The sequence below is a fragment of the Mchenga conophoros genome, linkage group LG16 (assembly GCF_057382185.1).
Source record: "Mchenga conophoros isolate Kocher_MC1m ecotype Shallow Benthic linkage group LG16, M_conophoros_male_GT1.1, whole genome shotgun sequence".
Lineage (NCBI taxonomy): Eukaryota > Metazoa > Chordata > Actinopteri > Cichliformes > Cichlidae > Mchenga > Mchenga conophoros.
In genome coordinates, this window is record NC_140541.1 from 36,852,867 (window position 1) to 37,134,949 (window position 282,083).

Sequence of the window (282,083 nt, forward strand, 5' to 3'; positions counted from 1 at the left end):
GCCCTGCCAGTGTAGCAGAAATGATGAGGATGATGATGCAGCAGCAGCCGTTCTTCTCTGCGTGAGTAGCTTAATGTTGTTCGTGTGTAATTTACGCTGAGTAGGCTAACCACGTTATTACATTAATGCATGTAAGGTGAACTAGCAAACATCATCATAGCTACATGCGGCTGTCTTCTTGTTTGATGGCAGATACTCCCTTCACCCTGGCCAAAAAGGCTAAAATGACCAAAGAAAAAGTGGAAAACAGTTAAACATGAGAGGTTTTTGGACAAAATTGGTGTTTTTTCCATTGATTAAGCACTGCTTCCAGCCAAGAGTGATGCCATATATGCCCCATAGCTGCAGAAAAGGCTAACATTGTTATATTTTTACAAAAAAACAGCTAAACATGAGAGGTTTTTGGACAAAGTGTGTGTTCTCCATTCTTTAAGCACCAGTTCGAGCTCCGCTTAAGCACCGGCACCGTTTCAAAAGTACCAGTTTGGTACTGGTATTGGATAAAACCTAAACGATACCCATCCCTAGTCAGGGCTGAGATCAGGTTCAAAGAGTAAGTAAATATTATATTTAACTGGCAGCAACACTTCTTTTAAAGAAACTTATTTGGATTTGAAAGGGGGAAAGAAATGCCTTTAGAGTGTGTGTGTGTGTGTGTGTGTGTGTGCGTGCGTGCGTGCGTGCGTGCGTGTGTGTGTGTGCGCATAATTTCCTTTGTGAGTCACGTTAGAGATGTTTCATCATCAAACAAACAAAAAAAACCAAACATCTAAACAAAAGTCGTCTGTCTGAATTTGAAATGTCTGAAAATCTGGCACATCTCAGTTTTAGTTTCATCACAAACTAAAGTAGCTTTTGTGTTTTACAGTGTGAGGAAAAGTAACACATCACACCCATCCGTCTTTGTCCTGTCTCCCTCCCCTCACCCAGCCGGTCGTAGCAGATGGCCCCGCCCCTCGCTGAGCCTCGTTCTGCTGAAGGGTTCTTCCTGTAAAAAGGGAGTTTTTCCTTCCCACTGTCACCAAAGCATTTGCTCAAACAGGGTCATCTGATTGTTGGGTTTTATCTGTTTTCTCTGTATTACTCCGGGTCTTTACCTTAGATTCTAAGGCTTAGAATATAAAGCACCCAAGGTGACTGGGATTTGGCACTATATAAATAAAATTAAATGCAATTTACAGACCTCCCTCTCCACAGACACCTCCTCACTCCAGGGAGTCTGGGACGGATGGTTCGGATGCCCAGACCGCCTCAGCTGGCTACTTTTGATGTTGAGGAGTAGCAGCTGTTGAGCCTTCTCACAAAAGATGGAGCTACTCATTCTGTTAGTCACCACCCACAGTTGATGGTCATAAGGTGAAGGTGGGAATCTAGATGGGCCAGTAAATGAAAAGCTTTGCTTTCATGCTCAGCTCTCTCTCAAAGCATAACAGACCCGTATAGTATGTGAATCACTCCACTCCTCTCACTCAGACTACACCCCGAGATACTTACACCCCTCCACATGTGGCAGCTCCTCCTCAGCCTTTTACATCTGAGAGCCTTAGCATCAGATTTAGAGGTGTTAGCTCCCATTTGTGTTCTGGCTACAACAGTACAGGGACTGATACTCAATACTCACAAAGCACCAGAAACTACCAAAGAAACTGCATTGATTTAAAACAATTGTATCTATAAACTCAACAAGGAAAATATTCAAGGCAGTCGCCCCATTTTCCCATAGACGTCTGAGGAGTATTACCATTTTTGGCAAGTAGAGGCGTCGGCTCCTACTGACCATAAATGCTGATTTAACTCTTACTCCTATAAAGACAGCTATAATTTGACAACTTCCACAGTAGCCTTATTGAAACCTCAGAATATATCAGTAAAGACGTGGTTTAATGACTATTGGAATAGTTTCTGGGGGTTTTAAGGGCAATTACCTTGTTAAAGACCTTCCTCACTAACTGCTGATGAACTATGACAATATGCACTCAGTTCTGAAATGAGCTTCCACGGTTGCTTCTTCTGAGAGGTAAAAAGTGGTAATGTTTGCCTTTGTACAGGGAGGGGAGGCTGTCACAGAGGTCACCGGGCTGGCCTCAGCGGAGCAGGTATGAAAAGTGAGGCACGTCAGTTTTGCTTGAAATAACAAAATGATAATATATTTGAATATGAAGGCTCCTTACAGAACACATTTGTCCTTGAACAGTATTTGGATGGACAACAGAATTTTAGAGCTGTAAGAGATTTTTCTGCTCAGAGCCGGCTCTCAAGGTCTCTGTCAGGAGTCTGTCTACTTTTAGGAAGACAGACACTGGCCTTGCTTACACAACATTCCTACTCTTTCTAATAGATTAAAGGTGAAGGAGCTGTGTTAGCCCTCTGTGAAATGATGAGAAGACGAGAATAAAATGTAGACGCGCACTCCAGTACACGACCTTCACAGCTAGTAGCCGCACATAATACGAACACATGGGGTCATCTCTGTTCTCCTCGATGATGAGCTTTCTGCAGACCTGAATCTGCCGGGTGCCGTCAGACTTCAGGAGTGAATCCAGGCTGTGCAGGATGTCTTTCTGTTATCTGGATTCACTTAGTAGCAGAGCGTTAAAGAGCTGTATGGATGTTGTTCAGCAAGACTGGAAACAACACTCTGCATTGTTAACATTTAGCTGATTTGCAGCCAGGAAAGAAAGCTGGAAGAAATGCTGACTCTAGAAGTTAGAAGTTACCAGTGAGACACAGGAGAACCTGATGGATTGTAACTGTGACTCCATTACAATGATTTTAACATAGTTAAAGGATACGGTCTCTGTAGTTTGGATAAGTTCAAGCCCTGCTCCCGTCTCCAGCCTCTGATCTGACAACATTTCTGCAACACTGAGTGTTGCACAACCAAGTGTCTGGAGATTTTTTTAAGAAGTCTGTGCAACAATTTCTGTTTCATCACTTTCTAGCTCACGTTGAGCCGTGTCTGTCTTTCTGTCATAAGTTGGCTGTGTGAGCTGCTTATTATGGACCCAAATGCAAAGCACAGGAGGCAGGAGTCACATTCAATATGAGCGTTTAATGCTGATTAGTCCAAAAACACAGGAACAAACAGGAAATAGAGCAAAGAAATACTAAACACTGGAAATCCCCAGGGAATACAGATTCACCGGAAAACTTAGAGCAAGGAAACACAGAGCTTTATGAGGGACGATGTAACAATGAGCACAGGGAGACAGAGACAGCATATACCGGGGGTGTCGAACCTCAGTCCTTGAGTGCCCTGAAACTTTTCCATGTGTCCCTGCTGCAAGGCACTTGAATAAAATTTGTAAGTCATTAGCAAGACTTGACTGCATGCCGAGGTGGCAACCCCTAACCCCTAACAACCCCTAACCCTACTCACATAAATGCAAATAAAAGCGTACGTTTAAAAACAAAAAAGTACTTCTAAAACTACTTTTTTTGTGCCACGCTCATTCACTCTTGAGCTGCTGTAACATGAATCAAATAGCTGAATTGCCACCTCAGCATGTCTTGCTAATGACCTACTGAACTTTATTCAGGTGTGTTGCAGCAGGCACACATGGAAAAGTTTCAGGACACCGGCCCTCGAGGACTGGAGTTTGACACCCGTGGCATATACACTCACAGCAGAACAAGGGGTGAGATACCAGGCGGTTGCACAAGTGGAGACAACAGACATAATGGCAGGGAGAAATAAACTCAAAACAGGAAGACACAACCGAACAGGAAACTAAGAATCAACTCGACACAGAGGAGGACAAAGGACGAGCAGAGATGGGACAGAAGAGAAGGAAATGCAAAAGAGTATCAGGGGCTGAGTCTGTGACCCAGCATTTTCAGTTTGTTTTGATCTATTTGTGATATTTTGAAGATGACGTCAAGTTTTAGGATTATTATTAGTTTGCCTCAAGTTTTAGTCTCGGTTATGTTTCGCCCAGGCCTTCTGTGTTGTCATTTCTACGTCTCTCCATGTTTCCTGTTTTATTTATTTTGAAAGTCTTGTGTTTCTTTGTTCAGTGTGTTTAGTTTTACTCTTCCCCGTTATGTCCATTTGTGTCAGCTGTGTCCCCTGATCACCTGCTGTGTGTATGTAGTCTCTGTGTTTTCAGTCTTAGTCAGGTCGTCTGTTTTCCTCCCTTCATGTCACGTCTAACGTTCAGGTACTTCATGTTCTTGTTCATGTGTTTTCCCATAGTTTCCCGCATGCTCCTGCTCTGAATAATGTTCATGTCTTTTACATAGTCATCAGTCTAGTTTTTCCCAGTTTAGGTTTTAGTTTTAGTCGTTGCCATTGTTCAATGTTGCCTTATTTTGTATTCATGTTTTCCGGCCCAAATAAACAGCTCGCTTTTTGTTATACTCTGTTTTTCTCCCGTGTCCGACTTCAAACACACCTGCCCGTCCAAACCAAGACAAAAAGATCTAAACGTGAACTGAAACTAACAGTAACTGAGGACTCGAAGTACGGTGGAATATCCAATTGAAGACTTACTGGATATTTATCCTCCGCCGGGAAATTTACACCGTAGTTAAGTCATGACCATAAACCTCTCTGAAACCATACGGCGGGACCTGGCGTGCACCTCTCTGGAAATGTAACTACACTTTAACTCAACGCAGCCCAAAACTATTGTGGTTAGCCCACCAACTTTTTTTTGCCACAGTTTTTGACTGAACATATCAGATAAAAGGAAACTAAACACTGGGTATCTATGAAATACAGAAACCCAACCCAAGAACAAGCTAAAATAATGAAACATGAACATAAATCACTTCTCCAAACCCAAAAGGAATAATCCACCAACAGAAACTCGCCACACTCTCATATTTTAGCGTTGTGCTGACAGCGCAGGAAGGCGGCGTCCCCATTCACACCGTGGAACATGAATTTGAGAGACAGCTTGACAGCTTTTTCTCTTTCTGTGCCATTACGTCTGCACTCTAATCAGATTGTGAATTAAGAGGGGATGAGAGTGGATGGCACCTGTTTTATTTGCACAAATTGTCTTGCTCTGCCAGAAGCAATTTTGTGTGAAAACCCAAGCCTGTTCACCTGCTCTTTAAAAGGTCTACGACTGTTAATAAAGCACTTCGTTCTCAAATCAAAAGTGAGAGAACAATGCACACGTGGGCAGAGCCTGCCTGGTGACTCATTAATGAGCTGATGCATTTAGCGCATACTCCAGGACATCACACTGTGAACGGCATCCTGTTCAGATGGTAACTGCTGATGGCGTGCAGCTGTCAAATTGACATTTGTTGGCCAGCATTAACCTAAACTGAAATGTCTGTAAAATAAACCACTTTACAACCTTGTGCTAGCAGTGTAACCACAGAGAGGAGGGACGGGGAGAGGCAGAGAGGGAATTAGTGTGTCATTCAAACATTTTCTGAATGTATTTTCACAGAAATAGAAATATCCTGTGTGCACTCAGTGTGTCCTCTCTGATAAACTGTTATAATAGGCTGTGATTACAGGGTGATTTTACATTGAAGCACTGATTGTTTGGGGATTTTTTTTGTTTTCTCTGCTCAATAAGTGGAAAAGGTCGTCTTTAGCCATCCTTGAAGGGGTGCTTTGACGGTGCTGGTGTCATATCCTTGTCACGACCCTTGCTGACACCTAAAGTGTCAAAATAACTCCTAGAAAACCTAAGATCTAAAGTTACTCTATGCTTTTTTTCATTTTTAAAACACAGCGAGCTGTAAAAACTTATATTTGGACATTTCAGGCAAAGCTCAGTGAAGTGCTGCAACTTTTAAAAAATATTTGGAATTGATTTTTGTGCCTTAAAATGACTTTAAATTTACAGTCGAAGCCAGTCGCTGTGTCTGAGATCACTCACTATGTATTCAAAGGTACAGCAACACTTCTGTTTCTGTTTGGTGGAGACATTTCATCCGAGAGGCTCCAAGCTGTGCAGAGTCCCAGGTATTAAACCACTCAGACCTACTGTGAAGGGAACCGTAGGTGGCAGATCTGTTAAGTAGGTCGTTCACAGGAGAGACTGATGACCTCCTTTACTCTTTCAACATCCTTGACAGAGTGATCTGTGTCATATGCTGTGGGAGTGTCTGGTTGGGCGTGGTCCAGGTTCCTGTCATTTGTCCCTGGGAGTGGAGTTGGCCAGCTCATCACCTGTTGTCAATCTCCGGGGCTCCACCTAGAGGGTTTTTAAGCCAGCACGGCCTGCCACTCCTCGCCAGTTCGTCCTGCTACCATCTGTGATTCTCCACCCATCGCACTCACCAGTAGTGCCGTTTTTGGTCTCCATCCTGTCCTCCCATCTGCTCGGAACCCGAGGATTATATACTCCACTTCTCCTCAGCCTGCCCTTCAGTCTGTATTCTCCATCTCTTCGAAATCTGGACCGGACTCTCCACTCTTGACCCTCTTTGGAATACACCCCTGGCAGCCTTTTCCCCATTAAATGACTAGGGTCGCCAAGTAAGCCCAAGACTATTCACTGGCACTCCGTACCTTTGTCCCTTACTCGTTTGTTTCCCATTCAGTAACATTTCTCCCCTGTGTTTACAGAAGTTCCCGTTAGAAGTCTCCCCGTGCTCTACGCCGGTTTCTCCGCCCACGGATTTCCTTTAGTTTTCTGCGTATGGTTTTTGTTAAACCCAGTTCCGTTCACGTTTTGTTCTTTTCAATAAATTATACACAGTTCTAAGCAAATTGAGTCTGCTCTTGAGTCCACCGCATTCTCGTCCGTGACAGATCTGTAAACCAAACGATACTTTACACGGGAGGATAAATAAAAGTACTTGAAGGCTGTGAGGAAAATTATGTTTTCAGTATCTTTGTTTTCCTGTTTCTGTTGCAGACGACATATTAAGCTGGTTAAATAAGCATTGAACTTTTTTCCAGTAGCTGTTCACGGCGTTCTCAGTTTTCCTAACAAGTGAAGAATCTCTGATTTGATCCTGGGATAGATTCAAATTCTTTTGTGGGGTGTTGGTGGTGTCAAGAAGAGCATGTGGTGTAAAAATCTGCCAAATCAACCATGTGGAGCTCCCTGCTGTGCTGACCTTTTATGAATAATCAAACTTAACTTGTACCAGGATGGTGGGAAGAAAAAGAAAATTGAGAAGCAAAGGAACAGCTCAGCATACGACATTATGTGCAACATTATGTAGTGGAGGGAGTGCTGTGGCATACACGTATGACTGCCAGTGGAACAGCTTCACTGTTGTTTATTGATGATGTGACTGATGGAAGCAGCAGGATGTACTCTGAGGTGCACATGGCTGTACTCTGCTCAGATTTCAGACAAATGCTGAGAAGATGCTGCTTCACAGTGCAAGATGTCAAGGACCCAAAGCAAACTGCAAACACTGCCTGGCAGAGCATCTTAAGGGAGGAAATGGTGCACTTCAAGTGTTAAAAACAGGGTTTCCACCTTAAACGATGCTAGTTTGTTTAGCTAATAATATAGCTATATGATAGATCCAAGAATTGATTCATGAATCTGGTGAGCAGGGTCAACTATCCCAGCTGTCATGGGGCGAGAGGCGGGGTACACCCTGACAGGTCGGCAGTCTGTTGCAGGTCTAACGCAGAGACAGACAACCATTCACACTCACATTCACACCTATGGGCAATTCAGACTCACCAGTCACCCTAACCCCACTAACTGCACGTCTTTGGACTCTGGGAGGAAGCCAAAGAAGCTGGAGAGAACTCACACAGAGGGGAGAACACGTAACGCTAAAGTCTTGAAGCTCTGCACTTCTCGTCTTTGTTCAGAAACCGATGGACCCAACCATGGATCAGCACTTTGCTCTACATGGGATGAAACATCCGTGACTACCAGCAGCTCTTGACAGCTCTGATGCTTTGATGTCAAGGGGTCAGGGTTCAGGAGACAACTTGACTTCCTTTAATGATGACTTCCCCTCCTCCCCTAAGAGGATCGCAGCCTTCATCCATACTCGTGCATTGTTTTTTCTAATGGTGACTTGTGCAGTGATCCTTTGTGTTGCTGGAGCTTTAATAAATTAATATATAACCTTTGCGCAGACTGTTTTTCACTTGCTGGTTTAGTCGTGTCACCTCCCACTCCAGCTTCAATCAAATGCATTTACGTTATTGTTCGTTTCAAAGGCCTGTCTGGCTCAAAGGATGCTGCTTCTCTAATGCTAATTTTGGACTTTGCTTTCATATTGGAGAGCACAGCGCTGATTGATTGACTCTCCAAAAAAGGACACACATGACTCAGGATGTGAGTCATTTTGAAATGTGGGGAAGTGTAAGGTGCCTTTTAATGTGAGTATTTTGTTTCTAAAATAATAACATAAAGTTCTCCTGGTATTTGGTTCAACACAGGAACACATTCTTGACTTGTGTGGTTTGTTTTGCACTCTCACTGATATGTATTTTTTCTTTCTGTCTTTTTCCATTTCCAGCTCTAACTGCTGTTGAGGACATTGTAATTTTACAGTGACTCGCTGAGCTGCTCTGAAAGGGAGAAATACATTTGAGGCTCTTAGCTCACCTTCAATTTAAGGCTGCTGCTTCTGATCTGAGGAACGATGGAACATTTGAGACCAACAGAAGCATTTTAAAACATACACTCACATGAATTATATTTTTAAAGTAAAAGCTTGCTCACAGTGAAGATTTTTTCCTCTTTGTTTGTTTGCAGAGATCATTTTATTCTGAGGAAACTAAGTTTAAGATGCTCTCTCTTTGGGCCTTAGTTTATTATTAACCTTGATTTTTCTATATTGTTAGTCGTTACTTCAAAGTTCCAGTTTTTCTTTTGACTCTGTGTTTCCTGTCTCATTTTCTTGCGTCAGCTCCTGTATGTTAAATTCATTCATGCGTTTTAGTTACAGTTCTCACTTCCTGTTTAATTTTAGCAGCATTCAGTTTTGCATCCCTCTCCTGCCTCATTGTCTTTGATTATTTTCAGCTGCATCTTGTTGCCCTGCTGTGTCCAATTTCATGATTACCCTTTTAAATACTGAGGCTTCAAAGACACACGACCGCTGACTGTGCTATAACTCGTGTGCCATTTTGGAAGTGTGAGGATTTGGTGGCAGCGAAGGATCAGCTAAATCAATCAATCAATCAATATTTATAAAGCACTTTTCATACAAAAAATGTAGCACAAAGTGCTTTACATAGTTAAAAGCAGCCCACCCCACCCTCCAACTCACTCCCCACACTCTCATTAACATAAATGATGTGAATACACACATATCCCCCCCCCCCCCCCACACACACACACACACACACACTTAAAGAGTAAAAATTGGGCTGGGTTCGCATGAGCCAAGTGAGGAAACACTATAACAGGGAGCCGTCTGCACCGGGAGCCGGTCACAGACCGCAGCCTCCAGGCTGGGCACACAGCAGGAGGGAGGCAAAGGAGCCCCCCAGCCAGGCTGAGAGGACCCCCAGAGACCCAGCAGCCACGGTCGATCACAACCCCGGTGCAGAGAGCCCCCTCCGAGGAAACACTGGAGATATAAGTATAAATATAAATATAAATAGAGTAAGAAGATTAAAAAATGAATAAGAATAAAATCAAAAAATATTAGGTAAAACCTAAATTAATAATAGAATAACAGGATAGAATAAATAAGCATAAAATAAATAAACGCTAAGTAAAAGCTAAATTAAAAAGGTGGGTCTTGAGCCTGTTCTTAAAAACATGTACGTTCTCTGCGGCCCTGAGCTCCTCCGGCAGGCTGTTCCACAGACGAGGACCATACCACTGAAAAGCTGCCTCTCCGTGAGTATGTGTCCTGACTTTAGGGACAATCAAAAGGCCAGTACCAGAGGACCTCAGGGTCCGCGAGGGTTCGTATGGTAAAAGCAGATCTGAGAGATAAGAAGGCCCAAGACCATTAAGACATTTAAAAACCAATAAAAGAACTTTAAAATCGATCCTGAAACACACGGGGAGCCAGTGCAGCGATTCTAAAACCGGTGTAATGTGGGCCCGCCCTCTGGTCTTCGTCAGCACACGAGCTGCCGAGTTTTGCAAGAGTTGTAAAGGTGAAATATTCTTCTTAGGAAGACCAGAGAGCAGGGCATTACAGTAATCAATGCGACTGGTAATAAAAGCATGCATCAGCATCTCCGTGTTGGCCCGAGAGAGAATAGGGCGGACTCTGGCTATATTTTTTAGATGATAAAATCCAATTTTGGTTACATGTTTAACATGTGGGATAAAACCAAGCTCAGAGTCAAAAATAACACCCAGGTTTTCCACTTGTAGCGAAGGACATAGTGAAAATGCCTCTAATTTAGACAAGAGTTTCTCTCTCTGAGCCTTGGGACCGACGATTAAAACATCAGTTTTGTCCTGGTTAAGCTGTAAAAAGTTTTCTGCCATCCAAGATTTTATATCTAGAATACAGTTAAAAAGGGCATCCATTGGTCTGGTGTCATCAGGAGACACAGAGATGTACAGCTGAGTGTCATCCGCGTTAACTGTGAAAGTTCACTCCATGCCTCCTGATGACACCGCCGAGAGGCAACATATACAAATTAAAAAGTACAGGGCCTAGAACCGACCCTTGAGGCACACCACATGTCATTCTATGGATCTTAGAGGAGCATGTATCCATACTCACCATAAAAGATCTGTCAGAGAGACAGGAAGTGAACCAGTTGTGTACAGCACCAGAGAGGCCCACCATGTATTTCAGTCTGTTTAAAAGAATAGCGTGGTCTACTGTATCAAAGGCTGCGCTTAGATCCAGTAGCACCAGGACTGAGAGCTTTTGGGAGTCCCAGTTATATCTAAGATCATTTAGAACCTTTAGGAGAGCCGTCTCTGTGCTGTGGTTCACCCTAAATCCAGACTGGAATATCTCCAGGATCTGTCTATCATTCAGAAAATCAGTAATCTGAGTAAAAACAAGTTTTTCTAAGATTTTACTTAAAAATGGTAAGTTGGATAGAGGTCTGTGGTTATTAAAATCATTACAATCCAAACTGCTCTTCTTCAGAAGGGGCCTCACCACCGCCGCAGGCAGCAGGGAAGACACCCAACTGAAGAGAGCAATTCATCATATATAAAAGCTCAGCTTCAAAGAATCCATAAAGTGTTTTAAAGAGTAAAGAAGGGATTGGATCTAAAAGACATGTGGTGGGTCTCACTGTGGAGAAAACTTTCTGAAGGTTCTCAGCATTAACCAGGACAAAGCTGTCCAGTGTCTCCTCAGGTACAATCGAGCCCTCAGATGTGTTTACAAACATATCGCGATTAGATAAAACATCAGATCTGATGGCGCTGATCTTTCCCCTGAAGTGGTCTGCAAACTGCTCACAGAGCGAGTCTGTGGGGCTTCTTTGGGAGCTGTTAAAATCAGGGTTAAATAAATGATCTATGGTGGAAAAGAGGACCTTGGGATTATTTTTGTTATTACTGATTATTTTGGCGAAGTATGAATTTCTTGAGTTCCTTAGTGTATTATTGTACATTTTAAGTTGCTCGCAAAATATTTGATGGTTGATAGTATTTTTATTTTTCCTCCATCTCCTTTCTGCTGCCCTGCAATTTCTTTTGAGTGTTTTGACTTCTTCGTTTCTCCAGGGTGATGCATGTTTTACATTAATCTTTTTGGTGGTGAGTGGAGCAACGGAGTCAAGGCTTTTCTTCAGTTTGCTGTTGAAATGATTAAAAATCAGATCGCAGGGTGCAGGTAAAATCACAGGGGGGCATTCGTCTAAAACCCTGGTAAAATTTGCAGCCACTTCAGAGGTTAGATAGCGCCTCCTCACAGTTCGCACCGAGGTCTCTGAATAAAAATATCAGTGTGTCCCATTCGAGGTTGGAATTTTAAACTGGAACTCTCATTCAAGTTAGACTTCCAACTTGTCAAGTCAGAGCAGCCTGGACCAACCCCAGCAGAACAATCCAATGGCAGCTATACACATAAACAGCCACTGTTGAGTATTTGTTACTCACTGAATAAGCAATATAGATTTACAGTATAGAGAAACATTGTATTTGTGTTACTGTTTTAGCCTAGCTTACCACTTCCATTTGTGGATGCTTGCGTTTGGTAAGACATGTTAAAAACTAAAGCTGTGAACTATCTTCCCAGTACAGTCCAGTACATTAAGTACAGGTCCTGCTTAATATAAACTGGCTAATGTCACACTAGTACAAACCACTACAGATGAAAATCTTACTGCCGTGTTTGTTGTACAGAAAACTGTCAAACAGCAAAGCCGAACAAAGTATGCAGATGAAAAGAGGTGTATCGTTAAAAAGTTCTCCAGCAAACACGTTTTCCATCTCATGAATAAGCCCTCAAACCTGACAGGCACCAGGAGAGCAAGGCTGGTCGGCTTTTCTTTACACTGCTGAGTGCCTGAGAGGAGCGAAGAGCTGATTGAGGAAAAGTGCAACAGGTCCTAGAAGCACCGAATTTAGGTTATGATGGCATAAATTAGCCACTTGTCAGCCTGCCTGGTTCTTGAACAGTGTCTGCCTCATTCTGACACGTGTGAATTGTCCATTGAATGAACCACTTTGAACCAAAAAATAATGTAAAACACTTGGCGAAACAGGAGGACAAAGGAGGGGGGAACAACTAAGCTGTAGTGCCTCTTCACCTCACTGTGCAATACCTTTTGTGCAATACTTTTGTAAATAGTCAACAGTGCAATAGACTCAATACTTGAAATGTGCAATTCACTTGTATTTTTATTTTTTATTCCTATTTATTCTATTTATCCCCTTCGTATATTTTATTTATATTGTCTCTGTATTTATATATATGTGTGTGTGTGTGTGTGTGTGTGTGTGTGTGTGTGTGTGTGTATATATATATATATATATATATATATATATATATATATATACCCTGAGGCTGTACGCTAAGCGGAAGGAAGGGGGCCGGGGACTGGTGAGTGTCAGCACCACAGTCCAGGATGAGACAAGGAACATCCAAGAATACATTGGGAAGATGGCCCCAACTGACCGAGTGCTCAGTGAATACCTCAGGCAGCAGAAACCCAAGAAAGAGGAGGGAGACGAGGAACCATCATGGAAGGACAGGCCCCTGCACGGTATGTACCACCGGCAGATAGAGGAGGTGGCTGATATCCAGAAATCCTACCAGTGGCTGGACAAAGCTGGACTGAAAGACAGCACAGAGGCACTAATCATGGCAGCACAAGAACAAGCTCTGAGTACAAGATCCATAGAGGCTGGGGTCTATCACACCAGGCAAGACCCCAGGTGCAGGCTGTGTAAAGATGCCCCAGAGACTATCCAGCACATAACAGCAGGGTGCAAGATGCTAGCAGGCAAGGCATACATGGAACGCCATAACCAAGTGGCCGGCATAGTGTACAGGAACATCTGTGCCGAGTATAACCTAGAAGTCCCGAGGTCAAAATGGGAGATGCCCCCAAGGGTGGTGGAGAATGACCGAGCTAAGATCCTGTGGGACTTCCAGATACAGACGGACAAAATGGTGGTGGCTAACCAACCGGACATAGTGGTGGTAGACAAACAGAAGAAGACGGCCGTAGTGATCGATGTAGCGGTTCCCAATGACAGCAATATCAGGAAGAAGGAACACGAGAAGCTGGAGAAATACCAAGGGCTCAGAGAAGAGCTCGCGAGGATGTGGAGGGTGAAGGTAACGGTGGTCCCCGTGGTAATCGGAGCACTAGGTGCGGTGACTCCCAAGCTAGGCGAGTGGCTCCAGCAGATCCCGGGAAAAACATCGGAGATCTCTGTCCAGAAGAGCGCAGTCCTGGGAACAGCTAAGATACTGCGCAGGACCCTCAAGCTCCCAGGCCTCTGGTAGAGGACCCGAGCTTGAAGGATAAACCGCCCGCAGGGGCGTGCTGGGTGTTTTTTTTTTTTTTTTATATATATAATATTCTGTAACTCTGTAACTTCTGTCGGTGCTGTGCTTTTTTGGAAATCGAATTTCCCAGAGGAACCCACCCGAGGGATTAATAAAGTTCTATCTTATCTTATCTTATCTTATCTTAATTGTATTCATTTTACATCAAATTAAAACTTTGGGTGTCAGATAATTATTTATTAAAAGCTAGACATTTTAAATGAGAATAAGAAAGAAAAGTATGTCTTTGTGCCCCCTTTTCCCTGTTAATGCCCTATCGGCCCCCCTGGCTAAACTTTGCTAGATCCGCCCCTGCACAGTTACCAGCGTCAGCTACGTAGAAAAAGATCCTCGAGTAGAAAGTAATAATAAATAAATTCTAACAACAGCTGATCAAGCTTAAACGTGCTGCTGTTGTTCAGCCGCTGGTTTCCTCTTTCTGGTGCAAAGTGGGCCAAAAACAAACAACAGAGAGGGACTCCCAACAGAAAAGCCGATCAGCTGATCATTAAGCAGTTTCATGATTGAAGTAGCAGCAAGAAGAGGCAGTCGCTCCATATATCGCTTGTTAAGCTTAACGCAGGAATGCTTTACAAACATTCAGAGATGGACTTACACACTTGCTTTACTTCTCTCGGGGATAACTTTGTCGGAGATGAAATGCCGGGTTGCTAGCGAAGCTCCAAAGCATGCCACAGCCGCTCTATCACGTGATGCATACTGCTCCGTGCTAACATTCTGAGGTGAGTTACGGCGTGTGGCAAGTTTTGTGAGGTGCTTTCGTGATATTTAATGGATCGGATTAAATTTTTTATTTTTCTCCGATATCCGATCCAGTAATTTAGGTCAGTATCGGACCGATACCGATACGTAATATCGGATCGGTCCATCTCTAGTGTAAACAATGACAGGTGATGAACTAGAGCCAACATAGACTTCAAAATGCTGTAGAGCAAGCAACAGAGAAAGAGCTTCTTTTTCAAAAAAAAAGCATGACTTGACAGCAAGTAAACAAGTAGGTTTTGAGTTGTGATTTAAATAAGGGAATCTATATTTCTTAAGATGAAGGAAGTGAGTTCCAGAGCCGAGGAGCAGAGCGACTGAGAGCTCTGTGCCCCATAGTGGTAAGACGAGCAGAAGGAACAACAAGATGAAGATCTGAGAGAGCGGGAAACTGTGGTGATATGAGGCAGATCACAGAGATAAGAAGGGGCAAGGTTATGAATACACTTAAACGTGAGAACTGATTTTAAAGTTTATCCTGGCTTCTAGGGGCAACCAGTGAAGCTGTTGAAGAATTGGGGTGACATGGTCTCTAATGGGAGTACGAGTTATGACCCGAGCTCCAGAATTCTGAAGAAGTTGAAGTTTATGGAAGGACTTACTGGGGAGACCAAATAGGAGGGAGTTGCACTATGGACAAGGATGTCAGCAGCATGGAGAGGGACGAAGTCGGTTAATGTTACACAAGTGAAGGTATGCAGACCGGGCTTTGTAAAAAATGTGTGACATTGAAATGAGAGAGTAGTGTTGAGTATGACACCCAAACTCTTTACCTGCAGGAAAGGAAGGATCAGGGAATTTTCAATATTAATGGAGAAACTGTGAGATTTGGTTAAGGTAGAGGCCGTGCCAATGAGTAAAATTTCTGTTTTATTACTGTTTAGTTTGACAAAATTGGAGGAGAACCAAGATCTGATCTCCATAAGACAGTTCGAGAGGGAGGGAGGTGGAAGGGATGAATTAGGTTTGGTCAATGGTAATTTTATTGTCGCTAACGGGAAATTGATTTGCAGTATGTCTGTACAAACAAACAGACAACCAACACATCACATACACTCACCAAAATAATATAATATAAGCCTGATAAAACAACCTAGATTTTTCATCAAAAAAGTGCAGTGTGCAATGGCCACAACACTCATGGTTTAGTGTTATTAACTATGATAATAGCACTAGGTACAAAAGACAATCTATGTCTCTTTGTCTTCACTGCAGGCACTTTATAACGACAACCTGATGGAAGCAGTTGAAAATCATTAAAGAGAGGATGATCTGAACACAACAGGACAGAGGTTGCCTTCCTCAGCACCTGCCTGTTATAAAAGTCCACAAGCTGGACCTGAGACCTCCCTGAAATCTTGCCAGCCACTTTAACCAGGTTGTTAAGTCTGGTCCTATTATTCAGGGACATATTACCGTACCAAGCAATGATACAGAAAGTTAAAACAGATTCAGCTGTTTGGAAAAACAACCGTTTACTCTCACACACTGAGATCTGTCAGTTAAAAAGTCTAAATTCCAACCAACACGATTAAAATCAAGTTTAAACTGGTTAAGAAGCTTATCAACTAAAAGATGTGGCTGGATAGAATTAAAAGCTGAAGAAAAATCAATAAATAAGACCCGAGCATGAGCTTTGGCGCCATCAAGATGGCGATAAAGGAAGTTCAACAGAGTGACCACTGCATCATCCACACCTCTGCGAGGCCTGTATGCAAATTGTAGTGGATCTATCAGCTTCTCTACTTGCTGCAGGATCTCCTTCCTGACAAGTTTTTCAAAGGACTTCATCACTAAAGATGTAAGAGCAACAGGCCTAAAATCATTTAATGATGTAGGTTTTGTGGTCTTAGCAACCGGAGAAATAATTGATTTTTTCCATACCTCTGGAACCTTCTGTTGCTGAAGAGATAAAAGAAAGATGTAATAAAAATACTGCATAATTGCTCTGCGCATGTTCTAAGCACCTGGCCACATATATTATCAGGACCTGGACTTTTATTAGTCTTACTCATTTTAAAAAGATTTCCCACCCTTCTTTCATCAAAGAACAAAGCTGGGGGGCCTCTTTTGCTCTCTATTAAGAAATCAAACGTATTCCTTGGATTATAATTATCATTAAATCTCAAATAAAATCTATTCAGCTCACTGGCTGAGAGTCTGAACTAAAACCAGGGAGACTTATCTTATTACAGTCACTGTAACAGTGACCAGTCATGTGTTTCATGCCTGCCCAGGCCACCCTTAAGTTATTGCTACCCATCTCCGCCTCTACCTTATCCTTGTATTTTATTTAGGCTTTTTTAATTTCTGATCTAATCTCCTTCCTAATTTCTCTAACTTTCAAGATATTCCCTTCAATAAAAGCTTTTTTCCTTTCATGAATCAGCCTCATAAGAGCTATTGAAGACCATGGTTTGTAATTAGGGAAAAAATGCACAACCTTTGAGGGGATAATCATGTCTCTGCAAAAGGATATATAGCTGCAGACAACGTCAGTGAGTTCATTAATGTCTCTACATGATTCTATAAACACCGACCAGTCTGTACAGTCAAAGCAGCCCTGCAGGGCTAAAGAGGCGTCGTCACTCCAAACCTTTATGCGGTGTTTCCTCACTTTCTCTCTTCTCAGTACAGTCTTGTAAACTGGCAGAAGATGCACCGTGTTGTGATCCGAGGATCCGAGGGCGGGGCCAGCCACAGATGTATACGCGCCTTTTATGGAACCGTAACATAGATCCAGAGTCTTATTGAAGCGTGTGGGACAGTTCACATACTGATAAAAACTGCTCAGTGTTTTCTTCAAGTCGCAGCGATTAAAGTCCCCAAGAACAATATTAGGGGCTTCAGGAGAGAGAGATTGTAGTGAGTGGATGACGTTGGAGATGGTGACAGTCGCATTCTTAGGATTCGCTTTAGGGTGGATGTAAACGACGGTGACGTTGATCTGTGGGCATTCCCTCGGCAGATAAAACGGCCTCAAAGACACAGAGAGGAGCTCAATGTCAGGCAGACACACTTGTCTACGAATGGTCACGTTTTTACACCATTTCTGATTTATATACAAACACACCCCTCCTCCTTGAGATTTCTGGGTAGCTCCGGGGTCTCGATCCAAACGTATGGGAAACCCGAAGCCATTTAGTTCCAGAGAACAATCAGGGTCAGAATCCTTGAGCCAAGTCTCTGTGAATGCCATAAGACATGTATCCCTGTAGTCACGTAAATGTGCGACATTCAAATGCAGTTCATCCAATTTACTCCTCAGAGACTGCACATTAGCCAGGATTATTGATGGTAAAGGAATACGATTGTATCGTATTTGCTTCCGCAATCGCTGACGTAGGCCTCCCTTCTTACCCCGCTTCCTTGCTTTGACTCTGTTAAAAACAAAAGTGCCCCTGTGGTTACTGGATAACCCAGAGCTGGAAAACACTGGAGGGTGAAAAGAGTCCAGAGACGGGCCTTTCCACCGAAGATCCAGAAGAAACTCCCGTGAGTATGTAATTGTTTGAGAGTAGCACTGACTCCAAACAACCGTCAGGATTGCTAATAAAATAAAAAACCCATCTTCATTAAAAGAAGTTCCACAAAGCACAAGCCGATGCTATAGGATTTCCTATGAATTAGGTTTGGAGGAGATGTAGAGCTGGGTGTCATCAGCATAACAATGAAAATTGTATTATATTTTCAGAATATTTGGCCGAGAGGGAGCATGTCGATAATGAATAACAGAGGGCCTAAGACTGAACCCTGGGGCACACCAGCAGGAAACACAATAGAGACTTGAAGAGTGTGATTTAAGTTGGATAAACTGAGTGCGGTCTGAGAGATATGAGGTGAACCAGGCAAGGGGGGTGTGACTAATGCCAGTGGATGCTAATCTGCTCAGGAGGATATTATGAGAAATTGTATCAAATGCGCCCTAAGATCGAGAAGGATGAGAATGGTTAAAAGACCAGAATCAGCTGCCATCAGAAGCTCATTAGTGATCCTTAACAAAGCAGTTTTTGTACTATGATTGGTGCGGAAACCAGACTGAAATTGTTCGTAGAGATTATGGTCACTGAGGTATGAGTGAAGCTGGGAGGCAACAACTTTAATACAGTGGGAAGAGGGTCAAGATGACAAGTGGATGATTTTGATTTTTGAATAAGATTTGATATATCAGCTATGGAGGGAAGAGTAAAACATGAAAATGACTGGGAGGAAGACGGTGAGGAAAACAGAAAGTATACTTCACAGATTTTATGAGCGAGAAAAGATATAAGAGAGTTGCAAAAGTCAGCAGAGTCCATATGAGAGGGGAATGAGTCGGGAGGTTTTGTAATTTTACTAAACAATGAAAAGAGAGACCTGGAGTTACCTTCACTAGAACTGATTAAACCTGAATAGTATGCAGATTTGGCTGAGGCAATGCAGTCCTTATACAACAAGAGATGATCGTTATACATTTCTTTGTGTATAGTAAGTCCGGTTTTCTTGAACAGACATTCGAGTTCATATGACTTAAGAGAAAAGGAGCGTTTGACTCACACTGGACTCCTCCAGCATGGTAACACTCATCCAGTTCAGGGTGTCTTAATAATAATAATAATAATAAACTTTATTTATAAAGCACACTTAAAAACCAAGGGTATGCCAAGGTGCTTAACAAGTAAAATAGAGTATAGGAGGAGGATAATAGAAATAGGACCAAAGCAAGTACTAAATATGCAAGCAGATAACTGTCACTAATACATAGGAAAGCAACAGGTACAGAGCAAACAAGAATTTAAATGAGCATAAAAGTGCATGATATAAAATCATAAAAGAAATATTAACTAGAGGGAAAGGCAAGATTGAATAAGTGGGTTTTTAATCGTGATTTGAACAGTGCAATGGAATCAGATGCGCGGAGGTCGAGAGGAAGGTTATTCCACAGTACCGGGGCAGCCAGAGCAAACGCACGGTCACCCCGGGACTTCAGCCGAGATCTGGGTCGGGTCAGAAGTAGTTGAGTGGCAGATCTGAGTGTTCTAGCAGGAGTATGTGGTTTGAGAAGTTCACTAAGATAACTTGGCGCTAATTTATTAATAGTTTTGAAAGTAAGGAGTAATATTTTAAATTGAATACGGTACTTTATGGGCAGCCAATGCAGGCTAGCTAGGACAGGGGTAATATGGCAAAATTTCCTGGTACCAGTCAAAAGGCGGGCTGCTGCATTTTGGACTGTTTGCAGTTTAAGAAGAAGAGAAGAGGGAAGACCATAGTACAAGGAGTTACAATAATCCAACCTGGAGGTCACAAAAGCGCGAATAAGCTTCTCCAGGTTCTCATGCAGAACATAATGACTAGCCTTAGAGATAAGGCGCAGTTGGTGGAAGCTAGATCTCACTACAGCAGACACTTGCTTATCGAGTTTGAGCGAGCTATCCAGCAGTACACCCAAGTTACTGACATAGTCACAAGAAAAACTAGCAAAGGAACCCAGGGCAGCACAGAGTTGGGCACGAGGGATTTTACTGTTGAACACCACAATCTCAGTCTTCTTATCATTTAAAACGAGGGAATTACTCAGGAACCAGTCTTGACATAAACTGCAAAGCAACACCTCTCTAAGAAGATTTTATTAGAGCAGCCTGGTCTTCACATTTCACATCAAATTAAAATCACTTAGCAAGTTACTGCATGAAGTGGAAAACACACTATTAATTAACATTTACTTTGTCAGTTTTAATGATGGCGTGCCGCCGTGAATCATGGGATGGCACTGCCTCCTTTCCTTTCATAAAGGGTGACTCAGTGTATCCTCTGCTAATAAAGGAAGCCCTCAAAGCCTTTCCTTAGTTTTCAGATCATTTGACAGGCTCTGAATGTGGCCGAAGATACTTCCAGGTTACATCACACGCACACATGGGTATTTTTCTGTCCACATGGAAACATCAAATAAATAATATCCATCACTATAAAATGCCATGTTAAAGCAGTCAGGGGAGATAAAACCCTAACCTCAAATATCTCTAAATGTTGGCCAATCGGAAGCATAGCCTGAAGATACGATGATGCGCACTCTGATATCATGAAAGGAGTTTTTAAAAAGTTTATTTTTCAGTAGCCTAAAGGTGTGAACAAGAGGACAAAATGCACAGGAAAAGCCATGTTTACCAAAATAAAATGTACAGGTGGACAGGGCCTCGGTTAGGAAGCTTGACTGCACTTACCTGCGTCTTGTTCCCGCCTGTGTCCAACTATCAGTGACCCCTGTGTGTATCCACAGTCCCGTCTCTTTGCCTTTGACAGTTTCATGCTCTTCACGCCAGTTTTTTCTGCTCTTGTGCTTTGTGCTCACTTTCACACTTTGTATCAGCCAAAATAAAAGCCCAGTTTTTGTTTTACTGTCTGCCTCTTTGTCCAGTATTTGGATCCTCTCCTCCTTCCTGACGATGCATACTGAGATGCTGATTTGCCTCCAGCCATGCGGCCTGTCTGGCTCGACTAGTTTATCCTCCTACAAATGATATAAGTGTAACGCACAAGCACGCATAAGAAATTCACATTCAGTGCCAACTATTTAATGCCAATGTAGGAAAAAGTCCAAGAAGCCAACTTCAGCCTGCAGCCACGTTTTTAACCAAGATTATTGTAAACTAATGCCTTGGTTTCTGAAAAATTAAAATCAATTTGTCATTTTTAAGACTGCTAGGGTGAGCAATTGTCCTAAACTCAAAGTAAATAAACTTACCATAAACTCAAAGGAAAGTAAACACTGAAGCCCGCTGTATAAATAGTTATTAGAAAAAGTAATCTCATGTGTTTACTTTAATGAAAAATGAACGAAACCCTGCTGCGATTCTTTCTGGCTTTCCACTTACCAAACTCCTCAACACTCAGTGTGAGTGCAGAAGTGAAAGCGCAGTATTATCAGGTCAGACTGAAAGATACCGTATAATCACTCAAGTGGTAATTACAAAAATGTGTGGAATATTTGAGGCATGATTTCCCGATGCCGACGCGTCTGTGAGAGTCGCACCTGTGCGGAAACCAGCTGCGGCTGAAAACACTGTGAACAAACATTTTATCTGCCACTCACCCCACCGTATATAATCAAATCATTCAAATCAAGTGAAGGTGGAGAGAAGGGAGGCAATCATTTACTAATCGTTAGAAAGGAGGAATGTTTGTACGAGAGAGCGAAGTAATGAAATGTTGTTTTGCAGGTACTGAGAATTAAAAGGTTCAATTGGCTGTGATTTCCAAGCTTTGCTGGATATTTCATACGTGTGATAAAATGCAAACTGCAGGGAAGTGAACGTATTTTTATTTATTCTTCTCTGGCATTCTCAATTGAACCGAAACATTTTTATTCCAATGGTGGCGGTATTTTTTATTCAGTTCATTTCAAAATAAATTATAGTTGTTGTTGTTTTTTTGTTGTTCAGTTCATTTTTATTTCAAACATATACATTCACCAACATTTCATAAAATCTTTCCATGCAGTTGTTTGAAAAGGAGTAGGCAGAAGTCTATACTTATTTAGCCCTACCCCCTCAGGTTTACATCCTCATCATCTAAATTTGAACAACAAAAACGTATACAATGCCTTCAACTTAGAACATAACATCACAAAAAATATTTTCTCATGTTCAACTAAAACTATATTTAGATTTGCTAATTTACAGAAGAAAATTAACATCGCTTTGATTGCTTTCTTGGGTTAATTGCATTTTCTTCTCTCATTCTTATACTTAAACTGGTTAATATCACTACTGACCTTTATTTCTTCTTTTAACTCATTCCAGAATTTAACTCCCGCCATTGAAATAGACATCCTTTTCAATGTTGTTCTTACTCTTTGTAATTTTAAATTCCACTTCCCTCTAAAATTGTACTTCCCTTCTCTTTCTAAGATTTCGATTGGGAGCATCCCTTTCCTTGCCTTATATACAGTATTATTTGCACTGTTTTAAACTTCACCAGATCCTGGAATTTTATAGCTTGCGTCTTAATACTGTTTGTGTGAGCCCTATACCCCTCCTGATTTATTAGTCTAATAGCCCATTTCTGCATTATGATTATAGTCTGAATATTACTTATATATGTATTTCCTATTATGTATGGTAATAGTAAAGCACAATATAACATGTACAGTGTTTTCCTATCCAGAAATTGTTTTACTTTCCCCAAGACAGCAATGCCCTGAGCTAACTTTCCCCTCACATAACATATTTATTTATTTATTTATTTATTTATTTATTTATTTATTTATTTATTTATTTGTTGTTGGTATTGTATTTTTAAACTGTGACATCTGATTTTACATGCAAAACATAACAGTTATAAAGCGACGTGTGAAATGGAAACGAAGCCTGAATGTAATGATGTGTAGTTCTTTTCTAACCCACATTTAACTGAAAATAGAACAAAGATATGAAAAAAAAAATACATTTTCTGTTTGCCTTCGATGTCTTTAGCATGTTGTGAAATTTTCCACACAGTATTAGTATTTCTTTTATCAGCTCTCTGTAAGGGTTTGAGGGACTCAAAATGATTTTCACGTCTTGCTTGTAAATATCAGCGTCTGAGCAGTTTGAGGCCTCCTTTGTGGTATTTTTCACTTCCATGACTTCCTAAAGGTTTCAGTAGGGGGCAGGTCTGGATTCCACCCAGGCAAGTTTTGGGTCAGTACAGAGTGTGCTGTTGTAATCAGAAGCAACAGTGGGGCAAACCCTGAGAGTCAGTGAAGCTGTGCTGTGAGGACAAATGACTCACCTTTCAAAAACCAAAATGATTTCTCTTTAGAGCTCCACTAAATTTGTTTTCTTCCTGGGCCATTTTCTCTGTTGGTCCACAAAGAGGTCTGCAGTTTACTGCTCTGTGTATCTGCAGATGTTTCACGACTGTCACGCTTTCCGCTCCTTGCCTTAGTATAAAAACACGCATAGACAACCTACAATAGCTCGTATTTATTTGTCGTCAAAGTCAAGTCATAACCAGAAAACCTGAAAATACATCACAGAGCTTCCATAACTAAAGGGAATGACATAATGTGACCAAGTTTGGATCCATGAATGAATGAAACTTCTTATTGTAGCTCAAAGAATCATAACCATTCTTACCATAATCTCTGAATCTACCCCTCCTTCATCTGTCATACATGGAACATTTCACATTAGCATTAATAATGCATCCATGTAGTTTCTTCCTCTTGTCCAGCTTAGGGTCACATGGTGGTCTGGAGCCTATCCTGGCTGCCATAGGCTGAGAGGCAGGACCTTGGCGACCTATGACAGGGCTTGGCGTTAATAATGTTAACTGGGAAATGCAGCCAGGTAACCTCACTACACCTAGTTGGAAAATGGTGATAAAATGATATCACTTTACTTCAGAAAATTATGCCAAGGGTGTCATGATTGATCAGGTGATCCTGATCAATCACTAATATGAATCAATTAGGTAATATTTCATTAACCATTGGTTGTATTATATGCAGAATTTGTTCTTGGTGAAATAGGACTTTATTATAAAGGTTGTTAAGATCAGTGTTGGGAAGGTTACTTTTATAATGTATTCCACTACAGATTACAGATTACATGCCCCAAAATGTATTTTGTAACGTATTCCGTTACGTTACTCAATGAGAGTAACGTACTAATACTTTGGATTACTTAATATATTATCATGCTTTTTGCAACTACATGAACTGAAGGCTACTCTCCATACCAACACCAACTAGATGTTTAGATCTTAATATGAATGAGTAACAGTAGGTGGACATTAGGTAGGGCTGCACTTTTTGCAGCGATCTCGTACAGAAAACTATTCCGAATGAGGCTACATTCTTTAGGGCGACGCCTGTAACACTCTGCCTGTTGCCTTCATATTAAATCATTTTTGTGAATCTTTTTTTTTTTTAATTTCTTCACGTCATTATGCGGGCTGCAAGTAGAGGTGACATGGGCCGCGAGATTGACACACAGACATGAGAGCCTCTTAATGCGTGTTTTGTTTGGGTTTCCACCGGCGTGGAAACCAAAAATATAGAGTTCATAGCCTTATGAAACAGGAAATACCGCATGTAATCCATTCATTTCAACAAAGTAACTGTATTCTGAATACCACCTTTTAAAATGGAATGTAACGGAATACAGTTACTCATATTTTGTATTTTAAATACGTAACGCCGGTACATGTATTCCGTTACTCCCGAACACTGGTTAAGTTCCAGAATCACGTCTGCTGTTTCTTGATTGGTTCCTCCCAGCACAGTGAATGTGGACGTGTGCTTTTCTCTCTGCTCTGTCCAAGGTGTGTATTGGCTGAAACAGGTGACTGCTGAGTGGCTGCTGTCAGTGGGCTTCCTGCATCTCGATTGTTGCCCTGTATCCTCCCAACTAACGGCCAGATCTTTAATAATTCTGTGTATTTGTGTAAGAACTGATCTAAGAGTCTGTCTGTGAAAAGTGTGGTTCACTAGTGTGCTTTTTATTACTGCACCTGTTTTCTAGTTTATTTTTGGTTGTTTTGGGGGTTTTGTAAATCTACTGTGTATATTAAGATATAGGAGTGAGAAGTCGTTTCTGTTGAATCCTCTTTCCTTTGGTTATGATTTCAGGCTAGAGATTTGTGTTTTGCTTGCTTTTATTTTCAGTTTGAGAACACTGGGGAACATTAAAGGCTTTGGTTATTGATTGGGCATCGCGATGAAGCAAATAAACTGCCACGTAACATTTTCAGTTGTTGTTGGCCTTTTCCTGGGTGTGGTTGGAGTTGTGGCTCATGTTACATACAGGTTTTTGTGTCGTTTTTGTGCTGATGTTGATGTAAGAGGAGGTTTAGAAGTCTCCAGTTACTGAGTCAGCAGAGTCAGGTGCACTATACCTTGAACTAGAAAGACTTTGATAAGACCACAGAACAGCTTTTCCACCGCGGCCCATCTTAAGCGATCGCTGGGCCACAGAGCACGGTCGCTGTGTGGAATCCTGTTTAATCTTTGCACTGCAGAGTTTAATTTGATTTTTGGAAGAATTCTGCATCCCAATCAGTGATTTCCTACAACATAGTCGCGCTCTCTGTGGGTGACTCTTTGACGTACCGAGTCTTAAATTAAATTAAAAGTCTGTGGGATGTTCCACTGGGTGTTTCTTTATGTAAATCAATGCATTCTATACAGTTCTCAAACTGTTTCAGTGGGTTTGTATGAAATGTCCACTGTCATTGAATAAACCACTCAACAGTGGCTAAAATTAGCTCCCCTCACCGCCATGTGACTGATCTCTAGCCGAGCATGTCATCATGAAGAAAATGTGATGTCGAGTCTCTTTGTGGGATTTAATAACAGGTTTTAACAGAGTCATGTTCAAATGAATGTATGGCTCGCTGAACATTTCATACAACTAAATGCAATGACGCTGCTAAAATAATGGAATCAATGCAGGCCTGTGTGCCAAAGTGTTTCCATGACTACAGAAAGTGTGCAGTCCCATATATGCCACAAACTCTTCACCACTTCATCACTGAGGTTCCCCAGTCTTAATGCACTGATGGCACACATTAGAGCAGGACTACGTGAATGTATGAATATGGTGTCTGGGGCAACTTTCCAATGAGGAGATAAAAAGTGGCACAACTAGGAAGTTATGGCTTCCAAATCTGGAAAGTGTTAATTGCAAGTTTCTAATGCTTTTAATCAAAAATAAAGTGAATAAAAAGAGGAGGCGAGGGTGAAGACGTCAGTCAACAACATCTGTGTAGTTTGCATTTATAAGAATAGCTAATACAGTCCCGATCAAAAGTTTAAGACCAGCTGAAAATGGCCAAAAATCATATTTTGCATGGTTGGATCTTAACAAGGTTCCAAGCTTCAACATGCAACAAGAAGAAATGTTAGTGAGACAAAACATTTTTTAACATGGAATTTATTAAAAACAACACTTAAATTGAAACAGGCTGTTTTACAGCTGATCAAAAGTTTAGATCAGGTAGTCACACTGTCAGGATGGCAAAAAACGTTACCTTTTTGAACGTGGTCAGGTTGTTGAACTGTGTGAGCAGGGTCTCTCGCAGAACGCCATCGCTGCTGAGGTGGGACGCAGTCAGAAAACTTTTGTAAATGATCCTGAAGGTTATGGAACAGAAAAGTAAAGTGGAAGACCCCAAAAAATGTCACCAGCACTAGGGATGGGTATCGTTTAGGTTTTGTCCGATACCGGTGCCAAACTGGTACTTTTGAAACGGTGCCGGTGCTTAAACGGTGCTCGAACCGGTGCTTAAAGAATGGAGAACACAAAATTGGTCCAAAACTGTTTTCCACTTTTTCTTTGGTCATTTTAGCCTTTTTGGCCAGGGTGAAGGGAGTATCTGCCATCAAACAAGAGGACAGCCGCATGTAGCTATGATGATGTTTGCTAGTTCACCTTACATGCATTAATGTAATAACGTGGTTAGCCTACTCAACGTAAATTACACACGAACAACATTAAGCTACTCACGCAGAGAAGAACGGCTGCTGCTGCATCATCATCATCATCATTTCTGCTACACTGACAGGGCTAGGGGCCAGGACTCTCCTCTTCGGGTTTTTGGGGGATGTTGCTAACTCCGCGTCCGATAACAGGCACCACACCCGCAGTAGATGTGCTCGGTGTGAGGTCTCGCAGCAAGCTATCAAATACGGCGCATTTCTCGGCTTTAAAAAAAACGCTATGCCTCGCCAGGTGTTTCATCAGATTTGAGGTGTTACCTCCTTTGACAGTATCACAGTATCAGCTTAAAGCACTTGTTGCTGCTGAGTTTGCATCTTTTGCTGTGAAGTACAGCCAGACTTATGACCACTTCGCCTTGGGCGTTTTTAATCTGTAGCTCTGCTCTAACAGAACGTACCTACCTGGCCCCGCCCACTGTCCTCGGAAACGTAAAATGATTGGCTAGAATCGAAAGCGTATCACAGCTCAGGAAAAAAAAGCACCGAAATAAAGCACCGAAATGTGCGCTGCTTTTCGGTCTGGTTACTACCGTTTATGTCAGAACCGGTGCCATGATACCGGTACCCATCCCTAACCAGCACTGAGCCAGTTGGCTGTCCGTCACCTTGTTAAGATCCAACCATGCAAATAAGATTTTTGGCCATTTTCAACTGCTCTTAAACTTTTGATCAGGACTGTAGTATCTACCAAATCTGACAGAGTGCTGTTCATGGATTAGTGCAAGTCTCCACCACTGCACTGATTAAGCGTCTTCACAAGAACACTTAGTTGTGATTAGAGATATACAGAGATATATGTCCTTTACTGTCTTCTGGGGGGGGGGAATCAATATTTAATCAGTGCTGTACAAAAGCAAGACAAGGATATTCACTTTTCTTTGAGCACTATAGAGGATCTTCCCATAGAGGTGAGTGCAGATCGATCTTTATGCACCCTGCAACTATAGCAAACAAGCCATATTTATGGCGAGACACTGAAAGCGCGGCGATAAGCCAACAGCGTGTAGCTCTAAAATATTTACAATGCATTTGAAGCAGAAAAAAAAAGCTCTGCTTAAAATGTTGACAAGCACAGTAACATTTCCAGGGTGCTGTGGAAGAACGATGGGGCACAAAGAAAAGACAAAATAAAATCTCTGACTTGTAACTGTCAGTGAAAAAAAGTCATGGTTGTAACTTGCACACAATGAAATATAAAAATCTGCAGTCGGTACAACAAACCACCTGGAGATTAGCTGAACATTTTGTCATCATTGTGCCACACTATGCAACACCTGGGACAATCATAACAACTCTTTAAATCATTATTTTAAGGTTAATATTCAGGTGGCAGCATGCCAATCTCAACACTGCTGCAATTATAGGGCTGCTGCATTATTAGCTGATACTTTTGCATCTTCCAAAGACAGTTGTGCTTTATCCAGTTACCACGAGCCAACTAGTCTCGGGAGCTTTGGGAATATATAATTTAGCTACATTACCTCAGGTGTCACCTGTGCTTATTATACCTGACAGGTGTCTGGAGGCAAGAAGGTGGAAGCACAAAGACCTGCAGAGGGAGCAGCAGGAGGTCAGCGTGCTTCTGACATCTCATTAAAGTTCGCCGAGATTTGAGAAAACATTTAAAAGATCCAAACTTGTCTGTCACGGTAGGAATCCCCAGACATTAGCAAAAAGGAAGAGCAGATGCTACAGTGGGGCAAAAAAGTATTTAGTCAGCCACCGATTGTGCAAGTTCCCCCACTTAAAATGATGACAGAGGTCAGTAATTTGCACCAGAGGTACACTTCAACTGTGAGAGACAGAATGTGAAAAAAAAAATCCATGAATTCACATGGTAGGATTTGTAAAGAATTTATTTGTAAATCAGGGTGGAAAATAAGTATTTGGTCACCTCAAACAAGGAAAATCTCTGGCTCTCACAGACCTGTAACGTCTTCTGTAAGAAGCTTTTCTGTCCCCCACTCGTTACCTGTATGAATGGCACCTGTTTGAACTCATCATCTGTATAAAAGACACCTGTCCACAGCCTCAAACAGTCAGACTCCAAACTCCGCCTTGGCCAAGACCAAAGAGCTTTCGAAGGACACCAGGAAAAGTATTGTAGACCTGCACCAGACTGGGAAGAGTGAATCTACAATAGGCAAGCAGCTTGGTGTGAAAAAATCAACTGTGGGAGCAATCATCAGAAAATGGAAGACATACAAGACCACTGATAATCTCCCTCCATCTGGGGCTCCACGCAAGATCTCATCCCGTGGGGTCAAAATGATCATGAGAACGGTGAGCAAAGATCCCAGAACCACACGGGGGGACCTGGTGAATGACCTGCAGAGAGCTGGGACCAAAGTAACAAAGGTCACCATCAGTAACACACTACAACGGCAGGGAATCAAATCCCGCAGTGCCAGACGTGTTCCGCTGCTGAAGCCAGTGCATGTCCAGGCCCGTCTGAAGTTTGCCAGAGAGCACATGGATGATACAGCAGAGGATTGGGAGAATGTCATGTGGTCAGATGAAACCAAAGTAGAACTTTTTGGTGTAAACTCAATTCGTCGTGTTTGGAGGAAGAAGAATACTGAGTTGCATCCCAAGAACACCATACCTACTGTGAAGCATGGGGGTGGAAACATCATGCTATGGGGCTGTTTTTCTGCCAAGGGGACAGGACGACTGATCCGTGTTAAGGACAGAATGAATGGGGCCATGTATCGTTAGATTTTGAGCCAAAACCTCCTTCCATCAGTGAGATCTTTGAAGATGAAACGAGGCTGGGTCTTCCAACATGACAATGATCCAAAACACACCGCCCGGGCAACAAAGGAGTGGCTCCGTAAGAAGCATTTGAAAGTCCTGGAGTGGCCTAGCCAGTCTCCAGACCTCAACCCCATAGAAAATCTGTGGCGGGAGTTGAAAGTCCGTGTTGCTCGGCGACAGCCCCAAAACATCACTGCTCTCGAGAAGATCTGCATGGAGGAATGGGCCAAAATACCAGCTGAACCTGCTCTCGTCTGTGAAGAGCACAGGGTGCCATCGGTGGACCTGCCAGTTCTGGTATTCTATAACCAGTCGGGCTCCACGGGGCAGTGAGCACAGAGCCCGCTAGAGGGCGTCGGGCCCTCAGGTCACCCCCCTGAAGTTCTGACTGACGGTCAGGAGTATTCAGACCAGTGGTTGATGGTCATTTTGTAGTTCGTGCACATCCTGCTCCTCCTTCCACACATACTGGTCCTGCAGACAGTTTACGGCCCTGTCCAGCTTCCTGTTCCTGGAGTCTCTGTCATGCTCCTGAGATCATGCTGGGAGACTCACTGATAAGCTGTCCTAGAAGAGTTCAACTCCCTGGAGCGTCTGCAGATTGTCCAAAATGCTGCAGCGAGGCTTCTGACAAAAACATACTCTCATGTAACACCGTTGCTTATACAGCTGCACTGGCTCCCTGTTGAATTCAGAGTCCACTTTAAGATTCTGGTTCTGACATTTAAAGCTCTTCAAGAACAAGCACCAGCGTACACCATTGAACTTTTACAGCCCTACGTCTCTAGCAGGTCCCTGAGGTCTTGTGATCAGGGCCTACTTGTTATTCAGTATACAAGACTGAAAACCAAGGGTGACAGAGCTTTTGCTACTGTGGCCGCCAGACTGTGGACTCTCTTCCTCAGAACTTAAGATCTGCAGACTCAGTGATTACTTTTAAAAAACAGCTAAAAACATCTTTTTAAAATTGCATTTTGTTAACTTTTGACTGTTTTAGTTTCATACCTCGTGAAGCACTTTGTGATCTTTTATCTAGAAATGTGCTATATAAATAAAATTTTACTTTTTACTTATCTTTTTTTTGCCTGTTTGGTGAGTTTTCCTGACGTGCACCACAGACCGGCTCTGCTGCACCATCATTCTGTCTTCTGTGCTACACTTAAGTAATCATCATATTTCTAGTTAACTGGAGATGAACAATGTGTTAGGTGATGTGCTTCTGCTATGAGTGAATCAGATACACCTGAGTTATTTGAATGCAGTTTTATTGACAGATAGAAGAAACTGCAGTGGCGGAGGCAGGGTCTTTTAAGTGGGGGGGCTTAAATGTCTCACAAAGATACAGGACCTGAACCTTTAAGGACTTTTTATGTGTCACTGCTGTGCTGAGAGGAGATGCTCAGCTTATCACCATCAGCATCAGCCAAGTATTGATAAAGTATCTCTCATCCTAAACTCTGGCATGTTTGAACTGATGCTCTGCTGTTACACATTACATGCCTGCTATCAGTTGAACATGAAAGATCGTGCTCGTCCACTAACACCAAACCGAACAGTGTTTTTGTAGCACCAACGAGCTGTTTAAGAAACGCTCTATAACAAGTGGCACCATGTTGCTGAAAGTCCAAAACATTTCCTGTCTGCACTTCACAATAAACGTGTGGTTGGTGGGAGGTTTGTATCAACAGTACTTTCAGCAGCTCTGGATCAACTGCTGCCGAAGCCATCGTGTCTGACCCGCAGCCACTCTGTGGTGAATCTCTGACCACGCACAGACGTGCACAGAGTCCCGAGGAGCTGCTGCAGGGACGGCTCAGGTTCAGGAAACGAAAATAGCACCGGTGATGCTTGGAGGGGGCGATATGGTGGCCACTCCCCCTCCACCTGTACAGATGAGTTAAAACAGGCTAATTTGCTTCAGTTTGATGGCTGACCTTTAAATGTAACAGCTTCATCTCTTTAAAGTGTTCTTAAATCCTCGAGTCTTTGACGTTAAGTCGATCGAAGAGACAGCACTTAACATTACTCACACAATAAATGGATCAAGGTATGTTGGAATAAAATAAAAATATCTGGATTGCATTCAAATCACACAAAAATTCTGAATATTTACCTGTTTAAAAACAGTTGAAAAGAGACTTCTTCTTCCAGCATTTCTATTTAAATGTAAAAATTCTGAAAAGCCTACACTTGAAAGTTTCCCAAAGTGAAAATTGGTTTTCTAATGACATGTTGTCAGCAGAGATGGGCAGTAACGCGTTACTTGTAACGCGTTACTGTAATCTGATTACTTTTTTCAAGTAACGAGTAAAGTAAGGGATTACTATTGCAAAATCGGTAATTAGATTACTGTTACTTTCCCGTAGGAACGCTGCGTTACTGCGTTACTAAAACCGTGATTTTTTTTGCGAGAATGTCTCATGACAGTGACGTAAGCAAGTGCGACGTTGGTGACAGCAGCTGTGTGCAGATCAACAATGGATAATATATCGAGTGCGGGAGAGAGTATGAGCGTGCAGCGTTTAAAGTGTGGAAGCACTGACCTTACTTTGATTCCATAAAAAGTGACAAAAACATTAGCGTCCGCTGTGCGTGGGAAGAAAACTTCTTTTTACAGCGAAAAAAACCCCTAAACTTCCGAGCAAGCACCGAGTAGCTACGACGTGATGGGAAACTCACAGAGACACTCGCGCGGATTCTTCAACTGACCGCAGCACACCTGCACCAGGGTAACCCTCCGCCTACCCTGCTCCTGCTTTACAGGTGAAAATAGAGCAAAAGGACCGCTGAGTCTTTGACTTTATTTATTTTCTGCTGTGTTTTACTTGCATCTGTTTGAAAGAGTGAGTGTAAACACAAAAAATATTTTATTTTATGTGCTGGAATGTGTAGAAAATAGGTTTAAATGTTAAACTAATTTATTCAAGTCAGAGAATGTTGCATATAATTAAATGTTTTGCTTGATGCATAAAGTTAAAAGATTAAAACTAATAAAACAAGTTTTAAAAAGAGACTTTTCCATTTGATTACATTTTGTATGATGGATTATGTAGAAAAAGTAGAATTGGGCTGAAAGATCTATCACTTTATCACCTCTTCAGGTTGTAAATCGTGTTTTTAAAAAGTAACTAAGTAACTAAGTAACTAAGTAATTAATTACTTTTGAAAATAAGTAATCAGTAAAGTAACGGGATTACTTTTTGGGGGGAGTAATCAGTAATTAATTACTGATTACTTTTTTCAAGTAACTTGACCAACACTGGTTGTCAGTAATGAATGTCAGCAGCCCAGTTCTTCCTCACAGCCTGCAAATGAAATTGGCAGTTTTCAAGCAGCATTCGTGCCGGGCCCAAGGACTTGCTAGCTTCCATTTAATCTGTCACACACCGCCATTAAATGCAACAGTGACAAAAAAGCGTAAAAAAGCATCTGCATTTTTCCAGGAGACTCGGTGTACCTTGTTCTTGATTAAAAACAAATGCTCCAACAAAATCATTACATCTGTTAGAGTCATTTTTGGAGCCGAGCCCTCAGTAACAACAGCTGGATCTGTGGCATTTCAGCCCAAGTGAAGAGTTTTCATTGTGAGGCTGCTGTGGCTTCAACAGGAGATGCTGTCTGGCCCCCTGGTTCAGGGTTGGTCAGGATGAAAAGACTGAATTTAATGTTGCTATTATAGCATCTGACAGTCCTGCTGACGATGTACCATCAAATATACAAACTTTGTTGTCCTGATGTTTGCCCAACACGAGCAGATGTAGTGTTGCTTTCACTGGTTTGGACCAGGCTCCATGTTTCTCATCTGAAATTTAGAATAAGGCCACAGCCACCGAGGGGTCCTCAATGATTAATGCTGCTTAGCTGTGTGTGCCACCTGTGTCTCAATCCCAGTGAAGCCAGCTTTAAGCTCTAATACAGTTCCGTACAGGCGAGTTTAATAAATGGATGAATGTTTATTTCCTCTGTATTTGAACGTGGGCCTGACTCACTGGTGACCATCTGAGGAAGTCAAGGATTTGGCTTCATTGAGCCACTGTGGCACTGGGTGACTGGGCTGTCCACTGGGAGGCTCTGTGGCTCAGCCCCCATCATCAAGTCTGCAGGTGTCCTTGGTCAGGATACTGAACCCCAAACCTGAAGCATCCACCACTGTTTGAGTGGTTAGAAGCTCTTCGTTTTAGTCCTGGAGCTGCATTCATATCTATGTAGCATCATGCATGTTGTATAAACACGAGTAATATCACTGCAAAAGCTTCTTATGAAGTGGTCACCTGTGACTGCAGTCACCGTGCATCAGCAGCTGCAGTGCCAAGCAGCACACGGACCCCAAATCTGTGTCAGCAAGAGCAAAAACCCTTTGCCCACTCCTCAAAAATCAGACCCGCCCACTCTGCGGGGTGACAACCATCCCACAGGACAGAGGGGTAAAAAGGTTCCAGCGCCAACAGCTTTTCAGATCACTTTCTGAAACGAGTGGATAATTAAAGGCGTCTGTTTGTGTAATCGGTACATTCTGATAACCCAGAAAATGAGTTCCTCTCAGGAATGATTATTCTTCAGTAGCCCCAATGGTTCCTCTTTAAAATTCATCTTAGACGGATCCTCTGGAAACAGGAGACCTGCTATAACCAAGGAGGCAGCGGGGATTTGTTAAGCTTGATCTCAGTAATTGTTCTGTGGGTCTGTAAGCCCTTTATGAAACATTTCTCCTTTTCCCGCTCTAGTCTTAATAAAACTATGTATAACTTATTATTTGCCCCCTGGGATCAGCTGTCTTATAGATGAATTCTTTTTTTAAAGTGAAAATGAAACTGCACATCTTGATTATCCACGGCTTGATCTTATTGCTTTAGTTACTTAGTATCCTCGAGGTCTGAGCTTGTCATTGTTGCACCTTTGAACAGGATTATGTTTATGTGTATAAATACAGTGGGGCAAAAAAGTATTTAGTCAGCCACCGATTGTGCAAGTTCCCCCACTTAAAATGATGACAGAGGTCAGTAATTTGCACCAGAGGTACACTTCAACTGTGAGAGACAGAATGTGAAAAAAAAATCCATGAATTCACATGGTAGGATTTGTAAAGAATTTATTCGTAAATTAGGGTGGAAAATAAGTATTTGGTCACCTCAAACAAGGAAAATCTCTGGCTCTCACAGACCTGTAACGTCTTCTGTAAGAAGCTTTTCTGTCCCCCACTCGTTACCTGTATGAATGGCACCTGTTTGAACTCATCATCTGTATAAAAGACACCTGTCCACAGCCTCAAACAGTCAGACTCCAAACTCCGCCATGGCCAAGACCAAAGAGCTTTCGAAGGACACCAGGAAAAGTATTGTAGACCTGCACCAGACTGGGAAGAGTGAATCTACAATAGGCAAGCAGCTTGGTGTGAAAAAATCAACTGTGGGAGCAATCATCAGAAAATGGAAGACATATAAGACCACTGATAATCTCCCTCGATCTGGGGCTCCACGCAAGATCTCATCCCGTGGGGTCAAAATGATCATGAGAACGGTGAGCAAAGATCCCAGAACCACACGGGGGGACCTGGTGAATGACCTGCAGAGAGCTGGGACCAAAGTAACAAAGGTCACCATCAGTAACACACTACAACGGCAGGGAATCAAATCCCGCAGTGCCAGACGTGTTCCGCTGCTGAAGCCAGTGCATGTCCAGGCCCGTCTGAAGTTTGCCAGAGAGCACATGGATGATACAGCAGAGGATTGGGAGAATGTCATGTGGTCAGATGAAACCAAAGTAGAACTTTTTGGTATAAACTCAACTCGTCGTGTTTGGAGGAAGAAGAATGCTGAGTTGCATCCCAAGAACACCATACCTACTGTGAAGCATGGGGGTGGAAACATCATGCTATGGGGCTGTTTTTCTGCCAAGGGGACAGGACGACTGATCCGTGTTAAGGACAGAATGAATGGGGCCATGTATCGTGAGATTTTGAGCCAAAACCTCCTTCCATCAGTGAGAACTTTGAAGATGAAACGAGGCTGGGTCTTCCAACATGACAATGATCCAAAACACACCGCCCGGGCAACAAAGGAGTGGCTCCGTAAGAAGCATTTGAAAGTCCTGGAGTGGCCTAGCCAGTCTCCAGACCTCAACCCCATAGAAAATCTGTGGCGGGAGTTGAAAGTCCGTGTTGCTCGGCGACAGCCCCAAAACATCACTGCTCTCGAGAAGATCTGCATGGAGGAATGGGCCAAAATACCAGCTACTGTGTGTGCAAACCTGGTAAAGACCTATAGTAAACGTTTGACCTCTGTTATTGCCAACAAAGGTTATGTTACAAAGTATTGAGTTGTATTTTTGTTATTGACCAAATACTTATTTTCCACCCTGATTTACCAATAAATTCTTTACAAATCCTACCATGTGGATTCATGGATTTTTTTTTCACATTCTGTCTCTCACAGTTGAAGTGTACCTCTGGTGCAAATTACTGACCTCTGTCATCATTTTAGGTGGGGGAACTTGCACAATCGGTGGCTGACTAAATACTTTTTTGCCCCACTGTACATAATACTACAGCCTGCAAAGGCTTTGAAAGATTTACATGGTGTATCCTCCAAACGCTGATGATGAAAGGAAAACATTTCTTTAAATATCGACAGCTGAGAGATTCTTGAAAGATTATCAGTGTCTCTCACTTTAAAGGCCCCAAACAAGCAGCTTGATTAAATATTAGCAACAAAAGAGTGTTTATAACATTCTTGGATGATGGCCTTTCTCAATCTGTTTTCTCACTGCATAGAATAACATTAGAAAACTGAAATGTCAGCAGAAGATACGCTTGTGTTATAAGTCAGTGAATACAAACCTCAGTCTAAGTTTGCATCCACTCATCCACCCAAACCGTCACCCTCGGATGAGATGAAACCACTTAGGATGTTTAGGAGGAACACAGGAACCATCGAGGCTCAAGTCAGCCATGAACTGGAAACCACTGGAACACCAGCATCACCGTCCACAGTGAAGCCAGCTTTACATCACCATGAACTGAGAGGGTGTTAAAGAAAAAACAAAGCAGAGAGGTCAGATATTTAGCAGTAAGATGGTGATGGCTGCCAAAAGCATCCGGTCGAGTTGCAACTTGCTAATGGACATTTAATCAGATATTAGTGGGGGTGTATGTGTTTGTGCACCCAGCTCTTACCTTTTAGGTCAGAGGTCTCAAACCTAAATGAGCTGTGGGCCACTGCTGGCACTGTCATCTCACTGGAGGGGCACTTTAGTGTTCAAGTAGTACAAAAACAACAAGAAAACACCCACAAATAGAGTTTTGTTTGTTTGTTTTTTAATTTCAAATATTGTTTAACAACACAGAACTGCAAACGTGAGCGTAAACTTTTTTTCTCACTCTTAACTAACTGAAGCCTTTCACTGAACCACCAAATAAACAAGCTGGTCCTCTCTTTCTGGACAGACGTGGCAGCACTTCTGCTATCATTTTGTTCATATTTAACAAAATAAAAGCGCAGACATAAGTACACATTAGTTTGTGACTCTCTCACTGAGCTAACAGCTTATTCCTCAGCATGTTTGTGCTCTCTGCTCATGTTGTCTTCATATTAAATCATTTTGGGCTTTTTAAAGAACTTATATTAATATTACACTCAACAACAAACAAGTGACAAAAAAGTCACTTCAAAAGACAAATTTCTTCATGTCAATATATGAGCCGCAAGTGGCCCCTGGGCTGCGAGTTTGAGACCGTGAGCACAGTCTCCGTATAAAACAACTTGATGTCACCCACTGGTTTATGGACTACAACTCTGCACCCTTGATTTTTTTTTTCCGTGACCATCTTGTTTTTGAAACAAGCACAGATCTTGTTTTATTGCCTCTTTTACATTTAAACGCCACTATAATTTACAAATTAACATCAGGCAGTATTTAAAAAGAGTTAGAATACCTCGGACGTGTCTTTTACTGAGGTCATGAATCTAGTGAGGAGTGCTGTTGTTTACCCATAGGCTTTTATATAATTAACCACCAACACCGTGCTGAGGGGGATCATACAGCATTTACATTTACATTCAGAATGGGACGCCACGTCTCTCTTTCATAGATCACTGGACTGAAGATTGATCCAACATTGCATCAGTGATTTGATGTGAGCTCTGGGTAGCATGATACCGTGTTGAGTCTATTTAACAAAGACAATAAAACACAGTTTTATCATAAAAATGACTTTAACAAAAAAATAAAATAAAACTATTTCTTGCTTGTGTTGTGACAAATGATAAAGAGGACAAGAAACAGCAGAATCTTAGGTTGCTCATTAGAACAGTGTAGTCTGTCAGTGACACTTAAGGTGAGCTTCTTTCAGTGTCAGGAGTGAAAGTTGCATCAGTGCACTATTATGTGGGAGTAAAAGTGAGTATGTGCATCTCAGAGTTGTTTCATTGTGGGCAGAAGTGACAAGTTGTTCCAAAAAAGCTTTGATTATTGCAAGAGCAATTAGCTTTTGAGCCCAAATACTGTCAAATACTGAATATTACTACACTGCACTACAGAGGAGCCATGGTTAATATTAGAATACATGAGTGCAAAAATAGTGGCTTTGCAGATTTACATGACAGATATCCTCGACGAGGGAGTGGTCACGGCTCACTGGCTGTGCTCCCAGGGCTGCTCATCGAGAGACTGGTGAGTGACAGGCAGGAGATTTTCTTTGCATTTCATTTCATCAAACTGTGGCATCCTTCAGCGCCACGTTGACATGAAATTTACTGGAGACTGAAGGCTCAGGCTGGTCACCAAAATTAGCACAGTGTAATTTCTCCATAATTGCAATAATTTGGATGGGATGATGATAACATTCCCACTGCGTGTCACAAGAAATCAAAGAAACTGTCCTCCTAGTGCTGTATTATATGTTATATATATGGCTTAAATTTCCGTTGATGGAGCTGAGGGAAAAAACAGTTTAATTCAGCTGTTTTTAACTATAACTGAAAATGCTGTGTTAAATACTTTATATTAAAATATATAGACTATATATTTTGTTGATTGCATTTCCTCTGTAAATGATTCTTTAATTATATTGTGTAGTATACTCTGTTCAATACTGGGACAAATCTGAAAACACAGATATATGAGGTAACCTTTGATGTTTTTGCATTACTATCTGCTGTTTACCATATATCAATTCAACTGAGTTTCATTTATATGGCACCAAATCACCAACAACAGTTGCCTTGAGATCCTTTATATTGTAAGGTAAAGTCCCTACGACGAGGAAACAGAGAAAACCCCAAAATTCATATCAGATACTTGAGACCCTATAAGGTAGGGGTAGGGAACGTTAGTCCTCGAGAGCCGGTGTCCTGCAGGTTTTAGAGCTCACCCTGGGTCACCACACCTGAATCAAATGATTAGTTCAAGACATATTGAGGAGCTAATTTAGCCATTTAAATCAGCTGTGTCAGATCAAAGACACATCTAAAACCTGCAGGACGCTGGCTCTCGAGGCCTGGAGTTCCCTGCCCCTGCAGGGCTCAAAAGTCCTGGAAAAATACAGTGAATGAAAAACACCAGCTTCTCACCCATGCTTATGTACCTAATGAGCCTGAATTGAATCCAGTACAAAAGTAAAATGTAACCCAGGTCCTAAAATCATCTCAAACAAAAAAGGGACACAGATTTATATATTTGTTTTGGTTGAACAAGGGTTAGGTTTCTCCAGGGTTGATGAGCTCTGATGAGAGCCTATTGTTTAATTCCACTCCTCGCATGTCAGCCAATCGGTGAGGCTCTAGGCAGCTCTTGTCCCTCCTCAGTACCAGCTCCCAAGTTTTCAGTCTCTTGCTTCCACAGCCAAACAGAGCAGGCGGGCTAAAACTTTGTTATTTGTAAGCTGGAGAAATTAATCTCTTAACAAGTTTAAAAAACCCTTAAAATGATATTGTTCACAAAGTATGGTTTTGCACTTGTTGTCATAGAGGTCAGAGCAAGACGGAGGGTTTACTGAGCTGTGGCGTCACGTAAACGCTGAGCATCCACTCGACGGCGGTAAGCTAAATGTGGCCAATTAGACACGTGATGTACCGAGTGCGGTTACAGTTGTTGGGTGTGTTGTTATGGTAGTCATATCATTAACCAAGTCATTAACATGTGAAAAGCTGTAAATGGTTAAAGCAGCTGAAAATAAGTTTATGAGAGATAATTGTAAGCAGACTTTATGCTGATACTGTTCTAATGTCAATCGGTTATTTTACTATACTCGGTGTTGAACACTTGGAGGTAACTTTTAGTGTATTTCCACTTGTACTAGTAGGCCTTTGGTACAAGCGGGATTAAGCACATCTATTTTCAATACTCCTATTCGTGGACTGAGTCCTTGTGTTTACGTGTTATTGAAATTGGAAAGGGAATAATTCACTTATTTATTTGTGATTTTATAGATATATATATATGTAGTGAGTTATTTCTGCTGGATGTAATTAATTTTTACCATGAAAGTGAGTTATATGGTGACTATAATTCCTGAATGTTTGAAGCCTTGTAGATAATCTTTACTGCAGATTACAACTGAATTTTGAATATTGATACTGTGAACTTTGAACCTTGATATTTTAATGTTGTACAACATGACCGAACTGATGATGACTGAGTTGATAGCTGATCTGAATAGTAGTTACTGCAGTGTGACACTAGTTTAGTTTGTGAGAGTTCTTCTTAAACTGTTCGTGACATATATTTGACCATTGTTTATAGGTCAGGTTTTTATATGGGACGAATCCAAAGACCAGGTCAGCGATTCCAGATCCCCGAGTGTTCCAGTGTTCGCTGGATGGCGAGCCAACCCAAGATCCTAGGAGACGATATACATATACACGCACACTCATTTGCACGTTGATGGACTACAATCCTCTAATGCTAAAGTAGTTGGGCGATCGTGGCTCAAGAGTTGGCAGTTTGTCTTGTGATCGGAAGGTTGCCGGTTCGAGCAATATTTTTTTTGCTACTTTGGGGGAAAACTTTATACTTGAAGTTCTGTTAAACATGTTGTAACTCTGTTGTTTACAAAATTATTTTAAAGGCTTAACATCACTAAAGTACTTTTAAGCCACACAACTGTGGTTGTCTGGTTCCTCTGCCGTTAATGTACCAGAGCTTCTGATACTAGCCCAAATTACTCATTACCTTGGTTATTATCCATCGGTACTGTATATAACTCCACGTAAGTGCTACAAAAATATTGCCTGATTTCATCACATATACTTTAGCTATCTTACACAAACACACACAGACACACAAACTCTGAAAGTGAAATCAGAATGTCTCTGATGTAGCTGCTCATCCAGCCACAATCCATCACAATTTACAGTTTATTGCCCGTAAAATGACAAATGCGACTACGACCTTGAGCTCAACCCATTAACTGATCACTGTGTGTGAGTTTAATTAAATCCTGACCAATGTTGTAGCAGCAGGTAATCCAACTCTTAAACATTCAAATCTGGCGTGATATGAGAAAAACATTTAGAAAAAAAAGGTTTTAAATGTTAAAGAAAACAGAGTCTTTGACACAGTCCAATCCACTACGGAGTAAAACGGTTAAAGATTAAATTGATCCAAACTCTTGTTATCATATATTTTAAATAACTGAGACTGGAAAGTGTACTCAGAGTAAACTCTCAGTAAACACTCACAGATGTCACATGACGATGTGCTGTTCTCTCAGGACATTGCATGGTTAAGGATACATGTGGACAGAGCAATTAGACGCATCAAGGACAATAAAATATTTACACCATCCCTCCTCTGACCTTTGCTGTCAGTGTCGACCAGCTTTTTGCAGTAGCCTGCCTCCCAAGTATTATCAAAACAAACCCCTGAGCTAAGAATCTCGCTGTAAGTTAAGCTGCTCAGTTCACAGGGGAATCGGATAGCTCATCTGGTAGAGGGGGCACCACTGAGGCTACCAGCCCTCTGCAGCAGCTGTGGGCTTGAATTTAATCGACAGAATAAAGACACCAAATACTTTAAAAAGTTGCACAGTTCATACTGTGACATAGTTCATAGAGTTCATAGCTCTTGAGGTGCTTGCAAATAGATTTAGTAGGAGTGACTTTCACGGAGAGGCAGAGTGCCATGCTGTATTTGAAGATTGTTGCAGTGAACACAGTTCTTCACATTAAGGCACTTTATGTCAACCAGTCGAAATGTTGGCTGTGCAGATGGATCACAGATCAGCCAATCTGGTGCTGCACTGAGCCAGGGGCCGTTAGGGTGGACGACGAACCCACGGGGCCTGTAGTTGATATTTTTCATTTTGCAGTATTCTCTAGCTGCCTCAAAGTCCATGTCTGCAGTCTGTCTGATTCCTTTGAGGATTTTTTTCTGAGAGACACTAGAGAGTTTCTTCCCTCACAAAACTTACCTCTCTAAAACATGAAGATGTGATCCTTGGCCTGCAGAGCTGATGCCACTCCCGGTCAGGTGTCTGTTCTCTTCTTGCTGACTCAATCTTATGTGCCATGTCCACTGTGACAATTAAGCTTTTGAGGTGGACATGTTCCTCCTCAGTGCACACGTGCACACACTCTGTGGGGTCGAAGCTGTACTCACTTAGTGGCCATGAAGGGTAAGAAGGAGGATCTTTGTGAATCCTCACAGACTTTATGGGTAGTAAGGACTGCTGGTAAGAGAGCACACTGACCTTTTGTGCTAAGCCTAAAGCTGTCTCAACAAGAGTGTGCTCGTCACTGATGGACATAGTTGCTGCTAGAGGTCAATCTGTCACATCAGAGTCTTTGTATGATTCTCCAATCTTTAGCAAGGAGATGTCAAGTGGGTCACCAACCAAGCCCTTGTACAGTGTTCTTCTGGGAAAGACAATAATAATGTGAGAGGGTAAAAGTAGCCAGCGAGAAAGTCATCTGTGAAACACTCGTCTGTGGGAAAATCCAGAGGCGATTAACTCACTCTGGTGCGAGTGGGTATATCGTTTGGTAAGAGGCTTTTGCCATTTTGTTTGGATCATTTATTATTGTAGGTGCCCATTTTTAATGCGTGTTGCTGGACTTTTTTTAGTGTGACCACGAGTTTTAATGGAGGAATTGATCAAGTTCTAGATCGACTGCATGCAGGGAAACTGATCAATATTGTAGGTATATTGAGTGTTTGTTTCAGTTTTGTGATTTTTGAATGGTTTAAGAAAACCATGTATTCGGTCATCTGTAGTGGAAAACATTTTAAAAGTAACCTTCCCAACACTGAATATATATACTTAAAAACCACTGCACCCAAAACTTTCGCACTTGAGCACAGAGTACCCAAAAGGCATACTCAGGTGAGAATAAAGATTTTACTTTAGTAAAAGTCGAACTAATTTAAATAAATATTACTTAAATACAAGTATCAAAAGGTACATTTACTTAGACTGTCAAAACTACAAGAAAATATTTTTCTAACGTCCCATTTTTTGTGTATGATTCCTATGAAAGCACATTTTTGCCAGGTTAATAAAACAGTATTTTTATCTTCTTTTTCTCAAACTTAAAGCTTGAGAAACAAAAGTCGACACTATACTAATGAAGAGTTTAAGATAATCAAGGGGATTGGTCATGATCACTTACCCTGTGAGGCTTGATAAATACTGTCCCTGAGCTGGAACAGGTGAAAAATTGAACTGGACAGAACCCTCAACCCATCCTTCACACTTCTCTCAGCCTGTGTGGCATTTGACCTTTACACAGGGACAGCACTCGTCACCATGTCTTTGCTTATCACTTTTTTTTAACCAGTATCAAACAATCATGTATATGTGATTGTAAGAAAGCAATCGATCCAGAATGACAACATTTTCAGTCAGCTATGATAGATGTAATTGAATACTGATTTGGAGAACAAAATTACAAAGCTAATACTAAAATGTACTAAGCTAAGCTAAAGTACATATACATACACATTACTTTGTAGTCACATATAGTTTAAACCCTTTATCCATTTTGGTTGCAGGAGTTTTAGATGTCTCGGTGCATATGAGATGGACATCAGAGATGCTCATCTTCAGCCGCTCCGCGAGGCATTTTGTATAAAACAAGGCTATATTAATCAAATGCTATTGCATTGCTTTCTCCTGCTGTCAGGTCACAGGGCTTGCACAGGACCTGGACCAAAAGGAAGTAGTTTGTCCCGTTTGGCCTAATACCTAATAAACCTGTATGGAGGCTTATCACTGCCTTCTGTGTCTGTTAAGGTTCAGGCTCTGGATGCTGGACTGGGGTCTGCATGCACTCAGCTTTGACATCGATTCTGGGGGTTTTTTGTTAGCTTTGCGTTAGCATGCTGTCTGCACAGATGGTTGCAGAAAGCAAAACTTTTGCATTTTGCATTTCTTTCTGTCCTGGATGCCGTTTGCATTTTATGGCATATCCATCCCACACTTGTGCTTTTGTGCAATAAAACATCTGCAGTCAAAATTTGTAGACTTGTTGACCACTTCACCCTTTTGGAAACAAACTGAAATCAGCACAACAACCTTTGTAACACGAGTAACAGCATAATTATAACTGTAATGTGATAACTGAATTCAACATTCAATTAGTTACTTAGTTACTTTTTAAAACACGATTTACAACCTGAATAGGTGATAAAGTGATAGATCTTTCAGCCCAATTCTACTTTTTCTGCATAATCATCATACAAAATGTAATCAAATGGAAAAGTCTCTTTTTAAAACTTGTTTTATTAGTTTTAATCTTTTAACTTTACACATGAAGCAAACATTAAATTATCTGCAACATTCTCTGACTGGAAGAAATTAGTTTAACATTTAAACCTATTTTCTGCACATTCCAGGACATAAAATAAAATATTTTGTGTGTTTACACTCACTCTTTCAAATAGATGCAAGTAAAACACAGCAGAACATAAATAAAATCAAAGACTCAGCGGTCCTGTTGCTCTATTTTCACCTTTATAGCAGGAGTGGGGCAGCCGGAGGTTTACCCTGGTGCAGGTGTGCCGCAGCGGTCAGTTGAAGAATCCGCGAGTTTCTCTGTGAATTTCACATTCCAGCGGCAGCGTATTTGTTGCTTGCTCGGAAGTTTAGGGGTTTTTTTCGCTGTAAAAAGAAGTTTTCTTCCCACGCACAGCGGACACTAATGTTTTTGTCACTTTTTAATGAATTCAAACTCAAAGTAAGGTCAGTACTTCCACGCTTTAAACGCTGCACGCTCATACTCTCTCTGCACTCCATATATGATCCATTGTTGATCTGCACACAGCTGTTGTCACGAACGTCGCACTCGCTTACGTCACTGTCATGAGACACTCTCGCAAAAAAAAACACGGTTTTAATAGCACAGTAACGCAGCATGCTTACGGGAAAGTAACTGTAATCTAATTACCTTTTTTTGAATAGTAATCCCTTACTTTACGCGTTACTTGAAAAAAGTAATTGGATTACAGTAACGCGTTACTGCCCATCTCTGATCGCCGCACCTGTGAGTGAGCTGGATAGATTTGGGATCAACTTAACATTTTGTTCTCAAAGTTGTTAGAAGAAGAAAAATGGGCAAGGATTTGTTGAGCCTCAGATCTTTTTCCTTTTTTTGATTTACATACACTGAATTTTACCAGATGTTAATTTGGTGTTTTTTTTAGAAACCTTTCAGTTACCTCAGCTGGCATTTGCATGTGTGACATTTCACTCCATCCGGTCTCATTCATCCACAGACCTCAGTGTCATTTCAAAGATATCAAACAAAAGGTGTGTTTCCATCAAAAGACCTGCGGCTTCAGACTCGAGGTTTCAGAAACAGCTCCCAGACTTCTTAAAACCCTGTTAAAAAGACAGCGTGTCATGGCCTTTTGGAGTCTCTGAATTCTTGGTGATCTATTTAAGTTTGGGTCCTAACTTTTCTGTTATTATGTCACTGAAAGTTTTGACAATACCGACTTCTTCATCGTTTTATACTGAGAGCGATTCTTGGACTCTGTGTTCTAGCAAAGAGCTTTGGCTTTGTGTTCATCACTCAGGCCTCGCGGTGTTCCTCGCATGTTACGTGTGAGATGAGTGCTTTTCATTTTTGGGATGTCTTCCTCCTCCTTTTATGTGTACACTTGAGTGCCTCAGTGTTTCCTTGTCATGTTCATCATGTATTCAGTTAGTATTTCCTGTTTTACTTTTCTTGATTGTCTGCACCTCTGTCTCCTTCCTTCCAGCTCTTTCCACTCCCTGAATCTCTCTGCTGGTATAAATAATCCTCTCTTCCTTGTAGCCTTTGTTTGATTGTCTGTTTTACTAGTATTTTCCTCTTTCTTTAGTCTCCCAGGTTTCTTAATCTCCGTGCTTCCCTGTGTTTGCACCTTTTGTCTTTTGTATTTGTTTACAGTTTGTTTGCTTTTATTATCACATTATAAGCAGAAAAGGTTTCAATCTTATCCAGGTAACTTCAAGATTAACCCTGGATTTTCTGTACTATGAGGATGGTTCACTTCTTACCTCGGTATATCACCATGGTAATATACCATGATGATATAACATAGCCTGATATGGAGCAGGTTAATATTTGATCCCAGAGCAGAGTACCTATTTCCTGTTTTGATATTTATTCTTTACTTTCACATCCTTAAATACCACCAAGTCTGCAGCCGAAAGAGCTAAATTATAATCCTTCGGATTCTAAGTGTCTTAATAATAGAGCTGTGACATTAATAAATCTGCTAAATTACACCATCTGCTCGCTTCCTGCTTTCAAATATGTTCAACTTTATTAAGATAGAAGCTCCTCTCCAGTGTTATTGACTTTAAAGCCCTCATACATTCATACAATGTATTTAATATAAATTTACTGTACAGTGCTTTTCCTCCCACACATTCATTCACTCAGCTGGCTTTTCTGTAGTGGCTGTGTTACGTTGAGTCCTCACCGAATCTATTTAACACATTCATATTTTTCTAATATTAGAGTTTTCAAAGTCATTTTTCTGAATCTCCCTCTTATGAAAAAATGAAGGTTTTGCTGAGAGAGAGAAACATGTCAATCATGTAAACCCTTTATTTCTTGAAGCTCCACAGTATTACCAACAACAGGCTCAGTAATCGGGAACTAAAGTATGAAACATATGAAGTAATCCCACTGGCTGAGGAAAAAACATTTTCCAAACTCCTTTTTTCTTCCTTGATTTGTCAACTTTTCACACCAGTGCAAATCATGATGTAACAGCTGCAATAAAAAAGCAGCAGGAATACTTTTCTACATGACTCTGTGTCTCAGCTGCCTGTCGGGATTATCTGTCAAACGCTTATTGATGCATTTATTTATTAATTCATTAATGCATAACAATAAGATGAAATGGAATTGGATCTGGTGACAGTTTGAGGTCTCTCATTTCCACGGCGACAGAAAGTTATTCCTTTTTTTCCAGTATTAGCTAGTCACAAACTGTAAACTGAATTTTTAAAGCAAAAGAAAAAAGTGATATTCCCACTTATTTTAAATTTTAAAAAAATCTAATTAATTGATGCAGAAAATATCAAGAAAGAGTTACATAGCTAGACAGACAGAGAGCCAGGAGGATTTTGGCTGATCATATTAACAGATGAGTTTCCCAGAAAACATGACTTGCAAGTAGAACACTAGTGTATAACTACGAGCCTCTCTCTCTCCTCCGACCTGCTAAAAAAACAATATTTTGTTATTTTGATTACTAATATTCTTATTAATATTCTTACTGCCTTCGATGCTTGTTGCCTCCTGGGAACACGAGGCGGGTCTGGGCCCGCGCTGGAGTCTCGACGCAGTGGCAGGATGGCTGCTGTGTTGCCTGGGATTACTCCTCATCCCCTACCCAACCCTCTTGCTGGTCACATGCTCTATAATGTTGTACTGTGGACATTTATGTGCTTTCTGTGCAGAGGAGTTTTTTTGTTTCCTGTTCTCATGCTATCCTCCTGTAGCCCAGCATGAGCAGAGGTCTCTTTTTTTCCTCTTGTACTTTCCCATTGTAGTGTACATTTCAGTGTTTTTTTCTATAATGCAACGTTCTCTGACTTGTATCCCCATGTGATGTCTGTGTTGTGTGTGTATGGTCTGCATGTGGCGAATAAAATTTGAACTTGAACTTGAACTCTCATTCTTATTCACAATAAGTTCATAATCTGATTTTGTGGAGAAGGCGGCGGGACAAAGATCACAGGCCTTGACAGATTCAGGTGAATTTGTGGTTTGACTTTAGGTACAGAATGAGATCAGCTGAGGCAGAGCAGTGAACCCCGGGCTGGCTGTGGGGGTAAAAATGGGAATCTGTCACTGACAAACTGAACACTGAAGTCATTGAATTATGGCTTTGAAAGTCACATCCTTATATAACCTACTGGCGCACGGGATGGCTTTGGAAAATATCGAGGGGGGCAAAAATTTTGGACTTTTACTTTTATTTATTTTCTTACGTTTCTCAGGTTGTGCTTCTTTCAAACTAAAAGATAGAAAAACTGAAGTTACCATTTTTCGCTCTCAGTTAGAACCCTTTCTGCAATTTTATGCATTTATTTCTTACAATTTAGCTCAACAGATGTCTGTCATTCACTGCAGCACAGTTTCTTTATCGTGTGGAAGAACCGAGACTATGGTTGTGTGACAAAGTGGATGAGCAGTTGCAATGCTCTCCATTTGTCCCATATGTGTTTACCTTTTTTTTTTTTTTGCACATTATACACATTATTCTGTTTCTATTTCTTTGCTATGATTTGCCATTTGTCAAGTAACATTGCTGCACTCACTATCCCAGGTTTGTTTGCGGAAGCGTTCTGTTGCCAGCAAATCAAACATTCTGCAAATTAAGGCAAATACTCAGTCACATGTTTCTTTATATTTTATTACGTTACAGATTAAGTCACTTGTTCATACTTACTTTGTTCTGTCTTTTCAGTCTTCACGAAGATCAGGTGTGGGGAAATGCCTGCCTAGCATTTCCTCATTTTAAAGTCCTGCTGATGTCACACATGACATCAGCAGGTCAAACCAAGTGGAGGGGTTTCTTTGTCAATAGAAATGCTTCCTTTTTTTGTGTTAAGGTTTAAAGGGATTTGTTGAATGTTTTTCTTTTCATTAATACCACCATTTAGCTGTGTAAATGTGCATATTAGAAGTGTGAAGAGGTTTTGTGTCTTTTTAATCATCTGTGTAGAGTTTTAGATCCCTCAGTTCGAGTGAGTGGTACTGGCTGGGCTAATTGGAGGGAAATTGTTAGCCCTATTTAAAGCCAGTCTCTACTAGATTCAAGAGAGAGACGCTCCATACCAGTTAGTGGCGGTGAGGTGCCATTTTGCTGTTTGCCAACCGCTAGTGATGTGCATACCACTGATTTCCTTTCCGATCCCAAGTAATATTCAGGGTGGTATCGACGATACTTTGTGCAAAACCTTATTTTATTTATTGTATCTTAAATTATAGCGTCATAATGATTACAGGACATCAGATCACTTGTTCTTATCACTTAATAATGCAGAGTTCATCATATAAAACTGAAGTTGTGTGCTATTTGAACACCTTGCCTGCCTGCAGCACTAAAGGACCCCGTGAGAGACATCTGTCTCGCCCTAGCAGCACCTGTCCCTGTCCTCCTCTTCAGTTCGTCTCAACATACGCTCGTCATATCCTGTGATATGATTTACTCTGAGGCGTTTGACAAGGTTAGTGATGTTGCCACAACCATACATGCCAACCCTCCCGATTTTTCCAGGAGAATACCGAATTTCAGCGCCCCTCCAGAAAATCTCCCGGAGCCAAAATTCTCCCGATTTTCCACCCGGACAACAACATTGAAAAACCATATCGCAGAATTCATAGCGCGGCCCAGCCAATTCCAGTTTCCAACAATGGCGGCAGCGACTTAGTTTTAATATTACTCTTATTTCTCTTTCTGGGTCGCAAAAAGACTTTTAACATATTTTCAGGTGAGACTATAGCTGTGTGAACTTCAAATATCTGAGCCGACCGACACATCGTCTTCAAACCCCTGCGGGCTTTCACTACTCGGGTTAAACATATATAAGTCACTTTGATAACTTAAAAACGTTATTGTTTGGCTTTTCCAGTGTTTTATTTGTTCGTGAGATTAAAGTTATTAGATTAAATTAAATTTAACTTTATTAATCCCTCGGAAGGGTTCCTCCGGGGTTTTCACACAGTGAACATGTGGGAAAACTTGCTCCTGTGTTAATGTTCCGCCAATAAACCCTATACTGTAGAAGAAGAAGAAAGAGAGAGGAGAGGTGAGCTGTGTTACCTGATCCATGTTCTGTTGAGTTTTGTTAATTGAGTTGATTTGGGGGAAGTTTTGTTAATTTATACATTAAATTAAGTTCACTGTAAATAAATTGCTCACCTCTGGGAACCTGAAATGTCTGCGTAGTCTGCTTTCCTACCACCTTCCTGGACGTTGGAGTCTGACTATTCACAGGTTGAAACTGAACTTCTTTTTCTTAAACGTATGAATGGCTGTCTGTCTCTCTATATTAGCCCTATATGCTAACATACACTACAGCTCCCTTGTTACCTTGAATTGGAGTAATAGAAGAAAATGGATGTATATATTTTGACGTATGCAATAACAACATTTTATTGAATAATAATCTTGAAATTCTAGATATTAAAATCCTTCAATCAAAAATGAGCCCAATAGTTAGTTTAGAGCTTTAGTGATCGAGCCTTACATAATAACTTGGTGGGAGAACTTAGTGCTGCTGGAGCAAATATGCTCCTCACAGAAGTTGCTGGGGTTGAAATCTCCGAGTCGCCATGCTGCCGCTTACAGTCTGTAATTGCTATGCTTCAGGCTTTACTGGAGTGATTTTTCCAGTCATTTATACTTCACCCAAGTGCTGAATATCACCCTCCATACAGCTGCACCACAGCGGGGCGTCTGGGTGCACCTTCGACAAGGCCACCCTCTGAGACTTCCTCACCTCTCTGCCTCTGTAACTCCACCTCAACCGAAAATGACTGCAATCAGTCGCTTAGTTTCCCGTTACATCTGCCATTTGAAATTGTGAGGCACCGTGCAATCATTCTAATCAAGCTGTTATTGGATGCCACACGGTGAGTTAAACATAAAGGAGCAAAGTGAAAAGTCCCAGTTTTCTTGATGTCAAAGCTGCTGTGTTAATCTTTTCTGCACCTTTGACACGGAGCAGAGCTTTAGCACACAAACCTTTGAGTGCATAGCTGCTGAATCTGGCTTTCACTTCAGTCGTGCTGCATATGCTTACTCACAGACCGCTCTTTACAGCACATCTTCCTCTTTTTTACATTTCAAATGCACGGTTTTCACTTGGAGCTTCTCTCTTACCCTCAATCCATTTAATAATGCGCGCACTTTAGCACAGCCTACTTCCATGTCCTTAAAATTGTACAAAACCAAGAAGGAGATCCTTTGAAATGCTACTGAAAGGAAGGCCCGCTTCATTGTAACAATCAGTGAGCGTACCATTGCACTTAGTGATGAGGTTCTGCTCTTGAAAATGCAGCTCAAGTAAATCTAGCTGAAAAAAGCTTGCAGAGGATGATGGGAGAGTGCAATTAAGCCAGCCAGCTGAGCAGGTGTCAGTGGGTTGTTTGTTACCAAACAAGCTGCTGTTGCTGACCATGTCCATCCCTTTATGGCCACAGTGCACCAATCATCTGATGGCTCATTCAGGATAACATGGCACCAAGCTCAAATCATCTTAGACTGGTTTCTTGAACAAGACAGCTGACTTGACTCAAACGGCCTTCAGTCAGCAGATCCCTGCAGAGGACCTTTGGGACGTGGTGGAACGGGAGATTCTCATCAGCTGGCAAATCTGCAGCAGCCGTGTGACGCAGTCACGTCAACGTGGAGCGAATATCTGAGGAATGTTTCCAGCAGCTTTTTGATTCTGAAGGCAAAACCCAGCATTCACAGGTTGTACCTAATAAAGTGTCTGGTGTGCATCTGAATGCACAGATTGCTCTAATGAAAAGTAGGACATGCTGTAAAGACCCCAGAGTCCCTGAACAGTGCTACGGCAACATGAGGCTCTGTTTGCTCCTGCCTCAAAAAAAACATCACTCCTGGTTAATGTATTCAGGCTGCTGTGCCTCAATTTGGTATTTTTCTATTTCCATATAAATGACTTATTTGTGAGTTTTCAAACTACTCGGAGAACTTGAGATTTTTGCCATTTTAATTCTGAATTTGTCCATTTTGGGGGGGTGGGTCCTTGAAGCAGTCTGTGGGTTTGCTCACAATGCAAAGGTGTGCTTGGCAAAGCTTTTGGTACCACTGTAGCGACAGTGAAGTACTGACCCCCAGTGGTGAGCAGTGGTGATGCATTTTAAATCAAAGCAGAATGTGGTTCATTTTTCTCTCATTTATTCATGTAAGTGTGCAAAAACACTGAGTTTAGAGCGTCATTAAAGCAGAAACAATCTTCTAGTTACGGCAAAGATGACCTTTTCTGCTTCATGTCCTGATCATTTAATGTTGGGGGCATGACTCACTGCTCGTCCACCTGGACTCACACTGAGCAGCCTCTTCCCAGTTCACCTGTGCAGGAACAGGACTATGAATGATTTACATGCAGGACTTGTTCTGTGTGCCAACCTGGCCAAATCCCCTCCGAGGAATTTGGACAGGCTTTTTTTGCCAACGAGGCAAAAGTGAAGCTTTCAGCATTCTCACAGTTGAAGTCGATGGAGTGTGACGTCTCGGAAGATTAACGAGGGGAGCTTCTGCTGAGCGAGCAAGGCGACAGGAAACACGAGCAGCCGCTGAACGCCACTCTGATCACATGATCAGGAGAGTACTGCATATTCTACGGATCCACCCCACCCACCCAAAAAGTGTCTAAAAAGATAAATCACAGTCCTGTTATTTATTTTATTGAAATATAATCGACCCCTGAGGCTAGAGAAGAAGGCCACAGATTGTGCCTCGTCTAGCGCCTCAGTCTGACACAGCCAGTTAGAACACAACAGACCTGCCAAAAAACACGTTACACAACTTGTGAAAACTCCTTTTTTGCAAACCAAATGTAAAAGTTTCCACCTTCATTCACTTACAAAGTTTCGGGATGTATAAAACTGAAATCTGTTACATAATTTAAACAGAAGCTCTTCATTTACTCACAATCGCCCTTTCAGGATTCCTCAGGGATTTTGATCAACCCGAGAAAGGCAGCAATCAAATGTTTCTGGACAAAAAACAGATACCAGCAGGTAGTTTGCTTAGTTTAGCACGAGCCTCACCAGGAAATTTGAAAAACACACACAGTGGGGAGCTTTTTTTCTTTGTCCAGGTCTGGGACACACTGAGGTAACAGACAGTAATAAATTATTTAATTCCTTATAAAACACACAAGATTCATATCAATAATACAAAATGGTATCAAACACACATGATGCAACATTTTCAACACATTCGGTTTTTCTTCTTTTTTCCTGGAGTCTGTTGCTTCTGTAATAGCTGGAGTCCTTTTCTGGAAACTCCTGATCAGTAAATGTCGATCAGTACTGTCAATGTTGTATTCCTCCTTTAGCAGAGGGCGATTCCCACTTCCACGCTCAGGTGAATTTGTCATTTAATAAATGATTTTTCACGGGCAGCCTTCTTAAATTCAAAACTGAATACCGAACAACGTTTTTTTAAATACCTTTTGAATATTTTTAGTCCCATCCTAGTTTTACTCTGTTACAATCACCACAGAGGCAACAGGCACACAGCGTTACGACACCTATCAGCTCGCTTCGTTTTCCCTATTTTTACATTCAGACGTTGTTACCGTGCTCCTCGCTTCTATTACTGATTCAGAAAGAAAACGTTGGGTTACTTAACGTAATCCCTGGTTCTTTGATAACAGAGTGAGGTGTTTCACTATGGGAATCGCCTCGGCGTGACCAACTACGGAAGCTCCAATGACACCACGTCTGTCTATGACAGACCTGTCGAGCCGTGCTCAGGGCTCCGCCCCCTCGTACTAACACGGCCGACCAGCTCCTCCTAACTCATTCCAAGCAGATTTCTTTCCGTGCCTAAGCAAGGAGGGAAGTGTTGGTGAAACACCTCACTCTGTTATCAAAGAACCAGGGATTACGTTAAGTAACCCAACGTTCTTTTTCTAACTTCGCTCGGTGTTTCACTATGGGAGATATGGCCCACTCCCGGAATCAGCCAGCTCCCGAAGCTACTCTCCAGTGCTACTCCAGGATCTCAGGTCGAACCTGAGGCACCAGAATCCAGCACCGTCTGAGCCAGGGATGACTGTGCAACATCCAGCCGATAAAACCGGACAAACGTGTGCGGCGTAGCCCAGCTTGCTGCCGCACAAATATCCTGGACTGATACACCTCTGAACAACGCCCAGGATGTGGCCACACCCCTAGTGGAGTGTGCTCGGAGTCCCGGGGGAGCCTGCAAGCCCTTACAGCTATAAGCCAGAGCTAAGGCCTCTACAATCCAATGAGCTAGTCTCTGGCATGATACGGGCCTGCCCTTGTGAGGGGAGGCCCAGGAAACAAACAGCTGATCCGACTTCCTGAATCCAGCTGTTCTGTCAACATAAGTCCCCAAGGCCCGGACAGGGCACAAAGTGTTCAGCCTCTGCTCCCTCTCGGAAGAGAATGGAGGGGGGTGAAAAGCTAGGAGCTCTACTGTAGGGCACCTGTATGATGTTTCCAACACTTTAGGGACAAAGGCTGGGTTAGGCCTCAGGAGTGCTTTAGTGAGTCCCGGGGCCAACTGTAGACAAGAGGGGTGAATAGACAGAGCCTGTAATTCACTAACTCGCTTGGCTGTGGTTAGAGCCAACAGCAGAGTGGTTTTAAGAGAGAGAAACTTCAACCCCACTGCCCCAATAGGCTCAAAGGGGTGGTGGGAGAGGGCGTCTAAAACGACTGACAGATCCCATAAAGGGACCAGTGGTCTAGAAACTGGGAGCGTTCGACGCGCTCCTCTCATGAAGCGACCTACAAGGGGGTGCTGCCCAGCAGGTTTATCACCAAACCCCACGTGGCAGGCTGAAATAGCTGCTAAATAGACCTTTATAGTGGAAAAAGCTTTCCTTTTGTCCAGCAAGTCTTGAAGAAAATACAACAGCTCCACCACTGAACACTGAAAAGGGATAATCTGCTTTTCATGGCACCACTCTTCAAAAACACGCCATTTACTGCTGTAAATGGAACGGGTGGAGGAGGCTCTGGCATTCTGAATGGTTTCAATAACCTTCGGAGGCATGCCTGCTGCCTTCAAATTCCACCTTTCACGGGCCAGGCCCAGAGAGCAACCTGGTCTGGATGGGGATGGTATATCTCCCCCCGCGCCTGAGACAGAAGGTCCCTGCGGATGGGGAGTGGCCATGGCTCGTCCACCAGAAGCTGGATGATTTCTGCTATCCAGTGTTTGGATGGCCACCGTGGAGCTATTAAAATCAGAGACAGCCCCTGATCCCTCACTCTGATCAGTGTTGGGGAGATCAGGCTGAGGGGAGGGAAAGCATACAGCAGAGTTTTTGGCCAAGGATGGGCCAGCGCATCCACGCCCAGTGGCGCGTGTGCGTCTGACAGGGAGAAAAACAGGGGGCACTGTGTGTTTTCTCGCGAGGCGAAGAGATCTACGGCAGCCCGGCCGTATCTCTGCCAAATCTGCTCCACCACCCGTGGGTGAAGCCTCCATTCTCCGAACAGTGGATTTCCTCTGGACAGGAGGTCCGCCCCCCTGTTCAGAATTCCTGGCACGTGAGTTGCCCGAAGGGAGAGGAGCCGAGTGCTGCTCCACATAATTATTTCCCTGGCTAACCTGTGTAGCTGCCGGGAACGGGTGCCGCCCTGGCGGTTGATATAAGCAACTACAGTGGAGTTGTCTGTTTTCACTAAAACATGTTGACCCCGGAGATACGGCAGAAAATGCCGTAAGGCTAGGAGCACCGCGCGGAGCTCCAGCACATTTATGTGATTCAGAGTGAGTCTCTGTGACCAAACGCCATTCACTGCTCTGCCCATCATAGTTGCACCCCAACCTGACAGGGATGCATCTGTCGTCAGCGTCACCCTGGATGATACTGCCCCGAGCGGTACCCCCGCCGCGAGAGCTGTCGGGCTCCTCCAGGGCCGGAGAGCCACAATACACGGCTGCGTTATTTTTACACCACGACTGAGATGTCGGCGAGGGCACAGCTGCAGAGAAGCGACCCACCGCTGAAAATCTCTCATCATAAGCAGCCCCAAGTGTACCACCGATATCACCGAGGCCATGAGGCCGAGGAGGCGGAGACAGAGTCGGAACCGCACGACTTTCCCCAGCTGAAAACGGGAAAGACAGTGAGTGAAGGATGCGATCCTCCGCTCTGAAAGTGCGATACGATAAGAGATGGAGTCTATTCTGAGCCCCAGATACTCTGTAAACTGTGCGGGTTCCAAGTGGCTCTTTTCCAGGTTGATAGTGAACCCAAGCTCCGTGAGGTGATTCACCACCACCTCGGAGTCTTTGATCGCCTGCTCGCGCGATCTTGAGCATATTAGATAATCGTCTATGTAAGAAAATATTCTGATGCCGCTGTTCCTTAACGGAGACAGCGCTGCCTCCACACATTTGCTGAACACCCTCGGAGCTAAGGATAGCCCGAATGGGATAGTTTGAAACTCGTACGCTACGCTCTGATAAGCGAACCTGAGATATTTCCTGTGTGGAGGATAAATGGCGATGTGAAAATATGCGTCTGATAGGTCGATTGTAACAAACCAATCGCCTGTGTGAATTGAGCGACAAAGCGTCTTGTGTGTGAGCATTCTGAACGTGTACTTTCTCAAATGCTTGTTTAACACACGCAGATCCAGAATAGGACGGAGCGACGTTCCGTCCTTTTTCGGGATGAGGAAATAGCGGGAGTAAAAGCCCTGCTGAGCTTCTTTGCTCGGAACCGCTCCGATCGCCTGTTTGTGTAACAGGGAGGATATTTCCTCCTCCAGCACATTCGCTGAATCGCGACTGGCCACAGAAGCTAACACTCCGCCGAATCTCGGTGGTTTTGCCGCAAACTGTAGTCTGTAACCATGGGAAATGGTTGACAAGACCCAGGGATGAACTGCGCATGCGCGCCACTGCTCCAGCCGCTCTGCGAGCGGGCCTCTGAAGAAGCGGTAGCGTGACGTCACCCCTGTCTCCCGGAAGGAGTTGGGGCTCTCCCCCTCGGGAAGAGCGTGAGCTCCCCCCGCTGGGAACAAAGACAAATTGCAGTGATTTTCTTTTGTTTTTATTTTGAAACTGGGGGGACATTCTGCCCTTGGCAAACTGCCTGGCTGCAGAAATGCACGTTTTATTTCTTTTGTTACCCCCAAACCACAGTGAAGTGTCTGGTGACTCTGGGCAGTGCTTGGTGACACAGACAGAGTGTTTAGAAGTGTTTGGTGACACTGCGCCATTTGTCCACAAGTCTGTCCTCCCTGAACTGGAGGAGGAGACTGAGAGGGTGCTCCTGGTGAACTGGAAACTTCCGGAGACCCTGAACTTTGGAGTGATTTGGTTACCCCTTCTAACACCTTCCTTCTCTTTGGGGAAGAAAAGAGGGGTGACACAGAATGCTGCAGGTGTGCTAGGCTGACCGCTTCTTTTTTCCCTCTCCGGGGTGTGACGGCTTGTTCTTTGCAGCAACTGCTGCAAAGGAATGCTTGCCCCAAGGTCTTCGGTTCTCTACCTTGGCCTGGTGGGCACCCTGCTGGCCTCCTGCTCCTCTCTGCATTCTGACCCCACTCTGTCTCCCTCTCGCAGCTGCTGCTGTTGCTGCAAAGCCAGCTCTTGGCACCTGCTGGGGCTGAGAGTTAGGTTTTCTGGGTAAGCAGAGATTGAATGCTTCACCCTCCTGCTTTCTGCGGGTGCTTGTTTCTCTCATTCTCTCCAGGGCTGGGCCAAAGAGACCCTTGGTTGGGTCATAGGCTGCATCCATGACCTCAGCCTTCTGAGCATCACCCAGGCCTGACAGGTTTAGCCACAAGGCTCTCTCACCCGAGACTGCAAGGCCCATAACGCGACCACACCCTTGGACTGCTCCCCTGGAGGAGCGAAGAATGAGATCATTAACCACGCAGATTTCATCCCAGAGGGCTGGGTTCGGGGAACCCAAGTCAAGCTGACGGCCCATGTCTTCCAGAATTTCTGCCTGATATGCTGATAGCAGTGTGACTGCATTAAGCGAGCACACTGACTGTGCAGCATATTTGTATGTCCTTTGATAAATAGATGCCGTGAGGCGATCTATCTTGTTGGGCAAAGAAATGCTAGAAGAAGCTGAGATTGCCCTGCGGTTAGGGTGAAGGTGATACGCCACTGAAGGCTCCACTGCTGGGGGTTCAGTCAGCCCCAGTTCACCCATCCCCTGGATCTCAAGCTTAGAGCAGCCCTTGGTCGGAAGCTTGCTTTTAAAAGGGCTTGACCAATAGCGACTCATTTCTTTCATGCAGGCTGGGACTGCTGGCAGAAGCTGCTTTGATGGCGGCAAGGCTGGTGGGAGCCTCTTGCCGTCATACAAGTCACGTTCTGCCCCTTCGGCATCCTGGGCGGCTGGCCATGGGATGCCTAGCTTGGCAGCAGCCCGTTTACAGACCTCGTACAAATTGCTGTCCACCAGGGGTGCAACTTCAGCCCCACTCGGTGGCCTGGACTGCTGGGGAGGAAAGGTAGAGTCATCCTCCTGTTCCTCATCCATGTCCTCCAGGTCGAGGAGGTCGGAGTCGGCATCGCCCTCCGCGTCCTCGCCACCCGGCTCGCCCACGTTTTGATCGAGGAGGTCCTCGAACGATGGGGGCATGAGCGGGGACTCTTCTTCCATCATGTCCGCCCAGCTTGTGGAGGCTCGCGGATGACGGATATCGCTCGTAGCAGTAGCAGCCGACAGGCAGGGGTCCTGACTGTTCGTTACTGCTACTCTCAGCCTCCTTTCCAGGACTTTCTCTGGCATCAAAGCACAGTGTGGGCATCCCTGAGGGTCCGCCAGTGAAGCCTGAGCATGCTTGGCACCCATACAGACGATGCACATTGGATGAGGGTCCCTGCCCGAGATGGTGGCACCGCATGATGCGGGGCATGGGCGGGATGCAGCCTCTTTAGCCTTCGGCTCCGACCTTTTGGCGGGAGTAGGAGCCGTAGACATGGTTAGCGGAAAGGGGTGAGACTAGGCTACACCAGGCTCGTCTCGACACGTTAGCCCGTAAGTAGCTAGGACTAGCAGCGGGTGTTAAATCCGATCTAGTCGCGGCGGGAGTCAGCTCGTCGTGACACGTTGGCTGCACTCCGCTAGCCAATATCGTTAGCAACTTAATGCTAACCGAACCCTACGTCGACCAACAAGCTAATGCTAGTGAGACGCTAATGTGGTTCGTGGCCTGCTAACAAGTTAATGCTAGCCGGACACTGAACGAACAGCTCGCCGTAACGCGTTAGCCCGAGTCACACAACGTCGGCTACCTCGCTAACTAAAACCAGGAACCGCTGGGACAGCTCGCCTGACGCGGTTGCTGTTCCACAGTGCAACTCTAAGTACACTTCTTTCGAAGGACTTACTCAGCACGATCCAAACTGGAACCGGAAAAACTGCGTTCGGCGACGTACTCCTACACGGGACGCCTGAGAACTGTTAAGCAGCTAATCAAGTTAGCCTGGATGCGCTGAGGGAGCTCAAAGTAGTTTCTCACGGGAAGAAAGCAAGAATGAGTTAGGAGGAGCTGGTCGGCCGTGTTAGTACGAGGGGGCGGAGCCCTGAGCACGGCTCGACAGGTCTGTCATATGTCGTGTCCAAATTCATGGGCTGCATTCTCCTGAGGCCGCATTTGTAGACCGATTACGTCACAGCGACGCGCCGAAGGCTGTCCAAATTCGTAGACCCCTCCGAATGCAGCCGACAAATGCGTGCTCCTTTTTCCGAATTTGAAGGATGGGTCGGGTGTGTCCTTCGTGGCCCACCATATCCCAGAATTCATAGCGCGGCCCAGCCAAGCTCCAGTTTCCGGCTAATGGCGGCCGCTACTAAGTTTTAAAATTACTCTTATTAATCTTTCTGGGTCACAAAATAAACTTTTAACATATTTTCAGGCGAGAAAGTAGCTGTGTAAACATCAAATATCTGCTCGGTTTATCAAGATATCGCATCTTTGCTAAAGTGCTTCGACGTTTTCGGAGACGTCTGCTACCCACCAGCTCGATAGCTAGCCGGGAGCTCGAGGGTTACTGATGCGGCCGAGAATGGCACAACTCCCGGCACATCATTTTCAGATCACCGCGGACTTTCGCTGCTCGGGTTAAACGTTGTCAGCCGGTGAACGGGGCCGGGGTTAAAAGAGAGACGCCAGACGTCATTCTCTTCGTGTCAGGAGCTCCGAAACTCTGCCGACGTCAGTCTCCGCCTGATTCAGCAACCGTGAGTGATTATCCCTTCAATCCTTTTTCTCTTCCCGGCTCCGCTCGCTCTCTGTCGGTAACGACCGTTCCGAAGCCACGCTTCGTGCACTGATCGTTACTAGAATAACTGCGTGCCTGCTCCAAACCCACCGCTAGCCTTCGCCGCGCTTGGGTCTAGCCAACACGCCACACGGGCACGCCGAATTACTGTGTGTAACCCGCCCGGCCGTGACAAACGTAATATATAAGTCACTTAGACAACCTAAAAATGTTATTGTTGGGCTTTTTTTCAGTGTTTTGTTTGTTCGTGAGTAAATCGGTTTGGCTGAGATTAAAGTTATTAGATTAGATAAAATAAAACTTTATTAATCCCCCGGGTGGGTTCCTCCTTGGTTTTTACACAGCTGACTAAACGTCAAACAGAAAACAAACAGAAGTGTGAGATGGCCGAGAGTTTACTCCAGTGTCCTGTTATATTTTAGACAGCAAGGAGCAGACGGCTGAGTTTATTAAACTCCACCGAGACAGCGGTGACGCTAATCAGAAGGCTAGACCGTCCAATTTCACGGCCGTTTACTTCCGGCCTACCCGATCTTCTGAGGACCCGGCCCACGTAGACCGCGAAGGCCGGGTCCTCGGGAGAATGTAGCCCATGAATTTGGACACGACCATAGACAGACGTGGTGTCATTGGAGCTTCCGTAGTTGGTCACGCCGAGGCGATTCCCATAGTGAAACACCGAGCGAAGTTAGAAAAAAGAACAACATGCCGATAGGAAAGTGAGAAATCGTATTAGAAGTGCAAAAAGAAAAAAGAAAAAAAAAGATGCACTCCTTCCTTCAAGAGTCCGTATTCATCCAGAGAGCAAAGTGTCAGCTGAAACTTTAGTGCGTTAACAGTACGAGCCATTTCGTATATTATTAAACTGTACATTCCTATCCACCGCACGACCACGAGCACCGAGTCACTGAGCGTGTTGTGTAAAGTTCAAATACCTGAGCCGACCGACACATCGTCTTCAAACCCCTGCGGTCTTTCACTACTCGGGTTAAACATATATAAGTCACTTTGATAACTTAAAAATGTTATTGTTTGGCTTTTTCAGTGTTTTATTTGTTCGTGAGATTAAAGTTATTAGATTAGATTAAATTAAATTTAACTTTATTAATCCCTCGGGAGGGTTCCTCCGGGGTTTTTACACAGCTGAATAAACATCAAACAGAAAACTAATTAAACAAAGTGTGAGACGGTCGGAGGAATCGATATTTCAGGATCGATCCGCACATCACTACCACCCGCCAATAAACCCTATACCGTAAATTAAGTTCACTGTAAATAAATTGCTCACCTCTGGGAACCTGAAATGTCTGCGTAGTCTGCTTTCCTACCACCTTCCTGGACGTTGGAGTCTGACTATTCACAGGTTGAAACTGAACTTCTTTTTCTTAAACGTATGAATGGCTGTCTGTCTCTCTATATTAGCCCTATATGCTAACATACACTACAGCTCCCTTGTTACCTTGAATTGGAGTAATAGAAGAAAATGGATGTATATATTTTGACGTATGCAATAACAACATTTTATTGAATAATAATCTTGAAATTCTAGATATTAAAATCCTTCAATCAAAAATGAGCCCAATAGTTAGTTTAGAGCTTTAGTGATCGAGCCTTACATAATAACTTGGTGGGAGAACTTAGTGCTGCTGGAGCAAATATGCTCCTCACAGAAGTTGCTGGGGTTGAAATCTCCGAGTCGCCATGCTGCCGCTTACAGTCTGTAATTACTATGCTTCAGGCTTTACTGGAGTGATTTTTCCAGTCATTTATACTTCACCCAAGTGCTGAATATCACCCTCCATACAGCTGCACCACAGCGGGGCGTCTGGGTGCACCTTCGACAAGGCCACCCTCTGAGACTTCCTCACCTCTCTGCCTCTGTAACTCCACCTCAACCGAAAACGACTGCAATCAGTCGCTTAGTTTCCCGTTACATCTGCCATTTGAAATTGTGAGGCACCGTGCAATCATTCTAATCAAGCTGTTATTGGATGCCACACGGTGAGTTAAACATAAAGGAGCAAAGTGAAAAGTCCCAGTTTTCTTGATGTCAAAGCTGCTGTGTTAATCTTTTCTGCACCTTTGACACGGAGCAGAGCTTTAGCACACAAACCTTTGAGTGCATAGCTGCTGAATCTGGCTTTCACTTCAGTCGTGCTGCATATGCTTACTCACAGACCGCTCTTTACAGCACATCTTCCTCTTTTTTACATTTCAAATGCACGGTTTTCACTTGGAGCTTCTCTCTTACCCTCAATCCATTTAATAATGCGCGCACTTTAGCACAGCCTACTTCCATGTCCTTAAAATTGTACAAAACCAAGAAGGAGATCCTTTGAAATGCTACTGAAAGGAAGGCCCGCTTCATTGTAACAATCAGTGAGCGTACCATTGCACTTAGTGATGAGGTTCTGCTCTTGAAAATGCAGCTCAAGTAAATCTAGCTGAAAAAAGCTTGCAGAGGATGATGGGAGAGTGCAATTAAGCCAGCCAGCTGAGCAGGTGTCAGTGGGTTGTTTGTTACCAAACAAGCTGCTGTTGCTGACCATGTCCATCCCTTTATGGCCACAGTGCACCAATCATCTGATGGCTCATTCAGGATAACATGGCACCAAGCTCAAATCATCTTAGACTGGTTTCTTGAACAAGACAGCTGACTTGACTCAAACGGCCTTCAGTCAGCAGATCCCTGCAGAGGACCTTTGGGATGTGGTGGAACGGGAGATTCTCATCAGCTGGCAAATCTGCAGCAGCCGTGTGACGCAGTCACGTCAACGTGGAGCGAATATCTGAGGAATGTTTCCAGCAGCTTTTTGATTCTGAAGGCAAAACCCAGCATTCACAGGTTGTACCTAATAAAGTGTCTGGTGTGCATCTGAATGCACAGATTGCTCTAATGAAAAGTAGGACATGCTGTAAAGACCCCAGAGTCCCTGAACAGTGCTACGGCAACATGAGGCTCTGTTTGCTCCTGCCTCAAAAAAAACATCACTCCTGGTTAATGTATTCAGGCTGCTGTGCCTCAATTTGGTATTTTTCTATTTCCATATAAATGACTTATTTGTGAGTTTTCAAACTACTCGGAGAACTTGAGATTTTTGCCATTTTAATTCTGAATTTGTCCATTTTGGGGGGGTGGGTCCTTGAAGCAGTCTGTGGGTTTGCTCACAATGCAAAGGTGTGCTTGGCAAAGCTTTTGGTACCACTGTAGCGACAGTGAAGTACTGACCCCCAGTGGTGAGCAGTGGTGATGCATTTTAAATCAAAGCAGAATGTGGTTCATTTTTCTCTCATTTATTCATGTAAGTGTGCAAAAACACTGAGTTTAGAGCGTCATTAAAGCAGAAACAATCTTCTAGTTACGGCAAAGATGACCTTTTCTGCTTCATGTCCTGATCATTTAATGTTGGGGGCATGACTCACTGCTCGTCCACCTGGACTCACACTGAGCAGCCTCTTCCCAGTTCACCTGTGCAGGAACAGGACTATGAATGATTTACATGCAGGACTTGTTCTGTGTGCCAACCTGGCCAAATCCCCTCCGAGGAATTTGGACAGGCTTTTTTTGCCAACGAGGCAAAAGTGAAGCTTTCAGCATTCTCACAGTTGAAGTCGATGGAGTGTGACGTCTCGGAAGATTAACGAGGGGAGCTTCTGCTGAGCGAGCAAGGCGACAGGAAACACGAGCAGCCGCTGAACGCCACTCTGATCACATGATCAGGAGAGTACTGCATATTCTACGGATCCACCCCACCCACCCAAAAAGTGTCTAAAAAGATAAATCACAGTCCTGTTATTTATTTTATTGAAATATAATCGACCCCTGAGGCTAGAGAAGAAGGCCACAGATTGTGCCTCGTCTAGCGCCTCAGTCTGACACAGCCAGTTAGAACACAACAGACCTGCCAAAAAACACGTTACACAACTTGTGAAAACTCCTTTTTTGCAAACCAAATGTAAAAGTTTCCACCTTCATTCACTTACAAAGTTTCGGGATGTATAAAACTGAAATCTGTTACATAATTTAAACAGAAGCTCTTCATTTACTCACAATCGCCCTTTCAGGATTCCTCAGGGATTTTGATCAACCCGAGAAAGGCAGCAATCAAATGTTTCTGGACAAAAAACAGATACCAGCAGGTAGTTTGCTTAGTTTAGCACGAGCCTCACCAGGAAATTTGAAAAACACACACAGTGGGGAGCTTTTTTTCTTTGTCCAGGTCTGGGACACACTGAGGTAACAGACAGTAATAAATTATTTAATTCCTTATAAAACACACAAGATTCATATCAATAATACAAAATGGTATCAAACACACATGATGCAACATTTTCAACACATTCGGTTTTTCTTCTTTTTTCCTGGAGTCTGTTGCTTCTGTAATAGCTGGAGTCCTTTTCTGGAAACTCCTGATCAGTAAATGTCGATCAGTACTGTCAATGTTGTATTCCTCCTTTAGCAGAGGGCGATTCCCACTTCCACGCTCAGGTGAATTTGTCATTTAATAAATGATTTTTCACGGGCAGCCTTCTTAAATTCAAAACTGAATACCGAACAACGTTTTTTTAAATACCTTTTGAATATTTTTAGTCCCATCCTAGTTTTACTCTGTTACAATCACCACAGAGGCAACAGGCACACAGCGTTACGACACCTATCAGCTCGCTTCGTTTTCCCTATTTTTACATTCAGACGTTGTTACCGTGCTCCTCGCTTCTATTACTGATTCAGAAAGAAAACAACATGCCGATAGGAAAGTGAGAAATCGTATTAAAAGTGCAAAAAGAAAAAAAAAAAAAAAAAAAAAAAAAAAGATGCACTCCTTCCTTCAAGAGTCCGTATTCATCCAGAGAGCAAAGTGTCAGCTGAAACTTTAGTGCGTTAACAGTACGAGCCATTTCGTATATTATTAAACTGTACATTCCTATCCACCGCACGACCACGAGCACCGAGTCACTGAGCGTGTTGTTGCTTCTAGTGTGCAGTTTCCCTACACCTAACCGTGGTCTGTGGCTAAGCTAACATGGCTTTCAGCCCTGGGAGCGCCGCGCCGCCGACACATTCCCAGGTTACCGTTTTTACCCCCCACACAGATTTATCTTATGACGTAGTCCTGAATTCAGTGGTGCAGTCTGAACAGCCTGTAGACTGAAATAAAGTGACATCACATGGTTTTGGTTAGTGGCCAGCGCAAATCACGAAGCTCTCGTTATCCCTTATTCTATTTCATTAAGACTTTCCTGGAGAGCTTCTGTAAAACAGCACTGAATCTCTTTACATTGCCACAGTTTGTTTTTTTAATATCAAATATAATCATATTTTTCTGTAATATTTCAGCTATAAAAACATGGGAGGAAAAGAAAAGTATCAGGACAGCTGATCGTACAGTACTTAACAGATTGCACTCGTTACCGACGACGACTGAAGAGGCAACCGAACCAACCGTCAAACACTTCGAGACAAAGTGGCTCCTGGTGCCGTCTGTTTGCACGTGAGAAACTAGTCCCGCGTAAGAGTGTAAACAAGGCCTTTAACAGATCGCCACGCCAACCGGTCTCAGTATTCTCTTTAACAATAATCAAACACTTGCTGATCTGCTCGTAGCATTCACTGACACATGTGACACGTTTCTTTCACTTGCCCTCTCGCCGCCCTCCAAACTGACATTTCCAAACCACATCACCACAATGTTCACGCTCACTATACTCACTGGGCTCACCGTCCACGTATCGACGACACTGCACAACATCTATTGTCACCACTCTCGGCTTCGTCCGCTCTGCAGAAAGAGAACAGGGATCCAAAGCCGGCCTCGTCGGGCATCACGTCGGAGCTTTTCCCACCGGAATTGAAGGTGCGTGGGGACAGACTGCTGGGAGTCAAAACCACAAACACCGCTGCTTTTCCTTCCCTTGCTCAAGAGGACAAAAGGTTCCAAGTCCAAGGTGATTCTGACCCCTGTCTTTCCCGGACAGTTTGTTGTCTTGTGCCACGTTTCATAGTAAGTTCATAAATTAGATAACTATGCATTTCAGGGACGAGTACAGATGGGGAGAGGTTCTCAAAGAAAGAAGAAAAACCTTTGAAAAGGACCATATAGTGAGGGGGGCAGGCGTAGCGCTCAGTCCGAGGCATCGTGAGGGGCCGAGTCCAACATTTCAGATCAATTTCATCCTTCCTGGATCCATCGAGTCATTCCTCAACCAACCCCCAGTCCCTTTTGTGCTCCCGTAGTTTGACCACTGCTGGGGAGTTCCCTGACATCCAAAGGTTTGTTGGTGTGTGTGCGTGTGTGTGTGCGCGCGTGTGATAGATGATGGAGATGATGAGCTTGGTCACAATATGGCGCAGTGGAACCTGTGGGAGGCCGTGGAACGCTCCGCCCTCCACTTCATCTTCTTTTTCTTCTTCTGGTTTCTCTCTGGGACCTGTTGTCTGCAGGCAGCAAAAAAGAAGAAGAAAAGGCATAAACCTCTTTTTTAATCATTTGAAAGCAAAACTTTAACTTTGTACTTTAGAATTATCTCATATAAATGATCATTTTTCTCCAGCTCAGGAAATTGTCATTTTAATCTCCAAATTTTACCCACAAGGTCAATTTCCCAAGTTTTACTTTTGATTTCCATTTCTGACGCCGAGTAGTGGGAATCAAATTTAAAAACAGCAGATAATTGCAATGATCCCCCTGAACTAGTACATTACGCCCCTTTAATAAAACTCTTTTTATAACCTTTGCACTGTTTTTACTGAGCTCCAGGCTTGTGTGTCTAATGTTTTCCTGTGCTCATGTCTCCAGAATCGAGACAGAGCCGAGTCCACTGCTATAAAAGAACCCATAAATCCATAAATCAATGCACTGGCTGTTGCTGATTAAGTATAGCATTTCATGAGTGCTCAGGGCAGATCATTCAATATTCTGTGAACCTCCCTGGTGACTGGATGTCTAAAGTATGACCACAGGACGGCAGTGTTGATTCATCGAGCTCCAAATGTGTTGCAAAGGAAGAGTTTTCTCATGAGTCAGCTACAAGCTGGCAAACGCACAATAAGAGCTTTCCACAAGTCTAGTAATCGTCTTTTTTTAAATAACGTGTGAGAGAACGCACTGATCTGCTGCTGTGTAACGAGCACGAAGCCCCGACACCACGAGAGGGATTACTTGTCGCCCTTCGGAGTGTTCGGCCAGACTTATAAACAGGATGTGACCACATACAAAAACCAAATTCTTCTGAAATTACACGGGTCAAGACAGGAAGTGGCTTTGGTCTTGTTTCCCCCCCCCCCCTTTTTTTTCCCCCCATCCTTCCTAAAAACACTTTCACAGTCCAGCGTTGCGCTGCGTTGCATCACTTTAGCTTTATGGCCAGCTGATGCATTTTTACTGTTGCTTGATATGAGATTTCAGCTGCTCCAGAGTTTTGAAGTTTTCTTTGCCATGCTGTTTGTTATAGGTGACTGCAGATCAGACTCCTTTAATTAGAGCTGCATAGTCATGTTTTGTGTTTTGGTATCATCTATGCCTCTTTGATCCAAAAACCTTTTACCAAGTTTATAATTAACAGCACCGTCACAGATGTGCATATTAGCCATGGCATTTTTTTTTTAATCCTTTATTTATCCAGGTAAAAAAATCTCATTGAGATTAAAAATCTCATTTCCAAGAGAGACCTGGCATCATGGCAACAAAAGTCACATACCACATAGGTATATAGCATTCAAACTAATACCCCCTCCACACCATCTCACACGCCTTTAGGACAGAGCGCTGTTGTCGGTACGATTTTGTAAAAGAATCCGAAATTCGTGTCTTGTAAAACAAACCTCACTTCATCTTTAATGAGACGGGAACACGTCGGCGTTCCTTTGCAGTTTTAACCTGCACTCACAGGCGGTACCACGATTTTTGTTCCATCTGTTTTAATGAAGTGCTGCCTTTCACGCAGTGGTGACCCATCTTTACATAAAGTGCATCCCTATCCCAGCGTATTTATTTCAAAGATCTGAAGGTCCTCAGGTTACCTTATAACACGAACCAGTTCATGAAAGGCTTTGTCCACGTTCATTGGGGGGTCCTTGGCACTGGTTTCAATATAAGTTATCTGAGGAAACAAATATGAAACATGAGCAGCTCAGTCAGGTGTTTAAGTTTACAGTAATGTGCAGTTCAAGTCTGTGATGGTTCTGAAAGACCAATAATGATTAAGCATTAATCGCATTCAGAACTGTTGCCTGTCTAAACAAGCTGAGAAGTAGCAGCTTGCAGGCCTATAAATGCCATTTGCTCATTTCCTTGAACGCTGGTCTTTTCTGCCCCCGTACACAGCCTGTGTTTATTACAGACTAACATGAAAACACTGAAACTTAAAGCTTTGCATAATTCAAAAACCCTGATGCTGTTTGTAGGCGGTAATAAGTCATCAGGGACACGTGCTTAAGGAAAGACTACTTACATTATGCTTTGCAGCCATCTCCTGCCCCTGGTCAGTTGTGACTTTTCTTAGGTGGACCAAGTCCACTTTGTTTGCGACCAGCACCATGGGGAAGGCCTCCCTGAGACGATAAGGACACAGAGTCGAGATGCAATGCATCGCTGTATTACTGAATATTTTATCGATGCGTACAGATGTTTCAAACAGCCTTGAATGCTTAGTCATAGGAGGATATGACTAATTCTCGCTTGCATTTGAAACGCTAACACACTAAAAAACAGGCCATGTTTAATTTGGGATAGATCAGCTGCTGATGAGCGCAAATTTTGACAGACTCCAACTCGTTCAGTTCCGTTTTTTTTGTTTTTCCATTTCCTGCGTGTGACTCAGTTTTATTTGTCAGTCACGGTCGAGAACTGACGACGACAGATTTCAGCTTTGGAAATAACTGATGTTCCGTCGGTGTGAGCAAGAGCGAGGAAAGGAGGAGACCTTCATCTTCAACCGCCCTTAAATCACATGATAACCATACCCCTCAGCGCGGCCCGAGTCAGCGAGGGCAAAGTTTGGTCTTTAATGAATATGATGAACTACTTCCTCTTTTGCTATATTTAACAGAGTGGTTCACACAGACTTTCAGTTGAAATGTTGGTGCTTTCCAGACTGCTCGTATAGCTTTTGCAAACAAACCTTTTGAACTGCGTACCCTTTGTGTTCATAAGGGCACACTAGGACAGAGACCAAGACTCTCTGGAAGATAACATGTGCCTTAAATGGAAAGGGGAACCTAATCGGATGCTATATATGACATCTAAGGCAAAATTTACTTCACAACATTTCAGTTCTTTGTCTCCCTTTGGACCAAACATGACACAGACAGCCCTGACTGCACATTTATGACACAGTCTGACACAGATCTGTCTGACGGTGTAATGAGACATTTATACTGAATGAGATTAACAGTATAAAGAAAAGGTTCAATAAAATAAACTACATACAACTTGCCTCCAACTTTCACACAGTGCAATCAACGTTCGTGGCACCAGTGATTTCAAGCGTTTCTCATGATTAAATACCGTCTCAGGTTGCTTGGCACCATGTTAGCAGTAACCATCCTCTGACTGAGGACTTCTGAAACCCCCCAGTGCAGCCAAAGCCAAGAAACAGGTTCAGTCACCAACACACTAAAAAGTGATTCTCTCCACCCAAAAAATACTATCCTCTGTGCTCTCATGTAACACACTGTAAAAAAAATGCCCACTTGGAAAAGTGTGGGAGTTTAAACTTGAAAAAGTTTAAACTGCCTATATATGGATAAACAAATGCTTATAATGCACTGATACAGTAAGCGCACCGTGCATTCATTTCTTTGTATAATCTTCAGCTGATAAGGCTCACTGCTATGACGTAGTCAGCTAGTTATTAAAGCCATGTTTTAATAACTAGCTGCAAAACTTGCTCCAAGAGAAACAAAGAAAAGAGGGGCTGCAAAAGACTTTGCAAGAATATTTTATTTTGTTGTCCAAGTGTTTATTTTTCTGCTCCTACCTGTCTTTGACCCGTAGTATGAGTTGATGGAATCGGTCAACGTGTTCAAAGCTGGCCTTGTCCGTCACCGAGAAGACGATCAGGAAGCCGTCTCCCGTCCTCATGTACTGCTCCCTCATTGCACTGAACTCCTCCTGACCGGCCGTGTCCAGTACTGTGTCCATGTCGGGACAAATGCATTAATACACTGAGAAGGGTCTCAGGGCTCTTCACTTAAATCACACAAGTACACGAAATACTCCCCGAGCATCATCTGATGCAAGGATCGCACTTTGAACATGCATACGTTCATTAAAAATACATCAGACTAAAACAAAACTGATCCACACACAAACATCAGTAGTATTTAAAATGTGATTTTTATCAGAGCCACTGTGGACGTCCTGTCACTACAACATGTGAGTTTTAGTTTCATGCCCCCCCCCCACCAGCACAATCGCTGCACACTGGGAGAAACACATTTGTACATCTACGTGGGTCTGTGGGCCACTGTCCTTATCTTGAGTGCATTCATGGCTTAGCTACACGCTTGCGTAACAGTTGCATCACAAAGTGACATTTTCTCTTTGCAAAGGTCAGAAGTTCACTTATAAAAGACTGAACATATTCAATGATAGAACAATTTAGAAATGATCTGTTTTTCAGGTGTTTTTGCATCCTTTAAATATAAATTGAGTAATTATAAAAGGGAAAGGATAAAATTATGGAATTGTACACAGTTTCTCTCACATGGAAAAACCACAGCTGATGTTTTATATAAAGCTCAGTGTAGACAGCTGCCGCAGGATTGTAATTACGGGCAAAAGAAGAACAATAACAAATGTTAACTTGTGGCACGATGATGGATGTGTTGTGCTGACTGAAACAAAAGGAGGGAAAAATAAGAAGCATAGAAGATTTACAAGCTGTCTGGTTCTTTGGAACTCACCGTCCAGTATGGCCCACTGTCCGTCTATTTCTGTGTGTTTAAGATACGAGTCCTCAATCGTGGGATCGTAGTCTGGCACGAAGATCTTCTGGAAAAACTGGATGGTGAGGGCACTCTTCCCGACACCCCCATCCCCCACCACCACCAGCTTGTACGTTGGCAGGTTGTCACTTGGCACGGCGCTGGTTGCCATGGCTACCCTCTACAGTGGCGGTAAAGGTGGGAAGTAGGTAGGATAGCAGGTGGCTGACGAGACGCACCTGGCTGGCTGAAATGCAGAACCAAGTGAGGGAGACGAGGGATTGACAACAAAGGGAGGGAGGGAGAGAACAAGCCAGAGATGTGTTAAGATTTTTATTCCCCCCCCCAGGCTGGTTTTACATCACCATGGAGACAGAGCACAGCCAGGAGATGTAGATCAAAGCAGAAAGAGGAAAAACAAAGATGGGAAAACTAGAGCAAGAGAGGCCAAAAGGCAGAGTTCAGCTCGGCTCACGCTGGATTATTTTCATAGCTGAGTAACAGTAAGTTCGTCCCAGAGCTGCACCCACCAGAGGAACAAGCTCAGCGGCATGTGCTCACGGGCTGAAAGCCCAAAGCAGCGACAACACAAGCTAGGGCTGGGTATCGTCGCCGATTTTTATAATTGATTCAATTCTGATTCACAAGCTCCCGATTCAATTTTGACTCAAATGATCAGAATTAGAATATTTCTGTCTCAGTACATGTCTATATTTTTATATCCATGTATAGAAACAAAGCTGACACGTGTGAGCATCACAGCAGATGACTGTGTCAAAGTAACCAAGGATAAAAACATGAAGGCGATTTTCCTGGCCTGGCTTTTTATAGCAGATAACCCTATTAAAATATTCTGCAGTAGTTAAGAAAACCATGAATCAACATACGAACATTGAGTCACTTAAGCAGCATCAGGTAGAGCGCTCTCTCTCTCTCTCTCTCGACACATACACACAATCATAGGCGAGCGCTTCCTTTGCAAGCAGCTAAAACCACCACACAGGAAAATCCCTGCCAAGCAAAATACTTCGGTTTCAAATTAAGAGCTTTCCTCTAAAATACAAAAAAGAAAATGCTGTCATTCTGCTGCTGCGTGAAACAGACGACCATTAGAGCGTGCATATGGCATCTTTGTAAGCTGGCACATTTTAAATCTAAGTGGGAAGCTTTCCTGCGTGTGCTTCACAAGTCAAAACTAAATGAATGACGACAACAAAGCCACAGAAATATGACGGCTCAAACACAGATGTACAGCTGGAGCTTCTAATTACTTTTTAAGAACAAAAATGAACTTCAACATTAAGGGGTTAAACTGAAGCTTTCTGTGGGAGAGGCGTCAGTGCTCAGTATATCAAATCATTCAGAGGCATTCTGCACTTAAACCACAGGAGAACAGCCTGTTTGCTACTCAGTCGTAAGATTATGTGCTTCGAATCAGGCATCGCCTTGTTGCTGGAGCTTTAATATCCACCGTGCTATCTCAGTCTGTCGTGGCAGAAAGTTCAGACCACAGCTGTCCTCGAAGCTCCCAAATCTACAAAGAATGAGTCACGAGAGGAGAGCGGGAAAGCGGGTGAGAGAAATCGGAAGCAGGAGTGAGGCGGAGGAAGTCGGGCCGTACGAGGACAAAGTTGACAGAAATGTTGTAGCGTGGTGTTGAGTCGCTGCACAGAGAGCCGCTTTAGTTCGCTTCCTGTTTTTGATGCGTGACACTGACTGCTCTTAACTCCAGGCATACAATTAAAACAGTTTTTTAAAAATAATCTGAGCAGACTAGGGCTGCCACGATTTGTCGACTAGTCACGATTACGTCGACTATCAAAATCGTCGACGACTGATTTAATAGTCAACGCGTCATTTGAAGCTTTGTAAGATCACAAAAGACGCAGGAATAAGTGGCAGGATTTAAGAGTGTAATAACGGACTGAAACAGAAGATGGCAGCATTGCATGTACAAGGATGTCAGCTACCGTTAAACCCCGAAGAAGAAGAAGAAGAAGCAGCTGTGTCCCAGAATTCATAGCGCGGCCCAGCGCAGTTTCCAACAATGGCGGCAGCTAGTTAGTTTTAATATTACTCTTATTATTCTTTCTGGGTCACAAAATAAACGTTTAACATATTTTCAGGCGAGAATGTAGCTGTGTAAACCTCAAATATCTGCTCAGTTTATCAGGACACCACATATTTTCAAAAGCGCTCCGACGTTTTTGGAGACATCTGTTACCCACTGGCTCGTTAGCGAGCCGGGGGCTAGGCTCACTAGCGCCGTGAGAACACCGGACTCCCCGCAAATCGTTTTCAAACCCACCGCCGTCTTTCGCTACTCAGGTTAAATATATATGAGTCACTTAGATAACTTAAAAATGTTGTTTGGCTTTTTTCAGTGTTTTATTTGTTCCTGAGTAAATCAGTTTGTCTGAGATTAAAGTTAAAGTTTTTACACAGCTGAATAAACGTCAAGCAGACAGCTGATCATCAGAAGTGTGAGACGCTGGAGAATTTACTCCGGTGTCCTTTTATATTTTAGATAGCAATGAGTTTATTAAACTGCACCGAAACAATCTGCAAATGTCATTAAAATTTAATAAACTATCATCTTGTCTTTATTTTTAGTTAGCACAGACCTTAAACACTTAAAGCTGTAAGCTAATGATAGTTATATAAGAGCAGATGCTGCTGGTGCAATAAGCTGTAGTTTTACGTCCAATGGATGATGATCTGATTAGTCGACTAATCGCAAAAATAATCGGTGACTAGTCGACTATCAAAATGATCATTTGTGGCAGCCCTAGAGCAGACAAATAATCGCACAACACTTCCTTCATGGAATTAGATCTGCACAGGTTGGAACCAACTTTTCCTCATCATTCACAACACCCAAATTACAGCCACAGTCAGCCCAGACGCTGCCAACCTTCAGTCCAACCCAGAGCCATCGGAAGCTTGGAGATGTGTGTGATAAATCTGGGGTGACCAGAAACAAGTCGATCAGAGGGACCGCTTGGCTCGAGCAGTTTGAGGACAAAGTTAGAGGTTAGAGGAGGAAAAGATGAAGAGCACCGAGAAGCTTCATGGATGTAATGGAGGAGGACATGCACAGGGTTGGTGTGACAGAGGCAGATGCTCAGGACGGGTGAGCTTTAATAAATTTGCATTTTCCTCTGCGTGCCCTTCCTAATGCAACCCTCCCATTTACCTGTGCTTGGAACCATTACTAGGAGTGACCAACGCCCATGAGACCGGGTTTGTGTGTCATCCCCTCCCAAACCTAGAATCTTTCACATGTCAGACAAATAACCACCATGGAGCCCCAGAATTTCATCACAGGCTCTACAGGTCGCTCTTCCAACTGCTGCTTATAAAGAAAAAGCATCTGCAATCTTTTAAGAGTGTGCATGAAGATAACCTGCCAAAGAGGCCTTTCTGTCCAGAAAGAGCGTTGGAGTAAATCTGCAGTTTGATCTTGAGGGTACAAAGAGCAGGCCTTTTGAAACAGAACAATCAGAGAGAGTCGTTTTGCCAGTAACTGAAGCATGACGATAGGAAATCTTATTGTTCTGGATTGTTTTGCTGCCTCTGGACAGCTCTCAGTCGTTGACTCAACTATTCATTTTTTTTGTATTGGGAAGCATCTGAGGAAAATTTGAGGCCATGAGTATCAAAGCTGAAGTTGAACTCCAAGTAGACCTTGTAACAGGCTAATGATCCTAAGCACGCTGGCAAATCCACACTGGAATGGCTCAAAAGCAAAAAAAGACCCAGATATGAATCTCATTAGAATGTTGAAACATGAGGCACGTGCAGGAAAATCCCCACACAGCTCCAAACTTAAAGGATTTTTCCACAGAAAAAAAAAAAAAAAAAAAAAAAAAAAAGTGTGTCTGCTGATGTTATAAAAGCTGATTTGATGATACCAGCACTGCTAATCTGTAGATACCAAATATTTTTAAAAATTAACAAATTTAAATAAGATGTACCCTTTTTAAAAACAAACAAACAAAAAACAAACATTAGTTTGGGGAGCTTTCCTCAACATAAATAAAATAAATTATCCAAATGGTTCTTATTATTTTGATATCATTCCAGACTCTTTGGCTAGAAATGAAACACCTCCAATGTTCATAAAGAGAAATTTGCTCCAAGGTCATTTTATTGGTAACATTAAGTATATGAAATTTTATTGCAAAGATATTAAAACATGCACCCAAAGCCATCCAAATACATATAACACATAAAATTAAAACCAGACTTTCACATTACAACGAAACCTGCAGATTTACAGTTTTAATTAAACTGCAGCAAGAGATAAAAGCATAAAAAAAGAGAAACATTCACCCACTAGCATCAACACTCCTACCACCCACACACCCATTCCTCCTCCATCGTGCAGGAAACAGCTGTCAGCTGGCTAAAGTCCATCCTTTCCTGCAGCACAATGGAGGGAAGGAAGATGTTTCCTTCCTTTGCAATGCCAAGCCAGGTTAAGCAAAAAGATTGAGTCAAATTCCTGATGTTAAAACAAAAAAATAAAAATAAACTCTTCAGTCGTTTAGATGTCTGGATGGCTGTCAAAGCCACAAAATAGGTGTCTATTCCACTTTAAAAGCCATCTATGACTGAAGAAAAACAAATAACCTCATGAAGCACTCTGAAACCACAGCACACATTACAGCTGTGGTTTTTACACCAGTCATACATTTGGTGTTCTTGATGAAACCAACTCACATCTAAACCTTATCAGGTTCATCTTGATTTCACTCTTAGACTATTTGGTGGCATCTCCCTACAACTGCATCTGTGCCTTAGAAAAACAGAACGACAGGTGACATCAGAAACCACACAGAAGACTCTGTGGAGAATCTGTTTATTACAAACTAGCCAAACCACTTAACCCCAGCACAAAAGAGACAAATAACCCTTAACCTTCGCCTGACTTTTGGACAATAACATGCATCGAGAAAAAGAGAGCGATAACATGAGGACTAAAATGTTTGATGTGTTCAAGAGAAGTGTGTTAAATTTGTAAAATAAGGACAACGTGTTACAAACCACCCAAAACAGTATCTGCTGACACTTCTGAGGTATCACTTCACTTCACTTTAAACAGACTGTACTTGTGTTTTACTCAAACCTGGCATCAGCTGCAGGACAGAGATGCTAACTAGCCAACCGTAGCAAAATATAATATAATATATGGCCGGGAAGCATTAGCATCAAAGGGTTTGTTTGTTTTTTAAATATAGATTTGTCTGTCTGTGAGAACGTCATCTTCGACTGCTAAGTTAAGTGTTGACGTGTTTTCCAATCAGCTGTGCGAGGCCCTTCTACTCTCCATTCTTGTGTATTTGTGAGCAGCTCGCTCACTGGTCAGGTTGTTGTTGCGACAGTCCTTCATCATCTACCCTCAAAACCAGTTTTGTCCTTAAAGCTGCAGAGCAGGAGTTCAGGATGAGAGACTGTCTCAGTAAGGCAGCTGGTTTACTGCCTACTCGTATTAAGTGACAAAGAAGAAACATGAAAGTTGTGCTCAGATCACACATGCATTCCTCTGTGGAAAACCATCCCTGTTGTATTTATAACATTATGATTTTAGGGGAGGAATTATGCTAAGAAAGCAGTCATGGTTTATAATCCTAAAGAAATCCTAGAAGGCAGGTTTAAGGTTCAACAATCCAACTCTAACCCAAACTCATGTCAGTTTCCCACTGGGCTACACGAGAAAGTCGTTCACTCCTTTAATAGATTCTTTCAAAATAAGACACACCTTTGATTTCTCACTTGTTCTAAAAGCATTTCCTCCCACATTCATTCCAAGTTGTTAAAAGTACACCCAACTGCACGTTACAACTACAGTTTTCTACAGTGTGTCCCATTACACGAGTCCAAAAACCACAAAATTAAATCACAACAACTATGATTTCAGTAAATACCCTGTGGGACACAAACAGGAGCACTCGCTCATGTCTTCACCGAACTCGGCAGCCCCAGCTGACCATAAAATGCCGTTTCCCCCCCTCATCCCTCACACAGCCAGTAAATCTGCAGCACATCTGCTTACACTCTGCTGGTGTGTGCATTTACACAGAAAATGGATGAAGCTGGTGTGTTTTGAGCCTCACATTCTGCCCTCGCAGAAAGTCTCCCTGGGCTCGAGACGTGGCTAGTTGCTGTTGGGAAAGGATCAAGGGATTTCCCTCTTCACGTGGGAACAAAGCAGCTCCATAACTCACAGAAGGAACACAGCAGTGCACGCCCCGGTCTGCACTGTACTGCTGATATCAACACTCATCAATCAGATGAAGTGTTAAACCATAATTCACCAAGTTAAACATGCGATAAAGTCCACACAGATTCCACTTTAACGTTTTAACTTATCCATTTCGAAAATTTACATTTTGCTGAAGTTGATCAAGAATAATAATCGTTTATGTTGAAACTAACTTTTTGTTGAGAAACAGGGTTCAAAAAGCAGGAAAAGCAGTAATTCACCATAGAACTGCCCGCCACTGAATCCATCCACAGATAACTCCCCAACGGGGTGAAATCAGTGCCCGACCCATCAAAATCAAGACACAAGAAGTGGAATCCTTCACTGCGCACATTAACGCTGTGGATAAGAACATCAAGTTCACCAGGGAAGACACAAAGGACAACTGTTTGCCTTTCCTGGACTGCGCTGTGCACATTGAAGAGAACGGCAAACTCAACATCGAAGTTTACCGGAAGCCCACACACACAGACCAGTACCTCCTCTTTGACTCCCATCACCCTTTGGAACACAAACTTGGAGTAATCAGGACCCTACACCACCGGGCAGAACATGTTCCCTCTAAGCCTGAAGGGAAAAAGAAGGAACACACACATGTAAAGGAAGCACTCAAAACGTGCGGCTATCCTAAATGGGCGTTCTTAAAGTCAGCAAAGAGGCACAGAAAAGAAGACCAGACACCAGCGAGGGAGGACAGACGCAACAACATTGTCATCCCATATGTAGCCGGCGTATCAGAGAAACTCAGGAGAGTTTTCTCCAAGCATGACATCCCAGTGTATTTCAGACCCAGCAACACGCTCAGACAGAAACTGGTTCACCCGAAAGACAAAACGCCAAAACACAAACTTAACAATGTGGTGTATGCTGTACAGTGCAGCGAGGAATGCTCAGACCTCTACATTGGAGAGACCAAACAGCCACTTCACAAGCGCATGGCACAACACAGAAGAGCCACCTCCACAGGACAAGACTCAGCAGTCCATCTGCATCTTAAGGATAAAGGACACTCTTTCGAGGATGCCAATGTTCACATTTTGGACAGAGAGGACAGATGGTTGTAAAGAGGAGTGAAAGAAGCCATCTATGTCCACTGTGAGCGACCATCTTTGAACAGAGGCGGGGGTTTACGACACCAACTCTCTGCCATCTATAATCCAGTTTTGAGATCCCTCCCAGACACCTTAACGCCCACTCACATCCTGGACCATCTGACCTCAGGAATTCGCATGATAAGGTGGGGCCAGGTTTCACAATGAACACACCCGAAACTCTGGCTGATTGGGACCCACGCCCAGTTTCCCACCTTGGCTCAGGCGATTAGAGGATCATCAGGGGGTCCTTTGTCCCTCTGTGGGGGGAAACTCCCACTAGGCTTATATCTGGGACTCTCCACCATTTGACCTTAGAACTGAAGAAGCTTCTCGGATGAGAGGTGAAACGTCTTCAAGCAACTTAAAGAAGTCCAGACGCTTTTCTTTGCAAGCTCCTTTGACTACGATGACCTGGATGACTGAGAACCTTCACAGACAGACCCATATTAACCATGTAATGATCTAATCGCATCACAGTTTATAACAGCCAGTTATATAAAAACAAATAATTTATTTTTTTACTATAAGCTGGGAAAAACTTCCTTCAATCATGCATGTTTAGAAAGCCATAAAGACGCCAACCAGCTGATCAGAGCAGCAGAGAATAAAGGAGTGCATAAATAACTGTGCGTTAAAGAAAGAAAACTGCTTATATATTTAAAAAAAAAAATTTTTTTTAAACCCTTAAAACTAACAGCTAATAGCTGAGAATGCCACTACCTCCAATTAGAAATTACAGTCTATAATCAGTCGGCTTAAAATAACAGCAGTGTGGATCTCACCTGTTCAATCTGGGAGAGAAGGCACTGCACAGCTCCCACCATTTATAATGTGTGACAGTCCTGCCATCTAGCCAAAAATCTAAATACACAAACCTGCTCAGGGACAAAATAATAAACATCAGGCTGCAAAAAAAAAAAACAAGTGCAAACAGCCAGTGAGTCTCATGTTAACAGTGTTAATCCTCAAACAGGAAACGCTAACATTATTAAGGTAACGCCACAGTCCAAGGACAAGCATCACGCCGACTGGTTCAGGACATATCTGTGGCTCGAGCCTTTAATGGCCGAGCGAGCTGCTTGGTTGGTAAAATACACGGCGGTGTGTTACCTCACCACCGTGTATTTTACCAACCAAGCAGCTCGAAGCCAGAACGAACAGAGCAGAAATGAAGATGAGAGAAAAGTGAAGTTAAAGCCATATTATAGCTGGAGGAGAACAGCGATCTGAGGTCAGCTCACAGGTTACGTTCCCACCATCCTCGCCTCCCCCTGGGTGGGGGGCCAGGGGGAGGCGAGGAGCATTTAAGGGGGTGACTGTGGAATAATCACACAGCCAGTCATGTACACTGGGCACTTTAAAATGTTTGTGTGAGACAGACTGGGTGGGAGTAGTTGCAGTACAGGACTTTTCTGGAAAGGGTCATGTAAGGGGTGTGGGGATGCTGGGAAGGATATGTAGTGACTGACACCATCCAGCCAGGAAGCACATGAGTAATGGTTTTCAAAAGACTGTCTCTGCCCATCAACACTAAAAACAAGCTCTGTTTTCAAGCTAGAACTGGCTCAGCACCATTTCCAGAACCTTTTCCAAAACGCGGGACTCGTGCAGACGCAGCAAAAGCTGCACAGAAACCGAACGTGCAGCCTCCGTGTGGAGTAAGATGCTATCCCCAAGCCAGCGTCTTATTGCACAGCTGAGACTGCTTCAAAGTAATGATTATTTAAGCAGCAGCAGGCTTTGATAATTACACTTCACAGTCAGATGCTTTAAACTCATTCTGGCAGTCGGTGTTTTACTGTACGACTGCCTCCAACAGGAACACATCAATCAAAGTCTCCCGCCTTCGACGCATTTCCTCCAGTAACACGTTTCACGCTCAGATCTCAAACACCCCACGGCTGAGAGGACAAAGTGCGAACAGCTCGCTAAATGACTAATCACATGATTGCAGGTCACAACCACTTAGCAGCCTCTGGTCTCAGAGCATTGTTGGTGACCCGATTTAAACATAAACTGCACAAACAGATGATGTGCAGCCTGAAAAAACAAAATAATCCATAAATTTTCAACAATGTGTGTCAGTTTGATCCAGAGTCACTCCCAGTACAGAGACACGCTCCTGTCATAAATCAAAGCAGCTCCGGGGCGCGGCGGCTTGGTGTTACCATAACAGAGCATGCAAACTGCTGTCAGGGAGCAGCTTTAAATGTGATGTTTGCAGTGCGTCTTTGTACTAGAAGAAAGATGAAATGCTTTTAAAGTTTTTGGGTTTTTTTAATATTTGATTACGCAACAGTTTTAGTGGTCACTACACTGCATACAGCTCATGAAATAGAAGGGCGATCTCAGAAACACAAATATAACGTTGTCTGTGCTTTGTGATGAAATTTGTCAATTTGCTTGCTAGTCAATATAAAATGAGAGTATCTGTGACTAATGTCACCGCCCATCAGTTAGGAAAGTCCTGTTGTGCAGCCTCACGAGTGTTTTCAACATCACCTTCTTGAGGTTTTGAAATCATATGACAGAGCAGGGAAGTGTTTCAAACCGGGCAACCGTGGCCAAGGAGGTTGGGAAGCGCATCTGTAACCGGAAGGTCGCCGGTTCGATCCCCGGGATCGCTCTCTGTCCTGGTCGTTGTGTCCGTGGGCAAGACACTTTACCCTACCTGTTGGCCAGAGGGCTGCGATATGGCAGCCTCGCTTCTGTCAGTCTGCCCCTGGTGTGGCTACAACTGTAGCTGCCTCCACCAGTGTGTGAATGTGAGAGTGAATGAATAGTGGCATTGTAAAGCGCTTTAGGTGCCTTGAAAAGCGCTATATAAATCCAATCCATTATTAATTAAGACTGGGTAAGTGTGGCCCAGGTAGGAACTAAACTGGTTTGGGAAGAGTCATTACATCCCCCATTTACCAGTAATACCTTATTTGCATACCTCACATAGTAAAAATGATGGATAATCTGCAAATAATGCAGATTACAGCCTCAATAACCTGCATAAAATAGTGATTTTTATTTTAATTGTGCAATTCTTCCGTTAAATCATGAGCATAAAGAGAAACTCGGGCTTGTTTTTACACTCGTGTAGCTCCCGTTTCTTCTATCTCAATACGACTTAAAGTGTGTAGTTTATTGCTGGGCTTCAGTACAGTTGCATCCATAAATCAGCACATCTCCAGAGGCGTGCTTTTCCTGCAAGACTCGATATTGTGAAATAATAAAACATCCACGAGCAAAAATACAGGCAAAACAAGTTACTTTCCAAAGGTTTTGTTCACTTCCAAGTACTTTTTCCATTCTTTGTCACTCAGTTTTATTAATTTTTTTAAATCCACTGACATGGAGTGCCCACCAGTATTTGGACTTGTGTTTAACACACACACACACACACACACACACACACACAAAAAATTGTCTTTCATTTCAGGAATAAATCCTAGTTTGCTTTTTTTGTGGAAGCTACTGTTCTGCCTGTGATGGTGATACTGTACATGCACACCGCCTCCTCACTTTTACAGTCTCTCTCTCTGTGTTCTTTACAACTTGGTGGCCACACACAGAAAACAGCACTGTGTATTTTTATCCTTAGAGAAACTTGTAGCTTCTGTCTCAGATCTCCTTTAAACGGCTGCTTGGTTTGTGATAGACCAACGCATCCTAAACTTTGAATATGTTGCAGAAGCACCTGAACGCGCTTATTTCAAACACTGAATTTAAAGACAAAGGATCAGGCAGGAGGTAGCTGTTTGTCAGCTGATGTTATATTTATTGCATTTTCAGCATTTTCTTTTCATTTGAATTTAGGTAAAAGTAATTAAAATACAACCAACTGTTGAGCATAGTTCAACCTTCTGAATTCTGACCTAAGTGACTTTCAAACTTTATGCTGAAGAGACACCAAAAACAACTACAACGACATCCAAGACAATTTCGTCTCGTCGGCCGAGGGCACTTTTGAGCGCACCGCCTACGATGACTTTGTCTTGCAGTAAGCTCCAGTAGCATATAACCTGCACTTTCACTCACACACACACACACACACACACACACACACACACACACTCTCTCTCTCTCTCTCTCTCTCTCGCTTACTTCCTGTGGTCCACATCTAATGTTGGGTCACAGGACACAAAGTTGCTCTCAGAGAGCTCTGGCTCTTTAGCTTGCATCAGTTCACTCAGCCCAGTAAATGAAACCCTCAAGCAGAAGTCTGACCTGACAGTTGTGTGTGTGTGTGTGTGGGTGATTTTGGTCTGAGTTTTCTCTACGGAGTCAAGTGACCAGCTTCATCCTCATTATGGCCTTTCATGTACTTTTTGTGCAGTTGCAATCATTTGGGAATCACTGCTGGACCTAATCAAGCATGAAGGATACCATCTCAGTACATGACGGGGACAGAGGATAAAGGCTGTGAAGTCCCACATAAAGCTGGACACCTGGTCAATCTAGTCTGCAGCCATCTGAATGTAATTTACCTGCATGAAACGTCACAAAACTGTTCAGAAAAAGTCAGAAAAGCATCCAGCACTGTGCCCACCATCATCATCCTCATGAGGAGCAGAGGGAGGTGGAGAAGGAGAGAGGAGAAGGGTTTGGCCTTTCTCTGAAGTTCTGATGAAAAGATAAAGAGGGATCTGTCTCCAGACAGCCTAATGAACTGATGATTTCACTTTGCTATTAATAGTGGTGTGTGTGTGTGTGTGTGTGTGTGTGTGTGTGTGTGTGTGTGTGTGTGTGTGTGTGTCTGTCTGCAGGCTGACTGGTGCTTCTGAATGATCTCATCCTATGATTTGATGTATGAAGAATCTCTCTGTTCTCTCTGTCCAGCGGTTAAATCTGCACACGATTTCTGCCTCACAGCCGGACACCAGTGTGTGTGTGTGTGTGTGTGTGTGTGTGTGTGTGTGTGTGTGTGTGTGTGTGTACACAGCTGCTGGAAATAAAGAAATAGAGTAAGAGAAAAGGCAAACACTGTGTTTATGACTCTTCCCTGCTGGAAACGTCTGACACACGGAGCCAGGGCCTGCCTGAGTGTGAGGACGCCGACAGTAACCGCCCCTGAATAACGGATTTCGGCTGCTTCATCCTTTTCTTCAAGTTTGCACTGAAAAAGGAAATTCCGCAAATGTGATGCGGTAGGTCGTACGCTCATTTACAGCGAGCTAATCCCCGCCGACCGCCTGCCGTGCTGTCATTACTCGAAGTAATCCTGTGGCTGTTAGCTAGGCTACAGTAAGTTGTTGGCTTTCGCGTTAACGGCAGATTTCACCCGCGGGAACACCGACGCCCGCATTCACGACCTCTAGAGTCTCACACTCACCTACAACGAGCTTCCCTCTGGCGCAACGGCGACGTGTCCTCACACCGACATGTTTCTCCTCATCCTCCAGCTCGACTTCAAACCACCGCCGCCCTTTCGCCTCAGACAAGAGTGAACTGCCCACATCTACGAAACAATACGCCGAGTAGCTAATCTTTGTATTGCAACAGCTGATGCTAAAAATAGATGCGCCCCCGAAGGGGTGGACAATGGTTTTACTGTTGAGACGCGAAAGGACTAAATGTTGTTTTTCAGTGTGATATTAAATGTGTGTTCATGATTATTACAAAAATATAAGCCCTCTGTCTTTTCCCAGGATGTGTTTCTGGTGTTAAAATGTATAAAAACCACGAGGCAGTGACGGAGTACCCCCTTTTTTACTGAAATGGACTGTTCCCTTCTTCAGCGGAATCGTTTAAAGGGCTAGTCCTGTCAAACTGACCGTTCCTAATTTAGGGGAAGTCAAACGGATTAATTAGAAGACTGAGTGTTGATGTTGAAGCTTGTTCGGGATTGTTGGGGGTCTAATTCGCTTATACGTCCACGTATGTGGGCCTATATAATATAGTTATATAGAGTATAATATAATTTCATGTATATATAAAGTATTAATAAGCATTAATCATGAAGCACAATTCTTTGGACAATGTGAATCACGATATAATTTTTGGACATCTAATTGTATTTTCGTAAGGTTTGCAGCTTTTCCTACTCATGAAGACCTCCCCCGTTCCCATTCATACTACATTAAAATAGAAATACACGACCAATGAAATGACAGAAAGTTCCCGTTTGTCACTATCTGCTGTAGAAAATTCTGATTTTCACAGCAGATTCACAATAACACTAACAAGGTTTCTTTACATTTTACAATTTGCATTTATTTCTTACAATTTAAGCCCAAAGAGTCATCCTCACAGACTTCTTTTATTTACTACAGCAGTATTTCTCTATTAAGCAAAAAGAACCGAGATGCACTATTGAAATTACACTTTTTTCTTATATTAAAATATATCAGGGTTTAAATGTGAAATTAAACTTCTTTACACTGACAGAAAGCTGAGTTTTAATTAGTTAAACACCGTGTAAAATGAGTTTGTCATCCCTGCCCTGTCGCTTTGAGCAAAGACACAACTCATCCCTTCTTGTTTACCCACTTTGTGTCGAAAATTATTTCATAATGTACAGAAAATATAACACACGATTATATTAAATACTTAAAAAACTTATAATATAATATAATATGCATACATATTATATGATGTCTTATACAATGCTGAAGGTAGTGTTCCATATGTGATACCATAGCAACGAGCCAAAACACCAAAACCCTAAAACTGAAGGTGTTACTGTTGCAGCGATGTGCAGGGCTTTGACTGCACGCTTTTTTCTTTTAGTTTCCGTATCCATGCCCACATACAGCCTTTTCAGATGTTAGTAATTGGCACTTGCAGTATGTTGTTGTTTCATTATATAATTCTCTCACATGTGAGAATCTCATAGATTAACTCCTTTATTTTTTATTACCAAGTCTTAACCTCCAAACTAGGAGACAAACTGAAAACTGTGATAGAAAATATCAACATCATCCCTTTTTTTCATTTATTTTTATTTTTGTATCTATTGATTCATTTACTGAATATTTACTTTGGTAATAATAATTATTATTTTAATAATGACTTGAGGTTAACCATGAATTTCACCTGTGTCATTTACGTGTATCTGTAACAGTGTATCTGTTAACAGTTTTGTGTAAACATGCCCATGCAGGAAAACAGTGCACTGTTAGCTCGTTTTTGCAAGAGGTCAATAAAAGCAATCAAGAGAACGGGAGCAGGACTGTGCGTAAATGCACTGATAATGATTGAAGGTAAAGAATGTGCATCACTGAGAACAGATAACTGCACATGCTCTAAGGTTCATTTCTGGCACTTAGACGTAGTAACCACTGTTTGTTTTATAGATTTTAAAAAATGACTAGAAGTTACATTTGAGCCATCAGGTTCATTCACAACACTTTGAAAAGACACCGCATGTCGTCATAAAGTGTAACTCTGAAAGGCAAGGTCTACAGGGTTGTCTAATTTAAACAGAGGCTTCTCATTAGTCACACTAAGCAGTAGAGCTTAAAAGAGGAAACTTTATACCGTAAGCTTGTTTGGAGGAGGTGAGTGTATGCTCTCAATATCAACCTGGAGCCAACAAAGAGTAAAGCTAGTACTGTATCTCATGAGAGAGATCGAGGCTAACATTGTTCATGAGTGGGCACATAGACTGCATATTCAAATACAAGTGTGATTACTGATGGGTCTATATTTAGAATAAAGTAATAACTGACTTCCAGTAACCCTCAGAAATATGTGTGTGTGAGAGAGAGAAAGATGTAAATAATTCAATTGAAACGAGGAAGAAGGAGCCGATATGCATTTTACCTCTGAAAATAATCAGATGTTAGACATTTTACAACTCACATTACAGTGAGTAAGTGATGGGAAATGAAGTCGTCGCTCTCTGGCAGCATTTCCAGGAAAGCCCATTTTAAAAGCATGTACTCAGACACACACACACACAGCCAACATGCACACACAGTCATTCTTTCCATATGATTGATGTGGTGGTAAATGTGATATTGAATCGTTGTTGGTCTTGATAATATCTCATCAACACTTGTGGAAGGAAGAAAGTGAGGAAATGAATTTAATCTCATGTTTTCCTTGTTTTGATAAATGGGCTGGTAGTTAGTAGTTACTCAAGATACCTTTTTCTATACTTGTAAGCACTCTCTGTCACGGATGCATTAAAGTGTCACGAGCTAACAGAATGATCACCTAGGTGTGAAGCACTGTAAGAGTTCAACAGATTTATTGACAAGTTTTTTTTTGCACAGTGAAAAGGTAGTAACAAAGCTGATGGTGGGGCATTTGAGTTCCAGCAGTGGCAGTCAGGCAACACAGGCTTCCCAGGGCATGCGCACACACACAAAACAGGGCTCATGGGAGTGGGGCTTCATAGCAAGAAAGGTTACACAGAGAGGTTATCCAAGACATAAAACACACAAACCAAACAGAATCAAGGGCGTCTCTTGGCTGGTGCAACGTTGTGACAAGCTTGAAGTAGTTAGCCTAGTCATAGACGAGCAGAAAGTGAGTCAGTAGAGCTGATTGCAGGCAGGTGCGTGCCTGAAGGAAGGCGGAGAGGCAGGAGGAGCTGCACTGAGGCAAGGTGACCACAACACGCCAAAGAGACAAAATAAGAGAGGCAGGCCAGCGCGAGAGACTCGAGGAAGTTGGCACAAAGTTCAGTATTGTACCCAAGGATGCTTCATCATGCAGGCTTCTTCTTCTGCCTGCTTCCTCTAGGGGTCACCACAGTGGATCATCTGCCTCCATCTCACCCTGTCCCTAGCTTCCTCTTCTGGCACACAAACCCTCTGAACATCCTCCATCCTGTTCCTTTGTATTTGGCCGACAGCAGCGGAGGCAGTCACTGTTAACCTGCATGGAAATCTCATCCTTTATATTCATATATGATGCAGTTGCAGACACTCATTTTAAACATGGTCTGTGTTTGAAAACACGAGATAACTGTATGTGCATTTTAGTCCTATAACCTGTGTGCGCACTGTTTTTTTGTTCTACTCCAGCCTTTATGATGTCAGGCTGAGTACATATCATTAAGAGCAATCTTAAAGCTGTTACACAAAAGCTCCACCAAAGCTTTTATCTGTAAGAGAAACCCAGTTAGAACAAACTTGTCTTAAAAGGAGGATGGCCTTAAACAGACACCATGTAAAACAGCTTGTTTCAGACACAGGATGAATTGAGGAGCTGCATAAAGGCAGAGTAAAATTTAAATAAGGATTATTCTGAACTGTGAATCATGCAAAGCTACTCTGGAGCACAGGAATAAAATATCTGGAAATAAGCTAAACTTTAATTTAGCCTCTCAGATGCAAGGCTTACATATGTTTAGAAAGTAATGGTTGCCCTGCTCATTCTCGATGTGAAATATCTGAGCTCTCCAGGTTTTCTGTGACATATCAGGCATCGATTTGACAGTTTCGATATATCCTCACATGTTCACAAAGGTAAACACGGTGCTGTTCAGATCTACACAAGAGCAAGATCTCCGCTTTGGTCTTACCAGTGTGTTTATGAAGATGTGAGAGTCATGCCCTGTTGAAACCTAAAGATTTATTGATTAAGGCTATGGTCGACTTGTAGGACGCAATCAAGAGGTAGTAAATCGGTTGGCTGGAATACTGATTTAGTCATTAATTGAGAGGTCTCACTGCGAGCACAGGCAGCAGGCTGATGGGATGTTAATTTGATAAGCGATTGCTTTGCATCTACTAATTTGTCCTCGGATTCTGCAGGTTGAGCCTTTCTTGTGGCCACCCTACACCTCCAGTAACAGATTGCACTTAAACTGCAATGCCGATTTCCTCTGAAGGGGTATCAAAGGGTGTTCTTCATGTTCATCTTGCACAGTGCCATAAATACACCACTGACATCTGTGTGCATGTGTGAGCAGAGCAAGACCTTCACCACCACTTGATGGATAAACACGGATTTATTTCGGGGTCAGAAGGAATGCAGCTTGAAATTAGCTCTTGTTTATTTAATAAAGTGAAAGGAGTTGACAGTATAGGCTCCAAGCCGTCTTTAGCCTGTGTTTAGTCCTCTCATGCAGATCTTAAATGCCAATATCTGCCTGCCTAAATCTTTCCACAGTCATAGGGACGTAGCTTCTTCCAGCATGTAGTGTGCAGAAGACCTGAGGAACCACCACAGAAGGGCCGGGCATCAGTCAGAGGACTGACACGGTCCTGTGTGACGTGCATCACCATCAAGTAAAGCCTTATTTAGGGTTATAGCTCAGTAGAGGAGAATGTGTATCCCCCTTTAAACCCACATCAAACACACACACACACAAAGACACATACTTCTATTGCCTCCTGCCTGTTGCCATGGAGACACTAGTGAGCCCTTTCCTTATACCAGGAACAGACTGATTACATCACAATATGCAGACGCGAACAGTGCACACACGTGTACTGTAAAGTGATTTCATTTTACCATTCCAGTCTGTGAAACAGTTGCTGTGCCCTCAATGTGCACACAAGCTTATGTTGTCATCGCTCGACAACATCTATTTATCTCTGTGTGCGTGCGTATGTCATTTATAAATGTTTACCATGAATGGAGTCTTGTTTCCAGATCCTACAGATCCCTGCAGACAGTATGTTTATGTTTGATGACGTGCACTGGTTTCATATTTGTGTTTTCATAAGGAAACCATTACAATAGAGAAGGGGGTGAAATTAGCTCAAAGAACTGAGAGTGATGAGGGGAAATATGAGCTTACTGTTGGGTGATTAAACTAGATAGAATAGTAAACCTTATTAAGAATGAGAAAAGTAGACTGTGATTCTCTTTCAAGCTCCATGCAGATGCAGTGAAAGAGCCTGAAAATGTGCTCAAAGGATATTCTCTACCAAACTCATCGGAAGACTTCCAATAATGTTTTAACTTCTTCTCCAAACAGTTGTCACATTGGTGCTAGAGCCTCCAACAGGGTGGGCTACACTTTGAGCATCTGAATTAACAGGTGTCGCTTACAGCGCTGGTTTATGCTGAAGTCTGTTCATTCTGAAGTGGGAATAAGAGTAAGTAAGAATAGACTGTTGTCAAGAATAAACGTTGATGTTGTTGTGTTATTATGATGCACTCCTCAGATTCGGCATCAGTGTTTAATGTAATATTTGGCACTGAAGTTGTTTTAGCTCAAAGAAAAAACTTGGAGTGCCTTCTTTCCTCACAACAAGTATAGACACATTTACATAACGCTGCTTTGTATTTATTTAGTTGTTTAGTTTTGGGTTGGTTGCTTAGTGTCTCACCCTCCAAATGGCTCAGGTGTGGGGGGGTGATGGGTAGGGATGGGTATCGTTTAGGTTTTATCCGATACCGGTGCCAAACTGGTACTTTTGAAATGGTCCCGGTGCTTAAACGGTGCTCGAACCGCTGCTTAAAGAATGGAGAACACAAACTTTGTCCAAAAACCTCTCATGTTTAACTGTTTTCCTCTTTTTCTTTGGTCATTTTAGCCTTTTTGGCCAGGGTGAAGGGAGTATCTGCCATCAAACAAGAAGACAGCCGCATGTAGCTATGATGATGTTTGCTAGTTCACCTTACATGCATTAATGTAATAACGTGGTTAGCCTACTCAACGTAAATTACACACGAACAACATTAAGCTCCTCACGCAGAGAAGAACGGCTGCTGCTGCATCATCATCCTCATCATTTCTGCTACACTGGCAGGGCTAGGGGCCAGGACTCTCCTCTTCGGGTTTTTGGGGGATGTTGCTAACTCCGGGTCCGATAACAGGCACCACACCCGCAGTAGATGTGCTCGGTGTGAGGTCTCGCAGCAAGCTATCAAGTACGGCGCATTTCTCTGCAATTTTAAAAAAAGCTATGCGTCGCCAGGTGTTTCATCAGATTCGTGGTGTTACCTCCTTTGCACTGTATCACAAAATCACCTTAAAGCACGTGTTGCAGGCTGCTGAGTTTGCATCTTTTGCTGTGAAGTACAGCCAGACTTTGACCGCTTCGCCTTGGGCCTTTTTAATCTGTAGCTCTGCTCTAAAAGAACGTACGTACCTGGGCCCGCCTACTATCCTTGCAAAGGTAAAATGATTGGCTAGAATCCAAATGTGCGCTGCTTTTCGGTCTGGTTACTACCGTTTATGTCAGAACCGGTGCCATGATGGAACCAGATACTGGTACCCATCCCTAGTGATGGGTGGAGGAAGGTGACGGGGCGGAGGGCCCAGCTTTGGTCCCACAGGACCGAGGTGAAGGTTCGGCTTTCAGAGTTCATGTCTCGATGTGTTCCCTGTAACTTCTCAACAAGCAAAGTTAGGACGTGTTCGAGCTGACTGACACTTTGATGGGACACGACTGCTGAGTCTGCAGAGTCCAACCGGTGGCCAGAACATTCAGTCACATTAAACAAAGGATTGGACTCAATAAGCAGGACCCGGGTGCCAGCAGCACTTTTACAGATCTTATTACAAAGATTGAAGAGCTGGTAAGTGCAGGTAGGCCGGGGGTTCTCCCAGAGAGAAGAGAAAAACAACCAAGGTGAGTTTAAGATGATTTTGTTAAGTCTTGTAATTGGATTTAGTTTGGATTGGTTTCCAGAGAGGTGGAGAGGGATTCGATGGAGAGTGGAGCAGGGAGGTAAAAGGATTAACTCGGGCTCTTTAAAGCAGCAGGGATCCATGGAAGCTGAGGAGTAACTCTCTCTGGAAAACAGACGAGAGAAAAGGGTTAAAGGGCACAAAACATGAGGATGAACTAAAGACATGCGAGTCTTAAATACCACCGTGGGGGTGACAACGGCCTGGGCGAGAGCAGATTTTTCCTCTCCAGACTTTTGTGGATTACATTTCATCACCGCCCACTGTCACTTTAATTTGTTTTAAGGAGTTCAGCTCCAATCAAATGTCACATAATTCTCAGAAACCTAGATAATAATTTCCTCCCATCTGCTGAGTCCCCCCTACACTCCGACACCTCCCAGCCATAACCTTGACATGCCTATCCCCATCTCATCTCCTGCTTCACTTCACCTCCTACATGTAAACTTGTACCTTTTGGTTCATCATTCCAGTGCTCTTGCTATTGCTTCATTACTTCACGATAAACAAACCAGTTAAAGTCTATGTTTCCTTTACTGACGGATTTGTTTGCGAGTTTATCTGCTTTCTCATTTCCTGGAATTCCTACATGAATATTGTGTTTTTCCCTTGACTAATTAGCCATGAAGCGACTTACAGTACTCCATAAAAAACATGAGGTTATTGGTTACTCCTGTAAAAGCTGAATGTTGAAGCTGAATCACCACATGAGTATTTTGTTCTCTGTCACTTCCTCTGTCTGCTCCAGAGCTAAAACTACTGCACATCTTTACCTCACAGTCAGAGCACAAACCGCTCCTTAAGAACCAAAAGCTGATGACTGAATGTGCTGAATGTAGCACAGGTGTGAAGAACCGTGGCCATTTTATTAGGTTCAACTTTTTAACATAAATATATATTCAGCCAATCACTTGGTGCATTTAAGCATGCAAACGAGGTCAAAACAACCTACTGAAGTCCAAACCAATCATAAGAATGGAAAAGGAAGGTGATTTAAGTATTTTGAACAAGGCTGCTCAGAGTATTTCAGAAAATGCTGATCTTCTCAGATGTTCCTACAAAAACCATCTCTGGGGTTGAACCTTGAATCAGATGGGTTACAGCAGCAGAAGAGCACACTGCGTACCACCCAGTCAGCTGAGAACAGGAAGGCTACAATTCACACAGACTCACTAAAAGTGAACAGCAGAAAACTGAGAAAACATTGGCTGACCTGATGAGTCCTACTTCAGATGCTAGGGTCATAAACATCTTGAGAGTACGGATCCATCCCGCCTCGTATCAGCAGTTCAGGCTGCTGGCAATGACGTGGCACACATCTCAAACTGGTTTCCTGACCATTTCACTGTACTCACACGACCTCCACCGTCACAGATCTCCAACAGAGCATCTTTGGCAAATCTCCAGCATCTGTATGACACAGTCATGTCCATATGGACCAGAATCTCAGAGGAATGTTGAAAGCAGAATGAAGTGGACACTGAGTGTATGGGTGCAGTTATTTTTAAGCATTAAATAACTTTAATTTTGATGGTCACTGAGACAAACAGAACAGGATGTATAGATTCAGCAGTGAAATCTGAGTAAAAACACTGAGGCACAGAGAGGATTTTCCACTTCAGCACAGAAAGGCCCGAACCAACAAACCTACAACCTTCCCTCTCTGTGGAAGAGTAAAAAGCTATTTTAAGGTAAATAAAGCTGTGCAAAATACTGGGTGCTGAACTTGAAACTAATTTTCTGGGTGAACTGAAAATTAGTGACCAATCGGCACACAATGTTCTCCCAGCTTTGATGAAATCTCCCTCAACACAGCATGTTTTCACTGTTTAACCAACAGCCCTTTGCTAGTAGTAATAGTAGTAGTTCTTTTTTAAACAATTATCATTAAAGTTCATCACTCTATCAATTCATCACATGAAACCGACTATTTTCGCACTTTTGGTTGCACAACTTTCACTTCCTCCTATACAGGGCAGCCCCTGGATGGGGAACAAGTAACAGTCTATGATTCAGCCTGTGCTGCTGTATATTACTGTAGAAGTACCTATCTAGACTACATTACTAACATCTGCCTGTTTGATGTTTTACGGGAATTTTCCACAGAGGGGGAACCACATTTTTTTAATTTATAATATTTCATAAAATTATTGCCAAGCCTCATCAATCCCAGCTCTTCCTGTGCTCATCTCTGCATGTAAGCCTGTTAATATTAATCAGGTCAATATTATACCAGCAGCGTAACCGTGTTGGACTCTTCTGCTAAATATTTCATTACTTTGAATTATTAGATTCTACGGAGGGAAATGTGACCGCATACTGCAAGAGACATCTTTGAGGCTGCTTTCAGGCTGACACCAAATTCACACATGCAAAGTGTCAGCGACACATTTTTAGACGCATGGCTGAGCAAAGCCTTGAATAGCTGCTGCAACATCTCCTTCCTGCCCTTGATGTAAAGTGAGATTATCATTTAAAGCCGTCCTCCACTCCTTAACCTGTGATCCAGTTTGCAGCAGGCTATTTTATTTCTAGGAAGAGAACGGCTAAATAAAATCACGGCTGGACACAGTGAAGCAACGAGAAATCTGCTGACCCTGTGTGCGGTAGAGCCGCATCAGCTGGCTTAACACAGATATGGTAGCTGAAAAGTTTGTCGTGCACAGTGAGGTTTGGTGATAAAGCTGCAGAAACGTTGTGAGAGGCTTTTAGGCTCAAATGTGTACCATTAGCAAAGGACAGAAAATGCCTGTGAGGTGACCGGAGCTGTTTTCTGCTCTTTCAGCACAGTAACAAATTTGGAGCTTCAGGAAAAAACAACAGAGCTGGGTTTGGTGTTTAATGTGTGCACAGTGAAGGCTAATTAAGTAGAACTCGTGCACACTTAGGTGTAGAGCAACACTTGATTAATATGGAGTTTTAAAGCCAGAGATATTGTTATTTAAATCACAGAGTCAGAGTTACTCGTTCTGAAATTAGTCTGCGTAGCAAGCAGTAGCGGTTTTTTGATGTGGGCGACACGGGCGGTTGCCCGGGGCGGCATCACGGGCATCGTGAAAAAAAAATGCTCGTACTCATGCTGCCCCGACATCACGCCAGCGCATATTGGGAATGGCAGAGGCACCGATCGGTTTTTTATCGCCCATTTGCTGGGAGTAAGGGCGCCCTCCGTTTGCGAGGTGCGCCTGCTGCTTGCTGCACAGGGAGGAGAGGGCGGAGCGGCATCTAATAACCAACTCGCAAAATAAAACAAAATAAAAACAAACCAACAAACACGAAAACACCAGACATCATGATACAGACTTATAATTTGCAGACTTATAATATTTTTTTTCGACATTCTGTACGCGAAAAGTGAGCGCGAGAGCCCTCGGTGCGCCTGCTCGCTGCTGAAGTCAAAGTAAACTTTATTGTCATCTCCGCTACATACAGTGCAGTATATAGAGAGATGAGACGACGAGGCTCCAGTTACAGCAGTAAACAAACAATAAATATAAGAAGAGTAAGAAAATAAATATACACTTTAGGACTCGGGGTAAAGGATCAATAACAATTTAAATTTATAATTTACAGTTTGATGATTTAAAGTCTCTCACACAACCCGTCGAAAGGGGGCCGGCTGCTTCCAAATAGAGCACATTTCATTCATAATGTTGTAAATCTAAGCCCATCATGTATTCATGATTTGAATCCTGGGTTGTGTGAAATCCCAGAAATAAACCTTAGACAAATTGAATCTGTGAACTAAGGTGTAGGTCTGTTAGGTTATGTTGTGGTGATCCTCGGGTTGGGGGATGGGTGTTCATACTGGAGTGCAAAATGAAAACCAGTGGAAGATGGACAAGAAAAGTTCAAAGCCATCTGGTGCTCAGTTTAGAAAAAGAGAAAAGAAGAGGAGGAGAAACGAGCAAAAGATACAGGTAAGCAGATGTGTGATTGGATAATGGCAGCTCATCCTGAAACAATCAGAATCAGAATACTTTATTAATCCCTGAGGAAATTATGTGGGTTACAGTTGCTCCAAGAAGAAATGGTAAAAATAGTAACAGTAACAGACTAAACTCCAAACAGTACATTATGTTACAGATTGGAATATTAATTAGACATTGTCAATTGTTGATTTGTCCTGTTCTCATTGCATGACGAATTATGATGGCTGTTTGCATACTATGCATACTCTCTCTCTTCGTGTGTGTGTGTGTGTGTGTGTGTGTGTGTGTGTGTGTGTGTGTGTGTGTGTGTGTGTGTGTGTGTGTGTGCGCGTGCATGTTTCTCTGGTGAAATTCAGTATGGTTCTGACAACAGTTTTATGTGGGGGGGCGCCAGAGACAGTGTTCGCCCACGGCGCCAAACAGGCTAGGACCGCCACTGGTAGCAAGGCTATAAATTGGTCAAGGGTTAGAGAGACAGTCTTCTGAAGTCTGTTCTATTAAACATGCAAAAGATTTCGACCTTTGTCTTAAACGTTTTCCCTGATGTCATGAAGAGCACCTTAAACTGGAACAGCAGAGAGGTCATATTTTTGGTTGTGTTGCTTTTTACCTCGCCGCTGTGCAACAGGAAGCAGCATTTCGGATGTAACCTAGTTGTCCAAGCGCAACTTAAAACCAAAAGAAGGGCACTGCCAGCCAACAATACCTCAGCTTTATTCATAGCAGTCAGTATTAACAGAAAACAAAGTGCAAACCCATACAAACCACATACGGTCAGTTTGTACAGCACTGTTTTACCATTTAGAGGAGTTGTTTTTTTATGAAACAAAACAAAACCGGATGATAAAATATATGTTGTTGAATTTTTCTTTTTTTTGTCCTTTGTATCATGTTTTTAATTTAATTTTAATTTCAGCTGAACTAGAAATTCAATAAAGGCTTTTTTTAAACAATTATTATTATTACTATTATTTATGCATTTATTTATTTGTTAGCCAGAAATGTTACTTATACCGTAATATGAGGTGTATAAGCTTGACCTGTTGGTGCTGTACACTCTTTTCTGTCACTGATATCTTTAGTTAGACTAAATGTATAATATATATGCAAACAGAGCTTTAGAAATGCATACTGATTAAATATGTTCTGCTCTTCTAATGCTTAAAAATCAATTCAGCTACATGAGCACAATGCATTAGATTTAATAATTAATGTTAAGGTTGAATAATAAATAGGAAATGATTTAAATTTAAGTTCATGCAGCTTATTTATTTATTTACTACCTTTGGTAAATGTATTCACAAAGGAACGTTTAGATGTTGTTAAATATATAATTTTTTAATTGTTTAACAAACGGAAATTAAAAAAAAAATTAATTAGCAAGACCACTTCAGAAAAACAAGTAACTGAAGATAATAATAACAAAAATTCACGTCAAATCAATGAGCCTTCTAACTTTACCGTCGTGAAACTGTCGTGAAACGCCATGACGACAGCTAAATCGCTTTCCGGTCACTGTTATGTCTCCATGCCGTGCAGCTGTCCTTGGAAAGTGTCTCGCGTGCGGCTCGTGGGAAAGATGCGGAGAACAGGTGAGTGTCCACCGGAGCGGAAACTGAAGCAAGTGTTTCAGACGCGCTCGTGCTAAATGGAGAGAAGCGGACTCGTTTACGGCTCTGTGTGTAAGGGTTAAGGCTGCTGACGTCATGCGCAGTAAAAGCATCATTAACAGGCTCGTCGTTGTTGCCGTTTGCAGTGAAGTACTTCACGTTTCATCAGTGACAGCCTGCCTGTGTGTGCTTCAGAAGCTGTTGGTGTGTCTCCGACGACACGACCGCGGGCAGGTGTGAGGCAGGTTGTAGGGTTAGCTCGGTTTAATTCATCTGTTTGTTCACAGCGAGTCCTGAGTGAAGACAAGACTGACTATGATTAAGTTTGACCCCAAACTACAAAACAAGTTAGTCTGACTCGTCAGCGAGTTAAAAAAAAAAGTGCAGAACTGCTTCTTTAAAGTCCATGAATGATGACGTCATTATCACGGTTGCGGATTTGACTCGATCCTGAACACTAAGGTTGTTATTTGGGACTGTCACCACATCAGGTTGTCTCTGTGTGACTGTAAGTATTCATTTTAATGAGGTACTACAATACTGCATGTACTACTATACTACTACAGACCATAGAAGAAGAATAGTGCTGTCTCTCATCTTTCATTCAGGTAAACAACACTTATGATAGATACTTTATCGATCTCTCAAGGGAAACTACTACATTACAGCAGCATGTTACTCAATAAACATACTTTTAAAATGTAGAGATTTAAAACAATAAACTTATAAATAAAAATGATATTCGGTTAAAGAAGTGTAAATAATAAGACTAATAATAAGAGAGCAGGTGTGATGGGTTGTCCATGATGGAGAGCAGTTTGTTCGATGACCTCCAACCCTCGCTGACTCAGACGCCTCCAGATTCTGGCCAATGATGTTCCAGCCTGTGGATCAGTTTGTTGATCCTGCTGGCATCTCTTGCTCTGATGCGGCCCCCCTCCCAGCAGACAACAGCAAAGTAAATGTCCCGCGCCACCGCAGACTGGTAGATGGTCTCCAACATCCTGCTGCACACTTTAAAGGATCTGAGCTTCCTACAGTAACTCCACTAAGGTTTAAATGTTTCCATGTTACAAAATACAGAAGAGATGGAAGTGACCAGCCAATCACAGCCTGAGGCTTCAAGTTTAGTTGATTTTCAGCTTGTTGTGTGATTCTAAGGCAGCTCAAGTTCATTTAACTAACATGTTTTAGGTTGTAGTACACTGTGATAACCACGTCGTGTGCACTGATGTTGCGTTAGCCCGCATGATGAGCCCTAACCTCGAATGAGATCGTGCTATGTGACATGTTAATGACATGTTAAGTTCCTGGGGGAGGATGAGTCAGCACAGTGTCACAGTTTTTATATATCTGTGACATGCAGCTTGTTTTCATGGATGTATCGTCTGTCCTCTTCACAGATGTCACCAACTGAAGCTTGCTGCTGAAAACAACACGGGAGCCAAAAAAAGGAAGAAAATAAAAGCCATGGCGTCTCGTTTCCTGAAGTACTCCGTGCTTCTCCAGAAGTACCGCACTCCGCTGCTCATTGCGAGCTGCGGTGGAGTCTTCGCCGCCAACATGTTCTACCACGTTTTCCCTGACGTCTCCTACCGTCAGCTCTATCAGGCCTGGCACCGGGGGGAGCCGGTCGTGCTGTCGGAAAAGCTGGAAAATCTTTTTCAGCAGGTTTTAATTTATCTTATTTTTTCAAGATCACACTTCAGATATGTTTAAAAGACTTCAGCTGTAATATGCATGTGATTGTCGCTGGAATGATGCATAAATATTTTTAGTTGCTGATGAGAGGAAAATAGCAGTAAAGATAGACGCAGGCGTCTTAGATTAATAACCATCATTATACACAAATCGAAACAAATTGTTCACAAAACATGAAATTTGTTCTTTCATGAATTTCATAAAATTCACATTTCTGCTTTGTCATTTGTAGGTGCTGAAGGACTATGGCGTCAGCTCACCCAAGAATGTCTCGGCCTTTGCGTCCTTTGGCTTCCATCCGGTTGGCGCTGGCGTCCCGTGGCTTCCTGCGGGGGCCCAAATCGGCATCCCGGCTAACTTCAACAGCACCGCCGACGACCCGAGTGGAATTACCAATCGCAACATTTTCATCAACGGCAAAACGGTGGACTGGAGCAGTGAGTCCGGTTCGACTCTAAAGGAGGCGCTTGTGTTTTCCCTCGATGCGCAGAAGTTCGCCATAGCGCGCGAGGTGGCCCGCTTGCAGTCCGGGGGACCCGTCATGAGCGCTGCTGTCGCTCCGTTCTGCCTGGGAGGGGTTTGGGTGTACAGCGTGGTGCTGAAGCAGGTTTTCGGGCTGTACGGCGGGCCTGCGCTGCTACGCGGGGCTGTGAACATCGTTGCGCTTGGCATTGGTGCTGTTTCCTACTTCCTCACCTCGGACACCGTCAGCCAGTGGCTTGACTATAGCTCGGACCGACGTGCGGCCGGAGTGTCCCGCGATTACGCCAAAGGAGGGGTGGAGTTTTACGATAAAATTCTGTCCAGAAACAAAACGCTGCGCTCGCTGATGGGGCAGAAGGGAGAGGATATGTACGCTCCCAGTGGGAACTTGTTTCCTGCTCACGTCTTTCAGCTGAAACACACGCCGTACACCTCCAGGAGGGAGCAGATCCTCGCTCTGCTGAAAGAGGAGAAAGTATGAGAGGAGGGCTAGCGATGGGAACTAAACTAGCAAGACTTTGCTTGTTTTTTCTTAAAATTATGTCATCACGGATGTGCTGAATGTAATTTGTAATCAGCAAAGTCCTGAGGGGTCGTGTATTTGCTGACTTTATGCAACAACGATGGCGTGTAGGGCACAGTGTACCAATAAACTGTTTCCCTGCCTGTGTTTGTGGTCATATGTGTGATCAGTCGTATTAGTCAGATGCTGATAAGTGCTATTCCTGTTTCTCTCACCCAGGTGAGAGAAACAGGAATGTACATGCATGCATTTGTATTTTTGTTTCTATAATATGCTCTGGATAGATTTAGACTGTGGGCTGCTGACAGGTTATGCCTCTCTCTGTAAAACAGAACATTTTAAGCACATAATCAGTGCATGTGCAGATTAGTTTCTCCCATGTGCAATAAATGCCTCGACATAGCAACAGGTATTACAGGAAAAGCCATAAAGCCTTTGAATGAAAACAAACGCTGCTGTGACAGTGATGTACTGTCTTGTTGGTATATGTATGATTTCTATACATTTTACATCAGATAAAAACTTTGGTTGTAAGATTCAGATAATTATTTTTTAAAAGCGAGACATTTTAAATGAGAATAAGAAAGAAAAGTGCTTCTTTGTGCCCCCCTCTCCCTGTTAATGCCCTACCTGCCCCCCTGGCAAAACTTTGCAAGACCCGCACAGTTTATAGCTGATGTTTGCTGGAGCTGTGGCTCCAGCAAACATCAGCTGATACTAGAAATTAATAGCAAATAAATTCTAACAACAGCTGATCAAGCTTAAACGTGCCGCTGTTGTTTAGCAGCTGTAAAGCTGCTGGTCATGATGTCGGTTTGGATATGTGGTGAGAGGGAAACATGAAGATGAAACCAGGAGATGTCCTTACTGAACCATCAGAGCTGAGCAGGTGATGGAGAAACAGGTTTACCTTTTAGGTGACATGAATGAGTTGAAGTTATGAAGTGTTTCTGAGAGACAAATAACACCAGGATCCTTTTCTAAGTAGCTGACAGCTGGTAACTGCAGGGGCGGGTCTAGCAAAGTGTTGCCAGGGGGGCATGTAGGGCATTAACAGGGAAAGGGGGGCACAAAGAAATACTTTTCTTTCTTATTCTCATTTAAAATGTCTCGCTTTTAAAAAATAATTATCTGAGTCTTACAACAAACGATTGATAGATTGATGCATATATACCATCAGAACAGTGTACATCACTGTCACAACAGTGTTTGTTTTCATTCAAAGGCTTTATGATTTTTCCTATAATGGTGGGCCGGTCTCTAGTCAAAATGCCCGGGACGATTTTCTGTCCCAGTCCAGCCCTGTATGCAGCTCATCTGCAGTCTGGTGTTACCTACATCTTCCTATTCAGAAGGCAGAATTTCCGAGTTCTGAGTACAATCGAAAACACCACGACTGCAGTTTTTGTGTTGGATGTAAAAAGCGCACATGACGCTGTGACGTAGGCTAGAATCATGGCGGAGGTCAACGACGGTCCAGGCGTGGGATTTCTCTCGTGGAAATATGCACATTATCTTTTCCTTTCTATTGGTAGGTGGCACAGTGCACTGTGGCACGTAAACAAGCTAGAAGACTGCAAAGTTATGGAAACAACACATTAACAAGAGAAGTCCTGAGTAAAACCAAAGTTACTTTCCCTAGTAACTAGTTACTTTGAAAGTAACGAGTAACTTGAAGTAACTGAGTTACTTTTGATAGAAGTAACTAGTAATGTAACTAAGTAACTTACCCAACACTGCGTGCACAAATGGAACAAGGCAGTCCTACACATTTGTGTAATGTGTGCATTGAAGGACAAATCCTGGTCGAGAACGACTCCATGATTCCTCACAGTGTTACTGGAGGCCAGGGTAATGCCATCCATGTTCTGAGATGTTTAGCTAAGTACAATAACCTCAGTTTTATCTGAATTTAGAAGCAGAAAATTCAATCGTCCAGGTATTTGTCTTTATGATATGCCCACAGTTTAACCGCTCGATTCAGCATGGATAAACCAACATGGGTATCGTCTGCATAGCAGTGAAAATGTATGCAGGTTTTCTAATAATGTTACCAAAGGGAAGCGTGTACAATGTAAACATTATTGGTACAGCAGTGCCCTCTGTTGGCCAAATATGAACAAAGGACAACCCCACAATAAAGAAGTCCATGTGCAAGGCAAGGTCCACATTTCAGCAGCTTTGGGAAAGATTGTTATGCGGAGTTTCCAGCAGAGGTTAGGGGTGTTTTCCATGGGAGGACATCATGGCTGATAAAACCTCTGAGCAATCACTGCCGATTCTCTTGCTGTCTGCTCTCCTCTGGCCAGTGATTCCAATTTTAGGCAAAGCAGTTTTTTTCCTTAGAAATGCATGGAGTCTGTTTCAGATTAGAAGCTCACAGCATCTCACTGGAAAAGGGGATGTCATTAAAGTGTTGGCTCGCCACCTGCTTCTGTAGCGAGAGTACAGAGCAGGTGAAAGAGAGCCTGGAGAGGTGGAGGTTTGCCCTGGAGAGAAGGCGAGTGAGAGTCAGGAGAAGGAAGACAGAATACATGCGAGTGTGAATGAGAGGAAAACTGGTAACAGTGTGAAAAAGTTGAAAATTGAAATTCTTGAAAATGTCTTAAAAGTAAAAAATATGTCAAGTGGGTGGAGACGAGCGTCAGAGGTGAACTGTGACAGGTGGAGAGCAGTGGGAGTGAAAGGGAAGGTTTACGAGGTGTTACTGAGACCTGCTGTGATGTGTGGCAGGGACAAAAAGACAGGAGGCCGAGCTGAAGATGCTGGACAAGATTAGAAAGACATCAATCAGATCAAGTTCAGTGTTTTGGAGACACAATTAGAGATGCAAGGTTGAGATGGTGCAGAGGAGGGAGAGTGGATACACCGGGCAAAGGATGCTGAAGATGGAGGCAGGAGAAAAAGAGCGAGACGATGCCAGAGGTTCATGCATAGGTATGATGGAGGAGGTTGCTGAGATAGGGTGATGGAGCAGCTGAAAGGAGAAGAAGAAGGGTCACCATCTGCTGCTGCCTTTGTGCCTTCAAATGGAATCTGAAAGTCTCAAACTCTATTTTAGGGATTCTTCCAAAAAGAAAACACCTGATTTAATGTCACGATGATAAAGATGGAGAGTCCAAAATCTGCCAAAGCTGACTGCAAAAGCCACATAATGCATAAAACCTGACATGAGTCATTCTCATCAAACCATTCAGTGACCTCTTAATCAACAGGAATGCTTCACCGCCACATAAAAGCATTGATTGTACACAGAGATCCTTAAACCTGTAAGGGGACAATTACACCTCCCAGTTCAGAATAAATAACTCCTAATGGCTTTAAAGAGAGGGCTACTGTAAGGATCCACAATTTGCGCAACTAAACTGTTTGGTGATAATAATCTTAACACAGCTTACGGTGACTCAGGACTCATCACATGCTCACTCAGATTCCCTCAGGTCATCTGTCTGCATATTAACAAGGTTCACATATAACGTTTTAATTACACTTCCAATCTTATGCCCCATGGACTGAGCTAAATATAGAAGCATGCAATTAATCGTGTTGTAGATAGATGTGCAGACAGATTTGTTGTTGTTTTTTAACATCGCTGTCCTTCAGTGACACAGAAGTCTGTTTCACCGTTGAGTGAATGGGATCGTGAGCAGGTGCATGCTCTGATAAAATCCAGACATAAGATGCGTGAAGATGGGAGACGTGGTGAGGCAGAACGAAAGCGTGGCTGCATTCTTCTCAAAAACATCCACCATCCTCGGTGCATTAGTGCCCTTGAGCAACATGCTGAATTTGCTCCAGCTCTGTGGTTATGCAGCACATTGTGGGCGTTGACATGCCGCAGTATTTATTGGGAAATGTTCTAGCAAATACACATGATATAAATGTGTTTTTGTTTGTTCTCCATCAGTTCATACGATGCTGGAAAAATGATGAAGTTCAAAAGAAGGCAGGAGAGTACTGAAAACGAGACAAGAAGCTTTGACAATTCTGCTCCACTCCATCAACGACAAAGCAGCTTTTGAATTATGCAGATCAACAACACTGGGGTCATTGTCTTCTTCTTACTACTGCGCTTCATCAGCTTACCTCATTGTGTTCCCCACAGAATTATCCCAACAATGGTCCATTGTTTGCCACAGCGTGGCTTGTTTCTTTTGCTAACCACTTGAGGGCGGTATAACCCAGATTACCAACCTACTGTCTTTTAGAAACAAAGGATGGGAAACAGATTGATGAATTGATGAATGGGCAGCCTTGGATTTGAAATGAAAGAGAACATTTACTTTTATTCTGAAAAGCACAGCTTTTTGTCTCCAGCAGAGAGATACAGAGCTCCCTGCAGAGCAAACATGGAAGGTGGAAAAGCTTTGTTTGTGTTTGTTTGTGTGCAAGTTAAGGGGTCGGGCACTTACTCCTGGTGCAATTTATCAGTATGTATACAGAAAAATAGAGACATCAAATGCATTTCAGGTATGCAGAACCACCTATATATCCATCCATCCATCTTCATCCGCTTTATCCGAGGCCGGGTCGCGGGGGCAGCAGCCTAAGCAAAGAGGCCCAGACCTCCCTCTCCCCAGCCACCTCCTCCAGCTTATCCGGGGGAACACCAAGGCGTTCCCAGGCTAGCCGAGAGATATAATCTCTCCAGCGTGTCCTGGGTCTGCCCCGGGGCCCCCTCCCGGTGGGACATGCCTGGAACACCTCACCCAGGAGGCGCCCAGAGGGCATCCTTGTCAGATGCCCGAACCACCTCAGCTGGCTCCTATATATATATATATATATATATATCACCCTATCTCTCTCCCTTAGATATATATAATTTTTTTTATTTATTTATTTATTTTAATGCAATATAAAACTCTGCATTTAAACATTGGTTATTATTAATTTCTGGCTCTCTTCCACAATGTGTCTTTTGTCCTGTCCCCCTCTCTGAGCCTGGTTCTGCCAGACGTTTCTTCCTGATAAAGGTGAGCTTTTCCTTCCCACTGTCGCCAGCTGCCCAGTCATCTGACTGTTGGGCTTTTCTTTGTATTATTGTAGGGTCTTTACCTTACAATGTAAAGGGCCTTGAGGTGACTTTTAGTGTGATTTGCCGCTACGTAAAATGCTGATTGTTCTGTTATAGGGCCAAGCGTTCAGGAGTCGTCATTATAACAACTTATGCTGCAGTTACAATTAAGAAAAACTTAAACTTCAGAAACATATTTGACACATGTTACTTTATTCCCAACATTCTATGATAAACATTATTACGTGTCACCTCCTTATGTCAATGACAGTGGAGGTTTTTGCCCGACATTAGTTGGGCTGTATCACATTTGATATGTGAGTTTTTGTATGTTTTAAGATTTCTACATCATCTGTGTGATTTTTCCCCTCGGATAAACATAAATTAATTGCACTTTATGGTTTCAAGTAATAAACTGGAAAATAAAAGCTGGTAGCAGATATGATACATAATAAAACTCATTTATGGAAATTAATATTGATTTTTTTTTTTATTTGTCAGAAGGTTCAATAAACACTAAAAAAACCAGAGCTTTGTCCATTTTTACTGTGTCCATGGAAACCTCACAGCTGAAACTAATTGTAGAGAGTACACTTCTGTCAGTATTGTGTTTGGTAAAACGCGGTCAAACTTATTGTACTTTGAAACACATTAATATGAAGTAGATGAAAGAAAAATGGTTAAAGATAATATACAGGAAACATGTTTGAGATGCATAAAAGTTGACGTGTCTCACACCAATTTCCATCAATCTATTAACAGACATGGTAGACAGCTTCAGTTCTTCGCTGAAGCTGTCTACCATGAGGCCAACTTCTGGTTAACTGGCAAACAAGCTGACCCTTTAATGTTACACTAGCTGAAAAGAAACTGAGGACCATTCAAAGTCATTTTACTCTGTGAGCCACATAAAGCCTACTTTGATCTAAATGGGCTGGAACAGTGGAACTCCCCTTTCTGTAGCTATTTTAATATAGGAAAAAGAATTGTAATTTCAGCAGTATGTCTGAGTTTTTGTTCATGATAAAGAAATGATGCTGTAGTAAATGAAAGAAATCTGTCAGCATGGCTCTTTGGGCTTAACTTGTAAGAAATAAATGTGCAAAATTGCAGAAAAAGCTCTGGTATTTCATTGTCCAGACTGTCCTGTCATCATAATATAGAAAGTTTTTCTTAAATGACAGAAAACTTTTTTAAAAAAAAATCTGAAATCACCAAAATAAAAAATAAACAACAAATCTTTATTAGTTTGCGAAAAACAAGACCTTTTCTGTAATTTAACTATCACTTTATTTACACTGGGTTAGTGTGAATAGGAATGGGGGAGATCTTTATCATTAGGAAAAGCTGCAAAACCTTTCAAAATACAGTTAGAAGTTCAAAATGTATCTCCTTCACGTTTTCCAAAGCAGTCCAACGGGCTGGAGTCCGATACTGGCCCCGGGCCTTATGTTTGACACCCCCGCTCTATGGCATGGTATTGCCTTCAACAAACGTTTTGGTTATTACGCCCTCCCTTAACCCCTTAGTGTATCATATCTGATAAGTCAGTTTTTGAGACTCTTTGATCACCAGCACGTTTTAAGCAACACGTTTAAAAAAATGCCGGATGTAGAAAATGCGATTCAAATTAAAAGTTGTTTACGCAAATTTATATTTCATTCATCAAAAAAAGTCGGAGGGTTCGAAGAACACTGAATTTTCTGGTAACTTTGTCACGGTTCAGACTTTAACGGGGTGAAAAGCGTCAGATTTTGCGGCACTGCTACCTGTGTGCGACGCGTGGCCCCGCCCCTGTGCGTTCGCTTTGCGCAATTACGTCGCCGCGCTGCCGCTGCTGTGCTGCAGGGCAGACAGGCAAAGCAGCTGCGGAGACAGCGGGGAGTGCTGACAACAGCGCACAGGCTCGTGCTGGGAAACTCAGAAACGCAACATTTTCCTAATTTGCGGCTTTAATGTGCGGCTTTCTTCGCGCCTGAAACGTTCACTCTTTGTTTCGGTGCATGCGTGGGATTATTTTCTCATTCCGTCGGCCTGAAATGACTGCTGGTCCCCGCGTCTAGCCAATGGTTACCGCTGGGGGTCCTGTCCTGTGGATTATCCGTCGTCGCCGAGCCAGTCGCATGGTCGAGCCCGGAGGAGGCCCCTCTCTGCTGGATGGATGTGCGTGAATCAGCGCGGAACTCTGAGCCACTGATGAGCGCTGTGATAAAGATGTCGCCTGGATTTTATCGGCAGCGGCTGGACTGATCTTGGATGTTCGGGCTCTGTTGCCCCCCCACCCCCCCTGTATACACAGACCATTTCCTCACATAACAAAAATTGTATTCCTTAAAAACTGGACGCCCCTGGAGCAGTTTATGACGGTAAGAAAGACGCTCAGTCACAGCTTTTCCCCCCCTCTTGGAGCCAGCTGACGCGGGTTAGCTAGCTAGCTTAGCGCTGTCACTTTTATCCAAGTTGTTCCCGCACACACTAAATAGCCAGAATTGCGAAATAACAGCGGGAGAGCGCTGTTTCAAAAGGCACGTTTTGCAACTGCGCTTGTGTTTGTTCAGTGGAATCTCATAAAAAGCCCCAGCACATACACATTTTCTCCCACAGCCTTAATAGCCAGCGGTTGTGTAGCTTGCTAGCTGTTTCTTAGCTCATTCGATATCTCGCAGCTTACAAGCTGATCCAATGTGCGCAACATTAGTGCGCATTTAAAGGCTTATTTAATCAATGAAACTTTGTTAGCAGCCTCCCCGGATCCGTTTCATGTGTTAAGATAAACGGCTCGTTTATCTGCCAGTCACCGGACAGCGCACAATAAGCCCTTTAATGAGCAGTTAGAGCTCTCTGGAACCAGCGCGGCGTCATTTAATGTTGTGGCTTTAAATATGGCACACACCTCTTATCGAGCGATAGGCACCAGTGAGCGCTTATTACACGGTTCCTGCGTCCCGTGTGTTGTTTGACGGGCTCCGTGGATTTATTTTAACGTGTAGCTTGGTGCATTCAGCGACCACAGAGCTGGTTGTGTGTTTTTGGTCAATCGTTGCTAAATAATTGTTGGTGAAGCAGCGTTTGTGTACATGTCACATTCCTGAAATGTCACGGGAGGGGGGCCTGCGTGGACGAGCTGCTGAGACGCAGCCCGTGCATTCGTATTTATTCTTTTTTTTTATTTTTTAATGTGAATAAAATGATGGAGATGATGTGCTGATCGGTAAGGTTTTAATGTAATGGATGTAAGGGGGTTCGCTGGGATGAGGCGTCCTCATTTTTTCGATGACGTAATCCCCCACCATCCGTGCCACATCTTTGGGTCGCAGTCGGTTCCTCTGCTGCCTGCTGCTCCCCAGTCTGCTGCCGCTGCTGAGATCATATGTACCCTGCTCTGTGCTGTTTATCTGACCGTGTCTCCGTCTCCCTTCGCTCCCTGACTAAACTGTGACATGACTTTAGAGTGATGTCCTCTGAATGGGAACCAGGAGCTGGGCTCAGTGTTCTCCAAAACAAACCCAGGCATCCAACCTGCACGGCATACTGTGCATAAACAGCAGAGTCATATAGCAGTTCGTGAAACTGTCATTGCATTCAGTCTGTTTTGTGTTCCTGCACATGAAATTTTGTATGATGGTCGTATATGTACTGATTTGTGTCCATGTACCCAATGTGAATGTTTTCACTCTTTTAAAGAGTAACAAAGTGCATATTTGGGGGGTTTGGTGAGAGAGCCTCCTCTGCTCACACCAGACAGCACAACTACAATCCCATAATTCAATTAAGTTATATTTGCACAGCGCCAAATCACAACAACAGTCACCTCAAGGTGCTTTATATTGTAAGTTAAAGACCCTACAATAATACATACAGAGAAAAACCCCACAATCAGACAACTCCCTATGAGTTAACACTTGGTGACTGTGGGAAGGAAAAAATCCCTTTTAACAAGAAGAAACCTCCAGCAGAGCCAGGCTCAGGGACGGGCGGCCATCTGCCACGACTGCTTGGTGGGGATGGGAGAGAGATGGGACAAAAGACATGCTGTGGAAGAGAGCCAGAGATTAATAATAACTTGAGAGGTGTATAAGCACATAGTGAGTGAAGAAGAAAGACTCAGTGCATCATGGGAGTCCCCCAGCAGCCTACGCCTATTGCAGCATACCTAAGGGAGGATTCAGGGTCACCTGGTCCAGCCCTAACTATATGCTTTAGCAAAAAGGAAAGTTTGAAGCCTAATCTTGAAAGTAGAGATAGTGTCTGTCTCCTGAATCCAAACTGGAAGCTGGTTCCACAGAAGAGGGGCCTGAAAACTGAAGGCTCTGCCTCCCATTCTACTTTTAAATACTCTAGGAACAACAAGTAGGCCTGCAGAGCGAGAGCGAAGTGCTCTAATAGGGTGATATGGTACTACAAGGTCATTAAGATCAGACGGGGCCTGATTATTTAAGACCTTGTATGTGAGGAGCAGGATTTTGAATTCTGGATTTAACAGGAAGCCAAAACAGGAGAAATCTGCTCTCTTTCTAGTCCCTGTCAGGACTCTTGCTGCAGCATTTTTGGATTAGCTGAAGGCTTTTCAGTGAGTTTTTAGGACATCCTGATAATAATGAATTACAGTCGTCCAGCCTGGAAGTAATAAATGCATGAACTAGTTTTTCAGCATCACTCTGAGACAGGATATTTCTAATTTTAGAGATGTTGCACAAATGGAAGAACGCAGTCTTACATATTTGTTTAATCTGCACAAATATGGACAGATTTTCAATTGTTATTTGAAGTACTTTATTAATCATCTTTAGGAAGTCCATTGTTGGGTTTTGGAATTAAAGGAACGGAGTTATACTTAGACAAGAAAAACTACTCCTGAGGTTTAGGCTTTAGAAGTACTAAAATTACTGGATTAGGATTAGCTAATGGGTTAGGTTTTAGGTTTCTTTCTTAGTTGCCAGGGAAACAGGACCCTCTAAATAAGCCGGCTGATACTAGACAACAGCTGTAGTTACAAAACATGCTTCCTATTGAAATACATGTCAAAGTCATGCTGACTGGCTTTGGGGGGAAAAAGGAGAAGTCATGTCCATGAGCTCTTTTTTATGTATTTATTTTTTGGGACTATTTCATGTTTAGATTTAAGGGCAGGCTGGCATACAACACATGACTTACATGTATTAGACACAGAGCTGTTTCAACAGGAGCGTTTCTGTGTGTTTTTGTCCCCTCCAAAAAAAGGTAACAGATTGCTGTCCAGAAATGTATGCGAGCTGCTGTTTGGTGTTGGTCTTGACCTGAATCCATGTGGGAATCCCTGCTCAGGCTGCTAGTTTCTGGAGCTGAACTACTTATCCTGGGAATTAGGCCTGTCATGCATCACATTTTTATTTGGGACAGTATTCCAGGCTGTTGATTGCGACCATATCGTGTTAAGCCGTGGAAGCAAGGATTATCTGGCATTAGAGACTTGCTGGCTTGTGCAGTCATTAGTACTGCAACTGATGCTGGTTTTGTTATGAATTGCAGGTAGCAAGATTTAGTTTTAAATATGAAACGTAAATATGTGATACTGCTTTGAAAACAAGCCAAACCACGATGGGGTTTGAGCTGAAGATGCGAGTGTCCATCCGTTTACCGGACAATCCATAATCACGAAGCAGAATCCCACCCCGAACGCTGGTGCACACAGTGGGAGTGGGTGCTGTGCCGTGGCTGTGTTAGCATCTAAATACGACTAAGTACAGCAGAGCAAAGTTTGCTTCCATAAAATAAAAATGCACTCATCGTTTTTATTTTTATACACATTATAAATTCATGAGCGGTGTTCTGAGGAGAATCCTGCTTTGACCCCGTCTGCTCTGCCCGAATCTGAAGAGGTTTAAGCAGTGGATAGACACAGTTGGTGGAGCTTAGATCGCCTGCGGCAACAGCCCTGCTTTACTTGAGCGCCACACCTGAACCTGCCATCCCTGCGGTGTACATTAGGAGGGTGTGTGTGTGCGAGGAGGAGAAAGACATAAGGGGTACAGGTGTGGCAAGGGTAATTGGGATAAACTGCACCTGCTAGCAGAGGGCAGGGGGCTCCCGCGGGAGCACCTTTGGTGTCAGGAATGATCAGATCCCCAGGTAACCTGCTCAGATTTGTGAATGATTCAGTGAATGTGATGAGGAGGCAAACTATAATTTATGCATTTATGGGCGCCACAGACTGGAAGGCTTTGAAAAGACTTGGAGAAAACTTAAGCCTGAAGACGGTGTGTCAAAACTCAGAGGTTTAATCATAGATTGTAAGACTGGAGATGCTGCAGGGTCAATATTTGCAAGAGTACAACAAAAATTCCTCTCGGATTACTTCCCATCATCCTCCTGGTGGAAATTTACAAGATGTCGAACAATAGAGCAGAAACAGAACAAGCGCTTGGCCACAGCTGTGCGTGTGTGTGTGTGTGTGTGTGTGCGTGCATGCATGTGTGTGCACGCTCTATGGTTTGTTCTGCAAAAAAAGAAAGAAAAAGAGAAGACGCAGCAGAATGCGTGCACGACTCTGGCTGAGCGAACAGAGAGCGTGCCACCCTTCTGGCCGATGACAATATTTACATGGCTAAACTTCATGATTTACATGAGCCAAGATGAAAAAAACAGATATTAAACATATGTTATGATTATCATTAGAGTTTGCAACGCATTTATTTTGCTCATAATTTTCTATTGTTCAATAAGACTTTAAATATCTGATGGGCTTTTTACTGCAGTGAGTGCATAAGCGTATCCATGTGAGCATAAGGCTGTTTAATTTCACTCGGGAGCTTTATTGTCAACAAAATGACAACTACGTCAACCTCTCATGCTGTGTGACAATCAAAACAAGCCAGTGATATGGATGAGGATCACAAAATGCTTGTGCTGGTGATTGCCAGAGTAACCACCAGCACAAGTGTTGCACATAAGTCAGAAAAAAGTGACGCGCGGAGGTCGAAAGTGCAGCAGATTTGCATCTATTTCAGCTTGATTAGTCCTCTCATTGTCAATTTATCATCACACCATTTCTGTAACTACAGGGAAGGTGCATAAAGATGTCAGCCCCTCGGTTAAACATAGGTTATAAACCAGCCCACCTAGCAGTTTGGCCAAAGGTCAGCTGTTCTTGTTATGTGTACAGTCAGGGTTGGGCTGGGAGCAGCAGAGTGTTGGGGAAATGTGATTTTAAAGAGCCTAGAAAACTGAACAATTCTTGAGGACTTGATGCTGAGTTTCTGTACTGTCATAAAGTCATGTCTGTTCAGGGGAACGTCCGTCTGACTTTATCTTTCCAGCATTTCTTCCATCCTCGCCGTCTCCTTTTGTCCTTTCCTTATTTTCTTCTGCTTCCTTCCCCCCTCCTCTCCTCGTCCGGCTGCCTGCTCTTGTTAGTCTCAACGTTGGAAAGCACACCCTTTCTCTCAGCGTGGTGCTTCTCCACGCTGACAGCTTAGTGTTGCTGCTAACTGAGAGTATTGGTAAGAAGATTGCTGGCTGGGTGCTGCAGGCAAGATACGTTATCATGCTTTAAAGATGCTAGCATTTGCAAGCCTCAGATAAGTAGGCTTGGAAATGTTGCCAGAAACGCTGTGAAAAAGCCCGTCAGAAACTTTGTGTAAAACTCGAAACATTTTGAGGCCATATATGTAGTTATTGTCATTTTTGCCTTCTTTATTTGATTGACACCAGCTTCCTGTGACCTTTTGCTCACAGCCCTGTTCATGTTTAGCCAAGAGGACCAGCGACCTTTCGTTATGACCCTTTGGACAGCTCGCAGTCCTGTTTGCACACATGAAATGGAAGTTTAACCATTGATCCACAGAGTTTGGCCGTTTCACTTTGGAGTATCATGCCAGCTTTCTGCAGTTACCCGTACGCCGTCAGCATTATCGCGCTGGACTGAACTTCCTTTAGTCTGTCAGACTGGCTGTGCACAAGTGAACCAGCAGCCATTCATTCACACAAATATCCAGCCAGATATCTCTCAGAAAGGCAGCTAGTTAGTGGTCTGTTGCTTGGGCGGATATGGCACGACTTTTTAGCGAAAACCGTCTCCCGAGCTCCAAACACAGCTGTGTTTATTTGGCGCGAGATACCACAGCTACAGGACGCCAGGATGAAGGTGCCTCGGCAGATCCAAACTTCCAAAATGGAAAGCGGATAGCGGCACATTTACAATGACACAGATTTTTGTTTTTGATATGCTGCGACGAACGAGTTATCAAATGGTGGATGAGTGTGACAGGCTTTTAGAAATCTTGTCTGAATATCAATGGAAAGTAAAGCGGGAGGTTGACATGCACGAGTTTTTCAAAATCGAAATCCCAGACTAAAAATAATAATTGTCTGCTTGTGAACAGCGGGACAAAAATAAAAGCTGCCTTGTGGATTGGGTGTAGCTGTTCTTGCACTGAATATTATTTGCAAATGAATGCTGTATGTTATGACTGGATGCAGGTGTTGTAGCGGTTCTTCATGATATATTTTGTTGGCCATGTTTGATTTACTTCTGAGAAATCTTATTCTTTGTCCAGCTTCGGTGTGCTTGAGTCACGCATAACTAATCAGGTGAAACTGCATATTATGATAATGGTGCTCTCACTTAGCGGGGGGGTCATAATGGTTTGATTAGCTGGAGCAGCATGCTGTCCAGGCGAAGGGGAGGTGGATGCAGACCCCCTACTGCTTAGGCAAACGCAATTAATGCCTCATAGAGCTGCATCGATTACTCCATTGCTTAGTTGAGGAGAATGAATTGAAAATTATGATGATTTTAATCTTTAATTAATCCATTTGAGTTATTTAAAAGACATCCAGATATATTCTAAATGTAACACTTACTTATCCTGCAGGCTAATGGACAAATAAAACAGGACATCACCGATGGACACATTTAGAAAGTATCTATTAGGTGATAAAATTATTGTTTGCAGAAATGCAGACAGGTTCATTTTTAGGGTTCAATCAGAGCAATCGCTGATATTTGAGTAAGTAGTAACTGTCTTTGAACTGAGGTTGGCATGCAAAAAATAACCATCACAAATCAAACGTTTACTTTTACAAAGGTGGTCAAAATGTTCCGTTATTCACAGCATGTAAGTTGAAGCAAAGTCTAAGCTTTGTCTTTGTTGGATGATCTGGAAGCTTTAAGTGGCTGTCGTGCTGTATCATCACATCAAGCCGGCCTGGATCATCCACAGTCCTTTTTTTCCCAGCGGAGGCCCTAGGATGAGACTTCAAGGGATAAAGATCTCATGAAAAGCCTCCCTTCACTGCATCCCTAAACTGTTCTTGGCATTAGTTGACGGAGGAGAACGCAAATGCCCGATACAGCCTTTAATCTGCCAGCGCCCTAATTAAAAGTCTGTGTGATGACTGGTCTTGTCTAATATAAGAATAGTGCAGGTAATACTCTGCAAGTATGTGGTCTTCTCGCTGCATCCTGCGTGCTCTACCCAGGCAGCATGTTCACTTATACCAAACTGAGCTTTTCCCAGAAGTGAAAACGCATCTAAACCAAACGTATGAGGATGATTTGTAACGGTTCTTCAGACTTGTTCCAAATTTTGTGTGTTTTAATGGCTTTAGGAGAGGATCCTGTTTTAAAAAAAGAAAAAGGTACTTGAGGATTTTGGACAGTAATGTGTTTGCGTACAGGTAGGACTGAGTTTTGGAATCATACCCGTTGTTATGGAGGACCACAGAATGAAAATATGGAAAAAAAATAATGCGCTGGAAACACAAACTTTTCTGTCTTCTTACCGTCTTCAACGTGATTCACTGTGTTCTGACACCCACACTGCTGTAGACTTTGGAAACATTGTGACTCGAGGCGTCTATTGTAATTCAGCATCCTTTATTGGCCCTATTATGAGTCATCTGTGTGTTCTAATAGGGCTGTACAATTTATCAAAAATCCTATTCAATTAAAATTATGATTTCTAACAATTATGAAAACAAAGATGATGGAAATAAAGCAATGATGGGGCTGCCTTGCTTTGACAGTACAGCTGCTCTCATTTAGTCTTGTGTTATAAACCCAGCTCACCTCTTTCCTTCGCAACGTTTGAACCTCTCCGAAAGGCCAGACTGACTCCCTGAAAGGCTGAGGCCAATTTAAACCAGCCTGAGACACGACGACTTTGGGCAACAAGACAGATAAACCAATCGAACGGCCTGGAAACTGTTTCACAGGGAGCCCAATTAGAGGGTGAGATTATAGCTGTGAGACAGAATTACTTGGATACATGTAAATCTTCGTACAGCCACTGATCACTTGAGATGGATAAACAGGCATAAACAGAGAAATGACCGTTTGATAGGTGTGGAGACAGAAAGGAAAGAGGGTGATTTCCTGGCATGAGTGGGCGTGTCTAATGTGTGAATTGATGTTTGTTCTTATTGGTTACATTCATGAGTTTACCAATACCGGTAACCTTATAGCTCTGAAATACCAGGAACTTCCTGTGATCCTTTCCATAAATAAACTCAAAAAATGAACTGAACTCCTTCTAGAACAGTCCAAGTATTACCGGGGAGGTACTCATCTAATGCAGCTATTGGGTGTCTAGAACCAGTTGTAGATGATTGTGCTCGTTATTTATTTATCTGTCTACCTCTCTGCAGTCTTCTTGTTCAGACTGCTGTCGTTCAAATTATCGGGAGTGTTGGCAAACTTTGTCAAACCAGTTAGAAAATGCGATGTTAATCGTACTTGTGGGTAATAACGCCGCGATGCCCTCAATATGCTGCGTTTTGGGAACGTCTTTGTAAAACTGCTGCACCGGTGAGATAATCATATCTGACGTTTTGGGGAAGTTGTCTGTTGAATTTGGAGAGCGCTCTGGAGCGAGCAGAAGAAATGTAATTCAAGTTTGCCCTGGCAAAATGAAGTTTTATACCAGTTTATGAGTAAAACTGCTACATCCTAACATTATTATCAGGATTCCTCTTCAGTGCTGCCCCACCCCCGTGTTTACTATCCTCAGGTATGTGAGCACAGCTGACTCCCTGGTTATGTTCCAGTGCTTGTTCAGACTTGTGTTTTCCTTCACTCTCCTCCATCCCACATCCATTTAACCCAGCAGCAGGTAGACACGTGTGCGCTTACACATACAAGCCAATGAACATTTGAGTTGTAGATCGATTGCCACGTGCCCATTTTAACCTGCCACCTGTGCAACCTGAGCTCGGTGTGTGCGTGTCACCTTCAGATCCTCAGGTCTGCCTTTGAAACAGCTGCTTAAAGAGCCTTGAATACCTCGGGGGGTCAGAGGACACAGTTGCTTAAGAACAGTGGGTCAGAGCCAAAAATGGATTGCTCTTTTTCTGCTGTGCCCTCGATGTAAAAACTGCATTGAAGGGCTTCTGGGCTTTTGTACTTCCTCTGTAGACAAAGGGAATTTTGACGTGACTGAGTTGCAAAATCCCAAATTTAGCCCGTTGTAATGTTTATCCTGAATATAATGTTTTGAGCTATTTTAAAAGTAATGAGAACGGGTCATAGGAGATATTTAGCCTACCTTAGTGACAGTAAGAGTGCTGTTATTTTGGTGACATAGTTAACATCTCCAACTTTTCAGTCTTATGCCATCTTTTTTCAGACATGCAGCGTTATTTTTGTGCTGCACTTGACGGGCTTATTTCTGGAACGTCAACGGTTTACATGGTAAAACCTGGTTTTATCCGCTGCTTGTTGTTGTTGGAGGTCTGTCGAGGAAGCCCGGAGTGATTCCGTATCCAACCTAAACACTCACTAAAAGAGGAGTTTGAAAACCTGGGACATTACTATTTTTACTTCGTGCTACTTATTTCCTCACCGTCAGGCCTGTTTTCTGTCCAAAAAAATCCTCGTTGGTCTTGAATCATATTCCACAGGACCAGCTTGTCCAAGACAAAACTGTTTGTAAATTCTCTCTCTGTAATTTGGTCAGTTTTAGCCAGCAGATGGCTTGTGCCAAATGTAAATTTATAAATTTGTGCTGTGAAAATGTTTTCACTGTGTATATGAGTCGATGCAGGGACGACAGCGATGGGGATGTCAACATGCTTAAGTTGCTGCGCTCCTTTGTTTATTCCTGGGCCTCCGCAGCCTTTCTCAGCTGGACTCAAAGCCCGAGGATAGAAACGGTCCCTTCAAAGAGCCGACTTTGTCACAAACAAACAAAAAACAATAAACCCCGATTATAGCTGGCATACACTAAGTACACACATCAAAACTATTTACTCGTATGCCTTCACACACACATGAACTCGAGTGTCATCTCATTCTTAATCCACAGGGTTTAATATGATTGGCTGTAACAGCTTCAACTCTTCTAGGAAGGTTTGCCACAAGGTTTAGGAGTGTTTACAGGACTTTCTCCCAGAAGAGCATTTGTGAGGTCACACCTTGATGTTGGACAGCCTGGATCGGCGTTTCAGTTCATCCCAAAGGTCTTCTGTCAGGTTGAGGTCAGGACTTTGTGCAGGCCAGTCAAGTTCTTCCTCACCAGACTCGCTCATCCTTGTCTTTCAGGATCATGCTTTGTGCACTTTGTTCCTTTCACTGCACCTAATGGGCCGAGCCCCACTCCTGAAAAACACCATAAATCCCTCCTCCACCAGACTTTACACTTAGCAGCGCAGCCAGGCAAGTACCGTTGTCCTGGCATCCACCAATCCCAGACTCGTCCATCAGATTGCCAGAGGGAGAAGCGTGATTGGTCGCTCCAGAGAACACGTCTTTACTGCTCTAGAATCCAGTGGCTGCGTCTTTACACCGCTGTATATGACACCTTGCATTGCGCTCGGTGATGTAAGGCTTGTGTGCAGCTGGTCGCCATGGAAACCCATTCCACCAACACATCTATGCATGCGCTGTTCCTGACTCTGCAGAAAGCCGGTAACCTTTGTGCGGCTCAGCATCCGCTGACCCCGGTCTGAGATTTTATGTGGCCTACCACTTCACGGCTCAGTTGCTGCTGTTCCCACTCACTTTCACATTGTTATCGTACCGCTAACACCTGATTGAGGAATAATTTATATATAATTTCAGCAATTTAAGCCTACGAGGCAGCCTCTGGCCATCCACAGTCCAGTTTCATTGACCTAATGCTGTGTTTCTGTCATTTTGGCTTGAGCAGAGCTAAACCGTTAGTGAGCTGGGACTTTTAGGGAGGGCTGAAAGCACACCGCAGTAAAGTAAAGGGATGTTATTGGTTAGAAAAATGAGGCGCGAGAGCTTTTTAAAAGTAAAGGTTTTATCCCAGTTTTCTTGTTTTCAGGATCATAATTTAAATTTGATGAAACGCCTCCGTATAGATACTTTGCAAAGAGCTAATAAAAAGCTAAAGTTGTCAGATTATAACCAGTTTGGAAAGTACAGCTTCCCATATTTTATTTTATCTATTTAGTTATTTACATGGACTCTTGAGGAAAAATCCCTTGTCTCCCGATTCTGCACATTCATATGCAGAGATCTGTTTCTGCAAATTAAGCTTGGTAGTAAATCTATGAAAACAGATTGAGGCTATAGCGAGCGATTTCCATTTAATCCTAATTGTTTGCATTGGTGCAATTCTGTGCAACTGCCAAACAAGGCAACAGGTCAACACTCGTCACCGGAGAGTTTGAAGGGCTGCTGAGTCAGCCTCACGCTTTACATAAAGGCTGCTGAGTGTACGCGGCTCTGTGCGGCTTCATTTCAACAAAAGGAAGTCTCGTGTCTGCGACGGTCGAATGATGTTACTGTGAGCCGCTTTAGACAAAAGCACGTGTGCCGCATGTATGCAATTTATCGACTGCGCTCGTCATTTGTTAGCAGTGTTGCGACTCATCCTGCTAAAAGAGACCAATGTAACTGTGGTCAAACACTTTGCTGCTGTTTAAACCCTCCTCAGAATACCATTAAACCCAGATGGTGTTTAAATTTGGACGTATATCGGTTAAATTTTAAGTGTGTGTGTGTGTGTGGAGAGAAAGCTAAACAAAATGGACAGCCATAGCCTGAGAGAAAAATGTGTGTGTCAGATTTGAGAATGAGAGGATCGAGAGAACATGAGAACAAGAGTGTGTGAGTGAGAGAGAAGCCAGCCTCGCTGCTATTTTCTGGGGCAGGCCATCAGGCTGCGAGGCAGCAGGGAGGGATAATAACAGAAGCTGTTACATTCTTGTGGTTTCTCTGATTTCAGCATGAGGCAGGGGGCTGGCTCCGGCTGACTCATGGCCGCTCTGCCCGCTCTTTCTCTTTCGGCCTCTCTGCCAGCACTGGAGCCTCTAGCCAGAGGACAATACATGACATTTCGTCACTTTAATCTCAGACATGTTAATTACAGGACCATAAATCTGAGCTTTTTTTGCAACTCCCCTGAGCAGAAACCTACCGACTGATTAAAACTGGCTAAGCTTCCACTTCCACGGTGAACGGTGGCAGTAATTTCTCTTTATGGTTTGGTTGTTCAGGCTTGTTGCTCGGGCTGATTAAAGGCTGATTTTTAGTGGCTGCAGCTGAGGACAGGCCCCTTATTTAGATATTAGGTATCCTAGGATATGACTGTTCGTGTTTCGTTTGTATTGATCTTTAGAGGAGCTGGTAAATTGTTTTATGTACCCTTTATTGATCAACAGCACTAGATTGACACTGAGCTGTGTGTGGTTGTTGGATGTGAGTCAGAATCGTAGAGCTGAGGCTTTACTGAACAAGCTAGAAAAACAAAACCACAGTCATGTGTTCGTATGGATTAAAGCCAGTCCTTCTACATATTAAAAAAACAGATGTGCATCCTTTTTGGGACATTACATTTCAGACGCTAAGACCTTAAATCATTAGCGGCCTTTAAAAACCCATCGGAAATGATATGATGCCTCTTTGAAGTCATGTGTTTTTAGATGCTTGGTTGCTTTCAGAACCGTTTTTTGTCATTTCTCTTGTGCAACAGCTTCGCTCTGAAGTTGAAGCTCATTTTTAGGATCCGACATCTAAGTATCAGGTTGCACTCTTTTTGTGAAATCAAATAAATGCGGGGCAGGTTAAATCGAGTGCTCTTTTACTCTTTTTCGTACGTCAGGCGTGCATCGCAATACTCGGATCAGTGACACGGCTGCAGCTTTATTGTCGCACAGTATTCCACATCAAACCCGAGCGAGTGCCGTCTGAAGGCTGTCCCTACTGCGTCAGGACATTTACAGTTCACTGGTTTGAGCGATGCTAGCAGAAATAAAAATTCAGGGGAAAAAACTCGCTGCTTGCAGATTTGGATCAGCTGTTTGAGTTTAGCACATAAGCATGCGTCACATTTTTTTCTGCAAAGCAGATTGTGGCCTGAAAGGCGGCTCATCCACACAAAAATTCAAACTAAAGCACCTCAGGAGATGCAAAAAAAGGCAACAAATTGCTGTCTCAGTATTTTTTCACCAGCAGCTAACCTTATTTTTTAAAGCGTGGCAACATTTTACAGGCTCTGAGGTGACTGTCAGGTAGGCCCACGCTTTCCTGTTTTGGCCCTGTTTACCAACCGCAATGTGTTCCACCCACCTCCATCTCTTCATCTTCACCTCTTCATACAAGCCGTGGTGGAGAGACATCCCCTAACACCTCTCCCACACACATGCTTCGTGTTATTTAAGCTATATAATACATTCAAACAAGCTGTTTAATCATCAACACTGCTTTTGAATCACATCTTCCGCTCGAATTGGCCGTATCGCAGCAGAGCCTTTGGCTGTTTTTCGGCGGATCGAAATAGTTTGAAGTTCTTTATGATCTCCCCCAAGCCCACTTATATTTAAATTACCTTTAAGGTTTTGTGTCTTCAGCGCTTACCGTACGACTAGCCACAGCCCGGCCTGTTGTCACCTGTCTTCACATTGAGTTCGAAAGCCTAAACCACAGCACTCGAAGGACAAAACCATTCTCATGTAAATGTAACGTAGCATGCAGAGGACATCCTGAATTTGTGCACGTGGATGTATACACACACACCAGAAACCACGAACAGAAGCTCAAGCTAAAGGTGTTTAGCTCAGAAGTGCACGTATGTGATAAAAAAAACCTCTGAGATGTTTTAAAGACTGCATGGAAGATCTTGCTTGCATGTTCCTCTGTTTCACACTGTTGGCCATCACTGCAACAAAGAGGCGAGTGGAAGTGTTTCACTTTACCTAATTTTTGTGCCCTTGTTTGATTTAAGCCTGTGTCTGCAGAGAAGCATAGACAGTAGATGCACAGCAGTAGTTGGTGCTGAGGACTGCGGCTGCACTCATCTTTCTTTGTAAATTCTAGCGAATGCAGAACAGGCTAAATGAAGCACCGTTTAACCCGAGTTTGTGAAACGCGGTTTGAGGTTGTTGTGCATTAGGCCAGGCCACAGCTGAGTGACACAAGGCATGCACATCTGCACTCACATCCCAATTTCAAGCTTTTTCCTTTGGTGCCATCGCTGCGTCGCGACAGGGTGACAGGCGAGATGGCAGAGTGTAGTTTGGAGCATTCGACTGGTGTCCTCAAGAAATAAAGAGTATTATTCATGTTATTTACATTATTTATATGCAGATGTTTAATTTGCATGCACATCATCAGGGTGGGCTCAGTATCAGCAGAGCCCCCATCGTAGCGCTTGTTTTTACAGCATGACCTAATGGTGTGGCTGGATTTTGTGCTTCTCACCTTTGTGTTTGTAAATGAAATGCATGCTGCGGGGGGTTAGGCCTGTATGTTTGGGTTTGAAATGCTAGTGCATGTTAGTGCAAGAGTCAGCCGTTCTGAAGGTTTTGCATTAAAGCAGCAGGTGTTTTGTTTTTAATGCGGTGTGCTTGGGAATAAGGAGAAAAAGGAGTGGTTGTGTGGATGCACATATATGGAGTGGCACTTACGCTACCTGGCTTGTTTTGCATTAATATCCATTTTGGCTGTTTATGTGCTGATGTTTGTATGTTTGCTGCATTTGCATAATTTGGTGTGGTGAGAATCCTCTAGGTCCAGGTTTGCATAAATCTTTAGGGCCTTTTGTCTCTTTTGTAATAGGACCTTAATAACTCATTAACTGTGGGGGGGGAATGATCCTGCACACTGATAATATGATATTATGGTCACATTTCGGTAAAGCTGCCGTAATAGTTGCAGAAACGTCCAGTGTTGCATCTAAAGGCTGTGCTCAGTGCAAAAAGCCTTTTCCTGTTTTCTGAGCTGCCTTTGTGTCATTTTGAATGTCAGCCGCTGTTTAATTAAGTTCTCAGCAAGGAGCAAAAATAAAACATGCGCATCTTCTTGGAGAAAAGGCTGGAGTAGTGTAAGGGGACACCTCTAATAAAGAGGTGGTTTGAACTTTGATGAGATGAGTAGTGACTGGTTTGGTGTTTGACTGTTTTGACCTGAGCAGCTACAGCTTCTGAGAATAGAGTACAGGCTCGTCCCGAGGGTGACGGGGAGTAAGTGAATCATGTCGTTTTCCTGACTGTCACATGCCGTCCCGTCTGAGAGGCTGACACGTTATGTTAGTTCCTAGCTGACAAAGAAAAATCCCGTGCCTCAGGCTGACTCCTCACATCTGCGTTTTCATTTACAAAGTGGTATTTGAAAACAAAACTATCGCCACCTACACGACCATTTTAACACCGTTTTAGGATTAATCCCAGCTCTGCAAAGCTTTGCAGACCCACATGTATGTGTTTTGGCTATCTGCTGTTACTGAGGGTCAGAAATATGTGGAGCGACCGGTAATATGGGCGACTCTCGTTCATGGTGTTTATGTTAGCTCTGCACGTGCTGCAGTCGCCATAGACCAACAATTAGTTTGTTTTTAACAGGTTTGACTGAACTGCAGCCATTTTTTCGTTTTATGCTGGCCTTCTTGTTAACGTCTACAGGAACATGTTTGTTTGTTTTTTAACTCTTTCAAGTCTATCATAGGCTTTATATTTTAGCATGGATCTATCTTTATATTTTACATGCTATAGTGCCATAGCTGGGAGCATTTTAAGTTGTTATACATCAGTACAACTGTTATATCCCAAATTTCAATAATACGCCTGCATAAAGTCCATAGTAACTGCATAGCTTGCAAAAAAGTGCAGTAAACTACAAAAAACGTTTTTGTTTTTTTACACTTATTTCTAGTAAGAGAAATTTCAGAGGTGTAACCCTTAAAATTGTAAATGCAAAAAAGTTGCCCAAAATAGTTTCCAACCACAGGAAATTCATTTTGAGTGTCTTCATAGTTTCGTTTTTAAGATACACCAATTTTTATAAAATGCAGGAAAAACAAAAACAAATATTATTGTACACAATTTGCAAAAAAACAGCATGTTCATCAAAATAAAACAAAATAAACTATTTGCAACAGTGAAATTAAGCCTCTCAGAAACTATACAGAAAGGCTTAAAGTCAAACGTGACTTTTACAAACACCAGTAAACCTTTGAAAGGTCACTTCCAGTTTTTGCAGATAATGGCAGACATGCGATAGTTCGCACTGACGTAGGAAGTACTATTAACAGCTGATCGAATTGCGTGTTTCAGGACGATTATGTTTTAGTTGTTGGCAGCGCTTTTTACGCGATTTTTGCAAAGCCACATGTTGGAGGAAACTGCGACCTGGGACAAGTTGAATGCATGATATGTAAGTGCAGCTCTGGTTTTATGTGCAAAAGAAATTATTGCGCTAGCTTATGTGGTTGCAGTTGTACCGGGATTTAAAAGTAGTTACACAAATTGGAGCGTGCCCGCTCCGATGGGCTTAGGATTTGAATATTTACCAAAAAAAGAGATTTTACCTGCCTCCAAATGAATATCTTGGAATATGTTTTTACTTCCATGACTTACTTTGAGGCAGTTTCCACTTTAATGAGTCAAAGATCTGCCCACTAACAGCTTCACACTACAGTATTTTGTGTTTTTGGACAAAAGCTGCTTTCGCACGATCAGAGCATCGGAGCACTTAATGCTGCATCTGTTCATGTTTTCAATGTATGCATGTTGTTGGAATTTGAGCTGAAGTTGTCATGTGAAGATATTTTCAGATGCAGCACAAACAAATATGTTCAGACGTGTGTCAGCTTAATTGTTGTGGCAGCAGAGTTTGGTGATGAGGCCACAGACGCACACGGTTCAGATAATCTCACACTGCTTATACATAAAGAGCCTGCTCCTGTCTACTGTAGTGTGCTTGGCTTCTAGCGGGGTTTCTGCACCTTAATGAAGAGAGGCTGATTAACTTAGCTTATTGACTCCACAGACTGTTAAACACACACTCGCTTACAGGACCAGATTCAGGGAACGGGGTTCAGCTTGGCACAGAGACACGGTGAATGTCAGCGGTGGTTTTACTGATATCAACATTAGATGCTTGTAGTTTGCTTATTTACTCATTTATTTATATTTCAATGCTTTTGGGTGTTGAGCTGTGTTTGCCACTTAAATCACTGGGATCTTTCGAAGGATCGTGCGAAGTGCTGCATTGTCACTGAGCTAATCTATCTGCCTTGCAGCAGGAGGGCGTGCGCTTGCTATAGAACACCTGGCCTCCCTGCTGGTGGGGCAGGAATGTGCAGGGTTGGGGTGGATGCGGGTGGAAATTTGCAGAGTGTTCAGAAACCGACCCCGGTTGCACGTAAAGGCGCCGGCGTCAGCAGGAAAGGAGAAATGTGCAGCTTTAATCAGACCTGCATCTCTCTCTCTCTCGTGTGTGTGAGAATATTACTGCACAGAGGGCCTGCTGTTGTATAAACGGGGGCCCTCCCCTCTCACATTCTCAGTCCAAACTTTCCGTGGTGTGTTTAAAACATCAGTGACCACTCTGACAAACCCTAAGTGGTATTTTATTGTTGTCCAGCTAATTCATTAGTGCCGGTGACAGACAAATGTGGTCTTTACATCACCCACTCCTGGCTTATCTCCATTGACTTCCTGTATGTGTTTACAATTGATTTTGTGGATCTGTTTTAAAGCGACGCCTGCGTCTGGCCCCGAGCCTCAGAGCACAAACGATGACCCGGCGTGATCCAGTCTGCAGCCGTACAGCCTGAGGTGCCCTTTTATGGCCCTTATATCTCCTTTTATTCTAGTTTCCTTCCATATTTTCCTGTTTTAATATTTTTATCTTTATCCATTTTTAATGCATTGTTTTGTTGTCTTTTCTTCCGCGCTGTTTTTTGGACCCGTCCTTCAACTTTTGCTCGTCTGTTGTTAAGATTGTTTGCTTTTCACCTGTTCATTTAGTAACACCTGTGCTAATGAAATCAGTTTTTAACCACGTGTAGGATATTTGTTGGCATTGTTTCAGTAATTTTCTCACACAGAAATGCTGCTGTGTATGTGATGAACATTATGAATAGATGAATGATTATTTGCACTGTTAGCTAAAAGCAGGAAACCTCAAACCTGAGATAGTCGCCACTGATACCATTGCAAAAATAACAAAATGCGACGTGTGTGTGCATGACAAGAAGAAGAGAACCCCAGGTGTGAATGTCTACTGTAATTCATTTATTTCTTTTACCGTACTCAGACTATGACATGTTTTATTTCTCCTCAATATTTTAAGAAAGTATTCAGTGTGCACTTTACAGATGCAGATGTGTTCACGGCTGTTGTGCAAACAACAAAGCGATTATTTGTCTCCAGGCCTTGAAGAGTGCCGTAGTTGAAGCTAAATGTTGTTTTGCAGACAAATCAAGTGGACAGGATGTGCTGCTTTTGTGCATTTGTGGTGGAACGACCACTGTTTTGCAACCTTTCTTTATTCCAGCGCAGCTGTTGAGATTAATCTGTCCTCAAATAACTCACAGTGATGCAACACAGAGAGTAGATGTTACTCGCTCACACAGTTAGCTCTTCTCTTAGCAGAAAATGCACGTTAGCGGCTTCTAAAGGGGAGACGGTGGCGCCAATAACTCGGGAAAAGAAGCAGAAGAGAAGCGAGAAGTGAAAGATGGAAGAGCCAATGGGAGAGGGGAGGTTGTGAAGACGATGACATTATAATAAATCTAATAGGACGATGAGATGTCACTCGAGATGCTTGGAGAGACGAGGACTGCAGCGGGAGAACGAGCTGAGAAGTCTCCTCTGTGTTATCTTTGATTCAGCAGGAATCTGTGACAGGTGTTGGCTTTTATCAATGGCTCTGTGTGTGTTTGTGTGCAGAAGTAAATGGCTGCTCTCTGGCACTGATGACTGTAATTTGCATAATGGACTCACGCTCCATACTGACACTTAAAGACAGGATGAAGAGGAGGCGAAGAAGAAGAAAAGTCAGGGATTTAGTATCAAAGATTATCGGAATGTTTCTGCATTGTTTGGAAAATCGGATTCACAAATTTAGGATTTATTCTTAAATTCATTAGAAGGAAGTTGCTCAGTTACTGCTCCGCCCTCATGCAGTAACTGGTGGACTTGCAATAATAACAGTAATGCTGTGATTTATACTATGAAGAGACTTGAATGCTTCAGTACTAACGAGGTAAATTACATGTATGTTAACAGTGCTCCTCATTAAACTGGTGCAGTTCTGGAGGATAACGTTTTATTCGCTTTTTCTACGTCAGTCTTGTTTCGATCACATTGCCCGTGCACACAGCTGGGACTGACTCTGCAATTTTTAAATAATGTCATATATAAAAACGCTCATGTGCAAATAAACGTGCGCCCACTGTGTGACGCTCTGGGGAGTCCTTCATCTGTTTGGACCCAACACTCGGCTTTACTGACTGAATGACCTCGTTTTATCCTTTTGGCAAAAACCTATTAAAATATGTTTTTATTGTTATTAATTTAGTAGGTTTTCTGTAATCGCGTTGCCCCGAGGCTCGGTAGGAACGTTTAATTCAGCGGTTTCTCATTCATGTCTCAGGAGCAGGTTATTTTCCTCTTTTTCTTTCTTGTAACTACAGGTGAAAGTGCACAACTGATGTGTGAATCTTCAAATGGAGCTCGTGATCTCAAAGGCATTTTGTGAGGTTTAAATGCGAAACGCTGAATCTCTGTTAGCTCGACTAAAATCACAAGTGCTTCCTTTTTCATCAGAAAGCTTTAGTGTTGCTGAAAGTCTGTGTCGTGTCAGGTTATTTAATATAATTCAGTGATGAAATATCGAGTGTGAAAGAAGTTAATAAGAACTGAAGCGGTCAGGAAGCTCCAAAATATAAATAACTTTGGTTTTTGGTTTCTATGAGATGCTCTTTGCGCAGCAGATTTGTTTGCTCTAATTATATTTTTACGTTTTCATACAATCTGTAACGTGTGAATCCTTAAACGTGTGTCTGCTTTAACTGTGCTCCGTGCTCTATACGTAAAATGAAATTTCCCCCTCTCAGGCTGTTATTGCTCTTTGGTTTTGTAGCACACGTTGGTGCACTTGTGTTGAAATGCCCGATGAAGTGCTTCTGGAAAGCTGAGAACTAGAATGGACGGTGTAGTTTTTCTAATCAATGCAGTCGGGCCGGCTGAGTCAGGATTTTCATTCATGCTCTCCGAGAGGTTTATTCCACAAGGGCTCGGTAAGGTTCAAGCAGAGGTCTGCAGACGTTTGCAACTCTGCACGGCTGAATGATGATGGGTTTGAGACCAAAGGGGGCAGAAACGGAACCGGACATTTATAGTTTATAGTTTGCACAGTTGATTTGATTTACTGAATCTGTGGATTAGCAGTGTCTGTTACAGGCAAACTGAACGCGTGCAACACAAAGTCTGACTTGGCTCTGGTACTGCTCAGAGTTGCTGTTATAAATGATATTCTAGCTTCTTGTTGGGTCTTCATACATCTCTCTTCTCAAGGTTATTTGCTGCCTCAGCTTTCTCGCCTCGACTGGCCCGAGTTTTTGGACTCCCAGACTATCAGAGACGCGCAACAGCCCGATGCTGTTGCTGCCCTAAAATCACAAGTGGTTCCTACATAGAAGAAGTAAAATCAAAGGGTTCATAGTGGTGATCTGATGGGGGAGAAGGGAAAGGATGTAAGACCTGGTATAGGAAGTGTTTTTCTGTCTTAATGCCAAACAATAGTTTATTTCCTCATGTTTATTTGTATAGCACCAAATAAAAACAGCAGTTGCATGAAGGTGCAGGTGAAACCCTCCAGTGTTCAACCGAGTGCCGCGCCACTCGTTCTTATTCTGATTGAAATCGTCCACGAGGGCTTTAAAGTAGTTTTTCTAATCATTTATAATGAAAACGGAAATCGCAGGCTGTCTACAAACACGCACGCGCAGTGGCACACATCTGTAATTGACCACCTGTTTGTGTATGACCTAGTTTACGCTGTGCTGTGAAGCTGTTATGCACAATTCCTTTGGGATTCCTAACTGCAAGCCTCTTATTTCAACTGTTCCAAAGCAGCACAAAGGGACAGAAAAACCATACGTAGCAGTTTCTTTGAAGGAATCGGGATTATAAATAGAAATGTAAAAGGCAAGCAGAGTTCAGCTGTGAGCCCGTATTTGAGCTGGAGCAGACGGCGCCAGTTGTGAAGCTTTCGCTTTGAGGACTTCGGCGACACTAGTATAAATAAGAGGCACGGGGAAGGACGGTGCTTCAGCCCTGTTGGGATCTGCTTTATTATGTACACAAGTGGTGTGCATGCTAATAACAGCAGAGCCATGTATACAATGTGGAGCAAAGGTGATACTTTGGTCACTTTTGCCTGAATGTGGGTAAATGCTCAGTTGTTGGTGAGCCGACTCACTGAACAGAGACCTGGCGATTGTGTGGCAGCACTCAAAGCTCAAATTTATGCAGCTGCTATTAAAAAAAAATCATAATGAAGCTGGACAAACGAGGTAAAATTGGGACATTGGAGCCGGGTGTGCTTGCAGATGCAGAGAGGATGTTGGGAACTGCTCTGTGTGGAGAACGAGAGAGAAGAGAGACACAAACCTACAGAAGAAATCATGAAACGCAGCTTTAAACTAGAATGACCGAAATGCCCAGCCCGATCTTCGCATTAGATAAGTCTGTTTGTGTGTGCATGCTAATATCAGCATGTTTATATATGCGTTTACATTAAAGGCTCATTTTCCTGTGCATGGACAGAAAGGCTGCAGGAGCGTCTGTGTTTGCAATAAGCTGAGGGAGCCGCAGGAGCCCACCAGTGAGGGAAGCTTGAGGGTCAAGGGCCCTTGGTTAGACACACACACGCATTTCTGCCTGTTTGTAAGCTCCGCTGACTTCGGAAGCACGCTACAATAATTGCTTCCTGCAGTTCCGGAGGCTTCTCTCAGGGGAGAGTGGCTGTCCTGTCCAGCTCAGCAGAGCAAAGCTGGAAGGACCACAGCGGAGCAGAAAATTTCAGTACGGCGAGAACGGAAAGAGTGGAAGAGGAAACGGTGTAGTAGGACAGGAAAGAGATGAATAAGGAGGAAGAAACTTTTAAAAACCTAAAGAAAAACAAATGAGCTTAATCTATTATCCAGTTAGTCGACTCATTGATCCATACCACGTATACTACTCAGACAAATTACTTTATCTATGTGCAACACTTTTAACTGTTCCTTCTATACGCCAAGGGCTGCAACCCCGGCAGATGGCTTTCTGTCACTCTGTGACAGGAAGTTGTAAAGAAGCCAGGTAAAAGCAAGCTGCACCACCCTGCATGGTCCTGCAGCACTGTAAAGATGGAAAATGGACTGAACAGCAGACGAATGGAGCGACGTGTAGCCACATCCTGCACAGACATGGATGCTAAGGCTGATGCTTATGTCATAGCAACACTATGCAAACTAATCTAGTATGATATGTTTGAGATGCTGTGCACGAAGGCACCGATTAACCAGTTTAGACTGTTTAAGTGGGTTCCTACTTTTATACTAGTTGACCGGTTAACTAATGAGCACCTCCAGTTTAATCCATCCAGTCCTCAACTGTGTCCAGATTCTGTGTGTGGCTCAGGCTGAAAATAAGCCTGCTCGCTGTGGCGGCTCAGAAGACAAAATAAAAGCACTGTTGTGAAAGGAAGCAGGCACGATAATTGTTTTATCTCTTTTATCTCGTTTTCCTAATCCATGGAGGCCACAATTTTAATTGAACAGACATTTCGATTAATTGCGTCACTCTAGTAAAAGTTCATGAGAACAAATCGAATGAGATAAAACCTTGATGAAAATCATTCTTGACAAACTATTTTCATTTATATTTCAAACAATGGTTTTATGCCGGACTTTAAACTGATCATTAAAGCTCTCAGGCTCAGGTAGGTAACGTGAAAACGTGATTCAATGGTTGCAGACAGGATGGGATCATCCTGTCTGCAGTTTTGAAATTGTCTTCATGTGGATAAGCAGAGGAACGTTAAGACAGGAAAAGGGCAGGGCAAGGCGATACAGCCTGTGGAGTGTGTGTGTGTTTATCCCACAGCTCGTCCTCGGAGAGAGCCAGCGATAGGAGCACATTGCTCCGTCCCTCCCTTCCTTCTGCATGGCTTCATCCCTGCATCCGTCTCCCTGCTCTATTCGCTCTGTTTCCCAAGCTCGCAGCGCTGTGGCTGGCATCATCGTGCATGCTTGGCCACGTCCGCGTGCGTTTGCCCGCACTGAGGCCAGCGTGCTCGTTCCGCTGGCAGAATATACCGATCCCACCAGGAGCACCTACAGCACGACCAGCTCTGCATCTTGCAGCACTTTGTGCTCTGATGCTGTGGCAGTTCTTGCCCAGGAAATTGTGAGCGGACGTGGTAAACCGTGACCCACTGATGTGATTAAGACCGATACAGACTGATGTCTTTGTGTGATCAGTTTGGTTACTGTGACATCATAAACAATCAGCTTGCTGCACATTGTAGCTTCTTTTTCCTCGATAGGCTAATGCTTTGCTAGTTCTTCTGAGATTGTTACTGAACATCAGAGATAAATTTATGAATTTAAAAATTCTTTGTAATTAAGTAGCTGGAGGCATTACATACATGTTCCGGTTTAAGATGTCAGTAAACGGTAAGTAGGCACAAGAGATCGCGCTTCTGGGTTTGGTCAGATCTTCTGGGATGGCAGAGGCGGTTGTGCTTTTGAATCGTATAATTTTGAAATTGTTATCAAAGACATGCCTTTCTTTATCTTTGCATGGAGGAGGGGAGCAAAGGGCAATGAGTTAACTGAAACTAAAATAATAAATGGATATTTTTCACCAGCCTGTCATTGAACAGAGGAGTTTGACAGTGTGAGAAATGCTTAGCTGGAGTTTCTGAGGTTTCCCTGTTAGTTCAGTGAAGGCGAGATGCTTTTGAATCCACACTTTGCATATTTTATGTTTGTATTAAACACCTGCAGCGTCATGCTGTCTGCAAACACGATAGCTATAATTTGACTTATATCCACCAAGGTCTTCAAGTCAGCTTAATGATTAAAAAAATGACCAAAAGAAAAAACACCTCATAGCTTGAGCTTGTGTATTGAAGGTCAGTAGATTGATCTGATCATTTAAAACTGTGTGTCTTACTGCCAGTGTTTGGACTGATGAGATGTAGGCATATAGGGAAGGATAATGTTACAGTAACAGGTTGTAACTGTTTCAATCAAAAACATTTTTCACTTTATTACATTTACAGACATTTTACCAAAAAAGGATCCTATACATGCATGATATCCACATAAATTGTGTCAGGTATATTAAAATGAGTCTCAGCAGGGTACAATTACAAAGTTAAAGTCCATTTAAGGAGAGCCAAGAAAGCTAAATGAATATATAGAATAAACCATTGGCCCTGGTGGAGCACTTCTCATATTTTTATGCTTTCCTGAGTTGTTCTTAAGTCACTGGACATTCAGCACGATGAAGTAATATAATGTGACCACAGGGTGATAGATGCTTTCTTGAGATGTCTGTCACATGTCATTGTGTCTATTTTTGGTCTATTTTTGGATGAGGCGACTGTCAGAACTTCCTCTGTGCATATGACATATAGATTATTGTGTGTCTGTGTGTGTGAGAGGGAGAGTTTGTTAGCGGTGACCTGAAGTATAAATGTGCATTTATAGAGAGCGCACCATCTGTCAGTAGGTCATCCTGGTTTGTGCTCATGTGTAGTGATGAGCAGCTCGGAGAGCTCTCCCCATCCACAGATCCGTCGCTACAGACACAGCAGCCCGCGATGACAGCACCGTGACCCCTGTGGGTTTGTCACATCTGCAGTCATGCTAGATGACCTAAAAGTAAAAAAGCAGGATGTGGACAGGAAGGGCTTGGAGCTCATTGCAGCATCATATCATTCCTCTGTTTCATTGACCAGCCTCTGACAGACGGCTTTAACGACGACTCCAGACAGTCTGCGAGCCACCGACTTCTCATCAGAAGCTTCACAGAACTGAACTGTTACTCACTAATCGGATAATCGGACAGAAACACAGTTTATTGTAAAGGAAAAGTGAAACACTGTGGGGGAAACGGGGCCCGTCTGATTTCTCTGAAGCAGCTCAGAAAATTCAGAGTCGCTATTTCACTTGAAATTGACAAACAGGAAGCTCAGCAGCAGCAAAGGTGACGAGGTCTGCTTATCTCTTCCTGTGAAGCTCTCCAAGTTACATCGCAGGTCTCTTCTTTGTGTAAAGTGAACCAATCATCTTTTTTAAAACCCTCGGTTTGCATGGAGCATCCGTCCAGAACAAACGTGGCTTAAAGGAAAATAGAACAGCCCTGGTCTGAGATAATGAAGACTTACTCTGGATAAGAGCTGCTCTAGAATCTGAGAATATGCATCATAATGTATGAAAATCATGTGGAACAGGTGCCCGTGATCTTGTCTTTACTCTTTGAAAGAACTGTTCATCTACGGAGATTACAAACACATTTAGAGTCACGTGAAAGAGTCCTCAGCAGGGTGTAAAAGCAGAGAAATCCCACACCTTCATGTTTTACCTTCAGTCGACATCAGTGACTATAGGAGGTTTACTCATTCGTCGCTTTGTGTGAAGCAGGTCCGTCATTCGCTGCTCTAACTCTGCTGTAGCCTTCGTGTTTTTGTCTTCATGTTGGAAGTGAGAGCTGCGTCGTCCTCCTCATCAGCATCACCATCAGCAGTGTGTCTGCACAGATCACACAGTGAGAGCTGCACCTACTCAGCTGTGCTCTGCCGTCACAGGGCGCCTTTTTTGTTTTAGATAGCGGCGTGCTAACAGCGTGCTAACAGCGTGCTGCATTAATTCTCCCCACTAAGATTAAAACTGAATTGTTCTTTGTTTGGAAAGATACATCAGGTGTGCTGTGGTTTTTGAAGCTTGTAATAAACAGGGCAGCATGGCCCCGGTTGTTGCATTATTCTTCACTGACGAAGTCTAATTGCCTCTTAAAATAATAAAATGTGTCATCCTGGGTTGTCCCGTGAGTGTTTGAGGTGGCGGGCTGAGCCGCATCACCCTGGCAGGGAATCTGCCGCTTGCGTATTGACATTCTTTTCCCATGAAACACTCGCTCGCCGATGCTTCGACCTGCTTGCACGGGCTTGCGCGGCTGCCGTCGCTGCGTGCCGTATTGTGCATCTGTTTGTAGATGGATCGAGCCTTGAACAAAGAGGTTTTTGTCCCCTAAAGCGCACTTTAAGTTTCGTGGTGTTATGCATTCATTACAGGCAATCTTAGATCTTTGGCCTGATCGAGCCCCGTTTTGGTTTTGCTCTCACTCATCGTTTTCTCCTCTGTGCTGTGTCCTCTCTTGTTGCAGACCCTGGTAGGAGCGTGATGAGCGCGCGCTTCCGCTTGCCTGCTGGCAGATCCTACAATGTCCGGGCGACTGAGCTGGAGCGAGACAGGCAGCACACACAGGTTGTGTGCAACGTACTGCTGCTGGACAACACAGTCCAAGCCTTCAAAGTCAATGTAAGTAAACCCCCTTCAGTCCCAACCGCCTTGTTTCAATTGTGTGTGCGAGTTAAAAGCACATGGCAGAACATTACGTTTGTTTTTTGTTTGTTTTTCTTAGTGTTTTCTCAATAACACTGAAATTGTTCCCAGACAAAGACGTTAGGATGAAGACAGTGGTCTCGTCTGCTCTTTCTTTTTTTAGAATTGAAAACTTCCAGTATCAAACCCCTTCCCCTTTCTCTCAGACCAACTTTCCTACATACCTTTTTCCGTTACTGTGAATTTCCCCTCAAGCCCACCTCAGATTCATCTGAGAGTCGGTGGGGGAAAAAATCCCTTGTGTTTCGACACATCGGCAGACATTTAAAACACAGCCCACTCTCTCTCTCTTTCTCTTGTGTTCTGATGATACTAATGGGTAGGGTTTCACTTGTCCCACTGGCTTCAGTTTGTTCCATTTCTGGCTTTGAGGTTTGATCTCAGCGGTTGATCAGTCGGTCTTTATCTCGCTTTACAAGCATTCGGTCTCACGCAGGCGAAGCTCGAGGGGAAAATAAAGCAGGGTGTCTGTAAGCGAGCGCGGTGCGTGCGCTTCAGACCAGGTGACGAGCCAGCTTGTGACTGATGTTACGGCCGTCTGTCTCGGCTCTCCGTCTGATCAAGCACCGTGACAGAGAGACACACAGTCAGTCGGGAAATTCCCTTTGAGTCACAGCGCAGTTCTTCTAATAACATCCTCTCAGACACATCACTTCCTGTTAGCGTTGAGATTTGTGTTTACTGAAAGAAAAGCACGAACGACAATATGAACATTATATCTGATGAGTGCTGATGTGATAATGAAGTCGTACTTTTTACTCTGTGCGTTAATCCACGCTACTTTGTAACTGCTCGTTCACTTCCTGTCAGTCTTGTCATGCAGATGAGTCTGAGCCACGTATGTAAAAGACCGTCTGTGTGTTCAAGCTTAGCCGAATGTGAGAACTTCAATGTAGTGTGAGCTCTGTCGGCCTCTCTGCCAGCTTCATTGATCAGGCCCCCGCAGCAGCAGTAACTTCCTGGAAGGACAAGCCATCCCGAGAGCAACAATACTTCTATTGATCCTCTCTGTGGCCGACTGGCCGTGACTCCGGCGGAGAGTGAAAATCCAGAAGCAGCCTCTTATTGTCATGGGAACCGTGGGGGCTGGTGGTGTGCGAGTGTGTGGGTTGGCTGTGGGAGGCACATGAGGGGCTTGTATTGATGATCGTATAGATGGAAAGCCGTAGGCTGAAATAATATCAGTGTAAAGTGTTATTCCAGATATTGTTGTAGCGCCGAGCGTAATTTAAATGTCATCTAAAGAAGGGTCGATGAAATTTCAAGCATCGAGCGCTTGGTTTCCATCATTTCTTGTCAGTTTTGTATTTGTTGCGCTTCAGTTTACGATGGAAAATTCAAGAAAAGCACCAACGATCAATGCGACGACTGTATTTTAGACAATAACTCAGCGAGGAGGCCAGGTATTCCGATTTACGTTCAGATATTTATTCTAACTTTTGTCTCTTAATTGCATTCATGCTGAGCCTTTTTTTTTTTTTTTTTAATGATTACGTTTTAATTTGTAATTTTGAGTAACTGTGGAATTGCCCTGTTTTCACATTTAGTTTGAGGAAGAAGCCTCGTTAAATGTCAATGTGTCACACTTTCATAAATTAATGAACAACAGCCCCTGGACTTACAGTTTCTGCACAGTCAGAACATTTCAGACATTATCTCTGTAGTTCTCACCTACGTAATTGAGACTCACTTAAAAACTGCCTAGCAACAACACTCAGCTTACTTAATTTTCAGGAAGAAAAATATCAGATCGCCTCCTCCTTTTCCTTCCGGCTGTTCCATCCTGCACGCCTGCACGGTGCAGGTACCAAATTTCATATTCATAGTTTGCAACCCACTGCAGAAGTAGGAGAGACCTGCCAGAGGCATTCATCGCTGAGTAATAGCTACACCCATGTCGTCATCGGAAACACGATCACTAATAAAAGCAGTTTTATCTGCGTTCACCTTAAGTTCAGACTCGGTGTGGAAAATGAGGCAAAAACCCACAGCAACCATCAGTCACACCAGTCAGTCACCACTGCAGCGTTTAATAAAAAAGGAAAAATACAATGATATCACGCGTTATCCTCACATATGCGTGCTTGGAAAACCCACCTCCCCACATACAAAAGCAGGGTTAGCAGCATGGTCAATTCACAGGAAAGCAGAACCAAAGTAACCACAATACCCAACATGAATATTCAGCTGTCTGTAACAGCTATTTGGTAATCAGGCAGCTCTTAACAAAGACCCAAGTTACTGGGTTTTTTTCCCAGGCTCACAGTCAGTCTTTCGTTTGTCACACATGTATAGAAAGCACCACGTGTCCCAGTTTGCATCATTGAAATCACTACATTTGAGTATTTCATAAACAAAAATGTCTGTGATTAGGTAATATCCCTCTACTGCTGTACTACATACGGAGATCGATGAGTTGAAATGGCACTGGGATCATCTGCCCAGTAGAGAAAAGTACAATAACAAACTTAAAGTAGAAACCATCAAACTGCTTCTTTAAAAGAGCCAGCTGCTGCAAACAAGCTAATCAGAGCTACACGCTACTGTTGTTTTCTGTTTTTTATGTGTGTACCACAAGGGCAGTCCTGTGAACTAAATGTACTTAAACACACTAGTAAGCAGACCTGACTTCAATGTAACAGCAAAAGCTGAACTGGCGTTTGTCAATGAAGCGCCCGGCCCACTACAACTGATTTAAATGGCTTTAAATGGGGCTTATTGTGCTCACATTTCTCTTGGACATTCAGTATTAGCCCAACATTATTCCATACCATACCCACTTTATTTATAAAGCACTTTAAATGCAGGCACGACAGATACAAAGTGCTGTATGCACACAATAAAAACGATTATGAAATAAAAACGAGTAAGTGCTCACACTAGGTGGAATAATGGACAGGCTCCGCCCCCTCTGAGCTTGGATTTCTGTTTCTGTTGGTCAGAAACTTTGACATGGACTCTGCACATGCAGGCAGTGAAGCACCGCCACGACAGGTGTGCTTGTTCTTTTTATTTACGTGTTTCATTTTGAACCAGCTGCAGGCGTGACTGGAGTGTGCTTCTTTAACCCCAGACGTTCGTGTAGATCCATCGTTGAGCTCAGCTTGGTAACTGCGCTTTTCTTTTTTTTATTGGGATTTTAGAGGCCAAGCAGAGTTTTTGCCACCTCTCCCCTTTTTCAGTTATTGTATTTCTTTTTTCCTTTAATGAGACTCTATTGACTCAGTGTTTCTGTTTAAGAGATGCCCTTAAATTCCTTCTGAAGCGATTCCTGTTCTTTTATTAATGCGTCATTTTTGATTCCTGATCAGTTTTTCTCTGTGGAGCCAAAAAGATTCGATGAGCTTGGAGATTTTATTCTGATGGAGTGAACAACCACTCGTTCTCGACTTCTCACTTCCTCCGTGTGTTTTGGTTTTTGCAGCCAGCGACAGGACAGCAGAATTTGCATGTGTTGTTGTTGTAGTGCTGACAGTTTCATGGAGTTGGTTATGCTCGATGGTGAGAAAAATGAGAGCGTAACAGTAAACGGTTCGCTCCACCTCTGTGACTGGAAGAGCCAAAATAGTGAATGCAACCACGCTGCTTAGAAACCAGGGAGGTGTGAGGGAGGTGTCACACTGCATGTGTGGGCAGGATGTGCTATACGTGTGCGCTCTCGCATGTTTCTTGGCCTCAGCACGACGTCCTTTGTTTTAGGGCTGTTTAAAATCAATATTAGCAAAACAAGGCTGCCCACTAATTTTAAAATGAAGATCACTGTTTGCCCAGATGAGTTTTCACCTCCGTTGTAAGATAAGATAAGATAGAACTTTATTAATCCCTCGGGTGGGTTCCTCTGGGAAATTCGATTTCCAAAAAAAGCACAGCAACGACCGAAGTTACAGTTACAGAATTGTTATATATATATATAAATATATATACACACACACACACACACACACACACACACACACACACACACACACATACATACATACATACATACATACATATATAAATACAGAAACAAATATAAATAAAATATACAAAGGGGATAAATAGAATAAATAGGAATAAAAAATAAAAATACAAGTGAATTGCACATTTCAAGTATTGAGTCTGTTGACTATTTACAAAAGTATTGCACAAGGTATTGCACAGTGAGGTGAAGAGGCACTACAGCTTAGTTGTTCCCCCCTCCTTTGTCCTCCTGTTTCCCCTCCCTCTCCCCTCCAGAGAGGAGTTAAACAGTCTGATGGCGTGTGGGACAAAGGAGTTTTTAAGTCTGTTCTTGTCTTGGGGAGAAGCAACCTGTCACTGAACAGACTCTTCTGGTTGTTTATGGCCGTGTGCAGAGGATGCCCAGCATTGTTCATAATGTCCATCAGTTTCTTTAGTGTCCTTTTCTCTGCCACTGTCACCAGAGTGTCCAGCTTCATGCCGACCACAGAGCTAGCCCTCCTGATCAGTTTCTCCAGCCTGGATGAGTCCTTCTTTGCTGTGCTGCTCCCCCAGCACACCACAGCATAGAAAAGTACTCCAGCAACCACATGTGCATCACATGCCGTCGTGCTTTTTGGCGTTGACTCGGTGTATTAAACGAGAGCTGGTGCTGCTCATTCAGCGAGGTGGACGGACGTGCAGAGATCACAGATCGGTCCCTCGGTTCTCATCCTGAAAGTCTGTGCTGAGTTTACTGGAAAAGGAAAACGGCTATAGATGTCAGCGCCTCCACCTTCACGTTGTTCCTTTCCTGCCTGGACAAGCTGCCTCATACTTCCTGAAATTCCGTCATTCTTTAACACATACACACACACACCCACACACACACACACACACACACACACACACACACACACACACACACACACACACACACACACACACACACACCCACACACACCCACACCCATCTTGTGGGGACATCTAATTGACATAATGCTTTCCCGAGCTTTTAGAATAGAATAGAATAATCCTTTAATTGTCCCAGAAGGGGAAATTTGGTTGTAACAGCAGCCAAAAAGACAGATATACAAACAAACAGTACACAGGAAGTGGTTACTATATACAGAGAGTATTGTACAGTTATTAAATTAAATAAAAATAGCTACAGATAAGAGGCAAAGCAGGTTGTAGTGCGAATCGGTTGATTAACTTATTGCAGTTACAGCGCAGATGTAAACATCTATGTTTGTTGGGAGCAGTTCTGATTGTACAGTCTGACAGCTGCAGGGAGGAAGGACCTGCAGAAACGCTCCTTCATGCATCTAGGATGCAGCAGTCTGTCACTGAAGCAGCTCTGCAGCTTTACCCTAACCATGAAAGATGAATGCCTAACCCAACTGTAACCCGTCACTAAAACCACATTTGGAGTCTTAAAAATGCCTTCAAGCTCGTGGGGACTGGGATTCTGGTCCCCATAAATATAATAAACTTCCTATTTTTGGTCCCCACAAAGATATGAATACACGCTCATGCACACACACACACACATTGACACACTCAGTTGTTTCCTGTGGAAGGACTTCAATAAAAATGTCACATTTTTTGTTAACCTGTCATAAAACAGTGGAATTTCCCCCCGAGTGTTTGATGTTCGATGGTCCGCTCCCCTCCAACCCTGAAGATGAACCCCTCGGGGTGACAGACTTATCAGAGCATCTTTTCCCCCCTCTCTCTCTCGCGCTCTCTGCCCCTCCTCTGCTCTCAGCCAATCTCTTGTGCTCTGATTGCTCTCTATCACCATGTCTCCTTCCTCTCTCTTCATTCTCACGCACACAGACACTGTTTCAGTCCGCGGTGCGGGTGAAGGGCACAAAGAGGGTTTGTCTCACCCGCTCGCATCGTCAATCACTCCGTTTCTCTTCTTCCATGCTCCCTCTCTCTTTTCCTCTCAGTGACTTTCTCTCTTCTTACGTTTGCATTCTCTTTCTTTTCTTTGAAAGTCTTTCTGCATTTCTCTGCTCTTTCTGACTCGTCTATCCAGAATGTGGAGCTGCTGTTGCCATAGTCTGTGTAGCTTGTTGCGTAAAAGTCCAGAGGAAGCGTGTGTGTGTGTGTGTGTGTGTGTGTACACGCTGGTGCTAGTCTCTTCTGGTATTCTAAAAGCGTACGAGCCAAATGTGCGATTGCTGTGAGAGCAAACAGACATACATTGTTAAAAGTGAGCCAGGAATACACACAAAAGGCAAGCATGCCCGCTCACACACAGACACACACACAGGCGATGGGTTTCCTGGGATTGCAGTGTAAAAGTGCACAGAGGGCTCCCACATCGAGCTGAAAAGCTGCTTCGTACAAAGGAGAAGCGTTCACACAGAGTTTCTCATGGAGGCAGCAGACACGTTTATCAAGAGTCTCCGAAGGAAAGTGTCACACGAGAGGCTAGCATCGCTAGCTTCCTCATTCTTTCGGTTAGCCGCTGTCAGCTGGCTGTAATCATCAGACTTTTCAGGCACTTGGGATTTCCACCAGATACTTTAAAGCAGCCAGAATGTAAAAACTGATTTTATATCATCCTAAAAAAATTAGTATATTTCAAAAGCCCTTCTAATGTATTTAAAGAGGCATTAATAGAGATTTAAAATGCCCCATTTTTCGAAATTTAAGGTGTGGTGATGATGGAAGGGAAATGTAAGAGCCTTGATGTTGATGAAGCGCTGCTCCCTTCATCTGTCGCCACAGCAGATCATCTGCATCCATCTCACCCCATCCCCAGCATCCTCTGTCCTCCTTCACTACGTCCATGAACCTCCTCTGAGCTCTTCCTCTTCTCTTCCTGTATTTTCTTCCCGTCTCCAAACCATGCATCACAGCCATCTTGTGCCTCCTGCTGCTCCCCAGACACTCGTCTCCTCCAGCTCCACTCTGCCTGTACTCTCCTGTTCACCACAGTTGCTTTGGATTGTTTCCTCCTCTCTCTAGTGCATACCTCCACCTCTTCAAGCTCCACCTGCTCCCGATGCACACTACAGATCAGTGTTGTCTGCACGCATCATAGTCCACAGAGACTCCTGCCCGACCTCATCTGTCAGCCTGTCCATCAACACTAAGAACACTTTGTTTGATTTTGAGGAAAACATGTTTCATTTGTTGGTTAACACATGAATTCAGGAAGAGACAAAATATGGATGAAGGACAGCCCACTTGTCTTCCATGTTTAGCCCATATTTCATATTAAAATCACAGAAAGCAGGGATGAGGTCCGCTTCGGTGACTCGAGCAGCTATCGGCTAAAACCAGGATGCGTCTGCCTGTTAGCAGATGAGTGATGGCAAAAATGATCATCCCTGCAGACTTGCGATGAAGGGTAAATGCATTATTGGTAGCAAAGCTGTTTCTAGAAACGTGTTTATCGGTGATGTCAATCTGGGCTCTTTAATATGGGAGGCAGCCTCGGGTGCGCTTTAGAGGAACAGCAGCCACAAAAGGGCCGTTTGACGCAGTGAAATATGAATTTGCTACTGGAGTAAACAGTTGTTTACCAGGTTTTAATGCATTATTAAACTGCAGATAAATATTTTTTAATTAAACCGCTCATGCTCGTTTCCAGCTCATGCTGCCTGATAACACTTTCTTATTTTTCTGATTGGTGGGCTTCTTATTAGGGGATATCCCTAATGTGGTCATCCTCTCTTCACGTCCTTATTTTAAACTTCTTCTAATAAGCAATGAGCACGTAACTCGACAAAGACAAGGAAAGCCTAACCGATCACCTTCGACAATGTTCTGACCAAATTGGCTTTGTCCACAGGTTTTCCTCTCTGCAGCGCTCCTCTTTTAAATGTAGCCATGTTGAATTTTTCATGTTCACCTGAGTGTGACTGGAAAGGCCAAAAAGTCACCAGTTCTCTCAGTACACCAGCAACTCACACATAACAAGGCTTTGACATTAGTAGATTGCACACATGCAAGTTGTCCTAGAGGGCTGCCATGTCAACATGTCAACTGTCAGCTAACATTGTGTCTGTTTGCCCCACACACACACAAACAGTGCGTTGTAAAACTGTGTCAGCAGGGCAAAGGGGAGTGTGTGTGTGTGTGTTCTCCCATGGGAGCTCTGATGGAGCCACACATTTGTGCCCTGCCTCCTCCTCCTCCTCTTAAAGTTGCAGCAGATCAGGTGTGACTTTCTGCCCCACTTGTGATCCCGTGGCTTCTCCTCTCACCCTCGCTGTTTTCTCAGGAAATGATGTGATATTAATGATGCGTTTGATAAGTGATTTCTCACATTTTACAGCCTTTTAATTGGCTCTCTGTGGACTCTGTGTTTAGGGAGAAATCCCCCCTTTCCTCTTCCTTAATCCTGATCAGAAACCATCTGTAAACGAAACCTGCTCACCGCTTCGCTTGAAACTGATGTTTATCTTGACGTCTCGTGGAAGCTCGAGTGCAGATGGGCAGTTTCTGTTTCTTGTTTTGTTTTTTTTAAACCTGTCAACATCAGTGACTCTCACATGAAACCTGTTTCCAGGAAGGTGAATCAAGGAGATCGTGTATACAACTTTTGTCTATCATTATATGTTGGTAGTAAATAAAGCTCAGCGTGGATGACCGTGTTTTCCTTTGTTCTCTGCAGAAGTCGGATAATGGCCAGGTGCTGCTGGATGCTGTCTTCAAGCACCTGGAGCTGACCGAGAGGGACTATTTTGGCCTGCACCTGACTGACGACTCATCAGATGCACCAGTTAGTATGACAGCTGTGTGTGTGTGTGTGTGTGTGTGTGTGTGTGTGTGTGTGTGTGTGTGTGAGAGAACTCTTTTCACTCAGGGATCGGCACTTCTGTGGAGCACTGATGGGCACTGAAACTATGCAACGTGTTGCTGGGTAAAGATCAGCAGCAAATTAAACTTTATCAGCCTAAAGTTTGAGTCTCGCAGGCCAATAGACTGATCCTCTGTGATCCTCCGTGCGCTCTGAACACCTGTGGTGAGTGGTTCCTAGCTGTCACTGTGTAACATTGATTGCAAAGAGGGCGCTGCACCAAAATCCTCCTCGCGATTGCTTTGATCGATTGCAGATTGCTGTGGCTGACTAGTCTTTAAAGACTAGCACTACAGAAGGTTTGCCTTCAAAGTAAAAGTTCACCTGACTGCTGCAACCAACACGTTTAAAAAGGTGCAAATTTCACTTTAACATTCAAATAGTCATGCAAAGTACAGTACCAGTTGCCATGACAACCCGATGACGACCTGATAACAGCCACAGAAATCACAAAAGAGTTTTTAGTGCAGCATCTTATGTCTCTTAGCAACCAATTTCACCTAGCGACTGCTAGCAGCCAATGACGGAATGCTCACTTTACCTTAGCAACCAGTCGTTGCCAGGAGGTTGCCGACCGGTCTCTGTGAAGCACGCCTGAGAGAAACCAGTATCAGTTTAATGGTGCTGTGTTTTTAGGGGATTTAATAGAATTACATTTGATCTTTAAAACACGACAGACCCGCCTCCTGCCGCCTTACTCGGTTAGCTAGTTTCATTATAGTTTGACTTTTTGGTAAGTTAGGTCACATGTGTTTACTAAAGAAGTGATTCATGTAAAGCAAATTTAAACTGTGCTGATCCTGTATTTTGTTGGGAAAGTTGGGAGTTGATAAGAGCTTGTTTAAGGGCCAGTGTGATGAAATTAAATCATGTCTGCCTGCGAGTAATGATCAGTGTGTGCGTGCGTGCGTGCGTGTGCGTGGCCACTGGTAAATAATTGAAGTTGTGTGTTCACACTTCATGGTGTCTCTAAGTGTCTCTCTATCAATATTTTACAGCGCTGGCTGGATCCCAATAAGCCCGTCAGGAAACAGTTAAAAAGTATGTGAAATCCTCCGCACACACCAGCTCAGCTAATTCACTTCATCCTGCAGCCAAACACGTTCACTCAAGTCAAACTTCATTACACGATTTTTATTATTAATTTTCTTCCCAGCTGGTTGAGGCTGCAGCGTGCAGCGTGGTCCCAGCAATGGTTAAAAATCCACTCTCCACCTGAGGCTGATGTCTCTCGTCCACGCTGCCATTTAAAATTCTGCCTGTGCTTTGAGCCGTTATTAAACTTAATTTCAACTCCGCTCTTGTTTTTAGTAACGAGTAATATAATATGTGACGTGTGGAACAATTAAGCTTGAGTGGAATCTGCAGTCCTCCTCCAGCGATGTTTGAACTGCGCTTCAACTTTATTTCATGTCGATTGGCTCATTGACAAAAAACACTGCAGCTCTGTTTCTTAAGCAGCATGAGCGTACGTGTGTGTTTTACACTTATTATTAATTATCTGCATCACTAAACAAAAATACACATGCATAATGTTTCCTAAAGAAGCCCCTGAATAGAGAGCACATGTTCATTTATATCACAGACTGACACTCTCCGATGAACATTTCTCCCCTCTAACTGCTCGTCTCTGTTTCTGCAGGAGGGTCTCCCCATAACTTAAGCTTCAGAGTCAAATTCTTTGTCACAGACCCCAATAAACTTCAGGAAGAATACACACGGTAAGAGTTTCTAACAACACGACAGGCTAAGAACAGCAGCAACCACTCGGTTTGTTAAACGCTGACATTAAAGTTCACTAACAGAGGAATAAAGGCTCAGTTGTAAACGAGATCCGCTCCTCACAATGAATGAAGTGTTTTTGTCATTTGACTGAGCGTCACAGAAAGTGCTAATCAAAGCAGAGCAACTCGAACTCGCTGTATTGATGTCGTTTCATTCAGAAACGGAGCAGTGATCTCTGCGAGCAGGAGCTTTGCAATGGAAATGATGTTTCTGTAGATTTGTTAGTTCTGCGTTCAGGGTCAGTCGTCAGTAATGGCATCAGCATCAACAAAACACACACCATCAGTAGCTCTTGTAGTAGCAGGTGTTTAAACACGCTAATGCAAAAAAAGTCAACTTTGATGCTCTGAAGTGTTTCAGTCTGAGCAGCAAAGAAAGAGATTTTCTTGGTCCAGAAGATTTAGGGACAGGTTTACGTGTTGGGACATCCCAAACTGGGGTTTGGCATTTAAAAAAACAAAACAAATAAAACAGAGTACTGTCTGATTGCGTGTAAAAGGTGGGAACTCTTGATGCTTGATGCTGAAATGAAGCGATCTTTGAGCGCTGTTTTGTCCCGTTTAGTAAATCTGACCTGGCTGCAGACCATTAAAGGGAAACACTGTGTGCAGTTTTTAATAGGAGAAAGATACCTGTACTGGTTGAGATGCTTTTTTTGAGCCACACACAGCAGGAAACATCAGTACAGTCCCGGAGTTCCCCCCCAAAAATGTCATTCTGTTAAGTGAATCTGTACAAAATATGTGACGTATGCGTTTAATCTTAAGTGAAGGAAATAAACAGTTGAAGTTTTTTAAGGTCGCCCACATCGGTTTTTCTCTGATTCTTCAAAAATTCTGGCATGAAGAATAAAAAGATTTAAAAACAGTGACCCTAACCCCAAAAACAGCAAATTGATTCTCTGGATCTGAGCTGTATTTTCTCTCTTAATGCAGATCAAGAAATATTTTTAAAAAGCATCTTTTTCTAAGAGAAAATGTTCTGCAAATCCACTGTCTGCTTTGTGCACGTGCAGAGGAGCGATCGCAGCTCTGCAGAGATCGTTTCAGCCTCTCTGAGCCTTATCTCGGTTTTGCACAGAGCTTGTAAAAGTGAATAGAGAGCCTTGGATCTGACGTGCCCGTCTGATGCATTGTACATTCAAGTCACGTTTAACAAGCACTCCTGACAGCAGTGTAGTACACAGAAAAACCTTAACAGTGTTCACGCTCAGGTTTGAAACCTAAACTATATATAGATATATATATATACACACTTCACATCCATCCCGCAGAAGTTGTAACTGTGATAATGTTCCCACCAGGCCAGTGCTGTGTGCTCGTCCTTACATGACAGTATCACTGCAGCTGTGCTGGTGTTTCACTGATGACTTGTCCTGATGCTCTGTTCCTCCCCCTCAGGTACCAGTATTTTCTGCAGATCAAACAGGATATATTAACTGGAAGGTGAGTGTGTTGTTCTTTGTGTACACAGTGTTGCTGACTCAACTAGGTGGAGCATTCTGCCTCAGGCCAAATGCACTCATACAGGTGTGTTTACGGCATGAGAACCATTTATGCAGATATTTTTAACAAGCCTACACTTTAAAGGGCATTTCCCATGTTTTATTTTTGACCAGGGTAACTTTGCATGACTTACAGTTAATCCGTATTTTTATGTTACTGGGCCTTGGTGCAGCAGCGTAGGTCATCTGAAACAAGCCGCTTTAATTTTCCCCTCCCCTGTAAGCCGGGGGTGTCAAACATGTGGGTCGCGGAACAGGTACGGCCTGCCAAAGAGAATAGTTCGGCCCTCTGAAAGTCGTGAATTCATTATTAAATATTTGTAGATCAACACAAGCTCTTTAAATCATGAAGGATGTAAAAGTCGTGCTGTAGTTTAATTCCAAAAACACACAGAGGTAAAAATAAAAGTCACCTTGCGTTCATTTCGGGGCGTTTTCTCATTAAACGCTCATTAACCGTGAGAAATCGGCACAGGTGAGCATCCTCTTCTTCGTGGAGGGAAAACGAGGGCATTATTATGCGATGGTTGCATTTGTTCGACCCCATAGATCAGATGGCGTTGTGCGTGAGTGAAATCGAGGTTGACACCTCAGCAGCCTTCTGATTGTTGCACAGTGGGTCCTGCTTTAAAGCCAAGATGTGGGTGACTGGAGGAAATATGAGTTAATGCAGCGCACGTAGGCTCATTGGGCAGTCGTACAAGCACTCACGACACGCTCATTATCCTTTTTGTCAGTGAATATAAGGCTCGCTGCTTCCTCTTACTTGGTTCTTCACACAAACTCGAATAGATTTTTCCCCCTCCACATTTCTGTTGCTGTTATTGATGATAGCTAATCTCTGCTCTTTGAAATGAACTGTAATAACTTTTGTATTGATCCAAGGCTGAAACGTCTGTTTAATCTGTGTGAATGTGTGTGTGTGTGCGCATCTTCCTTCGACTTCCAGATTGCCCTGTCCTCACAACACAGCCGCGCTGCTGGCTTCCTACGCCGTGCAATGTAAGTAGCGCTCCCTCGGTGCTCCAGTTCTACTTAATAATGGAAAGGCAATTCATTAGGACTGTCTTTAGCTGCACACGCTCTTAAATGTAATGACTGTGGTTGCCTGAGTGCATTTATAACTGCTGCTCTGAAGCCATTACATTTCAATTAAGCCACGTGCTGATATTTGATATTAACACCAGTGGTATAAATATTCGATGAGGTTGTGGCTTCTCTTTGCAAAAATGGCTGCTCATAAATAACATGCAGAGGTGAAAGTGGTGAGAAAGCCTGCTGCGACGGCGCTCCTCTGCAACGGCGCCAGCTCCGTCCGCTCTGAGACGCTGTGGGTGCATCAAACGGGGAGAATATATAAACTAGACTCTCAACATGAGATGTTTTACCTGAAGGTTTTTCTTTCTTCACCCTCTCCCATGATGTGCTGCCACAGTTCTAAAGCGTTTTTCTTTGTTATTGCGGTTCTGTGTCGTAGACTACTTTTAAGGAGATTTTCACTTTGCCGTGTGAGAGCATTTTAGGCTCTTTGAGCGTGTTTTTTGACGCCGTTGAGGCCCCATTTTAAAGAGGGCCTTAAATTAATTGAATTGTGACAAATACCAGATACTGGACAGGACACTGTGGCGATTTCATACCCGAGTTTCCTCATCTGAGAAACTGATGACCTTAAACCAGAAGCTGATGGTCGACGAGCTGCTGGAGACATGGAGGTTATATGGAAACCACAATGGAAACAGTCACCAGAGAAGCCGATGTCCATGTTTGTAACCCTGCATGGCTCAGAGACACGGCCACTCAGTAAGAGCCTCAGAGCCCGGTTGGATGGATTTAACTCTGGAGCACCCAGAACAGTTCAGCAAGCCAACCAGGGAACACAGGAACGTCTGATATCTGCTTTGTGGTTTGGACATCTTCTACCTCTCGACCGTCCTACAAGGTGCTGCTGGATGGAAGCAACCGATGGATTCAACAGAACGTTGGCCTGGATCCTGTAGCTGCTCGGCCGTCACTCAGGAATGTCTTACGTGGAAACCTCTAGTGTCACGTGCCAATGTACTGTTGCAGCAGTTGTAACGGGTCAGCTTGGTGGTATTATATACAGCAAACACGTATTAGCACACTCCATTAAATAGAAGCATGCAGCTGTATAGCTTAGAATGCTGATGCAATAGTCAGTACACTACACGCCAGTGGGACCAGGCTATTTTCTGGTTTTCATTGCTCTGGTGATGCGTGCATAGACTCAGTCGCTTCACCCTTTCATGCATTTCAGTAGCTGTTGTTCAATATTTATTAGCTTCAGGCTCAACACAGTTAGCTCAGTTTCACTGGTGATGGCAGAGCAGTGCAGATGCTCTGCTGCCAACAGCAAAGCAGAGGTTCAGCACACAAGTGTAAATCAAGCTTTATGCAATAAAGCACATACGACTCGGTCACTAACAGCATTTCAAATCCAGCCGTTCTCAAGGGAATTTGATATAAAAAAATTAAATAATAATCAAGTTTCTCTGTCTAATCAGATCTGTTAAATCCACTTCTGCACTTGGCTTGATGTGATCACCTTGTGCCTTACTTTAGCTGTTCTGGAGCCTCATTTAACCACTATAACTGTAAAACCCACTGACTGCAACCTGTTCATTACTATGCAGACCTGCAGACTAGGCCATTGCAGTCGATGTTCAGCCCCTCCTCCACCGATTTATGCGCTCATAAACCCCCTCTCTTACCTCGTTCCACTCTGCCTCCCTCTTCCTTTCAGCGCTCTTCCTCTATCACATGTTTTGCTGGGAATATCCTCAGCTTCAGTATGTAGGTCACAGAGCAGATTTGGCCTAGTCTAGCTGAATCACACTGCTACTGCTTTTACACACACGCGCGCACACACAGATACAGAGTGTAGCGAGGTCCGTGTCGTCACGTCGCTCAGTGCCAGCATAGATTATGAAGATACATGTTCACTTTTGGGGAAAAACTGTTCGTAGCAGCTGTTATGCTGCTAATTCAGTTAGCTCAGCCCAAATGCTGTACTCACAGCTCTAAATCCAACTCCAAAGCTCTGAAAGAAAAAAAGGCAGAAAATGACTGCCTGAAAACCAAAAAGTTCAAAAGAATTTGAATATCATCCTAATCTTACCGCAACTTGTACCAACACAAGTATCCACATTGACATATACACACTTCTATTAAATTACCTGCAACGTGAGTAAAATCATCAGTAGCATCATTATAAGACCCTTGAGCTCAAGCTAGTATCTCCCACTTTGAGCCAATCGGCAGCTGAGTATGGATTTCACATCAAGAGATGGATCCACAAAGAAAGATCAGGTTGACGAGTCTTTGAGGTTCATTGACCTTCGCGCTGAACCTTGGTAAAGAAAGAACTGCAGCTTAAAATAAAACTAACCTTAAACTACTGTATGAAACGAGCTATTGACCGCACACACGCGTCCCTGGTGGTGTGTACACATCAATAAAAGGGAGAGCTAGAATTGATTGGTTGGCCAATATGCTCTGGCCACCAGGTTTGTAGGTTAGTCGAGAGACTGCTTGAGTGAATTGATGGTTTTAGCCTAGTGAGCTCGCTGGATTCACTTTGAGCTCTTCATCTTAGAGCGCTTTGAAAGCTATCAGAGATCTGACAGTTATCATTGCACTCATCTGTTACTAATGTTTTGTTTTTGAAGGATGCCAGCTATTCCCATTTCCAACTCTGTGATGTTTCACATTTGCTTTTTACTGGGGCTTATTGCAGTATTTTAGTTCGGCCTCTGTCTGAAACTAGCAGATTTAGCTCCTCTCCCTTTAATGACTCTCTCACTGCTCTTCTGATTGGCTGCCCCTCCTGACAGAATATTGAAACATCTGGTGGGCGGGGTTTCTGGGCTCAGAGGCAGAGCAAAAGTTCTTCACACACTTAGTTTAATGTGTTTAGTGTGAAACCCCAATTGTGACAGTGTATATAACAGAAAAGGTCGCTTTAAGATATTTTACGTGTCGAATGATGAGGTCATTTGATGTTATTAACAAACATCCTCCTGATGTGTTGTAAAACTAAGTGCACAGTTAGTACTTAGAGTTAGTGACTCCACCAAAGTAGCTTTGCATGATTAAGTGTTCAAAATAATCCTTATTCGTCTTAAAACAAACTCTTTTGCCAACTTGTTCCTGATTGGCTGCCCCTCTCAATCAAAAGGTTTGAACAGCAGTTGGGTGGGGCTAGTTGACAATAGACGGTTATATCCACTCCCACAGATGGATATGTCTGAGCCAAGAATGGGGAAAAACTGAACATCCTGAAGCCTAACGTGCGTCTCTCTTCTCTTTCTAGCTGAGTTGGGGGACTACAGTGAAGCAGAGCATAGTCCGGGCTATCTGTCTGAATACTCCTTTATCCCAAACCCCCCTCAAGACTTTCACAAAGAGGTCGCCAAACATCACCAGCAGCACAGGTACGCTGAGACACGCTACAACACACCTGTGATTTGGTACAGTTTCCTGCATGTGGAGGCGGAAAATCGAAAATTGGTTCTTTATGTTGATTTTCAGCACCTACACCATCATACTGTATATTACGGGCCACGACTAAGGGCGTGGTTCCCGTGTAATTAAATCAGATTTAATTGTTATTTATATTTACCTGCAAACACTTAAATGTAGGTACAGTCGAATGACTGAAACCAGCCCATTGTTTCCTCAGTGGGCTGGGCACTTGGATGAGTGACGAAACGTTTCTCCCACTGTAAACGCTTCGTCCAGATGAACAGAATCAACCTTTGGAGCTTAATTTATTTTTCTTTCATGATCGCTGCTCAAACTAAACTGACAAAAGGAGTGTACAGAAAGGAGTTTCTGCTTCCCTGTAATGTACCTGGAAGTTAGGCGAGGTTAAGCAAAGGTTAATCCATAACACTGAACCTTAGAATTCAGTCATGATGAAAGATGGGGAAATATTGTTTGTTCCTCTGCAACATTATCAAGAAATGATGCAATACTTAAAATCACTTGCATCATAATTGGTTTCTATAAAATACCTGTAGTTATGCAATGTTTAAAATTACTCATGCATCCTTGAGCAGACTTGCAGTATCATTATTTCTTTGTTTCCTGTCAAACCCTGACCGGTTACGACAACCTTTTGAGCGTTTGCAGGTAAATTTAATTACTTGTAATTTGATTACAGGGGTGTTACATTGTTAGTCATGGACCCTTATTATAAGGTGTTACCAAATACAGTAGAAATATGAAAGACTGATTACTGTCCCTGTATAAAAGCACACATATGGCTCACATGCTGCAGGTTTAATGACCTTTTCCTTCTGCCTGGCTCGTTTGTTTGCTGCTTTTCTTTGTGTATTTTCCGCCTCCATATGTCTAACACACACCGCGTCGTCGTCGCTGCTCCGCACGGCCTCCCGACGGCTGCTTCACCCTCTCTCACTCTGTTTATTTTTTCCCCTCTCTCTCTCTCAGCGGTCTATCTCCGGCCGAGTCAGAGTTTAATTATCTGAACACAGCACGCACGCTGGAGCTCTATGGGGTAGAGCTGCACTATGCAAGGGTAAGTCTGTTAACGCCTGTGTGTTAAAGACTGTGTTACGAAGAGTTTGTCCTTGCTTCTGGAGCATTACGGTTCATCACCTGCAACATTTTTATTTCTTTTTTAATTCCACCAAAGCTCGGAGGCCTGTCAGACATGTCCAGCGTCTGCGATCTCACTCTAGCCGTCTTGCTTCCTTCCCCTCCCCCCCACAGCAACCGCGAGCAGTTAGGTGATAATCCAGAGTCCGGACCCACCCTCAGCCGTTGTGCTCAAAACTGATATCACAACGTTTTAATCTGTAAAAGGTTTCCCTCTTTCCCGCTGTCACAACGTGGTTCGTACACTGTTTTCACAGAGCCAATCACGTCTGTGCTGGGACTGAGATCAGGTCTGTGGAGCTGCAGCGTGTACAGCTGACGTTGTTGCCCACACCCTGCAGAAATGCCACACTTTGGCATTCAGCTCTCATCATGACACCAACACATAGAAGCAGAGCAGGAAAACCAGCATTTAATCCGTATTTGCGATGCAGTTCTTTTTATCCACGAGCTTCCTGACTAATTCATCTGCATTCTGTTAGATTCATGTAGTTTCACTTCACAGCAGCGAGCTAAAACACTCCCATGCTAACTTAAGAGCTGCTCTAGCCTGTTGTAATTTCTAGCTGAGGCAGTAGAGAGTGGCGCTCCAGCTGCTGAAGGAAATGAGAGCAGTGATTTTTCAGGTGTGTTATTATGGGATGTACAAACGGGACTCGAGCGTGGATTAAATGTGACGGGCAAAGTATGAAATGCGTATGAGAGCTATAATCATGAAGCTCAGTTTAAAACTGTGACTCTGTGTCAGATTTAGGAACACATACTTGGTTTACATCAGTGAGGAAGCCAGTTTTACTCTCCTCCCTCCCACCTGCCTCCACCTTTACCACGCCCTCCTTCACCTGTCCCACTCTCCTCTCCTCAGGACCAGAGTAACACAGAGATTCTCCTCGGGGTGATGTCTGCTGGAATTGTGATTTACAAGAACAGGGTACGGATCAACTATTTCCCATGGTGAGTGACCCACACGTCAAGAAGAGAGGATCACAGACATCACTGTGTATGTGGGCTCAGTTTCTGTACTTTCCTGTGTCCTTTAAAATACAACAACACAAAGTAAGAAACACGTGAAAAGCAGAAGTGACAGAGGTAGTGCTATGACTGGATTTACATGGTTTTTTTTAAAGCGAGGTTTCAAAGGGAGCTCTGGGGAATCCCTGAGGATGACTGGGATGCTCCCCTGAGTTCTGCGTGACTTCCAGGGTGTTTGCCTTTCTGGTGGTAACAGGAATGCCAGTATGATGCTCTGTGAGCATAGCTTCCAGCTGGCAGCCAGACTACAACCACAACAAGTTGGAGGAAACAGAGTTCAGAGTTGAGTGGTGGTTGTGTGTCATGGGTTTTGTGATAACACTTGAAATGTGAGTTGTGTGGTTGGAAGAACCTGTTTTATCCTGTTTTAAGTCGTATAGCATAACATTACAAGTGACTTGTAAGTAGTAAGAATACAAGGAGCACTGAGCTTGGACGGAGCTTTTCCCATTGCTAGCAGATGTTGGTGTGATTTCTGAACTTGACTGGTTTATTTCTTACCCTTCACAAAGCCTTTAATGTTACTGGATCCAACTGGTTTTAGAGTGGGCACCAGCAAATACCCAGCCGATGAACCCTCTGTGCTCTCCTTACCAGACTATGCCAGTCTGTGGCAAAGGACAGCATCTGACACCTCTGAGCCGTTGTGGTTGAAATCGAGTTTCAGTGTGATTTTCGGTCTCGATAGCTTTACAAATTGAGAGAAAGTGCCGGGGAGGTTCCTCTGCGCAGGCAGATCAGATCCTTTGGGGCCAGCCTTTTGACGCCACTGGTCTAGACTGTTCCTCGTGGATTGGCGTCACTCAAAGATGCCTCTTTAGTACCTGTTTACCCGGTAGTATTGCTTAATATCACCCCCCACACAACAGGGAAATAAGAACTTTTAGTTTCCAGTTCTTTAAGAATTCATGTGTAGACTTACATAAAAGGAGGACTTCCTCCATGATATGTTTAAAAATGTGACGAGGTTCCTCTGGTCAGAACGTGTCCAAATACGACTCTGAATCTGAGGCTGTGTGGACCTGTGGCATATGGGATTCACAGGTGACTCCTCTCCATCGTGTACTTTCAGTAAAGTGGTTGGTCAGGGTGGAATGACTTGCATTATCAGTGAATTTGATGATGAATGAGAATATACAAGATGAACAGGAGAGGACTAAAGGGTACTAAACCCCGAGGGACACCACAGGGGGGAGAATCTTTGCCTCGGCACACCCAGGAAATCGGATAGATTAAAAAACGTAGAAACTACATATGCTTTTCGAAACATGTATGTATTCCTGTAAACATCGTGTATTCCACTTATTATTTTCGGAGTATCAAAAAACCCAAAAGACGCTTATGATCTGAGGCTGCAGTTTCACCTGCTCGGAGCCAAAGATCAAGGTTGTTTGAAAGCAGCTCTGCAGCCAGCGGAGAACCTGGCACGTATCCGATGTGGATGAAAAACGGTGCACTGCTGGGGGAAAGAAAGAAAGCGTACTTCACTGATATTTTCATACTCTGTCATTTCCTCCTGCCAAATTTGCCCCGAACTGGGAAATCAAACGGTGGATGTTCTTGTCACAAATCCACCTCTGCGCCTGTCGGTCTGCAGTTCCTCTTGTACTGCTTCCAGGAACCCTTTTTGCTGAGAAACGAGCTGCATAATATTTTGGAAACCCCTCACATGGTGATTATTGACATGGCATATTAATGTTTAAGCCCCTGTTGAGCTTTTCTAGAATTATACAGATGATTTCACCAGATTTTTCTGGGAAGTGGGGGGAGGGGGTTTGTGTGAAACTAGGTTTCCTGAAAATAGCGTCAAATCTGCTCTCTGTCGTTCTCTCTTTGTCCTGCTTTTGCTTCTCTCTCTCTTTCTGTGTCCAAGTCACTTAATCTCATCACCTTTTGCTCTCGGTCTCTCTGTGAAGCATCAGTTCTTGGAAATCTCCCATTCTCTGCCGTAGCATTGTGGGTGGTTAAATGTTAATGGGTGCTGAGGGTGGGAGATGAACTACTCAAACCTCTGTAACGCTGGAAGATGTGTAGGCTTAATACATCCTGAACACACTCACACAGCGGCTGGTGTGTGTGTAGGTGCATCTTTGGGGGGTTTTCTAAGATGAGTTTGATTCGATGGAAGGATTTTGTATTACAGACATTGCGAGGCCTATATTCATAAATCTGAGGTCTTTCCATTTGGGCCACAGGAAAGCCAAACCATGAAATCGTAGGGTTAAGACTCTGTTTCCGGTTTGAGCGACTACGGATAAGTCTCCGTGGAATGAGCGCTTAAGCGAGAGAAGCTGATGCAAAGTCGTCCTGAGTGGAGGAAAAATAGGCTAAAGGAAGTGTGCGTGTGCATCCAGTCTGAGCTAAATTTAGAGCCCAACAGCGGTGTCCCCAACAGCTGCTGACTACCATGTGTGAGAGAGGGAGGGAGCGGAGCAGAAACATTATAGTCAACAGCATCTCTCGGCCTACGCTCGCCAATTTTTCTTCCCGTTCCTCTTCTTTCTGCCCTCCTTTAACAGAAGCTCGCCGTTTCTGCGTCCGGTTCCCTCCCGTCACACCTCACGCCGCCTCCCCTTTTGCCTTATCGCAGATCGATCTGTCAGATGAGGAGGGGTCAAGAGAGACATTTAGATTTCTGCCTCTTTCTTATTTCTGTTCACAGCAGCCTGACAAATGAGCCACACTTAGATGGGGCATGACTCACGCTCTGGGTGTGTGTGTGTGTTCATGCACGTGTGTGTGCGAGCAAGTATGTAAAATATATTTAGCAAGCAGCGATGAGTCACAGCAGCAACAAAACTAGAGGAAGGGATTAGGTTACTCTGCTCCTGCCGCTCATCAGCAGACTTTCTTACTGTGGTCACGCGTGTGCGGTTTCTGAGTCATTTTTATAGCGTGTGCGTTTCAGGTAATGCACAGATTGATGAGGTAATATCGGCGTGGTTAAAGCCTCGGACTCTCTGGTGTTGGCACGGTCTTTTAGCCCACGCCTTCAAGCTCTGGCAGGAGGTCAGAGGTTAAATGAACAGTTGATAGGACACGTGAGTCAGCCAGCTGAGAAGAAATGAGAGATTTGCTTTTCAGAGCTCGGGTCAGACTTACAGAAGATTGTGGTGGAGAAGGAAGCAGGAGTACAAAAGCACTGTATGAGAACCAGAATCAGCTCCAAATTAATTTAATTAATTCAGTTTCTTCTTAAAATGTAAATATTCCACAACAGTTTAAAACTAAACTTGACTAAACCCTAAAAATCACCTGACTGTGGGACCAATCCCAAAGGATTTTATCTGTACACTCAGATCTCATCACGCAAGTCTACGAGCTGTGACTGCTGTCTGTTTAAAGATGCACTGATTGTAAATAAGCTTTCGCGGCTCACCTGCTTTGCTTTCATTGAGCGCTTGTAGCTGCCGTGTGGTCACGTATTGGTTTCTGGACTCGGTCATAATTTCAGTGTCTGCATACATCAGTAAAAGTAGGTTTTGTGGTACTTTTTCCTGCAGTGCTCTTAATTTTAAGCCTTAATGGTATCCTCTAAGACAGGGGTGTCAAACATAAGGCTGGGGGCCCAGAATTAGCCCGGCAAAGACTTGAATCTGGAAATGTGGATGAGGGGATAAATTTTGGACTTTTAACTGCATTAGGAAGTTTTCCAGCTTTTCCTGCTGATAAAGATAAAGACCTCCCTCATGGCCAGTCATACAACACCAGACTAATTAAGTCAGAGATTTGGCTGGATGGGTGGAAATGAGAAGAGATGACGAGGCAGACGTGACAGCAGAGAGGAGGCTAAATGTTGTGCAGCGTGAAAATGTGTGACGAGTGGAAAAGAGGAGAGTGTGTCGCGTTGTTTGAAAGTGGAACGTCAGCGTCTCAGGACTGAAGATTTAACTCCGCTTTTCTGCTTCCAGGTTGAAAATAGTGAAAATCTCCTTCAAGTGCAAACAATTCTTCATCCAGCTGAGAAGAGAGGCAGTAAGTACACACACACACACACACACACACACACACACACACACACACACACACACCTGTTAACCTCTGTGTGTGTGTGTGACAGCATCAGATTAACCCCCTGCTGTCTGTGTCCTGGGCGTCTCTGTTGTAATCCCTCCCTTTTGTGTTGTTTCACCCTTGAATGTGTTTCTGCTTTCAACACAACAAACAGCATGTTTGTCTCCACCACAAATATTTACTCTCCTGTCCTCATTTAGCCCTCTTAAACCCGACGTAATATCTTAAGCTCAGCGTTATTACAAAAGAAACAATTACAGCCGCTGGCAACTCCTGTTCTCAAGCATCGTTCTCAAGATTCGACGTTAAGCTTCCTCATTTTTCAGTGTGTTGTTGTTGCTGTATCAACACATTTCATTCCAGGTGTTTCAGATCATAGTTCAGGAGATTAGTTGTTATTATTGATGACAATACAAATTATAATACACAGGAAAGTTTGAGTGTTGATCATGTGAGAGCGCACACAGGACGAGTATTTGTATTTGCCAGCATGAGACCAGCGCAGGTCAGAGACACTGAGTCAGGTAGAAGGTGGAGCTCGGGTGTAGGTGAGTTGCTAAACAGCTTGGTTTCATGGCCCGTCTGAAGTTAAGCTCATGTTTCTGGTGTTGGTTGTGTGTGCATTATTCTGTCTGTAAACACAATAGTTTAAAAACTTAATTCTAATAAATCTTGTAGGGGTGTCGAGTGGGCTCATCTTAACGAGCCGTTTAAATTTGCCTTCCACCCACCAAGGTCTTCAAGATCAGCTTCATGAGTTATTATTGGAAGATGGACAAAAAGCCTTCGAGCTTAGAAACCGTGGTTCTAACACGCGAGCTGTGGATTCTCAACATAAGGACATGATCACATATCAGGTCAGATTTGACCTCTGACCTCTCCAACAAGTTCAGTCTGGTTGATCTGACTTTGAAAGTCATAGTAATGTTAGTTTAGTATGTTTGTATTTTGAATGAATGCACTATATCCACATCAATAATAATTATACTCAGCAGTGCAGATAACAAAAGCTCGCACTTTTACGTTTAAAAAGAAAACTAAATATAGACTGGGTCTAGAGAGTATTTTAAATTCAGGGAATTTAAAATAGAAAGTAGCTCGTCCACAGAAGGACTGGTAGCTCCCCTTACGATAAGGGTTCAGATCGTGCGAACAGGTGTGAATGTGAATGTGTGTGTTTAGTTAGTTTGTTTGCTTGTTTTAATCAATTTTAAATCATGCTTTTTATTTGTTCTTGTTTCTAATGTCTCTGTAAAGGACTTTGAATCACCTTGTTGTTGAATTGTGCTATACAAATAAATTTGCCTTGCCTTGCCTAGAAAATAAAAACAGTTTTCTTAAAAGCTGCCTTGGTGGAGTTTGTGCTCTCTGAGCGCTTCTTGTTTATTTATTTCTGCTTTTTGGCTCCGGACCAAAAGTGTTAACAAGCTAAATGTTTGAAATAGACTCAGAGTACTAAAGACAAGCTTATCTCAAAGTAATGAAGTGTGACGGGGCTTTTCCTGGATTTTTGCTGCTCTCTGAGCCACACGATGTTTCTTTCTTGCACAGTTATCACCCCCTGAAGGCCCTTTGTGATTCAGGAGAAAAGAACCTGTCTGAAATCGCTCAAAGTAGAGAATAAAAAGTAATAGCAGGGCGGCAAACATGTGCAACAGTTTGTTACTGTAGCTAACAGTTATGGATGATCGGAGCAGGTCACGAACTAACCCCGTCCTCTCCTCGCTGCACACAGACCGAGTCTCGTGAGACGCTGCTCGGCTTCAACATGGTCAACTACCGGGCCTGTAAGAACCTGTGGAAAGCCTGCGTGGAGCACCACACCTTCTTCAGGCTGGAGCGGCCCATCCCGCCGCAGAAGAACTTCTTCGCCTACTACTTCACCCTGGGCTCCAAGTTCAGATACTGGTGAGAACCGCAGGCCACAAACACGAGCTGTCAGAGAAGCACCGGAGAGCCTCTGAGCATCCAGGGTCTCACATGTCCAGCACACACACAGATATGTGGGTGGATGCTTTGTCTGGCCCTCCTCCTTCGCGTCAGTTTGCGAGGCTGAAAGTGGCCGCCGTTTGCCTTTGAACCTTCTCGCACTACCTTGCCCCTGAAAAGCACGGCTTAATTATTCATGGTTTGCCTGAAACAAAGTAACCGAATTCGTGTTTGGCCTTCCGACCGTTGTCTTTCAAGTTTTGCGGGAAGTGTTTGTGTCCACGTGAGAGCCAGCCGTGCATTTCATTTCATTTTCCGTCACGCTGCCGCCGCCCTCCTCCTTTCAGACAGAGCATTCCTTCCCGTTTGGTTTGATAGTTTTTTGTTTTTTACTTCAAGTTGGAACCATAAAATAAAATGAGGTTTTCTCCTCGCTGCTTTATGACATTGCACTGTGTCAACTTTGTTTCACTTCACTGGCGCCATGTTTTTCGTTTCCTTTTTCTATGAAATGTGAGCGAGAGCTGAACTGAGAGCTGGAGGTCTTGTGATGCATTATTGAGCAGCAGTGATGCAACGTGAGCTAGGCTCGTCTGATGTTTGGCTCCGCTGAGTGCGAGTGGTTGAGATATTGACTGACTTTTCAATAAGCACAGACCTGAATTGTGAATTTGTGCTGTTAAAAATCTTATTAACTTTGTTTCAGAAGATGAAATATGCTGTGCTTGTTACTGGTTGGCAGGCAGCTCATGGTGTTTAGATTTCTTAAAGATCGGAGGAGCTAATTCACTGAAGTGCCTCTCGTTATTAGAATAAGGCAGCACGGTCTTGTTGTGTTAAATAAAATCGATATGCATTTATGGATTTATCACATTTGTCACAGAAAACCTTCGATAGCTGCTTTTTGAAACTGTCCTAAACTTAAGAGTTGTTTTTGTCGTCTTCAGCGGGCGGACGGAGGTGCAGTCTGTGCAGTACGGGAAGGAGAAAGGCATCAAGGACAGAGTGTTTGCCAGGTAATTCTCGGGTTCTTGATGGTCAGCTGATGATTCATGTTGATTTTGTGCAACGCTGAGTTAGTGCGTCTGTCTGAGCAGGTCACCCAGCAAGCCGCTGGCCAGGAAGTTGGTGAGTGGAACCGACTGGGAGTCGGTCAGCAGGAACAGCCTATCGGACGAGAGATTGGAGACCCAGAGCCTGCCCACTCGCTCCCCGCCCGGCACGCCCAATCAGTGAGTTCTGAGTACACTTCAGCTGTCTCCGTAACTCTTCACCTATGTCCCGCAGACCTGGACTTATCTGGGATTCAGACAGCAGAGATGTGATAGCCCAAATGTTCACCTGCCAGCTGCTGGTGCAAAGTCCATGTCAGATTGTGCCGATGTGGGAAAAGAAAATAGTCTGGTGTGTTCATCCCAGCACATCTAAAACCTGCAGCTCCCCCACCCTTTCCCTAAACAATATTCAAGATCACTGCGTAGTTTCACCTGTAAAGAAAACTAAATGTTAAAGTGCACGTTCACTGATGAGGAGTTTCTCCTTCGTCAGGATATATCGGATATTTCCCGTCCACTCCTCTCTCACAGGGCTGAGGCTGTGTTTATTTTCAGGTCAGCTTGTGCTCTGTTATTATAGATTAACGAGAAGCTTATAAAGTAAATAAAACTGCTGTATTTCTGCAGGTAAAAGTCTGCTTCACTGTGGAGAGAACAGACCAGGCTCTGGTCCAACTTCTGCTTTCTTTCTCTCCTTTTGGACACCTGTTTGTGTTTTTATTGAACTTGTCAAGAATTAATTGGTGGGTGATAACGAGTTTTTCAAGAGTCGTTGCTGGTTCTGAGTGGCTCCGCCTCTTTTACCACAACGTTTGTTAACTCAGTATTCAGCCAGAGAAACATCGGCTTCAGTCTGAGCAGCACTGCTGGGATCTCCTCGACCATAATGGCCATTTATGGCTTTCAGCCTTACATGAGGAGAAATCGTAAGGCAGGCTTAAAGATGACAGAGAGCAGGTGAATAATCTTCCAGTTGTTCAGCATCTGTTATGAATCAGATGAAGGCAGAGCGTCATTAAAGTGTCAAATCTGGATGTTTTAATAAGCAATGCCTCCTTGCAGCCTTACAGCTGACATAAATCCAGACGCGAATGTAAAAAGAGTTAAATTGTAAAGATCACGAGCTTTAAATCTGAACGTCTTGCTGGTAAATAAACGAATGATGCGTTTGGGGTCACGTTTCCATCGCTGCCCTTGAACACTGTGTCTGCGTCTGTTTGTTTGTCAGGAACTCGCTGTTTGTCCAAGAAGGCACGCGACTACGGCCGTCGTCGGTCGGCCACCTGGTGGATCACGTGATCCACGCTTCACCCAGCCTGCCCGTCTTCTCCTCCAATCACAAGTCGGCGTCGTCCACGCAGGCTAACAGCATCAGCCTGGACTCCACACCGTAAGTCGTCTCCTTCTCCTTTAACGCACGTCCCACTCACGTTTCTTCAAGCTCTTTGTATTTGGGCAGCAAACATCAGCTTTGGACTCGGTGGCAGAGCGGTGGTTGGATCATAATTTGACTGCTTCGTAAATAGAGCGTCCCCCGAACACAGACACCCTTTAATTTACATTTTACTCATCAGATTTAGTCTGAGAGTACTGCTGAGTTGACAGCTTTTGTTTTTAGTCTGCCTGTCGGTGTCTGTGGCTTCTCCCGACAGTTCACACCCTCCCAGTGTCACTTAGCTGGCCCCAGTGGAAAGATGAACCCTTTGAAAAACAGCCCGTAAAATGTGTTTATAGCGCATAGCAGGGCGGAGCGCTTGTGCAACAGGGCTGAACTAGGAATTAGCACGCGCGTGTGTGTCTGTGTGCGCGTGTATCTGTGCTTTCTGGATCTCCTTAAAATGCTCTCACACTGTGAAATATTCGTCGAGTCGTTTAATAAAGTTCCACACGGCTGCTTCGGCGTCTGAAATCTTGCATCGAGCTGGTAGGAGAGATGGATGTCTCAGTTGGACGTCAGGATGGTTAAGTAACATTTAAGTGGTAGTTCCTCTGCCTACAAAGCTGCACACGCAGACGAACACGCCAAGTCAGTGGCTCATTGCTCTGTTACGGAGCCAGAACATGACATAATCACCTGCTCTCCCTTCCTCCCTCTCTGTTATTGTGTGCTCCGTCCATCGTGGTAGTGGAAATAAAAACAGGCCAAAACAGCGTTTTATGAGGTGAACCTCAGATGCTTTATTTTGGAGTTTGCATGTTTAACCCTTCAGACTTTAGTCTTTCCTGATGAAAACAAGTCTTCACATTTAGTGTCAAAGCACCTCAGGTCCGTGAGTAAGAGACATTCATGATCCATGTTACCTGTTCAGGTTAAAAGCATCACGGTTTAGAGAATATATAAAAGCTATGAATTCACTGATAATATTAAACCTGGTGAATTATTTTGATTACACTTTATAATGCTGCCTGTGAAGTATTTGGAATTATTTGAATGCATTATTTAAATTTGGTTACAATGTAACATACACGAGGTTCTACTTAAATGAGCTTCCAGTACAATTCCTTTGTTTCCAGTAACAGCCTGGATTGTTAGTGTTATTCTACCCAGCTTTGAGTCCATGTAGGTAAATATCATTTCAAAAATTGCTGTGACGTTGCACGCTCAGTTGAAGGTCGAATTATTACAAAGCGTTAGCGTTGTTTTAAAATTTGTTCTATTTTCAGCTACAGTTGTTCAGAAGCACATCTATCAGTTTTAATCACAGCGCTATACTTAGTATTAGCCACGTTCCTTTTGCTGTGAATGTTTTCTGCAACTGTGCAGAAGAGAATTGGGACGCTAACCATTAGAAGAAATGTTTTTAAGTACGTCTTTCAGCTTCAGTGGTTATGAACCTCAACCATGAATCACTTTTTGATATCAGCCGCTGGTTGGAACCGCTGTGGTTTGGCTTTGATATAATTTATCAAATAAATTCTGCCTTTTCGAGTGAATATTTGCAGCATTGCTTGCGTGTTTTCAGGTGGATCACTCCTCGGCATTACGCGTTGGAGATTTTCCTCCAGTTAAACTAAAAGGAGAATCTGCTTTTTGTCACCACGCCCTTTAAAAAAAGCCCCAATGTTCTGTTTTCTAGTGGCGTGAAGTTGAAAATGATCTGTTTAGCTAACCACAGTACACTGGAGGGATCCTTATTTTTAATTGCAGTGTCTTTATTTCCTTGACAGCGTCAGGGAAAAAGCCTGGCGTGATTATGCCTTTGGCCGGAGCTGGGAGTTTATGACACGGTGGATTTTCTTTCGTTTGTTATTGTCGGATTAAACGTCGATTGGGTCATCCTCTTTACAACAGCGCGGCGCTGCAGTGCCAGAAGGCGTGGCGTTGTTTTCGCGTGCACCCAAATTATGTGCTGGTGCATCTAAATGAAAGTTGTCATAATAAATTATTTTCTGTGCTGTAATCAAACTCTTTTCTCTGAATTCAAAGCAAAGGCAGGCTTTGGTGAATTATTTAGTTGGAAAATAAAAACTGGGTGTGCACTGAAACAGGTCTTAAATTTGTCTTTTTGTGGTTTCTAAAGCAACATTTTTCTTTATTGCAGCTCCTTTTAGCCCTCTCGTGTACCCGCATATGATTTTTCTGTCACTGCACACTCATTTGGTTCCCTCTTACACCGTGCTTTCAAAAATTTATCGAGCGATAAACATAGATCCAGTATGGAAGTATTTGATAGAAGGAAAGCTAAAAAGCAGGGCTTAGCCGTGTCCTCATCCCGGGGCTGGCCTAAGGTTGTGGCTGTCGCGCCGAGCAGATGCATAATGCAGGATGATGTGCAGCCTCGGCTCAGGCCTGCTGCGCGCTGCCCTCTCTCTCTCTGAAAGCCTGACCTGGTTTTGACCCATAATAAATGTTAGTTTGCATTCGTGTGTTTAAGAGACAAAGTGACAGTGGTAGCAGAAGCCAAAACAAAGGCAATGCTCTTTGACTTGTGCTTCTGCCCCCGAGGAGCGCCCGTACGCAGCAGTGCACACGCGTGGATGCAGACATGCACTGAAATGCTTTTACGCAGCAGAGACCGAGCCCTGATGATGCTGAAAGCCTCACCTGGCTGCTGATTCGCCGTACACGCCGACTGCTTCTTTATTGTCGGGATGATGGAGGGGGGATGTTTTCCTTCCTCCAGCAGCCCTTTTATCGAGGTTAATGCATTGTGACTAACACAGTGCTATTAAGCCTCCCTGTCTCTCACGGTCTCCTCGCCTGCTTTTCTCCATTTGTCTTCACTCCACCTCTTTAACAAAGAGGAAGACCATTGTTGTGTAGTTATCATGAATGCATGTTTGCGGCTTTGCTGTCCGTCCTCGAGCGCTCACAGCAGCTTCACAAATCCTGTGTTACTAACGGTATCGTAACAAATGGCGACACAAAGGACTTTGAAACGTGTTTCTCGCTGTCATCTCGCCTTCATTTTTGCTTTATTGCTGCTTTCTTCTTCTTCCTCCCGCCGTTTGCCTCCCTCAGGTCTCCAGATGGGGTGGATGGCCAGCCTCCAGCTCTCCCGCCCAAGCAGCTGAGCAGGAAGACCCTGAGCCAGATCATCCAGGCCCACTCCCAGCAAAGCCTGCTGGACAATCACCTCAATGAGATGTATGACGTTCCCGTCAATGCCGACAAGACCACGGTCAGTACGAGGGCGTCATAAAAAAAAACTGCAACAGTTTCTGTACAAGTAAATGGAAACTGTGTTAGCTTCAGAAGTCGTCTGATTCTAGATGTTTGAATATCTGAATAGATGAAGAGAAATCCCCGAGTATTTTATATTTGTGCCGTTTTTATATAATCTTTCTAAGCTGTTTAGAGTCTTTTAGCTCATTGTTTTGGCTGTTAAGCATCTACCGGCATCATATTAAAAAGGCGGGGTCGTTGCTGTCTTTGGTCCCAAGACTTATTTCTTCTATGAGTCTCTAAATCTGGCAAAATGAGGATGAAAGAAGGCGGCACGCTCTGCTTGGACGTATGTGTAAAAGGGACTAAACCTTAGAGGTGGTTTTAAATGATTTGGAAACGGTGACATATACCTGCAAATATTATGACACCTGTTGAAGTTTCTCATTCTGTTTCATTCTTTTTATGTGTTTCAGACTTGAATTTACTGGTTACATTTTTTAAAAAGTGACGTTTGTGCTAAAAATGCAAGAAAAGTTGGGCTGAAGTGAACCACTTTATTCTGGTGTACTGTGGTGCATTTATAGCCGTCTGTATTGTAATGTATTTGCAGTTGTACTCGTGTAACAGGAAAGAGAATGAATCTATTAAGCTTACAGGATCGGCCGCTGTTAAAGTCTGAGCGCTCGGAGCTGTTGTTTGACAATGTGCTGATCCGTGATGTTGACGTGATGACTTGTGTTCTTCCAGCTGAACGGAGTAGTCCCTCATGATAACTTGGTCCTGATCAAGATGAGACCGGATGAACACGGACGCTTCGGCTTCAATGTCAAGGTGAGAGCTGAGGAGACGGGAGTGAAAACTCCCCTCGCCACCTTTTATCTCTCCTGCAGCCGCTCAGTCTGACTTGTGTTTTTCTAGCTTATTTCTATGCCTGGTGTAAACCTTTGCCCGTGGGCACGTCATCTGTAAGCACGCGGACACATCCGCACTGCTTTCCCAAATGTTAACTCGACCCTAAATATAAAAAGGACGTTTGTGTAAGACGCTGTTAACGTGTGTGTGTGTGTGTGTCTGCAGGGTGGAGCTGACCAGAAAATGCCCATCATTGTGTCTAGAGTGGCTCCGGGAACCTCAGTAAGTCAACAAGAACCTCATTTGTCTTTACACTCTAGTGAGTTGCACATTTTTTCCTCTCACTCATAAAAACACGTCTTCAGCCGCCAAACTCTCTGAGGTCTCTGTGGTGGAGTCAGATTGATGCTGACTTTAGTATAAAACGTCCAGAAACACAAAACTTCAGCTATCTTATTTGTTTCTTCTCTTTCTCCTCTTCAGGCTGACCTCTGTGTGCCTCGCCTTAACGAGGGCGACCAGGTAGTCCTGATTAATGGGCGGGACATCTCTGACCACACCCATGACCAGGTAGTCATGTTCATCAAGGCCAGCTGTGAGAACCACTCCGGGGAGCTCATCCTATTGGTCAGACCTAATGGTGAGTGGTTGTTAGAGTGCCCAGTGCATTAAACACTGATCAGGTGTAACATCCTGACCGCTGACAGCTGAGGTGAATAACACCTATCTCTTCATCATGCCATCTGCTAGTGGGCGGGATATATCAGGGAGGAAGTGAATATTTTGTCCTCAAAGTTGATGTTAGGAGGAAAAATGGTCGAGTGTAAGGATTTGACAAAAGGCCAAACTGGGTCAGAGCATCTCCAGAACCTCAGCTCCTGTGGGGTATTCCCAGGGTGTCCCCCAGGGGTCAGTGTGCATCAGCGACAGGGTCATGAGTGGCCAACGGTCACGGATGAGCAAAGGCTGACCCGTGTGGTTCGATCAAACAGCAGAAAAAGTTGATGCTGGTTCTGATAGAAAGGTGTTAGAATACACCGAGCATCAGAGTTTGCTGTGTGCTGAGCTCCAGACCAGTCGGGGTGCCCATGCTGACCCCTGTTCACCACCGGAAACGCCAGCAACGGACATGTGAGCGTCAGAAATGAACCACAGAGCAATGCAAGGAGGTGTCCTGGTCTGATGAATCCCACCTCACAGCTCACAGGCCTCACAGGTATCTGTTGCTAACATCTTGGTGCGGTTACCACAGCAAAATGGGAACCAGCACAATATCAGGCAGGTGGTCATGATGTCATGTCTGATCGTTTACACCGACAGGCGAACTTCTGGTACTTAGGCCTTTACAGAAAGTAATGAAAGATCAGATTTTTAGAGGATATTTGTACACGTATAAACTGTAAGTACTCTCGAACACTAGTACTGTAGGTATGTGAGTAGCTCATATATTTTCTTCAGGCTTTAACCTTCAGAGTGTCTTTGTATGCTAGTGAGCTTCTTCTGCCACTTCCTGGGTTTGAATATTTGCTCCTGATGAGACTTGCAGTTTGTGCGGTGCGGCCGGTTTTAATTTAAGGACCGTAAACATTCGAATGAAGTGTTTTACAGGCTGAGTTTAACGTATTAACACATGGTGCAGCACACTCCTGAAAATGAAATGTGGTCAGAAACTGGTGGAAACGAGATCTGCGAAGCCGCACGTGGTGGTATCCGTACGTCTCGGCCGTATGTGTGTTCACCACATAGAAGACTCGTGCTGAAGCGTCTCCTTTAATCAGCGAAGCGGGGAGAAGTGCTCTTAAAGATGATGAAACAGAGAAACTGTTTGGTGTGTGGGTCAGAAACAGATCAAAGCAGATAGAAGAGTCCATCGAAGTCTTTACGTTATTCAGTTTTGCTGTTGAAATGTTGGACTGTAAGTATTTACACACAGAGGACACGTGTTCTCTTTGTGCTCGAGTTTTGTTGTATTTAAAAGTTTGTTGTTTAACTCCATGTTTTTATTCTTGGGCTCTACTAGTGTAGCTTTGCACGACTTACAGTTGAGCGTTAACGTGTCCTCTGTAAGTCCTTTATCTACTGTCTTAAACGAGCTGTTTGGACTCCTCTTCCTCATTCCTGATTGGCTGCTTCCTGCAAAGGACAGATTTGAGCAGCTCGTGGTTTGAGCCGCATGCTCAACACAACCACTTTCATGCGGATCCAGGATTAGAGCCTTTGCCTTACAGGGATGTAAGCTGAGCTCATTATTGTGAACTTTGTTTAATCTTAGCAGCGGTGATCTGTATATGTGTCAGATGGAAAAGCTCATAGATTCCTGTCACAGTTTGTTTTCCTCTCCTCTCCTGCTCAGCCATCTATGACGTGGTGGAGGAGAAGGTGGATCCAGAGCCAGATTTTCAGTACATCCCTGAGAAATCCCCTCAGGACCCGGCCCAGCTAGACCAGCATGCTTTGAGAGACTCTATGGTCGCACTGAAGGAAGGCCTGGGCGGCGGAGCCATACTGGCACAGTTTGATGTAAGAAGGACACGAAAAAAGTTCACACGCTCACGCACACGTGAAACTGCAGGCTCGAGTCGGTGGTTTGTCATTTATTTTAAAATATTTTGTTGATTAATTCTTTCCTCCACGTTCCTGATTTATGCGCTTTTAAAATTTATAATACATAAAAACGCACAAAACAAAGACAAATGCTGATATTTGTGTTCCTTGTCTTGCAGCAACTGTACAGGAAGAGGCCGGGGATGACGATGCTGTGTGCCAAATTACCTCAGAACGTTTCCAAAAATCGCTACAGAGACATCTCTCCCTGTACGTGACCCCACAGCGCTATGCTCGCTAACTTTCTCCCTTTTCTCATCATTTCCCCTCGACTTCTATTTTCTGACTTTTTCCAACAACTTTTAACAGAAGTAACAAAGTAACGACCCGAGAACAAAGGATAAAATCCTCCTTAAATGCAAACATGCATTAAAGACACAGTTTGGACTTGTTGCTGTTTTTCTTTGCCTAATCTGACCCCCTTCTCTTGTTCGTCTCTCCCGACAGATGATGCCACCCGCGTCATTCTGAAAAGCACAGATGATTACATCAATGCAAATTACATCAATGTGAGTTATCTTTAATGTCTGCAGTTTTGCTTGCGTGATGCTCTGTTACACTGATGCTGAATCGCAGCCGGTGCATTTGAACAGGACTATCATATCACACGCTGCTCCAGTTTCGGAGCCGTGAGTTTGGGTCCTTGTGGCCATATTTGGACGAGGGGCTTGAGTGCTAGTTTGTCAGTGAATCCTGGAAAGCTGCACCCATCATCTGGTAGTTATGCTAAGTAACTGAAACTGGAGCGCAGACTTCTTGGGCTGGCTCTGCCACATGGCAGGCTGTGGTATCGGCCCGCCAGGCCTTTATTTTTCAAAGCTAACGGCAGCTTGCGTGTAGAAGAGGGTTACAAACAGAGAACAGGTGCTTCTTGGTAAGAATTTAATATAAGAGCGTAATATTTTAATGAATTGAATCTCCTTCCTGTGGGTGGCTCTGACTGTTCATGTCATGCCTTCTCAGACCTACTGGAGGTTTGTTCCCTGCAGCAAACACGACAACCTTTGCAAACAGTGTTTCAGTGTGAAGGGCGGCATTTTAAAGCCTTGTTCACTCTGTGATCGGTAGTTGTTCGGCGTGAAGGACACAGGCCCTGCTTCCTCGCCGTCTAATCAGCATGAACAAATCCAGCTTCTCATCAGTGTCATTATTAATTCAGGGGCTGTAGGTAATCTGATAAAGACCTGGGATAATTTGACTGTTATTTGATTTGATAGAGTTGGGACGCTCATGGAAAATGACCATTCATTTATTCTCTGTTAGCTAGAAAGTATAGTTAATGACATGTTGTATTGGGACAAGCGCTGATCCAAAAAAACAACAAAATAAGTTGGAGTAAGATGCAAATCTAATGCAGTCTCTGCTTCTTTAACCTGAACCTCTGATGTGTGTGTGTGTCGTCCTGTGTAGATGGAGATTCCTGCGTCCAGCCTGATAAACCGCTACATCGCGTGCCAGGGCCCGCTGCCCAACACCTGCCCCGACTTCTGGCAGATGACGTGGGAGCAGGGCTCATCCATGGTGGTCATGCTGACCACCCAGGTCGAGAGGGGGCGGGTATGTAAAAGATCTCTTCAAGGACGAGGGCAGGAAACTGAAAATGTACTGTTAGAAAGAGCCGTTTGAATTTAACGTTTCGCCGGTAAGCGGCACAGGTTACGACGCTGAGGCGTCTGGTCGAGCTGCGTCGTAATGCCTCAGTATATTTAATTATTTACAAAAGTCTGCAAAGTCTCACACGCTGCAGACTTCTCTGCAGCTCAAGCCGTTGTTAGTTTTGGAAAGAAGTAATCCTTAACACAACATTACGTAACAACGAAGCTTCCAGACACGGTGCAGATAAAAAATCTCTGGACTCGATCTACAGTTTACATCCAGGGATGAGAAATTGGAGAAACTGGACATGTTTAATGGTTTGAAATGTAACGGCGAGGACGCGATGGGTAGATGCTGAGAGTCATAAGGTGTTTGATGTGTTTACAGGTGAAGTGTCACCAGTACTGGCCCAACCCTGACAACAGCGCCACATACGGAGACTTTAAAATCACGTGCCACAATGAAGAGGGCAACTCTGCCTTCCTGGTCCGGGAGATGACCCTCACACACACACCGGTAAACTCTCTCACACACACACACACACACACACACACACACACACACACACAGCCAGATCACATCAGAAAGTAAAGCCGATGACCCGGGCGGGCGAGGGCGCCCCAGAGGAAGACTCCGGGTCCAATCTCAGAGAGGGAACCGCGTCTCAGGAAGGATGAGCTGTCGAAGGACCCCGAGGAGGTGTGTTGCCATAGTGACCAGTGTGGGCTGTTCTTTTTCTGGCTCCCGCTGCAGCACGCGGGCCACATATTGGGATCTGGTTGCCACGACAACCCAAACACTCCAGTCGGCCACATTGCAGAAAAGGAGAAAGACGGAGAGCAGAGGAACAGAGAGTGGGATGAGGATGGTTTGAAGAACGGGGACGTAAGTTCGGTTCGATCGTGGCGTCGAAGCCTTCGGCGTACTGCGGCGTGCTGCGGCGTGCTGCGGCGTGCTGCGGTGCGCTTTTAGTTCTTTCATGCTTTTAAACCACACACAGCCAGAGTACAGCACGGGCGCCAGAACGAGCCACGGCGGCCTGAGAGCAAAACAGAACCACCCCCTTTAACTAGATTCTTTGTTTGATACTTTCATTTATTATATTTTTTATGGTCATTTCAAAAAACAAATAAAACGAATACTAGAACAAATAAGTCTCGGTCGTTGTGTCCTTGGGCGAGACACTTCACCTGTGTCTACTGGTGCTGGTCAGAGGGCCCGGTGGCGCCAGTGTCCGGCAGCCTCGCCTCTGGCAGGTTTGTGGGTTTGTTTTCATCACTCTGATGATGTCAGAGAGCATAGATATTCTTAATATGGTCATCCACACCCCGCTCTGGCTCCACCTACCCCTCTGTTCTTATCTTTTAATCTTAAGGAGGATGGTTTGAAAAGAATGAGGAACACGAACCAACGGATTTCTCCAAAGCTCCTCTGACTCCAAGTAAACAGATATCTTTCTGGAAATGAGCACAGCAGATCCCGCCTTGATCTCCCTGTGAGGAAGAGGAGGGGGAGGCCAGTTTGGGGTATTCAGTGCTACAAATCAGCTGACCCAGCTGTTCGTGTGCCTCTTTTTGAAGGAGGTGCCTCTGAATGTGCCAGAGATGCAGAGTGAAGCATGAGCCCAGGCTTTTTAAGTGCAGCGACACACACACATGGGAGGTGGGCGGGGCTTCTGCGCCTGGACGTCCACTCTCGGTGACGTCATACAGACCCAAGAACAGAAAAACCTGCAAGAAATGAAACTTTTGGCTCACAGGCATTATTTGTGTGACCTCACCGATTGTTTAATATGAGCATTCGCCATGGAAACGGTAAAAAAAGGATGATGGATCCCCTTTAGTAAACCACATGCTGCTGTATTGTCTCCTGTTAAATGGGCACTGTTCGGGGAGTTGATATATAAAGTTGGTATGAATAAGTAAACCGAAGGCTTTTGTTTGCTGCGTGTAACATGTGTGATGTGTAAACGTAGCGTCCAAACGGCGAGCTTTCGTGCCGGATCAGCTGTCTGTTTTTCCCGATCGCTTTCCTGCGTGCGGTCCGCGCAGCGTGACCTTTAAAGTATACGGCTATAAGAGGAGCCAATTAGCATTCTCCTCTGCCTGTGATTGTTGCTATGGAGATAGATGTGTTACCATGGCGATACGGCGAGGCAGTATTAAAGAGGAACACAGCGGCTCTGATTCGCACAAGAAACGGTGGTCAGTGCTTGGTTTCTTCTGCAGGGTGTGTGTTTGTGTGTCACGGTGATCCCGTGGGGTTTAAATCCTACCAACTTCGATTTTTCCATCATGGTTGGACCTTTTTTTGTATTTTTCTTGTCCCTGATGAATCGATAAAAGAGAGAAGATCTCGTGTTTATTCAGTGTCTAATAGAGACACTAAAAAATGTTTTCATGAGATGTGATTTACCAAATGTGTCCAGCAGAGTAAAAAGAATTAAACTGCTGTTACTTCTTCGCTCTACCCGTTTCATAACATAATTACACAAACAGGGTTCTGTGTTGTGTATCCCCAGGATGCAGAGCTCAGTGAAACATGCTTAGCGGTCTCCCACATAAAATACAATTCCTTGTTTTGGCGTGAGTGTGGTTGACATTTGAAAGTGAGGAATTCTTTGTGAGCTTTAGGTCTTCACTGAGGTCAGGGTGAATACCCTCAGTTGGTCTTCAGTGCCCTCCATCATGAAGAAGAAGTCTTTGTGTAAAAGATTACATAAAAACATAAAGGAGCATTTGTAGTCGGGCTAGTATCGGCTGGCTGTTGATGTATTGGTGTAAAGACGTTGCAGAAAAATGAGCCCCGGGGTAATCAGACGACTGTATCATCGGTGTTTGTTCAGCAGAGCAGATCTGATGTCGTCTGTAACGCTCGCGGTCTGCAGCACATGCAGCAGAGCAGCGTCACTGCTGCGGAGTCGAGCCGTGTCTAACTTCCCCTTTTAAACGTGTTGTATTTACACCGTTGCTCCAGCCAGCCGGAGAATCCTGGATGCAGGACCTTGGGAGTGTCCGGTGGCGTCTGGTGTTGGGAGGGTAGCCTCGGGTCCTGTAGGTCGAAAGGCTGAAGCTCTGTGGATCAGACTGACGTTACACCGTAGGTCTGAGTTTGCAGAGCGGGCCCACGGCACAATTTTCACTGCCTGTCAGGAATTCTGATCCCATTACTCATCAGCGTGTGCACATCTCAAACATCTTTACTGTATCTGCATCTCCAGAATCCAGCACTGCTCGTCCACTGATGATCTTTATTTTCTGTGTGTGTGTGTGTGTGCGTGCGTGTGTGTGTGTGTGTGTGTGTGCGTGTGTGTGTGTGTGCGTGTGTGTGTGTGTGTGTTCAGAGCGAGCAAAAGAGGGAAATCACTCAGATTCAGTACGTGGCTTGGCCCGACCACGGCGTTCCCGACGACTCCACTGATTTCCTGGACTTTGTGGCTCTCGTACGGACCAAACGGGCTGGACAGGACCAGCCAATGGTGGTGCACTGCAGGTACGGCCATTCTGTGTGAACCATGTGACCATGGCGAGCCAAAGATTACAGGATAAAAGTTAACCTGTCTGAGCTGGAAACGATGGATGTAGTGAAACGAGTGACTCTTCCAAACAGGTTTACTTCCAAGAAAAGTTCCAGTTTCCGTTACCAGAAAATGATTTCTCTCCTTTCCCAGGTCTCAAATGTTTGAACACCTCTCACCTGCTCCTCATTACTTCCTTCAGGGCAATTTGTTATACCTTAAGTCCCGCCTCCTTCACAGCGTGGGCAGTACCGTGACAATATAGCGCACAAATGATATCCATAAAGTCTCAGAATTGTTGGAATTTAGCTTATTTGCTCCTTACAGAGATTTTTGTTACTTCGTTAAATAATTAGTGTGTGTTATTAACAATCAAATGATCTTTCTTGATTTTTTTCCAGCGCTGGGATTGGTCGGACGGGCGTTCTGATCACCATGGAGACGGCGCTGTGTCTGATGGAGTGCGGTCAGCCGGTGTATCCTCTAGAAATTGTCAAGACCATGAGAGATCAGCGGGCCATGATGATACAGACACCTGTGCGTACGCAGCACCGTCCGCTTGCTCTCCGACGCTGTAAACTTTAAAAGCTTAAACTCTGCCTCCGCTTTTCTTTTCAGAGCCAGTACCGCTTCGTGTGCGAGGCCATCCTCAAGGTCTACGAGGAAGACCTGTTCAAGCCGCTGAAGACGGCCCTCTACCAGCAGAGAGAGAAGGCGGCTGACGAGAAGGAGGAGCGGAAAGAGCAGCAGAAAGCGGGAGAGGAGCGAGACGAGGCGGCGACGGCAGAGAAAGGGGAGGCGGCCAAGGTGGAGATGCTGGAAGAAGAGCTGGACGGAGAGGATGACGACGAAGTCGAGGTGCTGGATGTGGGAGAAGTGACAGAAGAGGGGGAGGAAGAGGAAGAAGAGGAGGAGGAGGAAGTGGAGGAGCCGAGCGTCGCCAGTGCCACCAGCGTGACGAGCGAGACCAGCGCGAACCCCGATCCCGCTAACCCGTGACGTGGGTGGGCGGGGCTCACCGGGAGGAGGCCGGACGAGAGAACAAAAGCACTGTTGCACTTTAAGCTGACAAAAAATGAAACGAACAGACAAACTGACATGAAAACCTTTGGACGTGATGAGTTAAAAAACCCAGCTGTGTCGAACAGGTACCTTTAGGGGGAGTTAATGTTCAGGGTAATGAAAAGAAGAATCAAAGAATGAACGAGATGATAAAACGTGGATGGGGAGTTGCTGTAGTGCCATAAGTACGAAGGGGAAGGGCGGCCACTGTGGATGGAAAGCCTCCCCTCCGCTCTCTCTCTTATTATTTTAGTTTTTTTAAATCCCAAAGGGTTGCCCTGTCCCCTTCGGAGTGAGTCTGCCAGACGGACCTGCCTTTTTTTTTTTTTTTTAGTGTCCTTTTAGCAGATAAAGAGAAAAACCTTATCTTTTGTTCCTCAGAGTATTTATTGTGTTTTAGTTTGTGTCAAACCCTGTCCACTGAACAAAAAAACGCTGTATGTTTTGTTTGTACAAGTCTAGAGCTTCATGCTTTCCTGATTAAATCTTAGGTAGTAAAGTAGTGTGATTCCTCTTCTTCGAACTACTTCATTATTTCTTTTGATTTTTGTGGTTTGGGGGGGCAAAAACAACAACAGTGATTTAATTTATTGTACTTGCTTTGATCTTTCTCGTCTCGCCTCTCGTTCGGCGCTGGGGGGAGTTTGGTACTCGATCCTTCTGTGAGCGGTGTGTTTGAGCCCACAGACGCACACGTGGACGTTGTTTGGCGGGGTTTTTGATCCTCGTCACCACAGCTCCCGTCCGCTTTCGCTCACTTTCACGCTCCTGCATCGATTCGCTTCTCGCTAAAAACCGCGGTGTCCTCGAGCCGGACAGCGTCCCTCCGACCAGAGGGGCGCACCGTGGATTAGGATTAATGTGGAGCCTGAAGTCTTCATCGTGGCAAAGATGGTTTCTTTTAACCGAGCTGGATCCCGCCGGGCGGTACCTTCTGCTGAACCCGGTCCGAGCAGGTCATGTCAGTGTTTTGGCTTAAAATCATCAGGAAGCGCCACATTTTCCTCACTGTCTACCTGAAAACGCCATTCATGTTTTATATATGCAACCTGTAGAGCCCAGTTACAGATGTGAAGCTACAGCAACATAAACTCTGCTGCAATGAATTTGAATGTGTTCATTTGGTGATTAAGGTTTTTTTTAATTACACTGCGGGAAGTGAAGACGATTAGAAAATTCTTCAGGAATGTTCGATTGGCCACGAAATGAAAGTGATTCCCACGTCTCCTGCAGTATCCTCTCACGTTTCACACCTCTAATCTCTGGCCACATCAAATTCTTAATCAAATATAGTCATTTGAGTTAATTGGTCCATTTCATTTTGCAAAAGAAGAGTCAGACTATATGTCTGTATGCTTTATGTGCGCCTGAAGCAGAGATCCTGGAGAAAGAAAGCCTGGATATGTTGACCTTGCTTCCTCAGGCTGGAAATACTGGTCTTCTTTATGCAACTCAGATAGTTCTTGCTTTCTCTGCACAGGTCTTTAATGTTTAAAGGAACAGGTAGAGGGTCAGACATCTGTGGGTGAAAGCTGCTACAAGTTTTGTGCAATCAGTATTGTTTTTCACCCCCCACAGCGTTTGCACAATAGTAGCAAACTTTAATCGCTCCCTCCATCGATCTCCCCGCGTTTAGTCTTTTTGTTTTTTCAGCCCAGACCGGAGCAAACCCGGGTACATGCTGACAGTCCAGGTGGAAGTGTGGTTACTCTGAGCAGTCACGCGATTCAGCGTTAACCTGAGAAAAACTCGCTGTGAGAGGTCTGACAGCAGCCTGTGCGTGAGAGTTGTTTACAGAAGCAGCACAAACACAACATTCAGCCGATATTTCCCTTTTTGTTGGTTCTCTTTTCCCTAAACGATACCTCATCTTTGTAAGACATGTTTAGATTATAGGTGAGACTAAACAATTTTCGTATTTTCATTTCACAGAACCCAGGTAGTCGGTTTTATTTGTAAAACCCGGTGATGCTGCTGCGCTCGAGTGTGGCGATGAGTTTCATCTCGGCTCTCGCAGCGGATTCTGCTGGAAACAAATACCGCTGTGTGTGTGTGTGTGTGTGTGTGTGTGTGAGAAAAATACGAATGTGTGTTTTCGGTTTTCATCCTCCGTTACCTCTCCCTCTCTGTTCCTCAGCCATCTCTAACATGTACTTTGGCAGCTGTCTGCTCTCAGCCTGCTTGCCTGTAAACTGGAATGAAAGGTTGAGCCGTGAAGCCGCAGACCTGCTCGAACCTTATCTCAAGTTTCTGGAAAAAACAAGACAAAAGAAACAAAATAAGAAATAGAAAGGGAGCCTTCCTGAAGTGTGGTTTAAAAAAGAAACTGGTTGAATCTTCGCCTGTGAAACAATTCACTTTGTGCTCATGCCTCCTTTTCAAACAGCTGAATCATCCTTGGCCACATGTAGAGGTGGGATTAAGAAGAGCCTGGAAACTGCTTTCCTCTTCACTCTTTTCTTTCTTCCCTCCTCCTCCTTAATCTCTCCCGTGTTGCATCCCTCTCCCAAAATTGGCCTAACACACTTCAGTCATTTCTGCAGAGCCCACGCAACATCCACAGTTCTCTCCTCATTGTTTTCCCCAGCTGCCTCTCTTTTTGGATCATTATACATGGATCCCACTCTCTGCACGGCCTGGAGGCGAGTGACACATCCGTGCAGAATACCGTGGGTACAGTATCAAACAGCCTGTTTTCCACAGAAGGACAAACTGAGGCTAGTCATGGGAGGGCCGGCGATTTTTTTTAACTTTTGCTTTTATTGACAAACGCGCCGCAGGCCCACATCTGTGAGTGTGCACTCTGGAAGAAGTGAAGCTTTTGTTTTTGGCAGCAGAATTAAAAGTGCCACCAAAAAAAAATACAAAAAACTCGTCATGAGACGAGAAAACGTGCGGTGAGAGGTCGATGACGGAGGATTCGAGCCGTCTGTGTTCGACGTGTTTTTGTTGACACGTAATCGGTACTGTCTGTGTATCCAAGGTTACTGAGCTGAAGTAGTGTGGAGGGGCGCGGGGAGGGCTCGGGGTGTATTTTTGTAAAGATAACGAAGAAGAGACAGCACTTTGTAGAAGGCTGATTGGCGGGTAGTCCTACTGAGAGAGAAAGATGAGGCATAAAGCATTGTTCAGATGTTCTTCTTTTTAATTTATCTTTTTTAAATTTTGTTTGAAAATAAGACACCTGTAGGGATCAAGAATAAAAAAGAACTAACTACACAGTGCCACTTGCTAATTTTGTGTAAATAGTACTAGAACATGTAAATATAATGTTGTATATGAAAAAAAAACTTTAAAATAAAAGGGAAAATCATTTGTGAGCAGAAAGATTTTGTTTCTATTTTTATTTTTTTCTCTCCTTTGGATGATTCAAATGTGACACAAATGGTGTGTATTTCAACAATGCCCTTTCCAACTTTTTTTTTCTTTCTCATTTTATTTGAAAGGTAATCTATAACAGCGAGTGTTATATATAATGAACCACAACGTCATGAGAAATGTTTTACCGTATTATACCCTTGGTTAACTTCTACCTGTGTCATAAAATCCTTTGTCCTCAGTTGCTTGTTCCTCTCTGATATCTTGGTTTTTACAGTGCTTTGGACATGTCTATAAGCTTGATTATGAACAATTAAAGCTTGTCTGTCAAAGCATGGAGACGTGGCTTCGGATCACCTTGCTTTTCCACACTGTAAAAGTGAGGTTGGGCAACGTTAGAGCGACTGGAGGCTGAAGATCTCGACTAGAATTATTTGGTGCCGTTTTAAGCGTAGAGTGAAGCCATCAGTCACACAAGGGAGACACAGTGCTGATGCTGTTAGTTGTAGCTGGAGAAAATGATGTTGGACCCCAAATGCACACAGTGTTAATATAGATAGACTTTCTGGGGTATAGCACCTGCCTCCATCTCCTCCTATCCCAGCATCCTCCTCTGTCACACCAACCCTCTGCATGTCCTCTTTCACTACATCCACAAATCTTCTCTGAGGTCTTTCTCTCTTCCTCCTGCCTGGCAGCTCCATCTTCATCATCCTTTGTCCAACATATCCACTGTCCCTCCTCTGCACGTGCCCTGACCATCTGTACTCATTTCTTATCCAACAGAAGGTCTTAGCATCTTCATCTTTGCCTCCTCGCCTGCATCACTGCCGATCTCGCTGCTTTCTCTTTCACTCTCGCTGCCACCAATCCACTTCTGTCACTCACAGTTTTCTGGGGTATAAAAATCTGTTTGGGTTCCAGATGCAAACATGTGGTCAGTGTGCTGCATTAGGATGCAGTGCAGCAGTGCATGTGCACAATTTCAAAGGCACACATGGTGCATATGCACTTAGTTTAGTGATATTCACCCATTTTTAACGTGCAGGGGAATCGGATTTGAGTGGCAAAGCTGTAAAACTTTGAACATTAATGTGCAAAAATCTGAAGACAGCTGAATCTTTTCAGATCTTAATCACAATAATATAGAAATGAATCAGGATAAGGCATTGTTTTAGCATTTTAAAGGCCTTTTGACAGAAGTCTGCCTGTGTACCTGGCCACAAAACCTCAAAGATGGGCTAAATTTAAAGGCACAGCTGTATTCATATGTGCAGGAAACAAAACTCTAATTTCAAATGAAACAGCATCAGTTTCTCAGAGGAGATGTTTGCTTTCCAAGTGCCTCTTTAGGTCTAGGGGCCAAGAAAGTTAAACCTATTTACTTCCAGAGTAATTTCTCGTGATAGTTTTCTTTTTCTTAAAAAGGTCATTTCCCGTTTTTCCACAGCGTTCATTACTTTCTGTCTAGATATAGTAATAATGTTTGGGCACACCAATTCCCTTAAATGAACCAGCAGTTCCTACATCAACCAGTAGGGGGTGCTGCTGTTAAACAGTGGCCATACTTTATAATTCGAGTTCAGAAAAATTAAATGAGTGGTTAAATCCTTAAGCGCTGCAGCTTTCCAAAAGCATGCAAGCTGTTGCGAGTTACACGTTTACACATATTTGATTTTACGTGTACCAGCTCAGCAGCCCCTTTCTCTTCTCTCATAAATAAATGAAGTAGAAACTGAAATAAAGTAAATATAAATTGCAAAGAAAATGACCGCTTAATGACTTTTTTTGTTTGTTCGTTCGTTCCAAGTGAGTAGAAAAGTTTAAAAAAAGAAAAGGTGTGTCGCTTTAAAAATGCTAATCGAGTCCCTTTCTTCGGGATTTGTCGTGACGTCACTTCCTGAGGAGCGCTTGCCTCCTACTTTTTGTTGGGACCTGGGAGAGAAAATTATCCCGCAGAGGCACCGAGGCGGAATAAAACAAGGAAAAGGAAGATTAGAAAACCAGAAGTCACAAAGTGCGGAAATGTCCGAGGCTTCTGTTTAGCCGACTGCGATGCAGGCGGGCGTCCTTTCACCGTGAATTCCCGCGAGGAGGTTTTTGTAAGTAGCCCATCATTCAGACGTCCTCGGATCCACAAGTGTCTGCTGGAGCAAGTGTACGTCGGCTCTGGGCGCTAAACGCGGCGTTCGTTTTGCTGTGCGGGGCGCGCCTGCCCGGTCGGAGTCGTACTTCTTAAGCGCGTTGGTGGCTAACGGTTAGCCCGCGCGGTATAACGAACGCACACCTGTTGCTTTTGCTTACACCAGGTACTTGGGGCCTTAACTGGGTAAGGTTACCGATAAAGCTAGGGCTAATTTGATTAATGTTGATCCAATGGATTTTTTAAATTATTTTAGGTCTGTTTCGGACTTTTTTTTTTTTAGGAACTTTGGTTTACCGGGTGACCTGAAGTCACAGGAAAAAATAAAATAATTAAAAACACGCACACTTAAGGTCGATTACCGTTAGCAGCTGTTTCAGACTAAGTTAAAACGTAAACTCTAACTTTGTTTTGTCGTGTTTAACGTTACTTTGCCTTCTTGATGTCAAATAACATCGCACATATTTATTTTCTAGATTTATTGTTATATTAAAAAAAAGCCTTATCGATGAAATCCTCCCATCAGTCTTTATAATCTATTTGGGGATTCTGTTAGATGGAAAGAAAATCATCTGTTTGACACCAGGTACACGGTTACCTGCCGTCAGTAATTACAGCCCCACCTTATCAGTTTTGTTTTCTTGACTAAATGAGCAGCATAACTTCATACAAAGTGACATAAGCTGTATTTGAATATCAGATTTTTGACAGCTTAGCATAAAATGTGTCACCTGTGCAGCTGTACACCCTAACCAGAGGACACACCTGTTCAGTCACAGCTAAAAACCACTCAGGAGGCATCCTAGTCAGATGTCTGAAACACCTCAGCTGACTCCTTTCAGGTTGGAAGAGCAGTCATTCTACTTTGAGCTCCTCCCAACCCTGAAGTGACAGAGTTCCTCACCCGATCTCTACGGGAGAGCCCAAGCACCGTTCAGAGGAAGCTCATTTCCACTGATTCTACCTGCCATCTCATTCTTTCAACAGCTACTGGAAGTTGTGGCCATAGGGTGAGGTGTACGAACGTAGGTTGAGAGTGGGCACGCCACCGTGGTTAGGCTGACGGCCATGGCTCGACTACAGACCAACTGCACACAAAACTAATACATTTTTACCTTAATTATTAAAAAAAAAAATCTATACACTCTTTGATTTCAGGTGCGTACAGGTGCCCTTCCTCTCCCCCCGTCATGTTAAGTTTCCTGCGCAGGACGCTGGGGCGACGCTCCATCCGGAAACATGCAGAGAAAGCCCGGCTACGAGAAGCCCAGCGGGCCACAACGCACATCCCTGCAGCTGGGGATGCAACGTCTATCATCACCTGCCGTGTGTCTCTGCTGGATGGGACAGATGTCAGTGTTGATTTACCGGTAAGGAGTTTTTAAAGATACTTCCCATTGTGCCAGGAAAAGTCTGTCAGCTCCACATCGCACTCTCTTTTATAATTATGATCCTCATTAGAGCCTTTACGTCTTAGAGAATTTCGCTCGCTCTGCGCTCAGTCTTCTGTGAAACTATCAGAAACTGGTGGATGTTAAGTTTTGGGAACATATGCAGGCCTTCTCTGGGCTCCAGACCGGCTCCCAGTTTGTGGACTAGTTCAGGTACAGAGTCCTGATTTGTTCATGCAGGTTCCTGTTATTTCTGACCTTTATGATCAATAAAAATATGGTTTAAAAAAAACAAAAAAAATTATGCACCAATGCAAATCCTTACAAAGTAATTAACAACTTAACTGTTTAGATACAGGAAAACTTGCTGCTCTGCTACATGTGCTGCATACAGTGCTGAGTATATTATAAAACAGACTGAGAGCTACTCTGCTGGACAAACTATAATATAACACCATTTCTAAATTACCAAAAGTATATTTTTCTGCATTATTCTTCAGGGATGAGGAAAACTGGCAGCTTACAAGAGAAAATAGACAAATTTCCTGGGGGAAAAGAGCAAATTTACCAAAAAAAGAACTCTGAAAATAAGTGGTCCTATTATTATTAATTTTTTTAATTAAGTCAAGTAATATTTAATTTTTGATATTGAGTCGTATAGAAATTCATAAAACTTTGATCTTCTCGGATTATTGACTCATAAGAAATATTAGAAACAATGTTATAAAACCAACCAACTTTTACAGATGTGACAGAACAAAATAAAACTGTCCTGAACTAACAACACTGGTCACTATGTTGTTGTACACTGTTGAAGATAAGTGTGCGTCTGTGATAGGACAGATATTTAGGTTGATATCAGCGCTCTAAAAATGTACTTAGCAAGGCTGAATAGCACGTTACAAAAATAAAGAATGACCCATTAACCAGCGCGCATGTGAGAGAGTCTTGTTTTTGGACGCGTCCTGATCCTTGCTCATCCTTGAAATCGACACCTTGTTAATAATAGCATCTGAGTGAATCATTCTTTGTGACTAATTGCCTTCAGATGGGCTCTTGACATAAACGGTGTTCTTATGTGGTTATGAGCTGGAAAGTGAAAGCAGTGTACCAGTGACCACAGTGTGCCTGTGTCAGTGGAGCAGTCCTGTTAATCCTATGAAGCGCGTGCTCTCGTGCTCCTGATCACCTGTAATTCCATGATCCTCTCTGGAGAACACGCTCGGTCACATGACATGCTGGTCACCACTCCAGAACTCACTCCTCCCCTTTTTTCTCTTTATTCGTTTCACTTTATTGCCTCACAGACGAGCGCCTTGCTGCACAGTGATAGTGATTGCACTTCTAGGACAGTTTCCCCCTCGTGTGATTATTATTTTCCTGTCACTTCATGTTCTTCCTCCCGTGAGCCAAAACTCCAGTGAAGCCAGAAGCTTATCTTGAAAGCTGTCTTGTATAAATTCCAAGGAAAATGTGCTCGGGAGAAATCCTCCTCACTGTTACTGCCTGATTTCGCTCTCCCCGTTGTAGATGTTGTGGCTCAAACTGCCTGCTGCCAGCAGCAGTGCAGACCTCATTACAGGAATTTCTCATTTGCGAGCAGGAATGTGTTTTACTCAGCATATCTCACAGGTGATGTCACACATCTGAGCCCGTCCTCAGCCTGACCTGCCAAATCCTTAACGTGTAATCCCTCCTACCAGCTCAGTATTGTGCACATGAAGAGAGAGTGCCATTGTTTTCTTACTCGGTCCCTTAGAGGAATGTTATCTGCTTGGACGCGCTCTCTTGGCCTCTTGTTTCTGCTGGGGAATTGATGATTACAGGAATGTTACTACTCCAGCCTGTGCTTGCATTCATACATCTAGAAACTCAGACGTTTGGTGTGTGTGGAAAGCTTCTACAAATGCATTCCAGCAGGACCTTTTTCTTTATGTTGGGACTCTTTGTTTTTCCCCTCCCCAAGATATGCTTGTATGTAGCTTCTGCAAACACTCCCACCTTATCTTGGCGCACTCTCAATGATTGGGCAGCAGCAGACACACACTTGTTAACAGCCTTACTCAGTACTCTCCTCACTCGTTTAACTTCAGTTTGCAGTTACGATAATGTCCCCAGTTAGCTGAAATAGTTGTTTTTCAAAACAAGCAGCTCAATCTTGGTCTTGTTTGACTGTCAAACTTTTCTCCAGAAGGCGTTTGACTCGTGCTGTGTTCTTCTTGAACATCCTAATCCCTTTCCTGTCATCTGAGGGTGATTGTTTGGGTCTTCCTCCAGACTTTGTGGTCACACATCCAAATAAACTTGTACTTAAGTGCAGTTGTTTGAACTGATGATCGTGGAATCTGCAGTTGTGCAGAAATGGCTTCAAGGGATCTTCCCAATGTGTAAATGCACAATTCTCATCCTTAGATTTTAGGCTACGTTCACTCTGCAGGTCTTGATGCTCAATTCAGATTTTTTTATTTTTTTGTCTGCTTGTTCACACTACAAATAAAATGCGACAGCAAACGCGCTCTAGTGTGAACGCTCAAAGCGGCGCATGCACAAAAGAAGACGTCACACACAACGCGCTCAGTTTAGACCCAGAACAACAGTTTGACTGATGCACCTTAATATAAAGACTTGTTTCGGACTTTACGTTTCCCAATTTTGCTTTAAGTTATAAAGTTATTTTGTTATTTACATTTGGCCTAATAATGACCCTTGTTGCTGTTTTAGAGGAGCGCTGCTTCAAAGGATAGCTGCAGATTATACAGTACAAAGAAAATGTTCACGTTTCTCTAGAGCTGGGCGATATGAGATTTTTTCATATCACGATATGTTTTTTTCATTTCAGGCGATAACGATATCTATCACGATATAAGCCAAATAACTATATTTGTAAGATTTAAATGTGCCGTTGCTCACAAGTAAAATGTGAAATAATCAGCAGCTTGTTTTTATTTAAATATTTATTTCCCATAATAAGTTCAACAGGGTAGATGTACTTAAGGAACATGAGACTTTTTCAGATAAATAAAGGCAAATATTGCAAACTACACAAAAGGCAGCCGCTAAAGCGTTTAAGTTTCAAAATAGAACAAACGAAACAGACTAAATTGTCAATTCCACTTAGAAACAAAATATTAATTCTAAAAATAAATCTTAGTTTGTTTTACAGAAGAACAGACAAAACTGACTAACTTTTGTCAATATCAAATAAACTGAGAACTAAAAGGAAATTCTCAATCTCTCCTTGTTGTATAGCTGAGCTTTTCAAACAGTTTTAACAGTTACTTTAGTCTGACAAAAGCCGAATGACGAATTAGCGCTTCCAGTCAGAGACTGAGGCTACGTCCACACGTACACGGGTATTTTTGAAAACGGAGATTTTCCATTTTCGTTTTAAAAAATAATCCCGTCCACACATAAAGGCAGAAATGAAGGAAAACGCTGCTATGAACATGCCAAAGCAGCAGGTGGAGCTAGATTCCTAACCGTGCAGAAATGTTGGCCAATCAGAAGTCTAGAAGCCTCGGTGGGAAAAAGTAAACAAAGCTGGGGCATAGAAGCAGAACCGAGTCGTATGTGTGGAGGGACAGTAACTGTGTGTATATGTAAGCATTTAAACACTGCAGAGAGTAGAATTAACAGTATTGTAGAAATTCATTTCACCGAAACAATAACGTGGCGCACAGTGTGACGCATGCACCAGTTTATTGTATTTCCAGACTTGCTTTCGGCACAATTTACAGTGCACGCTACTCTGTTTTTTGTCAGACTTGAAATAGCCGAAATACCTTCACACTACGGAACTTCTATGGCTCTTCCGTTCGACAATCTCTTCGGCGTTGGAACCATCATCTGTTTTCTCTTCGGTCACGCTCGGTTGATTTTTCTAGTCGGCACACTCATTTCCTCCATTACCCGCTGGCTGCTTCCCAAACAAACACACGAGCGGCTTGGCACTTGTGCTGTACGTAACAAGTCACGCGACGTGACGCTGCGGCTGTGATTGGTTCGGCTCTGCGCTACTTAATTTGGATTGGCTGATTTTTTATTTTTTTTATTTTTTTTAAGAGGACAAGAGCAGCGAGGTCTATCGCGATAGCTTAATTTCTCTATCGAGTAAAAGTTATATCGCGATACATATCGTTATCGTTCTATCGCCCAGCTCTACGTTTCTCCAACGTCGTCTTCTCAACAGTTTCACTGGATGGACAGGAAGCGTTCACGATGCCTTCTCCGGCGCTGATAGTTGGCGTCTGTCTTGTGTCAGTGACGTAAAAGACGGATTTAATGCGACCTGACCATCAAACAGCAGCCGCTTTATAAAACATCAGATATGTATCGGATTCAGGACCACATACGAAAGTGGCCCAGATCGGATTTGAAAATACCGGATTTATGCCGTTCAAACTGTCATAGCATGATCGGATATGGGTCAGAAAAGTTGGATTTGAAGCGCTTTCGCCTGCAGTGTGAACGTAGCCTTAGAGTTCCTTAGACTTTCCTGTTGTTCGGGAAGGTCCAAGGTCAATCTAATGACCACACTCATCGGATTGGTCAGTCCAGTAAGTGCTGTCAAACAAATCCTCTTCATTATGTTGACAAAGAGAAGCTGCCAGTTGTCGTCAGTCACAATATTAACTTCTCATCAACTTAAAAACACTGTAGAAAGTTCAGCACTGCTTATTAATATACATTATTGTGGAATACAGAAAAATAAAAATCTTTGTGTTTTGTTTATTTAAGATGTATGCTGTACAATAATTTCACCCAGAGAATGAACAGTTAAAAGAAATGATTGTAGCCTCTGTAAACGTCTGGTCACAGCTGTAGTGGATGACTCTGGCAGCTTTGCTAGCACTCCAGCTTAGCCTTCTGTGGTACTCGTGACACAGATCTGCTGATGATTAATTTTCAGAGTCAATTTTTTTTTTTTAATCATCCATTTTTATCATTGAAGTTGGAACATTTGTTTACAAAGCAAGCACAGACGCAGGCTATCAGTGTGTTAGTCCCAGCAGTCTTTTCTTTCGTGTCTGCTTCATATCTCATCCTGCTTTAATTAATGTCATAGACGTCTCCCCTCTGTGCTCTGTCAGTGGTCCTGCCCTTCACTACTTTAAAGCCTGCCTAGTGTAGAGCAGTACCTGTTGACAGACGCTGAGGTGCTGCTGAAACTGGGGGTCTTTCTGATAACCTCATAATAAGCTGTGTCTCACCGGTGGGTTTGTCACTACAAAGTTATGCAGTTTTTCTCAGTGTAGTCATCAGAAAGATTAGTAAAGATTTGGAATAACAGGGATTTTCCAATTAATCAGTTTGAGACACAGTCTGTGTTACCTTCTGTGACTGAACTCGAGTCCTGTGATTTTTGATCATTTGGATCACACAAATATCCGCTACGTTGGAGCTCATTACTCCCCAATAAAATTAAAAATAATTTCATTACAGTGCTGGTAATTTTATTTTGACTCTGACTAAAGCCTCGTTGGGGGATGCCCAATGTACTGTGTATGAAAAACTGAATAATAATGAAAGTTACTAAGAATACAAAAGTGTATTTTAAGGGGTTACGGAAGCACAATTAAAACGTTGTGATGTTCAGAGAGGACCTTTTTGTATTTGCCAGAAGCTGTGTGTGTGTGTGTGTGAATGCAGAGTTTATTTATCAGTTTTAATTTGACGAGATCAAGATGAAAGAGAATTTTCCCGCCTTGCAGCAGAGCCCTACTGGGAAGTGTTGGCACAATGTTTAGTTAAAAGAACTTAAAGAAAACTTGTTTCCTGTCGCTTTGGGAAGCCTTGATGGTTTGGAGAGGCTGTTGTTTTCCTTTGTTGTTCTATGCTGTTTGAACTGTTTCTCCTACGCTGCCAGCAGCACAGGGAGCTGGACTTTCATTATATTTCATACCAACAGTGTGAGCGCACAGAGTGAAGCAGAGCGAGGTTTAGGAGCAAACGCTTCAGCTTTCGGCCTCCAGATGTCTGCGTTTCAGACACTGTTAATAATACGCATGTTACACAGTTCAAGATTCGTTTCTGGAGTTTTATGGTTCAGTAAAACTTAAGTTCTGAAATGAATCGAGATCTGAAATTGGGAATTTAGCACCAGGAGGTGTTGTGTAAGCGCTAAAAATTAACCATGTTGTTGGTGTTGTAACTTTAATGGTTAACTTAAGAAGTGGCTGAATCACAGACAGTTTTTCACTTTGGAGTTTTTACTCTCAAAGAGGAGAACTTTACACTCATAAGCACACGTGCTCAGAAAGTGTTGGCCGTCTTTGGATCTACCATCATCACATTCTCAATGATGAAGTCTAACAAACCCAGATACACAAACTCTCCCAGTGACTGCACTGAACCTGACTTTCATGCACTTAAAGCCCAAAACAGACCAGATTTCTCTCACTGAGTGAGAACTAAAAGGGAAGTAGCTGAAGTAAGTAACAAGAAGCAAGACAGCAATAGCACTTTGTATTAAAAAAGCCTTTGAAATTTTACAAAGCATGCACGTGCACACAACAGTCCCAGTTTGTCATGTGGACTCTTGGGGAAAATGAACTGCCCGCCCTGCTGCAGAGGCCTCATTAACAGAACCTGCAGCTGCCCTTTTAACCACTTGGTCAGCTTTCAGGTTTGTGTGACAGGAGTGTTGGTTAGCTGTTGTTGCTCTCTGCATTTATACTGTGCCGGCCATCGAAGCAGCAGCTCCGCTGCCTCCTGGCCCTCTCTTCGTCCCGGTCTGCCTTTGCAGACTTCTCACAGTGAAGGCTCTATGGTAGAGTCTAAAGCTGACCAATTTTGCTATAATTGAGCAGCCCTACTTCACAGCTGAGGATAATAATGACAGAAGACCTTTGGACAAAGAGCGGGCTGGATTGTAAACGGCTTCATCACTCATAATCGTATGATTTTTACGATGCTTGTAAATGAACGTTTATATTAGAAAACTAGCAAAAAATCCCTTCTTTGCATCTCTAATTTTAATCTGCTCTGTATTTCACTCACAGCTGTTTGTAAGAGGCTCTCTGTGCTCCTGCTGTCAAGTGTCTGTGCGTCACACATTCATTTGCATTGTATAAAACAGTGATTTTTTTTTTAACATTTTGAGCTTAAGGTGTAACAAAGGGAAACCAAAAATAAAGCTAAACCTGTATTCATATTAGTCCCTTCTTCTCCTCTCTGCTAGCGTATGCCCTCCATGCATCACCTTAACGTGGCTTTAGGTTCAGACCCAGTCCTCCTTTGAAGTTCTCTACATCTCTCTCATGGTGGTGTTTCAGTGTCAGTCTAGTTTGCTTGGTGACATATTCGCATCCCAAGTCAGACTTAAGCTAAAGCAGACTAACATTTCTACCACCTGAGCAGTGTGGATTGGCTCAGTGGACAGAGGTGCCCTTCGACTCACAGTAAAAAAAAAAATCTCAGATCACTATAGTGTGTTTTAACACATCAACTGGGAACCAGTGGTATAAACATCTGGCACCAGGTGTCAGCTTAGACATACAGTAACTTAGGAAATGCTGTGTGTCCCTTCTCAATGCTTCCTGGTTTCCTTTATTCTTGTGAGACGTCCGAGTGGCTGGAAATACACCCTGAATAGGATCCACACCTCACAGGTTTACCATCTCTGGTTCTTATATGTAAGACCACCCCAGGCCAAAGGATCCTTCCCTTTTGGACGTTTATTCCCTTCTGTTTTGTTTACACCACTGCCACCAGTTACCCCACCCTATCACCTACACTGACCTTCTTTTGTGTGTAGCACCAGAGAAAAGGTCAAGCCCATGGATGCTTTTTGAATGGAGTATTTAAGAGTAGACTAAATTTACATGCATGCAAACGCTCGAATCGTGTTTTTCTTTCTAAAATAACCCCGTAACCCTTCTACTCATCTTAGATATTGTTTCCTTTTTATGGACACATCGCTCCCCCGGCTGCTTGGTTGGACTCGTACTGCAGTAGTTGATATTGGTTAAAGACTTTTGTTGTCATTAAACAATCTGAGCGTCTCAGAGGGAGAACTGTGTGCTCACAGGGAGGCAGAAAGACTGCAAAGACTCTAACAATGCTACACACACACACACACACACACACACACACACACACACACACACACACACAATGAGTCCTTTGTGCTCCCTCTCCCAGGGTACTGTAGGGGTGCGGTATGCCTCGTCAGCTATGCCAGCTAGCATGGGGCCAGCCCCCTGTGCTGCCCAGGAGCTCTCTTGGGGTGTGTGTGTGTGTGTGTGAGAGAGAGAGATCGAGGCAATCCTGCTTAAGCTTTTTACTTAGTTCTTAAACACTTCACCCATTTCTGGAAATAACATTTTGCACATAGTTGTGCCGTTATAGCCTCAGAAAGAATGTCATGTAACTGGTTTGGTTGCATGAAGTGAGATAAATTGGAAACTCTAGGCCTAGTATGTTAGAAACAATGTTACCTGGCACATGGAAAAGTACTGTGGCATCCAGGGAACGTTTTAACTAAAAAGGCTTGTGCTCCAGTAACCGGGGGTGGTGAAACCTGGTAAACAGCTGAAACTGCACCTGTTTGATCAAATAATTCCTACTTTCTTATTATGGACGAACAGACGCTGCCAGCTCGATCAGGCAGTGGTGACCGATTGGTACCGATTTTATAGGCTGATTCTAAACTCCTGAACACTAGAGGACTATGAGAACTGTGGAGCTGCAGATTGATCTCGGATGCACACAAAGCTTCTGTCATGAGATGTGACTGCTCCTCATGGAAATGTGAGACTGAGAGGAGAGCGGTGTATATTTGAGATATTTCCCAGTCCCAACGTGAACGCAGGCAGTGACTGGTACGGCCTCGTCAGAGAGGGCAACACCTATTCAGCTTCTGACAGCTTAACATTTTCTCTAATCTCTTCCACACAAGTCAGAATGTATTCCAGGGAATTATATTATTTCCCATAAAAAATTTTCCAGAGCTGCAGGCATTGCAAAGACTGATCAAATAATCAGTTTTATCATTTATAAACTTCTTGGAGGCCGAGGCAACCCTAACTTTCATTAATGTGCTGAAACAAGAGCACTGAAGTCTTCTCTTTCATGCGTTTGCCTCTACAGAAAAAAGCCAAAGGCGAGGAGCTGTTTGAACAGATCATGTACCATCTGGACATTGTTGAGAAAGACTACTTTGGAATACGCTTCATGGACTCGGCACAAGTTCCAGTAAGCATGGAGGGTGTCTTGTGACTCTGTACTGGTTGTTTTTTGTTTATTTATTAATAAAAAAATTTAATGCCTGACTAAATCTGCAGACTTCCTGTTAATACTTAAAGTTAACATTTTTCCCCCATTACAGATATTGGATTGATGCATAAAAAGTAAATGTTTACACACTGTTTGTTTACTTTTCTAACTTTTAGCACTTATGTTATGGAGAAATATACATCTTATTGTATTTGTTGGGTAAGGAGTTCATTTTAATTTATGACTGTATTATAGTAAATATCAAAAATTTAAATATCTGTTCTTTATCTGTATGTCGCTGCCGTATAATTCTGTGTCATGCTTTTATTTGATATGATACCAAGTGTCTCTGACAGTCGTGTTTTAGCCACATATCCCACATTACTGCTCTCCCAGGAAAGGTTGAGACACAGACTTTCACTTTCAGGGCTTAAAGGCTCGGTCCACTCTGGGAGTCGGGCTGTCCTCTTACACAAACAGTTTGAAGTCATCGGTCTCTCGGGGACTCTGTTCCTTCACTGGGAAACTCAAAGGCAGGCAAACAGGAGGCAGGTTTAGAGCGCTGGGAGAGGGAGGGCTGCAATAAGGAATGTGGGGGAGAGAGATGAGAGAGTGCTGTTCCTCTGTTATCTATCTCTGTCTCTGACATGGACACAGACGCCTCCCTCTCTCTCTAACATAGTTCATGCCTCGCAGAGCCTGAACTTCTAAGAAGAAACCTCGAAGAACAGCGCACTTATTAACCAATTAACTCAAGTGGTCGCTTTGTATCAGTTGACCACACCAGTGCTTTGTTTCTATGTTCAATAAAGGCGCATGTATAGTAATGTTGCTGTTGGCTTTCATGTTAGTTTTGCTAAACCTTGCTGTGTTGATTTAATAGTTGTTGCTTTGTATTCTTTCAGCATTGGCTCGATGTCACAAAAAGTATCAAGAAACAAGTGAAAAGTGAGTATTGCAGCCCAAACACATTGATCCCTGTGTGAAGAGCATGTTTACGTTTTTGGAAGAGAAACTCACCAGCTGGGATTCTCCAGCCGACATCACAAATGGATTTCTTTGAAATGTTAGAGGCCAATACGACTGTGTTCATGTGAATAACACGAGGCACACATTACACGCTATTGTGTTATTAAATTTCATAAATATCTTTTTTAAATTTTTCCATTTAGTTGGCCCTCCTTACTGCCTTCACATGAGAGTCAAGTTCTACTCCTCAGAGCCGAACAACCTGCACGAGGAGCTCACCAGGTGGGCTTAGACACCCACACCTGCATTTCTTTCCTCTCATTTTAAAATCCCACTGTAGTGAACTTTAAAGGAAGTTTTGCCACGCACCACTCAGAAGGGTGAAATATCTGATAATTTCCTTCTGCTTTCTTTCAGATATCTTTTTGTGTTGCAGCTGAAACAAGACCTCCTCAGTAGCAAGTATGTAACTTCTGTTTCTTGCGCACACTTTTAAGCGTTGGCATGTTTTAAGTTGTCAGGTGTTAAGAATGATGCCTGTTCCCATATTTGTTCTTTACATTCTGAGGTTTCTTCTGCTTGTTCAGAGCAGAAAATGATCAGCATTTTTCGGCCTCTCTGCTCGAGCTCTCAAAGCATTTTTATACAACATGTCTCATTCACGTGGGAACACTTCCCTGACAGCTGTTAATACAGCTGTGCTGTAACTGTTTGGTAACTAAACAATCCTGCACTGTAGCCTTTGAATTTAAGTAAGAAGCTTTATTAGTTACCAAGGCGTGGACAGCTTTTCAGTCAGGAATGAAAGTTGGAACGTTTGGCTTACTGAAAGGACACGGAGACATTTACATAGGACTTAGCTGCATTTATTTAAAGGTCAAACTACGTTAGGTTTTTACTTCTGCTTCAAAAAAACGCTCAGTGTGCTCTGCAGACTGTCCTCAGTCATAGTTTCTAAACTCTGACTAGTTAAAATGAACTTGTCCTGCTCAGATGTGATCCTTTTATAAATGTTGGGTTTGCAGTTTTTACCTTGTAAGCTTAACGTTGGGTTACCGAGGAGTTTGTTATTAACAACAGCTCGTCAAACAAGTAAATTCACTGAGTAAGAGAGATGTTGGCAGCGTGGGGGGAACGTCTACAAATCTCTATAGTTTACACAGATCTGAGGAGACACTCGACTGTTGAACTCTGGCTAATGTGTTTAAATGTGAATCCTTTGTGTTGGTTTTCTTTGCCCTCTAACCTTCAGAGCCCTACAGGATTATATATTGACCTGCTGGTCATTGGAGTGTAGATGCCTTCATTCAGTCATTAAATAGAGATTAAAATATGGAATTCTGATTTCCTCTTTATGGAAGGGAACCTGCAGGCTTGAGCTTCATGGGTTTCACTACGATTCATTTTTGCACGTCTGTGTTTTTAGGCTCGAATGTCCGTTTGACACAGCGGTGGAGTTGGCTGCCTTCTCACTACAGGGTAAGCACATCAGTGTTTCACACACAGCTTATGTTTTATGTAGCTGGTGATTGTTCTGGTCTGGAGATTCGGCTTAGAAAGTCAGTGCAGCCAGATCTTACAGCAGCTGGAGAACTTTAGTCCATGCAAACTAAACGAGGCTGCAGAGCTGTAGCCTCAAATGCTAACTTGGTGTTCTTGGTGAGGTTGTGTGCCAACGAGGCTCTCACATCACAGATGCGTATCTGGAACCAGTCATGGCAGTCTTTGACTTGCACTCTGAGCTCCTACCTTCACACACCTGCAGTAGCTGTTTCATAAGTCCAGTGTTTACCTGCAATGAGCCATTTCAGAGGTGCTGCAGAGGAGCAAAGACTGAGTCGCTGGAGACATTTATGGAATGGGCTTGCGTGCACCAACCCTTGTGTGCTCACACTTACACATGGTCATTGTGGGTAAATGCCAGCTCATTAGTGCTCGATCCTCTTCTGTGGCCCCCTAATCCAGCACCCTTTCTGCCTTCTCCCTGCCCCTCAGCTGAGCTTTCTAGCTTTATCTTCAACTTTTTCACATTTCTGTTGTTGGTCCACGTTTAGGGATAGGCTAAAGTTATATTTTCTCCCCCTTTATCCCGAGGCTTAGCTCACAGCTGGACTAGCTAAACAATGAAGATCACAAACCTGAGCTGCTTCTGTGTATCCAAACACTGAAGCCGTAATCACGACTCTTTCTTTCCCTTCTCTCAATTTTTCTGTGTGATGGTTTATTTCTTATGCTGGCAGCTGGAAATACCCGTTACCTCATTGGAGACTTTTAGGTGGGTGATTCAGTATAAAACCAGTTAAATCTGAGGAATTCATGCACACAGTAGTGTTCAGAAGTCTCGAGCAACCCCTCATTTCTTTATGTTTTGCTTCCATGGAGCCAGACTTTCCTGTAATTTTCAAAGTGCTCTTTCTTTGGACGATGGCTGCTTTTTCCTCTCGCTTTCAGTCCAATCCTTGTACCCGACCGTTTTCAGGGAAATGCTTTTGTTTAAGCCACGTAACTGACCTCTAAATCATCCAGGCACTCAAAGACCCCTAACTCAGTGTTGTGCCTACACATAAGAGGAAACATAGCAAAGAACCAATTTTAAATTTGATTATTGTCTTTGTTACAAGCAGCCGGCCACAGAAACTCGGCATTTATTCTCTTCCTCAGTTAAGAAAATGGTAAAGATAACACAGACTGGCATAAAACAGTACTTTTGCACCGTCAATGTGATTTCCAGAGAGCTGTTTGCTGAAAACGTGGCAGCAAACAGAAGATGACGTGAACAGTATGTGAAAGTCAAGTTCTTAAGGACACAGGACCTGAGAGATGCATCTGGAGCTTCATCTGATCCATGTACGGAAATGGTTTCAGTGGGCGATCAAGCAATTGTGCAAACTCTCTTCATGCCTTAAATACTGTGTTTCCATGTATGTTTGCACAGTCTATAAATTGTTGTACCCATTTCCTATTTTTCTAGAAAAATATAAAGAACAGATTTATTTTTATTAATTCATGTAATTATTTAATTTTTAACCCTTCTAAGCCCATCGGAGCGTGCACGCTCTTATTTGTGTAACTATTTTTAATTCCCAGTAGAAGTGCAACCACATAAGCTAGCGCTATAATTTCTTTTGCATATGAAACCAGAGGAGTTGCACTTGCATATCATGCAATCAACTTGTCCCAGGTGGCAGTTTCCTTCCACATATGGCTTTCCAAAAATTGTGTAAAAAGTGCTGGCAACAACAAAAACACACTCCACAAACACGCTTTGCCGATCCGATCAGCTGTTCATAGCACTCCCTACGTCGGAATAAATATCAGGGCGAACTATCGCATGTCCGCCATTACCTGCCATAACTGGAAGTGATGTCATTTTTCATGGGAAAGTTTTTGTTTTTTTTCCATTACAGGGCCTTTCAAAGATTAACTGGTGTTTTTGAAAGTCATGCTTGACTTTATGGCTTTTTGTATAGTTTCTGAGAGGCTTAATTCCACTGGTGGAAATAGTTTATTTTGATGAACATGCTATTATTATATTTATTTTGTTTTTCCTGCAGTTTATAAAAATTGGTGTATCTCAAAAATGAAACTATGAAAACACTCAAAATACATTTCCTGTGGCTGGAAACTATTTTGGGCAACTTTTTTGCATTTACAGTTTTGATGGATAAACCTGAAATTTCTGTAACTAGAAATGTGCGTTTACAAAAACATGTTTTTATGTAGTTCCTATGGACTTCATGCATACATATTATTAAAATTTGGGATGTAATGGTTGTATTGATGTATAGCAACTTGAAATGTTTGGTAAAATGCTGAATGGGGGCGGGTATTCCATCATTAACTGTAAAGATGCGTCTGTGTGTTTGCAGCCGAGTTGGGCGACTGTGATCCATTAGAACACAATTTGGATCTCGTGTCAGAGTTTCGCTTCATGCCTGAGCAGACAGAGGAGATGGAGCTGGCTATATATAACACATGGAAGGAGTGCAGGTAAGTGTTTCGTTGTTACTGAGGTAGTGTGTTTATGAGCACAGGTAGAAAGTCATGTAATGGCCACGCTGCCATATACGCCAAACATCTTAGGACTGCACTTTCATTTTTTTTATTTAATTCGCACAAAGTTGTTTTAAATCACAACCGAAGGTAAAGACCCGACGATTAAAGAGATCCCCAACAACCAGATGAGTCCACAGCTGGTTTGGGGGATGAGGAAGCAAAGGGAAAGCACATGAAGCGGTGGCAGGGAAGGAGGGGAGTGTAGTCTGATGCATGCGTTTCCTCCTCACCTTTTTCAGAGGTCAGACACCAGCCCAGGCTGAGATCAACTACCTGAATAAAGCAAAGTGGCTCGAAATGTACGGGGTGGACATGCATATGGTGAAGGTAAGTGACACGGTCTTTCTGTACCGTTTACACACACATCAAGCACACGTAGGATCCCAAACAGGAAGTGCCCTTGATGAAAGACAGGAAGAGAAAGGAATGTGCATCGCAACATTAGCATATGATAAGATCATAATGTGAGCTCTTTGATGTGTCTTCTTTCTTCTCCCTTCCTGTCTTTTCATCACTTCTGCCCTGCAGGCTCGAGATGGTAACGAGTACAGCCTGGGCCTGACACCCACTGGAGTTCTGGTGTTTGAAGGACAAACTAAGATCGGCCTTTTCTTCTGGTACGTTTCATTTGGACCTAATTCACTTTTTTTTTTTTTCTTTTCATGCTTTATAGACATAATATTTTGTCCTGCCTTCCTGTGTGACTGTCTTAGGCCCAAGATCACTCGTCTGGATTTCAAGAAGAGCAAACTGACGCTTGTGGTCGTGGAGGATGATGATCAGGTGATCACGAGCGCACACACACGATGCACACATGACGGGCAGCAGACCGTGGAGAATACGGAGTAGACGGGCAGTATCTTCTTAATGTTAATAGAAACAAAGTAAAACCAGGTGTAAAAAAAAAAGTTTAACTCCTGTGCTTACAAGACTAAATTAAATTCAAAATATAGATAAAATGTCTTTAACACCTGCAGTGTGATCACATTATTCAGCACATCAGGTGCGAGCAGGTGTTTTTGTGTGTGCGTTAGGCTGCAAAGTCTCCATTACAGTGGCTGTTCTGAGTTTTTCACTCTGAGTCATAATAAACTCAAATAAAACCGAATTAAAAAAAAAAAACCTTTAATGAAACTAAACAGAAGTGAAAAAAAAATCAAAATGAAATAAGAATAAAAGCTAATTTAACAAAATTCAAACCTTGTATTAACTCTAGTTGCTGCACGTTTGCTCCTGTTTGAATGAGCTTTTATCATTTTTCTCAGCTGGTCTGGTTGAAGTAAATTAGAAAATACCAGACGCTATAAAAGCTAAACTTTGCAGCTGTAACTCTACACTGTTCGATCTCATGAAACTCACTGAACACATCTAATGTGTCAGCTTCCACAAAGAAACACAAATCAGGATGAATTTCAGCATTTTGAGAAAAGTTCATCTTACAGTGTAAAATCATTTTCTAAGACCTTTCAGAAAATTCCAACAAACAACATTTTTTGTTGTTTCTTATCAAAGAAAAATCCCCCCAAAAAACTTTGTTTGATGTTGTTCCCAATCCATATTATAACAGGGAGGTGTGTGTGTGTGTGTGTGTGTGTGTGTCCGTCCCTCGGGTCTTTGACTGAGGTTAATAAAGGAGCCTGCCCCCTCTGGTATTTCTGGTATGCGCCCCCCAAACCTCCCAACACACACACATTCTCGTTTTGTTGTCTTAGCAAGGACATGTAATTGACATAATGCAATGCCTGACCCTAAACCTAATCGTAACCCTGACATTAAAACCACATTTTGAGCATCAAAAAGCTTGTGAGGATCAGCGTGTGTGTCCTCACAAGTATAGTGGAATGCCAGTTTCTGGTCCTTATAAAGACGTCTAAACAGGTACACACACAGTTTTCACCTCCTAACTCTGTCCTTTAACAAATGTATGCTGTAGTAATGTGATGCGCACACACACACACACACACACTTTGACAGTAAACCCGTCTGCTCGGGTGGAGGAAGTGAAGCAGTCACTTCCCCTCATCTGTCACTCTAAATTTCAGACCATTTTTTTTCTAACAGCTGGCCAGTCTGTTAACTCACGTGACTGTTTTTTGCTGAAACCCCTGTTGTGTAAAGGATGTTGTGTTTTTCCCCCTTGGAGTGGGAGGTTGGGGTGTAGCTTCATGCATGTGTGAAATACCAGAAGTACACCTGAGAATAGATGGAAATGCAGGAACAGTGTGACTGGCACTGGACCGGCTCCAGGTCTTGTAACTGGCTGCAGTGCCAGGCGGGCTTTCATCCACGCCTCTCTGAGAAATCAAATTAATGAGGCAGCACCTGCGCTGGTGGTACAGCCGTTCATTCCTCGCATATCAGGCCCCTTCAGTAAGGAAAGCTCTGACTGTACTCCATCGCAGACGCAAAAAGCTGGAGGTTCGATGACCAAGCAGTCATTCCTATTACACTTCAGTAAGTCTATGCATGGCTAAAGTACATGCGTAGTTGGGGCATGTAATGCAGACGTGGAAAAAATAATCAAAACTTGTTATGCAGTTTTTCCTGCCCCAACTAGTTTTTCTGGTAAAATGCAGGGATTTTAAACTATACTTAAAATATTAGATTCATCATAAAAATTGTAAATAAAAAATAAAGACATCACTGGCTTGTTTGAGTCCTTTTTACCTGCCAGATCACTGCTGCACTTTCAAGTTCTACTCCAGCTGCAGAAGTTCACAATTTGCTCTAATGATGTCAAACCGCTTTAATCGAGTCCAACCCTGTCCCGATTCTCCTCAGGGTAAAGAGCAGGAGCACACCTTTGTCTTCAGGATGGACCACCCCAAGGCCTGTAAGCATCTCTGGAAGTGTGCTGTGGAGCACCACGCTTTCTTTAGGTTGAGAGGACCTGTGGAGAAGAACTCTGCACGCTCTGGATTCATACGCATGGGCTCACGCTTCAGATACAGGTGAGAGATGCACAGCCAGGGCTGTGGTTGTTCAGAGTCTTTGTGTGTATGTGGTCTTAGTCAGTTTTACGTAACCTTACATCCCAGATCATAAAAAATATAATTCCCAAGCTTTTTTAAAAAGGAAATCACAGGATAAAATTAGGATTTTAGCTCTGAGAAATATGGTTGTGGTGGGAGACTCAAACGTAAACTGGGGATTGTGGCAGACTGCTCGAGATTAATATGTCACAAATTAGATGTGTGTGTTTGTCATTGTGCGCCAAGAAGACCGTCTCAGATTGACAAACAGTGCTTAATCACTCTCTATACATGCCAAGTAGCCCATGTGTGTACACACAGATACTTGCAGTGGTACTGACAGGCACTCGGTATCAACATGCTGCAGTAGCAAGCTGCTTCCCAACTGTGTGTTTAAACATTACCCAGTTGGATAAGCTCTGCAGTAATGTTGATTTAACACGGGGGTTGAAGGGGTTTGTTGTTAATGAAAGGTTATCGCCTGGATGCTTTCAGGGTTCAGCAGGGGTCATTGCTGCGCCTGTTTTTGCCACAGAGCATCGTTAAGAAAGAAATGTTTGTTGGGAACAGTTTGCAACTGTAAAGAAATTCTTGTGTTTGCACGATCAGCGGCAAGACTGAATACCAGACAACAAAGGCCAGCAAAGCAAGGCGCTCAGCATCATTTGAGAGGAGACCGAGCAGACGCTACTCGAGAAGAACCATGCACAGCAGAGGTGAGCCTGAAACGTGACAGTCAGCATTAACACTCACGGGAACAAATATTCATGGAAGCATGCATCACAACATCAGGGGAAAATATTTTATAGTAGAAAGTATTCTTGTGACGTTTTTCCTGTCAGTTTAACTTCTGAAAATTAAAAACACTGACTGATTGGCCACAAAGGATTTCACCTGTGAGTTGAATGAATAAGAGCTGAAGTAGCTGGGAAGGCTTGCACCTGTGCACACAAGGTCCCCCTATGTGCACTGCGTGCCGAGCCGTGCAGTCAGGAACACTGTACGCTTGGGACACAAATGAACAGAGCTTTAGAAATCCTCTACTCCTTGTGTAAAAAGCATACGATGACCTGCTTGCCCCACTTAGGCAGAGCTACGAGCACTCCTCATCACCCGAGCAGTGCCCCCTGGATTAGCTATGTGAAGGCTAACGTAGTCTCCAAGATGAGCATCATGCCAGGGGGCCTTTGTGTTGCAGGGTCAGGAAAAACCGGTTCGTACTGGAGGAAGGATGGAAGGAGAGGTCCTTGAAGAAAAGCTGCCCAGAGTAGCTCACCTTTAAGGGGGATCTTACAGAACATAAGTAACCTGCTGTAACCTCACGAGCCCCTCCCTAAACTATAACACAGGCACACCATGCACCAGTGTAAATGCTGGACATAGCCTCGACCCTTCGTGCAGCCTACACTGTAGCTTTACTTGTGTTAAACTCAAAGACGCTTCTGCAAAGAAATGACTTCAGGGTCTAAATGTTGGTTCAGCATGAACAAGAGTAAAAACAGTCACGTCTGCTGTAAACAAACAGCATTATTCATGTGGACACAGTTCTTAATGTGTTTTCTTTGCTTTTCCAGGACCGTTCAACCCACCAGAGTGAGTACAGAGATGTATAAATGTGTTCTTGTACATTTAAGATACTTTATTTGTCTTTTTTGTGACCATTTTCACATTAATTTATGTAAATGTTATGTCTCATTTATTGATTGTACGGGGGCTTTCGTTCTGAACATCCATACTGGGTCACATGATATAAATTTATCCGAGTATTTTCACTGTTTTCGGGTTAATCATCAGGTTGAGCTATGATCTCGATACAGAGCCTTTTGTTACAGGTGTGTGTGTGTGTGTGTGTGTGTGTGTGTGTGTGGGGGCTAAGACGTGATGTCAGCTGTAGCTTTAAGCTGTCGTGGGAACTGAGCTGCTGAGTCAAAGCATTTATGATAAATGAGACTACATTACAGCTCATTAGACTGCACTTTTTTTTAAAGCTGTGTCCAAGACTTGCTGTCTTAATTATGTATGAGGGTTTTCAAATTGCCTCAGGGCAGACGTTAAATTAAAACTTTGTCATAATTTAAGACAACTTTTATGTTTTCATTGTTCCAAAATGTGCCGCATGTGTCCTGGCCTGCAGGCTCGAAGCTCCACGAACACTTTGCCACCAATGATGGTCGCTCACCCAAATTTGCAAGACTTGAAAACTTTATTCTTATTTCTTAAATGTTCTTAGCGTTTTTTGTTTTTGTCTGTCATTTCAGTTACTTGCAGTGTAAAACCAAATAACCTGTATTAAGAATGCTTGAGCAGAGCTGTTTGCTCTTCAAATAAAATCTGTTTCTTTCTCTTAGGGCTCTTTCCTCAGGCAACGGAGTCAATTCCAGCAAAGACAGAAAGGTGAGGAGAAAAGCTGCTGTTTAATTTCTCCACTGTTATCTGGGGAAAGAGAAGAGCAGTGAAACACAGCATCAGGTTTAGATGTTATCACTGAGAGAACAAATGAAGTCAGGTTTAATCATCCGTTCAGCCATATCTGTGGATGTGTAGCTTTAACTTGTTTGCTCTGTGCTCCTCCAGGTGACCCCCAGCAGGAGTGCATGGGCAGCCATGCCCGTGGTCAGCCCGGTCGCTGCTTCTGCCTGTGGACCGATTGAGATCGAGGCTCTGCCCAGGAGTCCTGGGGGAGAAAAAAGAAGGTTGGTGCCTGCACATTTAAAGACTCCTCTAGATCTTTAATTTTTTGAGCTCGTCTTTCTCCCTGACGAGCATTTTAGAAAAGTGAATCAGGATTTTAAAGTTGATTCCTTATTTTTGAATGTCGCTGACGACTTACAGCTGCTCATTGCTGTATGAAAGAAAGATGCAGGAAGACACACAGCAAAAAGATTTGGGTTAAAAATAAGGGAAGGCCACCCGATTCCTTTTAAATGTTTTAACTGTTTCCTGATTGTTGATTGGATAAAAAACAGGCCATGATACTGGCCTCATCGTGCTGCGAGTCCCTTTGTGTGAGAATAGTTTTTTCATGTGAGACCGCGAGTATGGAACGACCCCGGAGTGGACAGGACGTGGATATTCAGTTTTTATCTTTCTACTGTATTTTTTTTAATCCCGTCATTCAGCCTCTGAGTGATGTGTAAATAATTTCAGGCTTTTTTCTGATTTGATCTGTTATTTATGGATTTATTTTGTGCGTGTGTGTGTGACTGAACACAAATGTGCATTTGCATGAATGTATGTAAGCATCCAGCTTTGTTATAAACCTCCCGTGTTTCCTTGTGTGTTCCAGTATGATTATGTACTGAGGATAATTGTCTGGCAGCACGCTGGTAGGTACAGTCAGACTGAACATGCTCTCGCTTTAACCAATCATTCGCTGTGCACTATCGGCTTTGAGACTGCGGCTTTGGAAATGGGTTTTCTTGCACCGAACAGACAGCAATTCGCCGCCTTTTGCTGTTTGTTCCCTTTTGATCAGCATGGAATGCAGCAAATCGGTGCTGGGAATGGTGTTGTGATTTGGCTGCTGTGCGGGAATCGGCGATGTGATTTCAGCTTTGGATCTATTCTCTTTGATACTGTTGGTGCTTTGTAGTGTGTAGGTATCCTTGCTTTTTTTTCTACTGATGTCATTCTGAGCATCCTGTGAACCACCAACCTCATACTGGAAAACTTTAAGGAAAGTATCAGAACCACAGCTGTGCGTGAATCGGTGTTTATTTACAGATCTGTCAGATATATCATATCGTATCCCCAGAAGAGACCTCGGCTTTTATACGAGGATTTCCCAGCATAAACGTGAATGTTTCTGACCCGCGTTCGGGTCAGAAACATTCACGCGCTCATTTGGATTTGCAGCTCGGGCTGAAACCATTTCTGCTCAGCTTCCTGTCACGTCTGTGGTGCACTGGCTCATTTTTGTTTTTAGACTTAAACAATAATCCTGGCTCACGTCCTGTGAATGTGGCTTAATGAGTCATTTGTACCCTCGGCTAAAGAGATTCAGAGCAGTTTACCATTGTGGTAAATGATGCCCAGTAGGAAAAAAACTTAATTGTCCTTTAAATTGACATAAGACGATCTTAAATCAGGCCAAAGCATTTACATGGCCTCAGTCTGCAGACTGCAAATACCTGAAATGAGTTTATGTAATCATTTATTCATTCACTCGATTTTTCATAAAAATCTCAGCATTCCTGCTCTCACATAGATTAAAATGCTGCTGTTACACATTTCCTGTTTTTACCCCTCAGCCATAAAAGGCTGATCGGGTATTGGCGTCACCCACTGGCCGGGCGGCGTGGACGCCCAAGTTTGTGAATGTGATAACTCGAGAATGAGGCGACGTAGGATTGTGATACCGTAAGCCCCTGTACTGAGGGGCTGAGGTAGAGCACCGACTGCCTCCAGTAGTTTTAGAGCTTTTAGGAAAGATTACGTTTACGTCTGATGTTGTTTCAGCGACACGTACGGGCCGGCGATGCTGTGTTCTTGAGGCGATGCTGTCGAGCCTTCAGGGACTTCATTAAAAATGTTTCATCAGCCTAAGATCTTAAACCGAGATGACCTCAGTCTGTTTATAACCGACTGAGTGGACACGAGGAGGATGCTTTGACAGTGACATTGTTACATCACTAATGCTTTCGACTAATCCCCCGTGCTCTTTCCTTTCTCCTCTCCAGCTCTGCTTTCTCTCTCGCTTTGAAATCAATGGGGTTTTGGGTTTTTGCATGGACCCCACCCCACCCCCCATTAACCCGCCTGATAACATGAACAGTCAACAGAGAAATAAGTTGATTTTAAACTGTGATACAGACATTATAGTCTAGATTATATATAACAGGCAGAACTTCTAAAACCAACTTTATTCAGAACAACAACGCACACATAACATCGACGTTCAGCATAAAAACACATAACACATATTATTTGTAAGGATTCGAGTGTTATAAAAATCCCCAAATGCTTTATAGATGCCGACAGTTTTGATATCTTGGGCAGTTTATATGGTGTCATCCAGATTCATTAACATGCATACATACGCTATGATCATCTCTGTGACATGTATATAAAATAAATAAGACTAATCATCAGTGGCAGCAGATTAGAAAAGCCTTGATGTTATGGTGAGAGTGGAAACATTGGGGAGTATTTCAGGCGAGCGTAACAGCAAAAAACAAAGTGAAATTAAAATGTGAGAAATACTAATTTAAAAATAACGACTGAAATTTCTACAAACTTTTAAAAAAAGGCGTTAATGAGCCCACGGTGACATCATCAGTGTCCCATACTGCCATGTGTCTTTAAAGGTTGCCCCCTCCCTGACCCTTATTCAGTCCTGTAAGCTGTTTTACTTCTCTGAACGTTATCGTAAGTGTTAGTGGGTCGGTCTCAGCTCAGTCTCTTTGGAAACAATGTAACGATTTAAAAAACATAAAATGAAAAATACAAATCAAATCTGTTGCTAAACACTGCACGCAAAACCTAAAGGTCATTGCAAGTTCACCCACTTATCATCCCGTACCATCAAGTCAGTCCCAGTTTGGACTCAAACTCCCAGGAGACCCGTCGCGGATAAAAGCTTCTGCTCAGGAATATATAAACAGTATGAACATGGATTTGACATGAGCTATCAAACATCAGCCCCTAGAGGTGCAAAGCCGGGTCACCGATGCCCCAGAGACGTCCAGTCACTTCACTTAAGTGTTTATGTGACAGCACATGTCACACCACACTTCAGTGCACGCTGGCAGACGTGTTGCAATAAGCTGGATGGCATACTCCTGACACCGCAGAGCTCGTCACGCAAACCCGCGTCTTACTCGTTTATCCAGAATGATTTATGCCCATCAGAGCAGCTGCTTTTGTCACTGAATAAATGGTAACATATTTACACAACTTGTCACAGTTATTACACACTCTCCTACGTTCATGTTATCAGCCTCCTGCTGCCTTCTTTGTTAAAAGAAAAGAAAGGGAATAATCTTCTTCTTCTGCACAATAATTGCTTTCCTCCCAGTCTCACTCTTTACTTCACCTCACACACCCTGTATCTTCACTACCTCATCACCTTCCCTTTGTCACTCTTTCACTGCCACCCTGTTGTCCTCAGGTGTCCTCTTCCCTCCATCCTCCCCGCTCTTTTTCATCAAGGTTCCCCAAACGGAGTGGGACAGATCCGACCAGCTGGCCGCCGTCTCACAAGCTGTACCGGCGCGAACTGGTCTGCACGCTAATGAATGGGAAAGGCTCAGCAGTGAAGTGACTCGCCTCGCCTAGTGCGAATGTACAGATTTGTGATTAAGTGAAGCGTTCCTCAGCAGAAGTCTAACACTGCCCACATCCCCCCCTTTCCCTTCAGTCCATCTCTGCACCTCATGCCTCTGCTCCTTGACCTTTGGCTCAGTGACAGTTTTGAAAAGATAACTTCCCATTGCTCCTTTCCCTCTGCTTCCTTGGCCTCTCCTTTCTGTCCTCCTCCCCCCTCTTTTTTTTCCTCCTCCTGACCTTCATGCCAAACCTCAGGGGGGAGGCTGGCAGGCAGGGGTGAGATGGTATCAGGCTCAGTTTTATGAATTCAATTCCAGTCTTGACTCTGTGAGGAAACAGCAGGTCAGAGGTTCTGGGGGATTTAGGCTGGTCCTCTTCTGCTCCTTTCCCCCCCTCAGTCTCAGAAACAATTTCCTGTGTTTGTAATATTTCACACACTACTGCTGTGTTTAAATTCAGTTAAACATTTTTATAAATGAAATGAATTCGATTTTTTTTTAAAGTGAATCTGTTCTTGCATTTCTGCTGCTCTGTTTAAAAGGGAGTTGGATAAGAGGGTGGGTGTCGTTCACCTGTAGGCAGATTAGTCTGAAAGGGTTTTAGCTGTAGGTGAAAAATGAAGCTAACGGTTCACCATGTCTATTTCCAAATAATGTCTGGATTAGTTAAATTCTGTTTGAAGGTTTTATTGTTGTCTAATCATATTTTATGTTGAGCTTCTGTGAAAGCTTCTGAAATGAACCCGATGCTGCCTCCCCATTCAACTTCTAGCAAGAGATCGAGCTAGAATAATGCATTGAAACGTGCTGCAGTACAGTAACGTCTACCTGCGAGCATGCCACAGTTAAATGCTGAATAATCACGTAAATAATTCAAATGCACTGATCTTACATGGTAATTACACTGTTTATTGCACATCTCAACCAAATGAAGATAAATATGTAATATTACGTAGTTAATTGTTTACAACATGACCAAAGCGTTTGTCTTTAGAAACTGTGTTCGATTTTAAATCAAAGCAGGATAGTTTTAAATAAAGTTAGTTGTATTTCAGATCAGTCTTATTTTGAAATGATGAAATCAGAAAAGGCTCCAACTTTGGATGTTTGTTAGAAATATTTTATTTAACACGGTCACAACTTTGTCATTCTATGTTCAATTGTTTTAAGCCAATTAAAAAAGCTAATAAATACACATTGGAAGTAAGTCGTACATTTACGTTCTCACCTTTGCTTTAGAATATAGTGAAAATAACATTTTATTGTCTGTAATGTGATAAAGTTTGTGTTTTCGGTTTGGAACAAATCAACTTATCATTAGGGCTGCCACGATTAGTTGACTAGTCACGATTACGTCGACTATCAAAATCGTCGACGACTGATTTAATAGTCGACACGTCGTTTGAAGCTTTGTAAGATCCCAAAAGACGCAGGAATAAGTAGCAGGATTTAAGAGTGTAATAACAGACATAAACAGAAGATGGCAGCACTGCATGTACAAGGATGCCAGCTGCCGTTAAACCCCGACGAAGAAGAAGCTGTGTCCCAGAATTCATAGTGCGGCCCTGCTCAGTTTCCAACAATGGCGGCAGCTAGTTAGTCTTAATATTACTCTTATTATTCTTTCTGGGTCACAAAAACGGTTAGCATATTTTCAGGCGAGAATGTAGCTGTGTAAACCTCAAATATCTGCTCAGTTTATCAGGACACCGCATATTTTCAAAAGCGCTCCGACGTTTTCGGAGACGTCTGTTACCCACTAGCTCGATAGTTAGCCGGGGGCTAGGTCACTAGCGCCGTGAGAACACCGGACTCCCGGCAAATCGTTTTCAAACCCACCGCCGTCTTTCGCTACTCAGGTTAAACATGATATATGAGTCACTTAGATAACTTAAAAATGTTGTTTGCCTTTTTTTCAGTATTTTATTTGTTCCTGAGTAAATCGGTTTGTCTGAGATTAAAGTTATAGTTTTTACACAGCTGAATAAACGTCAAGCAGACAGCTGATTATCAGAAGTGTGAGATGCTGGAGAATTTACTCCGGTGTCCTGTTATATTTTAGATAGCAAGGAGTTTATTAAACTTCACCGAAACAATCTGCAAATGTCATTAAAATTTAATAAACTATCATCTTGTCTTTATTTTTAGTTAGCACAGACCTTAAACACTTAAAGCTGTAAGCTAATGATAGTTATATAAGAGCAGATGCTGCTGGTGCAATAAACTGTACTTTTACGTTCAATGGATGATGATCTGATTAGTCGACTAATCGCAAAAATAATCGGTGACTAGTCGACTATCAAAATAATCGTTTGTGGCAGCCCTACTTATCATCACCCAAAAAGCTCCTGATTGTAAGTCTTTGGCCCAGTTTGATACTTTACATGATACTTTGATACTTACATTTGTCACGCTGTAATATTCAGTCAAATCCTGGTGATTGTATAATTATGTCGATATATGTGAGTCGTACCGGGTTACTGGATTATGATGTAGGATTTTTCAGTGATCTTGTATCGGATAAACGTGTGCAAACAGATATTTAAAAACGCTGCTTCTGTTGTGGAGGACTGAATAAAGACTAGGGAGTAACCGGTTGCCGGTTTCAGTTCCAGTCGGTGTGCGTCTCCTCGGTGGTACATGCATCTGTCATACTTGCCTTCGTGTCTTATTCCCCACGCGACGGCTCGATTCTCCTCACGGTGGATCTTTTAACATATTTATTGGATTTTTGAGCCCACGTACAAAGAATCGCACTTTTCTTCACATCTTTTTGTGTGTTGTTCTTTAACCCCTGTACTCTCCAGGCAGTATGTTGTAATATACAACATTTGTTATGTTTTGCTGTGTCTTCAGGCTACAGAAATATGAGGTAATTACAGAGCTGCTGGAAGAGCTTCTGCTAAGATCCGTGTGTCAAATGTTCTGCTTCAAGCACCTCTAATTCTGAGAATATTACACCGCATTATTTCCTGCTGAAGTTATTTTGTGGGCAGTGTTTTTACCTCCGGAGACATTTTTGAGTGGACTAAAACGTGGTTTCATACTTATGTTGTAAAATACAATCGTTTTATCACATGTCGGCAACGTGACCCTGTAAGTTAACGTTGGTGATGATGCTAACGGTTAATGACTATGGATTACAAGTACTTTATGCTTTTCTTTTGGTTTTAGTAATAATTATTTGACATATTATTGGATGTTGGTGTGTTGCTCTTAAACACCTTCTGCTGTATCAGCGCGGATCAGTTCTGTCATCACTGCAGAGTCTGTACATACGTTGTCGAGGTAAGCTGTATGAATCACAATCCTTTTCTTCCAGTTTGTGTTAAAAACCCATAAAACAGCCTCTATTCTCTGTTTTCTCTTTGAATGTATTTATCATTAACCCTTCCATCCACAACTCAGGCTGAATCTGCCATGCTTTCTCTTCTTGTATGTCTCTAGTTTGCCAGTGGTTGCTGACCTAATGGAGACGTGTGTCGACGATGTCCTCAGAGGTCCCGTTGTCCCTGCAGTCACAGCTATCGAGGAGCCCGTACAAGCCGCTGCCTATGCCGGTGCTAGCGTCCCTGCAGAAGATGCGCTGAGTCTCGCTGGTAAGGCTGCAGCGAACTGGCCAATATTTAAAAACTCTCCTTAGAAGCCAGGCTTTAAAGAAAACTGCTGTAAAACAATAAATGTCTGTTTTAAGAGACTGACATAACTGCAGTTTTTGACTCTATAGCCTCATTTTTCACCGTGACGGCTGCCGCCTGGTGCGACCTTACTGACCATTGATTCACTTATATTTTTCTGTTAATGCAAGCAATAGTTACACTCAGCCAACACCGTTATGAAAAAGACCCAGAGCTGACTGTTAATAAACATCAGTGTCCTGAGACGAGACGATCACTTGCTAACTATATAAATAAAGCGAAGATAACTCTGTTTGTTTGTCTTTCTGTGTTCATGTGCGGCGACTCAGAAGCAGCGGCTCGTCTGAAGCAGCTGGAGTTGGAGAGCAGTCCGCTTCTCGCTGCGCCGAGAAATAACATGAACGTCAACGTGGCCATGAACAACCAGGCGAGTGTTTGTTATTTCCTCTAAAATCAGACTCTGCTTGCTTTGATGGAGACCAGCAGCACTTCTGTGTAGTTCACTGGCAGTTCAGCATAAACAAACACATGTGCGGCACAGCGTGATGAAGCCTCTGTGACATCTGACCCAACAGGACGATGTGGTGAAGCTCACAGAGAAGTGCGGGCTGAACAGTGCGGGCAGCAGTCCATGCGTGACTCCGCTGCGCACCCCGGAGGATCTGAAGAGTAACATCCTGAAGGCTCAAGCCGAGGCGGCCGCGCTCAAGGTGCGCAACAGACCGGGGGGTGAAAAAGAGGGCCCTCCGATGTACTCTGATTCTGCTTATCCATCAGAGTGAAAGCCTCATCAGCTGAGCGGTCTTTAGCTAAGCCTTCAGTATTTTGTAGCCTTTTGTTTTTAAACACATTTAAATCAAAACAGCTAAAGTGACGTTTTGATTCATGTGTGTGAGCCCTCTCCTCATAAACGCCTGTTTGCTGTGTGCAGGGGGCTTTGGAGGAACACGCTGTGATGCTCGGAGATAAAAACTGTAACCTGCAGGAGGCTTCTGCGAGGTACGTTTTCACTCACCTGCACTTTCAGGAATATGATAACTTCTTATGTTCAGCTTCAGAATCAAAGAAAATAGAATCACGTTTCCACTCAGACTGTTATTTAACCCTTTAGGATCTTTGCATTAAGCAGCTCTTCAGAGCGCACCGTGCTATCGGCACAGGGCACACTGTCACCGCGCCTCATTGTCTTGAAACTCGGCCTTCGTTCCTTCATCTTACTGAGTCATGCCAACTGTCAGTGCTTCATCCCAGCCAATCACAGCGCTCGCTGCTGCTCGAGCTGATTAACCTCTTGAATATTTATAAGGATTATTAGCATAGCTCACAACGTTACGTCAGCCGCAGCTCGGCAGCGCTCCACAGAATGACAAACGAGTCCACGACGGCTCGTAACCGAAGCAGCAAGCGACTCACGCTGGAGAATAAACAACGTTGGATTTGGCCGATTCTGTTGTTGACGGTTTTAGCAAATGTTTCCCGTTTGCATGTTGTTCTAAAAGCATTTCTACTGAAACTCATAATAATGAAACCTGTTTAAAAGTAATTTGTTTACTCATGTAGTCGGAGAAGTTTGACCTCCTGTCTTTCTGTGGTAACCACAGTGAATGTTTTATGCAGGAATAAGCGTTATGTGTGTCTCTCTGCCAGGTTGAAGGTGCAGTAACTCGTCTCTTTGTGTTAGCAGCCGCCCTGACGTCCAGGACACCTGGGACCTGCTGAAGCCACCATCCTCCCTGGTCTCATCTGCAGGCGCCAGGTGAGCCTTTGTTTAGAAAAACAAAACATTACTGTGGTTTGTACTTCGTTGCATCAGATCTCTCATACGTTATAGTTAAGGCCTTGACAAAGACCAGTGACAAAGTGTCCTGGCTTTGTAGGTTGATTGAAGTTAAGGTAAAGAGTTTGATTTTTCATAGTTAGCAAAAGGTGATTTGTTTTCAAGAATGTGTTGAGGTAAGCTTAACACAAAACATGTTGCACATTTAGATCAAATGGTTTAAAATAATGTTAACAGAGATGCATGTAAAGTCCTGCATCAGCCAAACAGGCAGTGAAACATTAATGGGGCAGATTAAAGTCCTTATAGTGTTTGCTGACATCTGCTGGTGTGTTTGAGTAATGCATTCGTGCATGTGTGTCTGTGTGTTAAATCACATGACTTGAGTTCTGCCTGGATACTGCTGCCGTCTCTGCAGAGAGTGACACATAAAAGCAGACGCACAGTTAGCTGTGCTGTGTGAGTTTGTGCTCTTAAAATTTGAGTTTAAAAGTGGCGAAACTGTCTTTGCTGGTTTTGGTGACTCGCAGTGTTAAAAGTTGTTAAAAGTACGCGGTCACATGCTTGTGTGATACCATTTCTTCTCCTGTTTTCAGCGCTGAGAGATTGGCTGAAGATTTAAAAGCTTCTGTTCCCAAAAAGTCCTCCGAGTCGACCAGTGAAGCCCCGGCACCAAAGGTAACGTGACTGCACGCTCACAGGTAATGACTACTGTTGTGCTTTACACTCACCAGCCACTTCTTTAGGCACAGCTTGCTAGTATCAGACTGGGGGATTTGAGTTCAGTGAACTCGTCATCAGGTTCATGAAGTCAGTCTGAAACTTTTGTGGTGTTGTGCGTTGTCCTGCTGACACGCTGTGGTCATGTGGGGATGGATGCGGTCAGCATACTGAGCCCCCACCACCACCATCACACAACCAACAGCCTGAACGTGTTGGATGCACCAAATTCTGATCCTACCATCTAAATATCATAAATGGAAACCTGCCAGACCAGGCAAGCTACATTTAGCATATGTAGCCTGAGTTTGCTGTTCTTAGCTGACTAGCATGGCACCCCATTCTGCTTCAGGCTTTAATCTGCTGTGTTCTGCATAAACTCTGCAAATGGCTGTGTGGAAAAATTTCAGCTACGTTCAGAGTCACTTACATCACCTCCCGATGCTCATTTTGAACCTCAGCAGGTCGTCTTTCTCATCTACATGCCCAAATGCATAAAGTTGCTGCCATCTGATTGGTTCATTAGATATTTTCATTAACAAGCAGGTGAGGTGGGTTGTGAGTGCATATTGATTACTCTGTGAAAGTAGGTTCAGTCTTCAGTGTGATGTAATTGGTAACAATAGCAGGTCGTCCACTTGATCCCGGACTGCTCCAGTCTGATGCCAAAGTATCCTTGAGCAAGAAACTGAAGCGAGTTGTTCTGAGATGCATTCATCTGATTGTGAATGTGTGAATAAAACACTTTGCGTGAGTAGAGTTTATTTACCCTTCAATCTGTGCCTACGCAGCCCGGTGTTTGCGTGTGACTAACACAGGAAGTAGACGGTTTCTTTAGTGCCTGCGTGTGCTAATAAAGAGTGTTTGCATCACGCTGCAGGTTAAAGCAGAGGAGGTCGACCTGCAAAGCGCCGCCCCACTTTCTGACAACCTTATTGACTTCACTGATCCAGCTCCTGTGGTAAGAATTACTGCACTGTGTCCTGAATAATCTGCAGTGAAACTCCCACTGCATGTGTGTGGGTTAAAGTAGACCTTTAGCGTGGATGCTAACATTCTTCTGATGTTGTTGTAGCTCCCACCGGTGCAGCCGACCAAACCTCTCATCACACCGCGCTGGATCGTCCCCACAACCGCTGTGAGTTTATCAGCCTCACTTTTTAAAAGTTCACCTGTTTATGTTTTTTCCAGGTTTGGCTGTGAAATGTTAAAATGTTTTAGAAGCTGTTTTAACTGCATTCATTGTTCTGAACCACGAGGCTTTGGACTTCTCTGCACTTCCATAGTCGCTGTGCAGTTTGGCTAATGTAGAGGCGCTGTAGACACTGACCTCCGACCTTCTCCTTCACCCCCTTCTCACGCAGCCTCCCGGCGCCTTTACTAACGGCCTGCTCGACCTTGACCCCCCGCCTAAGGTCAACCCTCTTCTCCCTTCAGATGGGGGAGCATCCCTCACCTCAGCCCTCCCTCACCTCACTCACACACGTAACGCCGTCTCCACCCTCTCCACCAGGTAAAAGTGTTTGCATTTTGAACCCAAAGTTTCTTTTTTTACATCGCAGCCGTCGCTGAAGAGCACGAAACGTCTCCTCCTCACTTCACTGAGCCTGAAGTTTCAGAAGAGAACATCCCTGAGAGTTTAACAGGAATCGTTAAGAGCATTTTGTTTGTGGAGGAAGAGACAGCAAAGCAAATTAGTTATTTTTCAGGTCCTTTATGCACAGCTTTTTCTTAGTTTTTTATGATTTTGTTTGTGAATGAATCAGTATTAAACAATCAGAAATGAAAAACAATACTGAACAGCAGAACTTGAACACATGCTTGAGCTGAAAGCAGTTGTTTCAGTGACAGCAAGTCAGAACATCACAAATCAAACTTTCTGTGAGGATCTCTGAGTTCAAGCAGACGTCTCATTCACGCCTCAGTTCTTCAAAAGTTGTGATTAGAAGAGTCTGAAGGATACGACTCTTTAACCTCGTAATGTGACGGTGTGTCTGGTTCTTTTATGTTTTCCTTACATCGAGCCAGATTTTTAAATCACCAAACTGAGCTCAAGATCACATTTGTGCTTTGTCACCTGTAAATAGCGATGGAGCTGGTTTCACTTTGTCAGACTCTAAAAACACGGCTGGACGTTTTAGCGTTTTCATGCAGGTCGAATGAGAAATTTATTGAAAAATAAAAGCTGCAGTCAGAAAAACCCAAAAAACCCACAGAAGGCAAATATACGGAAGAGGATTAGTGCCACCGAAAATTCTGTTGCAGAATTCTGAGAAAAAGTCAGAATTCTGACTTCAATTCTGGAAACGAAGAAGAAAAAAGACATTTTTTTCCATACAAATAAAAGGACGAGTGATTTTTATTTTCTTTCTTTTGTTTTGTGTGTACAGTAGCTTAAATATATGTATTGGAGCCTTGCATTTTGTTTTCCATACAGGAAGTCATTTCTGATTCATAGGTTTATACATACAGGTTCGAGCCCCGGCTCGGACAGTCTCGGTCGTTGTGTCCTTGGGCGAGACACTTCACCCGTTGCCTACTGGTGGTGGTCAGAGGGCCCGGTGGCGCCAGTGTCCGGCAGCCTCGCCTCTGTCAGTGCGCCCCAGGGCGGCTGTGGCTACAATGTAGCTGCCATCACCAGTGTGTGAATGTGTGGATGACTGGATGTGTAAAGCGCTTTGGGGCCCTTAGGGACGAGTAAAGCGCTGTACAAATACAGACCATTTACCATCAAATCTGGGCTTTCAATGTCACTTTTTTTTCTCCAGTGTTTCGAAGCTCCTACGAGGTCGTAAGTGTGAGATATGGACGGTTTATAGAAGCCTGACTGCTAACCATGTGACCTTAACTTCTCGGCCATTTTGGACACACAACAATGTAAATTCAGTGCATAACATTTTATTTTACTGTTGATCGAACGAGGTAAAATTATAAAGCTATTATTAAGTTGTCGCAGGTTGTCAGACTGCAGCGTGTTCGCATTTTAGCAATTTCTTTCAAACTTACGACTCTTAAAACTGGTTCCTGCACACAAACGTTTTCTCTTTTCTGAGGCAGTAATTTGACCGTCTCTTCCACTCCTTCGTCCACAGCACTGTGGCTCAGCCGCCAGCCTCAGAGGATGGAGCCAAACCCAGAGGTCTCTTGACCACTGAGCTCTGATGAAGAAACGAGTGGCCGCCATCACGCTCTTCATCTTCCCGCCTGGTTTCCCGCTTCACCCGCTCACCCACCCGCACGCAGGCCGGCTGAGTCTGAAAACGCAAAAGAAGAGGCAGCTTGCAAACCGCCGCGACCACAACCGTAGCTACACAGATCAGCAATATGAAGTACTTTTTTTTTTTTTTAATGATCTCATGGCGTCGAGCTTAGTCTTTGTAAGATGGTGTATACAAACATTTTAGCCTCAGTATTAAGAAAACCTTATTTTTAATCTCCTGTTTGTGCACCACGTTAGTAACCTGCCATTACAGAGTCCATCCAGTCACCCAAAGCGCTGTCGGCAGCATCTCTGCCTGCTTTGAGACTCTGGTGGAAGCTCTCGCCCTGGTTCTGAGTTTAAGCACCGGCAGTGCAAACCGCTGGATCTCTGAGCTTTCCTCTGGGAAGCTGCTGAACGACACTGGATGATGGACGCACGAGATATGAAGAGCTTGAAGTGTTCGAATATAAGAGATCACGCAGTGCAGCGCGTTTAAACCCGCTAACGCTACATGATGTAGCCACTGGATCTGGAAACGTCACTGGATTACCTTCAAACACTGGACCTTCAGCTGATTTTTATTTTTTCCCACATTAGATGATGATGATGATGTTTTTAGTTTTTCAGCTGATTTTTTTATTTTATGATCCTGTTCCTGCTCTTTGTAGCTGTCGATGCTTTTAAATGCCCCCCCCCCCCCCCCCCCCCCCCCCCCCCCCACCATCATGAGGACTTCCTGTTTTGATTCCGATCACATCTTATAATGTAAATTTGAATCCACACTTTTACCCCACTCTCGTTCCTGCTCACTCATCATTAAACTTTTAGCTCCTGTGATCGCTGGACTGCGTGGTGGGAGATGTGTCCGGGTATCTGACTGGATTGGACTCTCCAACATGTCGTAGCTGTTACTTTGCCTTATGTACATGAATGTGCTCTACATGTCTGATGGGGAAATGCTGGAGATGCCACTCGCACGTCACCTTTGCTGGAATCGTTTAACCTGTGAAATATCCTGAAAGCTGGTTTTGTATGAGAGCGAGGTGAGGCCTACGTCGGCACCGTGGGAGTTATTAAATATCTTACTTTGACCCTCGAATGGTAGAGTTGTAGTATCTCACTGTTACTGTAACCACCACGTCTGGCCACTCACTCAGGTTGTGGCTCTGTAGTACTTCTCATTATGTCTTCAACAAGGGAAGCCGGCTGTTCTTCGATGTCGTCTTAGCAGCGTTTACGCCTCAGCTCAGTGTCATTGTTCAGATATTACATGTTGTAGCATACAGGTTTAACGTTTTCACTGTAACTGCTTCAGCTGCTGTTGATATGAAGTAGACGTATATTTTTTAAGACTACCTTGGCAGTATAGTTACTACTCTGAGGAGACTTGAGGTGTTTTCTAATTACAGAGGAAGTATTACAGATCAGACTGTGAAGTCTCATTTTTATATAAACTCGTATTTTTCTGGAACACCTGATCATGATTCAGTAAAGTTTTGCCACAGTAGGAGTCGTTGTCTCTCATTCATTTTAAAACTGCGGTGAGTGTAATAATCACATCACACGCTTATGTTCCTTTTGAAATACACTTATTATGTAATTCTTTTCCTACTTTTTACTTTTACTCCCTGCAAGTTTAAACAAATATCTAATTCCTGCACATTACATTTTCAAAACTCGTTACTTTCGCTTTAACGTTGTTGAGCCAAGATCCTCCTGTAAGTTTACTGTTTAAAGAGCTAAAACCTCCAAAGTTTCAGGAGTAATAAGTCATCATAAGAACTAAAAATGAAGAATGTGGGACACTGTTTGTTTGGGATTTTGAGCCCAGTGCACACCTCTGAGTGTTAAATTAACACTTTTGACAGTGTTATATGTTTAAAAGTAACCTAGTCAGTTTTGAAGATTAACAAAGACTAACACTGAGCAGTGCTGATTTTCTAACACTGGAAAATAACTCAAAATGTTAGAAATATTCCAGTGTTAGAAAATCAGCACTGCTCAGTGTTAGTCTTTGTTAATCTTCAAAACTGACTAGGTTACTTTTAAACATTTAACACTGTCAAAAGTGTTAATTTAACACTCAACAGTGTTGTATTTAACACTCAGAGGTGTGCACTCATATAAATACTCTCCAGTGTTAATTTAACGCTGGAGATTTTGCTGTGTACCACTTAAAATTACTTACGTTCACGTGAATTATAATTAATATGTATGTATTCTTTTTGTTTCCTGTAAAAACCCGACTCCCTACCCTCGTATTCTAGTGTACCTACCTTTAAGTATTTGTAGTAAAATATAATTGCGCTGAAATTTCAAATACATTGAAATTGCATGTTATTACAGGGGAATTACGTTTGTACCGACTGTCAAATTAACTATTTAATAAAGTCCACTAGTCAAATGGCAAAGTTGACGTAGGTGAATGAAGCGGTCCGTTTCATAACCAGAGCTGCAACAGCGCCGTCAGTAATGTAGTCCATGTTTTCTACCACTAGATGGCAGACGAGTACCGTTGTTACTCTCGATGCAGTCCAGCGTTGAGCAGAGCTCCACCTTCCATCACTTCACAGATGGCTTCATGCAGAACTGCAAATATCAAACTCATGAAGTCATTAAAGAGCTGAGCCTGCATTTGAGTCCTCGTCTCTGAGCGTGAACAAGGCAAAAGAAAAAAGACTGCATCCTGGCACATAATGATCTATTTCAGCCAACACGGTCTATCTGAAATGACAGCCATGGCACGCAAAGCACTGACTTTAGCTTATAACACTGAAACCTTTATTTAGTATACTTTAAATGAAATAACTTGTACCTGTTCATCTACCTATTCATGCAAATATCAAATAGGCCAATTGCAGGGCAGGCTCTCGATGCATTTCAGCATGTAGACATGACCAGGAAGACCTGCTGAACGCCAAACCGAGCATCAGAATAAGGAGGAAAGCTGAATTTGGACGAGGCGTGGTGGTTGCTGGTCTGAGTTTTTCAGAAACTGTGGATCTCTTGGCATTTTTCAACACAACCATCGCTTTAGTTTAGTTTCTAATAAGCACTCATTACAATCAAGGTATGCCAAAGAGGTCGAGTCTTGACAGCCTGGTCTGATGAGTCTCTGCCTTTTCTGCTGAGGGCGTATTTTGTCTTTAAAAGTCGATGTTTTCTCCTTTTTTATCCTCTTTCAGAGTCTTAACACAGGCCAGTAGGTCCAGTAGTAGCAGAGGGTGGACCTGTTGACTGCTCTTTACTACTGTTAACCTCTAGGGCGCAGTGTAGCTCCAACGAAGATCCAGGTAACTCGGTGGTTTTTAATCAACACATGGAGTTATAATTCCATCTGATGTGTAGTAATAAAAATATTTAAAGAATCTGAACAGAGTGATCAGAGACTGAAACTGGGATTCCAGTGGATCTCGCCCCCTGGATATACTCTGCCATGTCTATAAATCACATCTCTGTGTTCAAGATTAGTGTTTGATTTGCTGTTAATCAGATTTCATATGAGTGATGTCTGTATGAGGAACACAGGAGTCATTTGTGACAGTGTGCTTGTATCAGGAGTGAGCTCCTTTCCCCCCCCTAGAAGTAGAAGTCGTCCCTTTTTGATGAAGTGGTGCATCATCTCTCCAGTTGCTTCATTATCAGAAACAAAACATCAACATCCTTCAAGGCACGATAAACAAGCTGCAGCGTGCTTATTCTGGAGCCGTGCTCGGTGGCTTTAGCCAAACATTTAATGCAAAGTAAAATAAAAATGAAAAGTCTTCAGCGAGTGTTAAAATGAAAGCAGAGCCTGCTGATATTTGCGAATAGCCATATTGGTTTACATTGGTGACTGGTCTGGCTGCAGAGCAACACATAGTTGGATCATTATGAAGAGGCAGAGCGGCCTACAGCTCAATAACTCAGCCAGGACTGCTCCCCTCAGCAGATGGGCCGACTTTCCACACCTTCCAAATGAATAATTGATTACGTACACGGACCTTATGCCAGGTCATGATTGCTTAAGCATGCTCAAAGCTCTGGGTTGATTCATGCAGATTTGGCTAACAGCCCGTGCCCTGATGTCACCAAGCAGACATTACATGGCTTCTCTTAAATTTTAATGGTCTTTGAGGCCGGCTATCAGAACTGTTGGGTGAATACCAAATGCATTTAGAAACTCAGCCTTGTTTAGAGTTTGGGTTTTGGTCTGATAAGGATGTGTTAGAGCCAGGTTTAGAGGACATAACTGCATAGTTCTTCACAAAAAATAACCAAAAAAGTAAAATGTCAGGTGTTTGTTATAGTAAGTTATTTGTTATTCACTTCCACAAGAAGAGGTGCTAGAAAGAGGAAGTGATTTGTGACAGAAAGAGGCTCCAAAATGTGACCTGTCACTTTTTTCTTTTAATATCAACACTTTGTGGAAGCTACTTTGGATTTTTATATATGTTAGTTTTCTGATGACCGTTTGAAGACGGAGCAACAACATCTGTTCAAATCTTAAGCTTGATACGAATATCTGACTCATGTCAAAAAAATATGAGTTTTAGATCGACCATCACGAGTCATGGCGACAAAAACGTCGGCAGTGGCTGACGCGCCGAAAGAAATGAAAACCAAGAGAAACTCGCCATCACGGGTATTTCTCAGACACTTGTAAACCAATGTTGGACAAATTTATGAAACTGTATTTGTCAAAATCTTCACAGAGGACGAGATTTTCAACATTTCATATTATTTTTATTTGTACACAAAAGAATTATGTTTGTGTTTGTATGTGCGCAGATTAACATGTATATCAGGATAATGTTTGTCCCTTTTCTTTTGACTGCATCTCATTAACCAACTGTCTCTCCTGTCATTTACAGCCTGTCCTGTTATTTTGTAAGCCTTTGTCTTAAGCTATTGTTCCTTTGTTAAAAATGTTTAAAAAAAGACTTGAGAAGAAGAACTGTTGATGCTCACAAAGCAGGAGATGGATGTACAAGTTATCACAGAGTTTCCAAGTGTCAAGAACTGGAGTGAGAAGACTCATCAGTCACACAGTGCAAAACAAGCCTGGCACAGGTCGGAGCAAAAGATTTCAAAAACTGGAAAGAAACCTGGACCCCAACAACCCCAAACAACTGCCAATCACTCAAAGAAGCCCAACACTAGAACGCTGCACAGACTGGACTACGAGGCTGCAGACCAAGAAAAACTCCACTTCTGCAGAAGAGACACCTTCAAGCCAGCCTGTAGCATGCTGAGGACAACCTGGAGAAAGATGATGCAGACTGGAAGCAGATGACATGAAACCAGAGCTCTTTGGCCACAGAAATGATGCGTATGTTTGGAGAAAGAAGGGCGAGGCATACAGCCCAAAGCCACCGTCCCCACGGTGAAGCACGGTGGTGGCAGTATTATGTGTCTGGACGTCGGAATCCCGACGAGGTGGAAAGAAGACGTGAAGATTTTAAAAGAAAACCTCAAGCAGTCAACAGAAAAATCAGAGTCGGCGTCATCGCGTTGCCTTGCAACATGACAACGACCTCAAGAAACCAAAGTGACCGACTCTCCGGCTACAGAGTTGGTAACGTCCTGACTAGAATCCCACTCAAAATCTGAAGTGAACTGAAGACCAAGGTCCATGCTGGAAACCATCAAATCTGGAGGAGCGCGAGATTCTCCGAAGAAGTCTGAGCCGGGATTCCTCAGGAGACGCATGCGAGACGTGTTGGAAACTACAGCAGTCGACTGCAGCTGTTAGCATCAGTCGACTAATAATTTTGAGCCCTGAAGTTTTTGTGAAATAATTTTGTTTCTGTGTGTAAAGTAAAATTATGTAAGCATCCAAAATAAAACCAGGATTTGGGGGAAAGCTGTAACAAAAATTCCGACTGTTTAACGACACTTGGGAAATACTTTTTATGAAATTTGAAATTGAATTTTCACAGGGGGGCTAATAACTCTGTCCTCATCTGCACATGCTGATGAGCCCCCTGCTTTTTGCCATCTTCTTTCAAGCTAATCCATAAAAGTTTTTGCAACGTCTTGTGTCACGAGACAGGGAGGCCAGCAGCTCAGCCATCGATGGGTGGTTGTGCAAGGTCCGTAGCAATGTTTCTGCTGTCTGTTACATGTCACAGTAAGATCCAGGTAAGATTTCACAACAGAGTGTTTTCAATGGTGCGGCTCAAAGAGAAACAGGAAAAAGTTTATGGATTCATGGATGGAGTGGCAGCTCTCCACCACTTCATTTAAACTTCCTCTCCAAGCAAACCTGAGTTGTGTCCATAGAGTTTGAGAGAAAAAAGGATGTTTTTCAGAGATGTAAAATCAAATGTTTCTAATCAGACCTGCACCTCACAGGCTTTATTTGTTTTGCAAATTAAAACATACTTTCATTTGCTTGGTGCAATCCAGATGCTGATGAAATGTCCTCTATTCCTGGCCCCACATCTGTCTGCGTGGCGTTCTTTCTTGTGATTGTCAGATCCTGATGAAGTTTCCTGTTTCTGCAGAATAAACTGACCTTGGCGGGGGAAAAATCCCCGCCGCAAAGATGAGCAAATGGTGGAGCATCTGGACGGGTGGAGAAAGGGAGAACTAAAGATAGTGCTGCTTTTGACTGTGTGTGTTTGCGTACATGTTTGATTGGCATCCAGATGTCGGGGAAATTCAACAGTTAATCTCCACGACAGGGAAAAGCCAGAGTGTCTCTGTTACACAGACACAAACGAGACTCAGTCCATCAAAACAATAAAGACCCGTGTTTTGTTTTTTCTGGCAAGCGTGTTTGCAGGAGACGGATTCCTGTGTCGGAGCGTTTTGATAATAAGCTTACACATCTCCGATATCGGAACAGGTTTACATCCTTGGTGTGTGTGTGTGTGTGTGTGTCACAGAGTTTGTACATGTCTGGTCAGTGTAGAAAGGTATTCATAGTTAAAGCTCTGAAATGAAAAAGACGTGAGTGAGCAGTAATTGATCCCTAGAGGGCTGCATTGTGCCAGCAAGTGTGTGTGTGTGTGTGTGTGCGCGCCAGGTGAGATAGTGATGTGCCAGAGTCAGTAAAAAGCCTCATTATTCACACAAGAAAGGACACACACATGGACAGTCATTTTAATTGGCAATATTCATGTCAGCAGTTTGTCTCTCTTTAGGAAAAGCTTATTATTTATCTGTCATGTGTTGAGTATTGTGTTGTGTCTGCTCGAGTCCAGCAGGCTGGATATCAGTGTGTGTTTGTAGACACGCACCGTGTGTCGTGTCTGTGCGCTTGGATCGTTTCAGGTTTCTGCTACACCGCTTCCAGGAAGGCAAACACCTGATCGGAGCTCGACTTGCGGTGCACTCGTTCTTCCTAAATGTCCACGTTTTACCCCTCAGCTGTAAGAGAAGGCCGATGGGGTGTTATTGTCACGCTGTCGGGCAGCCAGGTGAGCGGCACAGACACCCAACTTTGTGAACGGGGTAAGTCGAGAATGACGTATGAACTCTTTCCTCCATAAAGCCGACATGTGATGACCTCTCCTGAGTTTATTGATGCACAGTGAGGTGTTTAAAGACGTCTGACGACTATTCCAGTGGTTTTTTCCCGTCTTTCCTGTGGGAATGTCTCTTCCTGTTTGGGCTGCCGTTCTCGCACCTGCTCTGTGTTGGTTCGGTAAGTTCATAGTATCTAAAGGCTGGATGCTGCTGCCGTTCCTTCCAGATTGTTCAGGCTAATATGGTGGGAATCAGTCCCTCTTTGATCACTGTTCATGGTGCTTTTTGTGTGCTTGTTCCCGCCTGCTTCCCATTTCCCTGTTTGAAGTCCCTGTTTTCCTCAGTAATTTTGCAAACACTGCCAGCTGATATCATCCCCTTCACAGGAAATTAATTATCAATAATCCAGTTGCCTGCCTGCCCGCTCTTCACCGACCTGCCCGCCGTTTACCCCTCCAGCAGCTGTACGAGAGACAGAAAGACTAAGGCAGCTGAAACTGAGCATACGTTTTGCAGGATCCTGTTGAATTTTGAACTCCATCTCTCTTCCCTTTCAGTGCCTCGGGTTGTGTTCCTGCTGACAGATCGCTCTCTCGAGGCACCTCCCTGCTCTCCGCTAACTCGTGCCTACTTTATAATAAATGCTGTAAAACTGCTGTCGGCTTGTTGAGTCTGATTCCCGAGTCCACGAGCTCAAACCTGACACAGACTCTGTGCCTTAGTCAGATCCTGGGTGGAAGAGCCCATAATGTCACACCTCCACCTCTCTCTGACCTTCTGCACATCACCGCTCTGAGATCTTCCTCCTCTGTGACTCTCGCTGTACCGCCTGCTCGTCTGACCACCGTGAACTTTGAGCCGAGTGGCCCCTTGTCACATGCTGTCTTAAAGCCAGCCTGTGTCTTGAACATATATAACTAACTATATATTATTGTTTCTAATTATTATTATTAGCAGTTTGCAATCGGTTCTGTTTGTCTGTTAGCAGTCCATTGTCCACAGTTTCAAATTTGGTGTGGTGGTAGATGCCAATAACAGCATCATTTTAGTAAAACTCGGGTCTTTATTGTTGTTCCTGATCAGACTTGGTGGGACGCAGCCTCCTGCTGATGGACCTGATGTAAGAACTCACTGCACTGTAACCAGATTATCAATGTGTTAAAGTGATTTATTGATTTAAAAGAAAACTTTTTTTTAAGTCTATATTGTGTTTGTAGCCTGATTAGGGACAAAGGTTGGGCATAATAATAATAAACCTGCTCAGTGTAATAGTGAGACCCTCCAGAACAATGCTGTTCTGCTTAAAGATACCCTGTATTTTCCTCTAAAGAAACTCATTCGCTGCTTTTAATCCATCTGAGACATTAGGAGCAGTGAGCAACCACGGTGAAGCACCCAGGGACCAGCTCTAGTTGTAAGCCACGAGGGCAGAGTGACGGGAGAATTAACCCTGCGAGTGTCTGACGGTGGGAGAAGTCCCAGAGGAAACTCTTGCAGGCACATGGAAAATCTTCAAGCTCCACACAGGAGGGTCTTGTTCTGGCCCAGGCTGTAACCGAGCAGCGTTCCCTGGACCTGAAAACAGAAGGTAAAGCTGAAAACTGCAGTTCACTCAATGATCACTTGGGGCCGGTTCCAAAAGCAAGTCAAGTCTGGGGGGTTTCTTTATAACTCATCTGCTTGGATGATGGCGTTAGGGGCGTGGCTTCTGTCTGATCCTGAAAAACAAACATGAGGCAGCCACAATACCAGGATTTCATCCTAAACTACGGATGATGGCGTCGCCCATCTTCTATGCAGTGCATGGTTGTCTCCAGGACCAGCCAGCTCTGCAATAACGCAGCTAACCACCGAGGACTGTGTTCAGTTTTTATGTAAAGAGACGTTACAGCGAGTCATTTTCCCACCATATCTTGGGAAATTTCTAATTCAGGATATTTTCCACATTTGCTCTTTCTCACATGCACGAAACGGTCTGAGTCAGGCAGTTAGATGTGCTGCATGCACAACGATGCAATCTGATATTATCCGAGCTTCATACTAAGCAGGTGTGTGCATGTCAGAGAACAGCTGATGCTCCATGTGACTGTGTTGGACATTCAGTTCTACTGAGTAAATCCTGGAAATGTTCATGTTTGAGTGCGGCTCAGAGTCCACAGCTGAGCTCAAGCACTGCTTCCCTCTGCAGCTCTGAACCTCTGTAGTGAAATCTCTCTCTCCAAATGTCAGCCCGGTCTTTTGAAACAATCCACGGTGACAAACACAGTGACAGAGATTCCCCGACACATCAGAAGATGCATATGAATGAGACAGCCTCACCCTGCAGAGGAGAGGGCTGCTGTTATCAGTATAGCAGGTTCAGTGGCTGGCCATGGGCAGGGCTGTGACAGGTTGTGTGTGTGTGTGTGCGCGCAGAGGCAGGATAGAGGGGATATTGGGCCTATACGGCAAGTGTGTGCTTGAGAGCAGAGACGAATTCTGTGTGTTAAACACAAACAAGAGTCATTGTGAAAGAAAGAAATTGAGTTGTAGGTGTGTGTGTGTCTGTGTGTGGGTGGCTGACGGGCAGACAGCTTGACAGAGCTCATCTGTGGCAGTCACCCTCCTGTGTGTTATCAACAATGCCCAGACGGGTGCTGCCAATCATCCCACATGCCAACGGGACCTCACATCAACCCATCAGCCAGACCACAAAGACACACAAACACACACACGCATGCACAAACACCTGGGTCTGCAGCGTCATCTGCATGCACACACACACACAACAGGCTGCGTGCTCTCACCCGTCACTCTTAGTTGCTGTCATTACGCCTGTGCACACTGGGAGCAGGTGTCACTCACAAGCAAAGATGAGGGTGGGACACCCCCTCCATGCACAGCCTCTACACACAGACACACAAACATACAGGGCCCTTTACTGACTTACAAATCCACCCATACGTTGTTCTGTGGGCTAATGCCACACTTTCTTCTTCACTGAGACATGTATGTGGATGCACAACAGGGTGGCAGTAAGAAAAGGCCTGAAGCTGAAGCTGAAGTGTGTGTCAGCGTGCTGGAAACATGTAAAGACTTTGACTGCAGGTACTGTGGCGACTTAAAATTTCTTTTTTATAATATTTGTCACACAGAAAAGTTCTGACGTGGACCCACTCAGGAGCCGGAGGGCAGGTAGTGAAAATAAGGAGTTAAATTTAAAAAATGTACATGGTTACAGAAAGGTTCTGCAATAAGGAAGCAGGTCATCTACAGTGAAATAAGGAAAAGTCCAAAGAGAACGACACAGAAAGCAAACAGGGAGCAGCAGGAGCCAGGAGAGCAAGCGCAGAAACAGGAGGACGGCTCCATGATGCAACAAAGACGAGCCCGCGTGCAGCTCCGCCACGCCACGTTCTGATTTTATTCCATCCTTCTGCTGGCTTCAAAGCAACCTGAGGGCCTGCACCACATCACTTTGCTCTGTGCTCTTCATCCTGCATATTTTTAGCTTCTGAAACTTGTGAAGCTTCTGAAGCTTTCAAAGCACTTATTAGCTTGAGTGGTGGATCAGCTCCAGTGGCCACGGTGCAGGTACCCCGAGTGGGATTCGGGCTATACGGAAGACACTAAATATACACAGAGGGGGGAAGGTAATGAGGGACAGATGACCTCAGTCAGACAACAGGAAGGTAGTAAACCCACTGTAAGCCAAACTGAGGAGCAAACCTTTAACTAAAAATGAGAGAAACTACATGTTACCTGGAGCTGTACAGCTACATGAGAGTGTGCGATGGTGTCGGTTACCCACAATGCCTTAGCTTCCTGAGGAGAAGAGGAGGAACGAGCAGCCAAGTTTGTGCTAGCAGGAGGAATTTAGCATGAGCACAGCCTGACACGCTAACGTGTGCTCCCAGCTAACATCATCAGATTTTACTCACACTGTAGCGCTGTTTAGTGTTCATATGTGTTAAATTATTACCTTTGAAATAGAAAACGTGTGTCGTGCAGGGTGACTGGCCTTTTCACAGTGGAACAGTTAGCATCTCAAACATGGTTGAATATGGGGAAACATGCCAGGTCAGATCTGAAACACAGGGAGCAGAAAAGATGGAGGCAGCATCTGTGCTCCCACCCACTGGTCAGACCTCTACATCGGAGAGACCAAACAGCCACTTCATAAACGCATGGCACAACATAGACGAGCCACCTCGATGGGACAAGACTCAGCATCTAAAGGTCAAAGGTCACTCTTTGGGGATGCCAATGTTCACATTTTGGACAGAGAGGACAGATGGTTTGAAAGAGGAGTGAAAGAAGACATCTATGTCCACTGTGAGCGACCATCTTTGAACAGAGTGGGTGGGTGAAGCTGTGTGGGTCCAGCCTCCGTGTCTTCACCCACGCCTGGTCCAGCCTCCGCCTCTGCCTCGGCTTCACCTGGTCCAGTCATGACACTATGACTATCATGCACAGTCAACGAGTTTAGAGAGAGTTCAAAGTTTAGCTTTTACTTGCTGTAAATCTTCAATCTTACTGAAGTCTGCTTGTTTAAAATACAATTAAGCCAAACTTCAGATTGTCCATTCATAAAGTGTATTGTTCTTTAGTGTATTAGATTAATTACCGACTCTTTTTGTTTAACTCAGTGATAAAAGCAGCAGTAAGAAAAACTTTGAAATGAATTGCCAGTTGTTGTTTTTATTCACGTGCTATTTGATGGAGGCGTTATCCAAAAGTACTGAATAAAAAGTCCTTTTTATTTATGTTTATTTGCACATCTCAGCTAAATGCCACCAAGTTATTACAATGACGGGAGATAAATCTTTTTTTATGCTTGAATTTGTCGCTCATTGTACTTGGTAATGATATGATTCATAATATTTACCCTTAATTAAGTCTTTAAGTCTTTAATCAGGTGGAATACTACTGCAGATTGACGCCTTCATTCCAGTTTGTTGGCATTTAGCAAACCCCTTTTCATTCGATGAAAGCGTTCATCCACCGAGTCCATTGTGATGTGTTTGTATTGTGTTTTGATTCTTTATATTGTTGGGCTATTTATTCGCCAGCACTTCCTCCAAATCCGTCAGCATCCCTTGTGGTTTGCCGTATCCTAATTGCCACAAACGCATCTGTCACACCAAACAACGTTTCCATAACAACCATTATTGAGATAGGCAACCGCAGCCTTTGTAGAGTGTCAGCTAACTCAGAAGGGAACGATGCACACGGACACACATACTGTCCACGCAAACGCCGCAAACACACACTCATAAATATTTCAGTGACAGCATCGGTCACATTTGCTTAACTTAAGATGTTATTATTCCACCGATTCAAACAGAAAATAATGATCACTCACTCATTACCATGTCTATTTCCATCGCTCTTCTTCTTCTTCCTCCTCACTCTCTCACACATGCTGTCTGGATAGAGTATCAGGCCTCTATTCAAGGTAATTAGCGAACTGTAATTCTGTCACTCAGGGTCTCTCTCCATCTGTGTGGCTGTGCCATAGAGATAACATCTGCTGAGACGACTGCATGATGCTGTATTCGTTTTGTTTGTCTCTGTTTTATATTGAAAGAAAAATAATGCCAATGAAGAAACAAGGCTTTAGGGTTCAAGTGCAGCAACAGCTCAGTGACGGAGCTCAGAGAACGTCAGCAGTTCAAATAAAGCACAGGAGAATGAACGTCGTAGCATGAAGGGAGCTTAACCTACACCACCTAACCCAAAGAAGCTCAATTCTGTCTTGAGTTGGTTTAAAATGGCTTCAAATTTTTAATTTAATATGAATATCTCATCATCATGTGGCAGGGATCCTATGGTTTTTGACAGGCTTACCTTGGATCAGTGGTTCAGGCTGGTGGGTGGGATATGTTCTTTGGTTTCATCTGATCACAGAGCTCCAGTCATCTCAGACATGACGATGAGTTCACTGTACTCAAACGTCCTCCAGGTCACCAGATCTCAGTCCGGCAGAGCACCATTGGGATGCAGTGGAACGGAGATTAGCATCGTCGATGTGCAGCCAACAACTCATCAGCAGCTGTGTGATGCTCCATCTCAACATGAAACATGAAACACGGAATGAAGCTCTGTGTAAGAGCAAGGTGTACCTAATAAAGTGCAGCCAAAGTTAGAAGGAGAGCTGGTGAAAGAGCACAACTGACCAGTCCTTCTTATGCACCATCATTAAGACAGAGGTAGATCTGACAATCACTGACAATCATGTGTCACTTTAATGTATTCATCTTGGGTGGAGGGGCTCTCGGGAGCAAGTGGAGAGCCAGTAAGTAGGCTTTGCTAATATGAGGTCAACAAGCAGACAACGAGGTCTAACAGCTCACTTTTCTCAGGATTATGTTGCTACACAAATGCCTACAGAACGCTGAAATGGCTTTGAAACTGCTTACCGCCAGCAGGAAAAACATAAACTGGGGAATAAATTTCCCTCTGCTCAGAATCTGTATCTCTTATTGATGATCGTCAGGGAAAACCAAAGGATTTAGACGGTCTATAAAAACAGAGCCTCTCACTATCCCCAGAGAAATGACTGGTCAGGAGGCAATGGTTCTCAAACATCTGTTTTCTGGAACATGGGCTGCTTAGAGAAATTAGAGATGCAGCATAAATAATGAAGACAACAGACCTCAGAAGAAAACTCTCCTGTAGTTGAACCTTACTGTACGTATATCCTTGATACTCATCCTGCTCTGACTTTATAATGATCCTCATTTATAAAATGGACATAATGAACAATAAGACTTCCACCTAGAACAGAGAAGGCGCCCCCTGTAGGCCATTCTAAACAGTGCAGACTGACTTTAATTTTAAGACCCAAAGGTTTCAACATTTTTTACAGTCTGTCGTCAGAAATGATGAGAATCTTCATCGGTCTGACCACTAAGCACTGGTAACCTTTTATTCGTGGCACTGTGAACAGGAGCGAACATTTTCACCTTAAAGTTGATGTTAGAAGCAAGAAAAATAGGAAAGTGTAAGAATTTGAACGAGTCTGACAAAGGGCCAAACTGTGACAACGATTTGGGCAGAGCACCTTCAGATTTGCAGCTCTTCTGGGGCGTTCCTGCCCTGCAGGGGTCAGCATCCATCAAAAGTGGTCCAAGGAATGAACTATGGTGTACAGGGATGATCTGATATCGTCGTGTTGGTGTTGTTCCCACATCATCATAATAAATGTTGTTCCAGGTGCACATTGCAAGTGACCAATCACATTGTTGTGACGTAATACTTTTGCAAGCCAAGTGATTTGTTCATTTATGAATGTTGCAAGGACAATATGTATAATGCTTACCGTTTATTAAAGAACAGCATCCTGGAATGCAAAGAATTCAAATTGCTGGATCGGCGGACAGAGGCGATTTCTTGCAAGTTAAGTAGATTTTTTTTACGGCGTTTTTTTCCGAAGTCGCAAAAGTATGACGTCACAACAATGTGATTGGTCACTTGCAATGTTGAACCTGGAACAACAGTTATTATGATGATGTGGGAACAAAACCAACACGACGATATCAAGATTGTGCGGTGTACAGGGTCATGGGCCGCCAAGACTCACTGATGAGCGAAAGCCGGCCCATATGGTCCAATCCAACAGACGAGATGCTGTAGCTTAAATTGCTGAAAAAGTTCATGCTGGTCCTGGTAGAAAGGTCTCAGAATACACAGAGGGTCACAGTCTGTTGTGTTTCGCCAAAGGCACCAACTATAGACACGTGAGCATCAGAACTGGACCACAGAAGAAGTCTGAAGAAGTCTTAGTCTGATGAATCCCGCTTCCTTTTACATCATGTGGATGGCAGGGTTCGGGTGGGTGGGTCCGTTGCTTACCTGGGGGAACACCTGATACCAGGATGCACCATGTAAAAAAGGCGAGCTGGTAAAGGAAGTGTGATGGTTTGGGAACCTGGTGCTGCATCCACGTGGGGATGTTACTTTGACACATACCATCTACTTAAGCATTGTTGCAGACCGGATATATACTTTCATGGAAACAGAACTCCCCGATGGCTGTGGCCTCTTTCCGCAGGATAATGCAGCCTGCAACAAATCAGAAATGGTTCAGGAATGATTTGAGAAGTTGACTTGGCCTCCATATTCTCCAGATCTCAATCTAATCAGGCATCTGTGGGTCTGATCCATGGAGGCCTCACCTCCGTGGACTGTTGTTAACATCTTGGTGCAGATACAGCACAGCTTCAAGGGTCTAGTGGAGTCCATGCCTCAATGGGTCAGGGCTGTTTTGGCAGCAAAAGTGGGACCAACACAGTTTTAGGCAGGTGATCATAAAGTATATGTTGACTGAGAAAGCACAGTGTATTCAGGGTCCTGCAGCTCTGTGAAACACTGACCTTGAGAGAAAGAGAGGAACACAAAGTCAAGGCAGGAAATGGAAGATCGTTCAGAAAAGCAAAGAACCAATCATCCGTACTGTGCAGACATGCACGCTGGCAACATATTTGCAAAACATTTCTGTTATTTGAAAAAGCTCAGAGGCTTTCATAGAACAGCAGAGAGTAGAGCAGAGGCTATTACTCATTAGATCGCTGGAGAGAGCTACAGACAGATGTGGGATGATTCAGTCTGAACTTTGGTTTATTGCCATTTCGCTCTGTCTCTACTCACGAAATAGAAGCGCTGCGCTTTGATGGTTCAGCACAGAACAGGAAGTTGAAATGTGGAGTTTGCTTGTTTTTTGAACACGGTGTTGTTGTCCTTGTCATGCGTTTGTCTTTGTGTTCAGCTGCCCCAGTTAAAACTCAGCGCTTTGTTCCTCAAACTAGTGCGAGCCTTCAAGTCTCATAACAACGCCTGCACACACACAAATTTGACAAATGCAAATATGCATGCACAGCACTAGTCAGGGATTTCAGGGTTACTTGATTCACCAAAGGCAATAGGCATGGTGAAGAAATGCACTCCCTTGAATAAGATTTCAAACTGAGCTGATGTTGGGAGTCTGTGCATTTTGAATAATTATTCTGTTTTCTAAAGAACGGGCAACCTTGTCTTAACATGAGAGCGATGGATTGTTTTGCATTAATTAAAATACCGATGCTCTGATTGACAGTAGAGAACATCATGCACAAGATAACGTGTTGCAGGGCAACCACAGCCCTCTGACCCCATGATAATCGGGATAAAGTGCAGTTTAAATGTTCGCACTGTGCTGCGTCACTGTTTCAGTCTCCCATGTCACGATGCTTCTTTCATCAGTCGCCTGCGCCGGCTGTTAGTTGCAGCACAATAAAGAAAAATAAAACAAAAACACAAAGATAAACAAGGTTTCTGTTGGTTGCAGACATTTTCATTTACATGAACTGTGACTGTGATGGGCCAGCCGTAAAACAGGAACACTGAAATTGTCAAAAGTGAGTAATCTTTTTAATTTAGTCAGTGTGTGTGTAATGGCGAGGAACACACTGAATAGGGCAGAATCAGTGGAATGAATAAAAATGATTATCTTATTAGAGAAAAAAGGCAATGTAAGGGAAATCACTACGTTTCCAGTACTCCGACATAATGATGTATATTTTCAGTGACATTCAAAGCTGTTACGATTGCATACACGTACATGTATACATGCATAATAGAGCATCATTTGTTGCTGTGGAAATAAGTAACGGCGCCGGCTGTGTTTGAAAAATCTGCATCGCACACATTGCATCAAAGAAAAACTATTACAATGAGACACAGCGCAGCATCTATGTCAATAAAATGAATCTAGCCTCGCTCGCGTTTGTTTCATCTTTCCACAAAATCGAATCATAAATAGTTAAGACAGATGTTCACTGAAGTTCGGAGTAAAACAGACAATAGGCAAGTTTTCTCTTTTAACTTATTATGAAATAGATGTCAACTGCGCAGTGCAGAGGCGGTGGAATAATGATGTTATCAGTGTTTAAGTCGGTTTGCCTTCACTAATAATAACACTTTTTTGTTTTTCCCGGGAGCTGAAGTTGTCGGAAGTGAAACAGCTGGAAATGCTGTGGAAACTCTAAGAATGTGGGTCCCACTGTTAGACAAGCAAAGGTGACAGAGACCAGCAGCAAAACCTAAAAGTAAAGCTTGAGTATTGGAGGCTGTGTAGGAGGACCAAGTAGACATCTTAGTCAGGTTTTGCTATAAACTCAGCTAGTCAGTTAGCTTCAGATATAGATTAAAAACTCTGATTCTTACATCTGCCCGAAATACAATCAGGATCTAAGTATAAGACCAGTGGCTTTATTGCACCTGTCCATTAGTCCAAATACTATTTTCTAACCAAATACCTGCAAATATAATGGCTCCTAAGTTTTAGCTGTTTTCGTTATAGCTAATATGCTAATATGCTAAACCAAGAGGTTGTACGGTCTTAAACTTTTTACCCAGTTTTTGTTTGCATTACCCTGTAATGTCTGTTAAAAACCAAATACCTTTGTACTGTGTTTACAATAATATTGATTATATATTCCCTGAAAAACCAAAACAGTGTTAGCTTGTTAGCATGAAACTTCATCCATCTAGCTAAAACACCATGTAATATCTAATACATGAAAATTCTCCTGAAAATCTTTGGAAAGTCAACAAAAATTTAGCACACAGTTTACCAAGCTGTCGAGGTCATGCGAGAAGAAAAGTGGCAGAAAAGATTAAATTTTTAGCTCACATTTATTTTATTTTATTTTATTTTTTTCAGTACAAATAGACATGACAAACTTTTTTGTTAACAGGTAAATCATAGCATGGCATCAGGTTGTACAATCGTGAAAAATCTTTGCAGTCCTGTGGAAAAAGTGCACCCCGTGATTTAAGATAAGATAAGATGACCTTTATTAGTCCCACAGGTGGGAAATTTGTTTTGTTACAGCAAAAGTGCAAAGTTATGTAGCAGAAATTAGAAAACACTGGAATGCAATAAAATAAAATACTATATACAATAGAATAAAATAGAAATACAAATACTATATACAACTGAGTAGGAAAATTTAGCAGCAGAATCCTGAAGGAATTATTTTCTGTAGGACTACATCAGTCTCTCACATTTGCCATTTGCTCCAGACTAGCAAACCGCCAGGACTTCTGCTTTCATAGACGTGGTCACACTTGCTGATAATCAGCTAATCAAGTGATTAGCGATACCTGGCTGACACTTTTATTCCTATGGAAGCAGTAAGGGAGCACATAGTTTTTCACATGACTGTGAAGTTATGCAGAAAAGCTTTTATTAGCAGTAACATTTATCAGAGTGGTGTTTATGCTTTGTGTTGTTTCCACAGTTTGACTTTACAGCACACAAACAAATCAAAGTCTGAAAAGCTGTTACCCAACTCAGGAAACGGGACCATCTGAGGACCACGTGAAAGCCAAGTGAGCCTCACAAAGCAGCTAGCATCACTGTTTTGCTTTCTTGTCTCTTTTTCTGTTTCACAACTGCACCGTTACACAAATCTCTTACCTCGTGTACTTTATTCTTTATTCATGGCAGTAAAATTGAATTTAAGGGTCCATTTTAGTTGTTTTTGTGATGCCCAAGTCTGTACAATTGTGCCTTTAAGAGACTGACATCAGATTTGCAAGTGCTTCACCAAAACCTCCTCCTACCTCTCTGCCCAAACACATGTCATTCACATATTCATGAGCTCAGGGCTGTGCTCTGTGGCAAACTGAGCAGATTTGAGAATAATATCAATTCTCCATGGGAAACTAATGAGTGGTGGACATGCCCACTGGTCACAGGGGGACACAATCCATTCCTTCACACTGTGGGCGCCTGTTGGAGTCTGTGCTGTCCCTCTCTGTCTTTGGAGCTTTTAGCTCCGTGCTCTGCCATATGGCCACTCTGTCAGACCACTCCAGGAATATTTAGGAGAGCCCCGACTCTCTGTGCCCAGACGTGGTCCACTCATGCTAGGCCAAGACAGAGTGACAGCGAGCCCCCTGGATGGGAGGAAAGGGGGGAGGGTGGAAACAGAAAAACTGCTGTATAAAGGAAAGGAAGAAATAGTACTTGGAGGGATGAGAAATGGATATTATAGACTGAACAAAACAGATCCCTGCATTATCTTTGAAGCCATTAAAAGAAAAATCAAACGGAAGGAGAGGGAGGAAACGGAGACGTAAAAGGCTCCAATAGCAGAGACGCAAACGCTGTCGGGAGAAGAGACAGATTGAGGAAGACGCACAAAAGAAAAAGAACTATTCATCTGCAAAAAAGGAGAGAGAGGAAGAGGACGAGGGTGAGATCTGCCAAAGTGAGAAGAAAGAGAAATGATGAGAGAGGAGAGAGAAAAGGAGTAAAAGGGAGGAAATGGAGTGAGAGAAAGTGAAGAGGCCAGGTGCAGCGTCAGAGCAGATGGAGAGAAGGAGGAGAGGGAGGGAGAGAAAGAGTGATGGCAGAGAGGGAAACACAGAGCGGAGAAGTTAATGTCTCGACCGTTGTGTGATGGGGCGTGTCTGTTCCAATGCCAGGACGCTTTTCTATAAACTCATTTAAAGACCCTGTTTTGGGTTTTTCCTGCCTCCCCTCCGCCTCCCCCCGCCCGGTCTTCTCTCTCTGTTTCTTCCCCTCCTGCTCAGCCTCCCTTTCTTCGGTCGGTCATAAAAGCACTCTGAACCATTTACCACAATTCAACTTTAGATTTAACTTGATTTAAAAACAAGCTACTGAAAAGGAAAAGATTTGGCGGATTTTCAAGTTTAATGTTTTGGCTAAAGTGTGTTTCTATTTTGATTGGAAAACTGATAACTGATCCTATCAGTGTGGTGAACGTGAGGCTAGAGGTGAAACCTGCCTACCAGCACGCCTCAGGCTCTCTGATTATTTACTTTATTACTTGGTGTAGGCAGTAACTGCCTAACTTCCTGACTCCTCTCCCTGTTTGTTATATGTGTAAGCTGTTATTATGTCTTATAGTCAACATGTTAATGTGGAAACTTCACATGCACAACCACACCACCTGCCTCCTAACGCAGACTCATTTTTAGCTCTTTTAGTTCAGTGACAGCCTGGTGTCCTCTCAGGAGATTTCACAGAACATACGATTGTTTCGTTGGAAGACTCGTGAGTTTATCCGTCTGCTCGTAAAACTGCAGCGAATCTGGGTTTTTTTTTTTTTTCAACGTGTGAAGAGTTAAGCTAGCTTTCCCGCATCACATATTTACTTTATATTCAGAGGATGCTACGTTCAGTGACACATGGGTACATAAGGTTTTTGAATAATGACCCATTTTCAGGATCTCAAAAGTAATTGGACAAACAAATATAATTTTAAATATAAGGATTGTTTCTAGTACTTGGATGAAGATCCTTTGTGGTGAATGGGCTGTGTTTCCGCCCTTGAGATGATCTCTGGGCTTTTATTGCAGCCACCTTCCTGCTCCTTTTGCTAGCAGTCACATCAGTAAACACCTGCAGCCTGGTTCAAACACTCCACCATGTCATGATTAAATGTTTTGAAAGTTTTAATCAAAGCAAGAATTCTGCGATCATCTGCTTCAGTTGTCTTCTTTGGTCTACTTTTGTAAAACCCCTTGAATGAAACCTGGAAGTCTGCACTTCAGCCACATGTTGTTCGTCTCATTTAAAATCCACTGTGGTGCTTTACAGAGGTCAAATAAAAAAAAAAAAACCTCAAGTCTTAAAACAGGTCCAAAGATTTAAATTAAATCTATGAGTTGTTTTTGTAAAGTTCGCATATTATGGATATGTTAACAGTTTTGGTCCACATTGCGTGAGTATTAATGGATAAATATATAATAAGTCCCGTGGCTTTTTTGACCTGCATGCAACTGAGCCTTTTCATTGGTTAAATCCCACAGTCCTTCTTTCCTCTCAGCCAAACAAGCAGCTTAATCTTGACACTAATCCTAACCTAAACCTGATTCTAACACTAAAACCAAATGTTAAATCCTGTTAAATCCTGAAAAAGCAGTCTAACTGTGAGCACCTCCATCTTTGGCTTCACAGTAAAAGTCCCCATGGATACAAGTGCATTCAATCCCCACTGTGACATAATAATAGGAACACGCACACACACATCTGTCCGACGTCCTGGAGACGCTTTGCCAGCGCAGAAAGCATTGTGAAAATAGCATGAACAATCTCTCTTCTTTTCTGTCACAGGGTCACTGGAGCAGCGCAGACATAAACATAATAATCCCTTTGAGCGCCATGGGGGGACGAGATGCCCATATTAGGAAGCGAGGAGAAAGGGAGGCGTGGCGAGCCCTACAGGGCCACGATGGGGAACTTGACATGGCGGAACGGGTGAATTATATTGGAAACCCTGAGAACAGTTCAGCATCCAGACTGCTGGAGTGGGATGACTGTCTGTCTGAGGCTGGCATACTCCCACACACACACACACACACACACACACACACACACACACACACACACACACACACACACACACACACAATATGCTTGTCTGTCCTCTTTCCGTTTCCCCGTCTTCATGCCTCTGTCCTTCATGCCTGTTCTTTTTAAAACGCTGATTTTTTTTAATCCCATCTGTCATCCACGCCAACTTTAGCTTCCTTTATTCTTTTATTTGTGACTTCTCTTCCTCCTGTCCTCCCACTGCTTAAACCTTGGTGTTTCACACCTGTTAGTTTTCTGTGTAACCTCCAGTGTTTTCCACCAACGTCGGCTAAAAACACCCCCTGATCCTGCAGCACACACTTGGCTTTCCACGTGTTGCGTGAAATCACCTAGTGCTGGCTAACATCAGCTAAGAAATCCAAAAATCCAAACAGTTTGCCGAAGAGCATTTTACCCACACCGTATTCTTTTTCTTACTTCCTACCATCAGCTGGTCCCAGTGAAAATGCCGGGGATTTTGTGAAATGCCAGCATGTACCTATTCCTGTTTTCTGTGCCATGAACGTTTAAGGAATTGGTTTCAATCGTCTCTTGTTTTTTTTTTACCTTTGCAGCTGTAACACCTGTGTCCAAGTCCCCATGAAAGAGCATGTTTTAGTGATACTTGGGCATTGCTCAGTGTCCTTGCAGACTGATAGAAACATGTGAAATTTCTCTTCTTGTTATTTTAGTCCACACATGACTATCAGTCTCAGAAAAGATCCCTCCTTCTTTTTCAGTCTTAAAACTGAAGTTTGATGGTTTACAGATTGTGACAGCTTTTAAGGAACATTTGGTGCATCCATATTTTGGTATATTCATACTTTAAAAAAACACACACACATTTGTTTATTGGTTTTAACAGGTTTTACATAAAACACAGTGAACATAAGATAAAATAATGACAAAAGACATAATAATAGAAACAAAAATAGTGCAAACCATAACAGAAGGGGAGGGAAGGGCAGACAGACATCAAATTAGCACTTCAAGCCGTCAAGTCCACAGTGTGTACGTTGCAGTTCTACAAAAAGTTGGAGAATTTTGACCATGTGGCCCAAAACTTGTCCAGTTGGTTTCTTAATACATAAGTTATTTTCTCCAGAGTTAGTATAGACGTCAGTCCATTAAGCCACATATTTTTTTGATCTTTCCAACACTTAGCAAGACATTGCTTGGCTTCCAAAAGTCCGATCGTTAACAGAGCTCTGATGTTTGCAGCAGGTCAAAATTGTTCGGATATATATTTAAAATACATATTTTGGGATCAAGTGGAATCACATCAGCAATGATTTGGCTTAACAGATTTATTACCTTTTCCCAAAAGACTTTCACTCCCATATAAGATAAGATAAGATAGAACTTTATTAATCCCTCGGGTGGGTTCCTCTGGGAAATTCGGTGCAGTGAAACAAAGAGCCCCTATCTATTCATACTTTTTAGTCAAATAAATGCCAAAGAAACGCGATCAACACACCATCCCAACATGCTGGCCAATGGTGATTTCATCTATTAGATGACTGGAAAAACTCTCAAAGGAAAAAAGAAATATCTGAATAAATATGAGGCTTGTAAATGTAAATGTGATCTAAATGTATTCCCAGTATCAGTGTGTGAATCTGCAACAAGAAGGGATTGGAGTGATTTTTCTCTGCGCTTGTCTGAAATCTTTTGCACTTTACTAATACTTTACCTGCAGAGCCATACTCTGCACTTTACAAGCAACTGTGAACAAACCGAGTGCATCACAGCGAGCAGCTATCCGACAGTTTGTCTACACGAAGCCAGTTTCAGGAACTGAAGGAAGACTCGGTTTGTGTGTTCGTCTCACGTAAACGCTCTTTAAGTTCCTGAAAACTGATTTTCAGAAGCTCCACTTTTGTGTTTAAGGAAGGAAGACGAAATTCTGGCTTGCAGCTAAAGGTTTTGTGCCTTTATCTCTTTTTGATGAAGGTGCTATTATATCGCCACCAGCGATGGTGATTGATAAGAAAAAAGAAACCTAAACCTAAAAAGACCAAACTCACTTTGAGGGTGGGCTTCATACGACATATATATTAGTTACACACAGAGAAGTTTACACATCGAGCAAATACATCTTAATCAAAGATGGAGCGTAACGGTCATCAGGGTAATTCAGGACAGCAGTCATTCTGTACATGCTTAATGTTTGTAACCTCTGAGCTGTCGTAGGAGGGTTAGGCCTCATTTCAGTTCATGCTGATTATTTTTCTTGTGCTCGTCAACAAAGTATGTTAAACATGTAAAATATAATATAAATAATTGTTCTGTTTGTTCCAGAAGGAACAACATTTTCACTTTATTCAGTAACTGGAGAGATTTCCTACCAAGTGTTCTTTAATGTGAAGAACTAGAAATGTGTGACCTGTTGAAGACTTATTATCTGCTGCTCCTCCACTTTTCTCTGTACTCTGAGTTAATGCAAGCTGTATTGGCCTCTGCTCTGCGCCTCAGTGGTGTATCTTCAGTCTGTGACGGGCCTGATTGAATCACTGCAGTTGTTTTTTTAGCTGTAAAAACTGAGGATTGCATCTACGAGTGACATTTGTTCATTTGGATGAGCCAAAAACTGTTTAACCATCTGGCAGCAACCAAATACAGGATGTTGTGGATACAAAAAACGAACTTTATTACTAACAACATGTAAACAGAAAGCACCGCACAAGAGAATTGGGTAATCCAGCACAAAGAGCTAAACGAAAATGAGGTGTAAGGAAACAAACGAGCAGGGAATGAAACGAAGAGCTAGACAAGCTGCGGTAAACAAGCAGATAATCTGACAAATGGCAAGAGCAGATTTTATTTTATTTTTTTAAATCTCCCTTTTACCTGCTAACGCGTGGTGTCTGTGCAGGCTCATCAATAGAGGGCGCTGCTCCAGTGAAAACGCTGCGAGGAAAAAAATCCTTAAATTACGAATGATATCATTACAGGGCTCTAGACTAACTTTTTGCCATGGTTGCACTGGTGCGCCTAAAAATAAAATTTAGGCGCACCAGCACAAAATTTAGGCGTACAAGCACAAAAGTTAGGCGTACCCAAATTTTTAAACTGCATTACTTAACACCGCAGTTTTACATGTTCACGTTTTTTTTGATTTGTAAATGATTAACTAACAACCTTTCAAAATGATTAACTTGACACCCCCTTTGCTGCCCAAATTAACAGCAGCTCCATCAGCCCCCATAGCAATGATTTTATCCAACCAGTTACTGCACTGGTCCCCAAGAGCAGCAAATGCTTTCTTTGAGGCAGCATAAATTCCTAAACAAATTAAAAAAAAATACCATTTACTTATCAGATCAAGAGTTTACAATGCAGTCTTTTTCAGTTTGAGTTTCTATATTCATGTATTATTGCTATGTTTAATTTTCAATGATAAGAACATGCTAGATATGGTTAATTCAGTAACACGACGTAATATTATTAATCATATACATAGGCTACGTGACATGACATGGCTTACCTTGGGCATGGGCATGCTGGACCTCAATGTGTCCAATCAGTATATTCGCTGGTCTTCCTTTTTGAAAGATACGAGCGTACACAATGACACATTCTTTTGTGGCGATGTCTGTGTCTCCATCGATCAGGAAGGCCATGTATGTACTGTTCGCAATTTCCACTGACGTCTTTTTTTTCAGTGTGTCAGCGATTACGCCTATAAACTGGGCGCACGCAACATCATTGCTGTATGTGGGGTTTATGTCCAAGCCATTTTTCCTGTGAAGAGTTATTTCTGACTTGAACTTAGTAAACGGAACTTCTTCTTTTGCAATATTGTAGGCGATGTTAAACTTAATGATCATCTCGGCCTCCTCCGATGACCTGTTTACTCCTGCCTGCCGCTGAAAGGCAGTGGGGAGCGGGGACATTTTGGCAGAGCATTTATCGCGGCATATAATGTGTCTTCTCGATGCTGTATGCTTTTTCAGCGTTTCAATTCGAAACGTATTAGCACCAGTGACAAATGCTGTGTTGCCGGCCATGGTCTTTCCACACTCGCGACAATAAATGCAGTGCATCATATTGTCAGCTTGGCTGTATCTTAGCCAGGGAAACTGGTCAAGCCACTCGATTCGAAATCTATGCATTTTCTCACTTTTACTTTCAGTGGACTCCGGCTGGGAGTCGATCGTATGTGGCTCATTTTCTGATGCCGTCTCCGGACCAGTGTTTGACAAAAACGGAGAGGTTGATGGCTCCGTGTCAGAGCGCTGGCTCAGAATTTTGGACTGATCAGGCCTTAACTTAACGAAAAAGTTATCAATTGTTCTTTTCATATTTTCTCAATACCAACTTCATACACTTCTGACCTGGGCTACTCACCCTTCTCTATCTGCCCGCACTTTCAAACGTAAACACAAGTAGGTCTGCAGGAATATCTGGACCACGGCCAATCACAGAGGTCCCCGCCTCTGAGTATCTCTGATTGGTTTAGAACACGACATGGGCATAATGTGTGCCTGTTGTTGAACACACGGAGACTTTCAGGGTTGCTGAAACTTTTTTTCCGAGAAAATACTTGGTTGCACCGGTGCAACCAAGTATTTTTTATTAGTCGCACCATGGAGAAATTTGGTCGCATTTGCGACCAAATTGGTCGCACTCTAGAGCCCTGCATTATGTATCCTTGTGTGGATGCCGGCCAACTTCGATCTGTGGACAGACCGTAGGTTTTTCAGTCACGAGGGTCTGACGCCGAGTTTCAACTGGAGCTCAGAATTCAGCCCTCGGGATGCAATTTTGTGCGTCCCTGACCAATCAGCTTAGATTACCTGCCTCATTTAGGATTTTGATTGGACAGTTTGACACCATTCACCCGTCGTCCCAGCACTCATTCGTTAGCTCACTCGTGACTGAGGATGCTGACTTCAAGTACTGCTGCAACAGTAAAGTTAAACTCAGTGGCTTATTTACAACAAGGTAATCGGTTGAAGAAAAAAGAATTACAGAGCTTGGATCCAACAGTCCACGGATCGTGGGACAGCATATGCACGGACCTTCTCTAGCACGATATACGACAAGCAGAGATGGCTAACTGGATGTGGGGTGAGCAATGCCTTTGTCTGCTGTTCCCCCACCCCCAGATTTTTACCACCAGCCGTCAATGTTTAAAATGTGTGCGATGTTCAAGCTTGGGTTCTCTGACAATGGCGGTGTCCAAATTCATGGGATGCATCCTCCTGAGGCCGCATTTGTAGACTGATTACTTCACAGTGACATGCCGAAGGCTGTCCAAATTCATAGACTCCTCCGAATGCAGCCGACAAATGTGTCCTCTTTTTCCCCGAATTTGAAGGATGGGTCGGGCAATGTTCCCGCTAATTTTTCATGTGTCTGAGCGAACACACAAACTCCCTGAGCGGTCCCTCGGACCACTGTGAGCAACAGCAGACATGTGCAATGTGGTCACGGCAGCATCGAATCCATCCAAGTTACATGGTTTATTAACCCTGTAAAACCGGTCGGAGCAGCACGCTCCGTTTTGTGTAACTATTTTTAAACCCCTGTAGAACTGCAACCACGTAAGCTAGTGCAATAATTTTTTTTGCATATGAAACTGGAGGAGTTGTACTTACATCTTATGCCATCATCTTGTCCTAGGTCACGATTTCCTTCCACATATAGCTTTGCAAAAATTGCATAAAAAGCGCTTGCAGCAACAAAAACATAATATTCCAGAAATACGCTTTGCCGATCCGATCAGCTGTTTGTAACACTTCCTACGTCCATCAGCGCGAACTATCGCATGTCCGCCATGTCCTGCCCGAAACCGGAAGTGACGTCATTTTCGCAGAAATGTAGTTTTTTTTTTTTTTACCATCAGGGCCTCATGAGCCTATACTGGTGTTTTTAAAAGTTATGTTTGACTTCATGACTTTCTGTGTCGTTTCTGGGATGCTTAGAACTAAAATTGCACTGCTGGAAATAGTTTATTTTGATGCATATGCTGCTTTTTTGCAAATTTGCATTATAATATTTATTTTCGTTTTTCCTGCAGTATATAAAAATTGGTGTATTTCAAAAATAAAACTATGAAGACACTCAAAATAAATTTCCTGTGGTGGAAACTATTTTGTGCAACTTTTTTGTATTTACAGTTTTGAGGGATATGCCTCTTAAATTTCTCTAACTAGAAATATATGTTAAAGATTTTCAATTTTTATGTAATGACTATGGACGTAATGCATACATATTATTAAAATTTGGGCTATAATGGTTGTATTGATGTATATCAACTTGAAATGCTCCCAAAAATGGCACTACAACATGTAAAAATATAATATAAGCTCTTCTTCAAAAAAAGTAACTGAGTTTGGCAAACAACAACGTTTTTTGCAGCTATTTTTTTTTAATGCAGCCAAGGCGTTTTTAAACAAACATTTCAAACTATTTACAGAACAATCAGCTGTTCTGCATCAAATCTGATGCCACACAAATTATTTGTGCCACTCCAAAAATAACTTCTGTCCACTATGAGATGAAGGAGAACAACAGCCTGATACCTGCAGGCCTGACAGCAGCAGATGTATCACTGCTGTAACACCTGTAACACTCAGCAGGCGCCTCATTGTTCTGACACACAACAAAACTATTGACTACACTACACACTAACTACACGCTAACTACACACTAACTACACAAGATTTGCGCTAAACATCTCAAATCTCTCACATCTCAAAACACCGCCGTCACTCCTAAAACTTCCCCCTCCCTAAACAACTAAAGGCCATGTTGCCATATCATTTTTTGATTGGTCGACATGGTACATTTTTCCACCAATAGGAAAGGGTGGGGTTTTTTTGGTGTTGTTTTTGTTCACAGGCTTTCGAGCGTTTTCCTTATAAAACGCTGTTTTTACTGTTTCTTCCCGCAGTAAATATAAACAACGACAGTATTCAGGAAGGAAACCAAACATTGCAGATATTTTATCATAACTCTGGTTTTACGTGGCCGATCAACACAATTTAAAAACTGGTATAAAGTCCACACTTTTTCCGTCAATTGTTCCGTCTGTCCTGCTCACATCTCCAATGGTTGTACAGGTTGTCATTAACGTGGCTTCACTCCACATCAGCCGCTTTGCTCGCTAAAACACCGGTGTCGGCACATAAGGACGCTGTCATAGCCTGTCAATGACATTGATTAGCTACGTATATACGAATGTGAATCGCATTATTGGCTGGACTATGGGATAAGGTGGCATCGTTCTAATCCCATACTGGAGCAACCAGTCACTCACTGACTAACACTACAAAACAGAATTGTTAAAGTTTAAATTTTAATTTCAATTCAGGTTAGAATATTTTTTGTGCACAACACAGATTTTCTGTGTGCAGAGACCGTGCCAGCAGTGCGCAATTGCGCACACGCACAGCTTAGAGGGAACATTGGGGTCGAGTGTGTCCTACGTGATCCATCATATCCCAGAATTCATAGCGAGCCAATTTCACTTTCCAACAATGGCGGCCGCTATTAAGTTTTAATATTACTCCTATTAAATGGCCTGTATTTATATAGCGCTTTACTAGTCCCTAAGGACCCCAAAGCGCTTTACATATCCAGTCATCCACCCATTCACACACACATTCACACACTGGTGATGGCAGCTACATTGTAGCCACAGCCACCCTGGGGCGCACTGACAGAGGCGAGGCTGCCAGACACTGGCGCCACCGGGCCCTCTGACCACCACCAGTAGGCAACGGGTGAAGTGTCTTGCCCAAGGACACAACGACCGAGACTGTCCAAGCCGGGGCTCGAACCGGCAACCTTCCAATTACAAGACGAACTCCCAACTCTTGAGCCACGATCGCCTTTACTCTTTTTGGGTCACAAAATACACTTGTAAGATATATTCAGACAAGAATGTAGCTGTGTAAACTTCAAATATCTGCTCGGTTTATCAAGACACCGCATATTTGCAGAAGTGCTCCAATGTTTTCGGAGACGTCTGTTACCCACCAGCTCGAAAGCTAGCCGGGGCGATAACAGCGAACTCCCTGCACATCATTTTCAGACCCCCGCGGTCTTTCGTTACTCGGGTTAAACATGATATATAAGTCACTTAGATAACTTAAAAATATTACTGTTTGGCTTTTTTCAGTGTTTTTTCTCTTTATGCTTCTATTACCAGCAGCTGGATAGTGTAGCAATAAGACTGCCAACAATAGATCGAATCCTTGCCGGGGTGCCATGTGTGTTGCTGTGGGAGGCAGGAAGTTGGACCCAAATGCAGGTCTCAAAAACAAAGCAATGAATCAAGGGAGTCAGCTTTATTCCTGTATCAAAGAACTCATACAAAAACCTCAGAAACTAGGAACACAGAACTCAAACTAGGAAACGTAGGAAGCTAGAAAAACCAAGGTAGGAAATGTAGAACTAAGACATTATCAGGAGCTCAGCAAAGAGGGTGTACAACGTGAAAATGGACAGAGATTAAATACACACAGGAGTAACGAGGGAATGGGAAACAGGGGCCCGTTCTTCGTACGTCGCTCACTACATCCAAGATCAAATGACACATCCAAGATCAAATCATCGCCCTAACCGTGAGCTCGCTAATCCGGTTCTCCGAACACACCTTCCGTTGACGATTAGTACAGCTGGACGCAGTAATGTGACATCACTGGGTGTCGTAAAAGGGGCTACGCATCGATAGTAGAAACATTGATCGGCAACCCGCTGATTGGTCGGCGAAAATGTCGAAGGGGCGCGCTCGGTATTTTCCGGCAGCAGAGCAAGAACTCTTGAGTGAGGGATTTCAGGAGTTTCAGAGTTTAATTAAAACGCAAGGGAACACTGCAAAGGCTGCAAAAGCAAGGAGAGAGGGGCTGGCAGAAAGTTGCTGACAAATTAAACTCGTAAGTAAGTTAATAATAAAAATAATAATGGAGTGGATTTATATAGCGCTTTTCAAGGCACCCAAAGCGCTTTACGATACCACTATTCATTCACTCTCACATTCACACACTGGTGGAGGCAGCTACGGTTGTAGCCACAGCTGCCCTGGGGCAGACTGACAGAAGCCAGGCTGCCATATCGCGCCATCGGCCCCTCTGGCCAACACCAGTAGGCGGTAGGGTAGATCTATCATATGACACTATATTGTCCAATATTATATGGCATTATATTATATTATAATATGTTATATTATATCCCCTTACACATTAGAGCCACAACAGGACCCACTAGAACATGGGAACAAGTAAAAGTGAAACATAAGAATATTCTACAGAATGGTAATATTTATCACTTATATTGGTTTTCGTCTCTTGGAAAGAGACCCTGGAATAATCTGTTTGTTTGTTTATAACAACAACCAAGAAAAGGGCAGAGCAAAAAAAGACAGGTGGTGGTCCTGCACCCCCTCGTCAACAAGTTGGTTAAGTAAATAATACCCTCACGGGAAAATCGATATCTCGCAATGAGCACACTGTCGCGCTGAGCTAAAGGATCCTGTCTATCCCGCAATATACGCTGGATTCTGAGGACTCTCCTTATCAATCTTGCACCTTCCGCAATGGGTGGCTCGCGTATACGGACAGGACATGGCTGCGACAGACTTCCCAAATCCACCTTCGCTTTTATAGCCGTGGTCTCTCATCTTGATTACACGAAGTAATTTGCAATTACTACTCTGAAATATGAATTACATCTGTAATAATCACATACATGTAATAGAATGTTAATAGTACATTTCCCTTTTTTAGGAAATGACCTGTATGTATCTGTGTGACATCAATAAAAGGATCAAGTGCTGCATTATCTTTAGTTACATTGATAATATTTATTTATGGTGAAACAGTGGTAAAATATCGCTGTTGCTTTCATATAAATGAAGCGGACATACCTGAGTGGCCGCGATCTAATCCTGTTTACATAAAGTAAACCTGCTCCCCAGCAGGTTTACGCTTACGGCTCTGTTGCTATGACAGCAAGTCCCAGATGTGCTTCGAAGAACCGAACGATCCAAGATCACGCGAAATCGTCAACATTCAAATCCGGCTAACTTACTTAGCGAGGTACGAAGAACGGGCCCCAGGAGGGAAACAGCTGGGACTAATCTGACATAACAAGGCAGGAGGAAGCAAAACTGAAAACACTGAACACAGGATACCATCAAGTCAAAGTAAAACATTAACTATAAGACAGACACGGAGATGCAGACTTAAGAAGACATGGCTATCAGGGAAGACAGATGATTAAACATGGAGACAGAACTAAACCTACACTAGAGACGTGACACACTAAGCATGGGAGGCACAGGAACAAAATATAAGAACTACAAATCGCAAAACACTGAAGAACTTAGAAAGCTAGAAAATACAAAAGACTAAACCATGAGAAAACCACTAACTCACAGAATATAATCAAAAACATAAACACTGGGTCACCAGTTATACATCAAACTTGGACGTCGTCTAGATTCAATATGCCAGCCGACCCATGTCTGTATACATGTGCATATACATACAGAGGTTTGATTGAAGGACACGGGAGGAGCCAAAGTCCAGGTGAAAGCAATCAATGACAGGTTAGGGCGGAGCAAGATGATCACAAAGGAGGGAAAAGAACAGAAAGCAATCGTGGAAGGAGACACGAAAAGAAAAAGAAAGCTACCCTTCAACATGACAACCCTGTGAGCACCATGTGTCCGGTTTCATGAACTGAAGTTTCCAAACCGTGTGGCGACGGCTTTTCATACGCCCACATTATAATATCACATCTTTCTTTCAGCAAAAAGGGGACGGCGATTTAAAACACCGGGAGTTAGAACATGCACCAGCTAGTTTAAAGTGCCTTTCATCAGAGCCTTTCCTACTTTTCATCGTGGTGACTCATAATATAACCCAGAATATAACTAACATAGCACTTTAAGGATGGATACATGTGGGATGAAAGAAAGGTTTGACAGCAATGGCGTTGATGTGCAATTTTGTCCTGTTTATGTAACGTTAAATTTGATGATTAAGACGCTCCGCTTCTACCCTTCTTTTTTCAAAAAGTATCTTTCCAAGCATCGCTCTCCTCTGTGCTTCTCCGTCCTCGAAGATTTTAAATGTTTAAACAGCGACTGCGGTCAGTCATCAATCACGCTGACACAGATGATTACCGAACACACACGTGCACACGCGCACACAACCTCAGTCATTACTAAACACCTAATGGACACGCAGCTAGGCATTGGCCTTTAAGCACTACGTCTATCATGCACACACACACTATGCTCTCAATCACCGAAGCTCATTAGCCCTCTCTTTCACTTCATCTGTCTTTCTGCTTATTTCCTTCCCTCTTACATTCATTTCTCTTCGCTTCCATCTCTTCCCTGCACTTTTTTCTGCCAAACACACCTCTCCCTCCTTTTTTTTTACTCTTTCCGTTAAATATTCCCCATCGTTTCTCCCCCTCTGTATCTCTGTGTCACATTTCAGTCTCTATTTCCGTCCAAAAGCATCTCCATCTCCCTCCGTCTATCCTCCCACCACCTACGCAGGGCGTCGTCCTCTGTAGTAAATCTTGTTCCCCGTTCTCTGAGGCTGATGCTGCCTGCAGCCCTATGCAGAGTGATAGATGATACAATATTGAGCCACTGTAAAGCTGCGACTGAGATCTAGGGTTCTCATAAGAGAAAGGCTCGCGTAGCCTGTAGGGAGAGAAATACAGGGAGGAGGGAGAGCAGACAGATGTACGTGAGAGCAAAAGAGAAAGAGGAGCAGAAATGAGGAAGAGACGAGCAAGACTGAAATAATATATACAGAGCAAGAGAGAGTAAAAAAGAAAGGGTGACTGGCACAAATACAGCGCACTGGTAACTGTGGTCGTGAATGATTTAGGTGCCCTGGCTAATGAAAGAGGTATAGTCTATTCTACAATGCAAAATCAGTTATTACTTACATATATACAGAAACGCTTAGGGCAGAAAAATTGAAGAGCATGAAACACCTAAAGTGAACATTTCATGTGCTCCTTCTTACAGAGCAGGACTCCTCTATGATAAACACTTTTAATTTTATCAAGCTGACGGTTAAAGACGGGGTTTCACTTTGCAACATGAAGTGTCTCAATAAATATAGTTTCATGACTCTGCTCATAAGAAGTGGTTTAAATTGAGGTTTCCCACCTTTCATGCATGTCTCTCAATGCATCTTATTGAGTACAGCTCTATTTTTCCATTAGTCCTTGGAAGTCCTGTTGTACTCGTCGCTTGTGACGGGAACGGGGTCGCTGGCTGTGACTGAAAGACCAAAGAGCAGTTCAAAGTCAAAGAATCTGCAGGCTCCAAGATAAAGGTGCCACATGAGGAAAGGACAAGGTCAGGAGGATGCTTCTTCTCAGCTTTCACTCTGAAATGATCACTCAGGGTCAGATAGTAAATGCACTGCTCTACTGTAGCTTCCTGAGACATCAGAGGGAGACCTTCGTCTTCTCCTCCAGAATGAAACTCATGTTGAAGGTAGAGATGGCACGATACCACTTTTTTATGTCCGATACCGATATCATAAATTTGGATATCTGCCGATACCGATATGAATCCGATATAGTGTTTTTTAATCAACAAAACTGTTTTTTTAAAAATATCTTGCTGCATTTTGTATAAGTTCATACTCAAGTTTAAAACAACAACTACACTAAAGCTATTCTGTTATACCTGTATGCAAAAAAAAAAATATTTCATAGTTCAGCAATACTGATCAATCTAATAAACTTAAACCTGCACCATCCTCCCTATTCTGGTATTTTAAAGAGTACTTAGCGTAAATATTAAGCAACCTAACTAATAGGGTTCCAACTCCCAGCAACAACAAAAATAAATAAAAAATAGGGAACCACCCCTCACGCTCCACCTCATGATGCTTAATCAACATAATCAACCTTAATTTGATGCAGTGTGAAAAAAAAATGCACAGAAATCAATTATTTTTCAAGAAATATTAAATAGATTCAACATCTTTCTTCAACAAAATTGCAGACTGCACAGATGGTACCTTCCCAAAGGAAAAAGTACTATAGCTTACTAGGGTATATATATTAGACTTAATAGTCACTATATACAGTAATTGACTTCTATTCATTTTACATCAGATTAAAACTTTGGGTGTAAGATTCAGATAAATATTAAATAATTAAAAGCTCGACATTTTAAATGAGAATAAGAAAGAAAAGTATGTCTTTGTGCCCCCTTTTCCCTGTTAATGCCCTATCGGCCCCCCTGGCTAAACTTTGCTAGATCCGCCCCTGCACAGTTACCAGCCGTCAGCTACGTAGAAAAGATCCTGGAGTAGAAAGTAATATTAAATACATTCTAACAACAGCTGATCAAGCTTAAACGTGCTGCTGTTGTTCAGCCGCTGGTTTCCTCTTTCTGGTGCAAAGTGGGCCAAAAGCAAACAAGAGACACGGACTCGCGACAGAAAAGCCGATCAGCTGATCATTAAGCAGTTTCATGATTGAAGTAGCAGCCGGAGAGCGAGAGGCAGTCGCTTGTTAAGCTTAACGCAGGAATGCTTTACAAACATTCAGAGATGGGCTTACACACTTGCTTTACTTCTCTCGGGGATAACTTTGTCGGAGATGAAATGCCGGGTTGCTAGCGAAGCTCCACATGCTATCCAGACCACCGACTGGTCCTGCATGCCACAGCCGCTCTATCACGTGATGCATACTGCTCCGACATGCTAACGTTCTGAGGTGAGTTACGGCGTGTTGCAAGTTTTGTGAGGTGCTTTCGTATTATTTAATGGATCGGATTACATTTTTTATTTTTCTCCGATATCCGATCCAGTAATTTAGGTCAGTATCGGACCGATACCGATACGTAATATCGGATCGGTCCATCTCTAGTTGAAGGGTGGCCATATTGCTATGCTGGTGGAGATCAAGCACACTGCAGATGCTAGGGCAATTAATCAGAACAAGACAGGAGAAGATGCCCAAGCATCCATCTTTGTAGAGGACAAATCAGGCACGAGTACCTGCCTCATCAACATTACCTGCACCGTGCTTGATAGATGGCGTGGTGTTCTTCGGATCACGAGCTGTTTCTCTCCTCCGATCATTCTGCTGCAACTTCATGTTGGTTTCATCTGCACAAACATCTTTTTCAGACTAATGCACACATATTTAGAAGCCTTCAGCCAATCAAAGTGTAACCAGTGGTTTGTGCTTGTTGTATTTGCACTCATAAAGGCATCTTTTGTGTGGCATATTGATTGTTGGAAATCCACAGTGAGAAAACTGCAGAAGTCTTTGTCAGATAATTTAAAGACTTACCTATATGTGTTCATGCAGCACCTTGCGAGAGAGTAAAGGAAGAGTACTCTTCTTATAGAGTATTCTTATACTGTAGTATATTTTCCTAAACTATACTTGGGGAATAACGGAATACATGTACCGGTGTTGCATATTTAAGATACAAAATATAAGTAACTGTATTCCGTTACAGTTACTGCTTAAATAGGTGATAATTAGAATACAGTTACTTTGTTGAAATAAATGGATTACATGGCAGTCTTTTCCTGTTTCATATGTTAGGCTATGCTCTCTCTGTTTTTGGTAATTCCACGCATTGCTGGAAACCCAAACAAAACACGCATTAAGAGGCTCTAATGCAGGGGTGTCGAACTCCAGGCCTCGAGGGCCGGTGTCCTGCAGGTTTTAAATCTCACCCTGGGTCAACACACCTGAATCAAGTGATCAGTTCATTACCAGGCCTCTGGAGAACTTCAAGACATGTTGAGGAGGTAATTTAGACATTTAAATCAGCTGTGTTGGATCAAGGACACATCTAAAACCTGCAGGACACCGGCCCTCGAGGCCTGGAGTTCGACACCTGTGCTCTAATGTAAGCATCCTGTTAATGTTGGTGGTGTCAGTTACACAATGGACCCAGAGCCAGCACAACCGAGCCAGCAGTGCACGGGCAGCAATGCATTTCTTACCTGGAAGAAGAAGAAAGGGGCGAAATCTGATCGTGCAATGCAAACACCTGTTTGCAACCAACCAAGCTGCTCTCAGCATCAAAAGACTCCCCCCTAAAGAAACATCTGGAAATAAGTTCTTTTTTTAAAAAAAACTAACGTTAGCCTACTGCGGGTACCTTGTTTTAGTTGTAGTAGCTACCTGGGTTAGGTGTCACTTCAGTATCTTTGATGGAGTATTGCAGTGTGATTCATCACGATTACTGAAGGCTTCATTACGAATAATCATGTACAGTTGAAAGCAGAGAGAAAGAAAACATATTACTGTTACAGAAATAGTTTTCTACACGAAATCACTGCAAAAAGTGCAGCCTGACCTAATGTGCACCCTACTGTTACTCATTTTATATTAAGATTTAATAATCTAGTTGGTATTGCCTTCAGAACTGCACATGATTATTTGCAGCTAGCAGGTTGTTAATGCTATACATCAAGTCTAACAGAACTAACCTCAGCTAACGCCAGCTAATAATGTTAGCTCAGTGGCGAGTAGCCTTCAGTAATAATAATAAATCACACAGTAATACTACATTCACGTAGCTGTAAAAAGCATGACAATATATCAAGTAATCCAAAGTGTTCAGAATACGTTACAAACTACTACAGTTTGGGGCACGTATTCTGTAATCTGTAGTGGAATACATTTTAAAACTAACCTTCCCAACACTCCTTTATACTACAACACAACATTAAGGTCTAATTTTGAGATATAATGAAATTCTTATCAGAAATTATGAACAAAAACAACATAAAGAGTCAGGATCACCAAAACAAACCAAACCTGTGATTCCTCTTTTTAAAAGCCTTTTGTTCTTCAGGTGGGTGAAAGTATTCAACATATAGAGAGAATAAAACATGAAAAGAGAACAACAACAAAGGACAATAAAGGTTTGATCTGAGACAGAACAAATCAAATTAGAAAGAAATTAGTGGGATCGGTGTCTTCCCTTTGATCCGGGAGGATAAGAGAATTTTGGAGGTTTTATTGGATCAAGGAGGAAGTGGCTTTAGCGATAAGATGTGAGGGAAACAAAAAACGTTCATCGTCTTTGAACCATCAGCAAACACCAAGTTAAAGAAACAGACGTACGTGACCTGTGTGCTCTGTGTGTGTGTCCGATTCTTTGCCTCTTCATTACACACACACACACACACACACACACACACACACACACAGTGTTAGCTGCAGTGTCCAGACTACTTAGCAGAGCCACCTGTGTTTCCCTTTCACCAGTAATGACACACACACACAGATCCCCACAGGGGTTCACGGTCATCCAAAAGCATTTAGATGAGGAACGATGTCCATTTCCTGAAAGAACGCAGCCCATGTCGTTATGCATGCTGGAGTGTAAAGATGCCGTTTTTGGATTAAGCTTCTGTCTCCTGCACACTGACTTATCTTTTGCACATCCTCTGATTTTAGTCTTTTTGTCGAGTTGGAAAGAGTTTGCTGACTTTGGTGAAAAATCAAAGCTTTCATGTAGTTTGTCAGTTTGCATTAGATGCCTAACACAAAAAATGAAACAAAGAGGAAAATCTGAGACTGCTCTGTGTTAGATGTTGGCGAGACTGGAAATGTAGAAGTGGAGCACAACACCAGTGAACAGAATATAAAGTGGAAGATGGAACGTTTCAAAAACACGAGTGTTTGGAAGGTTTATCCTGGTCCGTCTAGTTACATTTAGGTGTTAGCAGCTCTGGTAACATTCAGCAGTTTGCATGAATGTGTGCAGGTTTGCTGGTCTAAGATGCAACATAAAAGCCAACATTTCTTTTAAATCCACAGATCAGACCACCTGAGTGACATGCTGCATGTTCAGCAGCTCGGGTTGTTGCTAAACTTTGTCTGTTGTTTGGTGCTGGGCAGGTAGCACACAGTGGGCTTATCAAAGCTTCCTCACTAAAAACATATGCCTGCAGAGCATGACACAAGGTATTAGGAAGCCGCTGCTTAAATCAGGAACGAGCACTTATTTACAGCTTCACGCCGGGGTTTCTCGGGTCTGAGCGGTTGTTGCTCAAAATCACCAGCTGTCACTCACAACACGCTGAGAGGAGACCAGGGAAGGACACACAAAGGCACACAAGTGAAAGCACACAAATTGCATTATTTGTCACACATGCACTCATGCACCATGCTGTGCAGGGGTTGTTCTGGGTCTGGTAACCTTCTCTTAACTCAGCAGGAAGCAGAAGAACCTCCTCCATTCTTGCTCTCTTTCTTCACTTTAGCAAGTTGATAAATGGCTCAAACTGGTCTTATGTGGAGAACAACCTGTGCAAGGATCAATACTGTAAATGTATTAGGAGCTACCCAGATTACTGCCTCTACTCTGCTGTGTTTGATTTCTTTCTAATGGCATTTCACAATTTTTTATGTACTCGTGCAGGGTGACTTTGACTCAGGAGGTAGAGTGAATTGTGCACCAAGGTTCTGGATACTCCAGTGTCCACATGTTGAAGAGTCCTCGGGGAAGGTACTGAATCCCAAACTGCCCCAAGTGCATCCGTCAGAGTGTGAGTGTGTGCTGATTAGAAAAGTGCTTTAAGGGATAGAAAACAGTGCTGTATGATTGAGTGAATGAGGGCTGTGGCTGAGTGCTAGAAAGGAGCTGTACCATTACCATCTGTGCAACATGCTTGTGCCTTTATGGCCTTCAGTACTTCTCATTTCCAGCCACATCGGGAGCTCTCGGTTGTTTCAAATAAACAACAAATAGGTAGGGTAATTTCCAACAAACAATGTGAAAAAAGGAGGAGGAAGAAATATCTTCCACTTGCATTATGACTGAAGATTTATTTCTCTTATACAAACTAAAGCAGTAACAATGAATCCCATGTAAACATACCGTATTTTCCGCTCTATAAGGCGCACTTAAAATCCTTTAATTTTCTCAAAAATCGACAGTGCGTCTTATGTATGAATTCTGGTTGTGCTTACTGACCTCGAACCGATTTTATGTGGTACACGACCCTGTCAAAAATGCTTTAGTCCGACTTTGGTAAGCTACGAAGCTGCACCGCTTGATGGATTGTCAGAGAGTTGTCAGGCCCCTTGACTACGGCAACTGTAGTCAAGGGGCCTGGCGGAGTAATCTGGGTCCTAAACTCCGTCTGATTCAGGTCCCAAAGTCAAACAAACACTGCGGCATCACTGAGAGTTAAAAACTGTCTAAAGTCTTTCATCTTTAATAAAATGATCAGTGTTGCTGCTTTACCAGGTGTAACAATTAAGTTTAACATCCAGGCATCCATGAAAACAGAATTTATTACATTTAACGGAGTTAGAAGTTAGCAGGAAGTTAGCAGGAAATTAGCTCGCTAGTTTCCACCTAAACATGATATAGCATGTTCTGACTGAGAGATTTGTTAAAAATTCAAACGTACAGCTCTGCTATCACTTCCACCATAAATGAAGACAGAAAACTAGACAGAAGTGACGTTTGTAGGGTTACTGAAGTTGGACTAGCTGGTATATGATGATGATATGATCATCATTATATACCAAAGAGTGATCGCCAGCAACACAGCTTGTTAGCATAACATAAACATAGTGAAGCTGGAGGATGAACGCTAACTTTTTTCCACTTAATAAAAGTTAACTTGAGGGTTCCTGATGGTCAGGGACAAATGCAATCGCATGGCAGGATGCTGTAAACAGACCAAACTTCAGTCAGAAGAACAACTGAGATAATCCATCCACAATACGAAGCTAGTCATTAATATACTGCAACAACATGGGAATAGAGCAGCTGTGAGAGAATTCAACAGTAATGAATCAATGGTACGGAAGTGGAGGAAGCAAGAAGAACGAGTTGAGTAAAGTTTGACCTATCTAACTGTTTTGTTTCGCTTAATGCGCCTTATAATCTGGTGCACCTTATGGTCCGAAAAATACAGTAAGCACGAACATTTCAAAATAAGACATTGTGAAGAATGGACTTGTCCCCCAACTCCCTGAATCGCAGAGGTTCTCATCCTCTCAAGCCTGATCTCACACAGTGCAGCATCATCACCTGAGGTGGTTCACCTTAACACAAATGTTAAAATTATGGAAATCTTAAGCCTCTATGCATTATTAATCAGGCATGAAATTAATTTTAAACCAAAAGTGGACATCTGAAGTTTTCCGATCTCATGCACCGGCACGGTCTCGCTCCTTGCTCCATCGGATACCGATGTTTGGTCGGGATCTAGAGCCCCATGAGTGCCATTTTCAAGAAAGTAGTCTAATAAAGTTCAGCATGAGTCTCTTAACATCTGACATAGACGCTGTGGGACTGAGTGTCACAGTGCTCTGTGGTAAAAGGGTGAATTTTAACCAAAACCATGTATTTCCCGAAATTTTAGTGATTAAACCTAAACAAGTAGTTTTGTTGTCTAAGGCTAACCGTGCAGTTTTGGTGTAAAAATAATCTCATTACTCAGACTCGTCTGGTTGGCAGTCATGTGAATGTGCCATCAGGCGCTCCATCTGTCTCATAGTGCAGACTTTAGTTGGTTGTTGTGTTCACATCAGAGAAAATGCTCCTCAGCCTGTGTGACAAGGCACCCGAGAGGACCAATCATCAACAATCAGTGCTCAGAAAGGCAAAGAAAATGTTTTCAGTTAAATAAGTACTTTGATAAGGTGAGGGAGGTTTGTTGTCATGGTTACGCTAATTAACACATGGTTAAGGTTTACAAAACAATTATCGTCATGATTGAAAAAAACTTACTTACTAACTTTTATTTTCTGGAAATAAAAAGCAGACAGTTGCCTTCTTTTATAACCTGATCCTCCAACACGCCATCCTGTAAAAATCCCCAGATTTTTCTCCAAGCAAAAGAAAACGTGAGTGAAAAAGAGAAAGTAACTACAGCCTCCTGGATTTAAAAAAAGACCTCACGATCAGTCGTCTGTTTAACATTTAAAAGACATCATTAAACTCCGGTGGCTGCCTCTGGCTTTGGAGAAAATGGCAGTATTTGACTCCCTGCGATGAAAAGGCACGGGTAGCACCGTGACCCCAAACACCGGTGTTTGCATCCAGGTTCTGATCTGTGGACGGGTGTGAAAATAAAGGTGCTTTGAGTAAAGACTGAGAAAAGATCAAGCTTTGATTAAAACTTTAATAAAGTCTTTGACTTTTTTTTTTTTTTAATATTTAACCAAGGTTATGATCTTCTTCTAACCTTAAACAGAAAAAGTTCATCTTGCTTCAGTTTCTAAGACCAGCCGTTAGCAGGAATACAGATAAAATAGACTGCCTATCAACATTTTCCTTATGTGGCTCACTGGATATCTTACTTATATCAACACAGATGATGTTGTTGCATTTTTATGGATTAACAGTCACATATATTAAGGCATATTTTTAGTCTCTTTTGCATTGGAGCTCCTTTCACTCAACCACAGGTAACATCCTCTGTTTTTGTACCTTGTACAAATGCACACAGGCGCACAAAGGTACCACAAAATAAAATAAAACCACACATCCAAACATGTCGATACACATACATGCGCTCTTAAAGGCATTCATCTGTCACTCTCCATCAAGCAGTGAATAATACACCCATCGTTCAGCAGTCCAATAAGCACACACTGCCCTGAGCTGCTGATAAATGCACAACACAGTGAAACACAAAAACTTTCTCAAACACACAAAGAAAACCACACAAGAACAAATAACCCTGCATCACACACATAGACAAAACCCCACATACTGTACACACACACTGTGAGTCATGATTGATGCTTCGAGGCTCTGTATACATGTGAAGCCATGGGGGCATTATTATGAAATTATTGATAGTGGACTTTCATCCCCTTGAGAGGTAAAAGGAAACACGCACACAAAGGAAGCCTGGTGAAGACAGAACTGGCCTACATCATACATCATTATTTTTCTTTCCTTTGGCATCATTATGTGACATTTTTCATTAAAAAACATCACAGAGCACCGGAAGCCTCTTTTCCCTCTAAAGAATGACACGAAATGCTGCAAAGAGAACAAAGGCAGCTATTAAATCACATTGTTGCTGGCAGGTGGTAACAGTAGTTTCAGGCCTGTATGCAAATTGATCACAATGACTTGCAGAGTCCATCAGGAACACATTTGTAGATCTTCCTGTAATATGTCTGTAATCATTCCAGCTGAACAAATTGTCCCTGACCCGACTTATATTGGTTTTATTTCCTCTTGGACAACATTCAAGCTTCCTTAATCCCTACTATCATTTACTAATAATCATACCATTCAAACTGCGTACCACAGGGATGAGTGTGTAGTAACTGGATACATTAAATGCCTTTTTTAAAAACCCTTTGTTAGAAAGTCCTTTGCAAGCAACAAACATCTAAAGCCTGAAACTGATGGATGTGAGTAAAGAATGGGTTTCCTCCTTTGGCAAGCCTCCACTGCAGCTGTGTTCAGCTGTTTGTTTTCCCCTTTAGCTTTCTCTTTAGGAAGTGAAATTTCTGTGAACAGTTGCAAAATATTTGACAAATGCCCAGGTTTCCCCTCTCACTGTGTCTCTTTGGGTTATTCTCCATCTGTACTGGAAACTGAATGAAGAGCTCTAAATCTGACAGAAAATGAAAGAATGAGTGAAAGCTCACACATAATCTCTGTGTATTTTCTTAATGGTGTTATTGAATTTAAAATCCTGCTCCTCACATACAAGGTCTTAAATAATCAGGCCCCATCTTATCTTAATGACCTTGTAAGTACCATATCACCCTATTAGAGCACTTCGCTCTTGCTCTGCAGGCCTACTTGTTGTTCCTAGAGTATTTAAAAGTAGAATGGGAGGCAGAGCCTTCAGTTTTCAGGCCCCTCTTCTGTGGAACCAGCTTCCAGTTTGGATTCAGGAGACAGACACTATCTCTACTTTCAAGATTAGGCTTCAAACTTTCCTTTTTGCTAAAGCATATAGTTAGGGCTGGACCAGGTGACCCTGAATCCTCCCTTAGTTATGCTGCAATAGGTGTAGGCTGCTGGGGGACTCCCATGATGCACTGAGTCTTTCTTCTTCAGTCACTGTGTGTTAATAGACCTCTCTGCACTTAACCATTAATTATTATTAACCTCTGTCTCTCTTCCACAGCATGTCTTTATCCCATCTTCCTTCTCTCACCCCAACCGGTCGCAGCAGACGGCCCCGCCCCTCCCTGGTTCTGCTGGAGGTTTCTTCCTGTTAAAAGGGAGTTTTTCATGTGATTGTTGGGTTGGTCTCTGTATGTATTATTGTAGGGTCTACCTTACAATATAAAGCACCTTGAGGAAACTGTTGTTGTGATTTGGCGCTGTATAAATAAAATTGAATTGAATTATTATTTAGCGATAAAATTTGGTGTAATTTTGCATCTTTGTGGTGTTAACTGCAGATCAGTTTGTCGAGTGTTTAATTTTGAATAAACAATAAGTTACATTTTAAAATCCAAACACGTCATTCAGTGTAAAACGTTTTTATTGCAGTTAAAGTGAACTTACTGAACCTGAATATTAGGAACCTGATAAAAAAAATGCTGGACTGAGGTTTTTGTATCTAAGCTCCTCATACATTCAGTCTGTTATTGACACTGATGATTGGCTGGACCTTGTTGTAATGAATTATATGTCTGCCTCATGGAGAGTGCTCTTCATGTGACTGGATGTTGTGAAGTGGTCTTCTTTATGATGCTGTGATCACATATCATCGTGTTTCAGACACGTTTGTGTTTGTGCTGCAGAACTCCCCGGTGCAGTAATTGTTTGAATATTTTTGGCCACCCTTAATGTTCCCTGTTATCTCACCAAAATATTGTTTTGTTTCTGCAGCCTAAGGATGGCCTGCCTTTCCTGTTTTTTGGTGTTTTTTGTGTGCTGGGATCTTATTTGAACACACGTTGTGACAGCAACAGCTTCCAAATGCAGATGCCAAACTTGGAATGGTTTCGAGACAGTTTAGCTGCTTTATTGATGAATAAATAGCCCACACCTGTCCATGAAGCAGCTTTTGATCACTGTCCAATTACATTTGGTGCCTTGAAAACAGGTCGCTACATTTCCTGCAAACTCTGTCTCCGGTTTATATGTCGATACTCTAGAATTAAAGCTTTGTAGGATAAGTTATGGCTAAAGGCAGAGAATGGTTTGTGTTTTTTCTGTACATCATTTTAAATCTGAGCATGAAAGCTCAATAACAGATTTAATGGATGACATACTTAAACATCCGTCTCTGCACATTACTTAAGCATAACCTCGAGAGCTTTTTGCCTCACATCAGTGAAATTATATACTGTTTCTATGCAGTTTTCCATACATAGAGCTGTGCAGACTTCCTCCAAGTGTTTATTTTAACAAACATAATCAGAGACAAACAGGTGAGTGTCCAGTGGGGGCACCCTTCCCCACGATACTGAGAGCCAGAGCTAAACCGGAGTCTAATTTTGTGCAACATTGAAGCGAACACGCAGTGCGAGGCTGCTCAGTAGGCAGATCGAGTTTGATCCAACACATATTGACAGGTATGTGTGGGTACGAGCCTTTGCAGTGAGGTAAAGTTGGTTGTGTGGGTTAGGAGAGGAAGTACAAAACACAGGCTGCTGGTGCCAACAACACCCCCTGAAACGCACACACAGAAACACAGACACACACACGTGTGCGCTCACACTTGTGCCACCTACCCAGATGAAAGAGTTGGCTCTGTGGCAGACCACTGCGCGGCCCTCTTGAGGGTTACTGCTGCTATTTCTGGGATAAGGAGTCAGCAGGCAGGCCTGTGTGCATTGTACAGCATGTTATTTCGCAGGCATTGGAGTATGTTCCATATCTGAAGAGAATGTGTGCGAGTGACTCCTGCTGCAATCATACTGAGGCTTGAGCTTCATTATTAAGTAAACACACACACAGACACACACACAGTCCTCCGAGGGGAGAAACCACAGCCTCGGATTGCTGAAGAGTCTTAATGTCAACAACTGCCTCTAAAAGCACAAGTGTTTGTGGCTGAGCAGCAGTTTAAGATAAGCCGAAGGCTACTGAACGGAAAGACTGATATCATCGCAGCAGAATGTGCTTGCTGTAATGGTGACTGATGGCACGTTCACGAATTAATCAAGAGGGGTAAAAAATGAAATATGGAAGCAGCAGGTGAAGAAGACACTTGTGATAAAATGTTTCATAAGAGAAGCGATGCAGGAACGAGGGAGGCATGTTTGAGATGATTTACAGTAAGAGAGAAGACATGTTGGGGAAAAAGCACAGGTGGTAAAGGAAGAAGAAGAATGATGCAATGAATGATGCGATCTGCAGTCACGGAGACAAGAAATTACACAAAGAGCAGAGACTTCATTTTAACAGCGAATCATGGTGTTAGTCATGATTTGGGCTTCTAAGTATTTTAGTTTTAGTTGACTAAATATCATGAGATCATAGTAGACTAAATATAAACTCAGACTGTCGTGTTTTTACCAGTGTGGCGCTCCACACAGTCTGCAAAGTTTTCTTGAGAGCATTTATGAAATGTGTCAATGTGTCTGCTCTTTCTTCCTCCCAAGCACTGACGCTCTGTCATGCTGTCGTGAGAAACGGGGATCTAATTCATCGAATGTGCGCATCTGACTTTTCTGCACAAGGAGGCTACTTCTGATTGGACTTATCGCTCCAGAGTATTTTCATCTCATTTTCATTTGTTAATGAAAGTGTGTGCACATTTCATCATAGTTTTCTGTCCTCGTGCGTTAGTTTTTGTTTAGTTATCATCTTGTTTTGATGAAACAGTTTATTGGTCAACTGGAAGCCCTTCTAAACAAGTTCAGTCTTTTTTTTACTTGTGCTGTCTTTGACCTTTAACATGCTAACTGAGGTCTGTAGAGTCTGAGATGGAGCTCTGGGGTTTTTTCTCAGTTTCTCTGAGCAGTGCACGGTGTGACTTCCAGCTGAATTGGATGGGACGTCCAATCCTGGGATCTTTAAGTCTGACGTCATTAGCTGTTTCCGGGACCAAACTCCGCTTCAGGTCCCAAAGTCAAACAAACACTGTGGCATCACTGAGAGTTAAAAACTGTCTAAATTCTTTCATCTTTAATAAAATGATCAGCGTTGCTGCTTTACTAGGTTTAACTATTAAGTTTAACATCCATGAAAACAGAATTTATGAAGTTTAACAGAGTTAGAAGTTAGCAGGAAGTTAGCTCGCTAGCTTCCACCTAAACATGATATAGCATGTTTTGACTGAGAGATTTCTGAAAAATTCAAACGTACAGCTCTGCTATCACTTCCAACATAGATGAAGACAGAAAACTAAACAGCAGTGACGTTTGTAGGGTTACTGAAGTTGGGCTAGCTGGTATATAATTATGTGCTACGTGGTGGCTAGCTACACAGCTATGTTAGCATAGCATAAACACAGTGAAGCTGGAGGACGAATGCTGACTTTTTTCCACTTGATAAAAGTTAACGTGAGGGTTCCCAATGGTTAGGGACAAATGCAGTTGCATGGCAGGATGCTGTAAACCAGCAGTCACCAACACCCGGGCAGGTCCGTGAGTCATTTTGTGAGTGGATTAATTTTTTTGTATTCATCCGCGACACCTTAAAGGCCGGTCTGTGAAAATATTGTCGGACATATGGCGCAAAAAAGGTTGGGGACCGCTGCTGTAAACGTACCAAACTTCAGTCAGGAGAACACTGAGATAATCCATCCACAATACAAGGTTAGTCATTAATATACTGCTGCATGGGCTGGGCTGTAGTTTCATTGTAAGGGTTTAAAAACTGAGCTTTAAAATGAACAGTGGTAATAAAAACTGAGAGAGGCCGACAGTGATCACTGACTGTTTTTAGGGGCTTGTTCAGATTAAACACAAAACATTAAAACATGTTAAAAACACAACAGCCTTGTAGTTTGGACCAGAAAGCAGAGTTCACACGTCATCACTTAAAGACCGGATTAGCAGCTGTTTTGAATGGTTTCCACTTGGCAATAATCTTTCTTACTGCACAACGATGGACTTTAACGGTTTATAAATGACCTTATAACCCTGATAAGCTTGATGAACAGCAACAGTTGCTTCTCTCAGATGTCTTTCCAAACTGCCAAAACATCTGCTTTCATCCAGGTGCCCACACTTACTGATGATGATTAATTAGTGCATGTGAATAGCATCACCTGGTTGCAGTCCAGGTGTACTTTGTTTTTGACTCGCTGCTTCTGCAATTTGGCTTAGTTTTTGTTATCAAAGAGACATAAAGACAAAAACCATTTTATTTCACACAACCAATTCACTCAGGTGAGTCCCTCAGTTTACTGCAACTTTTTAATTTGGCTACTTTTTCAGGCACACTTGCCAGCACCTGGCAGGAGGCCAAACAAATAAAAAGCCAGAAATCAGAAAGCAATAAACCTTATGCTGTGATTAGATTTACAGCAATCTTATTTGGACATGTGTAGCGAGGAAAAAAAAGAAAAGCTTTTGTCTGATGAAACATAATTTGATTTAGCAGCGTGCAGCCAGTGAGTTTGGGACATTAGCAGAGCAGGGTGCTGGAAGCTGCCAAGACCGTCTCACCAGGCGCCCACCCAGGTGGGGAGGAATTGATTTTATATGGTAAAGAAAATATTTTGCACTTAACTTCCTTTCTGTCCACTACAAAATGCCAAAATCTGATTTAGCAAGAGAGACTAAAGCATGCAAATCAGATTTCTACTGCATTGTTTTAAATATCCTTTTCTGTTCTGTCCACTCCTCTAAAATATCATTGCAGCTTTATTCAGTCGATATGATAATCATATAAAGTGCAATGGAAATGATTATGTCTATAAATGAGAAGTTATTGTAGGCTATTAAGGGAACAGTTATAATACATGTTTTTATCTACACTTCCAACAAAGCTGAAAAGGATAAATGTCCTTCTGCACAGTGCACATCGCTGCTCTGCACACACATAAGAATGCAAGCTCACGGGGTGATGTGTGAGGTCGTAATACGGCCAAAAATTGAACTATTTAATGCACCTTCCTTTTACTGATATGATTTTGTTTATTGGGGTTGTTGCTGCCGTGTTGGGTTAAAGAAAAATGTTCCCATAGCCGCTGGATTTCTGCTCGTCCATTTGATCCTTGAGTATGGATTTATGCACGTAAGCAACCCGAGCCAACAGCTGGAACAGTTTTATGCAATGCAGAGTCGGTTCACCTAGCAGCTCGGTTTTACTGTCTTCTAGTAAAAACACAGACTTACTGTATGCACAGGGCTGCCAGTTGCTGATGCACGCTATTCAGCACAGAGGAGAAAAAAGTAGAAGTTAGGTACCAGTTGTGGGGCATCTGCCTCCATGATATCTAAATGCAAACTTATCAAAGCCAGAGAAGGACATCCAGACTGAGCTTTACTCGGTAATAGCACCAAACTTTAAAAAAGCATCTATTGTAAAGGTCCAATTAGTCCAAGACAAATTGGCTTTTTCTTTATTTTTTAGAAAACAATTTCAGCACTATCAAACAATATCATATGAACATATTATTACTATTTAAAACATTCTTTGTTCCCCATTTCTTTGTCTGATTTATTGCCTTGCTATCAATCACCAGAACAGCTCCAGTTCCATCCAGAAACTTTTGGTTTTGATCAAGAGAAACAAAACGATGAAACATGGAATATGTCCTGTGTGTGTGATCAGTGATTCGTGCTTCTGAGCAGAGTTAAAATCTGTGTTAGTAGGTTACACTCTCAGCAAATGCCAACCACAAGAGACACGCCTGAAGTGTGAGTACAAAGTGTGTGTGTGTGAATCTACAGGCTTGCAGACGTTCACACTGGTACACTTGAGTTTGCATGAGCCTCTGTTCAAGAACGTTGGCTCAGTGCTCGTGCAGAAACTTTGACTTGTGTTCATGCGTGTGCTGTTGTGTGTTTTTATGTCAGCAGAAAGCGTGAGAACCAGGTCGGTCTCCCGAGAAGAAGAAAAACAGTGAAACGATGGAGTGATGAATAAATGAGGGCAGGAGCGATGAGAAGAAAGAAGAGAAAGAAATGCTGATGCCGACAGGTCAGTGGTAACGGCTCTCTGAGCTAATTACACGAGGCTAAGAGCAAACTTCAGTCGTACTGCACAGAGTTACAGCCAATTAAAAACAGTATAAAGGGGAGCAGATGGTCAGGGATGTTGGGCAGTGCAGGAGAAATGGTTTTCCTATATTGGACCTTCTCTCACTGTGGTTTCATATAAACTGCTGGTGTGCTGCCTCCGTCTTAAATCTGGTGCTTTATGATGCACACACACACACACACTCTTGTAATTGCACACAATGCATGCCGTGCCCAACTGTAAGGCAGTTATCCAAAACTGTTGTCACTTTGGGCCCATCAGTACTCTCACTGTTAAGATAAATTATTTGAGTGGGTGACAAATTTCCTGCTGTGATCTTCCAGCTAGTCTCCATCAGGCGTGTGTGCTTTGGTGTGTTTTCATGGGTGCGTGTTAATTAGGAGCAAGCTTTCACGACTCGATTAAATGAAGAGAATCTTTGATCGTTCCTTCTTTGCCCTCTCACGGGTACAAACTCCAAAACAGCCTTAGGACACAAAGTGTGAGGGTGGAGGAGCGAGTGGAGGTGAAGGAGAGAGGGAGCGTAGGAACCAGGAGAGGCAGCGCTGGTTTCTCTGTCTGCTGGCTCGTTCACGTGCTCACAGACGTCTGTGGTTCATAACACCTTCTGACCTCTGCGTCCTCTTCACTTCTCAGCAGCTCAGTTACATTTGGTGAAGCTCAGCCCTGCTTTTGTTCCACTCATCCTGCTGCAGCACATGTCCAACAAGTGGAGGTGTTCATACAGCCAGCATAGCTCTGATCTGTTCATGGAGACCCCTCAGTGATGTAATACCCAATAATAAAATGCATGTGAGCTAGTGAACGTCCTATCAGCTGCAGCTGGGCCTAATAACAATGAACAAATGTTAGCATAATATGCAAAATTAAGCTTTAATAATGTCAAAATAGAGACATTATTGTTTTTACACCAGGAGTAACTACATTTGGAGAGAAGGATGGAGAGCCAGGCCGTCAGCTGCAATGCTAATAATCTCTGAATGATCTTGTAATATAAAACTAGCTGCCCAGCAAATCATGACAAACTAGTTGAGTTCAGTTTTTGTGTAACTTGGCTTCTTGACAGCTGCCTTTCCGCTCAGATGATTTCTGATGAGGCTTCAGTGAACAGCAGATGGATCAGCTGAAGGTCCAAATGCAGATCTCAGGTCCTTGCTGGTTTTTTCCTGCTTCTTAAGGACGTGACTTTTAGGTTTTTAGGTGCCTGAAAATATGATTTCAAATTTGTTCTTTGCTAAGATTTCTGGGTTTTATGTGTAGACAAAACACCAGTTCATCCCATCTCGTAGGTGTGTTTTTTAAATCCCTGAATGATTCATAGTCCAGAGTTAATTGTCTTAACAAGCAAGTAGACATTCTTTTGAAAATGCTCAGGCAGGAGGACTAGACTAAACATGAGTGGGGGGAATGCCAGTGCCCACAGAAAAACTTTAACAGCCCTCCAGAGAGCCTGGACCATCAAGACCAGTTTAAATGAGTCTGCATCCTTGGAAAAAGCAAAATACAGAGAATATAGAGACGCTGGCTCAAGACTTTTGCACATGTGATGGAAATTTCTTTTATGTATGTATGTATATATGAATGTATACATATGAATATAAATAAACACAAAACACCAGACTACATGTTGTTTAGCCTTTATTAAATAATAATAATAATAATAATCATAATAATAATAATAACATTAAAAAAAGAAATTTTTCTGTACAAAGTCTACAAACAACAGTTTGAATAATCTGGCCAGTGCCGTAGGTTTGTGTTGATGTAGTGTACATATGTGTGTCTGTCATTAGTGTGTGTGTGTGTCCATCGAGACAGAAGAGGTAATACTATGTGGACTTCCAGAAGGAATGAGTGAGTAAAGTCACGCAGGAGGAGAGACAACTTCATGAGTGTGTGTGTCTCATTGTTTCTATAGAACTGTTGCAATATATTCTCTAGTCATGTTTACAGTGTGTGTGTGTGTGTGTGTGTGTGTGTGTGTGTGTGTGTGTGAGACAGAGAGAGTAAGATATCAGTTGGGAGAGAGAAAGAGTGAGAGAGAGCAAGCAAGAGAGACATAATGAGAGAGCTCCAAGGCACTTGGAAAACAGTCCAATGAAAACACAGTTAGATGGACAGAAAACTCTCCGTCTCCCTCCATTGTTCCCTTCCTTCATCTCTCTTTCAACACCTTTTACTATTCCCTTCATCTTCTTTGTTTCCTTAATAGGCCTCCTGGCTATATCGATGCGTGCCCTTGAAAGAGGAGAGAGGAAGACAGAGAGAAAGAACGGGGGCTGCAGGCAAGGATGCACCGAGCGCGACACGTTCTCCTCCTACATCCCCCCCGTTTCCTCTGCTCTTTGAGTTTACACCGTAGAAGATAACAACGTGATATTTCACAGGTTCAAAATAAAATCAAAACCTACTTCCTAGGATTAAGGTTTCATCTGTAAAAGAAAGAGGCGGAGTTCAACGTTTAGTCCTCCAGTCTGAAGTCGTGTGTGTCTCTCATCGTCCACCTGTCCTCCTCACGCTCATCTTCTATCTTTTATTTTGTTTGCTCTTTACTTTCGCAGTCTTTGGATACGCTCACATGCACAGAATAACTGGATTGGATATTAATTTGATCAAAGTTGATTTAATGTTCCCAGTTGAAACTTTTTGGATGGATTTTCTTCTATTAAAAAATATTAATTATGCTCAGTAATTTCTTAAATAACACAAGTGAAGTTTGCATTAGAAAAATCTATATTTCCCCAAACTTTTCTCTGTCTGAACACAAGGTTTGCAGATATTTTTAACATCAGTGTTTTTTTGTTAGAGCACTTCGGGGAATATTAAAGCCGACCTCGAGTCGGCAGGACTCCAACCAAACATGGTTTCTTTTTAGAAATGTCAAACAAATTACTGGGCGTTGATTCGGTTAGATATTCATTTGCAGCACTTTCATAAATGATTAAACCTGTGATAGAAGCTGCATCTTTATCCTGCTTTTCACGTGTTGCATCACAAAGTAAAACCTGTGTTTTTTGTCAAATTTGCACGTTTACCTGCTTTTTCTTTTGCAGTCTCACTAAATGTTTTGCCACCAATAACATTTCTTTATTTTGTGACTCAATTGCGTGCATGAAATACAAACAAAATAGAAACACAACAGCAGAAACACACCTGGGATGCTATCAGCTGTCGAAGATACCTTTAAGAAAGGTAAGAAAGGCTCAGTTTAGGCTAAATGATCGATTGCTTGGTATTTTTTTTGAATAACACATTTGGCACTTGCATGTAAACACAACCATTTATTTGTCTTTGCCTCTGTCTTCCTCTCTACCTGTGTGTGTGTGTGTGTGTGCCTCCCCCTGTTTATCAGTCTCTCCAGCAGCACTGGCCCTCCTCGATGGCTGTCCTCCGATACAGCGTATACTGTAGTTAGCTTAAGGCTCGATTGTGTGTCCAAAAAAGTCGACAGTGCGATTTCCGTTCTCCTCCTGTAGTCTTTCTTTCGCCTTTCATCTTTGAGCGGCCTTTGTTTAGAAGGGTAAAGTGGTGGATAAGCGGCGTGACGACTCATCGCTCTTAATCCCCGCAGCCCTACCGTGCACATACAAGGCTCTTTGGCAATCCATAGGTTGCAATAAAACAATCACTGACATTTTCTTCACACAGTGTCTGTCCATCATTTGGGCATCGTACAGTTTGGAAAGCAAAAAAATAGAGATATATACCAAAAACAAACTCTAGAATACTGAATCTAAAGCACGACTCCATAACAGCATGTTAGATTTTGATAAACCTCTGATTTTCTGCCTTACTTTATCTTTCCGCTACTCTTTGTAAAGACTCATAATCTGTAATGGAAAATAGGCCAAAATAGCTAGTAAAGGACTGAAAGAACACGTAAGACCGTGGAGTCCAACACAATGCTAAAATAAAAGGCTAAAAAAATGGCATAAGAGCTCTACAGGGCGTTTACGAACTGAAGCTGGCTTTTCTTTACCTTTTTTTCCCAAAGAGACACAAGTCTAAAACAGAACAAAAACAGTCACCATTACTCTTCTATGCCACTGGTTTCACGAAGCGCAGACCGGGGCAGACAAAGGAGCGAGCGAGCGCCACATGGCAGGCTAATGGACGTTAAAAACTCACAGAACTCATATCCAACACTTTCAGAAACAAACCAAAAAAAAGAAAATGTCCTTTTTCATACTCCTTTCCTTCTTTGCCATTAGAAATCTAGATCATTTGAGTTGTGTGGTTCAATATCTTTTTTAACTTTTTTTGGAGGGGGGGGGGGTTAGGCATTCACTTGATATGTGTTGATTTCAGTCAAAAATGACCCACTGAACCCACCCACTGGTGCCCTGTGGAACATGCTTCTGCTGTTCGCGCTGAAGTTTCACGTCTGCGTCAGTCACGAGGGCGGATCATCAAATTCCTTTCTTCATCAAGAATCCCAACATTTTAGCCCAGACTGTGCTGCCATTTGTAGTCCAAATGTCCAGACTGTCACAGGTGCTGTAGTCCATTCTTCTCGATGTCATCCCAGTGGCTCGTGGGTAATATTCAATGGTAGATCAATCATTAATACTCTTTTTTTTTCATTCCTTCATTCAATCACAGGCTTTTAGAATCGAGCAGGCTGTCTCCTGCAGGCAGAGGAGAAAATGGACTATAGGCGGGGGGAGACGGGGGTCACATGTTCCCCTAGTTTAGGCCTCGTAGCATGTAGGGGAGATAAAGATCACAAGTTCCCACTGGCACATAGACAATCGGGGAAACTCCGGGTTCACCCCGTTAGACATCAGAGCAAGGGGTTAGCGGGGCATTAGGTAGGGGACACGGGGGTCGAGATTACAGATAGTGCTTCGTTTTCAAATTGTCTGAGAACAAGATGACTTGCGGGGGCTCGCGTCTTCCCCCACCATCACTCTCCAGAGTTCCCCTCTGAGTTCTCATGCCTCTGAGCAGCACCTCTGCTGGTTCATCTTAACTTTATGCTTGATCCCGTCGTACAGCTCAAAGTTGTAGTTCTCCAGTGTCGTGGAGGAGCGCGAGGAGAGCCCGCTGTAGGAGCACGTGCAGTAGAGGAGGAATCCCGCGCACACCGCTCCCAGCAGGACGCCTAACGAGCTCATCACGATGATGGTGAGGAGGATCGGGTCGAGCGTGTACAGCCAGGCGTTGTCCTTGTCCTTCTCTGACACCAAGGTGATGGAGGGGGGGTCCATGTTGGAGGAGGGGGTGGAGAAGGAGGATGGCCACCCTGGGAACACATAGTCTGGAGAGAAAATAGGAAATCTTAGCAAGCTGATGTATTCAAGACCACAGTTGTTATTGATTAGCAACTTTGGAAAACGTAATGCAATTAATTACTCTAAAGGTACGATCTGGTGCATGTGGTGAGGGCTGAAGTGTGCACTCCTACTTAGTAAGGCAATCGGGCTAATCCGAATAATGAATGTGTACACACGAACGAGCCAATCCACAATTAAGTGCTGCATTTGGAGTGTTTTATGGAAGCACACACTGCAGACAAGCAGGAAAGCTGTAAACAGACAGTAAACAGACTTGTTTAGCGAGCTAAAAGCTGAGTACTCTCGTCTTGTTTCTGTCAAGGGGGTGAAAGAAACAAGGAGCAGTGGGCACACACACACATGTAATCTGTGATTGTTACAGACAGATGTTTTTCTCGGTGCCCAGAAGGAAGCTGTCTGTCTCACTTTGTCTGCCGTGGAACATGAAAGAGGAGGAGGACGAGGAAGAACGCACACCGTATGCACACGCAGACATGCGCTTTTGCCAGCTTGCTCACACTCGTCTCCTTTCTTTGCACACAGCAGAGATTGTCTGTCACCGTTGCCACGGGCTCTTTTCTGGAGGAGCCATAGGCACGCCTGTCCTTAAAGAGCAATTTCACTTGTCTTTGGGTGAGACTTGTAAAACAGCCAGTATAGCCCGAGGCTGCGAGGAGAGAGGAGGATAACCTCACCTTCGTTGATGGGGGGCTTGTGGTTGAAAACAGGATCTTTTTCAAAATCTATTGGCCTGGGATCTGTTAAAGAGACAGAAAGAATAACAGTATTAATCTAAACCGTCTGGAGCTACTCGAGAGTCCCGCCGCGATAACGTCGCTCCGTGTCTACGCTGCATTTGTAGATGGGTATCAAACAGCTCAAAGAGTTTAAACTTTCTGAAGAGATCAGGGAAGAAAGCTCCTCCAAACTGTTTTGTTCCGCGCTCGGTCTATCGGCGAAAAACAACATCCAGTCTTACTGAACTCTTCTCCCAGACTACCTGCGTAAAGCCAGCAACTTCCATTATGTGATAAGCATCAGTGCTCTTTTTTTATTTGCTTAGAAATGAAAAGAAAGACGCGAGTGGAGGCTGAATTTAAAAAAATGAAAGCACACAAAACAGTTTCATAGAAAAATATTACCTTTATTACCTTCACATTCACCACAGTTTATTTTCTTTTTATTCCAAGACCGTGAAATTCAACAAGCTAAAATACCACTTTAAATGTTCGAGGCAGGCCAGAGTGCAAGGCTTTGGAGGTTTTGAGGGCTCGATTCTTCTTCAGTTTTATTCAAGGAAATTGACGTTACAGTCCCCAGAAATAAATGGAGCAATATCTGAGCAGCTGATAATCATTTACTGCCAGAGCAGAGGAATCAAAAACACATTATGAAGTGAAACTGTAATAGATATTCAGAAGATAAAAGGTGAAAAACTCATTTAGAACATATGAAAAAAGCTTCATTTCCTCGTCTGTGAGACAGTTTTGGCATCTTGCGATTACACCTTCAATAAACTGCATTTACAAACTTTGCATATTTTCTTCAAAGCTTACAGATGAATTCCTTTAAATGACACCTGCTGCACTATTCGCTCATGAATGTCGTAGAACTGAGTTTAAATGAAAGACTGTTTTCTAAAAATTGATTTTCAAACCCAATTAGAGAACAAACTAAAGGAATTAACCAAATTTTAATTTCATTTCAAATATTAAAACGACAAACAAATCCTATGCTAATTGAGTGCATTCAATTAAGCAAACAGTGGAGCGTTTCTAAATGTAGTTATTTGACTGACATCAATATTTAATGTCCTCAAAGTGCATGACATTGAAAGACAACCATCAAATCTTGACAGAGGCAGAGAAAGTGCACAAAAGCAATATAACAGCAATGTGGCTTAGGCCGGGGATGAAGAAGTTTACAGCCTCAAGGCTGATTTTACTCAGGCGGCGCGAGTGAACTAAACTCAGCTTCATCTGAGGCCGTGTTTCAAAATCATCAAGCCTCTCTGCTTCCAACAGATTTACAGAAGAAACATTTAATTCATTAAGAAATAAAAAACAAAGCTATACACTAAAGTAAGATAAAATCTCAACGCGTGGTTGTATCTAAATTTACAATCAAGCTGAAAGCATGAAAGGTTGCAAAACTAAAAAGTGATTAAAGAGAGCGTCAGCAGCAGACTTTAATGAATTAATACTCTCGTGTAATTAGATGTAAAAACAGTGCAGTTATTCAGAAGTTAATGAACCTGGTAGCCGTGCTGTAATTATGTTTTAAAGGTTCCTACTGAAATGCAAAAGACGACACGTCTGTAAATCTGCTGCCTGACTACAGACCCTCCACGCTCTAAATTCTCCTTTTTCACTGCAAGCATTGACAAAACATTAAATCACTTAAAGAAAGATAAGAAGAAAAAATCAGGATAAAAACCAGAGGTTTGGACGCTCTTTGGATGACTGCTGAACGCTTTCTAATGATCCTGGCTGAAAGCCCACGGGCGAGGATCCTGAGAAGAATCATCGCATGGATCTGAAAGGAGATTAAAACTCCCCGTAGCCCCATTTTATCTCCCTTCTCCAATTAGTAAAGAGAAAAATAAAAAAGGATCTTTTTTATTCAGGAAGAGACAGGGATGGCTCTTTGGCACCATTCGCTGTTCCAGAGGGGCCCGAGGACCTGTTAGAGTGCTTGTACGATAATATTTCCACAGGAGGAGGAGGAAAGAGAGAAAAAATAGAGATGGCCTCAGGGCTAGAAATGCTTACCGCAGGGCTTTATGAATGCAATCAGCTCCATTATCTAATTAGAATTATTAAAAGGCTTCAAAGTAGTCTGTGATGGAGAAGGGAGAGGGAGGGAGGGAGGGAGGCTGATTTATAAGGGCCGCGTGAAAAGACGCCAGAAACTTGCAAAAGTTCGATAGAGAGTGAGAGAGAGTGCAGGGGAAAAGTGCACGGGTAGCACAACATAAATACACCCGTATATCACTCCTCTATTTGAATCCAGCCCCACATTGATTGGGTTATGGCACAAGGCTGCTAGAATGAGTCATATAATGTGTAAATCATACGCGAGTCGATTGATATGGAAGGGAGAGGGGCTCGGCACACTGAAAATGGATATGCAAGCACAAAATAACTAAAATACTTGTTGACTAAGGCACAAAACAGCATTTTATAAGATGCAGCATGATGAAATAAGCCAATATGGGGAATATCTGCAGTGTGGAAAAAATGCCTGAAACAATGATTTTGATAACGGTGTTTTGAGAGCTTGCTGCAAATCTGGGTTCTTGGCTAATAGAGGTCTGCGGTGGTTAGATGGCGTTTGCTCGTCTGTGTGTGTGTGCAGTGCAGTGAGGCTTCATCACGCTGTCTATTCTGCCAAAAGACTTCTTTCATCTGCTTTTGTGTTTGAAACAACCTGCCCTCCTCCATCTATTCTCTCTTTCCTTCAATCAAAACCACAACCTGCCTCCCTGTTAGCCTCCCTCTTAGAGTAAAAGAAAGATCTATCTTTAGAAAGTATAGAGAGCATTTTTTTCCTTTTACTTCTTTCATCTCCCTCCATCTCTGGGCACATTCTTTGGAGAAAAAGGGGGCTCGCTTAATGGGCCCTTCTCCTCTGAGAGATTTTGCTCCCCTCCATTTCTGCCTCTCATTTTCTCTCCTGTGTTTTTCACTGGGAGGATTTGCAATGAAGGGAAGGAGAAGAACAGGAACAAGTGGGTTTTGATAAAAAGGCTCAGGGATTTGGGCATGAACAAAATGATGTAGGGGGTAGAGATGCTGTGAAGTCCACTCTGATACACCGTCAGCTTCACAATCTAGATAGATTTTTTCTGACATCATGTGAGCATTCTTCATAAAACACGTTAACACTTTAGATTTGCTTTATTATGAGCTCCTATCTTATTCAAACTAGAAGCTTTAAAAGAGCTTTCAAAGCTTTCAAAACACTAAATGACACCGAATAGTTTTTTTCATCCCAGTGTGCAGAATCAATATAATTTTTAGTCAGCAAGTATAAAAACAACTATAGTGTGACTAGTGTGCACCAGCAACACAGAAGGACAGAAAGAACATTAATCAATTTATGAAAAGATTCACAGTAGATGTAAGTAAATTAAGAAGAAAAGTGCTCATGTTCTCTACACTGCAAAAATATGAACCCGCTAATCAGAAATGCATCATGTTACACTTGCTGATTAAATACACAATCAAACTTATGAAAGCAGTCCTGTTAAAATGCCAAGTAAGACCAAGACGAAACATTCAATTCATTTCAATGTTGTTAGTATTCAAACAATAGTCACATCAAGGTCTTTATAGTCAAAAATAAAGACCTACAGAGAAAACCCCAACAATCAGACACCCCTTATAACCAAGCACCTGGCGACAATGGGAAGGAAAAACTCCCTTTTAACAGGAAGTTACCTCCGGCAGAACCAGGCTCGGGGAGGGGCGGGGCCATCTGCCGTGACCGGTTGGGGGGTGAGAGCTTTCTTTAATATGACTTGTAACTTGTATAGTTCAATTTAAAAACAAACTGTTAACGTTTCGGAGGGAATAAATAAATAAATAAATAATGAAATAATGTGGTTGCACGTCCTTTTATAACTGGTTTGCATAGAAAATTAACCAATGACATTCAAAATCATGCCAAACAGTAGTCAGCACACACCTGCCATCGGTTAAAGAGATTCTGACTACAATCAAATAAAGTTCAGCTGGTCTAACACGACTTTTCTGACACTTGCTTAGTTAACACTTTGTTACTGACTAAAAGAGACCGGGTGCCCCTCCAAAGTGGTCAGGGAGGTTGCCAAGAGGCTGACCGCGACGTTAACCACACGTGACAACAATTTCTGCATCCTTCACTTCTTTCATAAGCATGTGGGAAAATGTTCTACGGTCTGAATTCTGTGGCCACAGTCCAGAAAGTGCCCATCACCAAAACACCACCAGACCCACTGTGAAGCACGGTGATGGCAGCATCATGGTTTGGAGCTGTTTTTCTTCAGCTGGCACTGGGGAACTTAAATAAATAGTAGTCAAGGTGCAGGGAACAAGTCTCAAATACCAACCAACGTTGGTGCAAAACCTTCAGGTGTCTGCTAGAAAGTTCTAGATCGATATGAATTTCACCAAGTCATCAAAAATATCATCACCAGAAAAGCTGAACCCAAAAGAAAACCTGTGGGGTGACCTGAGGAGGGCTGTGCACAGGCGACACCCTCACAACCAGTTTGGAGAGGGTCACTAATGTTAATTTACGATGTGCCATGCTGACAGAGTACTACCTCCAAAATGCTGTGTAATGCAACCAGCTTACTTTAAATGTGAGATTTCCCTCCTTTTAAGGATTTTAGTTTGTTTTCCATGTGAACTGTACAGGATAAACTGTCGGTCACATTAAAGATGGAAAATGTTGGAAATGATTTATCTCGGTCTCAATAAAACCTGACATTTTAACAGGTGTGTCGACTTTTTCTATCCACTACACAGACCATCATTGCAGTGAGTGACAGATGCCGATTAGGGGTGTAACAGTTCAGAAGCAGACACTAAATTTGCGATACATCCACGGCCTCGTTCGTTAGACCTCACCGCCGCTGCGCTCTCATCTTGTTATTGATACGATATGGAGATGATGTAAAAGTTAAGTGCATCAACTCAGTGCAAGACTGTAAATACAGACAGACCATACGTGACAGCCATGGCAGACTAACTGCAGGGTCACGTCTGGTACATTAGCCAAGCTTTGCTGTAAAATCCAGTTTAAATGAGCGTCTGTTTACTGGAGCATTTTTGTGTTAGTATAAACAGCATGCGTTTGCAAATATGGGATGAATATTAGCAGCTGACAGACAGATGTTGCGTCCTGTAATGATGTGCTAAATAGACATGACTTTGTATTGCTTATGATAGCTGGTCATGTGGAGCTGATTAAAAGCAGCTGTTGCCTACAGGAGAGGATTAGGGCCACTGAAGATGAAAAAGTGACGACTCAAAAATATTTTCCTCAGTGGCCCTAATCCTCCCGTCCAGTGATGTCCTGTGAAGGTAGGTAATCGTGTCAAAAACCTGTTTGCTGCTTTTTCTCGTTAATTCAAAAGAAACATGAACTGTACCGTGGATCTGGAGAATCGTTACACCCCTAACAGAAAATACATAAAGAAAAAGTTACATTGTTGCTGCTCTAGAATCAGTCGGCAGTCTTTAAGCAGATAAATGATTTTCCAAAAGGCTTCAGTTGTAAAATGCTCTTTATCAAAGCAAGTTTGGTCTCATTTATCGGACTGGATACCAGTGTTGGATGTGTTAGAAACAAAAAAGGCCTTGGCAATTATGTGCAGAAAGTAAAGACTGTTTGTAGATTGTTGTATTTGCAGAGATTTAAGAAAAACAATATTCCACATTCAAATGATGCACGATAGTACTTCTTTTCTTTTTGTTTCATTCACCCAACCTAATGTGTGCAAGACATACACGGGTGTTTAGTTTGAACATTGACAGACACAGGCATCAGATTATCCACGAGATCCAGGCAACAAACTGTAGAGTCAAACTGCATCCATTCAGACTCTTACTGGACACAGAGGCACTACCTCATATCGGAGGTTATAGGTTTAAAGCACGTTTTTTAAAAAGGCATATCCAGAATGTAATGAAAAACACACTCAAAGTAACATGTGAGACTTGAAAATCTCAGAAGTGTCCGTGCATATATTGGTGCGCGTGTTTCAGCTGATGTGATGCGACGTGAGCCATCTCAGAGCTGCAGGGTGCATGTGCAGCTGTCTATCTGTCACAGCTGGACCGGCAACACTAATTCTTCCTGTTTTTTTGTTATTAATCTGTCTCTGTCACTATCTCAGTCTCGCAAACACACGTGGGCAAATAAAATTGGGCTTCATTCAGTCCCGGAGAAGCAGCCATCACTCTTAATGCTGCACACAAACACAGCGTGTCTTTTCTACCTGTGTGTAAATCCTTCCTCTGTCTGACGGGTATCTGGAGACAGGCAATGTCCAAGCTGCAGATCAGAGCGGGGCAGACAGACAGATCCTGCTCTGACATTTACTGAAGGTGGGGGATATGCTGTTACAACCCTGACATTGTACGCTGCATGTAAATGCAGTGTGTGTCATCCACAGCCTGTTATTCATACTACCTTTACTGTGATTTACTGTGGTCATAATCCAGCTCGCTTTCAGGGTTCAGGTATAGAAGCCAGTCTACGCTCGACATAAAATAAATTGCCCCACAGTGTCGTTATCAGGCCCTCTTCAGCCATCAGAAATACAACCGAAGCTCTGTCATCTGCTCTTCAGGGGTACAGTTTAATGTCAGGACTTCTTTCTACCAGTTTAGTGTACGCCGATCAGTTAATTAGATCAGCCGTCAGCAACGTGCACTGGAGTGCCTCTGTGCAGATCCTCATCAGTGAAGCGCAGTGATTATGCTGAATACGGCTTCTTTTCACACCCCTTGATCGCTTCATTTAAAAAACATACTATTAAATCAGATGGGCCTTTTCAACACTGGGAATCGTAGCTGTCCTCTTTCTCCAGTGATATGGTGAGCATGGGTTCCAGACTCGGCCCGGTGCTTGGGTTCAGGTTGTTTTGGTTAGGGCTATGGATCAGATTACAGCCTGGGTTTTGGCTCTGGTACCAGTTTTGGCGACCTTGCTGATATGGCAGTTGGTTGTTGCGGTACGTCACCGAATGATGATGACTACTGCTGGTCTTCTTGGTCGCCCAGTGGTACCGGTGGCAGCACAGTATCACCAGCACGGTTATACTGACCAGCACCAAGAGGGCACCGCCTCCCGCCAACACATAGTACCAGAAGGCAGGGACTGGCTGCACCACCACTGTGTCTACTGTGGGCTCCATTCCAGATATGGCACCCCCTGGAGGGCAGGAGGACACATTACTGGTTGGCTCAGTAGATGAGCAAGGCAGGCATGCAGACTGCATTAAAGAGTTCAGATTTAGAGATCTATGTTCACTTCACCCCTGTCAGAGTGTGAGTGAGCATGGCAGGTCTGTCAAACTCTGAGCATCTCCACACACTGAAGCATGCTGCTGCAGTAAAAGTGACACTTTTTCAAACATTATAACTTCAAACTGCAACACTAACATGCTTGGCTAACTTTCCTATTAATAATAATGAGTTTTATTTAAGGCAAACACACTTTGTTCTGGTAATAAACTAAATATATTAGTTTGGCTATCAGCTCACGTATGCTAATAGTCGTTTATGTTAGAAAAGCCTCCTTATCATAATTAACAATATTAAAACTAGAATGACTGTTTAGTTGGACTCTAATTTGTGGTTTCGTTCCTAATTCTACTTGGACAGAATTTTCCACCTGGAGCCTGAAAAGGCTTCTGAATGTGGCCGAAATACCTTCTTAAAAAAGATGGCAGCATTTGATATCTTCTTTATTTGCACATCTTTCACATCTATAATTAAGGTGTGAGAATCCAGACTGTTTGTAAGGGGAAATTTAGCTTATTATATCCATATTTAAAATGTGTTTTGCAGCACTTTAAAAGAATTCATTACGAAAACTAGGAGCGTTCAAAGTCTTCTGAGGACAGAAGCAGAACATTTTTGCTTATTCAGCTTTAATTAGAGCTAATTTATTATAGCGTTTGCCTAAAATCATTGTAAACTTGGAGAGAACAAAGAGCTTGACAGACCTAACAACAGAAGCAGGGGTCATTTACTCTACAGGGCAGTGTGCCGAAACTCTCGTGCTCGCCGCTATTTAAAGGTAAGAAAATAAATCAGGCAAAAACCACTTTAGCTTTAACATTTTGCTGTGTGTTAATATTTAAACAACCAATTAAAGGCTTCATTTCTTATAAAATATTTAACTTACTGTAACTCTTCTCTCTCTTTTTTTGATTTATGCAAACATCACAAGCATTAGCTGCACATTGACACGCAAAGGCCCATGCCATGCGTTCAGATTGGATCAGAGAATGCAAAGCCTTGATTATGCAGTGCTTGGGCGACTTGAACAAAGGGCGGGGAGTGTTAAGTGGGTGTATTTGCTGGGATGCGGCATTTTTATCGGGGCAAGATCAGACCGAAGTTGAGTGCGGAGAGAAAGAGATGGAGAGGGAGAGGGGGAAATTACAGGGGCAGAGAAAGGATAAGAAAGAAGGCATTATTGGAGGAAAGAATGGAGTGAAATAGAGAGGGGTGGTAGAAAGTGAAAGGAGAGAGGGTGCAAGGGTGGGGAAGAGAAGGCAGGGCGCTAATCCTGCCATGATATCTTTAATCCTGCATTAAAGGGTTTGTCTGAAAGTTCAATACTCTGTCAACTCGCAGTGAAAGAAACCCGCTGAGAGAGAGGTTATAGAAGAGAGAGAGAGAGAAAGGAAAGGGGGAGAATAAAGGAAAGACGGTGCATGAGCAAGAAAGACAGGAAGGAAAAAAGAGGAAATAGAACTGAGGCGAGCGAGGACTAGATGGGATGAGAGAGAAGGAGAAAAAAAGAGCTGAAATAAGAGATGGAGGAGAGTTGCAAAGCAGGATACAAAACCTCACGGAACCAGTAAGCTTAATTTAGTCTTTTTTTGAAGTTCAGACGCACTCTTTAAGGGTTTAAAATTGGCTGTGATTGTAAAGCTGCGCTGCACGGAGAGTCTTCCCACCGGTGGATTAACTGACAAATAATTTCCAGGGCTGAAAAAGTTGACCGTTACTTTGCTTTTTGAGGTAGCAAAGGGGAACGGCTGCTAAAGCTAAAACGTGTAGCTTTCAAGGGATGCTTGGTAACTACAGCTTCTGAATCACTTAATTAGCATAAAAGCCGGCCTCTCACTTCACAAACAAAACAGAAAACCAGAGTAAGCCCCTTTTCTCTGTGTAGACGCACGAGTGTGTGTGCAATAATCAACCGATAGCTTCCAACAGACACTTTCAAATGTTTCTGCGAGCGTCTTCTTAGCATCAAACTTTTTCTAAATATATGTATGTATATTTTTACTGTACATTTTAATCCACCGGGAAGATTTTATAGTAAAAAACTTGCCGTCTGTCTGGACTATAATGTGTAGTGAACGCTCTACGAATTAAATATGAGTGCTGCCAAATCAGCGTCTGACCAAATGCGATTTGTCACCATCTCCCCTTCTGTTCCTGAGTTATGGTTGCCATGTAATGACCACAAAAGTGTTTTTGCACAACATTATGATGTCGCAGTGAAGCTGACCTTTGTCCTTTTGGATATAAAGTATCGCCACTTTGTCATTTTATCCCATTAGACCTTTGTGTGACATTTTGTAATAATTAGCGTGTGACCTCTGAAGTCATGGCCAAAAGCTTGGTTTGTAAGGTGATCTTGACCTTTGACCACCAACATATAATCAGTTAACCTTTGAGTTCAAGACACAAATTTGAGGTATCAAATCACCGGACTGGCACAGATGGACAACCTGACAGCGCCTGACAGCGCCTGACAGCGCCTGACACCGCGGCGTCGCCTTCACGGAGCTGACTGAGGCGTTTAGGAAAATGGCTGGTTGCTTATGAGTGCACTGAGTGTTTTTGCATCTGGCGACTGCTTGCAGCAGTACCCACAGGTCACCTGGCAGGGGGCAACCAATCAAACAATCACTGACTTGTAGCGACTGCAGTCACTCTGCGATTGACTGGTAAATGTTTGCTGATATTTGCTGTCTTATTTATGAGTGCAGACATATTGCCAACACATTGCAATCCAGGTCAGCCTCCACTGATGAGCACAAGTTGTCTGCAGTTTGTGTCTTTGCATTAGGGACTCGACTCCACTGGCTGCCATCTGGTTTTATTCTACTTGTATATCTTTTTAAAAGGTTGCCGATGCCGCCCTGCAGCAACTACGCCACTGCGCATGGAGGAATTTCTGTTTTTGAGTTTCTGTCTGGATGCTGTATATGTAAACAACAACAGCTTATGTCGTCACAGGTAATCACTGTGATCATCTGTATTATCACAAACAGCTTTAATGTAATTGCCGACTCAGTCTTATTATCGTTTTTTCACCATCTCCATGCACCAAAGTTTCTTTGAAGATGGCATCTGACTGCTGGTGGTCTCAGAGCTGCAACAGTTTCGAAGGTAACAAGACTGTAAGTTCATATAGTGCAATCATTTTGGTTGTGCCGGGGTTTCCTGTTTTCCTTAAAATCAATTTAGAAATTCAGATTAAGCCTTCGTCACTGCCTCCTTTTAACAGAAGCTTTCTGTGACAGCATGAATATTTCTCACGGTCAACTTTAAAACTGTCAAAAACAACTACGCTTTGTTTGTCTCACATCGAGACACTAAGAAGAATAAACAACGCCTGAGGTGTAACTTTATCTGCTCACCCAGAGAGAAACCCTAAAGGGGCTGAGATCACTTCTTAAAAGGAGAAATTTAATCCTTCTTTCTGGGGGTCAGGATCAAGAAATATGGTGTTGTCGTGCTGGGAGTCACATGACAGTTTAAGATAAAGCGAGGATTAGGTCAAATACTCGGGGTATGAGTCAGGTGATGTGAGTTTTCTGAACTTGTCTCCTGGGTTTCACTGGTGCTTGGATGGCTTTGTGTTTTCATTCAGCTTAATGTGCCGGACAATAAGAAGTGCTTCTGAGAGTTCACACTATGTGTTCATAGTTTTCACACACGCACACGCACGCACACACAAACAGAAATATTTGAGGAAACTAGCAAAATAAAAGCAGAGTCCTCTGGTTTAAGCCTCAGCCTTCCATGAACCAAATCACCAAAAAGCCTTTATATTCTCCAAGTGGTCAAAAGTTTTGTTAGCATGAGGTAGAATCTGAAGTCCAGTTTCTATATGCAAGTCTTCAAAGAGACCAGTATGTGTATTTTGTGGGCGTCTAAACAAAAGCACAAACAGCTCGTGGTTTAGGTCCCAACCCAGACTTCGAAAACAAGAGATCCAGTAGCACAATCGCTCTAAGACTTTTTATCGTTTTTCAGACTAGCCTATTTCTGGATGAATGAGAGAGAAAAAAGGAAAGTTGGGTGTGATGTGCTCTGCATTTCATGTAAGGGGGATCAGGGACCAGAGGAGAGGGGACGGCAGGGAAAGGAGAAGGAAAGACAAAATGAGGCGTAAATGAGTGTGGACCAGGAGCAGCTGGATGTGCAGGGAAAGAGGATGCTAAGCTGACTGATTATAAAGACAAATATGGATGGACTGATAAAAAGCTCTGCAATTTCACTGACACCAAAGAAACAGACCAGAAGCAGCAATTTAACCCTGAGCCTGTGATTTAACCTTCATCCCTACATCATCTGAGAAATTGTTTATGGTATAAAATGAAACACAACCTGAGTAAGAATTAAAAACTGTAACAAATATGGTTCAGTGCACTGCTCATATTTGAAACACCCTCTGTTACAGCTGCACATTGTTGCTAGTCAAGTGTAACTGTTGCAGTATGTATTCATGTGCGTGTTTGTTTGTGTGAAGGCAAAAAAATCTATTTTTACTCAAAAAAACTACAAAATCAAGTGTTTCAGCCCAGCATGCAAGGAGTCGTGCCAGAAAAATGCAGTGGATCCATCCTGCAAACCTGTCCCCTCACAAAGCCCACTCCACTCTGGTTTTGTACATGTGCTACTACAAGAAGTACTGCACATGTGCAGTGATGCACAGTAATACCTTTACCCCCTATCTAGTTAACAGTGTGTGTTGTGGAAGCCTGTATGGTAATAAGGCACTAACAGGGTTTGCAGTGCTGCAAGCTGAGCTAAGCAACAAAGCAGGAAGCACAGACATGTTGGCACAGGAAGTACAAATGCACGTGAAGTAGAACTTACTTTTCAGGCCAGGAAGTAAAGCATGCAAAGGCTCTGGAAAAGAAAGGAAAAACAAATGTTAGTGAAGCTAAGTTAGACGAGGAGCAAGAGTAAATGTGAAAGGATATGTGTCGCCCATGGCGTTGGAAGCTTCCTTCACAATATGAAATGCAATAAAATAACAACAGATGTCCTCAGCTTATATTATAGATGATTACATTTATATGGTGCTGATAGTTTTAATGAATGTCAACACAAATGTTTTTTAATAGAGTTGCAAAATTGCACCGCAGTCCTGGTTAAGGCGTTTGTAACTCAATAAAGCTTTGTCGAGTTCAGAGGTAGTTTAAGACTCCAAAGGCCCATATATCCTCCAGGATGACAGTTATTTTTACAAAATGGAAAGAAAATAAAGAGAGCCAGACAAGAGGGAGGGAAGAGGGAAAGTGGCTCTTGTTATGTCTGTCATTTCTCACCTTCTCTTTGCTTTGTCATTCTCCCTCTCTCCCCGATTGCGCTTTTTTTAAAGTTTTTTTCTACAGCGTTTTCATCCTCTTTCTTTCCTTTGGGATTTTAACGGCAGAAGAAAAAGACAGACGGAAAACAGGGTGAAAAGGGTGAGGGGCAGAGTGACGAGAAGGGAAATTGAGGAATGAAGAGGAAGGGTGGAGGTAAGTTAAGGGGTCGTGGGAAGACGGACTGAATTTTACTGCTGTTTATTATTTGCTGGAGGACGTGGCATCTTTTATGGAAGTGAGAAAGAGTGACAGAACAGAAAAAAGAAGGGAAAACTAGTTACAGCACAGATAAAGAAGCGGTAGTGAGAAAACTAGCGTCTTTGACTCACAGAAACATTTGACTTAAAGGTGTACTAATGCACTACAGCACTAAAGGCAAATATATTCTGACTGGTCCTAAAGTCCATAATACGACTCATTTCTGCCTTTAAATCTTTTTACAATAAAAACAAAGTTGTTTCTGAACCAAGACTCACATACATTTTTGTGAAATCAGGAAATATGAAGGACTTCAAACTTAACCCAGCGTGTGGAGTGCATGGAAATTTGCCCTTTTTTCTCTGCAAAGCAAATTGTTACAAGTGAGCCGACAGCAGTCGCTGATAGCAGCCTCATTGGTTAACTACTGTCTCTCTGCTCCAGAGTAGAGAGTCTCTCCAGTAATCAAGCACAAGCACGCACGTTATTTTCAGTGCTCGACTGCAGAGACTGAATGGAAGATAATGCTGGAGATGGATAAACGAGAG

The 282,083-nt window shown here is 43.0% G+C and overlaps 7 protein-coding genes across 12 annotated transcripts in view; 3 read left to right on the forward strand and 4 right to left on the reverse strand.

The window, feature by feature from the left end:
* Positions 1 to 52,694: 52,694 nt before the first annotated feature.
* On the reverse strand, positions 52,695 to 56,920 carry LOC146557270 (uncharacterized). The gene has a single exon (XM_085250282.1). The coding sequence runs from the start codon at positions 56,918 to 56,920 to the stop codon at positions 54,044 to 54,046; it is 2,877 nt and encodes a 958-aa protein (XP_085106408.1). The 3' UTR covers positions 52,695 to 54,043.
* Positions 56,921 to 57,248: 328 nt separating this feature from the next.
* Positions 57,249 to 63,927, reverse strand: LOC146557271 (uncharacterized). The gene has a single exon (XM_085250283.1). It carries the CDS (start codon positions 58,971 to 58,973, stop codon positions 57,420 to 57,422), a length of 1,554 nt encoding a protein of 517 aa, XP_085106409.1. The 5' UTR covers positions 58,974 to 63,927; the 3' UTR covers positions 57,249 to 57,419.
* Positions 63,928 to 64,059: 132 nt separating this feature from the next.
* On the reverse strand, positions 64,060 to 84,044 carry mrasa (muscle RAS oncogene homolog a). Its single transcript, XM_085250284.1, has 6 exons — positions 83,890 to 84,044; positions 71,184 to 71,451; positions 70,256 to 70,409; positions 68,729 to 68,828; positions 68,298 to 68,377; positions 64,060 to 66,713 (listed from the first exon to the last, which is right to left on the reverse strand). Exons 2-6 carry the CDS (start codon positions 71,374 to 71,376, stop codon positions 66,614 to 66,616), a joined length of 627 nt encoding a protein of 208 aa, XP_085106410.1. The 5' UTR covers positions 71,377 to 71,451; positions 83,890 to 84,044; the 3' UTR covers positions 64,060 to 66,613.
* Positions 84,045 to 96,496: 12,452 nt separating this feature from the next.
* Positions 96,497 to 99,490, forward strand: tmem177 (transmembrane protein 177). Its single transcript, XM_085250292.1, has 3 exons — positions 96,497 to 96,622; positions 98,044 to 98,311; positions 98,574 to 99,490. Exons 2-3 carry the CDS (start codon positions 98,111 to 98,113, stop codon positions 99,303 to 99,305), a joined length of 933 nt encoding a protein of 310 aa, XP_085106418.1. The 5' UTR covers positions 96,497 to 96,622; positions 98,044 to 98,110; the 3' UTR covers positions 99,306 to 99,490.
* A 6,699-nt stretch (positions 99,491 to 106,189) lies between these two features.
* On the forward strand, positions 106,190 to 176,483 carry ptpn4a (protein tyrosine phosphatase non-receptor type 4a). The gene is made up of 27 exons (XM_085248450.1): positions 106,190 to 106,727; positions 132,973 to 133,127; positions 141,772 to 141,879; positions 142,956 to 142,998; positions 143,600 to 143,678; positions 145,143 to 145,187; positions 146,196 to 146,248; positions 149,577 to 149,697; positions 150,719 to 150,806; positions 151,752 to 151,840; positions 155,830 to 155,893; positions 157,668 to 157,840; positions 158,809 to 158,877; positions 158,959 to 159,093; positions 160,145 to 160,306; positions 163,379 to 163,538; positions 164,273 to 164,356; positions 164,603 to 164,659; positions 164,861 to 165,017; positions 166,731 to 166,897; positions 167,101 to 167,191; positions 167,429 to 167,490; positions 168,392 to 168,538; positions 168,965 to 169,093; positions 171,921 to 172,069; positions 172,496 to 172,631; positions 172,713 to 176,483. The coding sequence occupies exons 2-27, from the start codon at positions 132,990 to 132,992 to the stop codon at positions 173,091 to 173,093; spliced, it is 3,087 nt and encodes a 1,028-aa protein (XP_085104576.1). The 5' UTR covers positions 106,190 to 106,727; positions 132,973 to 132,989; the 3' UTR covers positions 173,094 to 176,483.
* Positions 176,484 to 178,371: 1,888 nt separating this feature from the next.
* epb41l5 (erythrocyte membrane protein band 4.1 like 5) lies at positions 178,372 to 213,517 on the forward strand. Of its 4 annotated transcripts, none has more exons than XM_085248843.1 (26): positions 178,372 to 178,576; positions 179,776 to 179,987; positions 189,099 to 189,203; positions 190,130 to 190,172; positions 190,397 to 190,475; positions 190,611 to 190,655; positions 191,620 to 191,672; positions 194,063 to 194,183; positions 194,489 to 194,576; positions 194,778 to 194,866; positions 194,963 to 195,032; positions 197,031 to 197,200; positions 197,831 to 197,937; positions 198,796 to 198,814; positions 199,570 to 199,615; positions 199,796 to 199,914; positions 206,935 to 207,086; positions 207,455 to 207,552; positions 207,701 to 207,835; positions 208,057 to 208,124; positions 208,807 to 208,881; positions 209,499 to 209,580; positions 210,503 to 210,583; positions 210,698 to 210,760; positions 210,987 to 211,135; positions 212,715 to 213,517. In XM_085248843.1, exons 2-26 carry the CDS (start codon positions 179,808 to 179,810, stop codon positions 212,782 to 212,784), a joined length of 2,307 nt encoding a protein of 768 aa, XP_085104969.1. In that variant the 5' UTR covers positions 178,372 to 178,576; positions 179,776 to 179,807; the 3' UTR covers positions 212,785 to 213,517. The 4 variants fall into 4 exon arrangements, with proteins under 4 accessions (XP_085104969.1, XP_085104970.1, XP_085104971.1 ...); XM_085248844.1 differs by having other exon boundaries at positions 208,810 to 208,881; XM_085248845.1 differs by having other exon boundaries at positions 207,458 to 207,552.
* Positions 213,518 to 264,337: 50,820 nt separating this feature from the next.
* LOC146557276 (neuropilin-2-like) overlaps positions 264,338 to 282,083 on the reverse strand; it is a 96,128-nt gene continuing 78,382 nt past the window's right edge. The window contains exons 16-18 of one of the 3 annotated variants that reach the window (XM_085248439.1): positions 280,841 to 280,873; positions 268,688 to 268,750; positions 264,338 to 267,976 (exon numbers count right to left, since the gene is read on the reverse strand). In XM_085248439.1, coding sequence (XP_085104565.1) covers positions 267,651 to 267,976; positions 268,688 to 268,750; positions 280,841 to 280,873 — 422 coding nt within the window. In that variant the 3' untranslated portion in view covers positions 264,338 to 267,650. The remainder of the gene's footprint in view (positions 267,977 to 268,687; positions 268,751 to 280,840; positions 280,874 to 282,083) is intronic. The other 2 variants (XM_085248440.1, XM_085248441.1) reach the window with 2 other exon arrangements.

Coding starts and splice junctions, on each gene's coding strand:
- LOC146557270 (XM_085250282.1), bottom strand. CDS start 56,920: ATGCGCAGTTCATCCCTGGGTCTTGTCAACCATTTCCCATGGTTACAG.
- LOC146557271 (XM_085250283.1), bottom strand. CDS start 58,973: ATGTCTACGGCTCCTACTCCCGCCAAAAGGTCGGAGCCGAAGGCTAAA.
- mrasa (XM_085250284.1), bottom strand. CDS start 71,376: ATGGCAACCAGCGCCGTGCCAAGTGACAACCTGCCAACGTACAAGCTG. Junction 70,410..71,183: donor ACAGTGGGCCATACTGGACG/GTGAGTTCCAAA, acceptor ACATGGACACAG/TACTGGACACGGCCGGTCAG. Junction 66,714..68,297: donor GAACTGGTTCGTGTTATAAG/GTAACCTGAGGA, acceptor TGCTGCCTGCAG/ACAACAGGTCCCAGAGAGAA.
- tmem177 (XM_085250292.1), top strand. CDS start 98,111: ATGGCGTCTCGTTTCCTGAAGTACTCCGTGCTTCTCCAGAAGTACCGC. Junction 98,312..98,573: donor TGGAAAATCTTTTTCAGCAG/GTTTTAATTTAT, acceptor TGTCATTTGTAG/GTGCTGAAGGACTATGGCGT.
- ptpn4a (XM_085248450.1), top strand. CDS start 132,990: ATGAGCGCGCGCTTCCGCTTGCCTGCTGGCAGATCCTACAATGTCCGG. Junction 166,898..167,100: donor CCATACTGGCACAGTTTGAT/GTAAGAAGGACA, acceptor CTTGTCTTGCAG/CAACTGTACAGGAAGAGGCC. Junction 168,539..168,964: donor CCCAGGTCGAGAGGGGGCGG/GTATGTAAAAGA, acceptor ATGTGTTTACAG/GTGAAGTGTCACCAGTACTG.
- epb41l5 (XM_085248843.1), top strand. CDS start 179,808: ATGTTAAGTTTCCTGCGCAGGACGCTGGGGCGACGCTCCATCCGGAAA. Junction 190,476..190,610: donor CTGCACGAGGAGCTCACCAG/GTGGGCTTAGAC, acceptor GCTTTCTTTCAG/ATATCTTTTTGTGTTGCAGC. Junction 210,761..210,986: donor GGATCGTCCCCACAACCGCT/GTGAGTTTATCA, acceptor CTTCTCACGCAG/CCTCCCGGCGCCTTTACTAA.